Source organism: Heloderma suspectum, chromosome 6 (assembly GCF_057233095.1).
Source record: "Heloderma suspectum isolate Gila_16-S chromosome 6, 16-S_ref, whole genome shotgun sequence".
Lineage (NCBI taxonomy): Eukaryota > Metazoa > Chordata > Lepidosauria > Squamata > Helodermatidae > Heloderma > Heloderma suspectum.
In genome coordinates, this window is record NC_139463.1 from 103,209,315 (window position 1) to 103,424,770 (window position 215,456).

Below are 215,456 nucleotides of genomic sequence, written 5' to 3' on the forward strand. Positions count from 1 at the left end.
CCATTAGGTAATCTTCCCCTCGCAGAGGATCCAGAATTTCTGGCTCCTTCCTGCATGACTTCTGTCCATGATTCCGCGGCTCCAAGGGGATTGGCCATGGCGTTCTCGGTTTACTTTGTCCATCTGCCTCATCTGTCCGTTCCACATTCCTCTCTGGGGGGTTGAGATGCCAACTGCAGCCACCCCCTCAGCGCTACAAGAAATACTCGTATTGTTCTCTTGTTAGGCCCACATGCAGGGAGAAAAATGCCACCCAGATGGGCACAGCTGGTGGGGGGGTGCAGGAAGGAGGGCACCAAGAAAAAAAACCCAAGAGATCCTCCGTTCTGTTAGAACAAGGGGCACCATAAAAAACCTTTACTCATGTTAGTTTAAGTGAATGCAAATTCAACTGTCCATGACCTAGCCTTGAAGTCAAATTAAAAGTCCAACTAACCTCTGATCAGATTGGTTTAAACCCCATCAGATGGGAACCAAACATAGCCAGGTTTTTTTCCTGGAAAGAACAGCAGCCAACCTATTAAAACAGAAGCTACATTCTAGCTAACCACTCCAGTATGGCTTTCAGAAGGAACAAGTGGAAGACAAAACATTGCAGTGTCTCCCCAGCAGGTAACAGGAGCACTCCTGTTCCGGGTTCCAGAAAGCCTGGAAAAGGAGCATCGTGGTGCTGTTCAGGATCTGCAAGGGAGCAGAGATTTTCAGGAGCTGGCGTGGGGATAGGCTCTTGCTCTTTTTTTTTTTTTTTTTCTAATGCCCACCTACCTGAAACCTCCCCCCTCTGTGGTACATTGTGTTTTATACAGCAGGGGAGGAGGTTTCTGGAGAGCAGGGAAGGGAAAACATGTCCTTTTTTCTATCCACCCTCCTGAAACCTCCTCATATCTTACATTGAGGGACGCTTTTAACTTCATGACATGCATCCCCAACCCTAATTTCCCCCTCCAGAATACTATAAGTAGATATATGCCCTTTCCTTCCCGCTCCTCCCATTGCCCTTATTTTTGGTTCCTTCAGCTGTCACACCACCGCATGGGGCAGTGGGCATGCTCAGTCCTGGTCAGGCTGCTCATTTTGAATTGTCTCACCAAAAGCCATTTCCAAATGCCAGAGCTCTTAAGTAAGGGGGGACATGGTAGAGGTGTATGAAATTATGCTTGGTGTGGAAAGTCCCCTCTCCCTGGGGTCATCTAATTAAGCTAAACAGTGGGAGATTCCGGACAGACAAAAAGAAGTACTTCTTTGTACAGCACAGTTAAACTACAGAATTTGCTGCTGCAAGATGTAGCGATGGCCACCCACTGGGACCACTTTAAAAGGGGATTAGACAAATCATGGAGAAGGCTATCAGTGGCTACTAGCCATTATGACTCTATATTCCCTCCAGTATCAGAGGCAGTAGGCCTTGAAATACCAGTCGCTGGCGGGACACAAGTGGGAAGGTGCTATTGAGCTCATAACTTGCTTATGGACCTCCCATAGGCAACTGGTTGGCCACTGTGAGAACAAAATGCTGGACTAGATGGGACTTTACGCTGAACCTACAGGGCTCTTGTTATGTTCACATGACATGTTAAAGTAACAATCTAGTAACTCTGAGCATGTGCAGAGTTCCTTTCCCTCATTACTGAGTTACCACAGCCAACTCCCACAGAGATGGAATTAGGGCTTCGAGAGAGCATGATTTACAAGTTGGCTTGAGGTCTGGTCTTTCTCATTTTGCAAACTAAGCACTGTTTGCTATAACTGTAGTAACTGTCTGGCTGCAGGTTCAAATAACCTTTGCTAACTTCCTTCCCCTCATGCACCATCCAAAAATCTGGTCTCCCAGCATTCCCTGCTCTATGCTACAAGATACCACTTCCCTCCAAAGAACCTGTTTCCCAGCAGCAATGACAGAGAGGCGTGAAGTATAAGAACCATACTTTTTAATTTTAATAAACAGTATATTATTTAATCTGTATTAACAAATATACAACAAAAATAATCTATAACAATATACATTTTCTTGTTCGTATATAAATAAATCTCTATTTGGATTCATCCTGTCAGCTTTGATATGTAAACTGTAATTTGTTTTTAAAGTTCTCTATTTCTTAAGCAGCTGAAAAATTACACTTGCAAAGTAGCATCTGCTTCATTTGGGTTTTTTATACATGAAGAGAAAGGGCAGAGGAGGAGGAGGAGGAAGGAACACCACTACCCCCTGCTGGTGTTCATGCAACATAGTAATGACCATGGCTCATTTGCATAAATTTATGCAGGTTTTTTTTTTTTAGCATTCTCCTGTTACCTAGTCACTCAATTACAGACTATTTTTTAAATGAACAGCAAAGAAAAAGTGGGAACCCTAATGCATTGTGGGTAATAATACTGCCACCTACAGAAGGGGGATTATTCTGCCCATTTTGCAGTATAAAGTTTGAGGGGGAAAGTTATAAGGCACCGTTTTATGCCTCCTCATAGCAGCTAGCTCCCCCGCACCCCATATTGAGGTTGCCCCATGTTTTTAGAACCCAGATCCCAGCAGAAGGTATGCCCTCAAAATCTTTTGTTTTATGCTCAGCTCCCTTTTCAAGTATATGATCCTAATTAAGTGCTTTGGTGTTCATCCTTTAAAGCAAGGAGAGCAGCCAAAAACCGAGCCAGGCTCTTGAAGGCAATTAAAGTGCTAATACAGTGAAAAGTGCAGCCTAGGAATATACACCTGGATTGTCAAGGATTGTCCTGCCATCCTCCACGATGAATAGCTTGACAGCACTCATTCCTGACTTTTAAGAAGTCTGTGAAAATTACCCCCTCACTATTGAGGGAAATGTTATGAGACCCAGCCCCTTCCCCATAAAACTTTAGTCTACAAGGGAGTAAAGGATCAATACCCAGGGTTCAGGCCCATTCAGTTAAAAAAAAAAAAAAGCCAATCACGATGACACTTGGATGATACCAACGTTAAAACTTTGTGTCTGCTCAGGATATCTAGAAAACTCCACTTAGCTGAATCGTGCCTCTGACTGGCCAGCAGACTGGGTAACCTTAGAACTTGGAACACAGACTGGCCAACTGGTGTTGGAAGGCTAGAGGTATTTAAGAGAGAGAGAGAGACCAAAATAAACTAGTTAAACTATATGTTGAGTAACCCTGAACATCTAGCATCACCCTACATCAGGTTCCCCAACCTGGTGCCCTCCAGATGTTCTGGGCTACAACTCCCATCAGCCCTAGCCAGCATGGCCAAATGTGAGGCATGATGGGGAGTTGTAGGCTTAAACATCTGGAGGGCCTTTCTAGTCCCATTGGCCTGCCTTCCCCAACCTGGAGCCCTCCAGAGGTGTCGGACAACAACTCCCATCATTCCCCAGCCAGCATGGAGGGCACCAGGTTGGGAAGGCTCCCATTGGCTAATTAATAAAGGGAATTGCATCCAGTCATGTTATTTCAGTTGGCCTACAGCAACCATTTGGTGAACTGGTGGCCTCCACTTGGCCACGGTGGTGTGTGCTAAGTAAACTTGCCGTTCGGAGATAATTGCCCCAGATTCAAACCAGTACATCCCACCAATCCTCCTAACAGCTGCTTATTAGGAGGCCAGAGATCAGACTTCCCCAACCTGGTGCCCTCCAGATGAGCCCCATGCAGCATGGCCAATGGCCAGGAACTCTGGGAGTTGTGGTCCAAAACATCTGGAAGGCATTCAGTTGGGGAAGGCTGCCCTAGGTACTTGGGATATCGATCAACAGAGCTGGTTGACCCCAGGACATAACTGAGAGAATCTCCATTGCTCCAAGTGGAATGAGACCTATAATGAATATCTTTATCACTGTATTATTCCAGTGGAAGCTGGTGGTTGTGATTTTGATGGGGCTGTGACTCCATTCTGGATTTTAGTCAGAACCAGTCAGGACTCTAAAGGAGCTACCCAAAGTGCTGAACCTATTTTGGGAGATGGGGTTCAGCACCTTGGATAGCTCCTTTAGAGTCCTGGCTGGTTCTGACTAAAATCCAGAATGGATTCACAGCCCCACCGAAATCACAGCCACCAGCCTCCACTATATTAGTCCTATAGGTGCCCTGACTAAATCTGGTGCCCAGAACTCAGATGACCAGTTCAGAGTGTCAGTTTCAATGACTGAGAAATGCTATAAAGCCACTGTCTTATTTGCACGTTACACTTGTGGGGCACTTATGTATTGAAGTAAGCCTGGGGCCACCTTGCTACATGAGCTAGCCCCACACCCACAGGTGTCTGTAAAACAAGGGTGGGCAACTTGTGGCCCTCCAGCTGTTTGGCCTACAACTCCCATCAGCCATAGCCAGGGTAGCCAATGGTAAAGGATGATAGGAGTCATAGGCCAAAACATCTGGAGGGCCACAAGCTGCCCACCCCTGCTGTAAAGGAGCCCCCTGCCCCCACTCCTGATAGCCAAGCTAGCCCCACTTCGATGCCTGCATGTTGTGTGTGGACATCTGTGAAGAAGCCCCTATACCGGTCTTCCCCACTCTGGTACCCTCTAGACGTTTTGGACTTCAGCTCCTACCAGCCCCAGCAAGGATGGCCAATGGGCAGGAATACTTGGAGTCAGTGGAGGCTGGTGGCTCCGATGTCAGTGGGGTGATGAATCCATTCCAGGTTTTAGTCAGAACCAGCCAGAACTCTGAAGGAGCTATCCAAGGTGGTTCTGACTGAAACCCAGAGCAGATTCACTACCCCACTGACATCGGAGCCACCAGCCTTCACTGCTTGGAGTTGTCATCCACAACAGCCGGGGGGCACCAGGTTGCAAAAGGCTACCCCACACCACAGGATGCATAGGGGTTCCTTTGCAGATGTCCATGCCCAAGGCGTGGATGTCAGAGATGTGGCTAGCCTGGATATGCGACCCCGCCCTGCTCCTGCTTCAGCGTGTACCCTACAAGCACGCAGTGCTCCAGCAGGGCTCCAGAGCAACTGAAATGTGGAGCAGGAGACAAAATCCGTCTGGCCTAGGTTGAGTTGACAGGCTGCTAAAAGACACTGAGCCCATTTCAGTTCAAAACGTGTCTCATTGCTGGCTGCTACATCTCCCGTCAGCCACCTCAGCCTTTGCCTGGTACTGGCGTCTTGCATGCCCCCCACCACCTTTTCTTTCTTTGACCCTTTTAGAAGCTCCCCCACACCTCCTGGCCTCTCAGCTTTTCCGGAAGAACGAGAAGAAGCCCCTGCTGTTGTGACTGGTGGTGCCACGCCGAAACAAAGGAGGGTTCTTGCCTTGTGTCGGGGTCTTAGGCAGTGAGGAGACGGGCGGGGTCCGCTCTTCCTGCTGCTTCTGGAGTAGTTGCTGGTGAATGATATACTGAATATCATCCTGTGTGCCACAGAGAAAAGTTAATATTAAGCATTGACAGAAATGGAACCCAAGAATTCTGGGAGACTTACCCTGTTCATTGTCTCTAGAGCTGAGTCCTAAGCTCTATGCAGAACTTTTTTTAGCTTGAAAGTGAGGGTTTGGGTGGGGTGGGGGTTTGAAATATTTCATAGGTCCTATCCACCCGCACACTTTTTTCACTGCTCCCTCTTTCGTAGTCTGACTGGTGGCAGTGATCATGCTCTTGGGAGTCTTGGCTGCTAGCGGGTATCAATTTTGGGGTTTGGGGTTTACCAGGCTCCAGAAGGCAGAAAGCATTGCCCTCACTCTGATTTGGCTTCACTGATAATGCCACATCATAACCTGTCATCATCGATAAAGCTGAATTAGAGTGAGGGCATTGCTTCCTGCCCTCACTCTCAAGACTTGTAGGTAAAAAAAAAGAATGGTGCTCACCAGCAACCAGGATCACAATTGCCAAAGCTGATAAATTCATTCCACACTTTACTCCTGCTCATGCCCCCACCCACTCCAAATCACCAAAATGCCCCCTCAACTTCACATACTAAGAACAGGGTGGTGAAGTGGGGAAGGGGTATTTCGCTGAGCACTGGTTTTCCCCTCTGTACTGCTTATTTTTGAGATTGATTCCTTTCCATTTTCCTTTTCCTCTGTCCCCTCCAAGTATTTCTTCCCTATTTTTTCTTCTTTTTCTTTTCACTCATTCCTAGCACCCTTGCTCTCCTCTCTTGCTTTGTTTTCAGCCAGTCTTTGGTAAACCCTTGCTGTTGCATTTGCTGCCCTGCTCTTGGTCTTCTCCCTTCAGCCGCCCGTCACAGTCTCCTTTCTCTTTTAGGTCCCTGTTCGGAATTGGAATGAATCCATAAAGCGAACTTGGAACAAATCGTGAATGCAGGGGAAGACTCAAAAAATTCTCACACTCATTTCAGCTGTGTCACTTCACAGATCTGGAATTTATTAAACATCACAGAAGCCAAAGTTACACCCTACTAGTAATTTGGGATTTTAAAAATTTGGCTTTTGTTACTATTGAAGGTTTTCTAGAGCATGGTTTGTTCTGGCCTGCTTGCAGCATACAAATTAGCAGAGCGGCCCAAGACATTTTGCTGCCTGAGGTGAAGGACAAGAACGGTGCTCTCCCCTATTCCACATACAGAAGCTGATTGGACCGCCATTGAATTTTTACTTCAATACTGGCAATAGAATAGCATCCTCCACCACACTTGAGGGCAGCAGGCCAGCGTAGGGGATGGGGACAGGCCATGCGGCACACGCAGCTCTGTCCTTCGACAGAGGGGAACAGCTGAGGAGCTCAGGAGAAAAAAGCCAGGCGAGTGCCACTGCCGCTGCTTCCCCCCACATTTGCCACCTGAGGTGGTTGCCTTGCTCTGCCTCCTGGGAGGGCTGGCCCTGCAAACTAGGAGGACAACTGACAAGCTTGATGGTTCTGGATTAAATCCCAGGAAAAAATTTCTGACATTTCTGATGGCTTCCTACTCACTTGCCAAGCTTCCAGCTCCTGGGAAAGTGCCATCTTCTGGCGTATGACGCGTAATAACTGCTGGCTCAATGAATCCCGCTCCAGAGAGACTTTGGCCATTTCCAGTTCTATCTCGCTTTTCCTAGTAAGGAAGAGGGCAGAGACACGAAGATAAGTAATATGTTTATTTGTTTAAGTCAAGCCTGTTACAGATCTTGCTTTTACATGCTGCTCCCATCCTGACCTGATGGCTTAAAAGTGAGCAACACCCACCCACCCCATATACTGTATCCAAGAGATCTGTGGGGTTCTTCAGAAGCTTGTCATTTATGGCTGCCAGGTGGACTTTCCTGAAAGTCAATTTGCCCACCATTCCAATCCCCCTGAAACCATGAAGCTGAAAGGGGATGTTGAGAGTGCTCTAGGAAAAAGGTGGGCAAAAAGTATATTTCCAGATGTTTTAGGCTTCAACTCCCAGCATTCCTGGCTACTGGCCATGCTGACAGAGGCTTCTGGGAGTTGACATCCAACACATCTGGAGATCTACCTCCTGCCCACCCCTGTTCTAGAGTGCACTCTCAACTTATCTGAGCAACAGAGAGGCCTAGCAGTGCAGTTCAGTGCAGGACACTTCCCAGAATCCTATCTGATACACACCTTGGCAGACATGCAGAGGTTCCTCTGCAGACAACTCATTAAAAGAAAGGGCTCTGTGGAGCTAGAACGTCTGGTTTAAAAGAGTGCCAAAGAGAGAGGATGAGGAGCAAGAGCAGCTGATGAAAACGGTGGTGAGAAGGTAAACTTCCCCAAGAAAGGGGGTACCGTTGAGGCTGCCAGCGCTGAGGGCAGTCATCAGTCCTGGTCAGCCCTGGGGGCCCCAGAAGCTGCTGGAGGAAGCCGGCATTGGTGCTGGCCCTGCGCTAATGTTATGTATGCAGAAGTGGTAGGAAACGTAAATGTAAGCTGTAAGGTTAAATATTGCCAGAAAATGGAAATTAGCAGAAGTGCCTACAATTAAAGACTAGGTGAATAAGGAAAACATACACATCAGCTTTCCCCAACCGTGTGCCCTCCAGATGTTTTGGACTACAATTCCCTGGATTCCTGACCATTGGCCATGCTGGCTGGAGCCGATGGGAGCTGAAGTCCAAAACATCTGAAAAGCACCATGTTGGGAAAGGCTGTTATACATGAATAAATTCAAGATGCTATTAAAGGAAAGTGGATGCATTAAAAAACCTGTGATTCAGGGCTTTTCCACACAAGACATTTATCAAGCGATCGTCATTCCCTACTCATGGTTGTTTACAGGTTCTTTAGATGATGTCATGACACTCCAGTTTCAGTTCTATGTCTAGCCAGCACTTTCGGTGAGGTTTTTTTTTAAGAGCAGCGAAAATGCAGCATTTAATTGTGAGAGAGAAAGAAAGCAAGATTTCCTCTTGTGTATTTGCGCTATTCCACTATACGACACAGCCACCTAGAGTTGTGTAGTGGAAAAGCAGGAAAGGAAACGCTGCTCGTGTAGTGCTCAGATCCCAATTCTCTGACGAAACCAAAAGTGGATACAGCAGATTGCTTTGTGTAAAAAAATTCTCAGTCATTAGATTGTATTAGTTCTGTTTAAAGTAGACTCACTGAAATAAATGGGACTGAAGTTAGAGAAACACTGGATACAACCCATTAGATTTCACACTAGGATAGATATGGGGGTTTAATATGTAACGTAAAAACATATGAATAAATGGTGGACTGGATAGTCTGTAATGGATATATTTGTTTTTTGTTGCTTTGCCTGTTTGCCTATTATAGATATTTTATTATAGTAAGCAACATAGAAGTATTACAAATAAATAAATATTGCAGCCTTCCCAAACCTGATGCCATCAAGATGTGTTGGACAGCAACTCCCATGGCCAGTGGCTGGTTGGGAATGATGGGAGTTGCGGTCAAATACATCTGGACAGCACCAAGTTGGGGAAGGCTGGTTTAGTTTGTCAGTTGTTATTTGTATGTACGTGTGCACATGTTGCAGATAATACATTTTAAAATAATATGTGGTTAGCTCACTTTATTATAGCTTCATCCCGATCTGCTATGGCCAACTTCAAGGCTTCATCCCGGTTGCTCTCTTGATACAGGCGCCTCTGGTTCTCTATCTCAGTCTTCAAATTGCAGAGATCCACATACTGCAGCGTAATCTGGAAATGGGAATAAAAAATAGGGATATCCGTCGTTAGAAAATCCAGCCGTTTGGGGACCTGATGGCTCCCCGCTGCCCACCCAGCTCGGCTTACATTTGCAAGCTGAGCCACATGGGTTTTTCCCAGATTCCAGGACCTTTCTCGAGGGGTGTGGGGGTGTCGTAAAAAGAAATCTGTGCAAATTGGAGCTGCATATTGTGCCGTTTGTGCAAATTACACATTTTGTGGCCGCAATTCGCACAAATGTCTTTTTACCCCAAAAAGAAAAAATGAAAATTCATGAGTTGGCAGATCGAGTCCGGTCAGCTTAGGGAAGCAAGCCGAAGTCCATGCAGTGCCCTCTGCTGGGAAAGCACAGCACACGCTACCTGATCCTGGAGTCTTGTGATTTCTGTTTCTCTCTGCCTCAGTATATCTTGCTCCAGGTGACTCAAGGCCGAAACTTTTCTGGCGTATTCAGCTTCCTCCTCCTCCAATCTCCGTGAGGGGTTCTTTGGAGCCATGGGGGTGGGACAAGTCTTGCAGGTGCTGTGGGCCATTGGCTAAAACAGACAAACAGAACATGAGATATCCATGGCACTCAGATGCAGCTGACTTTGGGGTGGGACACAGCAGCCATTTGTTCAGGATAGTACCCCTCTAATTGCCAGGGGCTGATTTTCTTGGGGTTCCCTCATATAGCGCTAATGGCATCTGAGTGGACCAGTCACTTTAGGTTGCGACCCTATGTTCACTTACATGGGAGTAAAGCCCCATTGAACACAAAGGGATTTGCTTCTGAATAAACATGCATAGCATTGTGCTGTAGGTGAGTTTAACTACAGCATTGGATTATTACAAAACAGAGTTGTTGCACATATGAACAATCTAGAAAATGTCAAGAATTCAATTGTTTAATAAATGTTGAACATTTTCAAGCCTCACTTTTGATTTTTTAAAAATATATTTATATATTTATGTTTCTTGATCAATTTTAAGGAACTAATATCTGATGAGCCAATTCATCAGCATAATATGTTTACATATTTGTTGGCTGTTAACGTTTTTATTTTTAGGTTTCATCTCAAATGTTTGCAGCAGTCTTCCACAACCTAGTGCCCTCCCATCACTAAACCTCCCATCACCATCAGCCAATACAGTCAATGGCCATGCTGACTGGGGATGATGGGAGTTGTAGTCCAACAGACCTGGAGGGAATCAGGTTGGAGAATGTTGGTTTACAATAATGAGCTACATTTATACATTGATTTTTTTTCTAAAGACAACAGCACCACTAACCAGGAATTTTGGAAGGTGGCAAGTGGGGCGGGGATCAGCATAGGAGAATATAATTTCTGCTTAAATTTGAATCCCCCCGCTCAGCCCAAATGCTGGACTGTTGTATTAAAATTTCTGCAAAGTAGATAAGAAGATAGCAGATTTCAGACTTCCAAAAAGGGTATGTTTCCGAATTTGCACAACGTGTGAGAAGGATTGGTGGTGAATAAGCTATACTTCCATAGTCTACTTTTCCCAAATAGTCACATAGCTTCTCATATTCTTTTGACATTGGGAATTTTACCAATAATGCAAACAGGTGAACTCAAAGCCCCACCCGCTTCATTCATTTCCTGTACCTTATGAGCCTGTCCAGGTGCTCCAGGAGCATCCTCCAAACTACTTTCGATTTCAGACTGGATGGAGCTGACTGAGGTGTCCAAGTCATGCAGACGGATCTCTTCCTTCATCTCCTTGACTTGATGCTGGAGACGACGGTTGGAGGCCCGGAGCTCTTCTGCTTCCACTTCTACCTGTCGCATCTTGGGATGAGAAACAGGAAGGGGGTATGGAGAATGGAAACCGCTTGTGGTGATCACTTCCTCCATGAGGTAAAGCTACTTTCAATTACTCCTTCTACCTCATTCTTTGTATAAACAAGCCCACACACCCCTCACCTTTCTAATTTTAATTAACTGTTTCCCACCCACCTCTTCCATCTTAATCATTGAACTTCAGTATTAGCAGGATGTGCTGGGGGAGGTGAGGAGAAAAATGCAGCCATTCCCCCAGCCCTGCTGAAAGAGATAATTTCCCCCCTCTTCCCTCCTCATTCCTTTTTCCTCATGTGTCTTCTTAGATTGTAAGCCTGCAGGCAGGGACTGTCTTGTTTTCCTGAGTTGCTCCAGGAGCCTTTTTGGCTGACGAGCAGGTCAAAAATCCTTTAAAGAAATACACACTAGCTACCAGTCCTCTCCAACATAGTATTTATGAAATGCAAGCATATACCCGCAGCTCCTTGGCATGACTCTCTTTGCGGAGCAGGAGGAGGTTATCGTGCAGTGTGTCCACCAGTGCCTGGGTAGATTCGTTCTCCTCCCGAAGCTGGTGGATCTGTTTCTCCAGATCTTGCTTCCGGTCTTGTAGCATAAGATTCTGGGGAAGGTGTGCATAAAACAACAGTAGTCAACACCCCATTGGAGCTAGGCCCCGTATCTCCCCATTTCCTGCTGGGAAGCCAGCGGGTTGCAGCATAGAGACTGGCACCTCCTAGAGGGCCCATATCCTATCCTGGGAGTCTGGGTAAACCAGGCATTTTCCTGCCTGAGGCAGAAGATCTAAAATGACACCCCCTCCCTGTCCCCTGTGAGATAATTAGCCATTTGCCACCCCCTTATGGTAGCTTTACCCAACCTGGAGCCCTCCAGATGTCTTGAGTACAACTCCCATCATCCCCAGCCAACATGGCCATTGCTTCAGGCAGCAGATGCTGGGGGTGGCAGCAACAGCCCCCCCACCAGCCATTCCTCCCCAGCCTCCCCAGCTGGGGATGCTGGGAGTTGTAGTCCAACACATCTGGAGAGTGCAAGGTTGGGGAAGGGTGCGCTAAACTGGCCTCCTCCCCTCAGATGTGGTGGTGGTCACTCTCCTGTTCCCAGTGTTGAGGTAAAATTCAGCTGCCAGTCAAGTCAGTTCCTCCATGTGGGATTGGGGCAGGGGGCAGCGGTGCCACCATCTTGTCCTTTGCCTCAGGCAGCAAAATGTCATGGGCCAGCCCTGGTGAAGGGGGCAACAAAGACAACCATCTCTGATTATATGTCCTTTCCTCAGCTCTCAGAGACCACAGTCAGGCCTTAAACAACTGGACAACAAAGGTGTGGGAAAGAAGAGGGCTTCCGTGAATCATGAGCCTTAGCATCTCTTCAGCAATCAAGGGCTGAGACTTGGCCACCATTGTTTTATCTTCCCATGTTACACCAGCCAGTTTAGAAGGCAGCGCCCCCTAGAAGGGTGGAGGAGGCAATGCCATGATTTTTTTATTATTATTCTTTTTTATTTACTACTACATTTATTTCCTGCCTTTTTTCCTCTTTCAAGGAACCCAAGGCAGCTCATATGGTCCTCCCATTCCTCCTCTCCATTTTATCCTCACAACAACCCTGTGAGGTAGGTTAGGCTGAGAGTCAATAAGTGGCCCAAAAGTCACCCAGCGAGCTTCACACCCAAGTGAGGACTAGAACTAGGATGTCCTGAGGCCCAGTCCAACACTCTAACCCAGGCTTCCCCAACCTGGTGGCCTCCAGATGTCTTGGCCTACAACTCCCAGACTCCCCCAGCCAGCTGGCTGGAGGACTCTGGGAGTTGTAGACCAAAACATCTGGAGGCCACCAGGTTAGCGAAGGCTGTGCTAACCACTACACCACAAGCTCTCCCCTTCCCCAATGCCTTCCTCACTCATCGGGCCTCCCCTGGTTTCAGGAGGTACAGCACGGGAAGGCCTCCTTTCTCACCTCAGCTTGCAGGCTTTGTGTCCGGGCAGCGTGTTCAGTGCTGCTAAGAGTCAGGGTCCGATGCTCCCCACGCAACAAGGTCAGTTCTTCCCGTAGCCGCCGCTCCAGCTGAGTGACCTGCAGGGTTGGGGGATAGGTGGACAGACATTAGGCTTTGGCAATAGCCAGGCTTCAGCCTCCTTGACTAAGTCTTGTCCCTGAACGGTGTGAAGTGCAATGGGCCTCTGAGCACAGTTGGAGCTTTACTACTAAATATTCAGTCTGACGCAGGGCTGATGGGAGAAACAAGTGGAATGTATACAGCAGGAGGGTGTAGAACATCAGGCCTGGAGGCTGGTGGTTCCAATGCCAATGGGTCTATGAATCCGCTCTGGGTTTCAGCCAGAACCAGTCAGAACTGTATAGGAGCTTTCTAAGGTGCTGAACCTATTTTGGGGCGAGGGTTCAGCACCTTGGACAGCCCCTTTAGGCCCCACCCCTTCCCTGGCTCCTCCTCCCTTTTCCCAGCCATTGATCATTGGGTGGTTTGATGTCTTTCGTGCAGTTTTCACCGCATTCTAAACCATTGAAATGCTTCCCCTTAGCCTTAGTTACTTACAGTGAAAGCTTTAAGCTAAAATATGCTGGTATTTCCCCACCACCACCCCACCTGTTGCCTTTGCCCCTGCCCACCATTGTAATGTTACCCCCAAAAAGCTTATATGACATTGAATGTGGCCCTTTGGTTGAAAGAAGTTCTTCACCTCTGGTATACAGCAACACAAGGGAAGAGGGTGCCACTGGTCATATGCAAAGTGCTTTTCCATAAACACTTAATAACCACACTCAGCACACAAACTTCTGCAATTGAGAGGCAAGTTTCTAAGTGGGTGGGAGGACTGGCACTTTGGGGGGATTTTGTGTGGGGGTGGGAACCCACACTTTTCCTGACCCCTCCCCCCTTGCTTATTATCATCAGGTGCTAGGCTAAGAGACATGAAGTCTCCAGGTTTGAATTGTAGCAAGGCCCCAGGCTTTCTCCAATCTGTGTGCCATATCTTTCCTATCCCAAGTAAACTGAGGACTAGAGACCTGAACTTTATAAAGGAAAATAAATTCTCAGAGTTGAACATTTTATTATACTGATGTTTTCTGATACTTTGTTAGCTTCCTTGGATGCCAACAATGGCAGAAAGGAGGCATATACAAAAAATATATATACCAGATTTGCTGACCGTGAACCAATGCCTAGAACAACCTAATCATCAGTTTTTACACAGAAGAGGAAAAAAATCACATCCCATTAACTGGTTCCAGAGAAACAGAGTCTTTGGAGTGCAAAATCCAGTGAGGGCAGAGAACATCTCTTTAGGTAATTTTCCCAGCGACTTTTAAATGCTGAATCCGGATTTATTATTTACACCATGTCTATTGCACTTTGCAGCGTATGGACCCCTTTACAGGACTTATCTCATTTATCTGATTTTGTTATCACCGCCTCCCTGTAGTTAGTTTCCTACCTTCCTGGAAACCTGCCAGTCTGGTTGGATGACAAGAACAGAGAGTATGATCTCAACTTCATGGCTTGTTTCAAATGAATTCCTTGTTATGTATTGGAACTTCTAACACGGCACAGCCCCATCCCTTCTGCTTTGTGGTGGCAATGAACTATTATTTGCATGGTGATAGGAAGCTGCCATATAAGGAATCAGACCATACATTCATCTAGCTCAGAATTGTCTATACTGATTGGCAGGGGTCTTTCCCAGCCCTACCTGGAGATGCTGAGAATTAAACCAGGTACCTTTTGCATGCAAAGTAGGTGCTCTACCACTGAGCTGCAGCCTTCCCTCATTATAATAAGTGGGGTGGTGATGTCCATTCTGCCACACACACACACACACACACACACTGTTCCAGAAATACATTATGCAAATGCTGATACATTCCTCAACTTTCTTTGTCTGGTTTCTTTTGTATACAAGCATTGGTGTTTTTTTAAAGCATTTAGGACTTGTTTTGTAAGAGAGGGAAAAGGAAGGAAACAAAGGAGGTAACCCTGAAGTGTTGCCACCCCCCAAGGTTTGAGGGTCCCACCTATTCTACTTAAAGCTGAAATAAATTGGGGTAGGGGGTTCTCAGTCCTCCAGGTGCCTCCTCTGAGAGAAGCTCGGAAGGCAGCAACAAGGGAGAGGGCGTTCTTGGTGGTGCCCCCCCAATTATGGAATGATCTCCCCAACAAGACCTGCCTGGCGCCAACATTATTATCGTTTTTGTGCCAGGGTAAGACCTTCCTCTTCGCTCAAAGCATTTGGCAGCATATGATGAGATTTTAATCAGGTCATGGATTTTTCTTATAGTTGTTTAAAACTGTTTTAGATATATGTGTGTCTCTGCGTGTGCTGTCTGTTTATATGTTTGTATGTAAATGGTTTTTATAATGTATTTTAAATCTTTGTAACCTGCCCAGAGAGCTTCGGCTACTGGATGGTATAGAAGTGTAATAAATGAAAAAAATGAATGAATGTGGAACCTCCGTGTTCCATACCAGCTGCTGGGGAACATGAGCTGGAGGGAAGCCCGCATGTTCTGCATATGGGCTTCCCATAAGGCATCTGGTTGGCTGCAGTGGGAACAGAATGCTGGACTAGAAAGGCCCTTCCTATGTTCTTAAGTTCTCAAGCAAAGTCATCCCCCTATTCATTTTCCCCACCCATCAACATTCCCAATTATGAATGCTGTTGGATTTAGGGCTTTTACTCTGTGTGTGCATGCGCGTGCGTGGCAAGGCGGGGGTGGATGAAGTGAAGGCTTATGGAACTCATCAAGGCGATTCATCAATCTGATTGTTGTACAATTTACACATTCTCTAGATTTGTACAAAAGTTTCCCTGAAATCAAATTCCAGGAACGTTAAAATGTTTGAAATTCAATTATTTTAATTCTCCCACAGCACAAAAAAGTAACTCTCTCTCCACTAGAAAATGAATGCATCAGGAAGAAGTCTAGGCTGGGTCACTTCTTCCTTACAAGCTACCTTTCTGCAGGAAGGGAGTGTTTGTTTTGAGTGCGCATCCGATCAGGCAGTTCCCAGACCGGCATTCTGAAGCTGTACAACCCCAATAGGGGCTGTTCCCATGCCTTTTCTGAATGCAGTGGTCCACCTTCCCTAAACGGCGCCCCTGCCTCTGCCCCAGTCCATTCAGAGGGCCACTTCATGCTAAAACATATTCCAGGCCTCTATGGGCCTTTGGTCTATAAATTATGCTTCCTCCTCCTGCTAACAATCACACACAGAGCCAAGCCTGCACAAATTGCAGCCATAAATTTGGACTGGTGCTCTTTTACGCAAGCAAGCCATGGCAGCGAGAGCAACATTCAACTTAACCCCTGCGTAAATTGAAGGTGAAGCCAGTGACGGCTCCAAGTGGGGGGGGGGGCTGTGCAAGACACCCTCCGTGGGCCCCCTCCCTCAGCGAGTCCACCTTCTCGCCGCCATTGTCACCTGCTGCTCTTGCTTCTCCTCCTCTCCCTCATCACTGCTACCACTTGCTTGCTTGGCAGCAGAGAGCCAGGGAGCACACTGGCCGTGGCATCTGCTGCTCCTCACTCTCGCCAACGTTGTCTGAGCCAAAGGAAGATGCAGGTGAACTCCAGGGGGTTCTTGCCAGTGGTCCCCCACTGGGGCCTGGGCCCTTGGCAGGTGCCCAACCCTGCCCAATCTTGACATTGGCCCAGGGTGTAGCGCTTCCCAGCATGGGGATGCCGTTGTAGAGAACTCCACTGGTTGAATTGCTGCCCTTCCTGCAGCTGTTCAAAGGCACAGGTCGCCACGACTGGAAATGGGATTACAGCTGCACTTCCTAGCCCACCCTCTTCCCCTCATTGCTTCGACTCAGGCTCAAAATCCACTAGCCAAATTCCCCCCCTCACCTGACTGAGCTGCTCCACCAAGCGCTGGTTCTGCTCCGAGAGGTCCAGGACAGCCTGTGAACTTTCCCGGCTCGTGTCCTGCTGTTCCAGACGTTGCTGCCCCAGCCGGGCTCGAGCAGTTGTCAAGTCGGCCTCCAGCTCCGCCACGCGAGTTTCAAACTCGGCCTGTCCCGATTCAAGGTGCAGACGGAGTTCGTGCTTCTCTTGTTCAAGATGCTGAGAGAGTCAGAGCGAGAATAGTCAGGGCCGGATAAGGAGGAGCTTGTGCAGAATAGCGGTCAAGAGAACAAGCTGTGAGCCAGGGTGTCATGGGTTCAAATCCCACTTCAGGTAGGAGGAGTTCGTTAGGTGAGCCACCATCCCTTAGTCTCCCCCACTTCTCCAATGCTGGCCTTCCTTGCAGCATGGTGGTAAGGCTTAATGAGAGAATTTGTGTAAAGCAGCTTTCCACAACCTTGTATCCTCCAGATGTTTTGGACTACAACTCCCAGGATCCCTGACAATTAGCCATGCTGGCTGGGGCTGATGGGAGTTGGAGTCCAAAACATCTGGAAGGCATCTGGTTGGGGAAGGTGGATGTAAAGTGACTTAATTGCTTCAGGAAAATGTTATACAAGTACTACATTTTATTCTTAAGATCCTATGCCTACCAAGGGCACCCAGATATACCCCCATTCATTATTCTTCTCAGCGCTAGTCTTATGAGATCTTACAAACAGATTTTAAAGTATCTTTTGAAACTCCAGTTTCTGGTGGTAACTTTTCACCACTAACGCATTTGCTTTTGTAACATCCACATGCAAATACATCTTGAACACCCCCTGCGTACCCTGTTCTCACCCCCACCCCAAAGCATGCATATTATACAAGAAAATAATACCACTATTATATAATCTCTTACACGTTATTTACCCAGTGATCCAAAACCTTACACTGCATTTTGTATCCCAGTATCTGAAAGCTATCCGTGAGAACCGCCCTGCAGTCATACACATGCATAGATGACACAGTAAAGTTGAAATCATAGGTGGGCCACAGGTGGGCCCTCGCCTCCCCCTGGTCCAGCTATCCCTGCCCTCTGTTGCATCACTGAAATTTGCAGTGGTGGCAAAAACATTGCTAGCTTAGCGCCAATTTTCAGTGGCTCACCACTATGGAAGCCTAAACCATCCAAATCGCTATGGAATCCTAAAGTGGCCAAATCTTGTTTGAAAATAAGCAAGGTTTAGGCATTTTAGGTTTCTTTAGCAATTTGCAGTTTAAAATCGGTGGCAAAGCAGCGATCTTTTTTGGCGCCCTGTAGAGTGAGCAGCAGCCTGCAGATTGTGGCTGGCAAGGGAGACTGAGAAGGGGGAGGCAAAAATAGCCTCTGGACCCCCCAAGTAGCCCACCCCTGGTCTAAATAGAGGGCTGCCTTCCTGGAATCCATACCCTCTTGCCTCATGAACCCTGGGCCCTAATCCCTGATCATCCCTGGAGCTTCCATTTCTACCACTTCGCATGCAGAAGATCCAAGGTCCGATCCCTGGCATCTCCAGGTGGGGCTAGGAAAGAATCCTGCCTGGAACCGTGGAGGGCCGCTGCCAGCCAGTGTCGACAGTACTGGGCTAGATGGACCCAGGGTCTGACTCAGGATAAGGCCGCATCCTATGTTCCAGTTTCAGAGGCGATATATCTCTGAACATCAGGTGCTCCAACTCTGTGATGGCTTGTGTGAGTCCAGAGGCCTCTTGCAGGCTGCTGTTGTAAGCAGAATGCTGGACGAGACACATCCAGTAAGTCAAGGTTGTTCATATGTTCCTGTGATACAGGGCACCCAGGCTCAAATTAAACTTTGTACTAGTGGAGGCTGCTGGCTCCGATGACAGTGGGGCAGTGAATCTGCTCCGGGTTTCAGTCAGAACCAGTCAGGACTCTAAAGGAGCCATCCAAGGTGCAGAGCCACCAGCCTCCACTCCTCCGTATATACATTCCCCTCTCCCAGATCAAGTCAGTTCTGCCTAAGAATTTCCTAGTGAAGGTGCAGTGAACTTCCCCTGTAGCAGTGCCCCCAGTGACAGTGAGGACAAATACACACTACAGAGGAAAGTCTCTGGAGCAGATTCCATTCGGACACACCTTGGATTCTACTCTGGAACAGGCCACAGACGGCAGGGCCACCCATGAATCACGACTCAACAGGCCTGTGACAAACTGAACTTCACTTTTCAATGGTTTCCTAATTGCAGCGTCTACCTTGCCTCAAAAAAAGAGTCACGGCCCCTTGGCACCAGGCCCAATCCCTGGGAGCAGCAAAACTATTTAGGTCTCAGAAGGGTACAGCCAATGGGTGAGGCCCTTTGGGGGTGGGTGACTCATTTGGGGCACTTGCTTTCTCTCCTTCCTCTGTTCCATTCGGTCACACTTTCTGTTCTTCCGTCCCTCTCACTCAGGAATTATATCCACACAGTTAGCAGCTCCGCCTCGCCTCACCAGAGACCTCTGCCATGCCAAACTGGTTCAGCCAGTTGCCACGGGTATCATGCCCAGAGGTCACTCTGCTGGTGCCAGTTTCGCCCTAGGTCAAGGCCTCCAGGGTTATTTGAGAAGGGAAATGGACGAGAGACAGAGGTGGCTGAAATCATGCAAGTCCAGAGTTTCTTGATAATCAAAGAGCTCTGAAGGTGCCAGGAGGCGGAAAGCCTAGGTTTCCCCCACTCCCCAGAAGCACCCATGCCCTTCCAGGAGAGAAGACAGGGTTGTTTCACATGTGAGGAAAAGAGCTTCCGTGTCAGAAATGGCACGTAGACACACATTCATGCAGCAGCAACGTCTATACCAGGTAGAGGGAACAAGTGGCCATCCAGAGGTTGTTGGACTCCAGCTCCTATCATCTCTCCCCATTGGCTATGCCTGATGGGAGCAGCAGTCCACCAGCACTTGGAGGGCCACACGTTCCCCACCTTTGTCCTATGAACATGCGGGATCATCACCAGTCACAATCTACATAGCACAGGGATGCTGGACCACTTTCAGCTCAAGGGCTGGACTCCATTTTGGAGAAGCTGGGGGGGCACATTCCAGTGGTGGGTGTGGCCAAAATGGCAGAACCAAAATACCAAAAACACCCGCATATTTGAGTGTAAAGCTCTTAATGCTGGTGACTGAGCCTTAGGAGAGGCAGTTCAACCTTTTAGAAAAAGGGAAAGAACACCACGCCGGGAAATGATTGGCTGTGGGTGAAAGAGGTGGGACCAGGGGAAAGGGGGTGGCCTTCTGGGGAACCCCGAGAAGGTGGGACTGGGACTCCATGGGGGCCAGATTTGGCTCATGGGCCTGAGGTTCTACACCCGTGACACAGGGAGCTGGTGCTGCGTGGAAGCACGTCCTGTGTAAGCAGCGTGTAATGTGTGAAGCAGAAGAAGTCAGGATCTCCTGGGATTGGCGTGCAGGGGGTGATTACAGCAGCGAGTACAGGACGCTGTTTACTCCAGTGCTCCTTTGGAAAGAGAATGTGGCCCAGCAGAGCACATGAGAAAATCCAGAACTCCCTGGTTCTTGGGAGAAGGTCTCATTTTTATCTGCACACCAACCCTGCGAGGTAGGCGAAGCTCTGCGATAACAACAGGCCCAAGGTCACCTGCTGAGCTGCATGGCTGACCAGAGGAGTCCTGGTCTCAAGTGTGACATCCTCCCAGCTGCGCAGCGCCGCCGCCTCCCCCCCCCCCCCCCGCTCACCTCTTTGGCCTCTGTGTGCTCTTTGGCGAGTTCCTCGTAGCGCCGCTCCAGCTCCTCGTTGCGTTCCAGGAGCATCTTTCCCAGCTCCGCCGCCAGTAGCAGATCCTGCTCTTTCCTCCGCAGCAGCACCTCCAGATCCGCCTCTTCCTCGGGGTCCCCGTCCCCAGCAGCCGCTTCGCCCGCGAAAGACGGCGGACGCTCGCCGCCAAAGGGGTAGAACTCGTCCCCCAGAGCGGGCGGGGGGGTCAGGGGGAAAGAGGTCCGGAGGGCCTCCTCCTCGGGGCACAGGCAGGGAGCTGTGGTTGTTGCCATGGGGTTTCTGGAGCGGGGGGGGGGGCGCAGGCTGCTGGGAGGCCTAGTGGGAAGAGCGGTGCAGCAGGTTAGACTGGGGAGAACTGGAAAGCCAGCGTGCCCAAGATCCCTAGCAGGGCAGAGATTCCCAGCGGGGCAGAGGAAGGCGAGAAAGAGAACTGGTAACCAGGACACCTGGGTTCTTCTGTTCCCCGGTGGGAGAAGACGCCTTCTAGAAAAGCAGGTGCCAGGTCAGCCCTGCTATCCAGGTAAGCGACAATCTGAACTCCTCAGAGGCAGCAACAGCTCGAGGAGGGAATGGCAAGCTTGCCCAGGACTCCTTCTTTTTCGTCTAGCTCTTCTAGTTCTTCTTCTTCGTCTAGTTCTTCCTCCTCCTGCTGCTTGGGTTTCGCTGTTTATTTCCCGATTCCTGCCTCCGCCCTCCCAGAGGTTGTGACAGGTGAGGCTTTACACTCCGCTTGCTCCTCCTCTCTCATTCACGCCCTCACCTGTCTTTCCTATGCCCTCCCCCTCTTACCTCCTGGGAAATTTCTGACAACCCGGTTTTTCCACTGGCTTCCATTCAGAGTCAACAGAGCCTGGCTGGATCCGGGGATCCCCCTGTTTGTCTCAGAGGAGGAGGAAGAGGAGAGAATATTATTATTATTTTCATTTCTATACCACCCAATATCCAAAGCTCTCCAGGCACAACAATTCACAAAACAAAACAAAAAATAGAGCATAACATTTCAATATACAAAATTTAAAACGACTTAAACAGCTAAAAAGAATTTCAGTTTAAAATACTAGACCTGTTAAGACAGCTGACAGAAACAGCCCATCGTATGCCATTAAATGCCTGGGAGTAGAGGACAGGCTTAACCTGGTGCCAAAAAGAGGAACATATTAGCGCCAGACAGGCCTCAGTGGGGAGATCATTCCATAATGGGGGGCACTACTAAAAAGGCCCCCTCCGTGCCACCTTCCAAGCCTCCCTTGCAGCTGGCACTAGGAGGAAGGCCTCAGAAGTTGATCGTAGTGCCCAGGTAGGTTCAGGTCGGGAGAGGCACTCTATGGCCTGCTTCCAAAGTACTCACCTGCGAAGTATACGAAGGTACCTTGTACTAAGTCAGATGACTGGCCCATCTAGGCCAGTATTACTCCTGGCTCTCAGGAAGAGGTCTTCCCATGACCTGCTACCTGATTTTCTATAACTGGAGATGCCAGGGTTTGAACCCAGGACCTTCTGCATGCAAACCACATGCTCTGCCGCTGAGCAGTGGCCCTTCCTACATATGTTATCACTGCGATGCAGACAACAGCCCTGAAAGGCAGAATAATGTTATTCATTTCATGTTACAGATTGGAGGCCAACAGCAAGAGAAAGGGGCTTCCTTATGGCCACTTGTACATTTACGGCAGAGCTGAGATCTGAACCTGGAGTTTACAGCTTATGCCTTTAACCAACGCAGTAGCCTGGCTCTCAAAAGCAGTCAGCCTCTCTGTCCTGCAGAACCCAGCCACCCCAGTTCCAAATCTTCCCTTCTCTAAAACTGGAGACATTATGAGAATCAGGGCAGGTTAACACACAAACAGCCGCACAGCCTCCAAAGGATTTTTTTAATGAAAAAAAATAGAGAGGAGAATGTGGCAAAACAGTGTGGGCACAGGTGGGCGGAAGGCATATACTCCGATGGCTTTAAAAGAGAGTTAGACAAATTCATGGAGGTTCTTCAACATGTTATGGCTACCAGTAGCCATATCAATGGCTACTAGTCATGATGACTATATATTACCTCCATTATCAGAGACAGTATACTTCTGTATGCCACTTGATGGGGAACATGAGCAGGAGGGTGCTACTGAGCTCATGTCCTGCTTGTGGGCTTTCCATAGACATCTGGTTGGCCACTGTGTGAACAGAATGCTGGACTAGTGGGTCTTTGGTCTGATCTGGCAGAGCTGCTTTTATGTTCTTAGAACTCGTGTTACAGTGTGCCTTATAAATTGAGGGTTAGATCCAGACTTAGTCATACTTGGCGTTTCAACCTATTGAAATCAATGGGACTCAAGCTAGCCATGACTAATTTAAGTACCATTTCAATGGGTTTACTCTACATATGACCAAGTCTGGATCCCACCCTGAATGAATAGACTGGCAGGTCACCATTATTATTATTATTATTTTAAAGGTGAGTTTGGCACTGCTGTAACTACACTCCGCACACAGGAATTGCTGTTCCAACGAACGAGCTAGTTTGGAGAAGAATCACATTTCCCTGGATACAAAACAAGGTCTCTTGAGTGCTGGGACAATCCCATACTGCTTCAGGGAAGATGAGCAGACTGTGCGCACGGTAGATGACAGACACGTGCATGTTTATTTCACACAAAACTGCAGAGGTCTCCCAGAGTTTTGAGCTGGGCATACTGGAGGCAAGAGACCTGTGGTTAGACATGCAGAGGTTCAGTTCCAGGGATGCTGTTTGAAAGTACTGTTGAGTGATTCAATCTCCTTACTTCAGAGTAGACATGCAGGAGTCTTGTCCTGCTTACTACTGAGTAGCTTTACATGATAATGATCCTGTTTGGCTCTGCCCACTCCGCTTTTGATCCCACCCACAGAGGGATTGTGAACTCGGAGACCTTTCCCTTCTGCAGTTTGGCCCTCAGGCTGAAAAGGTTCCCCATCCTTGACACAGAGTGTGTAGGGGTGTGCTGCATACCAGGTATGCACGCTACTGGCACAAATCCTTTTGGTTTAAAAAAAAATTCTGTGTGTGTGTATGAGAGAGAGAAAACATTGAGCCATTAAAGGTGCAATCCTATGTATGTTTAGACAGAAAAAGTCCTACAACTCCTAGCATCCCTCCAGCCAGCCATGCTTCCTGGTTCACGGTGGGAATTGCAGGACTTCCTCCCCCCCATCTAAACCTGTGTAAGATTGCACCCTAAAAAGCAACCACAACAAACGCTTTGAAAATACAATGCAATCCTGAATACATCCAAGAGCAGGCCTTGCTGAAAATCTTCTTGACTCTTGCCCCAAAATCTGAAAAGGCTCCTCATCTCCCTTCAGCTTTTGAGCAAGAGGCCTGTTCAAATCATGAATGGATTAATGGGTAACATAAATGCCTAGCCTGGCAGACCTCACTTCCTTCCCAAAGCACCCTAAACATAAAACCCATTCAGCGCAAGGGGATTTGCTAGGATTGCACTCACATCCCTGCTCAAAAAGAGGCCAGGAGTCCTGGCACAAGCAGTCTGCCATTATTATAAGAGGTCAGGCTTATAAATGGAATAGAAACACCTGCATTGTTCCTGCTGATACAGTACCCCCTAGGGGCAAAATGCCTCTGTTTCCTGGAGCCCTTCCATTTGCTCAACACATTACAGCTTGAACAAGACTCTCTCTCTCTCTCAACAAACCCAGGAACATTTGATCAATATTCATGGCTCCAGACTTCCTTCTTCTCCTCCTTCAGGGAGAAGATGGGAATCAGAGAGTTTCCATGAATGTATTACCAAGACAAATCCATTTTTTTATTCAGAGCAAGGATCTGCTGTATGGGATTACACACCACGGTGTTTTGCTCCCTTCTAGAGGAACAAGGTACTAGTAAACTTGCTTCCCTCTTAGGGTTGCCAACTGACCAGAACAGACAAACCTGGTCTGCTCCTATACCTTTAGCAGCACCTTGATGCAGAAATCAACATGTGAAACTTTTTATGGCACAGAGATAAGCACAATCACCTGGTAACGTCTGAAGATCAAGCTGATTTAAGAGGCACAGGAGTGGAGGTGGTAAAGAAAAGTTGGCAACCCTATTTCCTCCTTTGGGTGGAAGATTTGTTTTAATGTCTGAGATTTTTGAGGAAGGAGGGAGCATTGCCCTCCAATTTGTGGAAAATGTGAAGGCTTCTTGTGATGTCATATTTGGTAATATTGGAACATCTTAGAGCTGCTAACTTTTCAACCAGTGCCTGCAGCTATGCCTTGAATAGGTCCTTGGTACACAGGCATCACCATGCTATCCATTTTCTGCACATCAAATTGCAGTTAAAGGTAGAACAAAGTTTTTTTCCCAATGAGTTGGCAACTCTAGAATGCACACTCCATCATGGCACATTTGGTGACAATCCAACATTTTCCCCGGATTTGGGAAAGGGAGCGTGGCTGACCCTACCATGAAGTAGACAGAGGTGCCTGCATCAGGTGGCAGAGTGGGAAGAGCAGTGAACTGTACCCCCCCCCGCCCCCATCACTGCCTCTTTCAGCAGGTGCTCTGGAGAGTCCTGCCAGCCACTCTCCCACTGTGGCACTTGCCACAGCACAAAAGAGTGGCTGGCAGGGCTCTCTGGAGCCCTCAGATTGCATGCCCCCCTTCCCCTTAGCATTGCTGCTGCCACGGCCAGAGGAAGCAGCTGCAGAGTTCCAGCCAGCTGAGTGCTCATGAGACACATTGGGCTGGCTGAGCTCTTGTGAGAGCCCCCCAAACAAAAGAGCCGATGCAGTAGTGGCAAAGGGGTGTAGGAAGCGGTGGTGGCGGCACAGGGACTGAAGCTGTTCAGAGACTGGCTGGTTTGCCCTATGTAAATGCAGAAGGGCATTGCTGTCAGAAGATGGCATACATCCTACTGGAAGATGAGCAAGTGAATGAACCCCTATGACATTATGAGGTCCTGTACTAGTGTTTCCAGACATGGGGATAGAGCAGGCATCTGGGTATGTTGCAGGGCCTGGTCCCTGTGTCTGATTTCTTGTCATGTGTCAAGTATGATTAGACTTGACCGCATCTTCTGGCCTAGAATACTGTTCAGATCTGGTGTTTTAGCTTGTAAGGTGATGGGGAAACCAGTTATGCATGTAAGGAGATGAGGAAACCTGCCCTTCATCCTGTTTCAAGAGCTGGAAGGAAATGAAGCAAAGATCCCCACCATACTCCAGAACCAACTGAAACCACTTGCACTGGCCACCTGTATGTTTCCGAGCTCAGTTCAAGGTGTTGGTTTTAACCTTTAAAGCCTTACATTGCGCAGGACTGCAATACCTCATGGAGCACCTCTCTTGGTATGAACCTAACCATATCCTCTGGTCAACATCAGAGGCCCTCCCCTGAATGCCTCGTCTGAGGAAGGTTCAGAGGACAAGGGAGAGGACCTTTTCAGTGGTGGGCCCTTGATTATGGAATAATTGATGGTAGCCCTCAGTGAGGCCCACCTAGCACCAACGTTGTCACAGTTCTGGCTCCAATGTAACAGTTTCTTCTGTTTCCTGGACTTCATGACATATGATGGGCTGTTAAATACATCAGTTAATGTTTTAGTTGTTTTATGGGGTGGTCGTCTTTTAGTAGATAACTGTTTTAGCTGGTTTACATTTTGTATGTTGTAAGTCACCTTGAATTTCTTTTGAGAAAGGCATCTAAAGAATCTAAATAATAATAATAATAATAATAATAATAATAATAATAATTCACACACAATACCTTGTTATTGCTAAATTAGGTTATAGCAGAACACCTGGGTTCACAGCAGATAAAAGGAGGTGGACTTGGAAGAAAGGCTCAAGGGCTTATGGCCCTGTCAGGACTCCTTTTGATTTGAACAGGTTCATGAGGCAGCAGTCCAACAGGCAAAGCTTTCCCCACCACTGCATCTCCAGGATAAGCATCATCGCAGCAGTTAAAAATGTTGAGTTGGGTGCAAATGAAGGGTACTTCCAGGCGGAGGTCTCCAAGAGCTACCAGTCAAAAGACGTGAAGCTATTCCATCTTTTCCCTTTTCCATCTTTTCCCGTTTTCCCCTTTTGTGAATGAGGCAGAGCAACTCACAATAAAAAGCCTCATCTGGAAGTATCTGGGTAAGGGCACAGCTGGCTGGGCATGCTGAGAGTTGTAGGACTTTTCTCTGTCTAAACATGCATAGGATTGCACCCTAAGTCAGTTGAACTTGGTTCCCATTGAAGTCAATGGGACGTCACGCAAGTCATGCTTAATTTGTCCCATTGATCTAGTCTGGATCCAACCCAGATAAATTCTGCTGTGAGTGGCAGGAGGGGGAGCGGAAGGTGAGGCAATCCCATCTGCCATATGATATGGGCCATGCTGGCTGGGGATGGTGGGAGTTTCATTCCAGTACATCTGGCTGGCTGGGGAATGCTGGGCATTGCAGGGCTTTTTTCTGTCTAAAGATGCATAGCCAGTTCAAGGCACAATCCAGTGCCCTCCAGAGGTGTTGGATTGAAACTCCCATCATCCCCAGCCAGCATGGCCACAGATGCCTGTATAGGCCTAAAGCGGCCTTCCCCAATCTGGTGCTCTTCAGGTGTGCTGGGCCACATGCCATCATCTGCAGCCATTGGCCATGCTGGCTGAGGATGATGGGAGTTGTAGTCCAGCGCATCTGGAGGGTGCCGGGCTGGGGAAGGTTGCACCAAGCGATAAACCATCAAGACCAGCGGATAAACTGGAGCCCCCTCTGTCCTCTGGGTGGGACAGGGGCCTAGTCAGGTGGAAGGGAGTGTGTAGCTCACTTAGTTGCCTCAGTTTGTCTGTTTGCAGCCCAAGGCAGAATATAATTTTATGCTAAAGTTTATGTTTCACTAAGACTTGTCTCCTCCCAGCCTCGTGACCTGAACAGTTGAAATGCCTCACATTTGCACTTCTTCCATCTGGCTGCAGGACGCACATAGTTTAAACTGAGATTGTGGAGCTCAAGCTTGACTTCTGTCCTGGGAACTTGCCCCCTAATTCCAGAAGTGTGTGTGGCTGGCAGCAGTTACTTAGTGCTGGCACAAACACACTCTGCACATGCCCAGAGGGGCCCCTTGGATACTTTCCCATACTTTCACAACTTCTAGAGCTGAGCCCCAATATTTGAAATGGGTGTGGGGTCTAAGCCCTTTGTGGTAGAATAGACAGTCTATACTGCTACACAGGAGGAAGTGGAGGAGGAGGAGGAGTATACATGTGAGGGACGCTTTACATGGATCTATGGCAGGGGCAGGGAACCATTTTTGGCCTGAGGACCGGGATGTTGGGGGTTGCGTGCCAGCAGTAGGTGGGGCTATTGGCCAAAATGGGCATAGCCACTGCCAGCATATGGGCTCACACACATTTTCACACACACCTGTTCACTCCCTCACACCCACCCACCCTTCACACTGATACATATACACACACATGCCTTTCCTGAGAGGGCACACCCCATTTGTGAAACCCCTCCCAGGAGAGCTGCAATTAGCCCCCACTGTGACTATTATTAAACACAAGTTATCCGAGGCCTTTTTGTTAACATAAGCATTTGGCTCCTGATCTGTTGGTACTTTTCGGTTATGCTGTTCTTGGTGCTATATTTTAAATAATTTCAGTACAAAAGCATGATTTTTATGGTTGTTTTATTGGCACTTGCTTTCTCAGTATTGTAAGCTGCTCTGTGCTCCTTTTAGAGGAAGGGGGAGGTACAAAATTTTAAACACAAATTAATATTTCCAGACCCCCACCCCACCCCTCAGCTGAGAATCCATGCAGATCAGCTGAGGAGTGGGGGCATTTTCACCCCCCTCCTGGTGTGTAGAGTGAGTTTACACATGCATGTTAAATCTCAAAAGGATTGCAACAGGCAGTGTTGGTACGAAAGGGCCAAAGCAGGTGATAAGGCTGAGTGTTTATATCACCTCAAGTGCAACACATCTCAATACTTCCGTTGCTGAGCTGTCAAGTGATTGGCATGTATGTGTGAATCTGTGGGGTGTCTGCCAGAGAGATCTCTCCCCACATGGTGTAACACAGCTGTCTCTGGGATGGAAATCACTTTTTTCTAGATATCAGCCCTACCCCCTAGTGCTGAAATCCTCTAGGATAGCGGTGTGGGTGTGTGCACACTTTCTTGTCAAGTTCCCTTTTGCCTAATGCTAAAATATATGGGGGGGGGGTGCAATTCTTGATACAGGTTGCAACAGGCACCCTTTTATACAGGTGTGTGCGTGTTTCACCTGGGCTTAAAATTAATCAGTTATGGTCTGATCCATTTGCTCCAGCTTCCGTCCTAGAAGATCCGGCCTTTCTCCTACACCTTTACGCTTGCCTCATGTAGGATGACCGGGCCCCTATCAGGAGGTAGCCAGGTGTGAAGTGGGAAATGAAATGGGGAGATGAGGAGGGTGAGAACCGAAGTGTGTCTGTATGTGTGTGTCAATTTCCTCAAGAGAAGGAAGCAGATTGAATTGAGCCCCTGGGTAGAGAGAGGAAAGGAAAGGAGACAGGGTTTTCTAAATTTGTGATCTGACTCAATTGGTGATAGACTGTTTCCTCCCCTGACACCACAGAAAGAACCCAGGTGTCCTGGCTCCCATTTACCTCAACATGCAGCATTGACTCAGAAGCAAGGTTGACTGGGTACAATGGGGTTACCCTTTGGTAAGAGTGCTTGGGATTGTAGCCTTAATGGAGTTGTTAAACCCCCACACACACTGCTGCTGCTGCCTTTAACAGTGATGTGTGACAGGCAGAAATTCAACAGGTAGTGACAGGGCTTAAGCTTCAGGATGATCAGGGGACTGGAAGCAAAGCCCTATGAAGAGAGACTGAAAGAACTGGGCATGTTTAGCCTTGAGAAGAGAAGACTGAGGGGAGGTAGGATAGTGCTCTTCAAGGACTTGAAAGATTGTCACAGAGAGGAAGGCCAGGATCTCCTCTCGACCATCCCAGAGTGCAGGACACAGAATAAAGGGCTGAAGTTACAGGAAGCCAGATTCCGGCTGAACATCAGGAGAAACTTCCTCACTGTTAGAGCAATACGACAATGGAACCAATTGCCTAGGGAGGTGGTGGGCTCTCCCACACTGGAGGCGTTCAAGACGAGGCTGGACAGCCATCTGTCAGGGATGCTCTGACTTGGATTCCTGCAATGAGCAGGGGGTTGGACTCGATGGCCTTGAGGGCCCCTCCCAACCCTACCATTCTATGATTTATCTGCTGAATTCCATCCAGGAAAACATTCCAAACAGTAGGTTTTCCAACTAGCCTCCACTTACCTTTCAAGAACCCAGGAGTCTTGCATCTCCTCCGGGGGCTTTGCTATGCACTTAAAAGAATTGGGGCCCAAACTTTCCATTGGCCTCAGTGGGAGGTTTTTTTATCTAGTCTTAATTGCAGCTTAATTGCGGAGGGCGGGTTTGGGCCGGACATGGTGCGCAGGGAGGGGAACGTGAGCCCCCCCCCCCCGTCTCCGATTGCGGGGACCCTGGAAATTCCCCCTGCATGGCAGCTCAGCCTAGGGGGAAAACCTCCCACTGGCACCAAAGGAAAGATCGGTTCCAAGTTTAATTGCCATGCGGGGCGGTTGGGGGTTGGAGGAGCATTGCAGCCCGTGGTGAGGGTAGTTAACCCTTCCCTCCCGCGCTGCAAGGCCCCTTGAAAACTGCTCCTTGCACGGCAATTAAACGGGGGGGGGGGAATCTCCCATTGGCATCAATCGACACTTAGGGCTCTGGGGAAGAGATTCAGGGCTAGGGACCCCTGGGCCCAGAATTGGCAATGCCCCTCAGGTTTTGCTTTCCCTAACAGATCCCGTACTATAAACCCTGGAGTCCTGCTTCCCATCTTTTCTCTCCCCCCCCCCCCCCGACAGAGAGAGAGAGAGAGAGAGAGAGAGACGTGAGACAGGAAGGGGGGACGGGGAAGTTGCTATATAAGGCTGTGTGCCGGGAGGCACCACTAAAAGCTGAAGATGCTTCTGCTGCTGGTGGTTTCCGTGGCTTCTCCCGGCCTCATCCCCCAGACCAGAGCAGAAGTACCCAACGCCCACGAGATCGGCAAGGGGGTGGTGAGTCCAGAATGCCTGGGTCCTCGGGAAGGCAAGGAAAGAGGGGGTGGGTGTCTAAGGAACGCGGGTGAAGGGGTCCTCAGGGCCAAGACTCCTGTTGTTTCCTTCTCTGGGAAGAAAGGAATCTCTGGTGTTAGGAAAGAGGGAGAGAAGCTGGGACAGCTGGATTCTGTAGGAAATTGTTGGGGTCCAGGGGGTTAGAGGTGGGGGTGGTGATATGCACACCAAGACCCTCTGGGAAGAAACTGGGGTGTAAGGGGCCTGGGTGAGGGGGGACTGTGGAAAGAGTTCCGTCGAAGCTTATATATGTAGGGATCTGGAATAAGGGGCGCAGGACTCCTGGGTTCTCTGGAAATAGGAAGGATGTAGCTGCTATCTTTGTGTCTCTTGCCCAAGAAAGAGGGATCAAATCGACCCATCTCCTTGGGTTTCCTGTTACAAACCGCCTGCAGTCGGGAAATCATTGATCCCTTTAACGCCAGTTTCCTTCCTTTGCTTCTTCAACCTCAGTCATCTAGAGGTAAATTGCCCTTCTTGGTAATTTACTTTCAGACCTCTGGATTCTATTCCTCCCCCTTACACACACACACACTCTCTCTCTCTCTCTCTCTCACACACACACACACACACCCCTACACCCATGGAAAAGGATTGGAAGAGAGCTGAGAGATCCACCACCATCTGCCTATCATTTCTCATTTGATGGGTTTAATTATCCTTTTTAGTTGTTTTTCCCCTTAGGTATCAGAGAAATCCACTTGGTTTTTGGATCTAAGAGGGCCTTTTGAACTTGCAAAGCAGGTTCAAAGAATAGCTTTCCTTTCGATATAGAAGTGAATCTATGCACTTAATGTGCTTAGATTCTCAGTAAATCTGCCCATTGGGATCCTTCTCTTATTTTTAGCTTTGCACCTCTCAGGTTGCCCCAAAGTCTTAGTTACTGGAGCAATCCAGTTAACAAAGCCATGGCTGGAATGGGTTGCCTCCTTTCTTTGCGGATGCTTGCTGCTCCTATGTCAAAATATCTGATCTTTTTCCACACTCCTAAGCCCCCTGGGGAAAAAAAATACAACATCGCTAAGGCAATATTCTTCATCTGATAAACTTTCAAAGAAGTGGACTGCATGCACCCTTCAATGCTAATGCAGTGAAAGAGACCAGATGGAGGTATTTGTGTAACTCCGAAAGTGAGTGTCCTCTTACACCAGCCTTCCCCCAACCTGGGGCCCTCCCTCTGGCATGCCCTCATGCTGGCAGGTGATGATGGGAGTTGTAGTCCAACACATCTGGTGGGTGCCAGTTTGGGGAAGGCTTGCTCTGATGATGTACAGCTTCCTCGCTTAGAAAAAATCTGCATGCTGCCATGTGCCTTTTCTTCCTGTAACTGAAAACAAGGACTAGGTTCTTTTGATGTTGCCAGCTGCAGCTGTGGCTCATGACCCTGAGCAGAGCGTACGTGTAGAGAGCATCCCCCTTCCAAATCCATCCATGCAACTTGTAAAGCACACCTTGAGAGCTCTGTTCCTTTTCAGTTGATTGATGAACCACTGGCTTTCAAACTCTGTCCACTGGGGAGCAGAAAGCTCCTAGATAGGCAGAACTGGTCCATTTGGGGCAGCTTTGGAATGGTTTGCTAGCTTCTACAGGCCCCTCTTAAGCCTGGGATTGCCCTAATTTTTTTTCTGGCAGGGTTCCTGTAGTCTTAATAGATCCGTGCCAACCCGTCAGCAGAGGCAACCATTCCTATCACTGAATCTTTGTATGTGAGTGGACAGCTGCATTTCTTTCCATTTCTGCTTGTGGTGCAGCTCTTAAAGATTGCAGGGAGAGGGGGGGGGGATGAGGAGGGAAGTGGGAATTATACTTAAGATGGCCTTTCCCCAACCTGGCAGTGCTCTCCAGCTGTCTTAGACTACAAACCCCATCATCTCCAGGGGCTGATGGGGGCTGCAGTCAGCACATCCACGTGGGGTTTGAGGAAGGTGCTCTATTCCCTTTAGAGAGAAAGTGAGCCAGCTCATATGAGAGAGAGACTTCAAAAATGGGGAGACACCCCTATTCGTGATTGTGAGCCATTGAGGACTGTCCCAAGCAGATGTGGGCGGCTGGCATGAGGCTGTGTGCATACCCCTTCTTTCCTTTCGGAACACATGCGGCATTTTCTCCAACTGCACTAACAACGGCAGTTGGATTTCCTGAGTGTATAAATCAATTGAACAAGCAACACTGATCAGAACCTGGATGAGTTGTTTTGAGCGCTTCTCTTTCTGTATTTTAGCGACCACATCCCAAAGTGGGACAAGAAGTGTTTGAGCATCCTATGAACATGTGCCTTAACTCATGCACTGGGACAGCCATAACTAGCAGCCGGAATGTAATCTCCCTCGCCCCTGCCCCAAATCAAACTAGCTAGAGACTCTGGGGTGTTACTGCTGATTCCTTTATCATGCATTTGGCTCACTTGCTTGAGTAGCCGCCATACGTTCTCCCTGAAGGTACCTACATTTTGTAGCACACCTAATTGCTGCTTGTGGGGCACTATGGTCTAGTTTGGAGGTAGATGCTACATTTGAGCAGCAAATCAGAATAGATGGGCTCTACTCTCTGTCTGTTCTGTGATTCCTTTATTTCCTTTACTTATGCAACACATAATTAATTTGTGGAATTAATTGGTTGCTGGTTGAGATGGCTGTAGAGGGTGATTAGACAACTTCATAAAGCAGGGATGGGCAATTTATAACCCTCCAGATTGTATTGGACTACAGCTCCCATCATCCCTGTCTACTGGCCATACTGGCTTGGGGCTGATGTGAGTTGGAGTTCCAAGAACATCTGGAGGACCAGCCCTGTTGTAAAGGATAGGTCTGTCAGCGGCTACTAGCCATGATGGCTCATAGAACATCCATCTTCAGAGTGGGAATGAACAAATCTCTCCCACTCAGTTTCAGTCAATTTTTTTCAAGTCCATCACATTCCATCCCATTTTCGCATCACTTTGTGATTATTTTTTAAAGCTCTGCACAAACGTTTGTACACATGTTCATCCACATTTCTTAAAAATGTGCTGATTTTTGTACATGCACACTTTTGTACACTCCCAAATATAAGTATTTTTTGCAAGCAATTTCACCCTAAAATAAAGCTTTGCGCACATTTTTCTGTAGCATCTGCATTTTGGGGCACACATTTCCATAATAGACTCATTTCTGTGCACACTTGCCCAGAATGCATTTAGTGTACACTTGTTGGTAATATACACATTCAGTAATATATTGCATTCAGTAATATGCATATATTTGCATGCATTTTTTTTTTCTCAAATTGCATTGCAAAATTCTGAAAAGTGAAATAGCGGCATATAACTTCTTTCCAGTTTGTGTGTAGGTTCAGGAGGTGTGAATTTGATAAGTTCGTTTTAAAATGAGAACTGAACAAATTTCTCACCCATCCCTAGTTCAGAACAGGCCTGGCCTCAAGGAGGCCCAGCTGCTGGGTCTATCCCCCACAGCCTTAAGTGTCTCGATTGGTGCCAATGAAAGTTTTTTTCCCCTCAGTTTAATCATTGCTGGAGGGGGGGATTTCCTGGGGGATTACAGCTGGAGAGGGAAGGGTAACCCCTTCCCTTCCCTGTGCACTGTCCTCCCCAACCCGCCCCCAAGGCAATTAAGCTTAGAAAAAATCCTTCCATTGATGCCAATTAAGCACCTAGCAACGCCTCTCATTCAGAGGCCCTGATTTCCTTCCTGCCCTGCATGCTGGCACCTGCAGGCATCTGACTGGCCACTGTGGCAAACGGAATGCTGAACTAGGTGGCCCTTTTCTCTGATCCAGCAGGGCTGTAATGATGTCCTCAGTTCCCACTCTGTGAAACGGCAATAACAGCAACCCATTGTTCATGGTTCTCATAAGGACAAGCGCAATAAATATTGCACAGTGTTCTGTATGTTTCCAAAAGTGGTTTATAATAATTAATAATACACTTTCCGGCAGGGTTTGCAGTGATGCAGGAAACTACAAGGAGCCCCCTTTGCCCACCCGCCATTCCCGGTCTCAACGTCATTTTCCTGCATCAGGTTTCCTGTGCTCACCTCTTTGTTCTGGAGGTGGGTGCGATAGACAACCCCTCTGAACTAGCAGATTTCACCATCTAGCAATTCTCAGTTGAGATTACCTCTCTACTCTGTCTTGTTGGTTTTTTGTTCTTTTTGAGGGGTCCTTCTTCCTCTGCAAAGTAATTTCCATTTGCAGCTTGACCCTCCCACCAGCTGGAAACAGCAGGGGATGTGTGTGCGGTTCATGGGTTTGTGTGTGTGTGTATATATAGATGGATGGAGGAAGAATGACCCTTCCTGGAAACTGATGCAAAGGGTGGTTGTGGGGAGGTCACGGGGGTCCAGAGAAACCAGGGGGCGGCTCTTGGATTCCGCAGCAGCCTTCAAGGAATGCAACAAAGGAACCTTTGAGCCGGGCAGGGGGCTGTGGTGAATTGGGAATGTATGGAGCTGGCTCAAAACAAGCCCTTCAGCCGAGATGGCGTTGCTGAGAGTTTCCCCATTTAGAGCCAGCAGTTGGTCTCTCTACTGCACCCCTTGCTGGGACTGGAGGAGGCAAATCTTTGGCCCACTAAGCCTAGCGCTCTCGACTGAGTGGCGGCAGGCCTCCAAGGTTTTGGGCACCTGCTACTGATTCCTTTTTTAGATGGACATGCCGGGAATGAAACCTGGAATCTTTTGTGCAAAGCATGTGCTGTATCTAGAGACCAAATTGCCAATATCCGCTGGATAATGGAGAAAGCCAGGGAGTTTCAGAAAAACATCTATTTCTGTTTTATTGACTATTCTAAAGCCTTTGACTGTGTGGATCATAACAAATTGTGGCAAGTTCTTGGTGGTATGGGGATACCAAGTCATCTTGTCTGCCTCCTGAGGAATCTGTATAACGACCAAGTAGCAACGGTAAGAACAGACCATGGAGCAACGGACTGGTTTAAGATTGGGAAAGGAGTACGGCAGGGTTGTATACTCTCACCCTACCTATTTAACCTGTATGCAGAACACATCATGCGACGTGCTGGGCTTGATGAACCCAAGGCTGGAGTTAAAATCGCTGGTTTAACAATCTCCGATATGCAGATGCTACCACTTTGATGGCTGAAAGCGAGGAGGAGCTGAGGGACCTTCTGACGAAGGTGAAAGAAGAAAGTGCAAAAGCTGGGTTGCAGTTAAACCTCAAAAAAACCAAGATTATGGCAACCAGCTTGATTGATAACTGGCAAATAGAGGGAGAAAACGTGGAGGCAGTGACAAACTTTCTGTTTCTAGGCGCAAAGATTACTGCAGACGCTGACTGCAGCCAGGAAATCAGAAGACGTTTACTTCTTGGGAGAACAGCAATGACAAATCTTGATAAAATAATTAAGAGCAGAGACATCACACTGGCAACAAAGGTCTGCATAGCTAAAGCAGTGGTATTCCCCGTAGTAACCTATGGCTGGGAGAGCTGGACCATAAGGAAGGCTGAGCGAAGGAAGATAGATGCTTTTGACCTGTGGTGCTGGAGGAAAATTCTGAGAGTGCCTTGGACTGCAAGAAGATCAAACTAGTCCATACTCCAGGAAAGAAAGCCAGACTGCTTACTGGAGGGAATGATATTAAAGGCAAAACTGAAGTAGTTTGGCCACATAATGAGAAGACAGGATAGCCTGGAGAAGATGCTGATGCTAGGGAAAGTGGAAGGCCAAAGGAAGAGGGGCCGACCAAGGGCAAGATGGATGGATGATATTCTGGAGGTGACGGACCCGACCTTGGGGGAGCTGGGGGTGGCAACGGCCGACAGGAAGCTCTGGCGTGGGCTGGTCCATGAAGTCACAAAGAGTCGGAAGCGACTGACCGAATAAACAACAACAACATGTGCTCTATCAGTGATCTGTGGCCCAATCCCAAACTGGGGTTGGGGGGACAGGAAACATGATGAGATAAATTTGCAGAGCGAAGCAGTCAGCAGCAACTTGCTGGAAGGGAGCCCCCCCCCCCCCCAAGGATTGGACCCTGTGAGCATGGACCAAAAGCCAACAGCTGATCAGATTGTAAAGCTGTTCCTTGACTGTACCATTTCAGATGGCAGAGGAATCGAAGCAGGGCAGAATCCCCCAAGTCCACATTTTAAGGTGGGAGAAACCACCACCTTCTGCATAAGAGATGGGGAAGATGTTGCCCTCAGATGTAGTTGGACTGCAGCTCCCATCATGCCTCACCAGTGGCTATGCTGGCTAGTGGCTATGCTGGCTAGGGAGTTGCAGTCCAGCAACATCTGGAAGGCCATGCCTTCCCCACCCCTGTTCTGCATACAGAATCCATATTTTCGGGAGAAAGGTTCTAGTGTAGTACTCTTCTCTCTGACATCTGGTTCGGTATGTGGAGGGAGTTTTCTTTGCTTGTGATTTCTTGGTCTGTTTATCTAGATATATTAATATTTCTAGATTGTATTTCTGCCATAGGCATTCAAAGCACTAGCTAAAAAGCAGTTCAAGTTAAACACAGATTAAGGGTGCAATCCTATGCATGTTTAGACAGAAAAAGGGCCTACAATTCCCAGCATGCCCCAGCCAGCCATTTTGGGAGCTGTAAGCTTTTTTATCTGTAGGTCCACACAACAATATCTTCCATTTTTAACTCTTCCCATGGTTTCCTGCCACTTCCGCCTTTTTTTCTTATCTCACAAAATCCATTAAGGAGGGAATGAGATGGAACAGTGGTACCCAATACGTTTTGATTGGTAATGCTAGGAAGCACCCTCAAAGGCCACTTGGAAAAATGGCCAGCTGTACTGAGTCCTCGCAGCTAAGCCTCTTTGGATGAGCGTGAGGAGCTCTTATTCCTTCTTCCCCTTTCGCAATAAGGAAGGAGTCAGCTACTTAAAGTAAAAGGGAAGCTGGGAAACCCCTCAAGACATTCTGGGAAGAATATCTGTTCTCATAATCACAAAAATATATTAGAAGGACAAGTGTGTGTTGAAAGAACTGGGGAAGAGTCCCCATTCATGTTTTTCTCAGTCTTTAGACCACCATGGACGTGATTACATGTACAAGACCACTTAACAGGGCTGGGCCTACCATTTGGCAGAGTGAGGTGACCACCTCAGACATGCCCTGCGCCCCCTAAGCTAGTCTGCTGCCCTTGGGTGTGGTGGCAGACACTCTCCCATCCCCAGGGCTGAAATATTGTATAGTATTTTATTCTCTTTATTATTTGCTGTATTTTTATCTCGCTTTTCAAACAGTTGTTGTCCCCTGGAGAAAAGGCTATCAGTGGCTACTAGTCCCGATGGCTATATGCTACCTAAGCCTCTGTACACCAGTTGCTGGGAAACATGGGTGGGAGGGTGCTGTTGCGCTCGTGTCCTGCTTGTGGGTTTCCCGTGGGCAGCTGGTTGGCCACTGTGTGAACAGAATGCTGGACTAGATGGTCTGATCCAGCATGGTTCTGCTGGTGTGCTTATGTCTCCCAAAGTGGTTCATATCCATAAAAGAGAGAGAGAGGCCCTGCCATCAGGGTTCCAAACTAAGATGCCAAGACCCACAAGGAAAGGAGAGTGGAGGGAAAGGGATGAGGAGAGAGATCCATTTTTCAAGGCCAGAACAAAGTGGTGAGCAATATAAATGGGCATTTAAATGCACGTCGGGCCAGGCCTTGCTGGTGCTCTTGTGTGAATGAGGCTCTTGTTCCTTGGGCCGGTGGATGGGGGCCAGAGCGTTCTTTCTCCTTGCTTCTGCAGTCCCAGGACAACTGTCAGTTGGAGCCTAGCGATCTCCCTGACAGGGAGGGAAAGGGAGCTCCCTGCAACTCCTCCTTCTCTGGCCCATGGATGGGCCAGGTTGGCCTCCCCTTTGGCTTGATCCTATTATCAGGAAGCAGGCGGTATGGCTTCCCAGTGGCCCTGTGTCCCCTGCCAGATGACAGAAGCCAGCATGTGCTTCCCTTCTGCTCTGCAGTCCCCAGGCAACTGTCAGTTGGAGCCAAGGGTTCTTTCTTTTAGCTGTTGTCATCCACCCAGAGAACGTTCGTTATTGGATGGATTAAAATATAAGAAATAAGATTTGTCAGCTTCTGTGTGTGGAATGGGCAAAGGGGGGGGGTGATGCCATCTTGTCTGCCTCAGGCAGGAAAATGTCTAGAGCCATCCCCCTGCCCCTTTGTAGATTTGCCACTTTTTTCTGTCAGGGCCATTGTAACCTCAACACATGACATTTTCCCTACACAGTTATTTATTTGTTATATTTATATCCCACCTCTACTCCAAGGAGTCCAAGGCAGCATACATGGACTTCCTCCTCTCCTTCTTATCCTCCCAATAACCCTGTGGGGTAGGTTAGGCTGAGAGTCAGTGGCTGGCCCAAAGTCACCCCAGTGAGCTTTATGGCTGAGTGGGGACCAGAACCCAGGTCTCCTGCATCCCAGTCCAACGCTAACCACTACATCACACCAGCTATATCTTCATGTTCGGGGCAAAAGCAACACCTTTTGTATTTCTCCCTGTCACGTAGCACAGGTGCCAGGAAAAAAGATGGGGGCAATCCTATGCATATCAACCGGTCTAACGACTAATCAAGCCACACTGATTATGTTCTCACAGGAATGGCTGACCCGCTATGGCTACCTTCCTCAGCCAGACCCTAGAGCAGCCCGTCTTCAAACACAAGGAGAACTGACCAGCGCCATCAAAATAATGCAAAGGTTCGCGGGACTGCCCACAACCGGGGAGCTGGGTACGTGCAGCCATTAGGAGGGTCAGAGGTCCAGCAGATGTCAGGTTACCCCTGTTCACCACGGGAAAGGATGGGGGGGTTGACACCTCTTTTTCTGGAAGGGCTCCTGTGTCAGAGACCTCCACTGTTCATATATATATGTGTGTGAAAGAGCAAGACAGACATGACTCGGTGATGGAAGAGGACGCTGTCCCTACACCAGTGCTGAAGTAAGCTTCAATTCTAGTCCAGCCCACTTCTGTATGTGGAATAGGGAAGGGGGCATCTTGTCTTTTGCCTCAGACAGCAAAAAGGAATAGGGAAGGGGGCACATCATGCAATTGCAGAAGAACGTGCGCCGCCCCAACCTGATGCTGTTCACATGTGCTGGCTGGGGGTTGCGGTCCAACACATCTGGAGGCACCAGGCTGGGAAAGGCTGACCTAGACAATATTCTGGGTGTGCCTGCCTCATACCAGCCTCACTATTGTCATCACCCAATCTCATTCACACGCACATGCCAGACCACATGCGCACACATGTAACAACAAGCGCAGAGCCAAGGGGAACCTTTACCAGAAGTGTAGTGCATGTGCCCAGCAGATTTCTGCACAGCATTTCAACAAAGTGGGGAATTGCTTTGGTGGGCTGTGGGGCGGGGGGCAGAAATGGATAGAGTTGGGAAGAAAGGAAAAGGTATAGAGCAGAAGCTGTTATACTGACCTATCTAATGGGTCCTAGTATGTTTTCTAAGCCTTAGAAAAAGGAGTCCCAGTATGTTTTTAAAACATGGCCAAAATGGTTACGTTTGACCCAGAGACCTAGACCGGTGGTGGGCAACCTGGTGCCCTCCAGATGTTTTGGAGTGTGCCTCCCTTCAGCCCCAGCCAGCATGGCCAATGATATGGTATGATGGGAACTGTAGTCTAAAACACCTGGAGGGCACCAGCTTGCCTGTCCCTGTTCTAGACTCTCTTCCTGGCTGCTGCCATTGGACTCAAAGGCAGCAACTCATATATGGAGGTTACATATATGAGTCATTGGCTTTGGACTCAATGAGGGCTTTACTGGGGGTAAAGTTTTCTCTCTGGGTATTTAAGGCAAATGGCTCTCTCTTTGTCTTGGCAAAGAGGCAACAGGGTGGTTCAAGACAGAAGTGGGGTACCGCGGCTATTGGAACGTGGGCTAGGCATCAGAGCAGAGCAGTGAAGGTGCTAGGAGAAGAGTCATGAGGTACAAGCCATCCCCAGGTTAATTCTTAGAACAAATTTCTGGGTCAGTTCATGCTGCTTCCAAACACATCCCTTCCCAGGGAGGAGCAGTACCATCTGAGCACCCCTACCATGCTCACGTGCACCTACAATTCGTCTACCCAGCTCTGAGCAGAGAAAGGGGACCCAGGCTTTGTCAGAAGCAAGACCTGGCAGATCGGTCGCGTCAGTCCTCTCTGAGTGTATCTCCTTTACAGACCAGAAGACCTTGGCCATGATGAACAAGCCTCGCTGCTCCCTTCCTGACATCGTCGGCACCTCTGAGCTGATGCGTCGCCGGCGCAGGAAGAGACGTTATGCTCTCAGCGACAACATCTGGCAAAAGAAGGACTTGACGTGGCAGTAAGTAATGCCCAGTCCCCACCGTCTCCAGTGGAAGGAGGGGGTGCGTTAAATCCTGTTTCGTTTCCTGTTTCTTATCTCCCTGGGTTTTATATCCCAATACACTTCCACTGTACTGATGTGCCTCATCAAGTCCTGTCCTTTGCTTTGCTTTTACTCTACTTTACCTCCGATTTTTCCTCGTGCTATAACTCATTGCCTCCTCCATCCTATCACTTTCCTACCCTTTTGCGGCTCCCGGGGTTTTGCTCGCTTTGTCAAAACCCTGTCATCAACTGCCATCCTTTGCCTTGTTCCTCCTTTCCTTGCCGCTGCCTACCTGTCCCTGGGGAACAGGACCCAGAGGGAGCTACAGGCCCATGTCCTGCTTGTGGGCTTCCTGTGGGCATCTGGTTGGCCACTGTGCAAAAGAGGATGCTGGACGACATAGGGCAACTTTCCCCAACCTGGCACACTCTAGATGTGTTGGACTACAGCTCCCATCAGCCTCAGCCAGCATGGCCAATAGGCAGGGCTGGTGGGGATAGTGGCTCTTCAGGTGTTTTTAGATTATAGCTGCCTTCCCCATCCTGGTGCCTTAAATGTTTTGGAGTGCAACTCCCATCAGACTTAGCATAGGCAATGATCAGGTGTGATAGGAGCTGTAGTCCAAAAATCTAGGGTAGCTGGCTGGGATTTGTAGTCCAACACATCTGGAGAGCGCCAGGTTTGGGAAGGCTGATGTAGGCCTTTAGTCTGATCCAGTAGGGCTCTTATGTTCCTGTGTTCTTATTTCCCCACTGCAGCATCCGTTCCTTCCCCAGCAACTCGCAGCTGTCAGCAAATCATGTCCGGAACATTATCTACTATGCCTTACGGGCCTGGAGCAATTCCTCAGCCTTGACCTTCCATGAGGTGCCTTCTGAACAAGCAGACATCTTGGTGGATTTCACCCTTGCCTATCACAAAGACAGTTACCCTTTCGATGGGCCCGGAGGCACCCTGGCCCATGCCTTCTTTCCTGGAGAACATCCCATTTCAGGTGACACCCATTTTGATAAGGAAGAGACATGGATTTATGACCCCTGGAATGACTTGCCAGGTACCTTCAGAACTACATAGCACCCCTAGCAACACAGGGTCACACAGACAACCTGTGGTAGAAAACCAAAGCTGTGGGTAAAATATCCTCTTTTCCTGACACATTAGGTCGTGGCACGGATCTCTTTGCTGTAGCGGTGCATGAGTTTGGCCATGCCTTAGGACTGTCTCACTCTTCCACCAAGGAGTCCATCATGATCCCATATTACCAGGGCCCAGTTGGGTTGCCCCACCTATACCGGCTCCCGCTAGATGATGTCATGGGAATTGAACAACTCTATGGTGAGAAGCTTAACTCTCCCCACGATACTGAATCCTTCTGTTACTCTGTAGTCACCTTTCTTTCCATCTTGATTGATTTCTTGATTGATGATAAAAGGCAAGAGCCCATCTAGACTTTCCCTCTAGAAAGAGAGGGGGCATTTCTGGACAGACAGCTCCTAGAACTAATAAATCATTGCTCTTCTGCTGCAAGCAATAAGTGGAACTATAATGTACTTTCCACGCCCTCTTGTGCTTTTATACAGAGTGCATGTATATCCCTCTTTGTCCCGTCCACACCAATGCCCTCAGCACTACACCAATGCTCTTTTTTAAGGGGGTGTGTGCACACGAGCAGTGACTTATCAGGCAGCTGAACCTATCACAGCTCAGCACACATTCGCTATAACCTTTTCAGTGGGTGCCATTTTAAAGTAACACTAACGGTGCAATCCTATGCATGTTTAGACAGAAAAAAGGCCAACAACTCCCAGCATGCCCCAGCCAGCCATGCTGGGTGGGGCATGCTGGGAGTTGTAGGCCTTTTTCTGTCTAAACATGCAATAGGATTGCACCCTTAGTGTTAACTTTTCTGGCCATTAAAAAAACAATAATAGCAAAATACCAGTTAAGTCAGGGGTGTTGAACATTTTTCAGACTGAGGGCCAAATTCCATTTCAGAGCAGCTCTCAGGGGTCACATTCCACTGGTGGGTGGGGCCAAAGGCAAAAGAGGCAGGAGCCAAAAACACAGCAGATTTGAGCTTAAAGCTCCTACTGACAGTAACTGAGCCTTCGGAGAGGTGTTTCACACTTTTCGACCTTAGAAAAACTGCACAAAAGCCAGTAAGCCACCAAATGATCGGTGAGTGGAAGAAAGGGAGGTGACCATCTGTGGAACTCCGGAGGGCCAGATTGGGACCCTAGGCAGGCCGGATTTGGCCCCCGGGTCTGACGTTCTGCACCCTTGACTTAAATGAAAGAATGTTATAGCATTATACCCCTATAAAGCTATAAACATCCCTGTTCCAGTCACAGCCATTTTAGTAAGTAAGTTAGGGAGCAATCCTATGGCCTCTAGACAGCAGCTAGACAGCTATAGGATATGCTGTTTTCTGGGAACCGACCTCCCCCACTTCTGCACTGCCTCTGAGGCAGTGCAGAACAGCCCCATCCTCCGGGCTTGCAAGAGGAGCGCGGAGGGGCTGGAAAGGGGTGTGCCTGGGGGCGATCCAGGGCAGGGAGATCGCAGCTGCCTGTACGACACATCCAATGGTGTACGACACATCCAATGTGTCGTACACCAGCCTCCTTCCCCGCTGTGTCCTCCTCGGGTGTCTAGCAGAAAAAGCAGGGCAGGAGAAGCGCAGAGGGAACGATCCCCTCTGTGCTTCTCCTGCACTGCTTTGGATAGGCGGTCACCTCTGAGTTCAGAGGCAGCTGCCTATCTAGACAGGATTATGCCCTTAATGGCAGTAACTGGAAAGGTTTTTCTAATGATTTTTAAAGTAGCGTTACACAGAGAAAATGTTAAGGCCCGATAATGCTAAAAATAATAATTAAAAATGCCTTTCTGGTCACCGCTACTAACCATCTTGCTAGAATGGTTGGGAATGGAAAAGGTATGTTTTATTTCTTCATAGGGGTGAAGTGATATAGCACTTTAATTTAAATGGTATCTTGCTGATTTATATATATATTTAAAATATAGCAGAAGTGTTTTAACACTACTTAAAAGGCTGGTTAAAAAAAAGATAAATAGGTGATAAAAATGGTGCCCACCACAAAGGTTATACTGAGTTGTGTGCTAAGAAATTATAGGTTTGCCTGCCCACATCAAAACCATGCCTCTTAAAAAAGATGGGAAAGTAGCACTAAGGTGCATTGGCACCTTTGGGGACTGTATTACTCTTCTGCCCTTCTTGAAAAAGTTGGACTTTCTTCAGTAAGAACCAAGATGGATGCAGCACTAGGGAAACAAGGGAGGATTACAAAGAGATAGCATTGTATGGACCCCTCTATAAAATGCAAGTTAATGGGCCATGGTGATTCCACAATAAAACCTTTATCTGGAAGCACCCACAGATCTCTCCCTCTTTGTTTTCTTATTCTTTCATCCTTCCACCTAAATATCTGTTTTCTCTTCTTCTCTTTTTCCATCTCAGAGAGCACCGTGTGTTTGGGTGAATATTTTTGTTTGTTGGTTTTTGACTTGCTCCTTCGTTTTTTTGTCTTGGCTGCAGGGAAGCGTCAAACTGGTGCGCACCCAGATCACGATGTCCCAGCGTTACCAGTCCCCACTGCCCGCCCCATCCCTGACCTGCCACCATACAAGGCCACACAAGAGTGAGTACCCTTCTTTATGGGATGATGACCCTGCTAACTCTTGCGTCCCTCCCCAGCCGTTTTTGACTTGGTGCAGCGTGGGCACTCTCCGTATAACCCCAGGTGCTGCTGAGACAAAACTGGAGCAAGATCCAGGATGGATCGAGACAAGGGAAGCAAGATAAATTGGCAGTGGGTTGGTGGAAATCAGGCAGGGCTGGCATCGTGGTTGGGCACCTGCCAAGGGCAACACCCCAGTAGGGCCCACTGACAAGAGTCCCTGGAAGTTGCTCCTCCTCTTCACCAATGCACCCTTCTTGTTCACCTGCCTCTCGCTCAGGTCCACACAACAGAGGTGGTGAGAAGGCAGGGCAGTAGATGCCCCAGCCTAGTTGCTCGTTGGCTCTCTGCCTGTCAAGCAAGCAAGTGGTAGCAATGATGAGGAAGAGGATGAGGAGCAACAGCAGCTGGAGACCATGGTGACAAGAAGGGCTTATGGAGAGAGGGATCCCACTGAGGGTGTCTTGCCCAAGGGCCCTCACAAACCTGGAGCCGGGACTGGAATCCAGGGCCCTGCCGGTTCTGTCTGAAATAGCAGCCTGGGGACCCTAAAATGAAATTCACAGACTAGCTGAGAATGGCGCAGGCAGGCAGCAAGCAAGGAAGAGAAAACACAAGTCAAGAGGAAAGTTCCTTTCTGGCAGTGTGAAAGCACCCTGTAGTGGCTTTATATATCACAGCCCAACAAATACAAGACCAAGAGCACCAGCCAGTCAGGTGAGTGAAGGGAGCAGGTGGGTTGTGGGGGTCTCCCAATTCCCTGTGGTGTAGGCAGGGGCAAACAGTTACCAGTAGACTTGCCACCACCCCTTGACATCTACCTCAGCCTGAGCCAGGGGACTCTCAGACCTTTCAGGACATGCTTGGGGCACAGAAACGCATTCAAGATGACATCCTCTATTTCAAGCCCCAACACTCTAAATAGTAGCAAGTCCAAACAGAAAGCTCTGAATTTGGTACTGAGGCTTAAGTAGAATAAAACACACAGAAACCTTGAAATGGATGTGAAAATTAGAATACAATAAGGAAGGGGGGAAAGGGGTAAATAGGTGTACAAATATCAAAGAAAATCAGAGAAAACCCAGAGAAACCCTTTGGAACAATGCTGCAGGCAAAAATAACAAAGCAATACCTATCCTATCCTGAACCTAAGTAAGGGTCTTCCAGTTGAACAGGGCCCACTTGAGGATCCAAGAGCTCACAGGCCCAAAAGCCAGTTAGCACAGGCAGACGAAGACTGAAGATCGGAACGAAAATTAAGACCTAATAGTAACCACCAGCCCCCCTGGCTTTATAACCCCCCAGGCCCTTGACAAATGTGAGGTGAGCCTCCTTCACCAGTTCCTATCTGCTGGAGAGTTACCCGAGAGACAAGCCCCCTTGGCAAATCACTACAGGTTGAATAACTTCTTCAGCTTTCAGGAGGGGAGGGGAGGTGTTCTCACCACAGCCCAGCCGATGTCATTCAGTCTAATTTGGCAAGAATCCCACTCTGGCCTTGAGGCACCTGGAGACTAGAAAAAGGCAGGATAACCTACGCAGGTGGTTTAGCGAGTGCATGCCAGCCCCCCCTCCCAAATGGAGCTTGTTACAAGCTGCTAAGTCATAAAAAGAACATGGATTTCTTGACAGGGTGCGAGAGTGAAACCATGGAGAGTAGGTAGGTAGACTGTGACGACTGGCAGCAGGTGATGTAGAATCATTACTGGATCCCTTCAGGCCCCAACAGCCTGATTTCCTACCAGAACTGCATGAAGAGATCCATTGTAGGCCAATGGCTAGAGTGGTGACCTTTAGCCTGGAAATCCCTCAGATCCCAGCTGAGCCATGAACATGCTTGCCCTGGGCAAGCTGTTTTCTCTTGCTTTCAGTTCTCCATCTGTATATCCGGAGTGTATGAATGACCTAGCTGATAAGGTTTTTATGGAGAAAACTGTAAAACTAAACGCTGGCGGTTGCTTCTTGGTGAGCCTCTATCCCCTAATAATTGGCTGAACTGCTGTGATGTCACAACATGTCCATTCCAGAAGAGCATCGATGTTAGTTGGCTGCAGCAAAAAGACAAAGAAGTTTGTGCCTTCAAGTACAGCTAGCTTTATAGGCTACATCTGCCTTTCCCAACCTGGTGCCCTCCAGATGTGTTAGACTGCAGCTCCCAGAATTCCCAGTCAGCATGGCCACTGACTGAGAATTATGGGACTTGTAGTCCAACACATTTGGAGGGCACCAAGGTGAAGAAGGCAGTGCTATGTGCTCAGTCCACTTTATCGAAGTAAGGAGACATAACATGGATTAAGGTAAAACAGAACTAAAAGCAAGTTTGAATGGTAGGAGATCTATAGGAAGTAAATATGTAGACAAAACATCCTGATAGCTGGGTTGAGAAACATGAAGGCAAGTTGGACACAATTTACTTATGATTTTAGGGCATTTTTTACCCTGCTGTTCAGCAAAAAAGGGCTCCCAGAGTGACTTACATGAGTGCAATAACAAACAAGACAGTCTCTGCCCACAAGTTTGCAACCTAAAAGACACTGACAGAAATGGAAGAGGAGGAGAAGTGAGAAGGAAACACAGCAAACTCGGGCACCAGTTCTTAAAGTTACAACGTTCTTCAAATGACCAGACTGAATTCAGGGAGATGAGAAGCCGAGTAGAGCTGGTCTCTCAGCAGAGCCAGTGGAGGGGCCCCAGCTTCCCATTTCTCCCTCTGCTGTAGTTGGGGTCAGTCAGAATGTTTTGCAGTTGCTATGAGGGAAGGTGAAGGTAGATTTTGCTGGGGTGGGGAGGAGTCTCCACTGGTTCCAGGAAAAAGGGGAATTCCTGATGCAGGGAAGCCTGAAGATACCGGACTTGGGCCTGGGAGCTGAGTGGACATGGGCAACAAAAGATTGAGAGGAGGACTGGGGGAAGCCTCACACAGGGCCCAGAGACAGGAGGAGCTGTAAGCAGAGCCTGCGCCAAGGCTAGGCATGGCCGGGAACCTGCCGAGGGCCCACACCCCAGCAGGGGCTCACTGGCGTAAGCCGCCTGGAGTTGCTCCTCCTCTTCACCATTGCAACCTATATGTAGCTGCAAGGTGGGGAGGAGGAGGGGATAGTCCAGGAGGAGAGCGGCATTCCCCAAACCCAACTTAAAATGACCAGCCAGAACTTGGGCTCCTAATGAACTGAACGTCAGTCTGAATCCTCAAAGATTCCTCTTTTCCTTTCAGGCCACAGCTGCCGTCACCTGATCGGTGTAAGGCCCATTTTGATGCCATTGCTGACATCCGTGGAGAAGTTTTTTTCTTCAAGAGTAAGGATAGCAGAAGATGGGTTTTTTCCAGACTAGCTGGCATTGCTGGGGCGGGGCAGGGCAGGGCAGGGCGGGGGGGGGGGAGACAACGACACCCAAACTCTTTTGCCTAATGGAAACCTACTGACCTGTTAGACCAGCCTTGCCTTGCCTTCCCTTCCCTCTGAGTAAAGGGGAGCAACAGATTTCATCCCCACTTCTTGTCCATGGTGTATAACGGGGGCTGTGCCCCACCTTGGGCCATGATTGAATTTTGTGGCTGTTGCTGTTCAATGCATGCTTTGGGAATTCTTGTGCTTCAGCGTGATGGGGAAACTTAAGAAATCAGCTACTCTGTGCCGTGGTTGCATGGAGATGGCTGGGTGGACTTCTCTCTGAGGGCCAAACTACACACGATGTTAAAAAGATGCACCTGGATCTCCCAATGTCTTTTTTTCTTCACAGCTGCCACGGGGAGGGGGCATTTAACCCATCCCCCCTATGTTGATACCCTGATCTAAATCATTCCCCCTGCCCCCAGCTCTTATTAAAGGACACATATCTATACTGGAGCTGCCTTTTCTTTCTCCCAACCAGGCTGATAGAGGTAAACACTCCCTAGCCCAGCCTCCTCCAACCAGGTGCCCTCATGCAACTCCCATAATTCTGTTGGCCATGCTGGCTGGGAATGTTGGGAGTTGCAATCCAACACATCTGGAAGGCCCCAGGTTGGAGGAGGCTGGGCTAGCCCAAATGCCACTTTCCCAATGAAATTTACAGCCCCGGCCCCATAAGCGTTGGGAGATCCCATCATGAATCTCCCACTTCACGTGTCATTTGGCCCCGAGAACATACGCTACAAACAGCACAGGTATTTGTAGGAGGTTTCCACATGCATAAGAAGTCCAGCTTGATGAAATTCCTGCCAGTGTGACGGGACAGGAGGAGGCACCCTTTTTCAGCGACTACCAATGAAGAGTGGCAGCAGGCAGTGGCATGGCTTAGCTGTCGCATTTGTCTACATCCCACCGTGCCCCGCTCCACCCTTGCCATGCCCTCTGATCCACAGTTGTTAGGCTCCTGTGTGTATATCTTGGGAAGGGCTGGGACCGTGGGCTTGGCAGGGCACCTCCAGCGTTTGGCTTCTGAGCTAGTCAGCACCACGCCGCATAACCCTTTTCACAGAGAGGCAGTTCTGGCGGATGCAAGCAGCCCGGACCCTGGTTTCACTGGAGCCGGCACACACCCTCCGGTTCTGGAATGGCCTCCCCAAGGATTTCACAGCCGTTGACGCCGTGTACGAGCGCATCAATGACAGCCAGATCGTGTTCTTCATCGGTGAGTGTAGCGGGGAGCAATGGTGGGAGAGATGGAGATTGGGATCTCTCTGGAAGGGGAGGCAGCAGTGGCACTGCTAGGCACACAAAGGATCTGGGGCAATACCTTTCCAGCGGCATCAGTGGAAGGTCTTTTTCTCTACGCTTAATTGTCCTGCAGAGGGGGGATTTGGGGCGGGACACAGTGCACGGTGCCCCTCCCCAACTGTGATCCTCCTGAAAATCTTCCTCCCCCACCCCGTATAGTAGCTAAGCTTAGAAAATGCTCCCATTGACACAGATGGAAATATTTTTTTCTAAGCTTATTTGCCATGCAGGTGCAGTTGGAAGCTGGTGGGGAGGGGATAATCCTTCTCTCCCCAGCTGCAGTCCCTCTTGAAAATTGCTCCTTGCATGGCAATTAAGCCAAGAAAAACATCCCTTAGCACCAATGGATGCATAGAGGTCTGGGAAATAGATTCAGGGTCGTGGGCCCAAGCCTAACAACACCCCTGGAGTGCAGTCTAACACTGAAGAAAAGGGAGGCTGGACAAACAACCCAGGAAAAGAACCCATGGTTTGTTGTTGGGTTCTGAATTCTGGGTTGTTCATGGTTAACAACCCACAGTTAAACCATAGTACAGGGTTCGCACATAACAACAACCCACAATTCAACAACAATCCATATGCAACCCAAACACTGAGTTGTCATTATGTGCAAACCAGGTCATTGTCTGGAGCCCCCCATAAAATTCTGTTTGAGGCAGGGCAGTTGCACAGTAACAATCTCATCTGGAAGCATCCTGAAATGTAGCTACAGATACATTACGGCACGTTAAAATATGTGCTGTGGGTGTCATAATGTCTGGCATGCTTCGTTTTTAGTTGGCCTTGATTTGCATGGTTAGTTTTTAAAAAATGTATGTGTTTTAAAAACCAATGTAAACAAACATCACCTCTGGTGTTTCTGAGGCATGTGCAATTTATAAATAATGAAGTCTGTTGAACCTTGACTGTTCGATTCGGGCTCCACAGAATCCTTGGCAATTTAGGGTGCAATCCTATGCATGTTTAAACAGAAAAAAGTCCTACAACTCCCAGTATGCCCCAGCCAACCTTGAACCAACTGCCCTTGCACCAGTTTATTCACAGGGTTCTATACAGCTTGCTGGCAGGTTCTTAATACAGGTCTGTAGCAGGGTTTTGACTAAAAAGAGATGGAGTGGGGATGGCTGACCGGTGGGGGACTGTACTAATTTAACTCATTGTGTTTGAATACAAAACAACTAATACTTTAGGGAGTTTGTAGCAGAGAGGAAAGAGGGGAGGAATGGTTAAAAATGCTTTGTACTCTACAAAAGTTGTTTATATAAACCTGCTAGGATCTCTTCTAGCAATGTACCTTTTTCTTGCTCTGAGTCACCCTCTTACCCCTCCTTGCAGGGTCCCACTACTGGGTTTTCACAGATACTCAGGTCAACCCAGGCTACCCCCGTCCCACATCGGATCTTGGCCTCCCTCTGGGCACGGTCATTGGGGCTGTGTTTGTGTGGCCCCACAATCGCAAGACATATCTCATAGAAAAGGACCAGTACTGGCGCTACGATGATCAGTTGGGCCAAGTGGAACCGGGATACCCCAAACCTGTCACCCTCTGGAAAGGGGTGCCCCCAGAGCTGGATGACGTCACTCGCTGGAACGATGGTACGTTTGCGGGTGAGGTGCATTCCTTTGCACAGCGTCTTGAACAAATCTGTTCCTGGCTGGTTGAGCATGTAGTTCCATATGATAAATGATAAGCAATTCTGTTGTGCATATTCCACATATCTGTGCATGCATTGCAAAATGCAGTCCATGGTGCAAAAGTTCTGTTAAAGACAACTCTCTAGCCCTCGTGGTTGCAAAGGATAGTCTGAAAATACTTTTTGTTTCTCACTTTGCAAAGAAATCTACAGAAGAAAATAGAAATTAGTCCACTTTTTTCTTGACTAGACTAATTGACATCAACAGAACAAAAGAAGAAAAGAGTCAACTCTTCCCCTTGGTTTACATAAACACCCTTGCCTGGTCTCTTGTAGATAATTTTAATTTACCATAGGGAACCAAGGAAAAATGACTGTTTGCAAGCTTGCCATTAACCCAGGCTCCAACCCACTTACCTGGGAGTAAGCCCCACTAAACTCAGTGGGACTTACTTCTAAATAGACACCCATAGGTTTGCACTGGCAGGCTCTAAACACCAGCCCAAGGAAGGTATTGTGCAAGAACATAAATGACTCTGGCAAATAGGCCAGTAGCAAGAAATCAGGGGAGGGGGGAGTCAAGAGATACATCTGTTTTTGTGGGGTGGGGAGTTGGAAATCAATGCAGAACAACCAGAACTGAAAGAAAGGTAGCCTGATGCATTTAAAGTTATTTAATTGTATTAAATATTACTATAAGAAGTCAGTTTTATTTTTAAAAATTTAAAGTGCCTAGTGCTTATCAATCATTCTCATGCCATTGCATGGCTTCAGACAAGCGCTGGCAGCAGGTTTCCGTCTTACTGGGCAATTGGGTAGAATACTTTCACCACACTTTTCATTCTTTCCACCAATAACAGTACTAGAAACATATTTTTGGGTTTTTAATGAAAGCCGGACATTCAAGGGAAGGGGTGTGGATATATCTCTGAGCCCCCACCCCCTCGGAACTCCCCTTTGGCTAAGGCCTGTTGGCACGTCCATAAAGGGAAGGGAAGGCTTGGGAAGTCTCCAAGCAGAAACGAAACCCATGAAGTTAACTTGGGGAAATCCCTCATGAAAGTCCTTTTTTTTTCTCTCTGTGAAAGACCTTTTTCAAAAGTTTGTCATAAGTGGAGAAGATCCCTGCAGCTGACCATTCCCCTGGTTAACAGCTTTGACCATGATGCTCAGGAGGCTTGGGAATGGAAGTGCCACTGCTCTCCTGGGACATGGGTGCTTTTGGCCTTTTGGTCCCCCTGCTGCCTGCAGACTCTGCTCGCTGCTCTCCTCACATCCCTCGCAACACACCTGCCACTTCTTCTCTGCTTTGCCTTTTTCTTCCTCTACAGGCAACACCTATTTCTTCAAGGACAGCCACTACTGGCGCTTTACTGGCAGCAATGTGGAGTCGGACTCAGGCTACCCACGTTCCATCTCCCGTGACTGGATGTATTGCCAAGGTCCTCCCACCCCGGTGCCGGGGCACCCAGAGGGAGAGGGACCAATGTGTATCTGTGGGGCGTCAGCCCTCAAAGTAGCCCCTCTCTTGGCTTGGATCCTGGCTTTCATTTGGGCCATGTGCTGACCCTGAGCCAGCTACAAAATGATGCACTTTATATCTTCCCGAAGGAAGGGACTGGCTGGCAGGAGAATGTGGCAACCCCTGGGCACAGCCTTCGAGCAATTGCTTTCTCCTTTGTTCCCCCCACCTGCCCCCAAACACACATGGTGCTCTCATAAAACCTCCCCTTCGGACCAGCGTGGTCTCTCTGAACCTTCTCTCCTCTGGTTCCACACTTTTGTTTTCTACAGAGAGGGGTGGGGCCGTTTAAGACTGCCTGCAGGCCACATCCACTGACTTGGATGCCTGGCCCCCTTGTCTCAGGTGTGTGGCAATAGTCTGATTTCTCAGGGGTGAAGGAAATGCACTCTGCACATGCTCAGAGGTGCACTCCTTTTTGTTTACTTCACACAACCCTGCCCAGCCCAAATTCTCCACCGGCATTAGCTCTCCCATCTGGTGTTACCTCTTCGCCCCTGTGGAGGCATGACAAAGCCCAGCCTGGGATCCAGGGCAGGACCACTAGCAAGGGGAGCGACAGCTAGAGCGCAGGAAGATGCCCCTCGGTGAAGCAACCCGGTGGTATGTGCAGCCCATCAGAGTTCTCCCCAGTACTGATGAAGGGTGGGCAAGGAGCGAGGAATGCCATTCTGTAAATGCTTCACCCAAGCAGGCTCTGTTTGTGGGCAGCGTTTCCTCACCCTGCAATACCCTGCAGCCAAAATGATGTGCATTAATGTGTGAGGGCATGTGGTGTTGTGTGTGCTAACGCAAGGGGGCAGAACCTCAGCCCTGGATCCCAATCCCACCCTCCAGGGTTCCCCAGAAGGCCTCACCCCCATTCCCTGAACCAATTATGGTTCAGTGGTTTCCCAGGTTTTGTGCAGTTTTCCCCCATTCTAAAAACACTGGCTTGGGTACTGGCAGTCAGAGCTTTCAGTTACAATATGCTGGTATTATTTGTATTTTTTGCCCCGCCCACCACCGGAATGTGGCCCTCAAAAGCTTCTCCAAAATGAAATGTGGCCTTCAGACCAGAAGAGGTTCTGCTCTCCTGCATTAACACATACAACTCTGAAAATACAAATCTGAGCTGCAGAATAGGCATTAAAAAACCTTCAGTTCCCTGTCCGGGCTGATTTTGAGGAGAGCGAACAAGGGCAATGGAGCGGGTTAACTTGGATGATTGAAGACTTAGGTGTGGGGAGGGGGTGGAACGCAACCAGGATGTGTATCGCTGTCCGTTTTTATAATAAAAATCCAGATGAAACAGCCCTACCCGATTCCTCACGCTGTTTGTACAGTCTCGTTCCCCTGTGGGGGTTGAGAGATGATGATGGCTGAGGGTGATAAAATCAGCTTCAGAGCTGTGGGCCTCACACTTCCGGTTTTCCCCCCTCCAGCCCTGTATGAGGCTGTGCATCCTTGTAAAAATTCCCTGGCCACGTCTGTGAACCTGGCAGGTAAATTCTTCCCTCCCACCTTAGGGAAGCTTTTCCCAACCTGGTGCCCTTCAGATGTGTTGGACTGCAACTCCCAGAATCCCCCAGAGAGCTGAAGAGGGTTCTGGGAGTTGTAGTCCAACACATCTGGAGGGCATCAGGTTGGGAAAAGCCACCTTAGGAGTTTTACTTGTCCCTGTAGCATACAAAATGCATCTTGCTCGCCTAGCCCTTCGGCACTGCTTTTGCCCAGGCACTTCTGGTGGGATTTGAGTCCAGTTGTCACTAATCTAGATCAACAAGGCAGCCAAACTTTAATTTTCCAAGTGAACTCCTGAACATTTGAGTGTATGGTGTGTGTGGGGGGTGCAGGAGAGAAACCCATGTCTTATCCCCCTGGGAAGGAGCTTGATTGCTGTGGGAAAACTGCTTCCGAAGAAGGCATTTTTAAAAAATTATTTCGAGGTAGGGTGGGATAAAATAGAGCAGCCTACTTGGTCCACCCACCCTTTATTCTCACAACAGCCCTGCGAAGTAGGCTAGAGATAGAACGAGTGGCCCAAGCTCACCCAGTATGCTTTTGTGGCTGATTGGAGGCCAAGTCTCCATGGCTCGAGCCCAAGACTTTAGTCACCACGTTGCATTGGCTCGCCTTAAGCTCTTGGAAACTTATTGATTAAAACATGTAATAATCCAGCAATCAAGAAGGAGAAGTTCTGCTGCAATTCTGTGAAAATCACAGCCTGAAATACAGCTGTTTGGAGTAGGTACCACAAATTTCCGGAAGATGTCAACAGAAGACTGAATCACATCCTGTTGAATTTATGAGAACATGTTGCTGCACTCGCTTTATATGGCTCAACTTCCTCCATTTCAAAATGGCAGCACCAGAAAGAACACCTTGGTACAGAGAGACCACAGTGTTTCCAGACACTCACTGTTAATCCATCATTTCCCACTGTCTTCCCCAGTCCCATCCCCTGCCTGGCCCCATCTGCATCCCTTAGAACAAAAGGAGCTGTCCCTGCCAGAAATCAGTCTCTGCCAATAGTCATCCACACCTCTAGGAAAAGGCCATTAGGAAGCCTGGCAGCCTGCCCTCCAAATGGATGCAGCCCTTAAGGCGTGAGATGGCGTTGCAGTGCGTGGGCAACGCTAAACATGCCGTGTTTTGCTTTTATAAAGAAATCCATCACATACTGGTGGCAGGAGCAGGGCTGGCTCCAGATTTTTTTTGGTGGGGCAACTGGGATGTTGGGCAACTCTGTCTAGGGGGAGCTTACACGTGGGGGCAGAGGAGGCACAGGAGGATGGGGCGGAGTTTGGCAAACCGAAGAACTAGCCTAGAGCCCTTCACACTGTTAAGAGTGGGGTCTGTAGCTCACTCTGTTGGGCTTTAAGCCTTGGATAGCTTGGAGACTGTGTGTGCTGACCCAGTGCCAAGAGAGAACCAAGATGACTACATTGACTCTCAGTTGGTGAACCCCTTGGTGGATCTGGGCCCCAGCAATTGCCTGACTATGCCGTGGACCAGGGGCACCAGGGTGGGAAATCAGCAGGGATTAGAGAAAAAGAAAAGAAAGCGCCTTAAGCGAGGCCAAATAAATTAGCAGATGAATTATTTGCCACATTTGTTGTTTGCTGGACATGCATATGAGGGGAGATGAACCCTCCCCCGACATTGTGGGCCATTGCCCCAGATGCTTTTCTCCCCCTCCTGCTCTCTCATTGGAAAAGAGCTAGGCTAGGAGAAAAGAGCCCGGGATGGCAGACCGGGGGTGGGGGGGGGGGAGGCAGGTGGGGGGGGGCATGTTTCAGCTCCCCTCACTGGCATGCCCCTGCTGGATGGTAACATTATTTATTTTATGTATATACTACTTTATATACTACTTCCAATTTTTAAAATCCTGAAGCAGTTTACCACAATTTATAAAACAATGCATCATTATAAAAGCACACAACATTTAGACAAACTAATGGTTGGGAAAAAGCAGGGTAAACAAGTAAGTTTTTAATAAATGTTGAAAGCACATGATGTCCGATGCCTGATCTATTGCAGAGCTCGCTTCAGAGGGAAGGGAAGGCCCACTGCCATGTTGTTGCCAGATGGGGCTCTGCAGGGTGTGGCATGGACAACAGGTCCTCACCTGAAGATCAGAGTGGTCTAACAGGTCTATATAGGGGGAACAGATCTTTAAGGTAACCTGGTCCGATGTGGTCTAGGGCCGCTACTTTATATATGAACAGGGCAGCCCCATGAGCAGACCTAGTTTTTCACTGAGATGGTAAACCTGTATCTGGGATATACAGCGTCAGACTGTAAGTGGGGCTCACATCATTGAATAGTATTGTATACATGATATGGTATTATATTAATAGAAAACTACCATGTCAGAGAGAAGGCTAAGCTAGGACTCGTCCCCTTGCCACCTAGTTTTCTATATGCCAAGGGGGGAGAGAGAGAGAGAGAGAGAGAGTGTGTGTGTGTGTGTGTGTGTGTGTCTGTCTGTCTGTCTGTATAGGTGTGTTCAATTATGTGAACACCCCACCTGCAGTCTGAAGAGGTTCACCTGTCCATTCTCATTTTGGTTTGCTGGTGATAAGGAAAGAGAGAAAGCCAGAGCATTAGGGAGAAGAGAGCTAAGCTAAAATACTTCTTCCTGCTGTTCTAGCTTGCCGTAGGCACGTGGTGTCTTTGACGTGTGGAAGCACTGCCCCACCTCCATTCAGAAGTTGCACAGTCCCAGAATGACTGTACTAGATGGTCCCGTCCCCCCCCCGCTGCCTCTGTAGGGAAGCTCTCACTGATTTTTTGGACAAAATGGCTATCAAACAGCAAGAAGACTCTCGCTTTTCAATCCAAACAATTTTTTTTAATTAAATTATTACATTCTACCACCTCTTCTCTTCTTCCAGCCACTCACCACATCACAGTCCATCCCATCCCACCCCCCACCCCTCCGGGAATCCAGAGGTCCTGCCTCCCAGTCTGTTTTGCCCATGGGTGCTTTCAGATGGAGGGCTCTGAGTGCTAACTATCAAAAGACGTTGTGCAACTCTTCCATCTTTTCTTCCTTAAACTTTCCATGGTAAGAAAAAAGATTAAAGAAGTGGTGAAAAAACACAGGAGGATTACAAGTGAATGATAACATCGTCTGGATCCCCATCCCCCAAATTCTGTGAATGAGGCATGGCAATTGCACATTAAAAGCCTCCACTGTAAGCCCCGCCCCCATCTATTCACCCCATTCCTGTTCCAGAAAACAAAGGCATCCTGGTGGTCAGGACGCTGCCAGGTCCACTGCTCCCTTCCCCACTTAGGAGCTACTTGATGCTGCTGCAGGGGCTTGTTGGCTGGGGGCCACTTGTCCTGCTGCACTTTCATCTGGATGGGGCACACGGCTGCGTTTAAAGAATCCGACCTGGGAAGGAGGGACAGAAAGGACAAAGGCAAAGGAATTTTGTTTATTTTTTAAATTTAGGTACTGCTCAACTAGCAAATGACCTTGGGGTGGTTTTCAATCAAAAAATAAAAACAACAACAATAAAATCAAGTAATAAATGTTTTAACTTTTGTAAACTGCCCAGAAAGCTTCAGCTATGGGGCAGTATAGAAATGTAATAAATAATAATGATAAAATAACAACCAAAACAATAAATACAACAATGAAAATATCAACACAATAAAATATTAAAACATTAAAAATAGGAATGAAAGGAATAAATGACAGAATAGCAGACAGACTGACAGACAGAAAGGGTGTTCCTTTGAACTGAAATATACATGCTGGGATCCCCCAACATCTATTTTAAAACTTAAAAGCAACTGCCTGGGGGACCCAAACTGGTTCACGGTAGTGATGATGGGAAAGGGAAGATTAACTCTCTCTCCTGCAATACTGTTTTCCCAACTGAAACCCAGTCTTCCACCCTATGCATACACACACACTTCCAAAAGCTGCTATCTGTCCCACCGGTGGAACGTAAGTACCTATATGGTCTCTCTGTGTTTGTTTTTCACTACTGGGGCTAATAGCAGCTTCACAGAGGAGGAGGAATTGAATCAGTGATGGAGTGGTAAATTTTGAAGTACAGGAGCTCATTGTGGCAGTGATGTATAACACACACACACGACTACACAGCACTGCAGCAGTACGTAGCATAATACCCACTTCTCTTCGATCAGAATGAGTGCCATTGAGCTCAGTTTTGCTTACTTCTGACTGCATCGGTTCAACTTGTAAAACACACTGAGCTTTAACCAAAGATTTTCAACCAGCTGAAACGCAGCCCTTTAGCTTTTAAGTGGAAATGCAAACAGTCTTGCAAAGAAGTGTTACCATTTAAACTGCTAGTATGAACTAGAAAACGTGAAAGCCAGTGTGGTGTATCGGTTAGGATGTTAGACTAGGACTCGGGAAATCCATGTTCTAGTCCCCACTCGGCCATAAAGCTCACCGGGTGTCTTTGGGCCAGTCACTGACTCTCAGCCTATCCTACCTCACAGGGTTGTTGTGAGGATAAAATGGTGAGGAGGAGGATAATGTAAGCCGCCTTGAGTTCCTTGCGAGAGGGAGAAAGGCGGGGTATAAATGCAATAAATAAATAAAATAAATAAATAAATTATGTATGCCGCCATGTAAGCTGCCTTGGACAACTTGCAAGAGGAAAAAAGGTGGGGTATAGGAATGTAATAATAAAATAATAAAATCATTTAAAACCCTCAAAGAAGAGGAAATAAGTGGAAAGGAGCAAGCAGCCTCTGCTTGATTACTTTCCTCACTCTGATCTCCCTTATGCTACTCTGTCACAGTAAAAACTTTAAAGCCTCATTATCCCTTCATTCACTTGCCAGAGCAAGGCAGCAGATCCATCAGTTACCCTGATGGATAACTGGCACTGTTACCCTGGAACTCCTGCAGATGATGCCATCGCTCCTGCTGGGGGGCAGGGGGAGGAAAAAAGTCCCAGAGCTGCACTCCCCTGCATCCCCTTCTCCACTACCACCACTGATTTTGACTGGAAAAACAGAACAGAGGGAATGGCTAAAGAACTCCTCCTACAAGCAACCGTTCTCCAGTCCAGTCCTCCTGCTGTGGCTGATTTTACATTTTGGTGTTTCTTTGCTTTTTTTTTAAGGGTGGTGCAGATGGGAGATGGTAACACAGATTGTGTGTGTCACATGTGTTTTGACCCTTGGCCTGATGGATGCAAAAATGGCAGATGTGTACCTTATACAGAACTCCCACCAGGATGGCTAAGAGCAGGATGCCTCCGATGGTGCTGCCAATGATGATGGGGACAGGGTTGAATGGCGAAATTAGCTCCAGTTCGGTGTTGATCTGCAAAGGAGAGGAAGGGGACTCACTGGCCCAGAACCCCAGCGCTCCAGCCCCCTGGGTGAAAAGTGATCCGGAAGGGAACTTCACTGCCATGGGTCAAGGGCTCACTCATCACCAAAGCAAACTGGGAGAAGTGGCACCTTCCTGCAGTGCTTAACTTCTAGGGATGGAAGAGCAGGGGCTCATTCCAGATTTTGGAAGGCCGACTGTGGTAAGAGAAGTCTGCACATACTCAGAGGCACTCTCTAATACAGGGATGGAGAACCTTTGGCCCTCCAGATGTTACTGGCCTCCAACTTCCATCAGCCCCAGCCCACATGGCCATTGCTCAGGGATGATGGGAGTCATAGTCCAACCTCATCTGGAGGGCCAGAGGTTCCCCCATCCCTGCCTTAATATTCTTTCATGCATTCCAGGACACTGAAAGCAGGTCGTGGGGCTCACAGAACAACTGAATTCAGTGCCAGATAACCAATTTCAGCGTCCACGTGATGAGGTGTGCAGAGTTCTCCAGTTATGCGTCCAATGACCCTGCCCTCCAAGTTACCTGGCTGAAGTGGAATTCTTTTGGCTGATCCTGGAAAAACCTGGTCTCGTCAACCACCACAGAAGCCTCACTGCGAAGATGGAGTTTCTGGGAGTCCAGCTGTAGGGTTGACAAATGAAAGAAGAGACCAATGCGGTAGGGTCCTCAACTTCTCTCCTCCTCCACCCCCACCCTGCCACTCTCTGGCACATCTCCAAAACCACACACCCCAAATCATCTGACCACAAAGGAAAACTCTTCCAACCCCAACTGCCCATATCATACGTCCAAAACGTTTACATTGGTAGCAGGCTTCCCCCTTTAAGATGGCCTGGTGTTGAGGAGGTTGTTTCCAGAACAAGGCTTTCTTCACATGGACCTTCTATCCTGTGATTGAGATGGCACCTTCATGGAAGTTTGTGGGCTCTTTACATGACGCCGTGACCCTCCAGGGCATCTCCTGCGCTAAATGCCCTTTGTTCCGTTTTTAAATAAATCACAGAAAATGAGCTATCAAATTACCCCGTTGTGTTCCACTTCAGTTTCCTCCATGAAAAGAGGAAAAGCGGCAAGAAGAGGAGTGAGATCAATGGAAGATGATGGAAGACTCAGATTTGGGGAGAAGGAGGGGGAAGGGGGGGTGGAAAAGGAAGCACGTGAAAAGGGGAGTTGTAAAAAGGGAATCAGAAAGCCCCGTTTTAAATGCAGGATTTTAGGCTGGTGTAGAGATGCCCCAAGAATCCTTTAAAAAGATCCTCCTTTCCCAAGGCTTCCAAACGGACACTTCCCTTCCAACCGGTACACGGCAACAGTCCCTATCACCAGAAGGAGGTGCCACTTACCTTGGCAGAGTCGTCCTGTCTGTAAAATTCCCCAGAAAAATTGAACTTGACCCACTGCCCCTGCGAGAGACTGGAGATCAGGCATCGAACCTTGGTGCAGACAGAGGCCCCCAGACACCCCCGCTGTCAAAAAGTAGAAGCACCTTGGTGTTACCAATTGCTCACGGCCACATCAGAGGCAGCTGTTTCCCACAGTCAGCCCCCAACTGACCCAGAGGTAGTGGCAGTTTCTACCAGGTTCATACCGTGGTCGGTCCTTCGAGGTCCTTTGCCTTGATCCCTGTCCTGAGGGTGAACAGTGGTGTGCACAGGAACTGGTTCATCTAGAAGAAGACAGAAAATATTCTGCATAAGTTGGACCTGCAACAAAATGTTGCAGAGTGGAGTGCTCCTGTTCAGGGTTCCGGCTGGCTGGCCATGCCCTCTTCCAGGATACTCTATTCCAGTCCACCTCCCCACTGGTTTCCTCACCCCCCCCATCCACCCCACATTCAACCATCAGTCAGCATTTTGCACCCAGGGAGCCTCAGGGCTGGCCCAACACATTTTACTGCCTGAAGCAAAGAACAGGATGGCACCCCCTCCTGTTCCATGTACAAAAGCTGACTGGACTGGCAGATGACTCTGTCTTCAACCCTGAAAGATGGGACAGCATCCTCTAGTGCACCTAAAGGCAGCAGACTAATGTAGGGGGTGCAGACCAGGCCACATAGTGCACAGGTGTATCCCCCAGCATCTCGCTGCCAGCTCCCAGCATCTGTTGCTTGAGGTGACTACTTCACCTTGCCTAATGGTAGGGCTGGCCCTGCTGAGCATGCTCATTCCTCACTGGGCTGTTTGGGGTTTTCCCCCTTAGGTTTCCCCACCCCCTAAAAATGTGTTATATTTCTGCAAACCTTGGGATTTCCCCCAAGCTTGCTGATACCTCCCTCTCATGCGTGGATGGCCTCCTTTTGACTAAATAAGGAGAGGGACTCAGAGAATTAGTCTGCTGTTAGCATATAGCAGGGATGGAGAACCTTGGAGAACCAGATGCTGTTGGATTGCAACTCCCATCATCCCTCATTTAGGATATATCTCCAGAGCACAGGAATTCTACTCCTCACCTCACCTCCACTCTATGGAACTCCCCCACGATCCTTGATCTTCTACCCACCCCAATGTAATCCCATAGTCCCCACTCCCAAACCCTCCTAATTGCCCAGGTCTTCTGCCTCACAGAAGACCTCCAAGCCACCCCCTTGTAGCACCCTCCCCACCCAAAACTCTTCTACTCACCACACCACTGTGGACTGGGGTGACATTCCAGAAGAACCCCAGCTCAGTCTTTAAGGGGAGTTCAATGGTCACATTGACTGGGGTGGGGTTTGCATCCAAATTTCTGACCTGCCAGAACAAAAGAGAAGATGGAATCAGCTGGAGGGAAGCATGTATCTGATGATGAAGTGTAGACAACAAGGGATCAAAAACTGCTTTAAAAAGCAACACAGAAAGAAAAACAGCTGTGCAGATTTTTTTATTCCCAATGTGTTTTGAAATGCTTGAGTTAGCTGCAGCTACAAAGAATTTGTAATTTCTTTCTTACAAGAAAGAAAGAAAGAAAGAAAGAAAGAAAGAAAGAAAGAAAGAAAGAAAGAAAGATGGTGCTTCCAGATTAATGGCTCCTAGTGCTACATGTTAGTAGGCATTGACTGGGTTTGGACGATCAGCGGAATAAAGAAGTCACTGTGACTTCTTTTCCCTGCCCCACACGTCCCTGATTACCCTTGCTGCAGCACAGGTTATCCAAACGCAGCAAGGTGTGTGGCAGGGGAAGTTTCCAAACCACTCCATAACCCCAACAACAAGCTATGGGTTGCAGGGTGGCTTGGAAGCCACCCCACTGCACACCTCAATGGGTTCAGACGATACGGAATGCTTGGACCGTGGCGAGGGTAAATAGGGAAATGGTGGGCGCATGAGCAGTACGTGTGGGGCGGGGAAAAGAAGCCACCATGCTTCTTTTCCCCACCGATCATCCAAACCCAGACACTGTGCACCTATTCTATCTTTTCTTAATGTATTTTCCATGGTAAGAAAAAAGATGGAATAAACAGTGTGAAAACATGGGAGGGTTACGAGTGGAAGACAGCATCGACTGGACCACCACTATGTCTGTAAAATTCCATGAGTGAGACAGGTGATGGTGGGATAAAAGCCTCATCTAGAAGCAATGAAAGAAAGAAAGAAAGAAAGAAAGAAAGAAAGAAAGAAAGAAAGAGAGAGAGGAAGGAAGGAAGGAAGGAAGGAAGGAAGGAAGGAAGGAAGAAGATAAAGACAAACAGAACAGAAAAGTTAGACAGATAGAAAGAAAGAAGTTTTGGGAGACTATAACTATATATAAACTTACTCAGTAAGTGCAGCAAACAAGGAATCCTAAGTTTAGCAAAGATATTATGGCACCATGGTTTCCATTTATTTCCTATGTTGAAGCTCTTCAAACTTTTGATCAAATTCCAACCAAGTACAGTTGCCTATATTTTTCTGACTAATGCACACATACACACAAAATAACACACACTCACACACACTCCTTTAATGTGCTGTATAAACTGTATTTTTACTCTTTCATTAGGTATTGAGCTCCTATTTGGCCGTTTTACTGTAGATGTTCCATAAGCATATCAGTTATAGACTAAGAATGATAATTAGTGAACTGCTTTGTTTCTTTAGCATTCTTGATTTATTATGTATGTTCTTCTTTTCGTTGCCTTTATTTTGTTACCTTTATTCCAAAATTAAATACAATTTCATGATAAAAACGACAGACAGAAAAAGAAGGAATCCCTGACAGCTTCAGTTCTGTAATGGAGGAAACCCAATGCAAGGCCTCTTCCTCAGATCTTGAAGGAGGTGAGGGATGAAGTTTGTCCCCCCTGGGTATGTACACAGTGAGAGACAATGGATGGCTCAACTGGTGGATGCATTGTGGGGGGGGAGTGTGCCTATACGGAGAGACGGGTGGAAAGAGCAGGTACATTACCTCGTAGGCATGTGTAAGTATCTTCTTCTCTGGGGTATTTGTAGAGAAATTGAGGTACGTTGTGGACTCAAGCCTGGTGGAGAAGAGAGAGGAAAATGGTTCCTGGTGATCACCACTGGGTGTTGCAGTCTTTACTGCTAGTTCTAGCATTAAATTGAACATTTTTCCACTCTAGCAGCTCTGGGCTTTTTAGGAATCCAACTTCAGAGAAGGGCCATGGAGACCACCTGCTTTGCATGCGGAAGGTCCCAGGTTCAATCCCCGGCACCTCCAAGGAGGGAAGGATGACTGTCCGACACTTGGGGAGCTGCCGCCTGTCGGTATAGACCCAGCTGGGGCTGATGGTAACTGTCATCTGAAACATCTGGAGGGCCCCAGACTGGGGAAGGCTGGCGTGGGCCACTGTGCGCCAGAAGGACAGATGATGGTCTGACTCAACATATGGGAGCCTCCGATATTCTAAGCACGCAGCGGACAGCCTGCTCTGCCGCAGTGGAGGCTCGTGGCGCGAGGTCAGTGGGACCTCTAAGGAGCTATCCAAGGTATGGGAGCACCTTGGACAGCGTTCTGACTGAAACCAGAGCAACCCCATTGCCCCACCGACATCAGAGCCACCAGCCTCCGCTGCAATGCTCCCGGGATTCCTTTGAGCCAAGATGCGCGATTGGCGACGTCCTGTGACATTTTGCTTGTTGGACTGTGCCATTTCAGGCAGCCTGCTCCGCCACAGCATGGCCCAAGCCCAGTCTGTCCACACTTCCTCGGTTGGCCTGGCGTGGACGCCGCTCATCATTGGCAGCTCTGGGTTGGGGCTCAGGAGCTGTAACGTCCCCCAGTCTTTGAGGGGCCCCCTCTGGGCCCCTCCCCCAGTGAGCCTGCCTCCTCAGCTCCATTGCCCTCAGCTGCTCTTGCTCCTCCCCCTCTTCCTCTCATTGCTGCCACTGGCTTGCTTGACAGGCAGGGAGCCAGGGAGCAAGCAGGCGGTGGCAGCTGCCGCTCCTCCCTCCCACCATCACTGTTGTCTGGGCCAGAGCGAGAGGCAGCGAACAAGCAAGTTGTACCAGAGAAGAGAAGGAACAACTCCAAGGGGCTCTTGTCAATGGGCGCCTGCTGGGATGTGGGCCCTCAGCACTTGCCCAACCAGGCTGACCCTTGAGGCTGGCCCTGCTCAGGAGGCCTCCTTCAGATATTACGCCGTGTAAGCTGTGATTCAGCGTAGGCAAGCGTCCCCTCAGGCACCTGCCTTGCCCAAGCAGGCTACCAACTGATCATGCCTCCACTGACGTTTGCCCTCCCCCTTTCGTCTACGTCCTGGGAGAGGCTCTCAAAGGCTGCAGCACCTCCAGCGCCTCACACAGAAAGCTCTTCCCAGATCACCTTGTCACCTCAGATCCTTTAACTCAGCCTTTCCCAACCTGATGCCCTGCAGAACATAGAACTACAACTCACATCATCCCTGGCCATTATGAGCCGGGGTGAAGGGAATTATAGTCCAACCCGAGGATTAAACCTGAGACCTTCGGCCTGTGAAGCTTCTCCCCAATACATGTGGCTGTTTTCATTTATTTATTTGTTACAGGTAGAGCCATTCTTTCCCCCAAGGAGCCCAAGGCAGTATACATGAGCATCCTCCTCCTCTCCCTTTTATCCTCACATCAGCCCTGTGAGGTAGGCTAGGCTGAGAGTCAGCAACTCACCCAAAGTTACCCAGTGAGCTTCATGGCTGAGTGGGGACTAGAACTCAGATCTCCTGAGTCCCAGTCCAACACTCCAGCCACTACACCACACTGCCTCTTGTTATGAACAGCCAAAATGTATGCACTCTCTCCCCTCATTCACAGGCTCTTGGTGAAGGAAGGGATGGAGGTGGGAGAGAGAGAGAAAAGAAACAGAGGACTGTGGGGAGGGCAGGGGGAAGTGGAATTACCCCCTGACAATGACGTTGACCGGGTGCAGCACGAGCAGCCGGTCCGTGGCCTCGTTGTCGCTCAGCGTGTTGTTCTCATTCCGACTGGAAGGCAGAGGGCAAAAACAGAGTCAGGGATGAAGGCGAAGTGGGAATCACAGAGGCAGCTGGACACGCTGCCATGGCTTCCCTCACCTGTGTGCTTTGACAGTGAAGTAAACAAACTTGTCAGGCCAAGAGTCACCTTTGGAGGAGCGGAAGGAAAACTGGAGGTAGGCCTGGAAGAAAGGAACAAACGTCAGAGACGGTTGTGCCTGCATGTGCGGACATACCCACGTGTGCTTGATTTCTCCTCGGTCATTCACTCCCATACTCTGAAACAGCCTTCCCCAACCTCCGGATGGGGCTGGACTGCAACTCCCATCATTCCCAGCCAGCATGGCCAATGGCCATCATTCTCACACCTTTTCCTCATGTTTTCACTTTCTCTCACTCTTTCATTTCATGACCAGATCCTCTGATTTCGCTCTCACATCCATTTTCGTGGCCCTCACACTTCCGTTTGTTACCTGGATGCCTCGCTTGAGGGCTGGTGGACTGAAACGGCAGGAGCTGTGACGGACAGATGCATTTCCTTGGGATCCGTGCATTTCACAAGTGGGGGACAGGCGCCAATTAGCCTTGAAGGAGGGGCGGGAGGTGGACAGACAGTGAATTAGTATCTAATAGTCTCACATGGATTAGAAGGGATGAACAGAGTTGTGTTGTTTACCCAGTACCAGCAGAAGAAAACATCTCAACACATTAACAGGCAGAAGGCTTAAGAGAAACACATTTTCTCCCACAACACAATGAATGTTTGGCTGGTGAAACGCTCTACCATGAGTAGTACACATGGCCAACATGGCAACCCACTCCAGTATTCTTGCCAAGAAAACCCCATGGAACGTATCACAAGGCTAAAAGATATGACGCCGGAAGATGAGCCCCTCAGGTTGGAAGGTGTCCAATATGCTACTGGGGAAGAGCAGAGGGTATTTCCAAGTAGCGCCAGAAAGAGTGAAGCGGCTGGGCCAAAGCCGAAAGGACACTCAGCTGTGGATGTGTCTGGTGGTGAAAAGAAAATCCGATGCTGTAAAGAACAATATTGTTTAGGAACCTGCAATGTAAGATCAATGAATCAAGGTAAGCTGGAGGTGGTCAAACATGAGATGGCAAGATTGAACATCGACATCTTGGGAATCAGCGAACTAAAATGGACAGGCATGGGCGAATTTAATTCAGGTGACCATCATATCTACTATTGTGGGCAAGAATCCCTTAGAAGAAATGGAGTAGCACTCATAGTCAACAAAAGGGTGGGAAAAGCAGTACTGGGGTACAATCTTAAAAATGATAGAATGATCTCAGTACGAATCCAAGGCAAACCATTCAACATCACAGTAATTCAAGTCTATGCCCCAACCACTGAGGCCGAAGAAGCTGAGGTTGATCGGTTCTATGAAGACCTACAACACCTTCTAGAACTAACACCAAAAAAAGATGTCCTCTTCATCATAGGGGATTGGAATGCTAAAGTAGGAAGTCAAGAAATCACCGGGATAACAGGCAGGCATGGCCTTGGTGTACAAAATGAAGCAGGACAAAAGCTAATAGAGTTTTGCCAAGAGAACATGCTGATCATAGCAAACACTCTTTTCCAACAGCACAAGAGGCAACTCTACACATGGACGTCACCAGATGGTCAATATCGAGATCAGATTGATTATGTCCTTTGCAGCCAAAGATGGAGAAGCTCTATACAGTCAGTAAAAACAAGACCTGGAGCTGACTGTGGCTCAGATCATGAGCTGCTTCTTGCAAAATTTCGGCTTAAATTGAAGAACGTAGGGAAAACCACTAAACCGTTCAGGTATGACCTAAATCATATCCCTGATGAATATACAGTGGAGGTGAGGAATAGATTTCAGGGATTAGACCTGATAGACAGAGTGCCTGAGGAACTATGGACGGAGGTCCGTAACATTGTTCAGGAGGCAGCAACTCAATCCGTCCCAAAGAAAAAGAAATGCAAGAAAGCCAAGTGGCTGTCTGATGAGGCTTTACAAGTAGCTCACGAAAGAAGGGAAGCGAAAAGCAAGGGAGAAAGGGGAAGATATACCCAACTGAATGCAGAGTTCCAGAGAATAGCAAGGAGAGACAAGAAGGCCTTCTTAAATGAACAATGCAAAGAAATCGAGGAAAACAACAGAATGGGAAAGACTAGAGATCTCTTCAAGAAAATTGGAGATCTCAAGGGAACGTTTTGTGCAAAGACGGGCATGATAAAGGACAAAGAAGGCAGGGACCTAACAGAAACAGATGAGATTAAGAAGAGGTGGCAAGAATACACAGAAGAACTATACAGGAAAGATCTGAATGTCCCTGATAGCCATGATAGTGCGGTCACTGAACTTGAGCCAGACATCCTCGAGAGTGAAGTCAAGTGGGCCTTAGGAAGCATTAGTAACAACAAAGCTAGCAGAGATGACAGTATTCCAGCTGAGCTATTTAAAATCCTAAAAGATGATGCTGTTAAAGTGCTGCATTCAATATGCCAACAAATTTGGAACACCCAACAGTGGCCACAAGACTGGAAAAGGTCAGTTTACATTCCAATTCCAAAGAAGGGCAACGCCAAAGAGTGTTCAAACTACCGCACAATTGCGCTCATTTCACATGCCAGCAAGGTGATGCTCAAAATCCTACAAGCTAGGCTTCAGCAGTATGCAAACCGAGAACTACCGGAAGTACAAGCTGGGTTTAGAAGAGGCAGAGGAACTAGAGATCAAATCGCCAACATTCGCTGCATCATGGAGAAAGCAAGAGAATTCCAGAAAATCATCTATTTCTGCTTCATTGACTACTCTAAAGCCTTTGATTGTGTGGATCACAACAAACTGTGGCAAATTCTTAAAGTGATGGGAGTACCAGACCACCTTACCTGTCTCCTGAGAAACCTGTACGAGGGTCAAGAAGCAACAGTAAGAACCAGAGATGGAACAACCAATTGGTTCAAAATTGGGAAAGGAGTACGACAAGGCTGCATATTGTCACCCTGCTTATTTAACTTATATGCAGAGTACATCATGAGAAATGCCGGGTTGGATGAATCAGAGGTCGGAATTAAGATTGCCGGGAGAATTATCAACAACCTCCGATATGCAGACGATACCACCCTAATGGCAGAAAGCGAAGAGGATCTCAAGAGCCTCTTGTTGAGGGTGAAAGAGGAGAGTGCAAAAGCTGGTTTGAAACTCAACATTAAAAAAACTAAGATCATGTCATCTGGCCCTATCACTTCCTGGCATATAGAAGGGGAAGAAATGGAAGCAGTGACAGATTTTACTTTCTTGGGCTCCAAGATCACCGCAGACGGTGACTGTAGCCATGAAATTAAAAACGCTTGCTCCTTGGGAGGAAAGCTATGGCAAACCTAGACAGCATAGTAAGAAGCAGAGACTTCACCTTGCCGACAAAGGTCCGTCTAATCAAAGCTATGGTTTTCCCAGTAGCAACGTATGGCTGTGAGAGCTGGACTATAAGGAAGGCTGAGCGCCGAAGAATCGATGCTTTCGAACTGTGGTGCTGGAGAAGACTCTTACGAGTCCCCTGGACTGCAAGGAGGTCAAATCAGTCAATCCTAAAGGAAATCAACCCTGACTGCTCATTGGAAGGACAGATAATGAAGCTGAAGCTCCAATATTTTGGCCACCTAATGCGAAAAGAAAACTCCCTGGAAAAGACCCTGATGCTGGGAAAGACTGAAGGCAAAAGGAGAAGGGGACGGCAGAGGATGAGATGGCTAGATAGCATCACGGATGCAATGAATATGAACTTGAGCACGCTCCGGGAGAGAGCGCAGGACAGGAAGGCCTGGCGTGCTATGGTCCATGGGGTCACGAAGAGTCGGACACGACTGAACGACTGAACAACAACAACAACTAAAATACTCAGACGTTTCTGACCCTGATATTCAGAATCACAAGATTCAGGCTCTGCATAGACCAGCCTTCCTCAGCCTGGTGACCTCCAGGTGTGTTGGGCTACAACTCCCAGAATCCCTAGCTAGCCCGATCAATGACTTGCTGGCTGAAGATAGGAGTTGTAGTCCAACGCATCTGGAGGGTGCCCAGTTGGCAAAGTCCGGCCTAGATTATTGGTTTGACCCAATTGTTTACTGGAAATCAGCTTGTGGCCCTCCCATCAGCTGTAGCTGGCATAGCCAATGGTGAGGGATCATGGGGATTGTAGGCCAAAACATCTGGAGGGCCACAGGTGGATTTTTGGCAACTTTTTAAAGACAGTAATAGAAGGGGACAACTAGATCCTGGGAGATAAAGCTCCAGCTGTAAGAAGCAGCAAGAAGGGAGGTTTGTGGTTTATGGAGAACAAGGACCTCGGAGGGAAAAAGGGAATTAAAAGGTGCAGAGTGGAAGGGAGGGAGAGAAAGAAGAACCACTAGGTAAGTAGCAGAGCAAGAGGAGAAAGAAATTCGAAGTCAGTAGAAGAGCTTAAAATGGAATAGGAGAGGAAAGGGAGAGCTAGTGTCGAGAACCAGAAAGAAAAGTAACACAATCATAATTGAAAGAGGAAAAGGGTTAGGCAGGTCAAAAAAAAAAATCAAGGCAAGGGGAAAGAGACCATTATTTGAGCCCAATGGGTGATCACATGTATGTTTTCATCAACACGTTGCATGTGTTTGTTTTTTTTACTAAAAGCAGAAGTTTCAGTCTGGAACAGAGAACCAATGGGGGAGGGGTTGCTTAACCCTTTCCCCTTGGGCCATTTTCTCCAATCAGAATCACACACACATCCCAGCTGCTTTTCCCCTCACACGAGCAAAGACACAAGTCTCTGTAAGTTAGGGAAAGAGGAAGCTGCTGAGGTGAAGGGTAATTTTGAGCAAAAACATAGCAGAAGGGGAAAGGGTTAAGCAGCCTTTACCTCACAGGTGCTCTGCTCAAGACTGCAGCCTCCAGTAGCTACTTACTTTCTTCTTCTTTTTAAAAAAAGGGGGGGTGTATAATTAACTTCATGGATTGGGCCTATGCCTTATTAGTTACACCTGAATCCCAAGTCCTACATTCCCCTCCTAAATCCCTGGCATCCTCCACCCACCAATCTCCCCCTACCCTCCAAATTATCCCTCCAACTCACCTGAACAACTGAAGCTCCCTGGAAGGACAAAACTGGGGAGTAGTAAAATGAAAGTCTCGGCTCGTACGCCGTCTCTCCCACATTTTCTAGTTTCACTGTTAAGTTCAGTATGAAATTTGGACTCAGCGGAAGACCTTTTGACCTGAAATTCAATCAGAGAAATATTGGCTGAACCCCCAGGAACCCATTGGATGGACCTCAGGGGCCAGGATCTGTCTCTTCATCTCAGTTTCCCACTCTGTAAAATGGGAGCAGTCACTACTACATCATAGGAGTTGCAAGAGAAAGACTGGAATGCCCTCACCCAGTGATTAATGTCACGTGCACACAAGACTTTGAAACGGGCACTCAGTGCGCAGTGCGGAACCAGGCTGCCTGACTCCCATGTTTCAGCCCCAAGGTGCGTAGTTCGGTGCACAAGGGTTCCATAGTTCAGTGTCCTACCCTGGAGGGCTGGTGCTGAGTTACCACCATCAGGCAGATTCTTGACACAATCACTGCGGTGTTTTCCGTGATGCTGCAAGGGATTCTGGACACACCCCTTGGCTTGTGCACTGCTTCATCCCAGCAGAGAGCCACAAGCCAGAGTCCCCTGCAACATCCAAGAGGATGGGTGGGGGGCACCGCTTGGCTCTGGGACTGCAGTGCAACTTTGCAAAGCATTCTGGGACACAGCAGTTAAGGACAGCCAATTAAAAACAGTCATCAAAAGCGCAGAGGATGCTTCTCACCCTGAAAAGTTGAAGGAGACCCGAAGATCAGACACACAAATGTCATCAGGGCCACAGTCTTGCTCGAAGGGAACCTGATAATAAACAGGAGAAAGAGCAACAGTGAACGAGATGAGAGGATGGACAGAAGGATGACACCTCAGGAGTGAGCAGAGAGAGGCAGACAGAGGGATGAATGGGTGTGGGGACAGACAGGCACAAATCTGCATAACAACCTTCTATTATTTATTTTATGTTAAAGTCTCCACAAGCATTCTAGTCCTCAGTGAGGATAGCTTCCCTCTTATATTTATTTTTTGGTATCCTTTCCTTTTTTTGTCAACAAGGCAACCAAAAGAGCAAACTCACTGGTTGGGACACCTTTGTTCCGATATCAGAGCCTCCAAAGAATCCAAAGCTGTGCCGGCACAGTGGAAAAGAGGGACCAAGCGGCATGTTTTTTCCTTCACTTTTCCGGGTTTGATTTTTCTTTCTTTCACTCTTTCCCTCCAATTGATGTTAATGGGAGGGAAATGAATGACACCAGTCCCAGGGCTGGCAGAGTCCCCACCCCACCCCCCAATTCTGAGGGGTGTTAAGGGCAAGACAGGATCCACAGCCTTTCCCAGCCTATGGAACGCCCCTCTCTGATCTGCCCCCTTTTTGCCTCTCCTACAGTTAGAGAGGTAGAGGCTGCAAAGGTTTCCTTGGGGGCTGGAAGGGAGCATCGAAGTTGAACCTCTTTCTCCGCCCTCAGAGGGGGAGATCCAGAAATTCCAATGGCTCCCAGCACATGCTCCGAAGGACCACAGGATTGCCGCCTATCTTACTGGTTTCTATTTCCACACTGCATGCAGATTTATGTATTAATTATTATATTTGTATCACACTTCTCCCCTGTGGACCTTGGGGAGTTCCTAGGCATGCTTGGGGTTCCCAGGCAATCGCCCGTCCATCCAGGCACTGACTAGGCTCAGACTTTCATGGACCCAGCAAGGTTGCTGCTGAGTATCGGGCGCCTTTGCACACCCAGTGCCAGGGCCCCGGTATCCCTACATTTCTCACCAGCCACTGAGCTGCAGGGAAAGCGCTCTCTCTTGAACAGGTTTTCAAACCAAACTGCCTGCAATTTTGGCACAGCAGGTGAAAATGGTATGAAACCAGTGTGACGGCTGGGGCAGTGGACAGAGTGTTGGACAGAGACCAGGAAAATCTGTATTACAATCCTTGTTCAGGGATTTTTCAGTGGTGTCCCCCCACCCTCTGGAATGCTGGGAGTTGTAGGATTTATTTCTATCTATGCATAGGATTGCACCCTAAAAGACTTTAAAAAATATTTTAGTATTTTTGTGTTCTATTATTTTAGTCCCTGCAATGTGGTTTTAAACCTCTTATACCTGATATTGTATTTTATGCTGTGTCGGCATGTTTATATTAGTTTTATATTGTTGATTATATTGTTGATTTTATTGCAGTTTTATTTGTATTATTATGATGCTTTTAAATGGTAAAATGCCTAGAGAATTTTATTTCATGAGGCATTTAATAAACTTAATAAATAAACCTTGCTGGGCAGCTTTGGGCCAGTCACTTTCTCTCAGCCTAACCTACCTCACAGGGTTGCTGTGAGGATAGAAATGGGCCAGTCCCCACATACAGCACCCTGAGCTCCTTGGAGAAAGGGCAGGATGCGAACAAGGTGAACTGGGCTGGACAGCCATCTGTCAGGGATGCTCTGACTTAGATTCTTGCATTGAGCAGGGGGTTGGACTCGATGGTCTTGTAAGGCCCCTTCCAACCCTACTATTCTATATTTCTATGGGCTGATACGAGACCCCAAGCGCTCAGAGCCAGCTTAACCCTTTGATGGGGGAGACTTTTGTCCCAGGGGATGACATGAAGGGAAGCAATACCTGGATCTTGGTGGACATGTTAGTCCCCGGGTCAAGGATGGGCCGTAGATTCCTGAAAGAGGCATCTGGTTCTTCCTGAACAGAGAAGTCTGCCCGCAGCACAACAGGAGAGACAGTGTCGTCTAGACAGGGCTGGGGGACAGTAAAAAAAGGTTTCAAGTTTCTACCCAAATCAGTACATTTCCCCAAGAACTATTGTGACCTGCCCTCGTGTCAATACTTCTAAATACTTTGAGCTTTGATAAAGCAGCATTTCTCTTAACAGGTTTGTCCTCTGCTGTGAGATTCTTTAAGTCGGGGTAGGCAACTCGGTGCCATCAAGATGGTTTTGACCACAACTCCCATAATTCCTGATGCATTACAATTCACCAAGAGCTTCAGTTCTATCTCTTGAAGCTTGAATTGGGATAAAGTGTTGTTGTTTTTCTCACACTACACGTGTTAATTAGCTTGCCTAATGCCAGGATGTTTGTGTTATCAGCAACCACTGTTTTTGTGAATGGCCACTGTTAATGACACAATTATCACTGTCTGTACTTTCTGCATTTCCTTTCCCTCTGAGTCTGAGCTTACTGTTTACAACTCAGGATAACACTTTCTACATCTGCTGAATTGGATTTCAGTCAACAAAAATGTTGCCACATAAATCTGTTAGTCTTTAAGGTGCCACAAGACTCTGGTTTTTTTGCTGCAAGAGACTAATATGACTACCCCTCTGGAAACTATACTAATTTTAGACCACCTTATTCATTAGTTGCCTTATAAAACAGATCCTCTAGGTGTTGCACAAATGGTAAAATCAGATAAGACATATTACAACAGAAATGCGATATATACATCTTTTTTTTAAATCCTAAAATCCAGCACAAGAACAAGATTACCAGAACAATAGCCAATATCCAAATCACAGCTAAAATCACCATCAATGACAGCAGGACTAAAATATACTAAAATCGTTACAAGTATCTTAAGACGGTCATCATGTGGTAAAATGCATAACTTGGAATCATAATAAAAATAACTTAAAAGGCCTGGTACCAAAAAGACAACAAGGTGGGAGCCAGGTAAGCCTCTCTAGGGCAGTGATGGTTATGCCTGTAGATGTCTGGATAATTTCCAGTAGATCAGCAAAAGTTTCTGACTCCCAATAGTTTAACACTAGCAAATAAAATTGGAAGTTAAAACAAACCCTCTGCCATGGCTTGCAGCCCCAGGGCTCCTCTCCTGTAAAACAGGGGTGGGCAGAAAGTAGATGTTTTGCACTTCAACTCCCAGCATTCCTGACCATTGGCCATGCTGGCAGAAGCTTCTGGGAGCTGGAGTCCAAAACAGCTTCTGTCCACTCCTGCTGTAAAATATTAATATTAATTGGTTGCCTTTGGCCAGGCCTTTGTGCAGCTCCACTGATCAGTTTTTACAGTTTTGTGCTCAAATCCCTGATCTGTAGTAACTTAGCAATCTGTAGTTTGGTGAGGTGCTGAGAACTCTGCATGAGAGAGTCCCGAAACTCTGCATGAGAGAGTCCCGATACTGTCATCCCTGCATACACTATAACTCCCAGGATTGCCTGGGGCACCTTGGATAAGAGGCACTATTTCTGCCTACCTGAGCATGGAGAGTCTTGTTGACACAGATCGGCATAATTCCAAGCCGGATGGTTTTGGAGATGCTGGGTGCCTCGTTGTCCAGCATAAGGCGCGGCAGGGACTGGGCAGCATCGAACTGGGCAGCGTCAGACTGGAGATTAAAGGAGATGGTGGCTCGCAGGACACCTGGTTAAAAAAAGAAAGAAAAAGCAAACAAACTGGATAAAAAGAGCAGAACAGACTTGAACAAATGAGAGTCACTGAGGGAAACAACAAATGACACGCTGAACAAACTTGCTGAAGTTAGCATCTGGAGAGACTAAGAATTGATGGGGGAATCAGTGAGAAAATGAATATGTCAGAAAGAATCAAAACACAATGCAAAATGCAAAAGAAAACAAATGGGGAAATTGTGTTGGTAGCAGCGGTTAGCAGTACATTTTAATGAATTTTTAGCAACCAGCAAAAGACGGTCCCTGGCCTTTTAGTTAAGGGAAATAGTAGGAAAATAAGCACGAAAATAAGAAACAAGAGTTGAGGGGGGATGGAAATGAGGGTTCTAAAGAAAAATGATGAGAAAATGAGAAAGTGAAGGGGACCGTAAGTGTGTGTGGCATGTGTGTGTGTGTGTGTGTGTATGGAATGAACAAACAAGTACATGGGAAAAGAATGACATTAAGAAAAGATCTACGAAAATAACTAAGCAAAGGGGTAGTTGAGTTGGGGACTGCAATTTACCATGGCTCCATTTTGTGCTGATGAGTTTCAGGGTGAAGCAAAGGCTAAGGTTCCCACGGGGGCTGGCTCCTGAAACCTTCCCACTTCCACAGTTGGGGTCATCCAGGGGGATCAAGGGAGGTGAGAAACTAAGCGCAGTGATGACAGTGAAAACAGGCCGGCATCTGGGAAGCAGAGCGGGGAGAGAAGATGTGATCTTTCCAAACCAACAGCCGCCCAAACTGCCAGCAGTCCTGGATGGGGCCCAGCCTACAACTGGAGCCCCCTTCATAGCCCAGCCTTGGTGAATCAGCCCTGTTCGCTTCTTGGGGAGGGGGTGCCGCCATATTCAGGATCCCCACACAGACATATCTTTAGATTTGGTAAGCCAGGGGTGCAGAACCTCTTTCAACCCATGGGCTGAATTCCATTTCGAAGGAGCTGGGAGGGGGGGCATTCCAGTGGTGGGTGGAGCCAAAGGCAAAAGGGGAGAGGCCAATACACCAGCATATTGAAGCTTAAAGCTCTTGCGGCCAGTAACTAGGCCTCAGGAGAGGCGATTCAACCTTTTCTAAAATGCGGGAAAAACCGCACAAAAGCCGGGAAACCACCAAACAACTGGCGGTTGGGAGAAGGGGGTGTGGCCATCTCAGCAACTCAGGTGGCCAGATTTGGCCCCGAGGCCTGAGCTGCTGTACCACTGTGGTAAGCAATGTAAGCTGCTTAAAGGAAAGAAAGTAATACATAAATGTTTGGGCATGGTACTCCGCACACGTCGCCCCGCAGACTGGCAGAGAACAACTTAACAGATGCGTGTTTCCCTGCCACCTCACATAGCAGGGGCTTCCCTGTCCCCCAGCTTCTCCACCCCATGCGGCAGCATCACAGCTGACCGGAGGGAGCAGCAATGGCCTCGGCAGCACCTCCCCCACACAGGTCCACATCAGCCTGAGCCTTACAGTTGCCTCACAGGCCAAGCTGTGCCAGCCAGGATGATGCTGAGTGGCCAGGCTGTGCCAAATTGGCCGATACTTGCATACAAGCGTCAGGTTTATCTGGATTTGTCCAACCTAATTTGGGCTGCAGAATTTGGATAATCTTGCAGTAGAATTAGGATTCAGGGACACGGACAGAGTGAGCCCCCTGCCCCTGGCTCCCAAATCAGGTTTAACCCCTTCATTCCTGCTCCTCACTCCCCATCCATTATCACCCCTGCTGTTCCTACCGAAGCAGCACTGCGCTTCCTAGTGCCCCGACGGCCAGGTCTGTCAGTTCATCCCCGCTCAGATCCAACCTTCCCTGGATGGACTGTCCGAAAAAATGGAGCGTGGGAGAGAGAGAATGGGCAGCAATCCGCTATGTGGGTGGGGTGGGGCGGGGGGAGAAAGAGAAAACATGGGGGCAGGGGGTTAGGGCACACAAGTGGGTTACGCAGAAGCACCCTCATCTTTGTGATTTCCCCCGTTTCTTCAGAATGCTTTGCCTTTGTTTTAGAGTGGTCACCCAATAAAGGAAAACTTAGTAAATTCATCAAGTCAATTTGAATCTATTGATTAACTGATTGCGTCGGTATACATTTGGATATTGCAACGAACTGTTTTAAAGAAGAAAAAGCACACTTTCTTTGGGTTGAGTCCAAACCTAGTCATACATACAGTAGACCCACCAAAATCAACAGGGCTTAAGTGAGTCATAAGACTAACTCAAGTCCCATTAATTTCAGTGGGTCTTCTCCAAGTATGACTAAGTCTGGATCCAATCTTTAATTATGACTAACTTAAGTCTCATTGATTTCAATGGGTCTACTCTAAGCATGAATAAGTTTGGGTCCAATCTTTTGTTTGTAGATGGTGCATGCGGAATATTGCTGCAGCCGGCTGCCATCTTAAAGGATTCCTGTGTGAGTAAAGGGAGAATACCTGTTGTTGGACTTCAACTCCTATCACCCCCAGCCAGCATGGCCAATGGCCAGAGGTCATTTCAAGACGAGGCTGGACAGCCATCTGTCGGGGATGCTCTGACTTGGATTCCTGCATTGAGCAGGGGGTTGGACTCGATGGCCTTGTAGGCCCCTTCCAACCCTACTAGTCTATGGTTCTATGACGTTCCACATGATCTAGCCACAAGTTCCCCAGCCACGGACCAAAGGGAAAGACAATAAGGTGCCTCCTACCCAGATGCTGCACTGACTTGGCTGTGCTCCTTTCCATCAGCAGATCCAATCCACACAGCAGCAGGAAGATGCTACATAGTATGGGTTGTTTCACAGACAACCCACAGTGCGTGGTTCATGCACCTGACAAATGCATGGGCGTACAACCCACACTGCGTGGTTTGCTTCCCTCCTCCTTCCCCTCAGTCCTCCAGCCAGCTCCACCTGGCATCCCAGGGGACTTGGTGGCAGAACCCGTCTCATCTGCTGCCAGTCCTCTGTTACTGCTCCACCATGATCCTGCTCTTGCCATGTGGCTCGCTGCCTGATGCCCTTTACCCACGATGGGTTCGCATGTCTGAGTTTGGACGATACGCCAACTCATCATTGATTAAAAAAATCCCCTACAACAGGCCATGGGTTATCAGGGTGGCTTGCTTGGGAAAAACAAGCCATCCTAATAAAAGCCATCGTAATAAAACTGGTCTGGGCTCAGGTGAGACGCTATCTCACTGTGGGTTGTTCAAGAAAAGAATCCATCATGGGTTAGCGTGTCATCCGAACTCAATCTTTGAGGCCCACTCGTTTGTCTGTCTCACAACCCCTGGAATCATCTCTACACATTCCTCTCAACCCACATCCAAAGAAAGGTTTTTTTAAAAGGAAGAAATTTAAAATGGTAATTCTTGTAGTACAAGAATCCACAGGATGTATGTGTTTTCAAGCTGTAGTACAATATTTTCCAATACATTTTTCAGTGAGCTCTAAAAATGGGGAAAACCCAAGATGAACCCGCCACATAGATAAAGAATAATTATGTCCTGCAGATTTACATCCAGGTTGGACTGCATTTGCTTCCCAACAAGGTAGGTTGCTATAACAGTTCCATTTCAGCAATGGGAAACAAAATGGGCATATATGAATCCATAGCAGAGGTGGGGCCTGAATGTGGATTGCCTAGATCAGGATTGGGCAGATGTCTGGAACTTCAGTTCCTAGAAGCCCCTGTCAGCATGGCCAATGGTCAGGAATGCTGGGAGTTAAAGTCTAAAAGCCCTGGAGATTGACTTTCTGCTCACTCCTGGCCTAAAGCAGCCTTCCTCGACCAGGTCCCTCCAGATATTTTCGACTTCAAATCCCATCAGCCCCAGCCTACATGGCCAAGAATCCTGACAGTTGTTGTCCAAAACATCTGGAGGGCACCAGGTTGGGGAAAGCAGACCTAGATCCAAGGCTACTGGACCACATTGCCTAATTCAATTTAAGTAGACTACAACTGGGTTCGGACGACACATTAACCCATGATGGGTTAAATAAACCAGGATGGTTTATTTAACCCATGATGACTTAGCATGTTGTCTGTGAGCTCTTTTTCCACCCACGGTGAGTTATATTCCCCCAATCAGCCACCCTGGGAACTCATGGTCTGCAGTAAGGGTTATTTTACCTATGGTGGATTAGCGTGTCATCTGTCACGCCAGCGTGGGTTACAGAGATCTCCTACAGCATGAGCATCCAAAAACTGCCAACACTCTGTGCCTGTTGAGCAGTCTCTGAGCAACCTTGTTTTCCTGCCACATTCAACTGTGTCTCTGACTCCAAATACGTCCGCCCCCTCCCCGTGAATTCCCAGATGGTTTCATGTCTAGGTAAATACTCAGTTTTCCATGAAAATGCAAAGTCCCACATTTATCCAGTAGTGCTTTTGGTGGCTCCCCATAAGGGAAACCTGTATATTAAATTTTGTCCCATTCTTGCCAACTTTCAAGGAGTTAGAGCCCCCCTTTTTTGTTGCAAAGAGTCAGAGAAAGGGGACCCGGCAAAGGCTTGAAAATCCGCAAAGAAACCTTGGATACCTGCCCGGCCAGGCAGGAGGACTACAGGGGGAGGAGGGGGGAATAAACTATGCTGTGTAACTTATTTGTCCGATCATCTGTTGGGGCACAGTAGGCTATCTTCAAAATATGATACTGTGTGTAGCATATAAGCCACCATGGGTTAACCTGACATGTGAACGGGCCCAATAAGTCCGCTTGTTTCTGCACAACACTCCCCCATTCCGATCCTCAGGCTTACCTGGCTGTGCAGTTCCCTCAGCCTGTCCGTTTCTCCTAGGAAGATGTAAACAGCCCCGCGGTCCTCATCTTCCATGGGGGCTCCGATGGCCACATCTGCGAGGCCGTCCCCGCTCACGTCCCCTAAAGGGGCGATTGCAGCCCCAAAACGGCCTAGTCCATTGCCGGGAACTCCACCAAGCACCTGGAGGCGAACAAGGCCGCCCTGGAACGAGGTACATTCGTTGAGCTTGTCTATTTATACCCTGCCTTATTATACATTCCAAGGCCGCCCTTGAAATTTGGCATTCATATGATTGCAGGGAAAACCATCGATTGTTACAATAAGAAACAGCAAACTGGCATTAATAGAGTCGTAAAACACACACACATAAACACACAGTTGAAGCAGCTGGGTGGACATGCTGAGACAAATGTTAAAAGCAATAAGCTGATCAAAACAACACACACATTAAAACAATTTAGGGCACAATTCTATGCATGTTTAGACAGAAAAAAGGCCTACAACTCCCAGCATGCCCCAGCTTTTGCATGCTGGGAGTTGTAGGCCTTTATTTCTGTCTAAACTTGTATAGAAGTGTACCTTTAGTCCAATAATATGCTTTTCATCTGGCTCCTGAAGCTTATAAGTAGCTTTCTTCAACTTGGTGCCCTCCAGATGTGTTGGATTACAACTCCCACCACCGTCCCTAGCCCATGCTGGCTGGAAATGATGGGAGCTCTGGTCTGACACATCTAGAAGCTGCCAGATTGAGGAAGGCTGTTGCAAGGAGAGGGCATTCTACAGTCAAGGGCAGACCTGCTCTTCGGTCACAATCCGCCTCACCTCATGAGGCAGAAACTCCCAAAGATGGGCCTCTCAGATTAATTAAGAGTAACGAGCTGCTAGTGACTGTGTGAGTCCCTCCTTTCAATCTCCTCTCATCTACAGACTCAAGAGGCACCCTATTTTGCATTTTTAAAAGGGGCGTGATAGTTGCTTTCACTCCATGAATGTCAGTCTGGGTTGGCCCTCTGGAGAGACACAACCACACAGGAGGAAAGGGGCAGAAGGAAGCCAATCTCAGGAGAAAGCCAAGGGACAAAGCTTTAAGGCAGCCTTCCTCAACCTGGGGACCTCCAGATGGGTTGGACTGCAACTCCCATCATCCCCAGCTGGTGGGCTGGGGTGGTGGGTATTGTAGTCCAACTGTCTGGAGGCCTCCAGGGTGAGGAAGGCTGGTTTAAAGGCTGCTTGAAGGTTAATTGTACCAAATGTGAGTTAAGTTTGGTCCCTCCATCTTCCCCTCTCCCCTTCTCCACCCCCACCCAAGGCTTCAGTGCCTTTATAAAGGCTTTGCTCACCAGATTGCCGATGGAGCAGACCTCAACCATTCCACCTTGTGTCCTGTTGTAGTAAAGTGGAGCCCCGATCAGAATGAGGTCAGTATTTCCATCAGCATTTAGGTCCACAGTGGAGAGCTCAGCGCCATAATAAGAACCCACCTGAAAAGAAATAGAAACACACAGATCTGGTTCACACAATGCGACAAGCCAGAGTATGGGTTGAGTGTGGGATGTCGTTGAATTATGGGCTGTTGTTGTATCATGGATTGTTGTACTGTGTGAGCCCAGCCTTGCCAACAAACCATGGTTTGTTAACCACGAACGAACCACAGTTCATGACCCAACAAACCATGGGTTCCCTTCATAGGTTGTTTGTGGTTAACAAACCATAGTTCATCAGCATGGCTGGGTTCACACAACACAGCAACCCATGATTCAACAGCAATCTATGGTTCAACGATGAGCCACATTCAACCCATACTCAAGCTGTACTCTGGCTTGTCATCTTGTGTGAACCCAGCCATTGTGTGTGCGCGTGGAAGTTGCTGGGGGTGAACAGAAGGAGTGAAGACAGATTAAATTAGATTAGATCGCAGGGCTTAATCTGTGTCGAGGCTCACCAGAGCTCCCTCTGATTTCAAGGGTCAGAGCTTAGCCCTAGAACAAGGGTTGGGAACCTCAGGTTCGCGGGCCAAATCCAGCTTAGTTCCTCAAATGGCTATATCCCCTTTCCCCTGACTGCCAATCATTTGGTGGTTTTCCAGCTTTTGCACTCTATTTTTCCCTTTCTAAATTATTGAAATGCTTCTCCAAAGGCTTAGTTACTGGCAGTCTCAGCTAAAACATGCTGAGAGCCAGTGTGGTGTAGTGGTTTGAGTGTTGGACTGGGAGTCGGGAGATCCAGGTTTTAGTCCCCACTCAGCCATGGAAGTTCACTGGGTGACTTTGGGCCAGTCAGTCACAGACTCTCCGCCCAACCTACTTCACAGCATTGTTGTTGTGAGGATAAAATACAGAGGAGGAGATTATGTGTGCCGCTTTGGATTACTTGGATGGAAAAAGGCAGGCTACAAATGCAATAAATAAATAACAAATATCTTTGGTCCTTTGGCTTCACCCCTTTTGTCTCCCCCCGCTCCCCACCTTTGACTCGGCACTTGAGAGCTTCTCCAAAATCGAATTCAGCTCTCAGGCTCAAAGCATCCCCACCCATGCCTCAGAAGAAAGAAAGGATGAATGTTTCCCTGATCAGGCACAGAGTCCATTTCTTCCACCACAGGTCCTCACACATCAGGAGTTAGAGCAGCCTTCCCCAACCTGATACCTTCCAGATGTGCTGGACTGCAACTCCCATAATCCCCAGCCAGCATGGCCATGCCAGCTGGAAATTATGGGAGTTGCAGTCTAACATCTGGACAGCACTAGGTTGGGGAAGGCTGGATTAGACGGGCAGGATAGCATTGTCTCTGTGTGTTTATTTCATTTATTAGCTATGTCTTTTTATCCCGTTCTTCCCCCAAAGAGCTCAGAGAGGGGTGTGCACAGCCCAGATGAATCAATCTATTGTAAGATGCTTTGAAGATCATTCAGTTGAAAGGCAGGATATAAAACTTAAAAAACAGGGGTCCCAAAACTTTTTGGACCCATGGGCACATTTGGGAATTTGAGACCATGCTGTGGGCACCACCACAAAATGCCTAATCCATGGGTTGCCACTTTGACATCCACCTTTTGCATCTATGGATATTAGGGTGCGTCTTATTCAGCAAAACTTTTGCTTCGTGTCTATTGGACACCCCAATGTCTCTTTAATAAGGGAGTGTCTAATTCAGCTAATTGTTGACAATGCAATATAGCTAATGCTTCTTTTAAACATACATTTTGGCAATGTTTTGGCTGCTTTTGGGGAGGAGGTTATTACTCAGATAAACTTTGTACTGGAACTGTCTTTAATAATCACTGATGTACACAGACTTTTAAACTATTCACCTGCTTCATGGAAATTAATGAATGGTCAGCGTAAATGGATTCTCTGCACCCTTTTGACAGCTAAAAGACTGGTAATACAACATTGGAAGGATAAACACTCACCTCCTATAATGCAATGGATTGAGGACCTGACAACACTTTCAGTATTTGAATGGGTGGCATATAGACGCCATCTTCAAATGGATACTCATTTGGATATTTGGTCCACTTTTGATGAAACCCATGTATAATTGCTAGAAGGTTGTATGCATTTCATATGTATTCATTGCTACGGATATACACAAATCCATATACGTATAATTAAAAACTAAATAAAAGATTTTAAAATGTTTTGCGGGTGCCAGCGGATGCCACATTGGGGACCCCTGTTCTAAATGGACTATAAGTTCCTGACCTAGCCATTTACTTTCCTTCCCGGCTAGACTGGGAGAAAGAAAAGCCTCCTTCCCCCCACCAAACATGGCAGGAAAGTGAGCTGCCAGTGGAGAAAGAGTCTGCGCTGTGCTGCACTAGCAGTTCACTTCTTTTTCACCCAGACCAGAAAGAGAGCTTCATGGAAGGTAAGTGGGTGTAAATGGGGCAAAGTGTGGAGATGCAGGGCGGATGGATGGGTCTGATGAATGTGGATGGGTGTAAAATCTCTGTATTTTAAATCTCTGCATTGCTGCTAGGTATTATTGTGGTTGTACTGTTATACTGTGGTTTTAAGCTTTCATATTTTATATTTTATGCTGCACTTTGTGGTTTTAATTTTTGTGAACCACCCAGAGAGCTTAAGCTAGAGACTGCCTTTTAGTCTGTGTTTTGTCTGTGTTTATGGCTTCCTCCCTGAGATGATGGATGGACAGGGGTGCTTGTGTGTGTATGTTTGTGTGAATGTGAGATAGCGTGTGAGAAAGAATATATATAAATGGCTACTAGTTATGATGGCTATATATGGCCTCTAATGTCAGGGGCAGTAGGCCTCTGTATGCCAGTTGCTGGGGAACATGAGTGGGAGGGTGCTATTGCCCTCACGTCCTGCTTGTGGGCTTCCCATAAGACATCAGGCTGGCCACTGTGGGAACAGAATCCTGGACTAGAGTGGTCTCTGGTCTGATCCAGCATGGCTCTTCTTAAGATCATGTCAGCTTATTGTTTAGTTCTTCAATGGTTATTTACAACAGGAGCGGGCAACTTTTGCCCCCTGCAAATGTTCTTGGACTTCAATTTCCATCAGCCCCAGCCAGAATGGCCAATGGTCAGGGATGATGGGAGTTGTAATCCAGCAACAACTTGAAGGGACACAGGTCCCCTACCCTGATCTACAACGATAGGCATATGGTCAAGGAACACCTAATTACTTTGAATGAGTTCAAATCTCCAGGGCCAGATGAACTGCATCCTAGAGTAATAAAGGAACTGGCAGAAGAACTCTCAGAACCGCTGCTTATTCTCTTTGAGAAATCCTGGAGGACAGGTGAAGTGCCAGATGACTGGAGGAGGGCTAATGTTGTCCTTATCTTCATAAAGGGTAAAAGGAGAAACCTAGGAACTACAGACCAGTCAATCCCTGGGAAAATTCTGGAGCAGATGATAAAGCAATCCATCTGTAAGTACCGTGAAAACAATGCAGTGATTACTTGAATCCAACAGGGATTTGTTAAGAACAAGTTCTGCCAGATGAATCTGATCTCATTTTTTGATCAAGAAACCTCCCTTGTGGACCATGGTAATGCTGTAGACATCATATACCTCGACTTCAGCAAAGCTTTTGACAAAGTGCCCCATGATATCCTGATGAGCAAACTAGCTCAAAGTGGGCTAGATGAAACAATGATCTGGTGGATCCACAGTTGGCTACAGAATCGGACTCAAAGAGTGCTTATCAATGGGACCTTCTCAAACTGGGGAGAGGTAACGAGTGGGGTACCGCAGGGCTCAGTCCTGGGCCCAGTGCTCTTCAACATTTTTATTAATGACTTGGAGGAGGAGGTGCAGGGAATGCTGATCAAATGTGCAGATGACACAAAATTGGGCGGGATAGCTAATACTTTGGAAGACAGAAACAACATTCAAAGTGATCTGGATAGACTGGAGCGCTGGGCAGAAAACAACAGAATGACATTTAATAGGGATAAATGCCAAGTTCTGCACCTAGGAAAAAGAAACCAAATGCACAGTTACAAGATGGGGGATACGTGGCTCAACAACACTACAAGCAAGAAGGATCTTGGAATTGTTGTCGATCACAAGCTGAATATGAGCCAACAATGTGATGTGGCTACAAAAAAGGCAAATGCTCTTTTGGGCTGCATTAATAGAAGCATAGCTTCCAAATCCCGGGAAGTACTAGTTCCCCTCTACTCAGCACTGGTTAGGCCTCATCTGGAGTACTGTGTCCAGTTCTGGGCACCACACTTGAAGAAGGATGCAGACAAACTGGAGAGGGTTCAGAGGAGGGCAACAAAGATGATCAGGAGACTGGAAATAAAGCCCTATGAGCAAAGACTGACAGAACTGGGCATGTTTAGCCTTGAGAAGAGAAGACTGAGGGGAGATATGATAGCGCTCTTCAAGTACTTGAAAGGTTGTCACAGAGAGGAAGGCCAGCATCTCTTCTTGATCATCCCAGAGTGCAGGACACGGAATAATGGGCTCAAGTTACAGGAAGCCAGATTCCGGCTGAACATCAGGAAAAACTTCCTGACTGTTAGAGCAATACGACAATGGGACCAATTACCTAGGAAGGTGGTGGGCTCTCCCACGCTGGAGGCGTTCAAGACGAGGCTGGACAGCCATCTGTCAGGGATGCTCTGACTTGGATTCCTGCATTAAGCAGGGGGCTGGACTCGATGGCCTTGTAGGCCCCTTCCAACCCTACTATTCTATGATTCTACGATTCTATGAACTTCTTTGAGAACAACTCTCTCTGCCTCTTTTATATGTATGTCTGAAGTAACACTGCTAGCAGAACCTCTGCTGGGTACAGATTATTTATGTGCGTTTTAAAAGTATTTGATATCCTGCCCTTTGGTTTAAAGAAAAACATTCAGGACAGCTGACCATTCTTCCACACAACATGAAGTGAACGGACAACTGATCTGCAGCCCAATTTCTCCCTCTTACCTGCTTGCCCCTAACGCTCCCCATTAACCGATTGTTCTGGCTTCCGAAGACCACAACGCGCCCAACGTGCTGGTGCCGCGGAGCCCCAGCCACGTAAAACGTCTGCTGGCCATGGCGAGCCAGAGCCACGGCATAGCCTGCCAGGCACAGGAAAGAAACAGGCGAGGGCTGTTAGGTTTGGAAAACTCAGCCCGTGTCGGCGCACCGGGCAGAGGGGTAGGGGTGCCTGCCTAACTCACCCAGATAGGAGTCCTTGAAGCTAGCGAAGGACACGTTCAGGAAATTGGCATGGGGAGGGTCTCCCAAGGATTCTTCCTCCAGACCCCCAGACCAGCCATAGGCACCCACAGTTCCAGAGACCACGTGTTCCTGGGCAGGAGGAAAGCAAAGGGAAAGGGGATGGAGGTGTGAGGACGGATGGACGGACACACACATATCTATATCTATATGCAGCATCATACTGGTGCTACATGTTTGCTGCGCGCTGCCTTGGGGCAGCTTCTGTCCTGAAAGGCGGCCAAGAAATATTTAAAATAAATAAATATGTCTTCATGCTGCCCTTTCTCTAAGTGATGGGAAGTTCAGGACAGTCTTTAAAAGGGCCCAGTTTCTTCTGAGGAGAGTGCAATGGAGACTTACAGTGCTCCCGAAATACGGTTTCTTTAAAAATGTGGAAGCTTATGACCAAATTGGAGTGACATTATTCACATCATTTGGTTGATACTTTGTTATCTGTTGTTTTTTTTTAAGGAATAGCAGGTGTGGGGGGGAGGGAAGGGAGGGCAAATCCGATTGGGACCACAGCATGGAGAAGAGGCCCACACACACGAACACACACACACACACACACACACTGCAGTCCCAAACCATCCTGGCTCCCCCACCCTCCCCATCTGTGCCTGATATTCATTGTCCTTTTATTAAATGTTTGCCCCTAAGCAAGCATTACACTAGTGCAGAAACAAAGGTAAGCTGTGCTACTCTCCCCAGGGTAACCCCAGCACACAAATATTAAAAAAAACCCTCCTCCTCCGCAGAAACATCTTTTATTTATTTTATTACATTTATATCCCACTTTTCTTCCATCATGGAACGCAAAGTGGCTGCATGTGGTTCCTGGGTGGTCTCCTTTTCAAGCACTGACCAGACCCAAACCTGCTGAGCTTCAGCAAGGTGCTGCCTCATGTGCCCTCAGAGTATGGCCCGGGACATCTTAGCAACTCTGCCCAACTAGGCAAAATTTGTTTCTGCCCCTTCACCCAGGTAGGTGGTTGTTATGGCTCAGCGCACATTCTGAAGCAACAGAAATCCAAGAAAGTAGGCCTTATTGGTTGTTCTGTGGCCAATGGAATGTCACCAGGTAGCAGCATGTAAGGGGGCTTTCTCAGTGGTGGCACCCCTCTGTGGAATACTCTCCCATGTGTAGTTCAAGAGGCTGAAATGGTGGCTAGTTTTAAATGCCTCTTGAAAACACTTGTTCACACTGGCTTTCCCTGACTGGGGAGGGACTTAGCTACTACCCTGTTTAATTGTTTAGAGTGCTGTAATGTTATATATGTTTTACGTTATGTAATATTTTTATCTTGTTTTTATTTAACTACATTGTATTTGATTGTGAATCATGTAGGGATTTTAATATATTGAGCATAAAAGTATAATAAATAAAAAAATTAAGTAAAGCCCTGTTCAGGTGTTATGCAACGTTATACAATGTGTATAGGGGTCCCAAGCACCAGCCCTGTCCCCAGTACTCCTGTCCCCATCTACTCCACCCCTGACCATCCTGCATTGAGCAGAAAGGTCTGAAGGTGGCTTCTATGCATGTTCTCTTGAACACAAATAGAAGGATCCACACCAGGGGTGCAGGACCATGACCAGGTGCCATATCTGGCCTTCCTGGTGTCCCAAATCTGGCCCTCTGGGATTCCCCAGAGAACTATGTCCCCTTCTCCTGGACCCAACCCTTTCCTCTGACCACCAATTGTTTGGTGATTTCCCAGCTTTTGTGTGTGTTTCTTCCCTCATTCTAAAAGGCTGAAATGTCTCTCCTAAGGCAGTAAGAGCTTTAAGCTAAAATACACTGGTCTCCTCCCATATACACCTGCCTGGACCCTAAGATCATCCTCAGCTGTCCTTCTCTGGGAGCCCCCTCCAAAGGAAGTGAGGTGGGTGGCTACCAAGAAGAGGGCCTTTTTTGCTGTGGCACCCCAGCTGACCATCTAGTTCAGAACCGAATTCAGTTCTGGAGGAGCTCCTGAGGGCCACATTCCAGTAGTGGTTGGGGCCAAAGGTAAAAGGGGGTGAGGCCAAAATACCAGTCTATTTTAGCTTAGAGCTCATACTATTAGCAGCTTACTCTTAGGAGAGGCACTTCAACCTTTTATAATAGGAGGAAAAAACACACAACCATGGGGAAACCACCAAACAATAGGCGGTCTAGTTCAAACAGTCACAAGATAAGACAATTCTCCCATCAGCCCCATCCTCTATAGATTTAGATCCAGATCACAATGGGTCATGAGCGAGGACACCTACACTACAGGAAGGTACCTGCAGAGCATATCTCTGCAGATGACTCAAGCAAGTAAGTCAAACTGCATGCATAGGTGGGAAGGCAACAAGATTCCCAAGCTGCTAGCCAGTCTGACTGGTGTCTGACTGGTGGAGGCATTGCTTTTCTGCCCCTAAATTCGGTAATCAGTCTCTGTGCATAAGTGAAAAAACACTCACCATATCACCCCTATATAAAATTTGAGAGGGGTTAGCTGGGCAAGGAAGCATAAATCCAGCCCACCCAGCTTCCCATTTCCAGTTGTGGAAGTCCACGAGGTGGCGCTTCCCAGACTTTTCCTGAAGCCACGCTTGAAAGATCGAGAGAAAGCAATGGAGATGCCCAGCAAAGCAGGCAGGCATTTCTACTCACTGGGGTGAGGAGGGTGCTGAATCCGCCTTGAGAAAGCTCTTGCGCAAATGAAGTGCCAGATGACGCTCCGGAGGTCCCTTTTCAGGGAAGAAAAATAATTAAGACAGGCAAATGATAAAGAATGGTGGGAGTAGGGGAAAGATTGCCTCAGAATCTGGCCTTTCTCTAAGGACATGTTATGCAGAGGTGGGCAGAAGGTAAATCTCCAGATGTTTTGGACTTCAACTCCCAGAAGCCCCTGCCAGCATGGCCAACGGTGAGGTATGCTGGGAGTTGTAGTCCAAAATATCTGGAAGACACCAGGTTGGGGAAGGTCATTATAGCACAGTAAATATGCAGTTCTTGGGGGCGGGGTGTGTCCCCAAGACCCTTCCAACAGGTAGCACTTCTGTTATGGAGATATCTCACTGACAGGGTGTTTCCAGATGAAACTTTTATGGGGCCATCACCCTGCTTTGTTCACGGAATTGTACTGGAGGCCTGGATGGCGACATCTTCCGCCCGTAACCCACCCATATTTTCCCACCACTCAGAATAACTGGTGGGAATAGCTGCACGACGCCTTTGGATTGTTAGTGCTGGGATCCCTCTGCCTGGAGGCACCCTTGGTAGGCCTCTGGGAAAAGGCCATTTTCCTCCAAGCTACCATTTCCATTGCAATTGTTACTGCTGGGTGGAGTCTGGCTGCATGGGTGTCAGAGAAACCTACTGGACAATGCCAGTGATACCACTAGTAATGAGCATCACATTTCTCCCCACACCGCCATGCTCACGATGTGCAGTGAACTGTTCAGGCCAGATTGGGAACCTAAGCAGGCAAGATTTGGGCCCCAGGTTGTCCAAGATTAGAGTTTGCATGAGGAGCTGAGCATTGAAGGGGAAATCGGGACTTAAAAAAAAAGTTGCTTGAAAAGAGTGCAAAGGGAGAGTCCTCCAGAAAGGATTGTAATGCAATTCCATACCTTCAATGGCGAAGATTGTCTCCTTCAGCTGCTTCTGAAGGTTATTAAGTGCATCAAAGCTTCCAACTGGGAAAATATTTTCAGCTGAGGAGGCGATTTTGCGCAGCTCATCTTTAACCATAAGGAACTTATTACCGACCTAGAACACACAACAGAGAGTATCACTGGAATAGGGGCAAGGCATTATTTGTGACACACTCACCCTCCGGGAAGGACCCACGAGCTTCTAGAATCTTCCACTTTCCCACCTGCCAAAGATAGTCAGTTACTCCAGGAGGCTCCACCCTCTTTCCGACTGTGTTCGTGGCCATCCTGGTATCCCTTAGTAGGACTGGCCCTACTATGAGACGAGTGAGGAGATCACCTCAGGCAGCAGTTTCGGGGGGATGGCCCTTGTCCTCAGAAGCTATTTAGGAGTTCCTTCATGAGAACAGTAATGGCAGACCAGCCGCCTGGAAGACATCTTATCCATGATTACCAGTCTGTTCTGCCCACACAAAGCTTCAACACTCTTCTCACATTCATGTGGAGCAACAGCGATTCCAACCCCTTCCCCAATATAGATGAACCTAAGAAACTGCCTTATACTGAGTCAGACCATGGTCCATCTAGCCCGGTATTGTTGACACTGGTTGGCAGAGGCTTGCCCTGCTTACTTGTGAGTAGACATGATGCTCATGCTCACTGCTTGATATTAGGGATACTATTTAAAAGCGCTGTTGAGTGAGTCCGTCCTGCTTACTTCTGAGTATGTAGGAACACAGGAAGCTGCCTTCTACTGCGTCAGACCCTTGGTCCATCTAGCCCAGTATGTCAACACTGGCTGGCAGTGGCTCTCCAGGGTTTCAGGCACGGGTCTTTCCCAGCCCTACCGGGAGATGCCAGGAGTTGAACCCGCAACCTTCTGCATACAAAGTCTGTGCTCTACCATGATGAGCTATGGCCCCTCCCTGATCTTTCTTTCTAAGATCATTCTAATATCTCCCTACCATTAGGCAGAGTCAGACAGCCACCTCAGGCAAATGAGTTTGCATATCATGAAAGGGCAGCAAATTGGAAGGTTTTATTTTATTATAGTTGTACTTTTACTGCAAGGGATGAGGAGAGGCACTGGTGGGTTTTTCCGCCTCAGGTGCTAAAAAAAGGACTGGGAAAACTTTTTCAGCCCAAGGGCTGGATTCCATTTTGGAGAAGCTGTCATGGGCTGTATTCCAGTGGTGGGCAGGACCAAAGCAAGAGTGGGTGGGGCTGAAAAACCCACCACACCAATTCCATTGCTACTAATTGGAATTAGTAGCAATGGAAAATTGCTGGGAAAATTCTGGAGCAGATCATAAAGCAATCCATCTGGAAGCACCTTGACAACAATGCAGTGATTACTCGAAGCCAACATGGATTTGTCAAAAACAAGTCCTGCCAGACAAATCTGATCTCATTTTTTGATCAAGTCACCTCCCTTGTAGACCGTGGGAATGCTGTAGACATCATATACCTCGACTTCAGCAAAGCTTTCGACAAAGTGCCCCATGATATCCTGATGAGCAAACTAGCTCGAAGTGGGCTAGATGAAACAACGATCCGGTGGATCCACAGTTGGCTACAGAATCGGACTCAAAGAGTGCTTATCAATGGGACCTTCTCAAGCTGGGGAGAGGTAACGAGTGGGGTACCACAGGGCTCAGTCCTGGGCCCAGTGCTCTTCAATATTTTTATTAATGACTTGGAGGAGGAGGTGCAGGGAATGCTGATCAAATTTGCAGATGACACAAAATTGGGAGGGATAGCTAATACTTTGGAAGACAGAAACAAAATTCAAAGTGATCTGGATAGACTGGAGTGCTGGGCAGAAAACAACAGAATGACATTTAATAGGGACAAATGCCAAGTTCTGCACCTAGGAAAAAGAAACCAAATGCACAGTTACAAGATGGGGGATACGTGGCTCAACCACACTACGAGCGAGAAGGATCTTGGAATTGTCGTCGATCACAAGCTGAATATGAGCCAACAATGTGATGTGGCTGCAAAAAAGGCAAATGCTATTTTGGGCTGCATTCATAGAAGCATCGCTTCCAAATCCCGGGAAGTACTAGTTCCCCTCTACTCAGCACTGGTTAGGCCTCATCTGGAGTACTGTGTCCAGTTCTGGGCACCACACTTTAAGAAGGATGCAGACAAGCTGGAGAGGGTTCAAAGGAGGGCAACAAAGATGATCAGGGGACTGGAAACAAAGCCCTATGAAGAGAGACTGAAAGAACTGGGCATGTTTAGCCTTGAGAAGAGAAGACTGAGGGGAGATATGATAGCACTCTTCAAGTACTTGAAAGGTTGTCACAGAGAAGAAGGCCAGGATCTCTTCTTGATCATCCCAGAGTGCAGGACACGGAATAATGGGCTCAAGTTACAGGAAGCCAGATTCCGACTGAACATCAGGAAAAACTTCCTGAGTGTCAGAGCAATACGGCAATGGAACCAATTACCTGGGGAGGTGGTGGGCTCTCCCACACTGGAGGCCTTCAAGACGAGGCTGGACAGCCATTTGTCAGGGATGCTCTGACTTGGATTCCTGCATTGAGCAGGGGGTTGGACTCGATGGCCTTGTAGGCCCCTTCCAACCCTACTATTCTATGATTCTATGATTCTATAATTTACAGTAGGAAGCATGTCTACTCAGAAGTAAGCATGAGCAGCATGTCTGCTCAGAAGTATGAAGGACTGAATCGCTCGGCAGCACTTTCAAATAGCACCCCAAGTGTTGGACAGTCTCTCAGTGGTAGAGCACATGCTTTGCATGATGAGGTCCCAGGTTCAATCCCTGGCATCTCCATGTAGGGCTAGGAAAGAATCCTCCCTGGACCGGGAGAACCACTGCCAGCCAGTGTCGACAATACTGGATACAGTGCTGACTCCAGGTTTCTGCAGGCCCCTGAGCGAGCTCCCCTGAAAGGCCCCCCTCCCCCAGTGAGCCCGCCTTCTCACTGCCACTGTCCCCAGCTGCTATCGCTCCTCCTCCTCATTGCTACCACTTGCTTGTTTGACAGGCACAGAGCCAGTGAGCCAGTGAGCCAGTAGCCATGCCATCTACTGCTCCTCCTTGTCACCGCCACTGTTGCCTGGCCCAGAGCGAGAGCGTGGTGAACAAGCAGGTTACAAGCAGGAGCAAGTCCGGGGGCTCTTGCCAGTGGACCCCTGCTCAAGTGTGAACCCTCAACAGGTGCCCAAACATGCCTACCCTTGATGCCAGCCCTGGCTAGATGGTCTGGCTCTGTGTAAGGCAGCTCCTAATATCAAGCGGTAAGCATGAGTATCATGTCTACTCACAAGTAAGCAGGGCCAGCCTCTGCATGCCTACTAAGATATAAGCAGGACAAGGGTGAGAATGACACAGGACTGAACCCCTCAGCAACTTCCTCCCTTGTCCCCACCTTCTCTGCCCCTAGGGGAAAGCTCTTGTCTCTGGGCTCCTTCCTGCGATTGAGATTGCTCGTTCATAGAAGTTTGCGGGCTCTTTTCATGACGGCGTGTCCCTCCAGGGCATCTCCTGCACTAAATGCCCCTTGTTCCGTTTTTAAATAGATCGCAGATAATGAGCTATCAAATTACCCCTTTGTGTTCCACTTCAGTTTCCTCCGTGAAGAGAGTTAAAGCGGGAAGAAGAGGAGCGAGACCAATGAAAGATAAGGGAAGACTCAGATATGGGGGAGAAGGAGGGGGGGTGGGGGAGCGAATGTAAAGGGAGTCAGTGGTGATCCTGCATTTAAAACAGAAGCAGAAAGCCCCGTTTTAAATGCAGGACTTTAGGCTGGTGTAGAGATGCCCCCGTATCAGCAGCTGATAAGCGCTTTCCTCTGCTAAGCTCAGAGAAAGAGCGTATTTTTCAGTGCTGGGTAGCAGAAAACACTTCTCTCTGATCAGCTACTGACTGGAGATGAACTTTTCTCTCCGATGTGGAGGAGAGGGCTGGAGAAGAAGCTGCCAGTGCCAGATGGGGAACCCCTGTGGGCTTTATCAGGCCTGTGGGTTCCCCCTCCCTGTGCTAAAATTATTTGACCAGAATCGGGTACAATACAGAGTACAGTACCCAATATACTATACAGAGCTGCCCAAAGACATTTTGCTGCCTGAGGAGGAACAGCAAATGGTGTCGGACACCATTTGCTGTTCCTCCTCACGCAGTAAGATGTCTTTGGGTGGCTCTGATCTGCTAGATTTCCTCCCGGATGTGTCCTTTAAAGCCTCTCCAGAGCCTTCCCAGCAATTCTTAGACGTTTCGAAAAAGTCCCCTAGTCTTTGGCGATTTTGCCAAGTAGCCTCCAAACACTTCTCTTTGCAGACTGAGGAACAAGACTTTTGATTTTTTTAGCGAAAACAGATTTCAAGACATCAGGGCCCAGAATATCCATTTTTTGTGCTCGCCGACTGCAGCCACAGCATGAATGTGCACTCATTCTGGCTTGTAATCCAAAGCACCCATCAGCAGTTGTCTTCCCCAAACCGCCATTCTCCACACCCCTTCAGCCTACCCCAATGGCGTAGCGGATGATGCCTTTTTGATCCGCGGCCTCATTGGCTGCCTCAAAGGTGGTGTGCTTGTCATTGGATTCGCCATCTGTTAGGACAATGAGGAGCTTCTTGCTGTGAGGTCGCATGCCACGCTCAGGCGTGAAGACATCATTCCTGCAAGGGTGGTGGCAGTGGTTGGGTTGCCTCTGAAGAGGCCACGGTCAAGAGGGAGTCTTGCAACAAAACCCCAACCCTGTCCCCATCTCTCTGATACTCACGCCACAAAGCGGATCGCAGTGGGGGTGTGGGTATTTCCTCGGGTACGCGGGACTCTGTGAAGGATGTCCTTCACCTGGCCTCCAGCTCCATTGTAGAACGCAAAATCAAAAACAAGGTAGGGTGCAGTGGAGTACTGGACCACAGCAAACTGGGGAGGGGAGCGGAAGAAAAACAGATGACCCAGCCAGAAATTACACTCCTCTTTTCCTATGTAACAAGGAGTACAGATTTACAGGGGCAGAATCAGTATCTCTGGGAGCACTCCAGAGTAAGGGTCCTCGACCTTGCTGGACCTGTGGACGTGTTTGAGAAATGGAGAACTGGCTCCCACAGAGGATGTGCCCTGCCACATAATGGCTGCCGTGGGGGTCTGCCTAGTGAAAATTGGGAAAGAGCAAGGCAAGAGGCTGCGAGCAGGGAGGAAGAAGACTGACCTAACCCTTTCCAGGGTTTTTTTTTTTACAATGATTTTTTTGAAGGGGGCAGGGAGGGGAGAGATTTATGGGCGCCTGTGGGTGCCATTGGAAGAGCCATGCATCTGCGGACACTGTGTTGGGGACCCCCTTCTCCAGAGACTGATTTAGCCCTTCCATTTTTATCTAGAACAAATGACATCAACTTTAAAGCTAATTGATGGAAGTTCATTTTCATGGTTACTACCCAAACGACCTGTAGAGCTTTAAAAAAAAGAAAGAAAAGTCAAACTCACTAAGGATGCAGCCCTGTGCATGTTTAGACAGAAAAAAAAGTCCTACAACAGGCATGCTGGGAGTTGTAGGAGTTTTTTCTGTCTAAACATGCACAGGGCTGTGCCCTTAGAGCTTTTTTTCACCTTAGCTCAGTGCAGACAGTACAGTCAACAAACATGGAGCTCAGCTTGGCGCCCTCTTCAACTTGGTGCCCAGGGCAAGCGCCAAACTCACTCATCCCTGACGACAGCCCTGCATCTATGCACTTTTTGTAGGGTGCCTTGCCTGATGGTAGCTGAGATGGATTTAAGTGGTCCCTTCTGCTACATAGGCTTCGACTGGTCTTGAGGCAAAGCGCACCCCGAATTATTTTCCCCATGTTCGATTAAGCCCCTCCAATGAAGTGGGGGGACCCTTCCATCAGGAGGATCTTGCATTTGCTAGATACAGTGCTCCTTACAGGGCCCGGCTGAGAAATAAAACGTTGCAGCATACCCACCGACTAGTTTCAGATTGCACAAATTCGAAACTTTAAAAGGAAGCGTTCAGGGGGCTCCTTCTGTTTTAGTATATTTAGCCAAGGAGGCTGGTGACTCCAGTTTCTGTGGGGCTGTGGATCCACTCTGAATTTCAGTCAGAATCAGTCAGAACTCTAAAGAAGCTCTCCAAGGTGATGAACCCATTTTGAGGATAGGGTTCAGCACTTTGGCTAGCTCCTTTAGCGTTCTGACTGGTTCTGGCTGAAACCCAGAGCGGATTTACAGCCCCACTACAATAGGAGCCACCAGCCTGCACTGCCCCCAGATCACGTTTTGGGCATTTGTTACAGCTTGAAATGCCTTGGACATGACTTGAAAATGCTCTTGCCAGGGCTCACCAAGGGCCCCCAAAATACATGTGAGGCTGTATCCAGGTCTCAGGTCACCTGTCGGCCATCCCTGCTTAGAACCAGCACAAACTGGCAGCCAAGGAAACATCTTTTGCACAGCTGCGTTACGCTCCACATGATTAACTGCAGTTAAAGGCCTGGCTGGCAGCTGCATCCTGCTCCACCTGCAATTTCCAAACAGTCTTCAAGAGAAGAACACTGCAGCCCTCAACCCTAGAGGTTACATCAAAGCAGGTTATGATGCCTCCAGAATGGTTATGATGTCTCTGTAATAGGGCTTTTCTACACGAGGCATTTATCATGCACTTGTCAGTCCCTGGTCATGGTTGTTAATGGGTTCTTTAGATGACGACATGACCCTCCAATTTCACTTCTGCACCTAAACAGCACTTTCAGTGAGTTTTTTTTAGAGCAGGGAAAATGCAGTATTTAATTGTAAGAGTGAAAGAAACTGCTTTTTTCTTTTGTGTATTTGCACTACTATGCAGTACCACAGCGCCACCTAGAGGTTATGTAGCAGAAAAGCAGGAAAAGATATGCTCTTCATGTAGTGCTCAGATCTCAAATCTGTGAGGAAACTGAAAGTAGATACAGCGGATTAACAGCCTCATGCAGAAAAACTAATTGACTCAAAAACTCTATGTCCCAATTTGCAGGTGAGATATTACAGGGGTGCAGCAGCAAGTACACAGAAAGTCATGTTAACAGGTTTGTAATTTAAAATACATGTAGACGTTAACATTTCTGGCCATACATTGGGTGGCTCTAATAAACAAAGCCTGCTTTTGATTGAAACCAGCACATAAACACATGTACACAGAGCGTCAGCTCCTACAAGCCAGTCAGTGCCATCAACGCCACAGTCAGTGTCCGCACAGATACCTTTCGATTGCTCTCACCTGTACATCTACCTCAGCCACAGAATCCATGAACTTCAAGAAGAAGTCCTGCATGATGTGGAAGTCACTGTCCTTAATGCTCCCGGAGTCATCATATAAGATTGCAGCATCCACGCCAAAGAGGCACTCTAGGTGGACAAGAGGCATGATGGGTGTGGTAAAATGGGTTGTAGGCACCTGGGTGTACTTAGAAAGTTACTGGATCTCAGTGGGGAGAATTTCCCTTTTTTCCATTGCCTATTCCTTCTCTACAGAGAAACGACTTGTTCTTCAGCTGCCACTAACAGAGGACACATGATGACCTTCCAGTTAAACATATCTGCATATTTATGAGCCTATCAAACCATCATTGTTCCTGGATTATCTCCTGATAATTTTTCCCCAATTTAACTACTGGCAAAGATCAAACTCCTGGGGGTTCCCCATTGTGCTCAAAACCAATAACAAAAACAGGGGGGGCAGGGGGAGAAAAAATCCACCCTTTTCCGCTCCTTTTTTTTTTTTTGGTAGCATAGCACCCCCAAAGAAGCAGCCCTTTGAGACCCACAACAATTCTCTCCCATAAAAACTCCTTTGCACAATGCTTTTTAATGTCTGATGACGCTCAGATGACAATTACAAATTGGGAATTGGGATGTGCACCCCAAAGTAAGCTTTGAACCCGCATAAGTCATATGCCCACTCTTCCAGGGGAGTGTCCTCTATGACAGCACTGGGCAGAGGGTAGATCAGAATCCACCAGTAGCTCTCCAGGTGATCGGCTGTAGATCACCAAGGGTTTCCAATAGCGACAATAAAAAAGCCTACTTTCCTCCTAAATTAGGCTGCTGAAACCAAAAATGTTTTGGGGAAAGAAGGAGCAGGCTTGTACACAAAAGGATTTGCATGCAAAAGAATTTGTGTGTGAGCTCCAGCTCTGGTATTGAAAACAAATTCCTCGTCTGAACATGTGCTCAGAAGCATCTTGTTCTCCAAGTCTGTGTCCACCTTCTTAAGCCACTGTGTTACACCTGGCTCTGACTGGTGGATCTCACAGTTCTCCTGAAAAAACAAAGTAGATCCCATAAGCCTAAAGCTGGGGTGAGAAACCTTTTTCAATCCAAAGGCCAAATTCCAATCAGGGAAAGGTCTCGGGGGCCACATTCCATCTGTGGGCAGGGCCAAAGGGAAAGTGGGTGTGGCTTAAGGCAGGGTAGGCAGGACCAAGACATGATTTTTACCATTTTAGGCCTACTCAGAAGTAAACAGGACAAGCCCCTGTAAGCAGAACTGAATCACTCAGCAGCATTTTGAAATAGCTATTCTATCGAGCTTCTGCATGCCTACTCACAAGTAAACAGGGCATGCCTCAGAGGTAAGCAGGACTGAAACACTTCTCTCCTGAATGAAAAAGCTCTCATCTGTGATCAGTTCCCTGCTGAGCACTGAGAAAGGGAATCTTTTTCAGCACCCAGCACCCCCCCCCCCATTCCTACAAAAATACCTGGGAATATTGGGGGGGAGGGCAGAGGAGGACATATAAGAGGGTTGTTCTTCTTGCTTGTGAGCAGACATGCAGGGGCTTGGTTTTTGCGATACTCTCAGTCCTGCTTTCTTCTGAGTAGACATGCAGAGGCTTGTCCTGCTTACTGCTGAGTAGGCTTAAAATCAGTAAGAATCATATATGGGCCCACCCACTCTGCCTCTGGCCACACCAACAGAGGGCATGCGGCCCCTGAGACCTTTTCTCAGAATGTTATTTTATTTATTTAACAATATTTATGAATCGCTTCTATTAAATAAAAGTCTAAGTGCTGTATAGAGGACAAGATTACCTTCCTGGGAATGCCTATTGAAAAAGGTATGTTTTTAGCAGGCGCTGAAAACCCAGAAGGGTTGGTGCTTGCCTCATCTGTAATGATCGGAAGTTCCAGAGAGTGAGCACTGAGACATGAAAGACTTTATTCCAAGCCATGATGGACTGGACCTCCCAAAACCTGGGTACCACCAGGAGGGTATCACCAGGTGAACGCAGCAACTGAGCAGGCCAGTAGGGGATCATGTGATCTCTTACATATCCTGGTTTTGAGCTGTTCAGCCGTTAGACTGAAAGTTTCCTACCCCAGACTAAAAGGACACAGAGTATATGTCAAGGAAAATTGAGTGGCAATCCTAGTCTAAGCCTAAACTGAACCCATACTCCTGTCTTCCTTTCCCTATACGGTTCCGGCCCTGCCTATCTCAAGAAGCTCCTCCAGCAACACCAGACAGGCTGCTCAACAAGATCAGCCTCAGATGGCCTTCTCTCTGTCCCATCAGCCAGGACAGCTAGGCTGGTGAGGATGAGGGAGGGGGTCTTCTCTGTGATGGCCCCCACTCTGTGGAACTCCCTCCCTAGGGAACTCCACCATGCCCTCTCTTTAATGAGCTTCCGCCACACACTGAAAACTTGGTTATTCAGGCAGGCATTTGGGGTGGGTTAGGGTATTTTTAAATAATGTTTAATGTGTAATTTTACTGTTTTAAATTGTACTGTTGTAGATCGCCCAGAGTGGCCGGGTGACCGGCCAGATGGGTGATTAAGAAATTTAATTAATAAATAAATAAATTTCCTCTGATCACACCAATGCTCTCCAGCTCAGCTTATTACTGCAATGGGCTAGGAGGCACACACAGCTTCTCCTCTCCAGATCTAACCTTGGAAAGCTGGACGGATCACTTTCGAATTTTGGTTAAAGTTGCTCATGATATAGCAGACGCCGTTCAGATAATCGAACGTCCCACACCGGCGCTCCCAAGTTGGACCACAGGCCTGTGGGAAAGGAAGAATGAATAGCCATGGCCTCTCTGGCTGTTTCATCCAGTTGCTCTCAGCCAGATTTCTCCAACCTGCCATTTTCCAGATGTGTTGGATTACAACTCCCATCATTCATGGTTAGGGATGATGGTAACTGTGTGGTTTGTTTGTTTGTTTAAAATGCTTATAAGCCACCTTTTAGGGAAACCCTTCCCAAGGCGCTGTACCAAATTTAAAACCACAAAGCACAATAAAACAATGGTAACAATAAATAATAAGACAATAATAAAATCAAAGTAACAATTAGCCCCGCACATCTGGAGGGCACCAGCTTGTCTTGGCCAGGCCCAGAGAAGCTCCTCTTCTTTTCTGAGTGGCGGACTCAGGTCCTCTGCAAACCCAGGCAGACCCCAGATTTGTATATTGGCTCTATTCGCTTTTACTTACTATTATTTTGGAATTGGAAGCTTCATCAGCTGCTAGTGAGAGGCCCAGAGATATTCCAGGGATGTCTTAGGCATGTGAAAGGGAAGACAGACAAACAGATCAAAGGGAGAAAGAGTTTGGCAGCATATCACAACTTTAGCTCATGAGTGTGTGCTCACACACACAGTGGCCATCCATTCTGCATACCCTCAAAAACAGGTTGATGAAGAGGCACTCTTGTGCACTTGTAACACACCTGTCTACTTTCCTTTACAAATAATAATTGAAAAATCCACTAAGGCTAGAATGCTTGATTTATTTATTTAATCAGTCAGCCATTTTGTAGACTGCTTGACTATATCTAAAAGGACATATCGAATCAGTTTACAAGTTACCGGTTTATGAGGTAAAGTGGTTTACTTTACCTCACAATTGATCTTGCTAGACTTATTTTCAGCATGGCTGCAGCAAAAATACGCTCAGCAACTTTGGCTCTCTGGATAAGGTGTTTATGGGGGAGAAAGGGAAGGTGCACTCCAGCGCTTTGTGTCCAAGTGTGCACATTTACATGCATGTGCACCAAGTCAGGGATGCATCCTCCATTTTTTTAACTCCAAGAGATCAATAGCTACTAATCATGATGGCTTAGGATACCCATGTATCCTGCTTTGCAATGGTCTGCAGGGCCAGCACAAGACCTCCTGCCACCGGAGACGGGAGGACACACCGCCTTCCTCTTTCTCCCCACCGCCCTGGCTGCTGCCCCCACCTGGCTCTCCCTTGTTCCCATCCTTTTCCCTTCTTCCACAAAACTGAACATGCATGTCTGAACACAAGTGATGAGAAGGCCAAGGGCTACATCTCTCCCATACATCCCATTTGCCACCTTTTCCTTCCCATGTGTTGTCAAACTGTATGAACCTTGCTTGCATCTCTCCCTTTACACACACACACACACACACACACACACACTCTAAGCTAAATCAGGGATGGGCACCTTGTAGCCCTCCAGATGTTGTTGGACTTCATCTGCCATCAGCATAGTCAATAGTAGCAGCTGCACAGCTAGGCCGTTTTAGACCCTGGACTTAATTTTCTTTTGGGGCCCCATTTAGATAGGCGTGTGACTCACTTCCATTATGAAGCACACAACTAACATTTCTCCCCACACAACTGTCACTGCTTCACAGTTGCTTTTACATTCCTGATATGTCAGAACAGCAACAAAACTGTTCGCCAACCCTGATTTAAAAAATTAAAAATTAAAACTTCTCTGAGCATGTGCAGTTTTGCATTTTAAGCTCACTTAAATCATAGCACCATCGTGAATACAGGAATAACATGGAGTTTGCTTCTGCTGCGCTCATCACCTGCTGCTCTCTGCATAGTCATTCTGGGCCCCAAGGTCCAGCCCTAGCTGCACCACTGAATGGTGCAGGCCAAAACATCTGGAGAGCCACATGTTCCCTGGCCCTAAGCTAAACGTTGCTTAGGTTAGATCCAGTGGAAGCTGGTGGCTCTGATGAGAGAGCTATCCAAGGCACTGATCCTATTTGGGGGGTAGGATTCAGCACCTTGGAGAGCTTCTTTAGAGTTCTGACTGAAACCTGGCGTGGCTTCACCGCCCCATTGACATCAGAGTCACCAGCCTCCACTGGTTAGATCCCAGTGCATCTTATCCTATCCTTGGAGAGGCCAGGATGAAAAAAGTACAGCACCCAACCCCTTCCCATTAACTGAAGATAACTCCCACCCCACGATCAAAACCATATTCACACTGCAGACTTAAATTGGCTTAATAGTCATTCTCTCTCCTCAGAGAATATTGAAAATGGTAGTTCAGTGAGAAGGGCTAGGCTGGGATGTTTAATGAAGCGCTCCCTCCGAACTACAATTCCCAGGATTCTTTGGGGAAAGCCACGATTAAACCAGGATAAAACTGGTGTCATGTAGATATGCCCCCTAAGAGTTATTTCCAGTCCCATGAGGTAATTACAGCATATTACACCACTCTCGCCTCCAAACAGAGAGGAGGCGTACAAATTGTTTTTAGCTTACGTTCACGGTGGGGAACCACTGGCTGGCACGTTTCTGTATCATATGAACAGTGGAAAAGGGATTCCATCTGGTTGCCCGACAGGGGGGCACTCACAACCAACCTGCAGGAGGGAGGCAGGAATTTTTAACATCAGTATTCATGGGAAGATGGCTGATCAGACCAAAACAAAAATGAATGTGGTCACACATCTTTGGTTTGGTTCTCACCAGGATGTGCCATTTGACCTTGTCTGGATGACACGATAGCCAAACTGGGCAGCCTCGTCACCTTTGAAAACCACTGGAGTCTCTATATCGATGATGCTGAAATTCGAAGAGAGTGATGAGCCTGGGAGGAAGAAAGCATAGCATCAATGCTCCCAAGAGTACATTTTTTAAGAGCTGGCAGGGGAAGTCAAATGGGGAAAGGGCGTGTGTGTGGGAAGAGTCTGTTTTACAAGATGAGATTAAAAGATAAAGGAAAAGACCTCCTGAAAGCAGAAGTAGCACTGAGAGCCAGTGTGGTGTAATGGCTACAGTGCTGGACTGGGGTTCCGGAGATCTGGGTTCTAGTCGCCACACGGTCATGGCGGATCACTGGGTGACTTTGGGCCCGTCACAGCCCAACCCACCTCACAGGGTGGTTGTTGTGAGGATAAAATGGAGGAGGAGGACTACGTACACCACCTTGGGTTCCTTAAGGAGGAAACAAGGCAGGATATAAATGTAATAAAACAAACAAACAAACTGAGGGTATAGTCAGTTGAAGAGATTGCCAATTCAATAAACAGACCCAAGTGTGCATTCTTACAAGTTTGGCCATCTTGTCTATGCCAGGGGTGGGGAACCTGTAGCCCTCCAGATGTTGCTGAACTGAATCTCCCATCAGCCCCAGCCAGGCTGGCCAATGGTCAAAGGGTGATGGGAATTGTGGTCCAACAACAACTGAGGAGCCACAGGTAGAAGAGGGAGAGACAGGAAGCAGGACTCATCCATCTGCTCAGCTGAGAGACCAGCAACATTTGGCCCCTCTTTTGTTGTTGTTCAGTCGTTCAGTCGTGTCCGACTCTTCGTGATCCCATGGACCATAGCACGCCAGGCCTTCCAGTCCTGCACTCTCTCCCAGAGTGTGCTCAAGTTCATACTCATTGCATCGGTGATGCTATCTAGCCATCTCATCCTCTGCTGTCCCTTCTCCTTTTGCCTTCAGTCTTTCCCAGCATCAGGGTCTTTTCCAAAGAGTTTTCTCTTCGCATTAGGTGGCCAAAATATTGGAGCTTCAGCTTCAGTATCTGTCCTTCCAATGAGCACTCAGGGTTGATTTCCTTTAGGATGGACTGATTTGACCTCCTTGCAGTCCAGGGGACTCGTAAGACTCTTCTCCAGCACTACAGTTCGAAAGCATCAATTCTGTGGCGCTCAGCCTTCCTTATAGTCCAGCTCTCACAGCCATACATTACTACTGGAAAAACCATAGCTTTGATTATACGGACCTTTGTCGGCAAGGTGATGTCTCTGCTTCTTACTATGCTGTCTAGGTTTGCCATAGCTTTCCTCCCAAGGAGCAAGAGTCTTTTAATTTCATGGCTACAGTCACCATCTGCGGTGATCTTGGAGCCCAAGAAAATAAAATCTGTCACTGCTTCCATTTCTTCCCCTTCTATATGCCAGGAAGTGATGGGGCCAGATGCCACGATCTTCGTTTTTTTAATGTTGAGTTTCAAACCAGCTTTTGCACTCTCCTCTTTCACCCTCAACAAGAGGCTCTTTAGATCCTCTTCGCTTTCTGCCATTAGGGTGGTATCGTCTGCATATCAGAGGTTGTTGATAATTCTCCCAGCAATCTTAATTCCAACCTGTGATTCATCCAACCTGGCGTTTCTCATGATGTACTCTGCATATAAGTTAAATAAGCAGGGTGACAATATACAGCCTTGTCGTCCTCCTTTCCCAATTTTGAACCACTCAGTTGTTCCATGTCTGGTTCTTACTGTTGCTTCTTGACCCTCATACAGGTTTCTCAGGAGACAGGTAAGGTGGTCTGGTACTCCCACCACTTTCAGAATTTGCCACAGTTTGTTGTGATCCACACAATCAAAGGCTTTAGTGTAGTCAATGAAGCAGAAATAGAAGTTTTTCTGGAATTCTCTTGCTTTCTCCATGATCCAGCGAAAGTTGGCCATTTGATCTCTAGTTCCTCTGCCTCTTCGAAACCCAGCTTGTACTTCCAGTAGTTCTCAGTTCGCATGCTGCTGAAGCCTAGCTTGTAGGATTTTGAGCATCACCTTGCTGGCATGTGAAATGAGCGCAATTGTGAGGTAGTTTGAACACTCTTTGGCATTGCCCTTCTTTGGGATTGGAATGTAAACTGACCTTTTCCAGTCTTGCGGCCATTGTTGGGTGTTCCAAATTTGTTGGCATATTGAATGCAGCACTTTAACAGCATCATCTTTTAGGATTTTAAATAGCTCAGCTGGAATGCTGTCATCGCCGCTAGCTTTGCTGTTACTAATGCTTCCTAAGGCCCACTTGACTTCACTCTCGAGGATGTCCGGCTCAAGTTCAGTGACCGCACTATCATGGCTATCAGGGACATTCAGATCTTTCCTGTATAGTTCTTCTGTGTATTCTTGCCACCTCTTCTTAATCTCATCTGCTTCTGTGAGGTCCCTGCCTTCTTTGTCCTTTATCATGCCCGTCTTTGCACAAAACGTTCCCTTGAGATCTCCAATTTTCTTGAAGAGATCTCTAGTCTTTCCCATTCTGTTGTTTTCCTCAATTTCTTTGCATTGTTCATTTAAGAAGGCCTTCTTGTCTCTCCTTGCTATTCTCTGGAACTCTGCATTCAGTTGGATATATCTTCCCCTTTCTCCCTTGCTTTTTGCTTCCCTTCTTTCCTCAGCTACTTGTAAAGCCTCATCAGACAGCCACTTGGCTTTCTTGCATTTCTTTTTCTTTGGGATGGATTGAGTTGCTGCCTCCTGAACAATGTTACGGACCTCCATCCATAGTTCCTCAGGCACTCTGTCTATCAGGTCTAATCCCTGAAATCTATTCCTCACCTCCACTGTATATTCATAAGGGATATGATTGAGGTCATACCTGAATGGTTTAGTGGTTTTCCCGACGTTCTTCAATTTAAGCCGAAATGTTGCAACAAGAAGCTCATGATCTGAGCCACAGTCAGCTCCAGGTCTTGTTTTTACTGACTGTATAGAGCTTCTCCATCTTGGGCTGCAAAGGACATAATCAATCTGATTTCAATATTGACCACCTGGTGATGTCCATGTGTAGAGTCGCCTCTTGTGCTGTTGGAAAAGAGTGTTTGCTATGATCAGCGTGTTCTCTTGGCAAAACTCTATTAGCTTTTGTCCTGCTTCACTTTGTACACCAAGGCCATGCCTGCCTGTTATCCCGGTGATTTCTTGACTTCCTACTTTAGCATTCCAATCCCCTATGATGAAGAGGACATCTTTTTTGGTGTTAGTTCTAGAAGGTGTTGTAGGTCTTCACAGAACCAATCAACCTCAGCTTCTTCGGCATCAGTGGTTGGTGCATAGACTTGAATTACTGTGATGTTGAATGGTTTGCCTTGGATTCGTACTGAGATCATTCTATCGTTTTTAAGATTGTACCCCAGTACTGCTTTTCCCACCCTTTTGTTGACTATGAGTGCTACTCCATTTCTTCTAAGGGATTCTTGCCCACAGTAGTAGATATGATGGTCACCTGAATTAAATTCGCCCATGCCTGTCCATTTTAGTTCACTGATTCCCAAGATGTCGATGTTCAATCTTGCCATCTCATGTTTGACCACCTCCAGCTTACCATTGATCTTACATTGCAGGTTCCTAAACAATATTGTTCTTTACAGCATCGGATTTTCTTTTCAGCACCAGACACATCCACAGCTGAGTGTCCTTTCGGCTTTGGCCCAGCCGCTTCACTCTTTCTGGCACTACTTGGAAATTCCCTCTGCTCTTCCCCAGTAGTATATTGGACACTTTCCGACCCGAGGGGCTCATCTTCCGGCGTCATATCTTTTAGCCTTGCGATACATTCCATGGGGTTTTCTTGGCAAGAATACTGGAGTGGGTTGCCATTTCCTTCTCCAGTGGACCACATTTTGTCAGAACTCTCCACCATGACCTGTCCGTCTTGGGTGGCCCTGCACGGCATAGCTTATGGCTTCACTAAGTTACGCAAGCCCCTTCGCCACAACAAGGCAGTGATCCATGAAGAGGCCCCTCTTTAAACTGTTTCTATTCCAGGCTATGATAAGAAGTCTAGCAACATCTGTCTGCATTGCAGCTGCATTACAGCTGGGCATTACAAGAACCTTATAACATTAAGAATTGGTGCCTTCGTTTTTTTGTCTTCCTTTTCCCTCCCCATCCCTTTTTCCTTTTGTGCTGTTTGTTTTTTAGATTGTAAGCCTGAGAGCATTTGCTTGTATTGATCTGTAAGCTACTCTGGGAGAGTTCTTGGCAGAAGAGTGGGATAGAAATGCTTTGAATGAAAAAATAAAACAAACACTTTGTTAGCGCAAGTTGCTCAAGTTGTCCTCCTCAGCATCGGCGTCAGAGGTTGGCATTGGTGGGCACCTGCTGAGGCCCACACCCCTGCTGGGGCCCCACTGCCAATCCCGAGGGCCTCCAGGCCCTGCTCCTCCTCCTCCTCCTCGTGGCCTCTGCCTGCTCCCCTGCCCTCTCTGAGCATGCAAGCAGTAACAAGCGTGAGGGGACCAGAGGGAGAGGCTGGTGAATGGGCATCAGTGGCAATGCCAAGGAGACAGTGGGCCCTGGTCCTTCTTTGAGTTCTGTTCATCGCCCTTCCTTGGATCTCTAGCAGCTAAGTCTCTGACTGGGGAATAGACGCATCTGGTCTCAAGTGCCCATGTCAAAAAATATGTGCGCAAGAACACAAAAACATCATACAGTTCACAGCCTGCTGTTTCACACACTGCAGCTGCTGAGGTATGGTTTGAATGGCCAATAGGCTATTGTAGGGCAACTGGGATTTTCAGATTGATTCTGCGCCAAAAGAACCATCACCCACTTGGCTTTTAAATGGGTGGAAGGGGGATTGTTGCAGAACGGCTGACTACAACAGGCAAGGCAGAGCCTCCTGCAAGGTGTATCCAGGGCAGCAGAGAGGGGTGGGGGTGTGGAGCGGCAATCCTTGATGTAGGAGAATTGGGATATTATGAGCATCTCCCTGTTTTCGCCTGTGAAATGGAGTTTGGGTTTAGAGCGAAAGTTTCCATATCTGGCATCTGATGAGCGAGCAGAAACCAGACAAAAGGGATAAATCAGGGGGAAGGCAACATGCGGCCTTCCAGATGTTACTAGTCTTCCTCTCCCATCAGCCCTAGCCAGCATAACCAATAGTGAGGGCAATTAGAGTTGTAGGCTAAAACATCTGGAGGGCCACAAGTTGCTCACCCCTGAGCTAAAGGGTCATTAATGTCTGGAAATCTCTCTACAGTAGCCTGCCCCAACCTGATGCCATCCAGATGTGCTGGACTGCCGCTCCCAGAATCCCCAAGCCAGCTGGCTGGGGGTGCTGGGAGTTGTAGTCTGACACATCTGGATAGTGCCAGGTTGGGGGAGGCTGCTGTACAGCTTTTGGAATGTTGCAGCCTTCATTTAGTGGAAGGAGTAGGGAAACAATTTGCATTGTGATTTTGGGCAGAGAGACATAGTGTTAGGGCATTTTAGCTAGCTCCAGCTGAAACAGGATGCAGCCTCGGAGGGTGCGGGCAGCAGTAGAGAGGTTATGGGATTGCACATTGGGAATCTAATACAGGATTAGTGATTGTGCTGCCTGATTTAAGACTCTGCTTGTTTCCAATATGCTCTGCTTGCATTTTTGTAAATAAACACATATTATAAAGGCATGTCCTGGATGTTAGGAAATAGCCGATTTGCTTTATTGGACATTCTGGGAAAACTATTGAAGAAATGCTAATCTGCCTGTCATAAAACAATATATCTTATTATGAAATGTAAATACCAAAAAATTTGAAAATGTAAATAAGTATTGTATTAAATTGTATTAAAGAAAAGACAACACAAAGACACAAGCAGATTCATAATGAATTCTGTGTAACTGGCATAAAAATAATGGTCAAGATGACTTGGGTAGTATTCCAAGAGAAAATGCTGATTTGAAGCTCTCTCAGTTGGGCCAAAAGTTTATTTGAGTAATGAACAGGTGTGAGACTGTATTATTCCAGGTCAAAAGTGTACTGAAAGTTTTCACTTATCAATTAATGAGCAAAAAATATTGTGTAAGGTATACACATCAAAAAAATTAATATACAGATGACTCAAAAATGTATAGACTTTTATTTTTTATTTATTACATTTAAATCCAGCCATTTTTCCTATTTTAAGGAACCCAAGGCGGCGTACATAATCCTCCTCCAAATTTTGAGTAAGAAATTATCTTCTCAAAGGTATAATTCGAAATTGATCTTATCTAGCCTGAAAGGTTTACACATAAGCCATTTATGTATGATTTAATTTTTAAGAATGTTTAATAACAATGAAATAATTAAGACGGTGAGCTCTAATTTATGGGACAGTAGATAATATTAGTTATGAGGTAATTTCTACACAAACAGTATAAATATGTGCTGATTTTACAGTGCTGGAGCTTCTTCTTAGAAGCTCACCAGGCCTGTGTAGCTGTCAGCTGAATAGCCTATTCAATACTGAATAGAGAACTTGGTACTTAAAATGAGATCTCTCATTTTTAAGATGTTAAGACTAAAAGTCTAATTACAAGAAATAGTTCAGAAATTCTATTTCTTGTTAAGCTATTAAGAGCTAAGAATCTTTAGCAAAGCTCTGTTTAACATCAGAAATGTTTTTATGTTTTTATATGCACAATATATTCTGATGTAATGCTACAACTATATTTGTAATAAAAATAAAACGTGGATCAAAGAAGATTTTCCTGTACGAAGTCTTGTTAGTACAAAACCTGGATTGCAACCTGTGAAACAATCCTAGGTGTAGACTTTGTTTAGAAGTATCTGTTCTGCTATAGGTATTAAATAGGCAGCTAAATGTTTCCAAACTACTGAACTATAGATGGATAGTTCAAAGTCCCTAAACCATAACACATGGATCCTTTGGGTTTATGTTTCATTATAAGGAAACAAACTCTGCATAAGAGGTCATCCCTAAAACGTCTTGCCATTTGCAGAAGAGGGGTGAGCAGTTTCTTTTTGGAATAGCATTGTGTAATGACATGAGGCATTGTGCAATGTGACCTTCCAGGAATCCTTAACAGTAGGGGTGGGGAAGCTCAGGCCCAGGGGACAAATCTGGCCATCTGGGGCTCCCCAGTGTTATAGAAATTTCAGCTTTAATATGTTTAGCTTAGCTTAAGCTGTTCTATATTTGTGTGTGTGTTCTACATCTGTATGAAACTGCCATGTTGGCTAAGACACAGTGCCTTATCAGAGACTCAAGAATGTCAAGAATGTAGTATGCAAGAGTACGTGACTCTCTCTACGCATGCTTGAGTGTTGAGGGTCATTGTTTGTGCCAGCTAGACAAAGAAGTTAGTAGAAAGCAGGCGTAAGACAGCCCCCAAAGACTTTGTGTATATAAGCTTTTGGATCACATTCCTTGGTTGCCATCTTTGTTGGTGCATTAGCCCCAAAGGTTGTCTTATTCTGCAGAATAAAATCGTGTTGGGCCAGATCTCTGCCTCCTCTTGTTCTTGGTAAACAAATTGGATGAGTCTACCAGGTATAGAACACAATGTTTGTAACACCAGGGCCTACAATCCCACCCCCATTCCCCCAACTACTGAAAATTTGGTGGTTCCCTGACTTTTGTGCAGTTTTCCCCCCATTCTAAAAGATTGAAACCCCTCTCCTACGCCTTGGTTACTGTCAGTAAGACCCTTACGCTGCAACATGCTGGTATTTTTGTATATAGTCCTGTCCGTTTTGCCTTCGGCCCTGCCCACCACCAGAATGTGGCCCCTGAGAGCTCCTCTGAAATGGAATTCAACCTACAGGCTGAAATAAGTTCCCCATCCCTGTTTACAGGCTAGTGACTTGGGTTGTAAAAGATCCAGGATTAGTGGGAAGACCTAAACTGTTTGAACAGGTTTTGCCTGGCAGACCCCCATTGCAATTTAAGCCAATGGCTCTTGTTGTTGTTCAGTCGTTAAGTCGTGTCTGACTCTTCGTGACCCCATGGACCATAGCACGCCAGGCCTTCTTGTCCTGCGCTCTCTCCCGAGGTGTGCTCAAGTTCATATTCATTGCATCGGTGATACTATCTAGCCATCTCATCCTCTGCCGTCCCCTTCTCCTTTTGCCTTCAATCTTTCCCAGCATCAGGGTCTTTTCCAGTGACTTTTCTCTTCGCATTAGGTAGCCAAAATATTTGAGCTTCAGCTTCAGTATCTGTCCTTCCAAGGAGCAGTCAGGGTTGATTTCCTTTAGGATGGACTGATTTGACCTCCTTGCAGTCCAGGGCACTCGTAAGAGTCTTCTCCAGCACCACAGTTCGAAAGCATCGATTCTTCGGCACTCAGCCTTCCTTATAGTCCAGCTCTCACAGCCATACATTACTACTGGGAAAACCATAGCTTTGATTATACAGACCTTTGTCGGCAAGGTGATGTCTCTGCTTCTTACTATGCTGTCTAGGTTGGCCATAGCTTTCCTCCCAAGGAGCAAGCGTCTTTTAATTTCATGGCTGCAGTCACCGTCTGCACTGATCTTGGAGCCCAAGAAAATAAAATCTGTCACTGCTTCCATTTCTTCCCCTTCTATATGCCAGGAAGTGATGGGGCCAGATGCCATGATCTTCGTTTTTTTAATGTTGAGTTTCAAACCAACTTTTGCACTCTCCTCTTTCACTCTCAGCAAGAGGCTCTTTAGATCCTCTTCGCTTTCTGCCATTAGGGTAGTATTGTCTGTGTATCTGAGGTTGTTGATAATTCTCCCGGCAATCTTAATTCCGACCTGTGATTCATCCAACCCGGCGTTTCTCATGATGTAGTCTGCATATAAGTTAAATAAGAAGGGCGACAATATACAGCCTTGTCGTACTCCTTTCCCAATTTTGAACCAATCGGTTGTTCCATGTCTGGTTCTGACTGTTGCTTCTTGACCCTCGTACAGGTTTCTCAGGAGACAGGTAAGGTGGTCTGGTACTCCCATCTCTTTAAGAATTTGCCAGAGTTTATTGTGATCCACACAATCAAAGGCTTTAGCGTAGTCAATGAAGCAGAAATAGACGTTTTTCTGGAATTCTCTTGCTTTCTCCATGATCCAGCGAATGTTGGCGATTTGATCTCTAGTTCCTCTGCCTCTTCGAAACCCAGCTTGTACTTCCGGTAGTTCTCAGTTCACATACTGCTGAAGCCTAGCTTGTAGGATTTTGAGCATAACCTTGCTGGCATGTGAAATGAGCACAATTGTACGGTAGTTTGAACACTCTTTGGCATTGCCCTTCTTTGGAATTGGAATGTAAACTGACCTTTTCCAGTCTTGTAGCCACTGTTGAGTGTTCCAAATTTGTTGGCATATTGAGTGCAGCACTTTAACAGCATCATCTTTTAGGATTTTAAATAGCTCAGCTGGAATACTGTCATCTCTGCTAGCTTTGTTGTTAGTAATGCTTCCTGAGGCCCACTTGACTTCACTGTCTAGGATGTCCGGCTCAAGTTCATTGACCGCACTATCATGGCTATGAGGGACATTCAGATCTTTCCTGTATAGTTCTTCTGTGTATTCTTTCCACCTCTTCTTAATCTCATCTGCTTCTGTTAGGTCACTGCCTTCTTTGTCCTCTATCATGCCTGTCTTTGCACAAAACGTTCCAGCAAATATCTGCAGGGAGGGGGTGGGGGGAGGGAGGAGTTTTGGGCACTCTGGAAGCATCTTTAGCATGCAAGAGCCTCCCTAGAAACCTAATTGGAGGTGGGGGAAACAGTATCTGTTGGAGAGTGAATGCTGTGAAAACCCCTCTATGCTCAGCCTGTGTAAATAAACTGTATATTCTGTAATACCATAAGTTTCCCATACCCCATTCAAAGGAAACCAAAACCCTGGGTGAACACTTGCACCTATGGAGTTCTCACACCTTGGAGAATCAGGGTCCAAGGACATATTATGAATATCCAGCATCAGATGCTGGCGTCTCTTGTGCAGTGGGACCAAGAAAGCTGAAGATAACAGCTGCCCTCCTGGCTTAGATAAAAGGTCCAGCATTCTGTAGCCACACCAGTCAGTCAGCTAGCCAGATTCCTCGGGGAAGCCCATAAGGAAATGGGTAGAGTTGAAAAAGAGATGAAATAACTTTTCCTCTGCCCCCATGAGGTATTTTACACTGCACTACAATAAGAGATTTGGTGCTAAGTCATTGTCATGGCAGCCCTGGCGAACCTGAGACCTGCTCAATCCCCTTGTGAGACAGGAGCCTGGGAAGGCTGCAAGCAGGGCAGCAAGTAAAGGTAGCCTGGATGAAGATGTCCAGAGGAATCAGGAGAAGGAAAACTGGAAGACAGAATTGACAGAGGAGTGAGAAGCAAATAGCCAGGAGCTGCAGCGATGTGGAAGCTGAAGTTCACACATTGCTTTGCAATGACCCACCCAAATGCTTGGATGGATGGAGGCCCGCAGTCTTACTCTCAAAGAAAGCTACAAGGAGCTGGTGTCATAGCATAATGGCTGAGCTATGAATCAAGAGGGCTCCAGTTCAAATGTCACCTTGGCCACAAGCTAATTAGGCAGGCCATTCTCTCTCAGTATCCACCCACCTCTGCAATGTCATAATAGTGACAGCAAAATAGTGTCCTGTGACATTGTTTTTTTTCTAAGGAAAACAGTGAAATGTGAAATACTTATTTTTAACTCAGCACAGCACATTAGACCACCACAGTTTTTATCACAATCCTGGTTCCATATGAGATTGGATTAACACAAGAATCTTTCAATTTCCATGCTACATTTCCACTAAAACTTGGAAGTTAGTTTGATGGGTTTGTTTCAGACTAATTTTCTATATCGGTGTTTCCATAAAGTAATAAATCTTTAGATCTGGTAAAAACAGAGTAGTGATTTGTTAGCTGAAAAAACAAAATTGCATCATGCAGAAGCAAAAGTCTATGTTACATGATTTCAACACTAGATAAACACTAATTATTATTAGGTATATGGCCTGAATTGGAAAGGAAAAGCCAGGGGGATTTGATTCCCCCTTTTTAGTACTGGGGTTTTCACTCCATTTTCTTTTCTCTCACCCATGAGTGTGTTGTGACCCAGATGTCTGCCAGGAAGGAAGTAGTCCACATTTGGAAATCCCCACATCTTCCCAGCTTTCTCAACCAGTGGAGGTCCTTTGGTGAGTCATTTGACACTCCATGACACTGTCTTTCTTTCTTATACCCCACTACTGCTAGAAAAAGGCAGGGAGGTCAAACTGCAAGATGTTTTTCTTTCACCAATGCCCTTAAACCCACTTATTTTCCTCACTGTGCTGAGGTGTGCACATTTCTACATAAAATGTGTCACCAGCACGCACACACTGGAAAAGAGAGGGAAGAGTTTGCTTTGGCAAAGTGAGCTCTACAGTTCCTTACACAACAAACTTGAGAGCCATTTCGCAATAAAGCATATATGAGCTTTGGACACAAACCACCAGAGGCCAAGAGACAGTGCCAGCTTCAGATTTGTAGCTCCCCTTGAGCAAGACGCCTTCGGTGGCCTACCAGGGCTTCTGCTTGTGCAGCTGCCGCCCATGGCCGTGCAAGGGAAGAAGCAGGCATGGTCTACGCTGGGGGAAGGAGAGGGCAGGCGAGCCAACAGTGGCAGTGGCTGCTTGTCGCCAGGGCCAGTCCAAGGCATTTTGCTGCCTGAGGATCAGAAGCAAATGCTGCTGCACTTGCCACCACGGCTACAAAATACCCTAGACCAGCCAAGTTGTTTTGGCACCTGAGGCAGAACATCTTGCAAGTACTTCCCCCACTCCGGGGTGGCAAATACATTAACAGTAAATAAAATGTCTTTCACAGCATTGAGAACCAGCTGCCTGATGCATCTATCTCACTCTGCCTAATGGTAGGGCTGGCCCTGTTCCTCACTTCTGTTGCTGCCATTTGCCTGGGTGAGTGGGCATATGAACGGCAACAGCAGCAAGGGTAAGCTGCAGGGGACAACCAAGAGTCAGTAGGCCCTTCTGAGGGACCAGGACCTTGGCATCTGCCCAACAAAGCCAGTCTAGATGCCAGTCCTGAGAACAGCTAAGCACACGACCCCCTTCTTTGCTCACATAATTGGGGTTCAGACAATTGGGTGAGAGGTACTGTATTGCTATTAAAATTATAGTAATTCTTTCTAAATTAGCACCTATATACATATGAATTAATATATGCAAATGTTAGGCAAATCACTGTCCTCTTTCTTGGTGATGCTTTTCCTTTTTTGGCAATGCATAAGCAACCATACGAGACAACCCCCACCCACTCACATTGAAAGAATGTGTGAGGGAGACTGGGGGACCATGTGGGCTAGCCACGCCCCCACATGCAGCACCCACACACCCTGCAATCCATGTGTTCAGTTAGCATGTGAAAGGCACTACAAGAACCCTAATATATACACATAGAGTTCCTCCATGTGACAAGGGGCCCAGGCCCAACCAGGTTCACCATGCATGTGGAGTTCTGCATACATACATCTGGACTCTGGTAGTCCCTTCACACACCAGCTGAGTATGCAGATGGTGTGGCTGCTGTGCACATTAGTGGCAAGGCTCACCCGTGCAGCCCCACAAGCCCCCGAACACAAGTTCTTGCCATGTGTGTATGTGGGCCATCTGAACCCCCGCTATAAAAAGAATACTTCAGGTGTTCCATGCATGCAGTACAATGAGACAGTAGAATCTCGAGGTGGTATAGTGGACCATACCACTTCAGACTAGGGGATACTATATTTGAATGATTCCCTTCAGTAAAAACAAAATCTCAATGGAATGTACTACTCCCTACTTTTCAAACTTTTAAAGGGTGGTGTGTACTTGCAGAGGTTTTATTTGTGCATGTTAGCATTAAAAACGTGCAACCTCACACCTTCAGCCTCAAGTGGTCCAGCCCGTTCTGCCAGTGCTGAATTCTGCCACCTCACCACTTTATTACTACCCCACCTTTAAATTCAGAAAGCATGTCAAAGGTGGCTTACAATAAAAGAATCCAATAATAAAAGTAAAATCAAACTATCATAAATATATATACAATAACATCAGGTGGCTAAAACAACAGAAGTAGAATACAAGCAAAGTTAAATCAAAGTTAAGAAAAATAGGCATCACTTAAAAAAAAGAAAAAAAGGGGGGGGGTGGATCCCAGCACTACTGTTCTTTAAAGGCCAGGGCAGATAAGACATCTGTGACCAAGCGCCTCAAACTCAGGGATGAGCATTTCAAAGCCAAGGCACCACCACAGAAAAAGCCTATGTCCAGTTGTCAGTGCCCAATCCAGGGGTCCCCAACCTTTCTGGACCCATGGGTACATTTGGGAATCTGAATAACTGCCATGGGCACCACTACAAAATGCCTAATCAGTCAATTGCCACTTTGGCATCTACCTGTCGTGTCTATGGATCTCAGGCTGCATCTTATTCAGCAAAAACTTCTGCTTATTTATTTGTAATATTTATATACCACTAAATATAATAAAATTCCTAAGCGGTTTCGTGTCTACTGTTTCATTGCCTATTGGACACTGCAATGTCTCTTTAATAAAGGATTGTCTAATTCAGTTAATTGCTGGTAGTGCAACACAGTTAATGCTTCTTTTGAACATATGTTTTGGCAATGTCCAGTATCATAGAATAGTATCAAAGAATAGTGGGGTCGGAAGGGGCCTATAAGACCATTCAGTCCAACAGCAAAACAGTAGTTGCTGTTTTTGGAGAAGAGGTTATTACACAAATACGTTTTGTACTGGAACAGTCTTTAATATTCACTGATGTATACGCTTTTTTAAATTATATACCTGCTTTATGGAAATTAACGGCCAGCGTAAATGGGCTCTCTGCACCCTTTTGACAGCTAAAAGACTGATATTACAACATGGGAAGGATAAGCACCCACCTCCTATAATACAATGGATTGAGGACCTGACAATGCTTTCAATATTTGAACAGGTAGCTTATAAACGCCACCTTCAAATGGATACTTATTTGGTTATTTGGTCCATTTTTGTTGAAGCCTATGTATAACCACTAGAAAGTTTTATGCTTTTCATACAAATCAAAGTACGTATATTTAAAAAATGAGGGGGAAATAATTATTTTTAAAAAATAATTAAGAAATCTTTTTGGGTGCTTGTGGGCACCATGTTGGGTGGCCCTGGCCTAATCTCTGAGAACGAGGATACCTGGAGCTTAGCCTCCAATGATCTTCTTAATGCAGAGTAGCTGTCCCTAACCTGATGCCCTCCAGATGTGCTGGACTACAACTCCCAGAACCCCCAGCCAGCATATGCTGGGAGGTTCTGGGTGTTGTAGTCAAACACATCTGGAGGGCACCAGGTTTGGGAAGGCTGGCTTAGAGAATAGGCAAACTCTGCCTGAAACACAGGCAGTCTTGCCCTTTGCTGCATGGGACTTAATAGGTTGAAACCAGCACTTTGAATTGGGTCTGGAAACGGACAGCGAAGAGGGGCAAAGTGATTTTAAAATTGGCAAGCTGTTTTACAACAATTCAGTTCTGGGTCACAACCTTGCTGCTGTGTTTTGAACCACTCGAAGGCACTAGTCTTAAGGGCAGCCCCATGTGCAAAAACACTGCAGTAGTCTAAGGTGGATGTCTGGCAGACGTGTGGAGCTCGCCTCTGTAATCCTTACAGTATCGCCAGTATCAACTGGTCACCTCATATCACACAGAGTAGGCAGATGCTTGAAGCTGAGAGAATAATGACTTGCCTCAGGCCACTCAAAGTGTAACAGCGTGTTTTAATTTTTGGCTTGTAAGCCACTTAAGTCTGCCTGTTTGGAAGAAAGATGGGACTACCAATTGAAAAAAGTAATGTTGTGGCTGAACTGAAATTTGTACTCAGCCCTTCCTAGCTAACAGAATTAGCTTCTATATTATTAATATTAATTGACAGAAAGCTAGGGTAGGGTAGCACCCCAAGTGAGAGAGGTGGGAAGCTCCACCTTAAATTTCACCTCCGCGCCAAACTCACAAGGTAGCTTTAGGCAAGCCAGTTTCTCTTAGCTTCAGCTAACTCGCCTGCCTCCATACACAATATATGGGATAATAATACAGCTTCTCAAGTTGGTTAGGTTACAGTGGATTTACATGATGAGAAATGAACACAGGAACGTGCAATGAAAAAAGCCAAGTAGGATTATTACTTGTTAATCACCTAACAAAGCATGATTTTAATGTTTTAAACTTTTTATTATTTTAGGGTGCAATCCTATGGCCGCTAGACAGCAGCTAGACAGCCACAGGATTGCTCCGTTCCCGGAAAACCACCTCCCCTCCCGCCTCGTAGGCGGCATGGATGTCCCCGGGCTCCGCGCTCAGAAGAGCAGCATAGAGTGGGGCAAAAGGGGGCGTTTCCGGGGGGGGGGAGTGCGGAAGTGCCGGTATGACGCTTCCTGTGCATCATTCGGCCTCCCCCCACCCTGCTCCGAAGTCCCACAGCTAGGCAGCGGAAATCAGTCATCTAGTCACAAATGCAGGGCGGCCAGAGCGTGGAGAAGATCCCCTCTGCGCTCCGCCCACCCTGCATTGGATAGGCGGTTGCCTCCAAGTTCAGAGGCAGCCGCCTATCCTGATAGGATTGTTCCCTTAATGTTTTATCTTTTACGTTCACTGCTTTGAAATCTGTTTTGGATATGGAGCGGTATACAAATATTGTAAATAAATAAAACAATAACATTATAATAAAATACTTAAAGTAGTACATAATCATTTTAAAATCCCTCATTCAATGTGTCACTGTGCCAACCCTCCCCCAGGTCATGCAAGGCTCTGGCTTCACCTTTTCAGAGGCCCCAAGGCAGCACACCCTTTGCTAGCCTGGACCCAGGTTACCTGCAACACAGCCAGCTCCACTCACTCCTGGTGACTGCTGCCAGCTCTTTATTTTCTAAACTGGCCCTGTGCTTTTCAAAACAGCTTGATGAGAAAGCGATACTTCTTTTTGAGCTGGGAAAAGCTTTGCCTGCTGGTTGTGCCAGATCAAGCTGCTGTCAAGGGCATAAGAGGACCTTTCTGGGTCAGCTGGCAACCCTTTTCCTGACCCAGGACCCAAAGCAAGAATTGTGCTACCTACTCCAGCCAACGAAGAGAAGGACCACCACTTTGATCAGCTTTGTATGGGTGGTATGCCCCATGCTGTCTGTTGTTTCAGCCCTCCGCAGCTGCCTCTGAGCAGGACTCTTGCAGAATTTTGCATTTCATTTCCTATGCTTACCACACCACTATCCTCCCCGCCCCCGCCGCCCCGCACACACACATACACACACTTCTGGTTTTATCACTCATTTGTGTCATGTAAATGTATTTAGAGTATTTCTTAATCACCCTTCATGTCTGAAGGATTACAGGGTGGTGTACAAAACACTTCCAACATGAAGTACAAGGGGAAGTGACAGACAGAATAGGGAAAAAGAACAGCCCTCCCCCCACCCCCCTCAAGAGTCCAACTCCTTTGCAGAGCCACACGTGACAGGTGAAATCTAAGAGGCAAAGCTTTCCTGCAGCTCCATCCTGGGGAAACTTTGCCCGATAGGCATTAGACAAACTAACAGGGAACAGGCGTATCGGTGACTATTAGTCACAACAGCAAAGTGGAATCTCCACTGTTCAGATGCAGTAGAACCCTCCAGATGTTCTACTGGATGTTGCGGCAAACTAAGGATGGTTACCACCTTCATGCTTGACACGTGAGCTCTCCAGAGGGATCTGTCTGCCCACTGTTGGAGACAGAAAGCTAAGTTAGATAGAGCTTTAGTCTGATCCAATAAGGCAGCTCTTGATAGTCTTAAAGATATGAAGCTTCACTCCATAAAAAAGGGGCCACCCTACTACAGAACAAAGCTTGAAGGGTATCACTGTGCTCTTTAGCACTCCCCAGCATAAGGTCTACTTGTCATGAACAGCTCAAGGGGGAAACAGCCAGTAAAACCACAGAAGCCTCAGTTACAGCAACATCGGCATGGGATACATCTGGCTACTTTTTGCTTCCATGGCATCAAGAGACATGTAAATAAAATGAGGCACAAAGGGAGCTCCTGATTTAAAAAAAAAATCACTTCTCAGCCTTTTAAAAAATTCTGTAACTCATCTAGCCTGCATTATTAAACACCATAAAGGGGAAGCTGCTCAAATCACCTAGCACAGTTTCGCTATGAATCCCAGGAAATGTGGACTTTGATAATTACTTCAAATTACTTTCCTTCAGTTGACATACTACTTGTTTGAGGTGTTCTGTCATCAAAACATTAACCCGTTCTTAACGGGGAGTGGGAGCTGGGTGTCACTGAATAAAACTCTGAGGCATGGGCCCAAGGAGTATGTTTGGGCATGAAGTGTCCAGACCATGTGTAAAAGGGAGTGGGAAAAGGGAGTGGGAAAAGGGAGTGGGAAAAGGGAGCCCGTGCAGACACGCCCCCGCCACCGCACTCCCCTCCACACAAACAAATGCATATACAAAGGCGCCGTCTGACTAAAGCCGGTATTGTAAACCACCCCAAGGGCATTTGCCAGTTGGGCAACATACAGATCTAATAAATAAAGCAAACCAGGTCACATTTTTCCACCCAACATTGAATAAACCATGGCCTCCTACGCTACAGGTCAGCAAAACCAAGTCTATTATCCTACCCTCCACCATCTTCCATTTGCTTATGTGTGGCTTTTTGTCCTTCTCATCACCAAGATGCTGTTGGAAGCATGGAGGAGCAGGAGAGAACTAGCAATTGGAACAGGGAACCAGGGAGCAGGCGTGACATCCTGTGCCTACCAACTGCTATCCTACACCAAGCTCCACAGAGGAATGTATTTGTGATATTTATACACCACTAACAAAATCCTTAAGTGGTTTGACTTAGGGATGACTGGATCTGATTGACAGCAGGGAAAAAGACACAGCTGACCCACCCAATTTAAGGTTGATTCTTTATTTTTCACAAAATCTGAAACATCCTCAGAATTCAATGGCGAATCAAACCTCTCCCCCCCTCAAACACACTCGCACACACACACACCCCTTCCCAGGCCCCCACCCCCTAAAGTCTGGCAAGTTCTTTCAGTCTGCTGCTGCACTGAGTTCCATCTGTTGTGCTCCATGGGGCGGGAGGCGGGTTCCGATCACGTGTAGAGGTCAAAATCAATGCGCTTGGAATTGTAGAACTGGCCCTCAGAATTATCTGCCTTCCGGCAGTAAACCCCATCAGGAAAATAGCCTTGGGATACCCAGTCCTGGAGAGATACAGAAAAAAGCATGAAAGAGAAAGGAACTGGAACTGGAAAGAAAAGCAAATAGAACCAACATTGAAACCAGCTATTAATGTAACCCACCAATGTTGGATTCAAATACTTAATGTTAGCATATCGAAAGGGCCAAACAAAACTTGAAACTGAAAGAGAATGAGCAAAGGGCTGAAGCCAGAAGATGCCCAGATGGGATGCAATGAAGCAGAACATTAGAACTGCTCATATAATTTTAAGTCAGCTGTTTTCCTGCGAAACAGAATGGGGAAGATTGTTAAGGGCTAGAAACTTGTTTTATGATGAAAGTTGAGATTTCCAGGTAGCTGAATTCTGCATGTAATATCCAGTTCTAGGCTTGAGACTGCACAGCACACACAGCCTGGAGTTACGGTACTTCCAAAATGTATTCTTGCAAAGCTGGCACAAGGCCGTTCCAGAAATATGGAGGAGCAACCAATATCACCTCATGGGCATCTTGGATGCTGAAACTTGGTATGTGGCTGGTTTTGTTAAAAAGCCCTCTCCCATAGTTTACTTTTGGGACTGCAATGGGATGCCACAGAAGGGATGGGTTTTAAGATATGCACAGCCCAAGTCATCTAGAACACACTGGCATGGACCCTAGGCCACTGGTGTAATATCAGTCAAGATCCTTGATGGTTTAACACAGACACACCTCTAACTCCATAGGGGTTTTTTTTGTAATAACAACCTCAGCAAAAGGAAGTGCAGCAGTAAATGTTAATGACATTATCTCTGTGGAAACATACTGCATTAGTGTTCAAAACTCCTTGATGCAGCCACTGCATAGGAGCATCTTTTTCTTGCTGGTATGATATGCTCACAATGTCCAACCCACCTTAGGAGGTAGAACACAGTGATGTGTGCCACTTGAATATTCTTCAGAGGCAGCCCCACACGGAGTGCCTTCCAGAAATAGTCCAGTGATGTAATCAAACAATCAGCAACAATAATGGATAGAGGTGAACATGAAAGACCAAAGAACTGAAGACAGGAATGCATATAAAGGGTAACTTAAAGAGCACGATAGGAAAAAAGAAGGATAATGAAAGGATGGAGAAGCAAAAGGAGAAGATGATGAGCCAGAGGGTGATGGTACAGGTGGAAATAAAGGACATTAACAGGGACATGAATGAACAAACAAGAACAGTGAACATAAGATGAGAAACAGACAGACCAAAAAACCCTGAAAGTGAATTAACAGTAATTCATCTGCTGTCCCACCTTCAGTCTCTTACCTGCATCTGTGAGCTGCTAAAGGGGCCATAGAGTTCAGACGTGTTTGTGTTCTCCCATTTATATTCCCACATCACCTCGGAGAGAGCATTGTCATCATCCTGCTGCTGGCCCTCACTTGCTGCTGTTGGGGAGCATTAGAATTGTCAGGTTGCTGATGCCACCTACATCCCCACAACTAAGAACTGAAACACACGATCGGGACCATCCCGTGGTGCAGGTATAGCTGGGCTGTACTATAAAATGTCAAAGTTGAGGAAACCACATGCTTGAATGCTTTCTCACATAAGCACCCTGCACACAGAAACCTCATGTATCAGGGAGAATACTAGGCTGGAGACCTTTCCCCCGACATACTCATTTTCTGAGTGCAGGAAAAAGCATGACACCTCATCTACAGTGGCAAACTCCGCAAAGAGCCGCACTGTGTGATTTTCTGGCCCGTGTGTTTCCACTTCATGGCTTCCCTTTCCACTCCCTCCCCATAACCACACAGTCCTCAACCGCCGAAGGACTCTCACCCGCCGGCGTCTTCTCCCCCAGTTTTGCTTCATCAATATCCTCCGCAAACATATCAAGTTCCGGTTCAGCAGCAGAAGGTGCTGTGGGAGGATGCTCCAATGCCCGGAGCCTCAGTGCCAGCTTCTCCCGGGTCTCCTGGTAGATCTCGTACACGCCTCGCGCCACCATTTGGTCAGCCAGGCCTGACAGGCGCTCCAGCTGCTCTTTCCGCTCAGGCGACCCGGGCTTCTGGGGATCACCTTCCTCAGCTGTTTCTGCCTCCTCTGCCTTGAGACGGCTCCAGGGCCTGCGCTGACACCCGCTGTTCTTGGGCCCACCCTTGTCTCCAAGCCTTTGAATGGCTCTAGCCACTGTCTCGCCAGGTAGCACTAAATCCACCATTCCTTCCAGCAGCTCCTTCTTGTCCAAAGGCGCCCGGCCAACTTCAAGGTCATCATCTTCATCCTCCTCCTCATCATCCACAGAATCCAGTGGTGGTTTCTTCCGACCAGGAGGCTGCTCCTTTATCTTGACCTGGTGGAAAGGAGAGAGGGATGGGTGAGGCCGGAAGAGAAAAGTAGTATGCCATTAAAAACATATGGCTTTCATGTCTGAACTCTAGTGGATGCCTAAGCTAGTAATGCCGTCTTTTCCATTCACTGTTCCTCTTGTAATATCCCCAAGATCCCATCAGCGTCATTTGAGGCAGTGTTACCACCGGCTGCTCAATCCTATCCTCGTGGTCGTCAAGGGGTGGCTGAGAGAACAACATCCTTTCTTTATATTTCATTTTAAAATGTTACACCTAGACCTATTTTCAACAGAATTCTAATCAATTTTCAAGAGCTAGTGCAATTCTAAAATATGGCATAATAAACATACCCATGAAAAATCCACATCCAAACCCACTTTGCCATCTCACCCATTCTCACAACTGTCATTGCACTTATTCCCACTGTGTATGGTGGTGCGAGTTTACTATTGGGGAGCCCTACATTCAAATCCCTATTCAGCGAAAAAGCTCACTGTGCAAGGGGAGGGGTGCACTTTGAACAAGCTAAGCCTATCCTGCCTCGGAACTGCTTCAAACACCATAGGGCCCGAAGGTCATGCAGAAATAGTCTAAATACTATATTGTTTTACAGATACCAAAGTTACTATTTATTAACTTTGAGGGTGCTGTTGCACTCATGTCCTGCTTGTAGGTTTTCCATCAACAGCTGGTTGGCCACTGTCTGAACGGAATGCTGGACTACATGGACCCCTGGTCTGATCCAGCAGGGCTCTTATGTTCTTATTTCTGATTATCCAAGCCACCAAGAACCTATTCAAGCATGGCGTAGCCACAGAACTATAACAATGTCAATTCCTCCACTGTGGCTCCCTCTGCAGGTCATTTCAGAATCGCTGCATTTATTCAAGTGCAAGAAACTGCTTCTACAGCCAGTACAAATTCCTGGACATCTCTGGTGTGGTCAGGGATTCCTCTCTACATACTGTACAAACAGCCACGGTTCTTCACACCTATGGGTGAGAAGACTTTGTTTGCACTGGGTGTTCTGCACTGGCCATCTTACCCAGTCGATGTTGTCTAACCAGTTGTCCCGGATCATTGCCTCTTTCTTCAAGAAGTAGTTGCCCTCTGAATCAAAATGACCTTCTTCCATCTCCTCTTGCAAATTGAATGGGGTGATCCGTACACCATCTTCATAGTCAATAGTGGCAGATTCCTGCCCTACAAGGGTAAAACAAGAAAAGATCAATTCCTGACGGACCAGCATCCTCTAAGACTGGCCTAAAATTACTGCAATTCCTGGAGCAGGTAGTAAGCATGCTAATTACTGGAGCGGGAAGAATGAGCAACCAGGAATCCTTCCACCCTACAATAATTATGCTCTCCCTAGCAGAAGGGTAGGCAACTCTGAAAGGTCAAGGGCCATTTTCGCCAACTGGACCCTCTTTCACAGGCTGCACCTCCCCCTGCCCGTGTGGTGCTGAAAAAATTAAAACATTAAAATTAAATGTCTAAAAATGGCATCTGGAACAAGCTAATTTTGATCCTTAAATTTGATTTAGTGTTGCTACAGTACACTAAAAGGGTAAAAAACCCAGTCAAAATGGCCGCTCCCCATGTCTTTAAAAAAAATTTAAACAATTTTGGTGGGCAGCAGGGGCTGTAGCCGCTGCATGCAGCACACGTGCTGCCTACCTGCGTCCTAGTGCCTCCAACGTTACGCATGCATCTATGAAAGGGTCCACATTTTCGCTCAGCACTCACACCATGGTTTGGGAGGGCTCAGTGATGGGAAGCCGAGGTGCTCAAGACTGCCTCAGCTGCCCACCACCAGAACAAACTGGGGAAGGCTGGGAATGGCCATTTTAGTAGCATGGGGCCAAGGTACCCCAAGCAGCTCAGCTGACGGCCGCCCAAGCAAGCCACTACTTCTCTACCCCATTCAGAGCTGAACTGACGAGGAGACAACTGTCCCTGACCTCCTGCAGAAGTGCAGCACAAGGGCTGGGAATAGGGCTGCAATGCTATGTGCAATCACCTGGGAGTAAATCTCACTGAACACAAGTGGACTTACCTCTGAGTTAATGTGTACAGGATTGTGCTGAAAAGAGCAACAGGGGTCTGATGACCAAAAGTTCTGGTTTGACTACCAAGGCCAACCAGAATTTGTGAACCCCTGCATACCTACACACAGATACAAACAGTATACATACATACTGAGTTGCCCTAAAGGATGTTTTAAGGATTACTGAAATAATGTATATGAATGGCTTTGAGCCATTCATAGAATCATAGAATAGTAGGGTTGGAAGGGACCTATTAGACCATCAAGTCCAACCTCCTACTCAGTGGAGGAATCCAAATTAAAGCATCCTGACAGATGGCTGTCCAGCCTCATCTTGAATGCCTCCAGTGTGGGAGAGCCCATCGCCTCCCTACTTAATTGGTTCCATTTTCGTATTGCTCTAACAGTCAGGAAGTTTTTCCTGATGTTCAGCCCGAATCTGGCTTCCTGTCACTTGAGCCCATTATTCCGTGTCCTGCATTCTGGGATTATCGAGAAAAGATCCTGGCCTTCCTCTCTGTGACAACCTTTCAAGTACTTGAAGAGCGCTATCATATCTCCCCTCAGTCTTCTCTTCTCAAGGCTAAACATGCCCAGTTCTTTCAGTCTCTCTTCATAGGGCTTTGTTTCCATTCTCCTGATCATCTTTGTTGCCCTCCTCTGAACCCTCTCCAGTTTGTCTGCATCCTTCTTCAAGTGTGGTGCCCAGAACTGGACACAGTACTCCAGATGAGGCCTAACCAGTGCTGAGTAGAGGGGAACTAGGACGTCACAGAATTTGGATGCTATACTTCTATTAATGCAGCCCAAAATAGCATTTGCCTTTTTTGCAGTCACATCACATTGCTGGCTCATATCCAACTTGTAATCTACCACAGTTCCAAGATCCTTCTCACTTGTAGTGTTGTTGAGCCACATATCCCCCATCTTGTAACTGTGCATTTGGTTTCTTTATCCTAGGTGCAGAACTTGGTATTTATCCCTATTAAATGTCATTCTGTTGTTTTCTGCCCAGCGCTCCAGCCTATCAAGATCGCTTTGAATTTTGTTTCTGTCTTCCAGGGTATTGGCTATCCTGCCCAATTTTGTGTCATCTGCACATTTGATCAGCATTCCCTGCACCTCCTCCTCCAAGTCATTAATCAAAATGTTGAAGAGCACTGGGCCCAGGACTGAGCCCTGCGGTACCACTCATTACCTCTCCCCAGTTTGAGAAGACCCCATTGATAAGCACTCTTTGGGTACGATTCTGTAGCCAACTGTGGATCCACCGGATCGTTGTTTCATCTAGCCCACTTTGAGCTAGTTTGCTAATCAGGATATCATGGGGCACTTTGTTGAAAACTTTGCTGAAGTCGAGGTATATTACGTCCACAGCATTCCCACAGTCCACAAGGGAGGTTACCTGGTCTTTACGGTTTTGCCTAAGTACTGAAACAGTAATTCAGTTGCCATCATAAGCAGCCACTCTTATCTTTATAGCCAGAGGGACTAGAAACTTGCTTTTTGTTTTTTAAATAATGATCTTGGAATACTGAGTTCTAGGATACCTACCCCTCCAGTCCCGGTCTCATACTTACCTTCCACGTCATCTGAGGCAAGGATGTCATATTTACTTCCTCGCCCTTCATCCTCTTCGTCATCCTCCTCATCACTGTCCAAAGAGTGCTTGCCCTTAAAGCGGCTGCCTGGCCCACCAATGGCAGGCTCCACCAGCTATTCACAGAAAAGAAAAATGGTGTCAAAATTCTGTATTTGGAAACCGATGTGTCTGTCCCTGTCCCCCAATGTCACCGGTTTACAGCTTCAATACGTGCAGCCTCCTAGTTTTTGCATCATTTAAAGAAGATAACAGACTGTTCCCTGTTGGCTTTGTCCCCTGAATACCAAGCTATAGAAATGCCTTCTCCAAACTGGGTCCCTTCAGATGTTTTGGCCTACAACTCCCATGAAGTCCAGCAAGCATGGCTGTTGGCTTATTTTAGAATATTTATATACCGCTTCCCATTTTAAAAATCCCCAAGTGGTTTACAACAAATTATTTTATTTATTTAAAATATTTCTTGCCCGCCGTTCAGGGCAGGAGCCTCCCAAGGCAGCATACAACAGGAAAACTCACATAATAAAATCCAATGCAGCAATAAAAACTGTAAAAGCAGCATCAGTAACTAACATTCTAAAAAACAACACCAGCATAAAACAAAACCTACAACACCAAACTGCAGCTACAACCTAGTCCGATAAAACATATCAAGGGGAAGGGTAGAGTAAAGCAGTGAGTTTTCAGGGCCTTCCTAAAAGCCTGCAATGATGGGGCCTGGCAGACCCCCAATGACAATTTCTTTCAGAAATTGTGGGGCCACTGCAGAAAAGGCCCTCTTTTATAAAATCTATCAATACAAAAGCACAACAACATTTAGACAAGTTAATAGTTGGGAAAAACTAGGGTAAACAAGTAAGTTTTTAACAATCAACAAAAGCACATCGTTAGGGATGATGGGAGCTGTAGTCCAAAACATCTGGAGGACACCAGGTTGAGGACAGCTTTTTTAGAAGAAAATCTCTCTCACTTACCTTCTTCTTTGGCAAACTCATTTCCTCTTCATCCTCATCCCCATCCCCTTGATCCTCAAAAGTCACTTTGCGTTTTGACATTGTGGCTCTATGAAAAGCAGATGAGATTCAGAGATGGGACTCCAGACACCCAAGAAACCTATGCGGAACCTATGCAGCTTTCATGAGGGACTTGGCTGTTCTGATAGGCTCAGTCAACCAGCATCAGGGGCATGCTGGTTCTGCTGCCGATAAGGGCCTTATCTCCCCCATGCAGTCTCAGAGGACAGTTTGTAAACATGTAGCTGTCGAAAGCATCTCTGCTGACCGTAGAAGCACAGGGATGTGCTTTATACACATCATTTACCACCCTGTCTAAGCAGATATCCTACCATGATGCTGGTTATATAACCTCAAAGCCAAAGAAACACACAGACATAGCAAATTAAAAGCTCATTGTGCATTCTTGACAATGATTTGTTTCAAGATATTTGTTTCAAGACACTGACAGCCAGTGTGGTGTAGTGGTGAGATTGTTGGACTTGGAGCCGTCCCCACTCAGCCATGGAAGCTCACTGGCTGACTTTGGGCCTGTCATAGACTCTCAGCCCAACCTACTTCACAGGGTTGTTGTTGTGAGGATAAAACAGAGAGGAGGAAGAGGAGAATGTAAGCCGCCTTGGGTTCCTTGCAAGAGAAAAAATGGTGGGATATAAATGCAATAAATAAATAAAATAAATATCTGCAAAAAGACACCCCAAACTTCCCAGTAAAAATTACATACATTTAACTGTGTGTGTGTACACAAAAAAATGGATCTACTACATTCTCACTACTTTGAGACTTTATTTTGGGGTGGTGCAACAAGGGGGAGGGACAGGGGGGACTTTAGCAAGCAAGAGCTGTGAAGACTAAACCCTGATCACCAAAATAACAGCGGCCATGGGAGAAAAGTAAAAACACCACCCACTCTTCTTCCTCCATTCTTCAGCTGTTGAGTGTTATCCAAACACAGGCAGGTTTTTCAGCTTTTCATTGCCTTCATAAAGACAACATTCCTGAAGAAGCATATTTGTTTACTTATTGCATTGATATCCTGCCTTTTTTTTTTGCAAGGAACCCAAGGTGGCTTACATCCTCCTCCTCCTCCTCTCCATTTTATCCTCACAACAACCACCCTGTGAGGGAGGCGAGGCTGAGTGTCTGTGACAGACCCAAAGTCAGCCAGTCAGCTCCCACGGCCAAGCGGGGACTTGAACCTGGACTTCCTCACTCCCAGTCCGACACTCTCACCACTGCACCACACTGTCTCTCTACCTCATACAACCCCCGCTCCTCCTCGAACAACAGACTCGGGCATGTATGCAAATGAACTCCACAAGAAACCCACCAATAACTTCCTACACGGGGCACGCTAACGAACTACCGGGGGGGGAGGGGGGAGAAGGGAAAAGCGGCCCACCAAACGCTCCCTCCCCGCGATAACCCTGGTCTACGTCATAGAGACGGATTTCCCTCATAGGTCTAATCAAGTGGGAACTAACCTGAGAGCCCATTTCGACAGTTATTTGGGCACCCCAAAAGGCCCCATTTCCTCCCCGCCCCCCCAAAACACGCTCCCGCCAACTCCCAAGAGCCCAAGCGCAGCGTGCAAATATAATATGCAAATTACCGCACGCACGCTCTTACTTTTCCACCCCCTCCTCCTCCTCCTCCTCCTCCTCGAACGGAGCCGGCTCCCCCTAAGCGACTTATGCAGCAGCTCCCCAACTCTGGAACCCCCACGGTGAAGGAATCAACATCCGGGTCCTGCCGCCATTCGAAGCGGATATGACGGAAAAGAGACACAGGCATTTCCCCCACCGCTCTTCGGGCGCACCGGAAGTGACTCTTACTTTTGGCGGCCTGCTGCCTCATTGATGCTGCCCAGCGCAGCTGTGGAAAGTAGGGGCAGCGCTTAAAGGGGCTGTGGGTGCGCGGAAGGGCCTGTTGTCCTCCCACGCTCAAGAAATATTGTAGTTACAAGAGGGATTTTTTTTTAATTGGGCTGTGTAAAAGTTGTGTAGTCTTTCGAGCCTGTCTCGCTAACAAAAAATCTGCTATATTTACTCTCCAGCCCAAAGTATGTTGAAGTTGTGGGGGACCTCTTGTGCACTGGTAACTGTTTCTTGTTGCTCAGTCGTTCAGTCCTGTCCGACTCTTCGTGACCCCATGGACCATAGCACGCCAGGCCTTCCTGTGCTCTGCTCTCTCCCGGAGCGTGCTCAAGTTCATATTCATTGCATCCGTGATGCTATCTAGCCATCTCATCCTCTGCCGTCCCCTTCTCCTTTTGCCTTCAATCTTTCCCAGCATCAGGGTCTTTTCCAGTGAGTTTTCTCTTCGCATTAGGTGGCCAAACTATTGGAGCTTCGGCTTCAGTATCTGTCCTTCCAAGGAGCAGTCATGGTTGATTTCCTTTAGGATGGACTGATTTGACCTCCTTGCAGGCCAGGGGACTCGTAAGAGTCTTCTCCAGCACCACAGTTCGAAGGCATCAATTCTTCGGCGCTCAGCCTTCCTTATAGTCCAGCCCTCACAGCCGTATGTTACTACTGGGAAAACCATAGCTTTGATTATACAGACCTTTGTTGGCTAGGTGATGTCTCTGCTTCTTACTCTGCTGTCTAGGTTTGCCATAGCTGGTAACTGTTTAGTGACACGTAATTATTTCAGGAAATTCACTGCCAGCAGATGTGGTGATAGGCGCTGTTTTAGATAATTAAAAGAGCATTAGCCACATTTGTAAAACATTGGTCTGGCTGCAGCTATTACTCATAATAGTTAAATGGAACTTCCAAGGTCAGGGGCAGCATATACTGATCCACAATGCCCCGAGGGAGAAACGGGAAAAGGCGGCCTTTGCCTCTGGGCCCTGCTCACGGGCTTTCTAAAGGCTTCTCTTTGGCCCTCTCCAAAACAGAACCCTGGATGAGGTGGACCTTTGCCTGGTCCAGCCTTACCTAGCCAGGTGCTCTCCAGAAAGGGTGGCCACTTATAAATCTCCAAAAGAGGAAATGCATCATCAAAAAAAGAGGGCACCAATTTGCATATGCTAATTTATTTTATATATATACATGCACATTTACAAATGATGATGATTTTAACAAAAATACAATACATCTCACCATAGTGCTGGTGACCTATATGCCTACCTGTTCAGTCTGCTGTTCAGGTGCTGACTGTTGATGGACAACATGCCTTATGGTTCTTTATCTTTAAACCAGAATTACAGAGGACAACAATTCGAGTAGAGGACAGTCCTCTGTAAAACAAAAGGAGACATAGCTACCCAGTCTCCAGATGTGTTGGACTACAACTCCCAGCATCCCCCATCCATCATGGCTGGCTAGAGGATGCTAGGAGCTGCAGTCCAACATATCCATAGGGCATTCAGTTGGGGAAGGTTTACTTTGTCGAATGCAGAAGGGCTCTTCTGAAGTTCTAATTAAACTAAGGGTGCAATCCTATGCATGTTTAGACGGAAGAAAGTCCTTCAGGTCCCAGCTGGCTGGGGGATACTGGAAGTTGTAGGGCTTTTTTCTGTCTAAACATGTATAGGATTTGCGCCCTTACTCTACCTTGTTGCTCAACAGTAAGAGCTCTTCCGGGCAAGTCATTTATTGTGGAACAGCCATGCTTTGTTCACTCACGTTTTATGGTGATCTGGCCAAAGTCACCGTCCTTGTATAACAACTATTGTGTAAGCAGCGGTTCTCCCATGTTTTCCCCCTACTGTGGAAAACGTTTGAAGGAGAAAAATGGAACACTGCACTGGTGTGGATGTTCCTTAAGAATTTCTTCCATCAGCCACAGCACAAGTACAGATTCTCATGCTTAATTAGGCAGGGCTCTGTTGCCAGCCACATGCAAAGATTTGTGAATTAGGATAATACTCCTCCAGCGCTGAAAGGGCTAGCCCTGCTTTGGCACTATTGAGGCATAAGCAAGAGCCCATTTAATCAGATTTTGATGAAATAGGCTGTAGCCAAGGAAAAATGTATGCCACAATCTGTCAGGCTGCAATCCTATTCACCAGGGGTCCTCAACGTGGTGCCTGTGGAGACTTCCAACAGCACCCACAAAGCTCTCCACTCTTTCCCCCTTCAAAAAACAATTTTAAAAAAAAAGAAAAGCCTTGGAAAATGTTAGGGTACTTTTTTTTCTCTCCCTTTCTAGCCTCTAGCCTTCCTCTGTCTCTCTGCTACCCCTTTGCCTTGCTATTTTCCCTCTCTACCAGACTCCAGTCTTACTATTTCTCCCTCAAGTCATTAGCTCAGTTTTGACTAGCCAGGCCCCCAAGGCAGCCATTATGTGACAGCCACATCCTCTGTGGGAGCCATTTTGTGGTGGTGCCCACAGCAGTTTTTCAAATTCTTAAATGCGCCCACAGGTCCAAAAAGGTGGGGGATCCCTGCTGTACACCAGGGGGTAGGCACCTTTTTTTCCTGTCAAGGGCCACATTCCCTCATGGATATTCTGTTGGGGGCCACATGCCAGCTGTGAGTAGGGCCAAGGCCAAAAGTGAGTGGGTCACCCTTTTTCTTTCTGTCCCTCTCCTTTCTTTCCTTCCCACACATAGGCTGCCAGGGAAGGGACGGAGCTCTTGCCAGAGGTTTAAACTGATAACATGCAGAGGGCTTTTGAAATTAGGTCACGGGCTACATGAAATTAGGCTGAGGACCTCTGGTTGCTCACCCTTGCTATGCAAATTTACTTGGGACTAAGTCCCACATAACTCAGTGGGACTTCCTTCTGCATAGATATGCAAAGGATTCTGCTGTTAGTCTTTTAAGGGGCCACCAGAATCTCTGTTGTTTTGAATACTACACAACCATTAGAAAAGAAACAGAACAGGGCTTCTTTACCACCACCACCCCTCCTAAAACCAGACAAAGGGGACTATCAACATGCGGCCAGATTGATAGTAGGGACAAGAAGGTCCAAACATATAATACCAGTTCTGGCCCACTTGCACTGGCTGCCTGTATGTTTCCAAGCCCGATTCCAGGGGCTGATTCTGACCTATAAAGCTTTATATGGCTCAGGACCACAATAACCAACGGAGCACCTCTCTTGGCATGAACCTACCTGTACACTATGCTGATCGTCTAAGGCCCTCTGAGGGAAGCTCGGAGGGTGGGAACAAGGGAGAGGGCCTTTTCAGTGGCAGCCCTCCCCCCCCCCCAATTAGGAACGAACTCCCCAGCAAGGTCTGCCTGGCGCCAACATTGTTATCTTTTGGGCGCCAGGTTAAGACCCTTGTCTACCCCCAGGCATTTCGCAGTATGATAGGTTTTTAATCAGGTCATGGGATATTGTGTGTGTGTGTACTCTGTTTATATGTTTGTAGCTAAATTGTTTTTATATTATGCATAATACTGTATTTTTAAAGTTTTTAGTTTCTGTAAACTGCCCAGAGAGCTTTGGCTACTAGCAGTATAGAAATGTAATAAATGAAATGAAATTACTGCAGTAGCTTTTCCTAACCTTCCCTAACTGGGGTGGTGGTGATGAAGCAGTGGGGATACATTCACCTCAGCAAGCCCAATGTGGACCAGTGGGGGTTCTTTGATAGGGGCCATTCAGCCATCCAGTTCTTGGCTTCACAACCCACTTCTTCTTCAGGTGTCCTGTGTCCCCAAAAAAGGGGTGGTATCTGTGTGGCTCCCCCCTTTGATAATTACTGCCCCAGTCTTCATACCCATGTCCCCAGCTTATGCACTGGCTTTCTGTATTTCCCGTTTACTAGATGCTGGGCCTCCAAAGCAGGGAGCTTAACCAGTTGAATATTTGCCTAGCACACCACTGTTAAAAAACCATCTCAGTGTTTTGTAATCCTGAAACTAAGCTATGCAGTCTCTCTAAAGCTTAGCAAGAGGGTTATTTTCTAGGGTTAGGTGTTTTTCTGAAATAGCATTTATTTTATTCATTTGTGCCCCACTTCACATGGTACCATCTTCTCAAGAAAATAAAAGCAAACAGTAAAACACTTAAGAGAAACATCACAGAATACATCAGAACAAAAGTTTTGAAACAGTCTAAGAGTTGGCAGAGAGACAAGATGATGTACCCATTAAAGTCCTGCTGGACCAAAAATGTCTTCTTCACAGCACATCTAAAGACAAGGGAGGGCGTTTCCCTGGGAAATGCTATCACCAAAAAGGCCTCAGCTCCAGTACCCACCAATCTGTTCTTAACCAGTGACAGGCCAGAGAGAGAATGCAATTCACTGAGGTGGGCAAGGAAACTTAGAAAAATGGGCCTTTTTAGGTACTACAGCAACCTGAACTCAGAACCTGACACCCTGCAGTTCCCACAGGAGTTTGTTGCTGCTGTGACCAACCCCTTCTCCTCATGAGATTGTTCTCTTTAGGACCAGAGAGAACGGTCAGCTTGTGGATACATTTTAGTCCTCATTGGGGGTTCCTGCTTCCTCTTTCTAGCTGGCTGTCCTTCCTGCTCTTAGAGAGGAACTGCGGGTGAAGAAAGCAAGGAGCCGTGATCAAAGTGGATGAGAATCTCACCACCACCAGTACCCTGCCTTTGCTTCCTGGAACGTGGGATCGAAAGACTCTGAAAAGCACCTGGATGGGGCAAGGCAGATGAGCTCAAGCCCCGCCCCTTCACCTGGGAAATCATTGCTCTGGAACAGTGGCAGAAGGAAAAAACAGACCGGAAGGGAAGAACTGAAGCCTTTGAAGGGGAAAACCGGATGCCTTGGCACCAAAGGTAAGACTACTCAGAGGAGAGATTGTATCCTCTTCTCTCAATACCCCCAGGCTTGCCTGTGACTGCTGTAGTTAACGTACTTCAAGACTAACCTGTTGGGAAGAAGCCTTATCCCTCAGCATCACAGCCAGCAACCTCTAACAGCCATCCCCAACCGGGTGCCCTGCAGATGTGCTGGACTACAACTCCCAGAATCCTCCATTCCAGCACATCTGGAGAGCACCTGGTTGGGGAAGGCTGTTCTAGAAGGGAAATCTTTGCCCTCCTTCCCTCTCTCTTCATTTCTTCATGCTACTTTCTCCCAGACTTTCCCCTCTCTGAGGCCTGTTTTCATTCTCCCCTTGGTCCTTCGCCCAGTCTTTTATTTAATCATTCATCTATTTTATATTGTCTCTTTCCTTATCTTGTTCAAATCACTTCTTTCTTCACCACCACCTTTCATCCTCATTCCTTCAAAAATTTTAAATTGTCTCTTTAATTTTCTTGCTCTTTCATGCCAGGATATAATAAATCATCCTCCCCCAACTTGGCTGCAGGTTGATGGGAGTTGCAGTCCAACACATCAGGATGGCATTAAATTGGGGGAGGCTGTCAAATACTGTTAATTTCGTAATTTGGTTTCCACCTTTATTCTTACATCCTACTCTAGTTTCTTCACCTGACCTTGTTCTGCAATTTTTAAAAATTAAATTCCCATTCCTAATTACTGATCTTCCTTCTCTGCGTCCAGCACGTGGCTCCATTCTTTGTTCTGCCATTTCTTTCTGCTCTCATATGTCAGAATTTTGTCCTCTTGTTCTACCCATTTCATTTGCTTTGCTCTTTGTACTTGGCTTACATTTCTCTTGTCACTAGAATCTTCTTTCCTTCACACCGTCACCCCTATATTCACTCATTCCTCTGTCATTCATCTATTCCAGCCTTCCCCAACCTGGTGTCCACCAGATATTTTGGACAACAACTCCCATCAACCCTAGCCAGCATGGCTCATACCGCTTGGGGATCATTGTGGTTGTAGTCCAACACATCTGGAGCGCACTAGGTTGGGAAAGGCTGATTTGTATTTGCACTTCCTCTTCTGATCCCCCCATATTTCTTTTTCCCATTCTAGCTTCCTTGCATGCATGCCTGTACAGTTCACCCCACATCTGTCATCAACATCTCACCCCCACTGCAGGGTCTGCCCACCATGAAACTCCACATCTCCAGTGCTCTTGCCTCTTCCCGCCTGGCAGAGCCCGCAGACCAGCAAGGCCTACTGTATAAGAAGAGCAATCGCACCTCCTCCTACCAGCCATGTTGGTGCGAGCTCCGGGGGAATCTGCTCTTCTGCCGGGAGCGAAGCGGAGAGCGGGGGCCTCTGCAGCTCATTGTCCTGGAAGGTTGCACCGTGGAGCTGCAGGAATCTGCTTCCGAACCACACACCTTTGAAATTTCCTACCCAGGTGGCTTACTTGGTAGCCGATCCTACAAGATGGCAGCCGAGAATCAAGAAACCATGGAGGGTTGGGTGAGAGCCCTCAGTACAGCAGGATGTGGGTACCTCCGGGCCTTGGTTGATGAGCTGGAGGGCAAGTTCCAGATTCTGAAGAGCCAGCAGCATCCCCAATTAGAGAGAGACCCGAGATACTTGACAATAAATATCAAACTACCTTCCTCAGAATTGGTGTTAGAAACAGCATCCCCCAAAATGGGTTTCCCTCAGCTCCATCAGGAATTTGGGGAGGAGATTGTAAGGGTAAGACGTGTGTGGCAGGAGGAGAGGAAAGGTAAGCAGCAACCAGAGAGTGAGAACTTAATAGATGTTTGAGTAGGATAACCAGCAATCCCAAAAATTTAACTGCAACCAGTGGGTTATGGGCGAGCTAGAATATATATATGAAGATTGGGGCATACAAGAAGCCAGTATTTGCGAAACAGACATAGCTTGACATTTGGTTTTTAAAATAAGATTTTAATAAATTTGTATTTTGTAAAGCTGTGAGCTATACTTTTTTGCCTGCTATAGCAGCAGTAGCAGCTACACCTGAGAGTGAGAAAGGAGATTTCTTCCTAGCAAAGGGATTGGGGGGGGGGGGGGGAGTGCTTGTTGTGGGTGGGTGTTTGGAGCTGCCCCAATCCCTGAGTGTGGAAGCAAAACCACCTCCCCCCAGTATAAAAGTTTGGCTTTTCCGCATTCCATCTAGGCAGAGGCAATAAATTGGTCTTCAGCTGGCGGGTCAGGACCCACTCATGGGCCGCACATTCTGACCTAAGGTGAGTTGCAACAGCAAGGTAGAAATATACTGTAAACAATTAAGAAGCAGGACCTAGGTCTGAAAGAGTTGAAGACAACTGTCTAACCCATAATTTCCTGGAGAAAAACAGCTCAACAGAGCCCCAGGCTCTTTCCCAGCACTGCTAGCAGAGACCTTCTAAGCCAGCCTCCCCCAACCTGGTGCCCTCCGGATGTGTTGGGACTACAACTCCCATAACCCCCAGCCAGGGGTCAACACATCTGGAGGGCACAAGGCCCCTGGGGGAAGCTAGTCTAAGCAGGAGCCAGCCATTGAACATGGGTCTTTCTGTAACGCAAAGTATATGTTCTCTATGATTTAAGCTGTGGTTCGTCCTGCAAAGCCTTAAGCCTTTTTCTCCTCCTTGATACCAATAGAACACATTTAAAAAAACATGTATATACCACCTTTTACAGCATGCCGTGCATTTCCCCTCGTCATTGATCCAGCTCAGCTGTAAAACCTAAAAGGATCGCTATTTCAAACAATTGTTTGAAGAAACACTGTCCAGCTTTGGACTCTACTGATGATTCAAAGTCTGATTCTGTTCTCTAGCCTGTTTTATGCATGTATACTTTACTAGTGGTTTGTAGCTGGGGCCATATGCCCCACCACCACTACCAGTGGGCAATTTAGAAATCTCGGGTGGCATTCAGAACTTTTGGGGGCAAATGGAGAGCATCTATCTGGGCAGCCCCTTCTCCCCTCTTGCAACAGCCTCTGATAGTCAGTGGAGGGTTGCTGCATTCTGCTTCCCCTGGCCTGAGGATAAAATCCTAGGTTCCCCACCCACAGGTCCTTAAAATAGTAGCACACAGCAAAGGCAAATTGAACATGAATGCCCCCTCTCCATCTGGAGCAAAAAACCCAACAAAAAAATAATACTCCTCGACCCACTGACAATGAGACTAAGGGCCAGGTCACATGTCACAGCAGCAAATTGTGGGTTCTTTAACGCACGATTTGTGGGGATGCTCACCGCCTGTGAGCCAGTTCCAGTTTCTGTAAACAACCTTTGATCAGCCCAATCGGAGGTTGTGTGATGTGGGAATCCAGACCAATGGGTTGGTTAGGGGCTAAACACCCCAGCAGTTAACCACCATGACATGCGAACCGGGTTCATGTGAGCTCCCAGAAAGAAAACAGATGAGGCACCGTAATCGCACCAAAGGGAGAATAAGGCTCTCAAATAAAATGGGTCTCAAATAAAAGTTGGCATTTTGAAAACCAGTTTCCCCCTTGTCTGAATGAGCTTTTAGAACCAACCACCTCATCTCTTTTCCCACCTCTGTCCATCTCACCATTCCACCAGCTAAGGGCTTGGGGGGTGGGGGGGGAGACATTCAATGATAACATGGCACACTTAGTGGGCAGTAATGGATTAAAGGTTACAAGCCACTGCTTTATGTTTACTCATTCCCCTGCTCAACAGCATTGTGGCCAGCCCAACATGCCCCTGGCCCAATTCAGTTAAACATACATTGATTTTTCTTGCACAGTGATCCACAGATCAACAAAACAAGGCGGCCAGTGGGGTGATAAGAGTGTTGTATGCACTGGAGGGGGGAGGAGCACATTCTTCCCCCTCCGGACCCTTTTTTTAAAGTCTACAGCACCCGGTGTTCCCAGGTGACCTCCCATCTAACCCATCTAAGCAAGGCCTGACCTTGCTTAGCTTCTTAGATCAGATGAGATCAGGCACATTCAGAGTTGTATGGCCATAGGTGAAGTGCCAGGTCAAATTCCCATTCAGTGATGAAGCTCAGTCGATGACCATGAGCTTAGCTTAACCTACTCAGCTTAACCTACCTTGCGTAATTGTTGCAAGGATAAAATAGGTAAGAGTGCCGTCCATAAGCTCCTTGGAGAAAGGATGGGATGTGTCTGACAAGCCAGTTATGCCAGACCCAATGGGGTAAACTAACAGCCCTCTCCAATGGCTGACCCAACCCGATGTTTTGTGGTAACCTAATGAATACCCCCCCAACTGCACACACCATTTAGTATACACAGCTTCCCCCCACCCCTGATCTGGACACCCGTTCAATCCCGTTGAAGACAGCCCACTCCACCCTCAATTAATGAAGACGCTCGACAAACTTGAACTTCATTTTGTTTTGTTAACATTTTTAAACAAAGCAATTGGGGGCGGGGGGGAATCCAATGAGAATGAGGCACGAATGACAAAAAAGTAAGAAAGATATTAACAAGTAGGACAGCAAGGAGACATCAGCTGAAAACTTCCAATTTTCTGCTCTTCCTGATTAGGGGTGGTGGTAAAAAAAACTAAAAAATTAAAAGGCAAGGGGAGAAAATGAATTCCTAATTTCCAGTGTCTGTCCCATTAAATAAGAGCACAATGTCAACCCCCCCAACGTATCTGTATACATAATTACAATACTGAAACATATATATATAATATGTGTTATAGAGAAAAAGTATGTACAGAGATGAGGAGGGGCTAATGGAGTTTTTTTGCTAGGTTGCGGATGGAACTGTGGACTTGAGGAGAAGCCACCATTTGGGGTAGGTGTATTGTGGGAAGCAAGATTCTGAAAGACAGTCATCATTTTCAAACTATTCACAACTGCAGAGAATGTGGCCTAAGAGGGGGGAACTGATGCTGCAGAAGGTGAAAGCAGAAGGGACAAGAGGAAGAGTTATGGACATACAGGAGACCAAATCTGTAGTCCTAGCCCAATCTGACTTCCAAGGCAGCAAAAAGTTCAGTGACCCAGTTCCTGAGACTCCTCTTCCCACAGAATTCCTACAGTTCTGATCCTTAGCCCCTGCTAATCTGCCGGTACCATTAGTGCCCTGGGCCTCCCTAGGCGGCACAGAAGAGAAGCCAGGGATCAAACTGGCTGCATTCTGCTCTACTACGAGCCAATGTCAGCATTGTGGTAACAGAAAAGGAAAAGGGACCCCTTTGTGGTCGCACAGCGTACCACAGAGAAAATACATTCCAGTTACTTTTAAAAGGACAGGTTTGCTTCTCATTGAGGAACAAGGGAACAAAGCATGCACCATTTAGGAATGTAGTTCTACATTAGCAAAATGAAAACCAGCTTTCAAGCAGTTTTAGCTGTCATGGTTCTGGAAGCCCTCCGAGTTCTGTGAAGAGACCACAGAGCAGCCTTCCCCAACCTGGTGTGCGCTCCAGAAGCATCTGGAATGTAACACCCAGCATCCCTGGTTGGGGGTTGCTGGGTGTTGTAGTCTAACACACCAAGAGGAAATCAGGTTGGGGAAAGCTGCGAGTGTAGAGCTGTGAAAGAATTCTCAGAAACTTCACAAAACTACAATTCCCAAATCCTCTGGGCAAACCCATACAGGTTAAAACTAATTCTCAACTGGTTTAATGTTGTAATGGAGATGTGTCCTTTGTGTCCAACAAAGGGGGGGAGATAATGGATGTATTCTAATAACAAAGGACAAAGATTTCTAGATGTGTTGTTATAGTACACAGGCACCAGTGCTTGGGGAGAAGCAGTTTACCAAAGTCTCCCCTCAGCTGCTGAAGCTCCCAAGGAATGCAGCTGCCTCTCTTGTCTGCAAGCGGCAGCTGGCCAAACAAAGATTATCCACCACCTCATGTCTCAGGAATGTTTGTGCCAGAAGGTAATACTCAAGGACAGGGGAATGGATCTTTTTTCTTACTGAGGAGCGGAAACCTCTCTCAACTGGGTGCCAAACAAAGGGGTCGGGGGGAGCTCACAAAATATCCCCCTCACCCTGCTCCAGTCTCATTTCTCCTCTTGGCCAGGTATCTTGACACACATTTCTAGGCACCAACTGTTTGTTTTTTTTCTGACCGCTGCTAAGAAACCCTTGCATAGGAGCAGCCGAAAGGCCAAGTGTGTGGGCAGCAGGGTCGCCAGTTCACCCCCATCCACCATCACAGGCCTTCTGCCTCTTAACAGTGCAATGGCAGGAAGAAATCCAATATGCCCAGCTTCCCCCACCACTGCATGTCCGTGCTGGGAAAAGCCACCCTGGTTAAATGTCTGCCTGCTGTGTGGCCCTCAAAGCAGAGTGCCTCTGTTAGAAAACAAGGCAGCTATCTCAGCCTGCAGGTCATTGTGCATGGTAAGTGTGTGTGTGTGTGTGTGTGTGTGCACGCACACACACTTGCACAGGAGGAGGATGGAATTTCTTTTAAGCACCTTTTGGGAGTCCATCAGGTTTGGGAAATAATATACAGTAGGGTCATGAGGGCCAACGCAACCTGCAATGGAAGAGGAGCTTGTTAATATATTGGAGGGGAGGCGAGGCCGTGTACATAGCCTGGAGTGGTTAAATAGTTTTAAAGAGAGATGGTTCTATGTACAGTACTTGAGAGGTGGATGTTGGAGTTATTATTACTAATATGATTACCTCCTTAGTTAAGACTCCAAGCCTTGGGGATGGGTGGGTGGGTTGTGCGGCTGCACCTGAAGGCTTTGGCAAAATTTGAGCGGGCAGCCATCTTCTGTAGCCACAAACAGCACAGCGGCCATCTTGTTTTGGCCTTTTTCATTAAGGGTGGGGGAAGGGGATCAAATCCACCTCAGCACACACAGGGAGAAAATATGGACACCAGTTAAATATCCCCCTCCCCACTGTGGCCCTAATTTCGGTGGTTCAGTGCACAGCAGCTATTCCCCTTGGCACACCTCCTCCTGTCTCCTGGGTTCCCCTACCACAGTATGTCTCTGGTGACAGCCACCATCTTGGTCCTTGGCTGATGGGAGCAAGTTGTCGGGGCTTGTGATGCCCCCCAGCCCTATTCAAAAGTACGTGTCTTGTAGCACTGATGCCCCTGGTGTTTCCCCATCTTTCCCCCCTTCAGTGGGGGGCAGGGGGGCCGATTTGGGTTCCTTTTTCCTCAGAGACAATTTCCTCTCTCTCTTCAGCTTGGCTTCCTCTTTGGCTCGCTCCTTCTGCTGCTTCTTCTCCCGCTCCTTTTCCTGCTTCTCCCGCTCCTTCTGCAGCTTCCGCTCACGCTCTTTCTCCTGCTTCTGCCTCTCTTTCTCCATCCTCTCTTGCTTCTCGCGTTCCTTCTCCTTCCGCTTCTCTTCTTTGCTGCCGCCTCCTGCTTTCTTGGGGCCTCCTAGGGGCATGTTGTTCCCAGTTGGGGAGGGCAAGGCAGGGTGGAGGCCTTCAGATACCACCACCTGGCTCTGGGCAGCAGGAGGGACCGGAGGGGGGGCAGCAGACACAGCCAAGGAGCCAACAGAGTGCGCTGGGGAGAAAGACGGGCCGCTCGTGCTGCTGAGAGAAACCCTTTGCTTCAGGCCTGTAAGGCTCAAGAGGCTGGCGCTGGCAGAGAGGGGTGGGTTCATGCGGTAGTGCTCCTCATGGATGGCTCGCGAGCCGTGGAGCCGGCGGGAGGGCTTGTACTGGAGCTCACCCCGGGTCTCCCGCCACTTCTTCAGCTGGGTGGCATTCTCCCGCTCGACGAGGGCTTCCGTCACCGGGAGATTAATCACCTGTGCAAGGCAGGAGAAAGGAACAGCCATGTAGCAACTTCGGCCAAGCATCTCCCCATGGTCCCACCACCAACAGTGCACCCCTTCATGGGGCAGTACGTCATACATACACAGGGAGCCTCACCCATTCAAAATAAAGGCAATCCCCCCACCCTGCCAGTCACATGCTACATGGCGTTACTTGTTTTATCCTCTCTGCATTTTGGGGGGGTAGTCTGTGTGTGTGTTTCATTAAGATCACCCTGAGCAGGCTGCAAGCTAGAGCAGATGAAGGATGGATCAAGAGAAGCTCCATATGTGTCTTTCCACTCTGGACCTTTTCCAGTACATATTCACTCTTCTCCGGATTGCTTTTTCACCCAGCATGGAGGAAAATACACATAAACACACAAACGACCCTGGCTCCCCTGCTTTAAGCAGAGCCTCCCCACCCACCTTTCCTCCACTCCAACTCACATCCCACCCAGGCCGATTTTGATTTTATTAAATTAATGACATGTTAAAACTGGAGGGGGAGAAACCCACAAAGCTCCATATGATGTGTCATTTGCAGCTCTTCTTAAAGCATGCACACACAATCAAATTTGGGGAATAAGATGGCAAAGGCCAGCAGGGCCTTCTTAATCGTTACCCAAATTTTGTAGAACTTGTTACCAAGAAATCCTTGTCATGTATAACTTTAGTTTTAGAAAAAAAAAATCACATGAAGAATTTCTATTGATCAGCTTTTGAGTAAGTGCATGTGTGTGTGTAAAGTTCAATAAGGCCTTTTAAGCTCCCTCACTCAATCATTTGGTGTTACGATGTTGAGTGCATTTGTATCTTAAATTTCAATTACTCTGGTTTCATACTTATTTGAACAAATGTGGATTTGCTTGATGCTTATTTTGGAAGTTGCTACGGTTCTCTCTGTAGTAGGAAGGATAGGAATCTAACAACTCAAACCAAGATGCTACGTATTCCATGTACCTCCCTATTTACAATGCAAAAACCGAATCAAAGATATGGGCAAAGAAGTTTGAAAAATGCAGGAGCTTCGCTTTTAAAAATTTTTAAACACATGCAACCACATATTTCTAGCCTCATCATTGCCAGTAAAAGCTTAGAAACATGGAAGGAAAGTCTAATGAAGACATAGAAACGAGATGAATCATCGTACATGAATGGTTTTGGCCAAGATTGAAATCAGAACCGGTAGAAGGAGGAATGGACACCCTCTTATTTAAATTTGATATTTCTCAGGATCATGTAAATTCTCAAGCAACAATTACAAACAATTCCAACAAGAAAAAAAGGAGGAAGACAACAGAAGAAGCCAATGTGGCTTCACAAAAGTCTAAGAGATGACCTGAAAACAAAAAAAGACACATATAGGAAGTGGAAAGAAGGCCAAGCAACAAAGGAAGAGTACAGGCAGGTAGCATAGAATTGCAGGGATGGCGTCAGGAAGGCTAAAGCTGAGAACGAGCTGAGGTTAGCGAGGGATGCTAAAAGCAACAAAAAGGCTTTCTTCAGCTACGTGCACAGTAGAAGACAGAGGAAAGAAATGGCTGTTCAGCTATTAAATAAGGATGAAAAATGATTGTTGTTGTTCAGTCATTAAGTCACGTCCGACTCTTCGTGACCCCATGGACCATAGTACGCCAGGCCTTCCTGTGCTCTGCTCTCTCCCGGAGTGTGCTCAAGTTCATATTCATTGCATCGGTGATGCTATCTAGCCATCTCATTCTCTGCCATCCCCTTCTCCTTTTGCCTTCAATCTTTCCCAGCATCATTGACTTTTCCAGTGACTTCTCTCTTCGCATTTGGTGGCCAAAATATTTGAGCTTCAGCTTCAGTATCTGTCCTCCCAATGAGCACTCAGGGTTGATTTCCTTTAAGATTGACTGATTTGACCTCCTTGCAATCCAGGGGACTCGTAAGAGTCTTCTCCAGCACCACAGTTCGAAAGCATCAATTCTTCGGCGCTCAGCCTTCCTTATAGTCCAGCTCTCACAGCCATACGTTGCTACTGGGAAAACCATAGCTTTGATTATGCGGACCTTTGTCAGCAAGGTGATGTCTCTGCTTCTTACTATGCTGTCTAGGTTTGCCATAGCTTTCCTCCCAAGGAGCAAGCGTCTTTTAATTTCATGGCTACAGTCACTGTCTGCGGTGATCTTGGAGCCCAAGCTTCCATTTCTTCCCCTTCTATATGCCAGGAAGTGATGGGGCCAGATGCCATGATCTGAGTTTTTTTAATGTTGAGTTTCAAACCAGCTTTTGCACTCTCCACTTTCACCCTCAACAAGAGGCCCTTGAGATCCTCTTCACTTTCTGCCATTAGAGAGGTTTCGTTTGCATATCTGAGGTTGTTGATAATTCTCCCGGCAATCTTAATTCCGACCTCTGATTCATCCAACCCAGCGTTTCTCATGATGTACTCTGCATATAAGTTAAATAAGCAGGGCGACAATATGCAGCCTTGTCGTACTCCTTTCCCAATTTTGAACCCATCGGTTGTTCCATGTCTGGTTCTGACTGTTGCTTCTTGACCCTCGTACAGGTTTCTCAGGAGACAGGTAAGGTGGTCTGGTACTCCCATCACTTTCAGAATTTGCCACAGTTTGTTGTGATCCACACAAGCAAAGGCTTTAGCATAGTCAATGAAGCAGAAATAGACGTTTTTCTGGAATTCTCTTGCTTTCTCCATGATCCAGCGAACGTTGGCGATTTGATCTCTAGTTCCTCTGCCTCTTCGGAACACAGCTTGTACTTCTGGTAGTTCTCAGTTCACATACTGCTGAAGCCTAGCTTGTAGGATTTTGAGCATCACCTTGCTGGCATGTGAAATGAGCGCAATTGTACGGTAGTTTGAACACTCTTTGGCATTGCCCTTCTTTGGGATTGGAATGTAAACTGACCTTTTCCAGTCTTGTGGCCACTGTTGAGTGTTCCAGATTTGTTGGCATATTGAGTGCAGCGCTTTAACAGCATCATCTTTGAGGATCTTAAATAGCTCAGCTGGAATACTGTCATCTCCGCTAGCTTTGTTGTTAGTAATGCTTCCTAAGGCCCACTTGACTTCACTCTCTAGGATGTCCAGCTCAAGTTCAGTGACTGCACTATCATGGCTATCAGGGACATTCAGATCTTTCCTGTATAGTTCTTCTGTGTATTCTTTCCACCTCTTCTTAATCTCATCTGCTTCTGTTAGGTCCCTGCCTTCTTTGTCCTTTATCATGCCCGTCTTTGCACAAAACGATCCCTTGATATCTCCGATTTTCTTGAAGAGATCTCTAGTCTTTCCCATTCTGTTGTTTTCCTCAATTTCTTTGCATTGTTCATTTAAAAAGGCCTTCTTGTCTCTCCTTGCTATTCTCTGGAACTCTGCATTCAGTTGGATATATCTTCCCCTTTCTCCCTTGCTTTTCTCTTCCCTTCTTTCCTCAGTTACTTGTAAAGCCTCATCAGACAGCCGCTTTGCTTTCTTGCATTTCTTTTTCTTTGGGATGGATTGAGTTGCTGCCTCCTGAACAATGTTACGGACCTCCATCCATAGTTCCTCAGGCACTCTGTCTATCAGGTGTAATCCCTTAAATCTATTCCTCACCTCTACTGTATATTCATAAGGGATATGATTTAGGTCATACCTGAATGGTTTAGTGGTTTTCCCTACGTTCTTCAATTTAAGCCGAAATGTTGCAACAAGAAGCTCATGATCTGAGCCACAGTCAGCTCCAGGTCTTGTTTTTACTGACTGTATAGAGCTTCTCCATCTTTGGCTGCAAAGTACATAATCAATCTGATTTTGATATTGACCATCTGGTGATGTCCATGTGTAAAGTCACCTCTTGTGCTGTTGGAAAAGCGTGTTTGCTATGATCAGCGTGTTCTCTTGGCAAAACTCTATTAGCCTTTGTCCTGCTTCATTTTGTACACCAAGGCCATGCTTGCCTGTTATCCCGGTGATTTCTTGACTTCCTACTTTAGCATTCCAATCCCCTATGATGAAGAGGACATCTTTTTTTGGTGTTAGTTCTAGAAGGTGTTGTAGGTCTTCACAGAACCAATCAACCTCAGCTTCTTCAGCCTCAGTGGCTGGGGCACAGACTTAAATTACTGTGATGTTGAATGGCTTGCCTTGGATTCATACTGAGATCATTCTATCATTTTTAAGATTGTACCCCAGTACTGCTTTTCCCACCCTTTTGTTGACTATGAGTGCTACTCCATTTCTTCTAAGGGATTCTTGCCCACAGTAGTAGATATGATGGTCACCTGAATTAAATTCGCCCATGCTTGTCCATTTGAGTTCGCTGATTCCCAAGATGTCAATGTTCAATCTTGCCATCTCATGTTTGACCACCTCCAGCTTACCTTGATTCATTGATCTGACATTCCAGGTTCCTAAACAAAATTGTTCTTTACAGCATTGGATTTTCTTTTCACCACCAGACACATCCACAGCTCAGTGTCCTTTTGGCTTTGGCCCAGCCGCTTCACTCTTTCTGGCGCTACTTGGAAATACCCTCTGCTCTTCCCCAGTAGTATATTGGACACCTTCCGACCTGAGGGGCTCATCTTCCGGCATCATATCTTTTAGCCTTGTGATACGTTCCATGGGGTCTTCTTGGCAAGGATACTGGAGTGGGTTGCCATTTCCTTCTCCAGTGGACCACATTTTGTCAGAACTCTCCGCCATGACCTGTCCGTCTTGGGTGGCCCTGCAGGGCATAGCTTATGGCTTCACTGAGTTACGCAAGCCCCTTCGCCACAACAAGGCAGTGATCCATGAAGGGGGCAAAATGATAACAGATGACAAAGAAAAGGCAGAGGTGCTCAATTCCTACTTGGGCTCAGTCTTCTCCCAAAAGATGGGGTCTATGACCCCCCCCGGCAAAGGCGAAGTACAGGCTGAAGGGGCTGGATTGCAGCTTGAGATTGATAGGCATATGGTCAAGGAACACCTAATTACTTCGAATGACTTCAAATCTCCAGGGCCAGATGAACGGCATCCTAGAGGAATAAAGGAACTGGCAGAAAAACTCTCAGAACCACTGTCTATTATCTTTGAGAAATCATGGAGGACGGGTGATGTGCCAGATGACTAGAGGAGAGCTAATGTTGTCCCTATCTTCAAAAAGGGTAAAAAGGAGGAACCTGGGAACTACAGACCAGTCAGTCTGACATCAATCCCTGGGAAAATTCTGGAGCAGATCATAAAGCAATCCATCTGGAAGCACCTTGAAAACAATGCAGTGATTACTTGAAGCCAACATGGATTTGTCAAAAACAAATCCTGCCAGACGAATCTGATCTCATTTTTCAATCAGGTAACCTCCCCTGTGGACTGTGGGAATGCTGTGGACATAATATACCTCGACTTCAGCAAAGCTTTCGACAAAGTGCCCCATGATATCCTGATGAGTAAACTAGCTCAATGTTGGCTAGATGAAACAACGATCCGGTGGATCCACAGTTGGCTACAGAATCATACCCAAAGAGTGCTTATCAATGGGATCTTCTCAAACTGGGGAGAGGTAACGAGCGGGGTTACTCAGGACTCAGTCCTGGGCCCAGTGCTCTTCAACATTTTTATTAATGACTTGGAGGAAGAGGTGCAGGGAACGCTGATCAAATTTGCAGATGACACAAAATTGGATGGGATAGCTAATACTTTGGAAGACAGAAACAAAATTCAAAGTGATCTTGAGAGACTGGAGCGCTGGGCAGAAAACAAAAGAATGACATTTAATAGGGATAAATGCCAAGTTCTGCACCTAGGAAAAAGAAACCAAATGTACAGTTACAAGATGGGGGATACGTGGCTCAACAACACTACAAGCAAGAAGGATCTTGGAACTGTTGTCGATCACAAGCTGAATATGAGCCAACAGTGTGATGTGGCTGCAAAAAGGGCAAATGCTATTTTGGGCTGCATTGATGGAAGCATCCCGGGAAGTGCTGGTCCCCCTCTACTCAGCACTGGTTGGGCCTCATCTGGAGTACTGTGTCCAGTTCTGGGCACCACACTTTAAGAAGGATGCAGACAAGCTGGAAAGGGTTCAGAGGAGGGCAACAAAGATGATCAGGGGACTCGAAACAAAGCCTTATGAAGAGAGACTGACAGAACTGGGCATGTTTGGCCTTGAGAGGACAGGACTGAGGGGAGACAGGATAGCGCTCTTCAAGTACTTGAAAGGTTGTCACAGAGAGGAAGGCCAGCATCTCTTCTCAATCATCCCAGAATGCAGGACACGGAATAATGCGCTCAAGTTGCAGGAAGCCAGATTCTGGCTGAACATCAGGAAAAACTTCCTGACTGTTAGAGCAATATGACAATGGAACCAATTACCTATGGAGGTGGTCAGCTCTCCCACACTGGAGGCATTCAAGATGAGGCTGGACAGCCATCTGTCAGGGATGCTCTGACTTGGATTCCTGCATTGAGCAGGGGGTTGGACTTGATGGCCTTGTAGGCCCCTTCCAACCCTACTATTCTATGATTCTATGTGCATTCTCTATCCATTTTTAGTATTGTACCAGCTCGCTTTCTGCACGATGGATATCATACAATAATTCATTCTCAGCACAAAGTCCAAGTTCCTCCACCTACAGCTTCAGACTCCTTGTTCTGTGCTTTCGTTGTGTTTTAGTTGTAATAGTTGTATATTGTATTTTAATGTATTTTGTTTGGGGACTGTCCAGAGAATTTGTTACGGGACAGACTAATAATTTATTATGGTACGAGCTTTTGTGGATACCGTCTACTTCATCAGATGCATGAAGTATTAACTTCAAGTTGGCAGATTGATATACACTTGCTTGGTGGGGCAGGTGAGGTCAGAGGGAACTGAAATGCAAAGTCTGTAGTGTTATCACACAATACCAGTGATGTGAATGGCAAGTGTTAGGGTAACTATCACTGTACTTTTTGGATTTCAGTTCCTCCTGACCTCGCTGTTTATAATTACCACCACCTCAAACACTTCATGCATCTGAGAAGTGGACAGTGTCTACAAATGCTTATGCCATAATATATTTCTAAGTCTTTAAAGTGCAACAACACTCTGCTGTTTTTATATAAACATATATAAAGGTCAGACTCACCTCGTGGACCAGGAAGTCTTCTTGCATGGTCTGAACAGGCAGGTTCCGGAGCTTCTCCATCGTTTCATACATGCCTTGGCATGAGCGTAGCTTGTCAATCGAGCCCAGCGTGTTCCGGAGCAGCACCAGACCCACTCGGAAGATTATCTTCACCCCTGAAAACAGGAGATAAGGATGAATCACAGAGAAAGAGGGATGGGAGCTGGACATTTTGTATAAGGCCGGGGACAAAGGGAAGGAGAGAAAAGTCTTGGTTCACATGACACAGCAGGCTCACCATGGGTTATTTAAGCCATGATGAGCCGCAGCGTGTACCAGGCATGTGCTGCCGCCATTATGAATATTTGTTACAGTTTATAGTAGGGTTACGTGACGGTTGGTTAACCCTCGGACAACCCTCATTGGCTGGGTTTCAATGACACGCAGCAATCCCACTGGGGGTTGCATATTCATAATGGTGGCTGCACGTGCCCAGCATGTGCCGCAGCTCATCACAGGTTAAATAACCCGCAGTGAGCCCAGGATGTTGTGTGAACTGGCCTAAAGAGATGTACAAGTTAGAAGCACAGAAGTTTGACAAGGTGAATAGATGAAAGCCAATCTTGGGATGCGTGTCAAAAGAAGAACATAAGACAGCTCCGCTGGACTGGACTATGTTGTTTAGCATCCTGATTCCCACAGTAACCAATCATATGCCTCTGGGAAGCTGAAAAGGAAGGCGGGAAGGCAGCAGCCCCCCAGCCAATGGTATTCAGCAGTATACTGCCTCCGAATGAAGCACAGCCACTGTGGGTTAGAACGGTCAATAGATTTATCTAACTTACAATGGCCATGCAGGCTGGGGCTGATGGAAGTTGTAGTCTAACACATCTGGAGGGCACCAGGTTGGGGGAGGCTGATCTAAGCTAGGGGCCATTCATCACAACTCATGGCAGCAAGTTCCATAAAGGAGAAGAAACCCTTTCTTCTGCCTGTCCTGATTCTATTGCCAAATCAAGTTCGTTAGATAACCAAGGTCTAGGCATTACAAGGCTGCAAAGCCTGAGTGTGCTTGCCAGTGAGCAAGCCAGACTGAATGCTGTGGGACTTACTTCCAAGGAAAGATGCACAGAACTACACTGCAAGAGGGGGAGAAAAATTATTTCCATCCTATTTCTCAAAGTCATACATAATTTTGCTACCATGTCTGCCACTTAATAGCCTTTTCCCCCATGTTAAGAAAAATATAAAGTGATCCTCCACACCACTAGCATGGATTTGGTCCCATGAATAAAAATATTAGTTTCTCTCTCTCTCCCTCATTTAAAAAAGTTCCTAGCCCTCATGATTGCTGAGTCTTTACAATGTGAGCAAAGGCCCAGGAGTTTTCCTTCGGTCCAGTGATGCAAAGGCCATTCAGAAAGGGAGCGATTTTGTTTTTAAAGCAAGTTTTCTAGCAGAAAGTGCACAGCCAAAGCAGTCCTTTCCTTCTGATTGGATCAGTCTGTCAGGAAGCAGATACTGAGGAACCAGCCACATAGGCCTTGGTGGACAGCAAAGGGGAACTGAAGGACGAGCCTCACCTTCACAGAAGAACATATCCCAGACTCGCAACACTGAGCACCAGGGCAAGGTCCGGGAGAAGATGCACATAAACCACTCGGTCATATACAAGATGGGGTCGATCTTGTATCTCTTCAGGTGGCGATAGGCGATGGGGGACGCACGTCGGAGCAGGGCGAAGAAGATCTCCCCATCCAGCTGGATTGCCTCCTGCAGAAGACATATCAGGGGCATTGGAAGTGACACCCAGTACTCCCCCATCCCATCCTTTCCCCTTTCTTCCAACAGTGCCTGCTGTCAACAACAGAGGAGCCAAAGAGCAGGCCTGTTACAACCAATTCTGTGCTTGCAACCTCTGTGAGTGACAGAGAAACACGGGAAGCCTTAAGTAGCCCCATGGACCAGACTTTGGGGCTCCGTGGAGCTAGGTGGGTTGCCATCATTTTATGGGCAAAGGTAGCATGACTCCCAATGGCTGCATGAAAGGTAGAAAATGAGAAATGAGGCTTTTCCTAGTATGGAGAGGAGGAAGCATCACCTGCTCTGTGGGTGTTAAAGGTACAGAGCCTCTGTCCATATCAAACAGGTGTGGCAAACCGGACAGCCACACCCCCTTTCCCCTGCCCCAGTTCCCCTGACCATCTGATGGCTTTCCAGGGGCTTTCCCCCCATTCTAAAAGGTTGAAATGCCTCTCCTAAGGCTTAGTTACTGGCAGGAAGAGCTTTAGGGTGCAATCCTATGCATGTTGAGACAGAAAGAAGGCTTAGAACTCCCAGCATGCTGGGAGTTGTAAGCCTTTTTTGCTGTGAGTTGTAGGCCCTTTTTCTGTCTAAACATGTATAGGATTGCGGCTTTAAGCTAAAACATGTTGCAATTTTGTGGGGGCCCACCCCTTTTGCCTTCGCTGCCACCCACCACTGGAATGAAGCCACCGAGAGCTTCTGCAAAATTGAATTTGGCCCTCAGGCTGAAAAACGTTCAACACCCCTGATATAAAACCACACTAAGCCCTAGTGCAAGGGTGGGGAACCTCCAGCCCTCCAGATGTCACTGGACTACAATTCCCATCAGCCCCAGCCAGCAATGGTCAGGGAGGATGGGAACTGCAGTCCAGCAACACATGGAGGGCTACAGGTTCCCTACCTTGCCAGAGTCAAACCAGTGTGACCAAAAGTTTCCAAAGAAGTAGCCAGCCACCCTAGTCCTCTTGAGCTATGTTTGTGTGAAATTAACAATGAATTTACACTTAACACAATTTGCACCCCATTCTGTTTTCACTACAAGCCCATTCACTTTACAGTGACTACACTCTAAGTAGTCACCTACTTAGAGAAGTCTTACAGAACACATTTTCACTCAGAAGCCAATCCTGCTGTGTTCAATGGGAAGGACTCGCTAGTGAGTTTGTTTAGGAATGCAGCCTTGGCTGATTAATCGTACACCCTTTAATTAATCCACTAAGTCTGCAGATTCATTAAAAACATAGTTCTAAAGAGGGGCAAACCCCCTTTTCAGATCAGTCTTCTTCAACCTAGCGCCCTCCAAATGTGTTGGACTGCAACATGTTGCCATGCGCGCTGGGAATAATGGCAGTTGCAGTCCAACACATCTGGAGGGCACCAGATTGGGGACGGCTGTTTTCAATGAGGTGCACACATGTCACAGCAGCAGGCACCATCCTAGAAGAGGTGTTCGCCCTCCTTGCTCACACAGGAGGAAATTTTACTTCTTCAAACATTGGCTACCTGATTAATCAGGTGCTCCTGTCTATTCAGTTAATCTACCCAATTAATCAAATAAGAAACTGCGGCCCTATGTTAAAACCAGGCTGACTTTTTTAGAGAAGGAGTCTGATTTGCCCATCCACTGCTCCATGCAAGAAGTAGTCATGCCAGTGACAGCTGGGCCAGCGATCTGAGCCCATGATGGACTCGCCCTTGAAGACTCGGCCCCAGGGGTCTAAATTTCAGGTTGACTGGGAGGGAGGGGAAGGGGGAAGTGAAACAGGTAGGAAAACAAACCCTAAAAGCTAGTCAGATGAGCTGGCCCCAATAGAGAAATGAAAGTGAGTCAAGAGCAGGCATAGGTATTCCTCTTGAAGAAGTACACGTTCCAGCTGTTGAGTATTACCAAGCTATGGGCCTCCCTCCCACCCTTTCCCAGGGGCCCCCTGTCCTCCAGCAGGACTCATTCCTCTCCAGAAGACACAGACTGCAATATCCTTGCATGACAACACTAAGCAGAGTCATTTCAGTGGGGAACTCCCATCCAGAATACATTCTCTAATGGTGTAGAAGACTGTCCCTGTGAATAGCTCCTATAGAAACACTTAACGGCTATTGCCTTTCCTCACATGAAGGCAGCCGCACTCACCAGTCCAGCACTGTAATAGCCAGGGAGATATTTCTCACAGATTTGCACCAGGCACCAGAAAGCTTGCTGTGGAGAAAGACGGAGAAATTCTCAGCACAGATCACCTGGAAAATGAACCAGTACTATTCACTTTCGGAGAGCTAGCCTTTGACCTGGGGGCTTTTGCCTCCTCTGTCTTGGCCGCCATGTTTCCTTTAAGACACAGTGCAGGTGGCATGTGAGAGCAGACCACCAGAGGTGAAAAAACATGGCCACCGTCCATGAGTATCTGTGGGCCTCATCATTGTTTAACTGAGGGGTGAGAAACCCTAGGCCCTCCCAGAGTTCTTCAGACACTCCCTTTCCCCTGTCCCCACCCCTTTGCTCCCAACCATCGATTGTTTCGTAGTTTTTGTGCAGATTTCCCCCCATTCTAAAAGGTTGAAATGCCCCCCCTAAGGTTTGGTTACTGGCAGCAAGAGCATTAAGGCCCGATACGCTGGTATTTTGGGCCCTGCCCCTTTTGCCTTTGGCCCACCCGCCACTGGAATGCGGCCCCCGAGCGCTTCTCCAAAATTGAATTCAGCTCTTTGGCTGAAAGAGGTTCCTCATGCATGGTCTGCGTATACACAACCTCATGTGTAAACATGGTGGCTGCTGGTGCTGCAGCCCCAGGGAACAAAGTAGAGGAAGGTGCCAGGCCCCTGGCAGTGCAAAGGAGAGCTTCAAAAGGCACCGCTGCAGCAGAGTAGGAGCCGCTGAGTAGGCCTGGTGTGAAAGAGCCTCTTGCTGCCACCACCAAGACCCCAAAGAGTTCCGGATTTGTGATCCCCCCCACACACATTTCAACCTTCCGAAGTTCCCAATCTGTAGTGCTGTCCAGAATTCACCCGCTCCCTCCCCATGTGTCAGGGTTGGATCGGAGCCCATAGAGCCCCAAAGCAGTTCTGATTCTGAGAAAGAAATCGAAACCATGGGAGAGGAACCTGCGCGCTGTTCAGAGGCACCGCCGGAGGGAGAGCCCCTCCCTGATCACATTCTTGAGAGTGGTAGCGACCCTGGCAGGCAGGGGGAGGGACAACTGGAGCTTTGGGACACTAGGCACAGGGACAAGTGGGAGATGGAGGGCGCTGAGAGGAGGCACTCAGCCCGCTTGGCGCGACATCAACAGCCGTGCCCCAATGCCCCATGGGAAAGGGGTGGACTTTCACCTCCTAGCCTTTAAGTTCAGAGGCTTCCCGCCTTTACCCTCCAAACAGAGATCAACTGATTCACTAAGGCTAGAAACCCCTTGTAGGCAGCTCTCTTAAGTTTCCCTCATTAGGCTCATGCAATTAGCATCTGTAATCGTCATTAGGTTGAATGGAAATAAAGCCTTGGAAAAGAGCCCTATCGTCTGTGTGTTGATTCTGGCTACTTGAGGATTTCAGAAGGCAGCAAGGGCACTCCTGACACCATCCCTTTTTGAGAAGACCCAAGCTCTCAACCTGTTTGCTGCCCTTCCCTCCACTCCACATCACGGGGAAGGAGCGCCTCACCTCTGCGGGCATATGCATCAGGAGAACTGCAGCCACAGGTGCCTGTGCTTGGCAGTAGCCTTCTTCTGGCCGGTAGATGGTGTAGGCTTTCAGGATGCGGTAGAGGTCCTGCTGCCTGTGACAGAGAAGACAGATGAGGGCAGGGAAGGAACCCAGAGCCTTCCGCCTGCCTCCAGGACTGGGAGAGGTCATCTAGCCTTTGGGACTCCAGGGCGCCCCATTTCCAACCCAACAGACCTCCTCGCAGGACACAGTTGCAGACCCCATTTCATGTGGGTGCTTTATTAATCACAGGGCTTACAGAACAGTCAGGGGTTTCCAAGCCAGGGGCCACGATGCCCCTGGGATACCTAAGAGAGGGGCAGGCATAATCATGAGTGCCTTATTACAGGTGGGTCCTGCTACATCGGGCTGGAGATGAGGAGGGGCAGGAAAAGGAGCAATGGAGGAGGCAAGGCAGTGTGAATAGCTGTGAGAACTGGGGAGGCAGGGATGAAGCAGTTCCAGAAGGAGTCAGGCAGATACACCTAAGAGGATTTCTGTGGGTAGAGTACATGGGAATAGTCAAGGCCAGCCCAAAACATTATGCTGCCTGAGGCAGAGCAGCAAATGGTGCCCCCACCCACCCAAGTCAAGTTGCATAGTACCCAAAGTTAGTTGAGTTATTTTGGTACATGTGGCGGGAAATGCCATAGGCATCTCTCCCGCTCCATGGCAGTAGAAGTACAGTAACAAGGTAAATAACTAATTGCCTGCCCTTTTAGGACACCCAGCATTTGCTGCCTGAGGCAACCGCCTCACTCTGCCTCATGGTAGGGCTGGTCCTGGGAACAGTACACAGAGGGGGTGCAAGTTCATCAAGTTTGAGACACACGAGAGGAGCATGGCAGTCTCCCAAACCTAGATGGTTGATTGTTTCTGGCCACTGTAGCAAACACAGCCCCTGCTCTCACCCGTGGCCTCCCCGAGCTGCAAACATCTCGTGAAAAGGGAACTGCCTGTGTAGGTCTTTCTCAATCACATCAAGCCACTTGGGATCTCCAGACTGACGCTCCAGCTCCTAAGAACAGGGCAGACCAAGAGGGACAGGCTGAGAAATTTGAGGGAAAACAGGAAGCAGGCCTGGAAGACATCAGGGCCTGCTCCAGCAGGACTTTCCCTAACCACACCACCACTACAGGGCCACCTATCATCAACTGCCCTGTGGGAAGGATTTCAGGAGAGAGCAGGCAGCAGGCCAGCCTGGAAGACATCAGGCTCCTGTTCCCCTCCTCCCACCCCACACTCTCCCACAGGGCCATGTAGTATTCCTGATGACCCTTTCCATGTCACTATTGTTCATTGTGATTTCATTGATATATTTTGATGTGATTTATAAGCCGCCTTGGAAAAATTTGTAACCTGAAAGGCGGGATTCAGATCCTTTGCAATAAAACAAACTTTTATCAGTCTTCTCCCAGCTGAGAGAATCAAGTCCCCTTCCATCAGTACAGTGGTACAAGAAGGGACTTGGAAATACCTCAAATTTCCCCTGGTTATGATCCAGAAGATCCTTGCTGTTGGAAAGAAGTTGCCACGCTTTGGCACGGAGGGAAGAGGGAATCCCCTTCCGGCAGCGCAATTTCACCTGCAACAAGGTGGAAAAGTTAGTCATAAATACAGTACCAAAGCAAACAAAAATCACAAAACAAGCTGAGTAAAATACTGGTTGGGATCCTTCCCCCCAGTAACCAAGAACACAATACCCTCCCCCCGCCCACCCCCGGAGACTGATCTCTGCTCACCTTTTGGAATCTGCGTGACAGCCATTTGTCCCAGTGGGAAAACATGTCCAGCCACTTGAGTTCCCTCTGTCGAGCCACATCCACAGGGATGGCACTTTCACTGTAGCAAGAAAACGGGTGAGGAGGAAGCGGTATAATGAGTGAAGAAAAGGGCTGTGGGCACTGCCCAGGGCTGTGGGAGTTTTAAGAACTCTGTATAAATTGTGCAAATGTACTTATTTTGCAGAAATTATGCTGCTGGTGTTCAGAGGAAGGTTAAATGGCTATGCAATACACTGGAGCCCCCAGCCTCTCTTCCAGCTTCGGGGGTTGACAGAGACACAGCTAAAAGCCCCTCCTTGAAAGAGGCAAATGATGTAGCCATATTGAAGAGAAACGTAAGCAGCTACCTTATTCTGAATCAGAACACTGGTCCATCTAAGACCGGGGGTGGTTTTTAAAAATTATTGTTAATTTATATCCCACCTTTTCCCCTCTTGCAAGGAACCCAGGCAGCTTATATAGTCCCCCTCCTCTCCAATATCTTCACAACCACTCTGTGAGGTAGGTTAGGCTGAGAGTCAGTGACTGACCCAAAGCCACCCAGTGAGCTTCATGCCCAAGGGGGAACTAGAACCCAGAACTCCTGAGTCCTAGTCCAAGACTCTAACCACTACACCACACTGGTTCTACAACACCACACTACCACTACAACACACTGGTGTTGAACCTCTTTCAGCCCAAGGGTTTCAGAGATGATCTCGAGGGCTGGGCCAAAAGACCAAAATACAAGCATATTTTAGCTTAAAGCTCTTCCTGCCAGTAACTAAGGCTCAGGAGAGGCATTTCAAACTTTTAGAATAGGGTGGGGGAAAGAGGGAGGGAGCAGGGCCCTCTGGGGAATCCCTGATGGCTGGATTGTGACCCCTGAGGTTCTGCACCTCTTACCTAACCCAGTGACTGACAGTGACTCTCCAGGGTTTCAGGCAGAAGTCTTTCCTAGCCCTGCATGGGGATGCCAGAACCTGGGACCTTCCGCATTCAAAGCAGGTCCATATTCCCTGTGGACAGGGGCTCCCCCAATCCCTTCTGCTCAGAGCAGAAGGAGCAACCCACTAAGCAGGTCACAAACATCCTCTGAGCTGGCACACACTTGGCACACCTCACCCTAAACATGCCTTCGCACTTTCAACTACACTTTGCTAAAGAGAAGGCAGATAGCCATTCTGTCTCTTAATACCCCTTTCTCACTGTACACACCCAGCATCAGGTGCCATGCTTGGAAAAATCCTGGATTAGACTTCGGCTAAACTCTCTACCCTTGCCGTACAGCTTCCAAAGGGATTATGGGAAGAGAACACCAAAAAGAACCAATGCGGTTCCCTCCTACGTCACCCTTAGCCCACTTTGAGATCATATTCCTCGACAGGTCCCATGTGTCAGAACGTTTGTGGTTTCTCACTATCCATTCCTGCCTCCAAGCTCACTGGCTGTGTACGTCAGCACACCTGCATAAGCCTCACGCCACATTCAGCTTCCAAAGTTAAAACAAAAAGGCTGTTTGGGTCATGGCGACTGAAATCAGAAAGCCCTTCAGCTCATTGTGACTCAGTATTTTCTGGGCTTTCCATGAGTGGGTATGCTGGGTGACGAGGTGGGAGAATCAACCTGATGCTTGTAGGAGAAAAAAAATTGAAAGGTGTCCCCTTTCACATGCAACACCCTCCCACCACCCGCCCACTTCAGTCAAGGGGCCTTGGGAAGGTGATCATACGGAAGGATCTGGGCAGGGCTCTCTTTAACAGAAGGCAGCAAGAAACAGGAAGGGTGGCTTGCCAAACAGGAAGCGGTGGGGCTGTTTGACTGAAAAGAAAAGGCCAGGGAAGAAGGAGTTTGGGTGGGAGAGAAGAGAAAGAGTCTTCATCTCCCACAGCCATGCCAACAGAAAGAAGCTGGTGGCTGGTGCTGTTGTGGGGCTCCCATTCTCTACAAAGACACCCAGGTGCCTCCAGCACTATTAGGCCTGGCATAGGCCCAACTGCAAAGAAGCCAGAGGCCTGCCCTGGCCAACTAGCCTCTACTCAATTTCCGACTCTAGTGCAGCGTCGTGAATAGAGCCCTGGGCTTGGCCATTATTCCCATGTCAAATGTGTATCCTGCTCTTCTTCCAAGGAACTAGGAGCAACACTGAGCGCGGGGGGGGGGGGGGGATATTCCACTGAATCCCCCACAACTATCTTGTGAGCAGCTTGCCCAAGGCTGCCAAAGTGGGAGTTGCCAGCAGCCAAGTGGCCAATGGAATCCTGGTTCTCCAGATCTGTACCCAACACCTGAGCTATAGGTTAAAAGCCTGACCTATCCACAAAACTCACTGGGTAGACTCCAGGTGTGTGTGGAGGAAGAAGCCCTATTTCATAGCTCTAAGCAGTGGTGGGGTTCTCCAGATGCTCTGGCCTACAGTTCTAGCCAGCACAGCCAGTGGTGAGGGATGATGGGAGCCATAGGTGAAGACATCTGGAGGCCCTTGAGAACTGAAGAGACATATTATAACTAAATGCTGAGCCATGAGAATAAGGTGGGGAAGAAAGCTAAATCTGTAACAATAAACCCTGAATCCTGGCTCTGATCTGCTCCTGAACAACTCAGGAATCCCAGCCTCTCTACTCCAATCTGAAATTGTCCCCAATGAACCACAGTTAACACAACTGCAAAGGATGCTGGGAGTATGGTCAAGTTCCTTCAAGGAGCAGCCTTCCCCTTTTCAGGTATAACTCAGTTTGGCCCCTCGCACCAGCAGTTCTATTCCCATTGGCTACTGTTTGCTTTGTCATCCTTCCTCAATAGCTGGCTTTCCTTGGGGGGTTCCAGCTCCATAAGCAGCTGAAAGATGACAGAAGGGAGTACAGATGGTTGGGCAGGAACAGCAGCTAATCCACATCCAAGGGAAGCTTCAAACAATTGGTTCTCCCCCTAGGCAAAGAAAAAACCATAGCCCATGAACAGGCGCGCGCGCACACAAGCTGGGGCGGGGGACAACACACAACCTACTCCCTTAGCACAGACACCCTCTATTACTATCTACTATTCTGCAGATGAACACACATAATCAGCAGACTGCAAAACCACCCAGAATTTGCACTTGTCAGACTAGCAATGAAAAGCACATTCCACACTTGAAATCAATGCTACAAAGCAGGCCTGCCAGCACAAACACATCTTTCCATATTTAAATTTAAAAGAACTTTTCTTTCTGGCAAAATCTGGAATGCTTGCATCGTTACATCTTATAAAGGGCTTTAACAACAGGGATCATCAGACAAACTCCTGGACATCAACCGCCTGTTACTCATGATAGCTTACAACCCCACCCACGCCAGGTTCAAGAGGAGAATACCTCCATTTGCCAGCAGTTGGGGAGTAACAATAGGAGAAAGTGATCACCACCCTGCCCTGAATTCAGGCTTCCCTTGGGCATCTGACTGGCGCCTGTTGAAGACAAAGGGCTGGAGCTCATGGGCCTCCCGTCTGAATCAGAAAGGCAGTTCTTATGTACTTAAAATGATGCTACCCACTGAGAAAAGACGATTGGCATCTGATGAGGTTTTCCTCATCAAACCTTGAGGTCAGCAAATGTCTTTAGAATGACAGCAGATTCAGAGACAGCTACTGAACCTTGGGTTAGCAGCCAACTGCACATCACAATTACAGTTATGCCCATTTCTATTCCAGCCTTCCCCCTACCTGGCACCCTCCAGATGTGTTGGACAGCAACTCCTGTCATCCCCAGCCAATAATGGGAGTTGCCGTCCAACACATCTGGAGGGTGCCAGGTGGGGGAAGGCTGGAATAGATAACACATGTGCATTGTTTACATGCCTGAGGAAGTCAGGCCAACGGAGAGACACTGTTCCCCCATCCTCACCTTATCAGCATTCTAGGGTGACCGTGCAAGTTAAAAGGCATCCTTCATTCTCCATCAATCATTGCAGCCTTGGTATTAGCACCCAGGAAAGTGGGACAAGTTGTAAACACTGGGCTTAACTGTGTGATTGAAGGCCACAGACAGTGGCCTCCCCATACAGCTGCAGGTCCTGCAAGGTAAACTTTTTAATCCAAAGGTGAGGGGATAGGCAGCTAGGATGGCATGACACAGTGGAGGGGAGGGCTGGGGAAGAACAAGGGGCACAAGTTAATTGGCAGAGATCAAAAGCTCCTCTAAAGTAATAACATATGCTTTTTCTGACCCTCTTGCACAAGTGCATTCTCATAACCACCTCACCCCAATTCCAGCCCCATACAGATGGCAAGCTGCTTTTAAACCTACTGGGAGCTTAAAAAGGTGGTTGTAACTGAGATTTGGGGGAGTAGCAGTGCTGTTCAAAAGACACAAAGAGAAGCCAAGCCTCATGCGTGAATGTCTACTCCTCACAAGACACCTCCCTCAATGCTTCTTCAATAGCCAAAGCTGTACGTGCTTTACTGAGAGCCTGAAGGCCATTAAGAGCAGCCAGGTGGGGCAAAATGAGCAGTCCATTCATCCCTGCATCCCATATCCAAGGAAGACTAGGAAGCGACAGAGCAGTAATGAAGTAGTTCATCCTCTCGTTCCCTCCCACTCGTTAGAAGACTGAGGGAGACTTGGGGTTGTTTCCTTTGGATGCACAAGTTAATAACTCCTGATGTAAAGATCCTACATGAATTTGTCTAATCCTTGGCCAGCCCACATCCTGAAGCAGAGAGTTCCCTTGTCATCTCTCTCCCTATCCCACCACAAATGCATTTGTGGGACTATTTGAAAGGGATGGCAACTGGAGTAAGTCACAAACCAAGGATTCAGGGGGTGCATACACACACACACACACAACTGAAAAGTCATAGAAAGATTATCTGGATTCACACTCCTGTGGCTGAAGTGCACTTGACTTCCTCCAAAGAAGTGGACATAGCACATTCCTTCACCTCCAGCTGGGAGGGGGACCTGAGTACACAGTTAGGACATGTTCTGATCCTCTGGAGAACCAGTGTGGTGTAGTGGTGAGAGTGATGGACTGGGAGCCGGGAGAGCTGGGTTCTAGTCCCCACTTGGCCATGGAAGCTCACTGGGTGACTTTGGGCCAGTCACAGACTCTCAGCCCAACCTACCTCACAGGGTTGTTGTTGTTTTGAGGATAAAACTGAGAGGAGAAAGATAATGTAAGCTGCCTTGGGTTCCTTGCAAGAGGAAAAAAGCCAGGATATAAATACAATAAATAAATAAATAATGCTACAACAAGACTCACACCCCCTCCACACACACCATGTTTGGGACAAAGACTGGCACACAAGAAATATAGACACTCAGCCACAATGAGTAATACAAAAGAGCAGCTATCGCCCTTCCAATAAAGCCACACACTCAGAGAGGTGGTTCTGATTTCAGGCCAAAGGCAGCAGCATCCAAGCTAAAGAGGAAAAATAGTTATGGAAACAAAGGACAGAGACCCAATCCCAGTCATGTTTGGCCTGGAGAAATGAGTCACTCAGCATAACAGAACGATTGCACTGAAATGTTAGGGTTTTGGAAGACACAATCAATTGGGGTGGTCTAAAACAGTTCCCACCTAATTCATCTGACAAATTAATTAATTAATTTAATTTCCAGCCTTTCTTCCTCCTTAAGGAACCCAAGGCAGCATACATAATCCTCCTGCTCTCCATTTTAGCCTCACAACAAACCTGTGAGGTAGGTTGGGCTGAGAGTCTGGCCCAAAGTCACCCAGCGAGCTTCCATGACTGAGCGGGGACTAAAACCTGGACTTCCCAACTCCCAGTCCAACACTCTAGCCACTACACCACACTGGCTCTCCAAAGGATCAGGACATGTCCTAAATGCGTACTCAGGTCCCCCTCCCAGCTGGAGGTGAAGGGATGTGCTATGTCCACTTCTTTGGAGGAAGTCAAGTGCACTTTGTTAAGGTCACCCTACAAACCTGGCATATGGCAAGCACAGGATGCTGAATTACAGTCAGAGGCAAACAAGGATTTTGTCTAGAGCGAGATGGTCTCACAAATCCTCTCAAGCCTGTTACACCTAATCAGGAAAAAAAGTATATCATACTCCCAGAAAATCATAAACCAGAGACAGCACTCACCAAACCAGAAAGATACCATTCAAGAAGTTTGATAGACCTACAACTGTGGTTGATGCCTAAATGGTGGCCATGCCGTCACGGTAGTGCTTCGGAAAAGGATCCCTCCCACCTTTATAATTCTGTTAAGTACATCCAACCCCCAGCTCACCTTACCCAGGATGAGAGCTAGTGCCCCTAGGGGAGGAAAGATACATACTCCATTCCCAGCATCCTAGCCCAGGATGGAGTAGTGCCCATCACCAAACATCTTGCTGAACTCCTTTGACTTAAGATAGAAGTCTAACAGACTAACACCTTCTATTGAACGTGGGAAGGCCATCGTCTTGGTGCCAATACTTACAGTTGAACAGAGTATTGGCTGCCCCCTAGGAAGCCGTATTTGTCGGTCTTCCGGTATGCCAGTCCATTGATCTCCGAATCCGAACCGAGGGAGCTAGCATCATCAAGGAATCCAGGGCCAGTCAATGACTCCAATGTGCCAGACATGAGGCTGACAGAATCCAAGTAGCTCAAGGTGTCAGGAGCTGGAGGGGGCCTAGATGCCAGGGGCCCCAGACTATACTGGGAACCCATGTCCTGGGGTGGCTGAGGGGTGGAAAGATCATGGGGAGCCAAACCCTCCGGAGTTGTGGGCGGAGTCTTCTCTGGTGGCGTCACAGGGCTAGGTGCCACCACCACCACCGTTGGTGACGCGGGCTGAACCGGGACGGACTTCAGCGTAGCCTCTTTAGGCAAATCCACAGGTGATGACATCTTCCCAACATCATGGGATGATATCACTGACGTTCCATTTACTGTTACTGTGGCAGGCATGGGTGCCACCGAATTGGCCACAGGTACCATCTCCTCAGAAGGCCTGTCTCCCACTGGAATAATGTCTGCAGCTATGGCATCAGATCCCACCTGTACAGGAGGTGCCACACTGCCATTATCGTTGGCCTCGAGCGACATCTCTGTGGTCCTCACGGTTAATGTCATCTCTGCAGCAAAGCACGGTACTACTGTTGTGGTGCTGGTCATCAAGGTTGCTTCCACGGTTTCCATTGTTACTGCCTTGGTTGTTGCCAGGGGCAAAGCTGACATGCTGTCTCCTGACACTCCTAATGCCACAGGAGCTGGGCCCATTCCTTTCAGAGTATGGAGAACTGAACGATGGGCGTTATAACGAGGTGGGGGTGATGGGGGATCCCCAGAACCGGTCTCCATAACAACAATGGCCCCTTCCCCCCCAATGGGGGGGATGCGGCCTAGTTGCCCAGCCAAAGCCTGAACTATGGTGAAGGGGGGGGAGGAAGCTCAAAGCCTCGCGCTCCCCCCCGCCTAGACGGCAGCAGCAGTAAGAGAGGCAACCACCCCAAGCTGCGCACGCACCTCCAGACCGTCCAGGCCGGAATTCAGCCAATGAGCGTCAAGGAGGGACATAAATTTAGCCAATCACGAAAGAGGAAGGGAAAGGGGAGGCAAGGGCCTGGTGACGAAGAGGAGAGCTGCGGAGAGACAACCAATCGGAATAGAGCGGGACATGGTACACAGCCAATCCGTCAGGGGAATTAGAAGACGGAGAAGAAAATGAGGAAGGGCGGCGATAAGGAACTCACTCAAAAGGTGGGACTAGCGGAAAGCACCCGCCAATCAGAGATAGCAATTCAGAACCAGCAATCCATTTTCTTACCGAGAGGCCGGGGAAGCTAGACCAATCGGAATGGAGCTGAGTGTAGTCATTTAAAAAGGAAAAGAAGGTGTGCGCTTAAACAATCATTCAGCCAATAAGAAGAAGAACCGGCAAGATTCTCCAATCACCGGCCCGAGCGAAAATTAACCATCTAAAGTCACGAATGCACGTGACGTTTATAGGCGGCCAACGAGAAAAGCGACGGTTCCTGTCAAATCAAGGGGCAGCCTGAGGCGTGACCTTTGATGAGTAGCGTGCTAGTGAACCAATGGAATGCCAAGATGTGGATATGAGCGCGAACATTTCTGACGTTAACCAATCCAATGAAAGGCCAGAGCCTCTTCATGCAGGCGTGCGAGGTGTTCCAGGATTAGCCAATAACGACCGACGGGGGCGGGTTCGACGTTTAATTGACGTTCTCCTGTGCCAGTTAAGGAAACGCATTGGTGGTTGGGAAGGGGGTGATGGGGAAGATAGATTGATTGAAATATGATTGGCACCAAGGTTGACGAATGGGAGGCGAGGGGAAGCGCCCAACGTGAATAACGTTTTAGGGGATACCGCCCACAAGTTCTTTACAAGAACTTGACCAAGGCCCCAGCAGCGCTCATGTCGGCCAGCCACGGTGTTCTGCAGGGCGCGACGCTCCCGGGGCCCTGTCTCCAGCAAGAGGAGGGGCCCTTAATGCAGGCACAGTGCTGGCTAGGCAGGAAGCCGTGGCTTTCTCGTACGGTGCAATCCTCTGCATGTTTAGAGAGAAAGAAGCCCTACAATTCCCAGCATGCCCGAGCTAGCCATGCTGGCTGGGGCATGCTGGGAATTGTGGAACTTTTTCTCTCCCTAAGCATGCATAGGATAGCCCCCTTAGTCTCTCTTTCTCCCCTTTGCCCCACGTATTTAGTCTGTTGCTAAATCATATTGCTCCTTCCTTTACAAAAACATGGTACTTGCTCTCTGCCCCTTCAGTGAAAACTCTCGTCCGTGCCCTTGTCATTTCTCACCTTGACTATTGCAGTTTTCATCAGTGGCGCTGCTAAGGCCGGACTATGGGACGCAGGTCTGGGGCCCTGCAGTCCAGGGAGTACTTAAAGGGGCCTGGGGCCTCATTGGTGGCAGTCACTGCAACCTCTAATTTTTGTTGTTTTTCTTCCTTTTAATGGAGCGTGTATGCAGATTGCCTGCCCTTTTCAGTTGCTGTGCCTCTGGGCCCCACATGGGCCCCAGAGGCACTCAAGACCGACAAGGGCAGGCATGGCTGACTGGTGCTTCGCTTCACGCATCCACTCTGTAAAAAGGAAAAAGGAAAAGAAGTTGCAGTAACTGCTGTCACTGCCAACCACCTAATTTTGGAGGGGAGAGGACTGACCACAGGGGAAAGAGGAGGACTTTGTCCCTCTTTCTTTCTTTCTTTCTTTCTTTCTTAAAAGCTTTTTACAGAGGTTTGAACGCACTGGAGCTGGAACTGTAAAAGGTTTGAAAGATGGGAAGGAAAAAGGGATCTGTGTGTGTCTCCCCCCACTCCCACAGTTTACCAGGTGATGGGCAGTGATGGGAAGAAATGGGTCCCCTTTATATTTATTTTTTCTCATAAAACAAAATAAAGAAGGAACCTACTGTATTCCTTTCTGCCACCAGGTACAGGTGGGGGGAGGTGGGGAGAGAAAGCAGTGTAGTGGGGGTGGGGTACAAAGGCCATCATGCCCAGTGCCTTCTTGAACCCAGCGGCGCCACTGGGCTTCATCTTCTCTCTGGCCTTCCATTGTCTCACCTTCATCTGCTACATCCATCCAGCGCTCTGCTGCCAAAATTATTCACCTTTTTCATCATTCTGGCCATAACCACGCCTTAAAATCCCTCTCCTGTCCTGCACCCGGATGCTGCACAAGCTTCTTATTCTTACCTTAATAGTCCTGCATGGCCTTGTCTCTCCTTATCTCTCTGTGCTCAAATTGCCACACATCCCTTCCTGCGACCTTTGTTCGGCTGGCTCCTCAAACCTTCAGCTGTCTAAAGGTCTCCCACTCCCTGGAATAGTTCTGCCCATTTTCCCTTGCTGCCACTTATGCCTGGAAGTGCCTCTCAGAATGCCTCTGCGTAACCACATCCAGTATTTCCTTTTAAGTCCTCCCTTAAAGCTCACCTTATCCAGGAAGCCTTTGGATCATCTCCTTAGTCCTTGTAGCTTATTGGAATTAAGCCAAACTACATGTAATTGAAATAATCACCTATTCTTCCCCTGCTCACCCATGCTTCCATTTCCCTCCACCCTCCTCTGTTATTTCCCTGTGTCTATTTTAGATTGTAAGCCTCAGCCTCACCCTGTCATACTTGTTCTTTGTAAAGTGCTATGTATATAAATGGTGCTATATAAATAATATTACAAAGAGAGAATACTACCAATAATAATAGTGTTGGTCTCTTCCCTTCTTTTGTACAGCCAAACTAATTTTAGGTGTGCATAGATTTACATGACTATAACACACATTATATGGTTTCACCGTTTTTTCTCAGATACTTAATTTGCTTTCAAGAGCTCTGCAGTAAGAAATTCAAATGGTCAATGTACCACTTCCCCAGTATTGCCTCTCCTTGCTAGGAAAAGCTGTATCACTTAGATAGGAACATAGGAAGCTGCCCTATACCGAGTCTTGCCATTGGTCCAGATAGCTCAGTATCTACAACACTGATTGACAGCAGCTTTCCAGGGTTTCAGACAGGAGTCTTTGGGGACTGAACCTTGGACCTTCTGCATGCAAAGCATGCGCTCTTGTCTTGAGTTATGGCCCTTCCCCAAGATATCTGTCATACAGCAGTTAGACACAGGAGCATTTGGAGGACATACGTGTGCACAGGGGAAGGACCACAGCAGAGAGAGCACGTGCATTGCACACCAAAGGCCCGAGGTTCAATCCCCAGCTTCTCCAGGTAGGGCTGTTGCCAATCAGTGGAGACAATACTGGGTTAGAAGGACCAATGGTCTGGCTCGGTATAAGGTCGCTTCTTATGTCCCAAGGTGCCAGAAGTCCCAAGCTTGATTCCCAGGCTGGGAGTACAGAAGGTACATCACTAGGCTAGCAGGGAATATCTTCTTCCATCTTGGGCATGTGTCCAAGAGGAGGATGTGTCAGCTCAGCATGGGTAGTTGGAAAATGCCTAGAGTTTCAGGTTACCCTGAGCTGAGTTGATGGGCTCTAGCCCTCCTGCACTTTTCTCCATCTTATCAAAACTCTCAGGTTCCTCTGTCCTCCCGTCAGCACATCTCACACAAATCATCACCAGCACTGCAACAGCTGCTTTTTCCTGCTAATTCCATTGTTCCCTCTTTCAGTGAGTTTCTTTGCTTTTATGTCTCCCCCCACTTTACCACTCAATCTTTCAGTCTTTCACACCCATCTACCCTTCTCCAAAATAGGGCCCCCATGTCTTCTCCATCACGCTGCTCCATCGCAGCTCCCCTGTTGCTAAATCGTTCCTTTCCCTCATTGAATGCCATATTCTGCCATTCTGCAGCAGTGAGTGGGGAATCTACCATGATGTGAGGTTTGAGCCTACTGTCGATGGCAAGTCTGGTCAATAATTCTGTCCGCTTTTAAAGCAGGAGGCCCCCGATCAGCAGTTAGGTTTATGAGAGGGCCTTTGAGGAAGGAACATAGGAAGCTGCCTTCTACTGAGTTAGACCATCGGTCCATCTAGCCCAGTATTGTCGACACTGACTGGCAGTGGCTCTCCAGGCTTTCAGGTGGGAGTTTTTCCAGCCCTACCGGGAGATGACAGGGATCGAACCTGGGACTTTCTGCATGCAAAACATGTGCTCTGCACTGAGCTATGGCCCTTGTTCTCCAAATTTAAGGGGCTTCTTTAGAATTTCAACCTGGTACCTCTTGCCCCCAAAGCAAGAATCATATCCCTAGACCAACAAGCGAGGGATTCACCATTCCCCCAAAACAGACTGCCAATGAGATGTTTCTGTGGCTACAGCACCATCTTCGTGCCTCTTTTGCCTCTAGATTGGCAGTTGTGGTACCCGGAGGACTGGATTTCTCCCTGGAATCTCTAGCTGCCGATCCCCAGATAAGGAAGAAAGCTGAGCTTGGAATAGCTGCAGGAGCTTATGGCTTTCGGCCTACAGTTTTCCCTCTCTCACATCCTCTTTCCACTCTCAGCCTTCATCGCGACACAGTGGGTATAATTGGGGTTCTTTAGAAGGGAAATTGCGGAGTCAGTGGATGAAGCAGAGGGATGAATGGACAGAGCCTGCTTGCAATGGCCTGGGTTGAGGAAAGAAGCTCAGATTGCTATCTTTAGGAGCCTCTACTCCTGCCTGAGTGTCTCAGTCATCAGTGACAGCTGGGGCCAACAATCCCAAAAAGGAAATTTTCTCAGGGATACTGGATACCCTTGCCTGAGAGTGAGGGAGGAAGGGTGGGGGAAAGGGACTAAGGAAAGAAGGAGTCTATTCATCCCGCTTTCTGCACTTTAACACTGATGTGTGAGGCCTTCGAACAGCCTGCCCTCCAGATGTGCTGACCTACAACTCCCCTATGGGGAATGCAATCCAGAACATCTGGAGAGTGGCGGCCTGAAGACGGCTGCCTTAGAACCTGTCTTGGGACAGAGGGCCAGCATCAGTTGCCCTTTCCAGCAAGTACCTGCGGGTGTTCCTTCCCCACCCCCCACCCCCACCAGTCAGGTGTCCAGTTGGGCTTAGACTGACCCTTAAGTTAAAGTTAGCTTCCAAGTTAAAGGCTCACGGGTTAGCTTTTTAAGTTTCAGGATGAGAACTTGCTTTTTGTACTCTGCAAAGCTGAGCGTATCAAATAATCAGACAAAATATCGCCAAAGTGAACTCCAGATCCCTGAATGTCATCAAAGAAGAAAAGAAAAAAAAACTTTTCTGCAAAGCCTTTGGCATAATCTCTCTGTAACTAACCCTGCAACTAGTGACTGAAATTAATACATATTCTTCTCCTGTCTACACCACCTTCATTACCTCCTCCCACATTCCTCTCCTACCTCTCCTGTGTCAAACTTAAACTGTAATCATCTCGGGGCAGGGACCTGGCCTCATATACTTTCTAAAGCACCCTGCATATTGCTGACACTATTCAAGGAATAATAATAATAATACATTGTGTCTTGACAAAAGAGAAGATGAACCTAAATAGGAGCAGAGGCTCTTGCTGCAATGAAATTGGGTGGGGCAGGAAGTTAGGAAGCCGGGGTACAACAGACCCCTGGGTTAATAAGATTTTTTGAGTTAGGAACTGTCCAGCCCAATATACCTTTCCCTTCTCCAAGAAAGGAGTTGGCCCGTTTGCGTTCCTCTGGAGTCTATTTCTGGACTCTGGTTCCCCCCCGCCCTGCAACCCTGGAGCCAAACTTGAAGATGTGGCTATAGTTAGCTGCCCCGCCTCCCGCAGGGGGAGTCTATATAACCCCAGGGGAATTCTCAGCCTGTGTCTAGGCTGCTTGCCCTTCTGGCCCTTGGGACATCCCCACCGCACCCGCTGCTGTTCATCCACCTGCCTGCCTGCTGAGAAAAAATGGTAAGTGGAAGAGAGAGAAAGGGTGCAGGCACCAAAGGTCCCTAAGGAAATTAGGTGCAGAGGAAACTGGCAGCTGGCTTCTTATCCAGGCTAGTGGAAATGTACAAAGAGGAGAGAAAATGAAAAAAAGTGGGGGGGGAGCATCAGTTGATCAATCTATTGATCTGCTTTCTTTTATTTCAAAATAGAAGTGAGTGTAAGACTATGGGTTACATCAGCAACCTTTCAAATTGTCTTGCTGAAAGGTGTCCATTCAACAAAAGATGTTGGACAATGCGGGGAGATCCCCTTCCTGGTTTTCCTTAAATTTTCTGGCACAACAAAAAGTGTCTTATAGGCCTCTCTTGTCTTTTGTTTCTCTGTCTCCCCCGCACCCCTTTTCTGTTACACACATAAATCTATCCATTTCATTTTCTTTCGACTTATAAATTTCCCTGTCTGGGCAGAAGAAATATTGTGTTCAGGGGATACTTTGGAGCTATTGAAGACAGTCTGGGAGAAGCCATATGAGTTGGAAAGCTGGAGAGCAGCTGAGATAGCGGGGTGGGTGTGTGACAAGGGGAAAAGAACTTTGGAGAGGTGAAGGTGGACCAGGGTGCAGAATGTCATATTAGGGATGATGATTCAACACTTCTCTGAATTGCAGGTCCTTCACTGTCCCCCACTGAAACTTGATCTTGAAACTGGACTCCTCCCCCCACCATCTCTCTCCCTTAATATCCCATTTCCATTGCTCGGCTATGCACCCCGAAACCTGCTGGTGAATGCATCATGCTCTTCTTGAATGTTGCAGCAGGGTGCTTTACCCAGCCTGGAATCAGTTGGATCCCCTTCTGGCTGTTTTCTTTTTGAAGGAGCAAACGTTAGCTGAGCGACTGCTGAGCAGACAGAAACCTCAGGAGTCACATTCCTGGAGGCACAGCAAGATCCAGACAAATGGAGCCAGCATCAAGGGGGACAGTGGAACCCTTCCTATTTTTGGAACAAGAAACAAAAGGAATATACTTTTTTCCTTTGCCCTGGAAATCTCTTTGTGTGACTTGAAATCTCACCAGACATGCACACACATCCAATTTTACTGAGAGGCACATCCTCACTGTCAGAGGGTGTCAGCCTTCTCCAGCCTGGTGCCCCCCATATGTGATGGACTACAATTTCCATCATCCCCAGCCAGCTGGGCCTTTGGGAGTTGTAGCCCAGCACATCTGGAGGGCCCCAGGTTAAGGAAGGCTGCATCTCCATCTCTTACTTTATAGTGCAGGGATTCCTGAAGTGTTACGAGGCATATTTGGGAGGTTCTGGTCACTTCTTAGGCAGTACTGCAGGTTGATCAAGAAGCCACCACCCCTTAGGCTCCTGTTTTTCTTCTTGCTCCAAACCTACTTTCAAAGGAATCAGGAGTGCCATTTTGTGAATTTGTGCTTTGGTACATTTGGATCTCCAAATCCCCTTCTACCCATGCTTTGCCATTCCTTGTGCCACTTTGGAATGTTCCGGAACTGGCCCCCTTGTCAACTGTCACCACTTGAGGGCCAAGTTGTGATATCATCCCACCCCCAGTAGCGATGGGCACATTGTAAAAGTACTGGGAATGCTCTATGGTATCTCCAGATGATTGTGCTTTGCCATGTCCTGGTTTGGCCCTATGCTTAGATGCGGATCATAAGGAAGCATAACTGGTGGGAATGGGGAGCCAACAGCTGTTCTAAGCAGCAGGTGATAGCTCCTGGGCCTGTAGATCACAATCACATAATTAAATACGTACATACGCATGCAGACTCATAGAGACACACACACATACATACATATTGATATATAATCAGAGTAGCATTGTTCAAAGAAGACGTATGGTGGACTAAGGTTGGAAGAGAAAACTGGTGGAAAAGAGGGTAAATCTCTCCTCTGGTTGGCTTTTCACATACAGGGCAGCGCTCAGAAAGCAGCTAGAGATATTTACATTGTTGTTTTGTGGAGCTCCTCCCCTCCCCCGAACCTGCATGCTATTACACACATCAGCTCTGCATTGGTAGCATTTTCTGGTGCACTTCTTATTTGTCACCAAATAATGTTTGCTCACTCAAGTTCTATTTGCCCAAACTGTCTTTCTACAGGAAAATATCACACCACGTATTATTAACATCTATGTCTTTATTACCATAAAAATAGTTTTTGTAAGCTAAAATATGTAGACAATTTCAAGAGACATAAGCAATTTGCTGAGCATGACACATCCACACCCATATCAGGCTGATAAAGATTAGTTGCCACAAATCTCAAGTAGAGATTTTGGGGTGGAATCGCAATCATTATCTACTTCAGCCCCATGATCTGAAGCAGGAGTTGCTGGTTCTGCCATTTCTCAAGCTAAAACGTGTGATTTCTCAACAATAACAAATGTTTTGAGTTTGTTCCTCAAAGGCTCTTTTTTTCTCCCAGTTTTTCAACTCATTGTGGTAACTATATGGCCTTTTTAGCATCCAAAGAAACAATGGTGGCCTGGTCCGTTCTATCACTATTTAAAGCTATCAGATCAGCAACGAATCTAAGGTTATCAGCCCCCTGTCGATGTTTGATAAGTCTCACCTGATCTGCTTCAATGAGTGTTGTAATAACTTCTTGAAGTCCATTAATTAATGCTAATTATTAACAGCACATTAATATTGTAATATTTATATTAATTAGCAAATAGGCTGAAAATTTGCACAATGATATGATCTTTGCCAGACTTAGGGATCATAGTGATATAAGAATCATTTAATGAAGACGGGAGAGGGAGATTGGAAAATATGGTTATAAAGATGATGTAGGAATATTTATTTAAAAGTGAAAATGGTTTCCAGATGCATTTTTTCCTGAGACAGAAATGTATACAATTATCAAAAAATGCACTTAATTATATTCAGCAACCTCGTCAATATTTAATTCCCTAGAAACCTGCAGAAGGTATGGTCCCTTTCCCACCCTTAATAAAATGTCATGTATTTTCATGCTATGTATAAAGTGGCTATTTATCCATCACCAAAAAAGAGGACAAAAGAACATGACAGATTTGCATAACATCAGCATATGCTAATTTATAAGTATAGGTGCAGAATTAGAAACAATTACTATGGTTTAAATGAAATACAATATATCTTGCCCTAATGGGGAAGACTGTGAAAAGATGACCTGTGTGCGCCTCAGTCTGCTGCCCAGGTGCTAACCATTGACGGGCAACTTCAAGGGACCTGCTGCTCTCCTCTCCTTCTTCTTATGGTTCTTTATCTTTAAACAAGGTGTGGACCCTTCAAATAGAGGACACCTTCAAACAGACGACTGTCCTCAAACAGAGGCAGGACACTTGGCCACTCTAATTCTGATGGAGTGCTCTGATCCTGAATTCCCATCTTAACCCATTACAGGCACCCAAGAAGGCAAAGAGAAGGGCAGCAGCAGAAGGAGGAAGCTCAAATGTCTTCTCCATGTTTGACCAAACACAAATTCAGGAGTTCAAAGAGGTAAGAAAAAAGGGAAGAGATGGAGGAGGGAATGAATTTGCTGGGGAATATAATATATATGGTGGGGCCATCAGAGTTGGACTCTGTGGCTAAGTCCAGGGTTCCACTCAGCAAAATGACCAGAAGAGCCTTACCACATTTTGGAATAATGTGCTGGCTTACCACATTTTGGAAAAAGTGAAGTAATACACACTACCATCTAAAAGGGGCAGGGGGTCCCATAAGACCATTTGCAGTAAATGAAGTCATCTACGTTGCAGTCTAAAGAGTGGGGCATAAGAGCTTTATGTCCAGGGTCTAAAATGATCTAACTGTGCCACTGAACATACAGGACATAATGTTGTCCTTAAAGCTTACCTGGATTATTCAGTGCAGAATTTTTATCTGCTCTTTGAGGAAGTTACTGACCAACTGGGGAATTTTTAGATGCAACAAACAATGACAGTTAAATGTTTGGAGAGAACCTGGTTTATGTGGACATGTATGTCTAGGTCAGAGAGCCAAAGGCCACAGAAGGGAATATAAATTAAATTTCTTTGAGTTCAACAAGGCTGGGGAGGTACATAGGAAGGAAAGGCCGAGATATGTGGAAGAATTTGCTGACTGTACTGTGCCTTCGGTGTCTGTGGAGTTCTCATCTGTGGACATTTAAAAACAGCAAAACATGGATAGTCACTCATGGCAGATTAAGTATGTACAGTTGATCCTTTAACAATTGGGGGACCACAGCTTCTGAAATCCCATCTAACAGATTTATGTGGAGGCCCACATCTCACTAATCTTCCTTTCCTAAACTTCACTTGAACCTTTGTACAGTTCAGATTCTGTCAAATGTTGCTAATGGTAGAACATTCTCAAGTTCTAAAGGTGTGTGTGTGTGTGTGTGTGAGTGAGAGAGAGAGAGAGAGAGAGTTAGAAGCATCACAGGTGCTACAATTTGACCAAGTTCTTCTAACCAAGTTCCATTGTCTCTGTCCCAGAAGAGCTGAAATGGTCAACATCATCTAGTTGTGCTGTACAATCTTAGGCATATTTATTCAGAAGTAAGCCTCACTTTGTTCAATGGCATTTAGTCCCAAGGAAGTGTGCATAAGATTGCAGCCTTAGAAGGTGTTCCTGTCTCCTCCAGCTCCTCCACAGTATAAGGTAGATTCCACCCCCACCCCGCCATTCAAGTCGTAATCCCAATTTATTCCTCTCAGGAAGCCAGCACGGTGGTCAGAGCCTTTCACATGACAACCTCCTTCCCGCCTCCACATCGGAGATCTTTGAGTCTCCATTTCTGAGAGGCCCTTCCTTGCCATTTTGCAGGTGTCACTGCTGCCTCCCCTCCACACCCCCACCCCAAGAATGGTGCTGTTTCCCTTCTGAGACTCTTGAGATGCAGCAGTGTCTATTTTGGGTGAGGGAGGACCAAGAAAGTAGGCGACATCTGTGCTTGGAGCAAGCGGCAGTTCCTTACAAGGAGATCTCTGGAGACAGATTCTGGGTGGCCGGGCCTGGAGGGGGAGGGTGGGCAGCAGAAAGCCTTCTGGCTGGCTTCAGATCCACCGAAAGTGAAGTTTGGCCCAGCATTGTAAAGCCTGCAAACCCTTCAGCTTGAGGTCTCAATCTAGAGAAAAGGAAACAAAGGCTACATTGGTGATGGGACAAGTAGCTCATTCTAGCTCCTTTGGGAACCTTCTCAAACATAGGAGTATTTCCTCTGTGCCATGTTGTCAACTCTTTTTTTTTCTTTTTTCTTTTTGCACCTCTTTACTTTTTGATGAAAACCTGTTTTTAAAACCTTTGGTGAAGAGAGCCAGCCTTGCCCTGGTGGCATTTATCTTACGATATTTCTGTCACTCTCTTTCCAATGTAAAATCTGGCCAAGAGCTCCAAGAGGCTGACGTGGCTCTTCCTATAACTCTTTCCATCGTGCATTATCCTCAAAAGCACTCTGTGAGATATGTGTAGGGATGTATGGATTGTGTAAAATCCATTCCATTTTTCATTTCATTTGTTTCATGGATTGTCAGGCGCCTTTTATTCTGTCACCCACCCATTGATGGAATCCAGGGTGGGGGACGTAGTTTCTGAATGTGCGCAAATTTGATTTTGCACAAATTTGCACAGGTGAAATGCGCAAATCCCCCCAAAATATACAAATTCCTCTCAATGCACATTTTCACACTTTGGGTGGAAATGCACATTTTTGGCTAGTTTTTTATTTTTGCCTATTTTTCTACAACAAAATTTGCATAAAATTCCAGAAAGCAAGTCTGTGGAATCTCCCCGACAGGGAAAAGCCAGTCCACTGCAGAATCCGCAGGTTGGATTAATAAAAATCTGAATTAATTTGGTTCTGTTGCGGATTTCTCTGACATCCCTAGATGTGTGAGGCCCAAAGTCACCCGGTGAGCTTCATCGGGATTTGAACCCAGGTCTCCCTAGTCCAGCACATTAACTGCTACCCTAAACTACTTCTCCCACAGTGAGCTTTGTGGCTGACTGCGGGGGTTGACTTCAGGTCTTCCTAGTCCTTGTCCGAAACTCAAACTACTGCACTATGCTACCACTCCCACAGTGGCTATCAGAAGAAGAGCTTTAGCTTCTCTTCTGGTGTCACCTCTACTGCCCCCTGAACCTTCTCTGAGCCTCTTGCTTTGCTGATCCCCATATTGGGGAGAGTCTTGCAAGTTAGAGTAGTTGACGGCACTGGCCTACATGGGCCAGTGGTCTGACACTGTAGAAGGCAGTGTCTTGGGTTCAGTTTGCTCCTTGCACTGTGGCGCTTCGTGCATCTTGCGTTGCTTTGTTCAAAAAAAATTGACAAGGTTCCCTAGACTGGACTGCTGTTCTTTGCCAGGATCAAACTCTCAGAGTTCGCTTCCATGCTGTCAGATGTTGACTGTAAGATCGTCAGGGCAGGGACCCTTGGCTTCTGTTACTCTGGAAAGTGGAATGTACAGCAGTGGTGCTATATGAATAATCACGATAGTTACTGCTGCTGCATTAGCCCTTTTCACACCTGTCCAAGAGTAGTTAAGGGGTTCCCCCCCCCCCCGCTGAGTGTTGTTTCGGTGCACTGAATGGGCAGTTTTATCCATGGGTTGGAAAACGATCCAGGCGATGCTCCCCAAGGCAGAACTTGGCATTTAATAGGGATAAATGCCAAGTTCTGCACCTAGGAAAAAGAAACCAAATGCACAGTTACAAGATGGGGGATACGTGGCTCAACCACACTACAAGCGAGAAGGATCTTGGAATTGTTGTCGATCACAAGCTGAATATGAGCCAACAATGTGATGTGGCTGCAAAAAAGGCAAATGCTCTTTTGGGCTGCATTAATAGAAGCATCGCTTCCAAATCCCGGGAAGTACTAGTTCCCCTCTACTCAGCACTGGTTAGGCCTCATCTGGAGTACTGTGTCCAGTTCTGGGCACCACACTTGAAGAAGGATGCAGACAAACTGGAGAGGGTTCAGAGGAGGGCAACAAAGATGAGCAGGGGACTGGAAACAAAGCCCTATGAAGAGAGACTGAAAGAACTGGGCATGTTTAGCCTTGAAAAGAGAATATGATAGCACTCCTTCAAGTACTTGAAAGGTTGTCACAGAGAGGAAGGCCAGGATCTCCTCTTGATCATCCCAGAGTGCAGGACATGGAATAATGGGCTCAAGTTACAGGAAACCAGATTCCAGCTGAACATCAGGAAAAACTTCCTGACTGTAAGAGCAATACGACAATGGAACCAATTACCTGGGGAGGTGGTGGGCTCTCCCACACTGGAGGCATTCAAGATGAGGCTGGACAGCCATCTGTCAGGGATGCTCTGACTTGGATTCCTGCATTGAGCAGGGTGTTGGACTCGATGGCCTTGTAGGCCCCTTCCAACCCTACTATTCTATGATTCTATGAAAGCAAGTGCTTCCACCTTTTGCATCATCCCAAAGAAGAGAGGAAATGCATCACTGAGAGAGAATGCAGAACTTTTGCATGCACTCAATTATATATGTGTACATATATAAATATATAATGGTATATGTATATAATTATAAGTATTAAAAATAAGTATTATCATTTGAACAGAAACGCAGGACATCACACCCAGGAGCTGGGTGCCTGCTCAGTCCATTCCCCAAGTGCTAAGTGGTGATGGGCAACTTCAAGGCTCCTGCCTCTCCCTTCTTTTGGTTCATTATCTTTAAACCAGACTTGCACACTCCCTTCTTTTGGTTCTTTATCTTTAAACCAGACTTTAAACAGCCGATCAAATAGAGGAGGCTTCCCTAACCTGGAGGCCTCTAAAAGTGTTGGATAACAGCACCCATCATCCCCAGCCTCCTGGCTGGGATGATGGGTATTGTAGTCCAACACCTCTGGAGGCTGCCGGGTTGGGGAAGTCTGAAATAGAGGATGCCTTCACATCAAGGGCAGTCCTCTGTAAAGTCGGACACGTGGCCACCCTGACTCCACTCAAACGACAATGCTGAGTTGCCGAGATGATGGCATTTCTGCCCCACCGCCCTTTGAAATGAAGAGATAATTTCTTTGTTTATTACATTTCTAATCCACCCAGTAACCTATGTTCTCTGGCAGCTCCTCCATCTCTTCGTCCTCTGAAGAAGAGATGTAGCTCTGCACAGACACAATGTACTAGCTAGCAGATCACGTTTAGCTGGAAAGAGAGAGACACGGCACAAAGCAGAAAGAGAGGATAACGCAGTGAGTGTTAGTTCTTGGGGGGAGTTAGTTCTTCCACCCCCTCCCCTCCCGGCCATCCTTTGGAGACCTCATCAACAGCTCCTTCGGAATGTACCACCTGTCCCCTTAGGGAGGGGTATGGAGTTGAATATGAGACAGTTTAAGATTGTTCCCATTCCTGCTGGAGACGAAGAGGGATATCGAGTGACAGGTGTCTCAAGGGCACAGCTGCAGAGATGCGGGGAGGGAGAAGAGAGGTCTGAAGGGGAGTGTGCTGGCTGGGGATGGCGTCACCCCATTCCCATAATGCATTGCTCGATCAGTGTCAGAGAGGAGAACAGGAAAAGGGACAACAAGGAACATTTGGTCCAACCCTGGCCAGTTGCTCAGAGGCTCCCTTCCAGTCAACTCATAAAAATTACAGAGAGCAGAGATGTGGGAATTTCCCTGAATAAATTACACAGTTGGTAGAACCTACTGTGCCTTGGCTGACACTCAATGGCCCCGCATTAATGTTTTGTCTTCTTGCATGTCACAATTTTTGAGGTGGTTAGAAGCCACTAATATATCATCTCCCCCTTCTCCTTCTCTTATCTTGGCCAGCCTTCCCCAACCTGCCACCCTCCAGATGTGTTTGGACTACAATTCCCATTATCCCCAGATGATGGGAATTGCAGTCCAAACAGATCTGGAGGGCACCGGGTTGGGGAAAGCTGCTCTTGGCTATGTAGGTCCAATTCTTTGTCATCTTTGTCACCGGACTGATTGTTACCCTCATTCTAGAGTTGTCGTTCTCAAAACATGGTGATCTAAGTTGGAGGCTGGGTCCAACTTTGTACCAACCTGTACCAAGGACAGAAAGTTGCCCATACTATGGAACCTAAAGGAGGGTGGGATCCAGAGGCCATCCATCTATCCATACCCCACATCTTTCCTATCCACTCCCAATGGTTCTTGCAGTCAGAATGCTCCTTTTAATATTCTTTCCGCAAATCAATGCTGACTTTTTAAAAGTAAGTTCATGCTTGACAAAAGATGGCATACTGTGTGTGTCAACCTCATGGCCAATTACGCAATGAAACAAAGGAATCAAACCGTATGCAAATGTCCACAATACAAGCGTGGGTTTGTGCAATCTTCCATTCACCAGTGATGAGCATGGACGGGTACGGCATACCAACAAAACATCCATTGCTGAGCTTAGGGCTCATTCACACATACACTTCTGTTCCTGATCACTTGGTTACCCAACACTTGGCAACTGGCAGCTCAATACATGACCCGACTCCACTGAAAATCACTGCGTTTCTTGTGCTGCAGTGGTGGTATGAAATTCCCATGTTCAGACATTTGCTCCACAGGTGGGTCCTTGGAGTACCAGCAAAATCTTATGGGTACATCACGGCCGTTTTACCTTCACACAGAGTTTGTACTGAATTGCATGCAAGTATTACACAAAGCTGTAGCAAATGGAAGTCCATATTTGTGTGCAAATATCTGTAAAGCTGTGGCAACATAATTAGGGATGTACGAAAGTTTCGCCACAGATCTCGGGGAGGCCGAATGCCAGCGCATTCGGCCCCCCGAAATCGGTGGCGGAATGGCCCGCCACCCCCCTGGGACGGGACTTACCTGGGGCGGATCTTCCTGGTGGCGGTGCCTCTGGCGGCAGTTCGGCGGCTGCGGTGGCCGGTCTTCCGACCGGCTGCCGCCACCGCCATTTCCAGGTTTAAAAAAAACAAACAAACGTGATAGACTATATAAAGATTTACGTAGCCTATCACGGCTAGATTTTAAAAAAACACCGTGATAGGCTACGTAAATCTTTACGTAGCCTATCACGGCTGACTTAAAAAAAAAAATGCGCGTACGCAAATAGCGTAGACGCTACGCTATTCGTGTTCCCCTTATTTTCGCCGTCTTAGTCTACGTAAATGTTCACGTAGACTAAGATGTGCCAAAATAAGGGATGCAAATGGCGGCGGCCATGGCCGCCGCCATTTGCATACGCATGTGTGTGTGTTTTAATCAGCTGTGATAGGCTATGTAAAGATTTACGTAGCCTATCATGGCTGACTGCAGGGACGCAAACGGCGGCGGTGGCTACGGCCGCTGCCATTTGCGTCCCTGCTAGCCAGCGGCCAGATGTCCGGCTGCTGGCGGAACCAGCCGGTGGCTCCGCAGAATCGCTGCAGGGCACAGCCGGCCAGCCAGGATTCCGGGGGGGGGGGGGAACGGAGCACCTCCCCCCCCGGCGAGGATTCCGGGGGGAGGGACGGAACGCCTCCCCCCGCACCATCAGCATAATCCCCGAAAGGTAAGTACCTTTCGTGCATCCCTAAACATAATGCAGATCTGTGCTAGATAGCTTTTGAGAGCGGGCAGATTCAGGATCCAAAGGTGGTTGCAACGGTGGTTACCCTACAAATCCTAGATCAGCCTTCCTCAACCTTGTGCCCTCCAGATGTCTTGGGCTACAACTCCCATCCTTCCCTGCCTGGGAATTATGGGAATTGTAGTCCAACACATGTGGAGTATACCAGGTTGAGAAAGCTGTCCTAGATGCTAGCAATGCTGTTTTTTGTTTGGGGCAGTGGTGGCTGGATGTGAATTTTCTACAATCTCACAGTATTTTCTTCTTCTCCTTTTGTTTCCTAGGCCTTCACTGTCATTGACCAGAACAGAGATGGCATCATTGACAAGGAAGACTTGCGAGACACATTCGCTGCTATGGGTAAGACAAAAGGGAATTTTGAAAGAGGAAGACAGTATAAGCGGGATGTGAACCAAAGTTTACTGGTTGACTGGACCCCTACAAACCCAGTCCTCAGCTGCTAACCCTCCCATCCCTGGCTCTGCAGGGCGCCTGAACGTAAAGAATGAGGAGCTGGATGCCATGATCAAGGAGGCCAGCGGCCCAATCAACTTCACCGTCTTTCTCACCATGTTTGGGGAGAAGCTGAAGGGTGAGTAATTCCCCCATCCATCTCCCTCCCGCTTCCCTACTTGATGGCATGTCCCCATCTCTCACTGCCACTCCCCCTTCGTCCTGCCAGGTGCTGATCCCGAGGACGTAATCATTGGCGCCTTCAAAGTCCTGGACCCTGAGGGCAAGGGCACTGTCAAGAAGCAATTGTGAGTATCTACCCCAACTCACTTCCAATGGAGGTACTGGGCTGGTCCGCGTGTAACTCTGAACCATGATTTGGTTGTCCTTGGGTTCACATATTCCCCCGTCCTCCAGTCACAAGCTCCAATTCCCCTTCCTGACTTGCTTGTTCAAGTAAACCGTGGTTTGCCGTTACATTCTAATTGGCAAACTGTGGCTTGCGCTTACCCTCCAAACCAGAATCAGTTTGAGGTGAGTTTCCAGTTCTGGTTTGGAGGGTAAATGCAAACCATAGTTTACTGATTGATATGTGAAAGTCAGCTATGGTTGGCCCAAAACCAGAAGTCAGAGAGAGAATCCAAGTATGTGAGTAGAGGAAGGAATGTGCAAGCCCAAGGCTTGGACTGGACAGGCAAACCATGTACTGGCTTTTACGCCTGCACCATCACATTGTCTCCCAGATGATACACTGGACACATGACTGGACTACAAACTTCTACCACCTGTTTTATTCTAATATAATTGTCATGACTTCCTTTCAAAAAACCCTGGTAGCTAGACTAACATTGTTGATGGTTTTGAGATTTTTCTTAAGAGATCTGTAGTCCTCCTCATAAAGCTACCATTCCATGAGGAAAGTTAAATGTGTGCAGTGCCGGCTCCAGGTTTTTGAGGACCCTTGGGCAAGACACCCTCAGCAGGAGCGCTTGCTCCTCCTCCTCTTTCTCACCATTGCTACCACCTGCTTGCTTGACAGGCAGAGAGCCAGGGAACAAGCAGGTTGCAGCGGTGAAGAGGAGGAGTGAGGGCCCCTGCTAGGTTTGAGCCCTAGGCAGACGATGCCTACCTTTGATGCCAGCCCTGAATCGGTGGTGTAGATATATGTATGTTGTGGGATTAAAGTTCTTGCAAAACTGGGATTCAAAGAAGGTGGGGCTGGTTGTCTATGAAAAGGCCCCATTTTGCAAGTGTGGTCGTTGCTGAATAGCAACTAATATTTCCAAACAACAATATTTCTGTCAGTAGGGGCTTTGAGCTTGTGCAAGACAGTGTGTGTGTGCATGAGTGGATGTGGTGTGTGTCTGTGTGAGAAGCGATTGTGGCGTGGAAGTTCTCCAGAATCAGAGGCTACGCAAAGTGGAGTAGAATCATAGAATAGTATAGAATCATAGTAGGGTTGGAAGGGGCCTACAAGGCCATCGAGTCCAACCCCCTGCTCAATGCAGGAATCCAAGTCAGAGCATCCCTGACAAATGGCTGTCCAGCCTCGTCTTGAAGGCCTCCAGTGTGGGAGAGCCCACCACCTCCCCAGGTAATTGGTTCCATTGTCGTATTGGTCTTACAGTCAGGAAGTTTTTCCTGATGTTCAGCCGGAATCTGGTTTCCTGTAACTTGAGCCCATTATTCCGTGTCCTGCACTCTGGGATGATCAAGAAGAGATCCTGGCCTTCTTCTCTGTGACAACCTTTCAAGTACTTGAAGAGCGCTATCATATCTCCCCTCAGTCTTCTCTTCTCAAGGCTAAACTTGCCCAGTTCTGTCAGTCTCTGCTCATAGGGCTTTGTTTCCAGTCCCCTGATCATCTTTGTTGCCCTCCTCTGAACCCTCTCCAGTTTGTCTGCATCCTTCTTAAAGTGTGGTGCCCAGAACTGGACACAGTACTCCAGATGAGGCCTAACCAGTGCTGAGTAGAGGGGAACTAGTACTTCCCGGGATTTGAGTGTTTGGGAACAATCTAATAGGGGGTCACAAATATTTCACACACCCCATTCTTTTTGCCTCACTACAGCTTGGAAGAACTCCTGACCACCCAGTGTGACCGGTTCACTCATGAAGAGGTAAGGGAACTTCCCTGCATCATGCTGTTGTCCCAGTCCTTTCCTCACTCACCAGTATTCCTCCTCCCCATGCCTGTCTTATCAATTGGTCTTCTGCCATGTGCTGTTCCTTGCCAAAAAATAAATGTAACTTCTGAAAAAGCTAGAATATTATGCTCAGGGTAGAATATTAAATTTGGTTATATTTATACCAGGTATACCTGCATACATGTCATTGATTTGCCAAACTGATTTTGAATACGTGCAGGGTTTAATCTGAGCTGAGGCCAGGGCTCTGTTCTGAAATCTTTTTTTTCAGTTGTCAAAGAATGAAATGCTTCGGAGCACGTGCAGAGAGTTTTTCTGTCACCATGGAGTAATTGCAACCCATTTCCAAACGTAGGTCCCAGCCTGAAACATGCAGTGTCTATGCAGGCTTGTGCTCTCACAGTTCTAGAGATCTGTGTTTAGAGTTGTAGCCCTCACAGAAAACTATGGTCAGTTAAGAGTTTTCTATCAAGAAACTGCCTCCTCCTTCCCCAGTGGCCTACAACACAGCAGCTCAGTCCTGATTGGGTAGTTTAAATGCTAAATTTCCATTGCAGAAATGGAAAGCAGTTGATGAGGTTGGCAGAGATGGAGTCGGAGTAGCAACAGCAGTTGTAAAATAAATGCTTATCATCATCAACCTCTTTGCTCCTAAATTCCTCGCTCTCTACTTCCACCTTCTTAGTTACCTGCATTTTTAAAATGCCAGTACATTTACTGAAATGGATTATACTGTGTTTTTTTAGCTCCTGGGAAGGGAAACGGATTCAAAAATCTGTCCACCTCTCACCTTAATCCTCTCCTCTCTCCACCAGATCAAGAACATGTGGCATGCCTTCCCTCCAGATGTAGCTGGCAACGTCGACTACAAGAACATTTGCTATGTCATCACACATGGAGAGGACAAGGAAGGGGAATAAACTCCGGGTTTTCTACCCTTGCTTTGTGGGGGAATACAGCCAAACACCCCCAGGCTGGGGAGTTTCCCTTAAGCTGGTCCCTAGTGATCCACTCATTTTTGTACCCCAACAATATACATGTCAATCTGTTATTTATTACTATTATGATGATTTGGGGAGGAAAATTATACCCCCCAAAGCTAGCCTCTGCCCACCTCAACTAGTCTTAACCTAACCGGGACCTTCCTCCGTAAAATGTCTTAATAAAAACGAGGACAGCTCTGTTTCTAATGCCCCAGTTGTTACAGTCTGTCTGTCTTCTCACAATATGAAATACAGATATGCCTAGAATGGGTTTGTAAGGTGGCCACGTTCCCATCAATGTTTTTTTAAAAAATCCCAATGTATATTCTGGTTCCTGAACTTGATGTCTTGAACTACAACTAGTGGGAACTGTAGTCCAATACAGCCGGAGGTCACGAAGTTGAAGAAGACTGGTTTAGTCGATTGATCTGTTAAAGTTGCAATCCTATGCATGTTTACAGAAAAAAGCCTACAACTCTGAGCATGCCCCAGCCAGCCCTGCTAGCTGGGGCATGCTGGGAGTAGTAGGCCTTCTTTTCTGTCTAAGGATGCACAGGAATGTGTCCTAAATTATTCTTTTGTAAGTGGGCAGATTAAAAAAAAAGACATTATGTTTAGTACATGTACTTATAAAAACTACAGATGGCAAGCATAGCCTTAAAGCAGCATTCCTTCCATCGTGCCTCTTCGAAGAAGATGCCAGGTACAATATATGCATCATCCATTATCTAAATGCAAAGGAAGTGGGCTTCCCAAATTTAATCGATGGATACATCGACTAAAACCCATATGATTAAGCAAATTAGATTTCTGTAATTGAGTTATGGGGCTAATAAGGTGGCTTCACTTGTGCATTAATTTAGTCATTTATATCCCTGCTCTTACATAGGGCTTCCGGCAGCCTCCCATCCAGATCCCTGATCAGCCTCACACACTCTGTTTAGCTTCAGTAATGCCATAGATATCAGATGTTTTCAGACCCCTCACTGGGCCCCATACATACCTAGCAATACGACAATGGAACCAATTACCTAGGGAGGTGGTGGGCTCTCCCACACTGGAGGCATTCAAGGTAAGGCTGGACAGCCATCTGTCAGGGATGCTCTGACTTGGATTCCTGCATTGAGCACAGGGTTGGACTCGATGGCCTTGTAGGCCCCTTCCAACCCTACTATTCTATGATTCTTAATACCCCTGGGTGGTATTCACATGAATTTGTTTAATAAACCCATTAACATGCATTAACTCAGAGGTGGGGAAGCTTTTTCTATTGAGGGCTGCATTCCCTCAGGAGGACTGCAATCTTTCGGGGGCTGCATGCTAGTGCCAACTGTGGGCAAGGCCACCCCTACTCTCTCCATCCCGCCCTCCCTCCCTCTATTCCTCTGTCCACCAATCCATTTTCTCTTTCTCTCCTTCTGCCGCCCCTTTTCTCTCCCCTCCTTCCTTCCCCAGGAGGATGCTGGCAAGGGAGGGACAGATGGCTCTTAGCAGAGGTCTGAACTGATCGCTTGCAGAGGCCTTTTGAAATTAGGCTGAGGGCTGCTGGTTGCTCACCCCTGCTTTAACTTATGAACTGTTTTCACAACCAGCAGGGATTAAAGCGGGGTGCAGAACTATTTTGTGCTGTGGGGCCAAATTGCCTGCTGTGGGCCAGACGATGTCAGGGGGTGTGGCCTCACCCCTGATGTCACAACAGGGGGTGTGGTCCTGCCTCCTGACATTACCTCCCCCCCCCATTCTGGAACAGCACAGAAAAAGGGACCCAGTCTGCCCTGCTTCCCTACTGCTATCTCCAATCTGAGACTAAGGCGGGGGGGGGCAGGTGTTTTCCCCTCTACCTTTGCACTGTTCACATATGGGCATAGTGGGATTTGGGGCATGGAATCCAGAAGTGCTGGAAGGAATTGTCACAGAGTGCTATCATGATCTTTGGCAACAGGGAAACACGTGCTGGGATCCTTTGGAGAACTGGGTCGGAGCCTTGCTACGGCTTCTTCTGGAATTTGGTACATTTGGCAAAAGGTTTAGGAAGCCTTCAGTTATAGCTGGAGGAGCTGTGAAGCAGTGAGAGTTGGTCTCTGACAGGGGAAGTATGGTAGTGCTGGAGAATGCAATGGAGTAGCAAGAGGGGTGCAGTAGAAGACAGAACGGTTTGAGGGGTGCCCTACTGTGAGAAGAGCAGGATTATTGGGGAGGGTGCGCATGGGTGTTTTGAGAGCCCAGCTTAGACAACAGGGCCACATGCTGGCAGCAACTGGGGACGAAGCCAATGGTGGGTGGGGCCAGAAGCAAAAGTGGCTGGGACTACCACTTTTCCCTCTTTCTGCCACTTCCTTTTCCCCTTTCTGCCATCCTCTCTCTCTCACTTCCTCTCTTCTTTTCTGCCACCCTCTCTCTCTCTCTCTCTCTTTCTCTCTCTCCCTTCCCACCAAGTGGGCTGGGCATACTGGGGGGAGGAGTCCCTGAGAGCATTCAGAAAAAATAATACTGGATTGGGCAGGTGACAAAATCGATAACAATGAAATACTTTTTTTTTTTTAATGAGTGTTTTATTGGCTAGCTGACCAAAACGGCCAGCAGCAGGAGCTGAAGAGGCACAGCTGGAAAAGATCACACATTTTTTAGAGTTGCCAGTTGAGAGCAAGAGACCATACCTATATCTTCAAGAAGTGCGAAGCTACAAGAGCAGAGGCAGCCATGGTGGCCTCCATGTTCCTGTTGCTCCACTGGTCCCTTTGCCTGCCCTCCGTCCACTCCAGGCAAGTCCCGGGGGCCGGGGAGAGAACAGGCAGAGGGACTGGTGGGGCAACCTGACTGAAACAAAGCCACTTAATCCTGCCCCCTTGTTCTGGTCCTTTTAAAGGTGCAGGCATGATACTCAGGTTGGTACTTGGCAAAACCAGTACACCAGCATTTGCCAACCTGGTGCCCTCCAGATGTCATCCCTGGCTAGGAGGCCAATGGGGACAGTCGGAGTTGTAGTCCAACACATCTGGAGAGTATCAGGTTAAGGAAGGCATTCCCCCATCCTCCATGCCTCACTCAACAATAAACCTTCCACCGATTTTACTGGGACTGGCTCTCCCATCTTGGGGACTCAGAAGACGAAATTCCGGAGAGGTGGCTTGGGGGCCAGGTCCTGGCTGATCTTGAGGGAGAAATCCACAGCTCTGGCTGACTGGGTGAGGCAACCAAGGGAGACCACATCAATATTGGGCCCCACAAAGCGGGCCACATTATCCTCGGTGATTCCACCGCTGGCTTCAATTGTCACATGGGGGAAGGAGGCCTTCAAGGCGCTGGCTGTGGGATGCAAATCCTGCAGAAGGACAACAAGGTGGATTAACAGGAGCAAAGGCCAAGTCAAATCAAGCACTCAGTGTTTGAGGATTGAGGCCCAAGTCTTACGTGGCATGGCAGAGTATAGCATGGGGTTCAAACTGCACATGGAGCCATGTGTGTGAAGTGATTCACACATAGATAAGATGGTTTTTAAACACATCAGCAGAACCACTTATTTGGGGATCATAAAGTTAAGGCCCAAAGACATTTCAAAAACCAGAACCTGCATAGATAATCAGGCCTAAGGTGAGGGAGTCTGCTCCTTTGTTTGAGGAGGAAAGATTTTATTTGTGAAAGCTGCCCCACACCCCCATACAACTGTAAACAACTTCATTAAGACATGTTTGTATGCCACCCTTTACTATGTAAACCACTTTGAGAACTTTTTGTTGAAAAGCGATCCACAAATATTCTAAATAAATAAAATTGAACCAAGCACAGCAGCAACCAGGTCTTCTGATTCCAGGAAACGGACAGCTCGGGAGGGCGTTGAGGGGGAAAAGATTTTAAAAACCCCAAGGTCTGACCAAAGTTGGTTGGGAGGGGTCACAAGTCCATGCTGGAGTCAGAGCCGGGTGCATGTGTGTCCATAGAAGAAGGAAACTGCAGGGTTTGGAAGAAAGATACGTCTGTTTTGGGACTGACACTGTTCACGTAACCCTGCTCAACACAACCACTTTAAGATTGTGATAATTTCACAGTATAGTTTCAAAAAGCCAAAATGCAAAAGTCAGAATGTTTATGAAAGAAAGCAAGCAAGCAAGCAAGCAAGCAAGCAAGCAAGCAAGCAGGCAGGACTTTGTTTTTTAAAATGGATAATTTCAGTTTCAAAATCTGGCCCCATCTTGTCCCAGCCAAGTACCTCAGGAGCAAAATTGTCCAACATGATAATATCAGCACCACATTCAGATGCTTCCAGAGCTTCTTCCAACAAGGAACATTCAACTTCTATCTTCAAGGCAAAGCCTCCAACACGCCGGGCGCCTTGGACAGCCTGTGGGATTGTACACGGTGAAAAACAGAGAGAGGCAAGCTAGTAATCTCCAGATATTTTGGACTACAATTCCCATAATCCCTGACCATTGGCTGGGGCTTATGGGAGTTCTGGGCCAAAATATCTGGAGGGCCCCAGGTTGCTTACCCCTTGGGTTAAGCTAACGTATAGCTCAGACAGAGAGTTATCTACATTTACTCCTGACCAGTAATGCACACACCACGGGCACGCAGCAATTTGGCAGCTTGCCGCCGTTTTCTGCTGAGAAGGGTAGACTTTTCCTCAGAAGGACCACATGCAGGTTGTCCATGGGGATGTGTCCGCTGGGTCTTTCATGGGAAATGTTCACCCACTATGCAGCTGATAAGACCGGGCTGCCAGTCGGCTCCAGTGGCAGTGCGTCTGGTGGCTGTGAGGTGGCCCACTTCCACTTAGGTGCTGGGAATTCTGCATAAAACCTGTAAGACCACTTTCCTCAACCTGGTGCCCTCTGGTGATTGTAGACTTCAACTCCCATCAGCCCCAGCCAGCATAGCCAATGGTCAGGAATGATGGGAGCTGTAGTCCAAAACGTCTGTTGGGGAAGGCTGCCATAAAAGTTCGGGGATTATTTATTCCTTTAAGATGTTTTCATCCCACCTCTCCAAAGCCTGAGGCAACTTAACAACTAAAAAATTAAAATGATAAAATATAATAAAATATAAATATATCCTATCACCCCCCTCTCCAACAAAACAGCAAGAACTATAACAATTTGTAACAGCAGCAAGATCTCATCAAGGGTCAAATGAGATGCATTAAACGTGTGTATGTATTTAATGTGTCTTGGTTTTACTTACTGCAGCCACGGAGGGGTCTGTGTGTGTGGGGGGAGGAGGAATCTGAGCAGCAGGAATTACTCATAAGGAGAGGGGTTAGCCCTTTCTCCCTGTGCTTGGTGTCAGTGAAAATGCCCCTCCCTAAGGCTACTATTGTTGGGAGCTAACGGGGCTGGCCTAGACCTTTTTTTTCTGAGCCTTCACATTTGTTCAGAAAAAGTCTGCATGTTTCCTGTATTTTTCAGGAAAACTCAGATAATTGCCAAGTTAATCCGAGGCAAGCTTTGGGAAGCGTGTCCATTTCTACTAAAATTATCATTTTCTAATGTTTTTATCTTTCTCCATGATGATATGATGATGATGACAACGACAGCACCAAATATTTACTAAGCGCTAGACATAGAATAAAATTAAAACAATCCTTGTCCAGTCTTAGCACTGTAAAAGGAAAAGGCGATCTTAAAAGCTACATTAATGTTCTTAGAATGAACACTTTGAATGGAAACCGTCAAGGGAAGGGAAGAGGCAAAGGGCAGCTGGATTTTCAACCAAGCTGTCCCGCCAATGCTGCAGCCAGCTGGAATGGCGGAGGCTGGGACTAACAACCGAGGGACCCAATTTTACTTTTTAAATGGTCTGGAATCTCTTATTTCCTTTAATATATCCCACCTTTCTTTCTTTTTGAACTAAAAGATTATAACCATCTCTTCACCAGCTTAAAATCCTGCATTTAAAATGGGGCTTTCTGCTTCTGTTTTAAATGCAGGATCACAACTGACTCTGTTTACATGCACTCCCCCCGCCCCTTCTCCCCCGTATCTGAGTCTTCCATTATCTTTCATTGATCTCACTCCTCTTCTTGCTGCTTTTACTCTTTTCATGGAGGAAACTGAAGGGAAACACAATGGGGGTAATTTGATAGCTCATTATTCACGATCTATTTAAAAATGGAACAAAGGGCATTTAGTGCAGGAGACGCCATGGAGGGACATGGTGTCATGTGAACAACCCGCAAACTTCTGTGAAGGAGCAATCTCAATCTCAGGATAAAAGCTCCGTGTGAAGGAGCCATATGTTTGGGGTTTTTGTACACTGAGAACATAAGAAGAACCCTGCTGGATTGGACCAAGGGTCCATCTAGTCCGGCATTCTGTTCACACAGTAGCCAACCAGCTGCCCATGGGAAACCCACATGCAGAACATGAGTGCAACAGCACCCTCCCACCCATGTTCCCCAGCAACTGGTGTACATAGGCATGCTGCCTCTGATGCTGGAGGTAGCACATAGCCAACAGGACTAGGAGCCATTGATAACCTTCTCCTCCATGAATTTGTCCAATCCCCTTTTAAAGCCATCCAGATTGGTAGCCATCATTACACCTTGTAATGATGCATGACAAAGACCTTCCTTTTATCCACCCTGAACCTCCCACCAATCAGCTTCATGGGATGACCCCGGATTCTAGTATTATGGGAGAGGGAAAAAAATTGCTCTCTGCTTTCTCTGCATCACACATAATTTTGTACACCTCCATCATCTCTCCCCTTATTCACCTTTTCTCCAAGCTAAATAATCCCAATTGTTATAACCTTCCTTCATAAGGAAGTTGCTCCAGCCCCTTGATCATTTTAGGGCAGAATCCTATGTGGAGAGGCTGCTGCCTCTGAACCCGGAGGCAACCCTATCCAATGCAGGGCAAGCAGAGCACATCTTCTCCTCCGCACTCCAGCCACCCTGCACTTGTGGCTAGACAGTTTATTTTGACTATCTAGCTGTGGGATCTCTAGCCATCGTACTGGGACTTCCGTGCTCCCCGCCCCCAGGAACACAACTTTTTGCCCCACTCCGTGCTGCTCTTCTGAGCGTGGAGCCCGGGGCAAACTGTGTCTCTTATGAGGCGGTGGGGCAGGGAGGCAGTGTTCTGGGAACCGATCTTGGAGCATGGGCTCCAAGGTTGGTTCCCAGAACCGAACAATCCTATGGCCATCTAGTCGCTGTCTAGCAGCCATAGGACTGCGCCCTTAGTTGCTCTTTTCTGCAATTCTACTCTACTGGCTCTGTTGATGTGTCCATGTTACCATGTTACCGACAGATTTTAACCTGTCGTTAAAGGAGGGGGGCTAGAAGCCTTTGTGGACACCCCACAAGTATTTGGGGTCCTGCAGAGGCTAGGTGGCAGCAGCCCATTTAGTTAAAAAGTGTTTTTGTATCCTAAGAACATAAGAGCTCTGCTGGATCAGACCCAGGGTCCGTCTAATCCAGCATTCTGTTCACACAGTGGCCAACCAGCTGCCCACAGGAAACCCACAAGCTGGACATGAGTGCAACAGCACCCTCCTGCCCATGTTCCCCAGCAACTGGTGTACAGAGACGTACTGCCTCTGATACTGGAGGTAACTTATAGCCTTCAGGACTAGGAGCCATGGATAACCTTTTCCTCCAGGAATTTGTCTAACTCCTTTTTAAAGCCATCCAAATTGGTGGCCATCACTATGCCTTGTGGTAGCAAATTCCGTAGTTTAACTCTGCGCTGTGTGAAGAAATCCTTCCTTTTATCTGTCCTGAATCTCCTACCAATCAGTTTTATGGGAGACATCCTAAAAGGAGACATGGGGTGTGAGGGCCCCTTGAGTCTCTATCAAAAGCCCCTTACGTCACACAGAATTTTGCCATTCCTGTTTGCCTCTATGGTTGGGCTGTTCCTGGGCCCACAGGCACCCACCAGAAATGAGGGTTATAGTAGTGAATTACCCCTTTTTTCCACTGCCAGTTCTTTTCATTCCCCCAAGCATTTTTAAGACTGTTTTAGTGCTTTGAGGTCTTTGCACTGGTTTTACTTTGTTTCATTATGTGCTGCATTGTTTTTACTCCTTGCTGCTTGCCCACCCCTAGGGTTTATTTATATGGCATTATTGTCATAGTTTTATTGTATTTTGTAGCTTACACTTTTAAATTACCTGTATGCTGCCCAGAGAAAAAGGTTACTGAGCAGTCAGGTAAAACTGCAATCCATCCATCCATCATGGAGAACTCTTTCCCAATCATGGAGGGAAAGAGTTCTCTACCTAACATGGAACCTGTGTGTTTTGATTAAGGCTTGAATAAGATACGAGTAACTTTTATATTTTCAAAAATAGGGACTCAGCCATTGTGTGTGTTTCCTTGTCCCACCATCCCTACGTGTAACTTGAAACCAGGGGTACTTCCAGATGGCATTGTGCAGCTATTCTGTTTCTTTGTTCCTTAATGGATTTTCTGCAGTAAAAAAAAAGATGGAACAAGCAGTGGGAAAACACGGGGTTACAAGTGAAAAACAACAATGTCTGGAACCCCCTGCCCTCATAAAATTCCATGTTTGAACTAGGGCAATTGCACAATAGAAGCCTTGTATGGAAGCACCCCAAGTCCGTGTCCTTGTCCTACACTCTGTCGTAAGACTTTGACCAAGGAGGACTTGATGGCCTTACCACCAAGCCAGTTATGTTTACCTACTCATGCTTTGCTCCACAGCCAGTATGATAAAGGGTTCTGGAGAATGTGAAAGTTGTAATCAATATTTTGTGAAATTTTGGTTGGCCCTAGTAAAGGGCCCTATTGCCCTATTGTGGGTTTTGGAATTATTTTCTTATGAGCCGACACATTTTCCTTTTTGTGTTCTCACCTGTGTGATGCTCCCAGATGCCCACACGTGGTTGTCCTTCAACATGATGAGGCTCCCCAAGTCATAACGGTGGCAGGAAGCTCCTCCCACAAGGAGGGCGTATTTCTCTGGGAAGCGGAAGCCAGGTGTGGTCTTCCTTGTCCCAGCCACCTCTCCATGCCAGCCAGCTTCTCGTGCCGCCCGGCATGCCTTTGCTGCTGATGTGGCAACACCGCTGCATCGTCCTAAACAGTTCAGAGCCACCCGCTCGCCCAGCAAGAGGTCTTTGGCTTTCCCGTGGACTTCGGCCACTCGGGTAATTGGTTCAACCCAGGCTCCCTCGGACTGGAGCCACTCCACGGAACAGCCCACTTCAGCAAAGATCGTCTCGAAGAACGGGAAACCAGCTAAGACTCCTGGGGACTTGCAGAGGAGCACAGCACATTCCTGACGGTCGCCAACTGCATAACCAGCATAATCAAAGCTGGGAGCATCTTCCTGCAGCCACTCCCGGGCCAGCTGATGCAACCGGGCTTTAGGTAGAAGGTGTGAAAGATTTGGGTGGGTGGCCATGAAGACTGGGGAGAAGAAACCATAGAGATGTTGGCAAAGATATACCAGACAAAACTCCAAGAAACTAATGGTGCCACCTAATGGTAGGAATTAGTGGTTCAGCTTATTAGCTCATGTCTTACAGCACCTGCTCCTGCTGGGTGAATTAGGGTGCACTGATTTATTTTGAGACTATCCTCCAACAACTGCCTGAAAACCCCCAAAATGAGGCATGTGATTATGCTGGGTCCTTGTATGGCTGGAGACTACGAAGGACCAACTCTCCACTTTGCTGGCAGGGCCACCAAGCCATACATGGTTGTATAACAGTGTTATGGCCTTGCTGCCTGACCACATCTTTTGTACGGTAAATTGCTGGTTTATAGCCCAGAGTGGCTGCTCCAATCATAACTCTTTGTAGGAGCAAACTGTTAGGAAATGGTCTCCTGATACCTGGAGATCTCTCTCAAGTTCTTTGAAGGAGAAAACCATCAGAGTATGGAGAAGGAGACTTGGACTTTGCTGAAAGACTTGGAAGAGAAGGAGACTTGGACTTTGCTGAACGATTGCTCATGCCAGGGGTAGGCAACCTTTTGGGGCCTTTGGCAGGGCTGACCCTACCATTAGGCAGGGTCGGGCAGTCACCTCAGGCAGCGGATGCTGGGAGGCAGCAGCAACTCGTTCATGGAGAGAACAGTGTGCCTTGCAGCCCACTCTGCACCCTCTAAGTTAGCCTGCTTCCTTCAAGTTCTGTGGAGAATGTTGTCCCATCATTAGTGTGGAAGACAGACTCATCTGCCACTCCAGTCAGCTTTTGTATATTTATTTATTTATTACATATATATCCCACCCTTTCCCCTCTTTTTTTAAGAAACCCAAGGCGGCGTACATAATCCTTCTTCCATTTTAGCCTCACAACAACCACCCTGTGTGGTAGGTTGGGCTGAAAGTCTGTGATGGGCCCAAAGTCACCCAGTGAGCTTCCATGGCTGAGTGGGGACTAGAACCTGGATCTCCCGGCTCCCAGTCCCAACACTCTAGACACCATTTTGTCCTTTGCCTCAGCAAAATGTCTTGGGCTGGCCCTGGCCCTTGGGCACAACTGACCTTTTGAGAAACTGTCCTGGGCACCACCACAAAATGGCTGCCATGGGAGGAGTGCCTACTCACAAAGGACAAGTCACCTGTCCAAAGGACTGAGTACATGGAAGAGGTGGGGTCTGAGCCCTAACACACTAAACAACTCCTTCGAAGATACACTTTTCAGCACCAACAGAAAGCTGTTTCACAACAATATTTCACAGGGCCAGTAAGAAAATTTGTTAATTTTTTTTAAGTGGGAGGGGCCAGGCACCAAGAAAGGTGTCCACACGTTGCCTGTGTTGGCTTAGGCTGCCTGTCTTCACTTGTGCTTATGCTGTTTGCTCTACTTGTATGTTTGTCCTCTCTGGAGAACTTCTCTTTGGATGATAAGCTGGAGCCCACCCATGGAGCCAAGCATCTCAGAGGAGGTGCCTGTGTCTGGGGGCCTTGAGGCAAACTGGCCAGGACCTGGGGCCCTCCCGGGAGACAGCCGTCGACCCTGTCACGACATAGTTAGCCCCCTCTCAGACTCAGAGGCAGATGGCAAGCGGCACTAAGCCACAGGGTGCAGAGACGTCTAAAGGTCAAGGCTCAGCCAGCTGCCAGACACAGAAGTGCCTGCCTGAGGAATAGGGATTCCTTGTGACTAAAGGTTTACTCTTGAGAAAGGCCTGGTCACAGGTAAACCTTGTCTCAGGTGGCACCAGTGGTCTGCAGCTGTGCTCTAGATGGGGGTCTGAAGGCTCTGGCTTAAAAGCCTTTAGTTCCAGGAACTGAAACACCTGCGTACTGGCTCCTGCTTTGTATTTCCCTGCTCTTCTCTGGATCTCCCTGTGCTTGACTTTGGAATGCATATTGACCTTGCTTTTCCACTTGGTCTGGACTGGATCACTATAATACTGTCCCAGCACCACTGCAGCAAGACAATATTTGCAGATCAGTGCTTCACAAACGTTTTTTAGTGGGACCCGCCTGTAAGCTGATTCCACCTTCTGAGGCCTATTTCCCTCTTCTAAAACAAAAACCCAAGCCTCGGACCAGTAGTTAACATTAAGTTTACATTTTATTTTTCATCTCTGATATTGATATAGATATACAAGTGGGGCCAGCAACAAAATGTCTGGTCTCCTGCCAGCTAATTAGCCAGCCATGCCCTTTTCTACAACACTACATTGCATTTTCTCTTTCCCCCCTGCCCACCCCAGTCAATTAGCATTCTGTGGCAACTACCCATGCTCATTTCTTGTGTGTGTGTGTGTGGGGGGGTCATTCTTCCCGTAATCTTTTTTTTGAAAGATTTTTGTACTTCTGTAAACGTTGGGGTTCCCTGAGCCTGCTAATACCTCTGCCTTGTGCATAGATGGTGCTGTTTTGGCTAAATCAGGATCCACACTTGAAGAATGTGTTTGCTGTTAGTGTATGTAGTCTCTTAAAGGAGTTGGACAACAGTGATGGTGTACTATTAACGCAGGAAAGGCGGGGGAAGCCTCTGGCAATGGGGGGGGGAGTCCCTCATTCTGTAACCCCTCCCCTCCAGGAAAAGGCACAGGTTGAGAGCCACCGTTGTAAAGAAATTATTACAAAAGTGTCATAAGCCCCCAGTGTGCTCTCTCCCAAAAAAAACCAAATATTAGAAGCACTATTTCTCACTGCTGCAGGAAGCAGGGAGCACACATTATCTTTATTATTAGGGAGCACACATTATCTTTATCTTTATTATTATAAAAAATCACAGGGTAGTAGTGACTCAAAAGACCCAGTCTGTACGATTAAACAACCCACAGATGGGTCTGGCTGCAATTTTTGTCTCCTAAGTGGTTACATGATTCCATGGTTTCTACCAAAACTCCTAAAAGAGGATATCTTGAAAGGACACCTCCAGTCCCATGACAAGCTTATGCTAGAGGGGGGTGTCTGTGTTTCTAGACTTCAGAGCCAAAACCATGAAAGGAACTCTCTCTTTTAAAGCAACGTATTAAACAAGATAAACTTCCCCCACACCCAAGAAGAAAAACCCGCTGGACTTCCACTTAACTAAGTAGGAGACCAAACAAGGCCACTTTTCTGCACTTCTTGGTTTTTATTCTGTGATTCCACACCCCCCGCCCCTACAATTGTGTAGGGATTCCAGACGTATTAAGAGGAAGTTATTTAAAAGACGATCTTACCTGAAGATCCAGGCTCAGAAATGTGTGTCTGCATTTTTTTCCCTCTTGCCCAACTGGTTTGCACAAGGCAAATTTCCTGAATTCCTGAGGGGTGGGAGGCTGAACAGTGAGGGGTGGGATTACGGCTGCGATGAGGATTTTTGGCACTTTGGACCCTTGCTTCTTCTGTTATAAACAGCCTCTCCTAGACCAGGGCCCAGGCAGAGCGCCCACTCAATTGCTATTCAGCTGAATTGACCAATAACATTACTGTAAAGGCAAAGCAAGCTATACCAGCTGTGTTGGCCATGTAGATGGGGGAAAACAGATCCCTACATGCCTAGAAAATAGGACCGTGCGGATACGTTTCATCTCTCCTTTTTAAGGTGCCCAAATCCTACTGCTGTTGCTTAAGGGTGCACGTTTCCTCAAAACTTTGCCGGACTCAATCCATAGGATTAGGCGGTGTGGTTGCAATCCTAGGCACGTTTACTTCACTGTAAACCCCACTGAATTTAGAGGGACTTGCTTTCTGAGTAAGATGCGTGGGATCGGGCTATAATAGTCCAATCCTAAACATGCTTCCTATGCAGAATTGCCAGTGTATTATCTTAAAAATACCTCCTATGCGTGCAGAGGGAGGAGAAGGTCAGGGGCTGCGTCCACCAGAGCCTGCTGAGCAGTGGGGGCTGGTGGCTCCGATGTCAATGAGGCGGTGAATCCGCTCCCGGGTTCAGTCAGAACTCTAAAGGAGCTGCCTAAGGTGCAAAGCTCCTGTAGAGTTCTGACTGGTTCTGACAAACCCGGAGCGGATTTACCGCCCCACTGACATTGGAGCCACCAGCCTCCACTGCTGCTGGGTTTGGGCAGTTCAAAGAGGTAGCGCCTAGTGGGCGCAGTCCTGAGCCTGTTTATCCAGAAGGAAGTCTCACTGCGTTCCACCGGGCCGTTGACGGGGCTGCAGCCGAACCCTCCCGCCGGAGCTCAAGATACCCGTGATTTGTTCAACCAGTGAACGAACCTGAGGCCACCCTGACGGTGCCGACGTTTGGCTGCTCTGTTCCTAGGCGGTAAGTCCCACTGAACCTCAACTTCCATTACAGACCGAGCGCGGATCTTGGGGCAAGACCTGGCTGGGGAGCCCTGCGAAGCAGCCTCGCTGCCTCTCTGCTCCTCCCTCATTCGTCACCTGCTGCTGAGGGAAAGGGAGTTTGTTTTTCGAGCAGCTCTTCTATGCCTGCTAGAGAACAGAAGCCACCCCGCGCTATTGCAGCCGGCGATGTACATTTACTTATTTATAAATAAATAGTTTATTTATTAATAAAATATTTATTATTTATTAATAAAATATTTATTATTTATTATTTATTAATAAAATATTTATTATTTATTAATAAAATATTTATTATTTACTAATAAAATATTTATTATTTATTATTTATTAATAAAATTGTTTATTAATAAATATTTATATATTTATAAATAAATGTACATTTTATTTGGCGTCCGGACTGTGAGCGGCGGGGATTGTGAGTTCGGCCACATCTGCGTCGCCATGATTTGGGCTTTCCTTTGCCTGCATCTGGCTGAGCTATGAATCATTTCCCCCAACTCCTTTCGTTTTTGTTGTTGTTGTTGTTGTTGTTTTTAAGGGCCGGCTCTTGATCACCTCTTTTCCGATTGGACACTCTCTGTGCTTGTCTGAGACTGAACTCGGACTCCTGATCCTCCCCTCTCCCTCTCCTTATGTGATTGGTTACAGTGTTCCGCATGCTTTCCGCCAGCTACCTTTGATTGGGCCACAGGTGCTTGCGTCACATCCTCGCTATCCACTTGAATGGCCGCTGTTGATCGGCGAGGGCAGGATCTCTGTGTCGAACCCGGGGAAAAACCCCACGTGGCTGGCGAGAAGAGCTTTTGTGTTGGTGGGAGGATCTTTCCCGGTGGATCCCGGCTTGTGATCGAGGGCAATCCAGGTAAGCGGACACCGCTGCTGCTTCTCAAGTTATTTCTCACCAGCCATGTGCTAGGAGCTGCGCCTTGAATCGTTGCCCAAGAAGGCAGAATTTCACTTGGTGCAGCTTTAGTCCTTCAAGTCGCACCAGGTAGAATTCTCCCTTCCCCGGAGCTCTGGAAAGTAAAACAATCTTGTTTAAGGGACAAGACGGGGCTGTTGGAGGAAGGACGAGGATTCATAGCTGGGGATGCTGGGAGTCGTAGTCCAACACATCTGGAGAGCGCCTGGTTGAACAAGGCTGTTTTTAGCCATCATGGTTGATATACCTCCATTATTTTTTCTGATTCCCTTTTAGCTCCCAGATTTAAGCTGCTCCTTTTATGTGGGGCGACATCGTGAGAGAGAGACAAATAAATTGCTAGACGGCAAATTTTCATGGAACTAAGAGCGAGAAGAAATTAGGGCCAGCATTTACTTTCCCTGATGAGGGATGTAATAGAATGCCCAGAAATCACACCGTCATGTCTGAAAGGGCATCTCCCTCATCCTTTCTGCACATGGTCAGAAACACTCCCGTCCTTACGAAGATTGAGGCTGGAGTCTTGATATTCAAAGCAAACACTGTGTGCTGGAGAGCCCTGGTTCACATTAAGCCCTAACTATGGGGGTGGGAGCAAGGACTGAGATTAAGGGAAATAGAGCATTTTGAAGGTTAGGGCTAAGCTGGACCATCCCCAATGTTAACTTGTGTGAAGGAAACTGTCAACCCCATCATACAAAAACAGAGGCAGCTGTGTTCGCCATAAGAAAAAAAACCCAAAATCCATATAGTGTAATAGCTTTCTTAGGCCAACTCACAGATTAAAAAAAATATGCAAGCTTTTGAGACCTCCACATCTCTTCATCAGGCAAGATGTTACAAAAAGATGATCATCTTAAGTCTCTTGCCATGCAGACATCCTAACTACAACATTCAGTCATCCACCAGCCCTGCTGCTACTGCCGAAGTGCTTTTTGTATCATCTTGTCGGATGAAGAGATCCGGTGGTCTGAAAAACTTGCACATTTTTTGTGATCTTTGCGTTGGCCTAATTAAAGGTATGCACTATATGGATTTGCCAACCACATGTGTCATTTGTTACATAGGAGATGCGTCGACATCTCTGAGCAAGAAGGCAACAATTAGCAGTGGGGGCCCACTGTGTGTTCACGGGTTGCAAAAGGCACATGAACGTTCATCATACCTGCTGAACTATGCACAGGACTGGAGCCATTTCCCCCCACAAAAACAGCTTCTGCAGAGCAAATGTGTGAAGGAGCCCTGAGTTGCATATCAGATAGTAATCTCATCTTGCTGGTAACAACCACTTTATTACGCGAGCCTTCTCTTGCAGGCCTGGCTCATCATGGCATCATCAAAGAGGGGCAAAAGCGAGGAAAAGTACTGCAGCAGCTGGGATGAGGTGGAGGATTTCAAAGGCTGGCTTCAGCCTGTGGTGGGAGAGGAGGGCAAGGCCACCTGCAGGTTCTGTGAATGTGAGATGCAGGCGGACTACGCTGAACTTTGCCAGCATGCAGCCACCACTGAGCATCAAAAGCATGCAACCCTGGGCTGTTCTGTGCCTGTCGCTGATGTGGGGCTTCATGTTGCTAAGTGTTCTTCTGATACCAGCATATTCAGGAGGACAGAGGTAAGAGATTATATAAATCCTGTGAGTGGATTGCGTGTGTCTGTGTGTGTGTGTAAGCTTTGATGCATCAGAACAGGTGCTTGTAGGTATGTGTCTTGTGAGGTTCTGAAGCTGTGGAAATGCGCCCTTTCAGCCATCACATTTGTCAATTGTCTGGTCCCACTGTGCCCAGGGCAACATCTCCTCCCACATGAACAACCTTTGACCCTCAGGCCTTTGCGGGAGGCGTGCTCCCTATTTTGGGGGGGAGGTAAAGACTGTGTAGAACTCGGGATGCAGAAAGTATTTGGGGAAGCTGAGAACTTGTGTTGTCCCTCACAGGCTGCAACTAAAGCCACAGTTGCGCCTGAGGAAAAAAGGTGTCTTTCTCTATGTGCCTGTGTACAGGGTGAGGGAACAATATTGTGTGTTCTTAAGTATGTTCTGTGTCAGGCACTCAGTTCCTGAGTCTGACTATCTATTTAAAAGATTTTTAACCTCCCTTTCAGGGTGCACTGCCCTCACAAAGCAAGCCCACAACAGAGAGAGAATGCATCTCAGGATGCTGGAAAAATGAGTGGTTTATTCCAAGATAAGCCCAAGATGATCTTAATGTTTAGGCAGGCTATACAGGTATAGGTGGGCCTTCAGGTAACTTGGTGCCAAACCATTTAGGGCTTTAAAGGCCAAATCCAGCACCTTGAATTGGGCCAGGAAACTTAAGTACCAAGGCAAATGGATGGGCAGTACAGAAGTGGAAATCAGCAGATTTGGGGCCTTGATAGCAGGCCCAGTGACATAGGCTTGGCTCTCAGGTGTCACTTGACTCCCAGACCGAGAGGGATTCTGGGCTGTGGCAACAGGGCCTTAGCTTAAGTTTCCTTCCTGTGGCCTGCAGGGAATAGGAGACCAGCACTTGACCTAAGATGGCTGCTGGTTTGATGGCTGCTGGCTGTTGTCAGTTTTAAACTGGCAACAGCAGACTTTTCCCTATTTCTTGGTCAGAATAAATGTTCATGTTTCTGTGGCTTCCTTTGCCAGGCATTACACTCCTCAGCTAGGTCGCCAGAGACAAAAGAGGGAGAAACAGATGAGGTGATGGTGGGTAACGGACTCAGGAATTCAACCATGGCTTTTCAGTTCAGCGTGGAGCCCACCTTGGAAGACATGTGAGGCACCCACACATCCCTTTATTCATGCTCATTCTCAGTTTCTTCCCCTCCTTTGATTCCACCCTCCTTCAATTGGGATGGGCATTCCTCCTGCAGCCTCTCACACTGCTCTCATCCCCCTGTCTCTCTGTTCCCCACAGACGAAGCCTCCAGTCTGCCTTCACAGCTGAGCGAGGCTGGGGAAAGTACCACCAGCCTCGGAATCTGCTTCTTGCTCTAGTTGGGGAGGTCGGGGAGTTGGCAGAGCTCTTGTGAGTACTGATGATGGAGCTGCAGGTTGGGCCCCAGGGGCAGTATTTGGGAGGGAGGGGAGAAGGAAAACAGGGGATAAACCGAAATGATGATGCTTCCTTGGGAGATGCCAAAGTAGCTTTCGGAGTGTGTGTGAGAGTGAGAGAGAGAGAGTGTTTTTGCAGCAGTGACCATCCACTAACAGCACAATAATTCATGGGGAAGTGTTTTCTAGTTCCTAATTTCCCCCATGCACTTTATTTTAATTTGGAAGAGGCAAATTAGAGGCAAATGGGTCAAGGAGGAGACTGGATATTTGAAGTCAGAATAAAACTGTAAAATACAGGAAGGACAAATCCAACAGGAAGTTAAAAATCCAGCATATATATATTCATTCTCTCTCTCTCTCACACACACACACACACACACACACACACCCCTACCTACCTAAAAGGCCAGGGCAATTAAAAAAAATAAAGTATACATACATACACTCTCTTTTCGTAAAGCCATTGCTATCCCTGTTTTGCCAATTGCTTTACTAAAAATATGGATTCTAATCGCAGTTGCTTGCATCCCAGGGTTTGTCTGATTGAGCACTGTTCAGTTGCTTTTCCTGTTAAATCTTGAATGCTGAAGTCTACCAGCCAGAGCCAAACACAAAATGAAGGCTCTGAGGGCAGAGTCAATTATGGACTGCACCCCCATGTGCCATATGCTGGGATATATACAACTCTACATGCAAGCTATCATAAAGCAGGGCTGAATCCTGCCTTCTCAGCTTCTCCTGGTCTCTCTCTAACCTATGTCTGGCTAAGCCTTTGCCTTCACCCCAGTGTTTTTGTCTGTTGCCCTCAGCCAATGGCGGGAAGAAGCTCCTGAAGGCCTACCGGGGTGGACGGTGTCAGAGCGCGACGCCCTCTCAGATGAGCTCAGCGATGTCCTCATCTACCTGGTGGCGCTGGCGGACAAATGCCATGTGGACCTCCCTTCCGCCGCCCGCCGTAAAATAGGGAAGAACTGCCTCAAGTACCCGGCCGAGGAAGTCTACGGGTCATCCAAGAAATACACGGAGTATCAGAAATGAAAGTGCATGCTGCTTCTTTCTCAGAGCCAGGAGGCGAGAAACCTACTGGTGGCTTTTAGAGGCTCCCCTCCTCTAGCCCTGAGTTGTGAGGATCCAAGTGATGTGGTGACTTAGTGCCTCATCCAGACTAACAGTCCAAAGCAAGCCCCTGCTTCCTTTTAGTCTCTCGAGTTCAGAGTCAAAGGCTATAGCCTGTGAGTGTTGCGACGAGTTCTGCTGCTGTTAATTCAGGGGCGGGCAACTTGTTGCCCTCCAGTTGTTGTTGAGCTGTAAATCCCATCAGCCCTAGCCAGTGGTGAGGGACAATGAGAGTTGTAGTCCAACAACTGGGGGAGGCACAAGTTTCCTAGCCCTGTGTTGTTTCCTTACCCTCTTATTTTTGTAAAGCGGGTGGAGAACCTGGGGCTCCCCAGATGTTGGACTACAACTACCATCATTCCTGGCCACTGACTATACTGTCAGGGGGTGATGGGATTTGGAGACCAGCAACATCTGGAGGGCCAGACACACACCAGAGCTTCCTGACAAGAAACTGGCCCTTGGGGCTTCAGCACACTTCGCTGTCAGACTCGGGGCCAAACTCAAAGCCTTCATCTCTTGTCTTTCTGTTTTTTAAGAAAAGAAGCTGCAGGAGGCAGCTGGTTTGAGCTGAGTGATAGCAGTGGGGGCTTCTTCAGCACTAGCCGTTTTTCTGACTTGGAGTCTGCCCTCTTGAGCGGTTTTTCTTTCTGTGGAGGAAAAGATGTATCTTTTCTCCTATGGGTTTAAAAACAGCTGAGGGGGGACATTTGTGAGGATAGAAATGGCTGGAGGGGAGAGGATAAAGTAGCCCCTCTCCATGGTTATTCTGCTGAAACTGGCAGCCTCCAATGGCTACTCTTCATTTAAAAAAAAGTCAAGAGGCTGCTGCACACCTCTTTTGTTTAATGACTCATTTGGCCCTCCGCACCTGAGCGAATCTCTTCGTTCTTCAGGCTGCATCCTTGTTTACCCAGCCAACAATTTTCTTTGTTCTTTTGGTTACAGCATTACACCGAGAGCTCAGAGTTGCCACTTCTCTGGTCTGATGTTTTCTTTCCTGGAGAATAATGCCCTGTTTTATGCTTGCCTTTTTGAGAACACATTGGCCATCCTGTTGTTAAAACTACCCTGTGGCCGCTTGGCAACATTTACCATAACATGGTGGACATGTGAATATTACAGAGAATATGTCTGTATAAATAACTATGATCCTGGATAAACTGATCAGATGGGGGGGTGAGAATTTGGGTCAGTAGAGGAGTATTTGTCAGGTGGATCTAGCAGCATAGATGAACATACCTTGGGAGATAAGAATTTGGTGATTGATAAATTGTGAGAGAGTGGATGCACAAAAAATGATTTGGGAACAGTATGGAAGCTAGTTCTTAAGCCTTGTAAAATAGATTTTATTTTCACTGACCAGTCTTGCATTTTTATTGAAGCACTACTATTCCCATGCGTTGGCACTACTGGGGATGACAGGTAGAAAGGAAAAAGAGCTTTATATGAGAGAGAGAGAGAGAGCGAGAGAGAGAGAGAGAGACCTTAGCCAGTGGGGGGATTTGGTAACCGGTCCCTTCCCTGTTCCACAAATCCACAGTGTACCCACCAACACAGGCACTGCCATTTCCAAAGCTAGCGGTCCTGTTTGGACCCTGGTCACATGGAAGTAGGCTGGAGTCTCTCCCTCCTCTCTAGGATTCTCGTGACAGCGTGGAAAAATGGCTGCATTGCGTTTCAGAGGCTGTCGCACTGCTCCCCCTGGCTCTGCAGCATCTGCGCCTGCATTTTCTGGAGCATTTCCTGCATCCGGCGGAGCTGGGCAAAGAAACGAGAGATGCTGAGATTGCTCTCACTTTTGGGGTGGAGCCAGCCGCAGATCATAGGAACATAGAAAGCTAACTTATGCTGAGTTGGGCCATTGGTCCATCTAGCCCAGGATTGTCGACACTGATTGGCAGTGGCCCTCCAGGGTTTCAGCGAGAGTCTTTTTCAGTCCTGCCTGGGGATGCCAAGGATTGAACCTGGGACCTTCCACATGCAAAGCAGGTGCTCAACCACTGAGCTATAAACCCTCATCTAGATGACAATTTGTCCAGTGCTGCCGATTTGTAGCTGCTGAGGGATGGGGCGGGGGGGACTGATTGTAAAGCGATCTATATTGGACAGGCTCAATAATCCAGTCTTATCAATAAGCCCACAAATTTTACTAGCCTGCTAAGAAGCTTGGAGTCTCTATATCCCCCCCCTCCTCCATGCCCAGTGTGGAGATGCAGGCTACCAGCCTCTTGGCAAACTACTAAAAAGAAAGGCCACCTACTAAGCAGACTGGGAAAGACAGAGTGATACATTCTCTCTCTGCTGGCCTGCTGTGTTTCTGTGTTGGTTGTAGAGCAAAAGGCTCTTCATCCTCTGCAGAAGACGCAGGAACCAAGCAGGCTAGTGGAGGAAGGATGCAGCAGTCTCTCCCTCCTCCGCCAGCCCACACACAATTCCTGGCCACCTGTGGCTGCCAGGTGAGCTGTTAAACCAGGGGTGCAGAATCTTTTTCAGGCCGAGGTCCAAGCTTCCAATGGTGGGTGGGGCTAAAGGCAAAGTGGGTGGGGCTAAAGGCAAAGTGGGTGGGGCCAAAAATGCCAGCATGTTTTAGCGTAAAGCTTTTTCTGCCAGTAACAGCCTTCGGAGAGGCATTTCAACCTTTTTAGAATGGGGAAGAAACTGCCCAAAAGCTGGGAAACAACAATCAGTGGTTGGAGGAAACCCTGGAAGGCCAGACTGGGACCCCAGGCTTGAGTTTCTGCACCCTTGTGTTAAATATTAAGCTGCAACAATCACTAACTCCAAGAGAAACCACACAGCCCTGCTCCTCTTCGTGACTCACCTCCTCGTCTTTCTCGCGAATCAGTTTCTCTGTCTCAGCCAGAGGCAGGAGTGGCAGCTCGGTGGCACTTTGGCGTGACAGTTTCCTAGGGAGGCAACAGAGACCTTGTTATCAAAGATAGGCATCCTGTAGGTTTCACTGGATCACATCAATAATAGCATGTAACATAGCAGCTAACGGTACAATCCTATGCACATTTGGACCGACAAAAGTCCTACAGCTCCCAGCATGGCTGGCTGGGGAATGCTGGGTGTTATAGGACTTTTTTTCTGTCCAAACACGTGTAAGATTGCACCCTAAGTGACCGAGCGGCAGATAAGTCCCTGGTGTGACTCTCCCCTCTGCCATGAACTAAGTGGCCTTAGGCAAGCACTTCTCTCTCAGCCTCAGCCTGCAAAAATGGGAATAATAATGACTTCCCTGACAGCAGGGGTGGCCAATTTGTGGGCCTCTGGATGTTTTGGCCTACAACTTCCATCAGCCCTAGCTAGCATAGCTGATAGTGAGGGATCATGGGTATTGTAGGCCAAAAAATCTAGAGAGCCACGATATTGCAACAAGGTAATGTATACCAAGTGCCTTGAACAGTCAAAAGTGCTGTGTAAATGCTAAGTGCTAGTATTATTACTTTTGTTCACAAGTTTTTTAAGGCTAGCATCCTATCCTATATCTGTTCTCTGAAGAGAAAGGTGACCGCTTTGCCCGGTTTTTTCTCTGCCCGCTCTTCTGTGTTGGTAAATTGTTATCTTACCCTTTCAAACAGTTTTTTTTAAATCTCTCCATTTGGTCAAATTCTTTTGAATCTGAAAAAGGTTCTTGTGCACATTAGACAGTACAATGAAGTTAACCAGATGAGAGTGACCTACACACTTAAGCATGATCCTATGTATTACTCAGAAGAAAACCCCATGAAGGTCACTGGGACTTACTCCCAGATAAGTGTATACAACTGCAGCCTAATCCACTGTTGTTTTTTTACACACATTCATACACATACACACACACACACACCTTTTATTTACCCCACTTCTTAAACCTTTCACAACCCGGTACCCTCCAGATGTTTTAGACTTCAACTCCTATCAGCCCCAGACAGCACGGACAATGGTCAGGAATCCTGGGAGGAGTTGTCCCATCTGGAGGGCACCAGTATGGGGAAAGCTATAATCTCATTTAAGAATTAACTGAAGGAAGCAGCTCTTGCCTGATTCCTCCCCTTTATTGACTGGAAACAGGCTATCATATTTAGGAAGTATCAGTGTGGCGTTTGCACAATCATACTTCATGATCTTACATTGTCATGTCTTTCAATTCTTCACCAAAATTCCTTCAGTCTCCCTATATTCCTTAACTGATCCCTTGGCTTTGGTCCATTGTACTAAGCTCTGCCCCTCTCCTCAAAGAAAACACAGAGAACCCCAGGACTTGCTTACGCGCGGCTGCTGCGGTCCCGAACCCCAGTTCTGGTCAGGCTCTGAATGCACTGGGCACGGTAGTTTTCGTAGTGAACCTCATGGGTCACATCCTTTAAGTCCTGCATATGGGTTTGAATCAACATGTTCCGAAGTTTGAGGAAGTCGCAGTGAGCAGAGTTTTCCACTAGGGAGCAAGAGAATAGGAAGTTATCAGTAACTTCTGTGGCACTGCGCCCTCTACTGAGCCTTCCCTGTTTTAACTTAACTTACCTTCCACTGTTCCCCAGGGGTACTGCCTTCCCCTGAACACTTTGTCCTTCAACTCTCTGACCACGTGACTAGATCCAATTACAGCAAAGGGGATGCTGTGCTGTAGGGGGAACACCAATTGGACCCATGTCTTAGTGCCCCCTCTTCCTCACCCAATACTTCACTCCCCCACAGTAGACTCATTTGCCTCCTGTTCAGTTCTCACCTTCATCTCAGCATCCTGAGCTTTGAACTCTTCATCTTCATCTGAGTCACAATCGGGGAATTCGTAAATGTTGATCCTGTTTTCTTCTAATTCGTGCCGGATCTGTGCATCCGAAGGAATTGAAACAAGCAACTAAAACTGGGGTCTCCAATATAGAACCAGAATAGTAGGGTTGGAAGGGGCCTACAAGGCCATCGAGTCCAACCCCCTGCTCAGTGCAGGAATCCAAGTCGGAGCATCCCCGACAGATGGCTGTCCAGCCTTGTCTTGAATGCCTCCAGCATGGGAGAGGCACCTCCCTAGGTAATTGGTTCCATTGTCGTATTGCTCTAACAGGAAGTTTTTCGTGATGTTCAGCCGGAATCCGGCTTCCCGTAACTTGAGCCCATTATTCTGTGTCCTGCACTCTGGGATGATCGAGAAGAGATCCTGGCCTTCCTCTTTGTGACAACCTTTCAAGGACTTGAAGAGCACTATCCTATCTCCCCTCAGTCTTCTCTTCGCAAGGCTAAACATGCCCAGTTCTTTCAGTCTCTCTTCATAGGGCGTTGTTTCCAGTCCCCTGATCATCTTTGTTGCCCTCCTCTGAACCCTCTCCAGTTTGTCTGCATCCTTCTTAAAATGTGGTGCCCAGAACTGGACACAGTACTCCAGATATGGCCTAACCACTGCTGAGTAGAGGGGAATTAGTACTTCCCGGGATTTGGAAGCTATGCTTCTATTAATGTAGCCCAAAATAGCATTTGCCTTTTTTTATGATGCCCACAAACACCGCTCAGCACCAACCAGGGTACCTACCCCTTATTTTATAAAGTTTTGTTAAAATTGTTACTATTTTTTAACTGGGAGTCTAACATGCTGCAAAGCAAAGTGTTGCTCTTCTGCACCGTATTTATTTGTGTTCAAAAGAGTGGTTTTGTGTTTTGGAGGTCAGACCCCTCCTCTGTACTTAGGTTCTTGGTTATTTTTCTTTTCGTCTCACCAGGTTGCCTGCTGGGAAATGAGTGTTTTGTGACCAGCCAATATATGAATGGATGAGTCTCTCCATGGGAACCATTTTGTGAGATTGCCCACAATATTCTCTGAAAATTCCAAATGTGCCCACTGAGCTAAAAGACACATAAAATGGAGCTTTGCAAGGGATGGGGGCAGGGGTGAGATATGAGAATCCTGGTTCCAGAGATACAGGTTGTTTTAATGAGTATTGGATTTGGTTTGGAAGAATGGCGAAGACGGGTGTGAATTTGCAGAGAGTCATATGCAGTGTTCAGTAACAAGTATAGTGATTTGCTAGAGCAGCTGGCAATTTTTATGATTTTAGAATTGGTTCTCTTAACTATATTCACATACAGTGAAGGTCAGTGGTTTTTTTTTGCTACTTACAGAAGTTTGACAATGCACAGTAGTTGCTTCTTGTTAGCAGCTGTTATGGTCTGTACCTTCTAGCTGATAAGGATGCTCTTCCTATGCTGTGAGAAGAGAAATGCTCTTTCCTGCCAAGACAAAGGCCCCCCTTTCTCCTCTCTGGCTGAAGGGATGGCAGTATGTATATGTGCATGTGTTGTGACAGTTTCTAACTCAATGAGACTTCCCCTATAAAATCCTGAACCTGTTCTCACCTGAGAGGGGGAAGGCACGCCACTTGCTCAGATAACCAGCCCTGGACCATGCCTGTCACTTCTTTGTGAACCAGAGTGACTGCAGTTGAGAGCTGGAGGGCCTTGTGTAGGCTTTCTTTGCTTTTTGAATATCTGCACCCATTTTCCATCAATAAACTATCATTCTTTCACACAAGTGGACTTGAGTCATACTGGAACCTTCAAATCTGTTTAGTGTGTGGGCCCTGGCTGGACTAGGCCCCAGTTTTAAGACATCATGGGATTTCCATTAGGGCATCTACTTCAAACAGAAGGGTTCCCTGCTGTGTGCATCTGTTCCACCCCTCCAGTACTTGAGGTTCCCCTGCAATGCCCCCTTCAGAAGCCTCACCTTCTCCTTCTTGCGTTGTACTTCTGTTGGAGTCAAGCAGTCTGCCTTTCCAATCACTGGCACAATATTGACTTTGTCATGTATGGCTCGGAGGAATGCAATATCTAGGGGGCGAAGCCTGTGACAGAGGAGGAGAAGGCTTGACTTCTTTTCAGAGCAGCTAGGGAGTCCAGGCCCAGCTAGCAGCCCTGCTCTAGATATGTGCAGATAGGTTGGATAATCCATGGTGAAGGCCCTCTACACATGCTCAGTAGCACTTTATTATCACATCACCTCTCCCACCGTCGAACTGGGTGGTAGGGATGTAGGGATTTTGTTCAAGCTGTTCTGCCTGTGTTTTGCAGATTGTTAGGCATCTTTCATTCCATTGCCCACTCATTCATGGAATCAGATTTTTTAAAACAGAAAATTGTTCTACGTGTGCAAGTGTGCATTAACGCTAATGCGAATTAGCACGTGTGTGAGTGCGCATTGATGCTAAGGCGAATTAGCGCTAATTCCATCCCCACCCCCCAAAATGAAGCAAACGGTCCGCAAGTCTGTGGACTCCATGCAAATCGGGGGGAAAGCCAGTCCGCTGCGGAATCTGCAGGTTCAATTCATAGAAATCTGAACTCATTTGCAACTCTTGGGGATTTCGCCGACATCCCTACTGGGTGATGGAAGTAAATGCTGGGCTGGATCTGGAGTCAAACTAAGCTCCTGTTGTCCCTCATTAGGAGAGCTGTTGGCCCTCCAAGACATAAGAGGTATGCCTTCAACCCACTTCGGCCACTACACCCCAATCCAGCCCTCCCCAACCCAATGCCTTCCAGATGGGATGGACCACAACTCCCATCATCCCCAGCCATGTAGTCCAACCCATCTGGAGGGTACCCAGTTGGAGAAGACTGCCCAAATCTTAGACTTCCATACATCATACCCATGTCCAAAGGGCGACAGGACGTAGAGGCAGCAGTGGACCCTCCCGTCCTGAATGTTCTTGCGGTCTAAGCCGCTCTCGTCCCGAAAATATTGTTCAGACTGGCAATCAATGTAATGGGCAATTGGCTTCCAGCTGTAGGGAGAGAGAAGTAGGAAAGGAAGGAGGTTGAGCTTGTGAGAAAACCCCTAACCGCAGTCAGAATCACACCAGAAACTGGACTGGATAAATCTCTTAATTTCAATTGCTGAGTTTTTAAAAAACAAAGAAAAGATTTGCAGTGATGCATGCTGCTCAAACAGCTCAAAGGTTTTCTAAGAACAAAACGCTTTACGTATACTGTCAGCAAAGAATTATATTGGAAAGCATCCCTTGTATCTTGACATTGCAAAATTTGACATTTAAAAAATTTGACATTATTAAATAATTCACCAGAATTTTAGATTTGGGTAACATTTAAACTTTATATTTCAATAGAGAAAAGGCTTTTAGTTCCAAACTTCTAATTGTTGTATTCCTTGATCCTTTCAGAAGGATGTTTTTGCTCCTAGCATTTCCGGATGAAACAGTTCTCCTAAGATCTCTGTCTCCCCACTATTGCTGTAGGGAAGCCTTCTGCAACCTGGTGCCTCCAGATGTATGGCATGTCTGAACTTTCTCGAATGCTCCATCTCTTGGGTTGTCAGAAGCAGACAAGGAATGCTTTCTTCATTTACGCCCAGAGAACCAATGAATCCTGGGTCCCAGCACCCCCAAATTAGACCCATCTTCCCATCTGGAGAACCCTGAACCGCAACTCTCATTGTCCCAGCCATAATTTCTTACATGTGCCTCTGCTTCTACATAACTGAGGCACATACAGACACAGGAATATAGGAGGCTGCCTTGTACTGGGTCAGACCATGGGTCCATCTAGCCCAATACTGTTGACACTGATTGACAGCTTCAGGCAGGATTCTTTCCTCATCCTATCTGGAAAAGCCAGGGATTAATCCTGGGACCTTCTGCCTGCAAAACAGGTGCCCTTTCACTGAGCTACAGCCCCTACCCAGATGCCCTCTTACCACTCAGTGTTGTCCACTGCATCCCCAAATCCTGGGGTATCAATCACCGTCAATTTCACTTTCACCCCCCTTTCTTCAATATCCACTGCATGTTTGACAATTTCCATAGTCCGTGGGATCCTGGCTATGAAGTGGAGAAGGCAGGACAATAATCAGCATTACAGTCTCGTTAACAGCTTCCCTCCCCCATCCCTGGGACCCCCACCCCAGTATCACAGACATGACAGGCATCATCCACCCTTACCTTCTGCATCTGGAAGCACCCGGTCTTTGTACAGGTCTGTCAAGAAAAGGCTATTGACAAGAGTGGATTTTCCCAGTCCAGATTCTCCTGTACAATGAATGAGTGGGAGAGAATAAGCTGGAACTCTTTAAAGTGCAATCCTAGGCATAGCTTAGACAGAAAAAAGTCCTTCAACTCCCAGCATATCCCAGTCAGCTATGCTAGCTGGGAATGCTGGTTGTTGTAGGGCTTTTTTCTGTCTATGCTGGCTGGGGAACGCTGGGCGTTGTAGGGCTTTTTTCTGTCTAAACATGCATAGGATTGCATCCTTAGAGGAGGAACAGGGTACAGTACACAGCAGGGGCAGAGCACATCTTTCAGCCCAAGGGCCAAATTGAGTTTCAGAGAAGTTTTCAGGGGCCATGTTGCTGTGGTGGGTGGAGTCAAAGGCAAAGGGGGCAGGGCCAAAACACCCAGAATGCCAGCAGATTGCAGCTTACAGCTCTTATTGGCTGTAACTAAGTCTCAGGAAAGACATGTCAACCTTTTAGAATGGGGAGAAAACTGCACAAATGATTGTGGAAACACCAGGAAAATACCAAATGATTGGTGGTTGGGGGGGAAGGCATGCGGCCAGCTGAGGAATCCCCAAGGGCCAGGTTTTGGCCCTGGGGCCTGAGGTTCCCCACCCCTGAAATACAGCCTGGGAGTAATTCTCTGGATGTTAGGACTGCCTACCTTTAGAAGGGAAATATATTTGAGTGCAGTCTTCCCCAATCTGGTGCCACCCAGATGGCCATGCTGGCTGGGGGTGAGTTGTAGTCCAACGCATCTGGACAGCGCCGGGTTGGGGAAGGCTGTCCTAGTGGGTTATAGCAGAAGGCTGGAGAGTGAGGACCCCTGGGGTCCTGCCTCTCCTATACCACTCTGCAAGTATGTGTATGTTGGGAGGGGAGAAAGCAGACTTTATTTTAAATCTGTGTCTAGCAGCTACGCTTTTTCATTTTCACTCTAGAATTAGTGCAGGGGCCCCCCAATCCGGATCTTAAAAGCCCCCCTCCCGTACCCACTAAAGCAGGGTCGCTTTCCTGATCAGGAACCCTGTGCCTACTCTAGAGTAAAAATGAGGGGAAAGACATAGCTGCCAGACCCAGATTTAAAGTAAGGTCGGTTTTGGCTCTAGGTCTGTAGCTACATTCCAATCTCGCTTTACATAAAAAGCAGCCAAAGTGCCTGGTAATCAAGCATTCACTGTTCACCATCAATTCTTAGGTGGTTAAGGGCATACCTCCGTTTTGTACAACAGAATACCATGTCTGAGGCAGAGTAGAAAGGGAAAATGGCAGCAAGGGGAGCATCTGGATGCATCCAGACCCCCGGGTTCTGTCTCACCTTGGGAAGCAGGAGGGGCCTTGTGGGCTAAGACCAAGACAAGGGAAGTTGGAGTTTGCTAGGACGGGGACAGCTGATGTTTTCACTGCTTACCTGCTACCATCAGTGTGAAGTCAAAACCCTTCTTCACAGACTTCCTGTGGACTTGGCTGGGCAGGGTAGCGAAGCCAACGTAATCTTTATCCTGAGGCACAGAGAAAGATGGCCTCAGGAGGCAGCTCTCGGTCAATCTCAGGGGTGCACAGCGCTTCCAGTCCCAAGGGCCACATGTGATGCTGGCTTGGGAGTCAGTGGGTGGGTTTAGGGGCTGCATGCGTGTACACAAAGATGTGCACTCACACACACACTCACCACTGATTCTCTTTCCTGGGGGGGGGGGGTATGGAAAGCCTCCTCTCCACCCCCTCCCCCAGCGGTCCAGACAGAGACCTAGCAGCAGCAGGGAAAGAGCAACCTGTAAGAATTTGGGTGCATGTGTGTGTCTGGGGCCCTATGGGAGCCTCATGTAAGGCCTCGGAGGACCGCAAGTTGTGCACCCCTGATCTATCTGGTCCTTCCCAGGTATCCTGAGAGATATCCACCCACCCACTCCCTTCGGAGTAAGGGGCACTACATGGAAAGGGAACTGTTTTCTGGATTCTTACCATAACCGGTCTCTAGTTGTATTGCAAAGAAGCTGCAGTGATGTCTGCACCTTGTTGCTGCTGACATACATCCATTTCCTGTCGTGGGGAAACAGGAAGCCAGCGTTGTGCCTGTTATCAAGGCATCTCGACCTCCGATTGGCTGGCTCACTTTCGTTTCCCTCCTCTACTTTCCACCTGTCTGTGGGCTGCAATCGTTTGAAGTTGAAATGTCACCCAGACGTGTTGCATTTGGAAAGTTGTTATTGTTGGTTTTTGTGTAGATATGTCTGCCTGCCTTTCTGCTGCCCCTGTTCTTTCCAAACAAACTTGTAAAATGTAGTTGAGTTGCGTTTTAACCCACATGCATCCCGTTTTCTCCACAAACAAAAAAACCTACACTCCAGCTGGTTTACAACAGAAGCACACAACAGCATTACTTAGACAAAGTGTGAAGAGTCGTATACAGACGATGCAAAAAGCAAAGGCAGCCATGTTGGCCAAAAGAACATTTCCAAACTCTGTATCGCTGTAATGGACCAATGCTTTATTAGGCCAACCCTAATGTTGAAAATTACTGCAAAAGCTTTTGGATTCTCCAGCACTCTTCATTAGACGAGATGGTTAACTGAGCAAAGCAGTGGGGTGGGGGTATATGGGACTGACAGGAAAGAAGGAAAGAAAGAAAGATCTGTATGGAATTGGCAGGGGGAAAGAAAGAATAAATAAATATGCTCGATTACTGAGACAAGCCAGAGTAATGTACGCAGAGCCAGCTCCAGATTTGAGGAGGCCTTGACCAAACTGCCCTCTAGTGGACCCTTGCTTACATTAGAAGGCCCACTGCTTACCCAGCAGTAGCCGCATGGGGGCTGCTGTGATCAGCACTAGGGCAACTTGGAATCCTCGTTTTAATGTCCCACAATGCTCCAGGGTGACACTTATTGAGGCATAGTGGGAACTGGATGGTGGAGAATGTTGAATGCTGATGGGAGGCTTGAATGCACAGCCTTGATGCCCCATTTTTCTCTGTCAGAGTGCCGACCCAGAGTGCAGCTACATCTCTTCCTTACCCATCCCCTGAACGCCTTGTCTCTCTTTCTCTCACAGTTTATCCTGGTTTTGTTTGTTAATGGGGTGGTGGTAGTAGTGGTGGTGGTGGGGGGGGAATATTAAGGAGCTTTCAATTAAATAGGTGTTGTTGTTTTTAAGTGCTCCAGCGCCGCACCTTCAGATATTTCATGAACGAAAACGTATGTGCTCACAACAGTGGTGTTTCGGTAATATTTGCACTTCTTTACATATATGCAGATTGAACACAGAT

The 215,456-nt window shown here is 47.4% G+C and overlaps 10 protein-coding genes across 20 annotated transcripts; 4 read left to right on the forward strand and 6 right to left on the reverse strand.

Annotated features, from left to right (window-relative positions):
• Positions 1–1,907: 1,907 nt before the first annotated feature.
• On the reverse strand, positions 1,908–21,179 carry BICDL2 (BICD family like cargo adaptor 2). 2 transcript variants are annotated; one of them, XM_084805858.1, is made up of 10 exons: positions 20,444–21,179; positions 16,727–16,942; positions 12,815–12,931; positions 11,313–11,459; positions 10,664–10,846; positions 9,416–9,589; positions 8,914–9,044; positions 6,865–6,985; positions 5,246–5,342; positions 1,908–3,074 (listed from the first exon to the last, which is right to left on the reverse strand). In XM_084805858.1, the coding sequence occupies exons 1-10, from the start codon at positions 20,753–20,755 to the stop codon at positions 3,034–3,036; spliced, it is 1,539 nt and encodes a 512-aa protein (XP_084661984.1). In that variant the 5' UTR covers positions 20,756–21,179; the 3' UTR covers positions 1,908–3,033. The 2 variants fall into 2 exon arrangements, with proteins under 2 accessions (XP_084661984.1, XP_084661983.1); XM_084805857.1 differs by having other exon boundaries at positions 1,913–3,074; positions 5,155–5,342; positions 20,444–21,178.
• A 9,287-nt stretch (positions 21,180–30,466) lies between these two features.
• Positions 30,467–53,795, forward strand: MMP25 (matrix metallopeptidase 25). The gene is made up of 10 exons (XM_084805856.1): positions 30,467–30,562; positions 39,194–39,326; positions 40,774–40,918; positions 41,704–41,999; positions 42,107–42,280; positions 44,502–44,604; positions 47,858–47,940; positions 49,105–49,257; positions 50,679–50,939; positions 52,309–53,795. The coding sequence occupies exons 1-10, from the start codon at positions 30,467–30,469 to the stop codon at positions 52,542–52,544; spliced, it is 1,680 nt and encodes a 559-aa protein (XP_084661982.1). The 3' UTR covers positions 52,545–53,795.
• A 2,145-nt stretch (positions 53,796–55,940) lies between these two features.
• Positions 55,941–119,235, reverse strand: LOC146342201 (integrin alpha-D-like). The gene is made up of 30 exons (XM_084805859.1): positions 119,085–119,235; positions 102,987–103,107; positions 102,780–102,880; positions 100,743–100,807; positions 100,196–100,310; positions 97,520–97,647; positions 95,042–95,190; positions 94,784–94,937; positions 90,261–90,399; positions 89,299–89,375; positions 86,615–86,744; positions 86,376–86,512; positions 81,297–81,437; positions 79,954–80,157; positions 76,951–77,081; positions 75,747–75,910; positions 75,028–75,194; positions 73,423–73,554; positions 71,531–71,604; positions 70,800–70,941; positions 66,170–66,280; positions 65,796–65,878; positions 65,622–65,705; positions 63,695–63,767; positions 61,951–62,058; positions 60,918–60,995; positions 60,673–60,795; positions 59,852–59,950; positions 59,194–59,304; positions 55,941–57,384 (listed from the first exon to the last, which is right to left on the reverse strand). The coding sequence occupies exons 1-30, from the start codon at positions 119,143–119,145 to the stop codon at positions 57,280–57,282; spliced, it is 3,507 nt and encodes a 1,168-aa protein (XP_084661985.1). The 5' UTR covers positions 119,146–119,235; the 3' UTR covers positions 55,941–57,279.
• A 52-nt stretch (positions 119,236–119,287) lies between these two features.
• Positions 119,288–129,962, reverse strand: CD2BP2 (CD2 cytoplasmic tail binding protein 2). Of its 6 annotated transcripts, none has more exons than XM_084805865.1 (7): positions 129,826–129,962; positions 128,158–128,245; positions 127,164–127,299; positions 124,582–124,739; positions 123,025–123,538; positions 122,506–122,627; positions 119,288–121,234 (listed from the first exon to the last, which is right to left on the reverse strand). In XM_084805865.1, the coding sequence occupies exons 2-7, from the start codon at positions 128,236–128,238 to the stop codon at positions 121,124–121,126; spliced, it is 1,122 nt and encodes a 373-aa protein (XP_084661991.1). In that variant the 5' UTR covers positions 128,239–128,245; positions 129,826–129,962; the 3' UTR covers positions 119,288–121,123. The 6 variants fall into 6 exon arrangements, with proteins under 6 accessions (XP_084661991.1, XP_084661989.1, XP_084661986.1 ...); XM_084805863.1 differs by having other exon boundaries at positions 129,818–129,962; XM_084805860.1 differs by having other exon boundaries at positions 129,809–129,962.
• On the forward strand, positions 129,855–136,886 carry LOC146342203 (sesquipedalian-1-like). 3 transcript variants are annotated; one of them, XR_014783923.1, is made up of 3 exons: positions 129,855–130,080; positions 134,622–134,907; positions 136,085–136,886. XR_014783923.1 is itself a non-coding variant. In XM_084805867.1 (2 exons), the coding sequence occupies exon 2, from the start codon at positions 136,097–136,099 to the stop codon at positions 136,715–136,717; it is 621 nt and encodes a 206-aa protein (XP_084661993.1). In that variant the 5' UTR covers positions 134,848–134,907; positions 136,085–136,096; the 3' UTR covers positions 136,718–136,875. The 3 variants fall into 3 exon arrangements, 1 of the variants encoding a protein (XP_084661993.1); XR_014783922.1 differs by having other exon boundaries at positions 130,044–130,293; XM_084805867.1 differs by lacking the exon at positions 129,855–130,080 and having other exon boundaries at positions 134,848–134,907; positions 136,085–136,875.
• A 2,399-nt stretch (positions 136,887–139,285) lies between these two features.
• Positions 139,286–164,429, reverse strand: TBC1D10B (TBC1 domain family member 10B). The gene is made up of 9 exons (XM_084805868.1): positions 163,414–164,429; positions 156,964–157,063; positions 156,699–156,806; positions 156,133–156,239; positions 155,180–155,294; positions 153,663–153,728; positions 151,309–151,498; positions 149,747–149,901; positions 139,286–142,654 (listed from the first exon to the last, which is right to left on the reverse strand). The coding sequence occupies exons 1-9, from the start codon at positions 164,277–164,279 to the stop codon at positions 141,953–141,955; spliced, it is 2,409 nt and encodes an 802-aa protein (XP_084661994.1). The 5' UTR covers positions 164,280–164,429; the 3' UTR covers positions 139,286–141,952.
• Positions 164,430–167,597: 3,168 nt separating this feature from the next.
• MYL11 (myosin light chain 11) lies at positions 167,598–185,077 on the forward strand. The gene is made up of 7 exons (XM_084805869.1): positions 167,598–167,670; positions 173,693–173,788; positions 181,132–181,207; positions 181,335–181,439; positions 181,530–181,608; positions 183,372–183,420; positions 184,263–185,077. Exons 2-7 carry the CDS (start codon positions 173,753–173,755, stop codon positions 184,365–184,367), a joined length of 450 nt encoding a protein of 149 aa, XP_084661995.1. The 5' UTR covers positions 167,598–167,670; positions 173,693–173,752; the 3' UTR covers positions 184,368–185,077.
• Positions 185,078–186,953: 1,876 nt separating this feature from the next.
• QPRT (quinolinate phosphoribosyltransferase) lies at positions 186,954–198,201 on the reverse strand. 2 transcript variants are annotated; one of them, XM_084805874.1, is made up of 4 exons: positions 198,032–198,201; positions 193,250–193,806; positions 188,638–188,769; positions 186,954–187,752 (listed from the first exon to the last, which is right to left on the reverse strand). In XM_084805874.1, exons 2-4 carry the CDS (start codon positions 193,799–193,801, stop codon positions 187,531–187,533), a joined length of 906 nt encoding a protein of 301 aa, XP_084662000.1. In that variant the 5' UTR covers positions 193,802–193,806; positions 198,032–198,201; the 3' UTR covers positions 186,954–187,530. The 2 variants fall into 2 exon arrangements, with proteins under 2 accessions (XP_084662000.1, XP_084661998.1); XM_084805872.1 differs by lacking the exon at positions 198,032–198,201 and adding an exon at positions 197,032–197,093.
• Positions 198,202–198,872: 671 nt separating this feature from the next.
• DCTPP1 (dCTP pyrophosphatase 1) lies at positions 198,873–204,567 on the forward strand. Its single transcript, XM_084805875.1, has 5 exons — positions 198,873–198,986; positions 200,362–200,658; positions 201,679–201,806; positions 201,950–202,060; positions 202,899–204,567. The coding sequence occupies exons 2-5, from the start codon at positions 200,374–200,376 to the stop codon at positions 203,125–203,127; spliced, it is 753 nt and encodes a 250-aa protein (XP_084662001.1). The 5' UTR covers positions 198,873–198,986; positions 200,362–200,373; the 3' UTR covers positions 203,128–204,567.
• Positions 204,514–214,238, reverse strand: SEPTIN1 (septin 1). Of its 2 annotated transcripts, none has more exons than XM_084805871.1 (11): positions 214,154–214,238; positions 213,603–213,693; positions 212,139–212,225; positions 211,895–212,018; positions 210,831–210,965; positions 209,909–210,026; positions 207,920–208,021; positions 207,715–207,814; positions 207,463–207,628; positions 206,030–206,114; positions 204,514–204,966 (listed from the first exon to the last, which is right to left on the reverse strand). In XM_084805871.1, exons 1-11 carry the CDS (start codon positions 214,154–214,156, stop codon positions 204,886–204,888), a joined length of 1,092 nt encoding a protein of 363 aa, XP_084661997.1. In that variant the 5' UTR covers positions 214,157–214,238; the 3' UTR covers positions 204,514–204,885. The 2 variants fall into 2 exon arrangements, with proteins under 2 accessions (XP_084661997.1, XP_084661996.1); XM_084805870.1 differs by having other exon boundaries at positions 213,603–213,938.
• Positions 214,239–215,456: the final 1,218 nt, after the last annotated feature.

What these genes read in the sequence shown, in the direction of transcription:
- BICDL2 (XM_084805857.1), bottom strand. Translation starts at nt 20,755, where the DNA reads ATGGCAACAACCACAGCTCCCTGCCTGTGCCCCGAGGAGGAGGCCCTC. An exon ending in TGGTGGAGCAGCTCAGTCAG is followed by an intron (nt 12,932 to 16,726) that starts GTGAGGGGGGGA and finishes CCAACCCTGCAG; the next exon opens with GTCACTCAGCTGGAGCGGCG. An exon ending in CACCTGGACAGGCTCATAAG is followed by an intron (nt 9,590 to 10,663) that starts GTACAGGAAATG and finishes TGTCTGTTTTAG; the next exon opens with CCAATGGCCCACAGCACCTG.
- MMP25 (XM_084805856.1), top strand. Translation starts at nt 30,467, where the DNA reads ATGCTTCTGCTGCTGGTGGTTTCCGTGGCTTCTCCCGGCCTCATCCCC. An exon ending in ACGAGATCGGCAAGGGGGTG is followed by an intron (nt 30,563 to 39,193) that starts GTGAGTCCAGAA and finishes ATGTTCTCACAG; the next exon opens with GAATGGCTGACCCGCTATGG. An exon ending in CCCCTGGAATGACTTGCCAG is followed by an intron (nt 42,000 to 42,106) that starts GTACCTTCAGAA and finishes CTGACACATTAG; the next exon opens with GTCGTGGCACGGATCTCTTT.
- LOC146342201 (XM_084805859.1), bottom strand. Translation starts at nt 119,145, where the DNA reads ATGGGGCATACCACCCATACAAAGCTGATCAAAGTGGTGGTCCTTCTC. An exon ending in TCTGCTCCATCGGCAATCTG is followed by an intron (nt 80,158 to 81,296) that starts GTGAGCAAAGCC and finishes ACCTCGTTCCAG; the next exon opens with GGCGGCCTTGTTCGCCTCCA. An exon ending in AAGAATTCCACTTCAGCCAG is followed by an intron (nt 59,305 to 59,851) that starts GTAACTTGGAGG and finishes TCTCCTTTGCAG; the next exon opens with ATCAACACCGAACTGGAGCT.
- CD2BP2 (XM_084805864.1), bottom strand. Translation starts at nt 128,734, where the DNA reads ATGACAGGCCCAAAGTCAGCCAGTGAGCTTCCATGGCTGAGTGGGGAC. An exon ending in ACCACTACACCACACTGGCT is followed by an intron (nt 128,246 to 128,645) that starts GTCAGTGTCTTG and finishes TGCTTTTCATAG; the next exon opens with AGCCACAATGTCAAAACGCA. An exon ending in TGAGTTTGCCAAAGAAGAAG is followed by an intron (nt 127,300 to 128,157) that starts GTAAGTGAGAGA and finishes TTCTGTGAATAG; the next exon opens with CTGGTGGAGCCTGCCATTGG.
- LOC146342203 (XM_084805867.1), top strand. Translation starts at nt 136,097, where the DNA reads ATGAAACTCCACATCTCCAGTGCTCTTGCCTCTTCCCGCCTGGCAGAG.
- TBC1D10B (XM_084805868.1), bottom strand. Translation starts at nt 164,279, where the DNA reads ATGGAGACCGGTTCTGGGGATCCCCCATCACCCCCACCTCGTTATAAC. An exon ending in GCAGCTCGGGGAGGCCACGG is followed by an intron (nt 155,295 to 156,132) that starts GTGAGAGCAGGG and finishes TCTCTGTCACAG; the next exon opens with GCAGCAGGACCTCTACCGCA. An exon ending in AAGACTTCCTGGTCCACGAG is followed by an intron (nt 142,655 to 149,746) that starts GTGAGTCTGACC and finishes TGCCTTGCACAG; the next exon opens with GTGATTAATCTCCCGGTGAC.
- MYL11 (XM_084805869.1), top strand. Translation starts at nt 173,753, where the DNA reads ATGTTTGACCAAACACAAATTCAGGAGTTCAAAGAG. An exon ending in AAATTCAGGAGTTCAAAGAG is followed by an intron (nt 173,789 to 181,131) that starts GTAAGAAAAAAG and finishes TTTGTTTCCTAG; the next exon opens with GCCTTCACTGTCATTGACCA. An exon ending in ACCGGTTCACTCATGAAGAG is followed by an intron (nt 183,421 to 184,262) that starts GTAAGGGAACTT and finishes TCTCTCCACCAG; the next exon opens with ATCAAGAACATGTGGCATGC.
- QPRT (XM_084805872.1), bottom strand. Translation starts at nt 197,065, where the DNA reads ATGCAGACACACATTTCTGAGCCTGGATCTTCAG. An exon ending in CATCTGGGAGCATCACACAG is followed by an intron (nt 188,770 to 193,249) that starts GTGAGAACACAA and finishes ACAATCCCACAG; the next exon opens with GCTGTCCAAGGCGCCCGGCG. An exon ending in TGGACAATTTTGCTCCTGAG is followed by an intron (nt 187,753 to 188,637) that starts GTACTTGGCTGG and finishes GTCCTTCTGCAG; the next exon opens with GATTTGCATCCCACAGCCAG.
- DCTPP1 (XM_084805875.1), top strand. Translation starts at nt 200,374, where the DNA reads ATGGCATCATCAAAGAGGGGCAAAAGCGAGGAAAAGTACTGCAGCAGC. An exon ending in GAGCCCACCTTGGAAGACAT is followed by an intron (nt 201,807 to 201,949) that starts GTGAGGCACCCA and finishes TGTTCCCCACAG; the next exon opens with ACGAAGCCTCCAGTCTGCCT. An exon ending in GGGGAGTTGGCAGAGCTCTT is followed by an intron (nt 202,061 to 202,898) that starts GTGAGTACTGAT and finishes TGTTGCCCTCAG; the next exon opens with CCAATGGCGGGAAGAAGCTC.
- SEPTIN1 (XM_084805870.1), bottom strand. Translation starts at nt 214,220, where the DNA reads ATGTCAGCAGCAACAAGGTGCAGACATCACTGCAGCTTCTTTGCAATA. An exon ending in CTGTCGCCCTTTGGACATGG is followed by an intron (nt 210,027 to 210,830) that starts GTATGATGTATG and finishes CCTCTGTCACAG; the next exon opens with GCTTCGCCCCCTAGATATTG. An exon ending in TTCGCGAGAAAGACGAGGAG is followed by an intron (nt 204,967 to 206,029) that starts GTGAGTCACGAA and finishes TTCTTTGCCCAG; the next exon opens with CTCCGCCGGATGCAGGAAAT.